Genomic DNA, 243793 nt, shown 5'->3' with positions numbered 1-243793 from the left:
CAAAAATACAGGAATAGGGAACCATTCCCTTATCCAGGGGATCTTACCGACCCAGGGATCGAACCCAGGTCTCCTGCATTGCAAGTGGATTCTTTATCATCTGAACCACCAGGGAAGCCCATGTATCAGTATATTTTACCACAATAAAAAATTACAGAAAGAAATTATCTAGTCTGATAATTTGGATGGTCTGTTCCTGCAATTCTCAGTCACTTCTGGAAAGATGGTGAAACTCTCAGGTTTCCCAGGCTTGGCCTCCCTTTTCCTCACTAAACTGTGTTTGGATATATGGCGAGGGGGACACGGAGGCTTATGTGATTCTGCAGCAGAGGCAGAAGGGTTCTCTAGGGGGATTTCCTTGGCCCACTCGGGTGCCTAAGCAATGCCTGCCTCCTCCCAACCCTTGTCCCATGGCTCCAGGCTGAGGAAACACCACGTATTGTGACACCTCAAAAATTTCATTGGACGCTGGTTGGGAAGCTGCGCTGCAGTTTAGCTGGCACAGAGAGCAGCTGTGAGTCACCCGTGGTTCCCCCTCCCCCTCCCCCTGATTTCCGGGCCCACCAAGCCCACTCCTTCCTTCACCGGCTCTGAGGTCCGCCCTCCTCTCCATCCACCGCACTGCTCCCCTCTCATTTGGGGGTCCTCTTACCACACCCGGGGGCGTGCTTAAACTCTGCGATTAATCACTGACCACTGGCCTCCCAGGAGACTGGAAGCTTCTCAAGGAGGAAGGCTGTGTATCACCAGTGTCTGGGGCCATTCCTGGGTCAGAAAATGTTTTTCAGAGAAAACATCCATCTCAGTGGCTGCCCGCTCCCTGTCTGCAGGCCTACGAGGTGTCAGGGCCCCTACCTTTACATCCCAAAGACAGTACAAAAGGAGTGCATGAAAGGCTGTGAAAAGAAACACACAGTTCTTACCAACGTGCCATTTTCTAAGTCCTGGAACAATCATGACATTAGAAAGTGGCGTTCCTGCTTTGTGGTGAGCAAATGTTGGTCAACAGACTATGTGAGGTCTGACCCTCAGAGGAAGAGGAAGAAAAAGAGAAAGAGAGTGTGTGCGTGTGTAAAGTTCCCAACATATTAGCCAATTTAAAAAAATCACTGCTTTAGCTGATACGTCTTTCCCAGGTTGCTATCTGTTTAAACTATGGCATTTAATAAAGAAGAGGCTGCCCTTAACTCATTTTAAGTGTGACAACAACAATAATATCATGGAGAACCAGTTTTTAAAAAGCACAGTTAATCATAATTCATCCTTGGAAGATAACTGGGAGCCACAACAAATTATATTTTTTAAAAAAAAGGTTCCAAAGCCTATTTACTTACTGAAAATTCCTCCAAAATCTCCTACGAGAAGATGGCGGTAAACATAAAGTCCAGGTGCTTGTTTTTTGTTGGCCCGGGGCCTCCTCCTGTCCTGGGGCCTGAGCACTGCACTTTGGGGCTCCCTGCCCTGTTGGGTTCAGCCACCAAGGAGAATGGCGGCCGGAGAAGACCAAGGTTGGGAGAGTTCTTCTCGACTCTCGGCTGGATTTTCTGGCAGAGACGGAAGGTCCCTCCACTACAGCTCCTCCTCTCCTCAGAGCTCCAACTTCTGCAGGAGCAGTTACAACTCTCCAGTGTTGCTATTATGCTTTAATCCTGCTAATAGCCCACAAGTGGACCCTTCATTAAAATCTCCTGAGCTATAGAGTTGGCTTCTCTTTCCTGAAGGAACTCCAACTAATTAGTCTGTAATAAGAAACTCCTGACTGGCACCAGCTAGGGCCCTGGTGTCCTGATTTGCTGGTCACTGATGGATATTAATTATGTTAATGCAGATATTTCATCAGTTCTACTAGATAATACAGCTGAGTTCATAAACTAAAGGCTAAGAACTTGTACCTTCAAATTTCATTGCCTTCTTCAAGTTGAAACCTTAGGATGCTTTCATATCTACTCGAACAATGTTAAAATAGTCTGAAGTTGCCTTTTAAGATTTCCTTTAGTGATGTTATTTGGAATAATGTTGATCCTTCTTTAATGGCAGGTTTGATACAGATCAACAGGCAAATGCCATATACATATATGAAAGTTAGCAATAATTTCATGATGCTTATATGCAAATTGCACTTACTATCCTCAAAATGTATTTGATAGCTTGTTTTTCTTTTAAGCCAGGATCCAATCAAGGTTCATGAGTGGCTTCGGGTTGTCTCTTTAGTGTTTTGGGGGAGGCAAAGACTTTATGTGTGTAACTCTGCGGCCCAGTGTATGTGTGACACTGTAAACATGTGAACTAAACCAAATGGAACTTCAGGGAAGGCTCAGTGTTCAGGGTATTGCAGAGGACACAACTTGGGTGTAGGAGGAGATGAGTCAGCCATTCACCAGGGCCATTAAATTAGTGTGGGTGGTCAGCATTTCCCTTTTTCATGTTAGGACACACAAAAAATAATGATATTTCCATAACATGCTGGGTTGAACAGAGAGGGCTTCTTGGGGGCTGTGTGGAGCTCCAGCTGCCCCCCTCAGGTTCTTGTCCCAATGGTGGGGGACCTACATTTGCAGTATATCTCGGAAATGTTCAGACCAAAAATATGGCAACTTTTGCCAAAGTTTCCAGGGTTCTTTGGGTCCTGGGGTATTTTTTTTATTTCCAACCCCATCACTTTAGTTAATCTTGTGTGTTTCTCCCTCAAGAATCTCAGCTGGAGTCTTGCTCTGTCCCATCAACAGCCACATATGCCCATTAACCTGGAAACACAACGACAGGGGCAGCCTTTTTCCATGTTATTTATTCAGTCAACTAGCTACACGTGGGGAAAAAGCAAATTAGTTGGAGCTTTTGGGGGAGGCCTCGGCGGATGGGTGGAAGGCTGGAATTTTAAACAGAAAATAATCTTATAAACAGTTAGATGAAAGATTTACAAAATCCATTAAAAAAAATAGTATCTTCTGAGGGTAAGAGACAAAGATAAAATCATCACAAATAAATTAACAACCTCTGATCATTGCATTCCTCAAAACCAAAGTTCCTGAAAATGGTTTGCATTTCAGACTGCTGCAATTTGCAGATACTTATATGGTCTATATTTCCAAAAAAGAAAAATAGAGACAAACACCAAGCAACAGATTAATACAATGTAGGGAAAGTTGAGCACATGAAAATAGCTATCATTTGGTAGCAAAAATAGAGTTATGCCAATGTTAATATCAAAATTAAAGACATTTAAATAAATTATGTCAATACAACTGCTTATTGCTCCTATTCATAACTAAAAGGTCTGAGAAAATTCTATGATAGCGGAAGGCATAATATAATTTACAGAATAAGTATTAGACCTACAACAAGTTTCAACAACCAAACAGAACCTTTATCATTTTTCTTTTAGTGTTGACATTATTATTGGTAGGACAAGGTCACTCGTCATAAATGTGGAAAACACAGAAGGACAGTGCTTGAAGCCCAAGTCAATGATTTACTGGAAGTAATTAAAAATAGGATGTGAGAAAAGCAGCAGCCCAAATGAAGTAAATATTTTTTTAATGAATGGTTTGTCTATTTTACTCTCCCAGAGAGTCTATAGGAAGCACATGAGGCTGTGGGGGCTGTCTGGGCATTCTGTGGGGATAATGACGGTTGTCTTAAAGTGAACTCCGTCTGTTTAGTTAGTACCAGAACCAGCCTGGCTTCTAGGAGGTGAATGGCATGGAGAAAGAAGCTGCACTGAGACTTTGATTATTACATTTCACTCCAGGAAATACCATCTTAGGCTTTGGGACCTGGGGAGGGAGTGATCTGCCTGGCTACACAGGAGACTGTGGCCCCTTCCAGAAAAGCATCTCTTGCAGCTTGGGACGACCAGCAGGGGCAGCAGCACCACGTTACCTGGGGTGTAATGTGGGAAACTGGACTGCACGCGGTCCCATTTCCAAGAACAGCGGTGTGGTTCACCATACATTTGGGATGGGATGACCAGGAATAAAATAGAGGTTACAACGTGTACCTTCAGCGATGAAGTGATTGGCATTATGTAATTGGGAGATCCAAAATCTGGAAAAGTCAGTTCTGCCTCAGTCCTCAAACAATGCCATGTTTCTGCTTCCTTCATCTTAAGACTATAAAATGTCCTTGAGATACAAATTAGGTTGAGAAGGTGCTTTCGAGAGTAGAGACTGAAGGAAAAAAGAAGCTGTTTCCCCCTCAAGGGAATTTGAGGATTATAATAGGATGTATCACCAAGCCATTTAAATGTCAGAAAAACCCTTTATAGAGGTGGGTACTAATAGGTTTTAAAATTGGCATGCATATTCAAATTTATCCACACTCCCATCTCAAATGACTACAAAGGTGATGTTTGGTCCCTTGATCCTTGTGATTACAAAATGAAATATAAGATCAATTGAAATAGCAACTGGGACAATTAAAGACTTGCCAAAGACCTCATGACAAAGCTACATCCATTCAGGCTGCATGTTTTGTTCTTGTTTTGAGCCAACCTCTGCCACAGTCAGTATTACTCAAGTTCTACATTTACCTTCACACTGTGAAAATGAGATTTGTTTTCCCCTGGAGTACCCTTAAAATCCACAGGCCTCTTCTTCCTGTCTGTGAGCAGAATTCTGATACAAGCTTGAAAAGAAAAGAACAAAGCCCATACCAAAGAATTTGATCGTTTTCATTAGAAATGGAAATGATATTCTCACTGTGTTCATCTCGACGTCTTGATAAAATGAAATGGATGAAAGCAATATTTAATGAATCGCATATTATTTTAAAATGCCAGTCACTTGCAAATTCCAAAAGGCTAGTGATCCACTTTCACTCTATTTTGAAAATGGAACACTCTCTAACTAGTTGTTTGTGTGACACTGAAAAACAGTGCATGCTTTTTCCCATTACTTATTTGATTTTTCACTCATAGCATTCTTTGATGTTATTTAAATATCTAAAAATGTTTTCTGGAGAAATTTTTTTTTACCACATCATTTTACTTGATATCCCATAGGGTTGTTATGGACTTTAGAGGAAAATGCTTAAAACTCAAGCTTTGGTTTTAAAGTAATACGGGCAGAAATTGGAACTGCTTTGATCACAGAATTCAACTACTGCACATATTCTATTATTGTAATTGGCAATAACACATCTAAAAAGGCAAAGTTTCTCCTTTTGGTAGTTATAATCTGTATCATTCAAGACTGCTGCAAAACTCACAAATGAGTGATATGAGTTAAGAAGAAAGTGTAGGAAGGGGATAAGAAGACATTTAAAGCTTTATCAGAACACAGCACAAAGGAAGAACTCAATTCTCTACATTTTTCTATAAGGCAGATGGTCAAACTTTTTAATACAAGATCTAAAATACATTGCTTATTAAGAGGTAGAGAATACCAAAACAGTATTTAAGGAAAATGTGTTGAGTTACTTAAAACAATCAGCTACTTTATTAAACTTCTGGAAAGTCAAACTGCCATGGGGAATCCCCTGTGTATTTTAACACTAAATTGGGTCATTCCACGTTCAACAGAGATGTGGGCAAATAGTGGGGGAGGTTGGGGTGGAGTAGGAAAACAGTTTTTTTTAACTTGTAATGATTTAACTCTAAGGAGAAATTTCCTACTGTTTGGGAATTCATTATGATATTTAAAAAATAGGGATTTCTCAAATTATCAACACTTTCTCTGTATGATTTTGCACATAGGCAATGAAACTATAGGGAGGGATGACTTCAAATGTTTCCCTCTTTGAGAAGGTACCACACCCATCTTATATAAAAACATATCTCACTCATCTTATACCATTCTCTCCAGTCACTGAAATGCAAATACGAGTATTCTTCAGACTCCAGCACCAGCAGAATTGTTCTGTGTGAGCAATTCAAAAGCTGTCTGAGGCAAAAAGATACCTGAGCTACCAAAATAAACCTGGGTAGCTTATGCATGGGTGAGTAACCCTAGGTATTCTTTTTTCTTAATGCACCTGGGAGAGATGGATTTTCTTTACAACCTAATTTTATAAGGCATAAATTTAATTAGAATTTTCCTAACCTTTGGAAAATTAGTGTTAAAGTTTCTTTTTTAACCCACACATTAACATTCAATCTTTTATTTTTATTAAATAGTTTATATATAAAAAGAAATATCAAGGTGTTCTACATTCATATAAACAATCATGATAACATTTGAAATTGTAAAGAAACCTACTGAAGAAAATATATACTTAAATACTTACAACGCTAAGCTAAGAAGCACAAGTGATCATTCTAGATAATATTGTTTAAATATACAGACACAAGACGGTGGCTTCAGAAAGCAAATGCAGGAGAAGCACAAAGATGTCTTGTTCTTTCCTCTTTCACCACAAGACAGGATGGTCCAGTTTGGAAAAACCAAAATCTTTCCTAAGTTCCAAGTAGGTGCCGTTGCTCACCCAAGAGTCATCAATGGATTTCCTGTGGAAGTGAAAGAATTTGTTGAAGGCTCTTGACAAGATCGTCATAGTCTCTATTTCCCTTTTCAGTTCCTCTCTGCCCTGCCCGGGCCTCCACCCGTCCCCCGCTGCTGCCCGTCCAGATTATCATTTGCATCTGCACACTCTGTCCCTGTGGTCCAGAACTGGACTGTTTAGCTACTTTTGACTTCGGCTTCTCAAACTTAGAGGCTGTGAGAAATGGTACTCCTGAGACAAACAGGTGAGGGAAGAGTCTGTGGTACAGAAAATATGGCTTGAGTATGACTATGTAAATGCTGCAAATCAATCAGGTTGTTCAAATCAAATAATAAATTAAGAGTAAAAAGGAAAGGAATTGGAAGTCATCACAGTCTAGAGTTAACAGCCTTGGTTAACTATTTGACTAGATGTCACTCAAAGTTGGGCTTCCCCAGTGGCTCAGAGGTTAAAGCGTCTGCCTGGAATGTGGGAGACCCGGGTTAGATCCCTGGGTTGGGAAGATCCCCTGGAGAAGGAAATGGCAACCCACTCCAGTACTCTTGCCTGGAGAATCCCATGGAGGGAGGAACATGGTAGGCTACAGTCCATGGGGCCGCAAAGAGTTGGATACGACTGAGCGACTTCACTTTCTTTCACTTTCAGTTCAGTTCGATCGCTCAGTCATGTCCAACCCTTTGCAACCCCATAGACTGCAGCACGCCAGGCCTCCCTGTCCATCACCAACTCCCAGAGCTTGCTCAAACTCATGTCCATTGAGCGGTGATGCCATCCAACCATCTCATCCTCTGTTGTTCCCTTCTCTTCCTGCCTTCAATCCTTCCCCAACATCAGCGTCTCTTCTAATCAGGCAGTTCTTCACATCAGGTGGCCAAAGTATTGGAGTTTCAGCCTCAACATCAGTCCTTCCAAAGAATGTTCAGGACTGATCTCCTTTATGATGGACTGGTTGGATCTCCTTGCAGTCCAAGGGACTCTCAAGAGTCTTCTCCAACACCACAGTTCAAAAGCATCAATTTTTCTGCACTCAGCTTTCTTTATAGTCCAACTCTCATATCCATACATGACCACTGGAAAAACCATAGCCTTGACCAGACGGACCTTTGTTGACAAAGTAATGTCTCTGCTTTTTAATATTCTGTCTAAGTTGGTCATAACTTTCCTTCCAAGGAGTAAGCGTCTTTTAATTTCATGGCTGCAGTCACCATCTGCAGTGATTTTGGAGCCCAGAAAAATAAAGTCAACCACTGTTTCCCCATCTATTTGCCATAAAGTGATGGGACTGGATGACATGATCTTCATTTTCTGAATTTTGAGCTTTAAGCCAACTTTTTCACTCTCCTCTTTCACTTTCATCAAGAAGCGCTTTAGTTCCTCTTCACTTTCTGCCATAAGGGTGGTATCATCTGCATGTCTGAGGTTATTGATATTTCTCCCAGCAATCTTGATTCCAGCTTGTGCTTCATCCAGCCCAGTGTTTCTCATGATGTACTCTGCATATAAGTGCTAAGCAGGGTGACAATAAACAGCCTTGATGTACTCCTTTCCCTATTTGGAACCAGTCTGTTGTTCCCTGTCCAGTTCTAACTGTATACAGATTTCCTAAAAGGCACGTCAGGTGGTCTGGTATTCCCATCTCTTTAAGAAGTTTCCACAGTTTATTGTGATCCACACAGTTAAACGCCTTGGGATAGTCAACAAAGCAGAAGTAGATGTTTTTCTGGAATTCTCTTGCTTTTTCGATGATCCAACGGATGTTGGCAATTTGATCTCTGGTTCCTCTGCCTTTTCTAAATCCAGCTTGAGCATCTGGAAGTTCTTGGTTTACGTACTGCTAAAGACTGGCTTGGAGAATTTTGAGAATTACTTTGCTAGCGTGTGAGATGAATACAATTGTGCAAATGCAATAGTTTGAGCATTCTTTGGCATTGCCTTTCTTTGGGACTGGAGTGAAAACTGACCCTTTCCAGTCCTGTGGCCACTGCTGAGTTTCCCATATTGGCTGGCATATTGAGCGCAGCACTTTCAAAGCATCATCTTTTAGGATTTGAAATAGCTCAACTGGAATTCCATCACCTCCACTAGCTTTGTTCATAGTGATGCTTTCTAAGGCCCATTTGACTTCTCACTCCAGGATGTCTGGCTCTAAGTGAGTGATCACACCATCATGGTTATCTGAGTCATGAAGATCTTTTTTTGTATAAGTCTTCTGAGTATTGTTGCCACCTCTTCTTAATATATTCCGCTTCTGTTAGGTCCATACTGTTTTTGTCTTTTATTGGGCCCATCTTTGCATGAAATGTTCCCTTGGTAGCTCTAATTTTCTTGAAGAGACCTCTAGTCTTTCCCATTCTACTGTTTTCTTTGCACTGATTTCTTCTATTTCTTTGCACTGATCACTGGGGAAGTCTCTCTTATCTGTTCTTGCTATTCTTTGGAACTCTGCATTCAGATGGATATATATTTCCTTTTCTCCTTTGCCTTTTGCTTCTCTTTTTTTCTCAGCTATTTGTAAGGCCTCCTCAGACAATCATTTTGCCTTTTTTGTATTTCTTTTTCTTGGGGATGGTCCTGATCACTGCCTCCTATACAATGTCACAAACCTCTGCCCATAGTTCTTTAGACACTCTCAAATCTAATTCCTTTGACTCTATTTGTCACTTCCACTGTATAATCGTATAATACTAGATATTACATAGACCCAAATTCAAAAGGTTCTTAAGAGTGGAGAGCTGAATTTTTCCATCCTACTCCCAGCATCCTGGTTTTCCTCAGAGACAATAATCTTAGCAGCTTCACTCTTTCAGAGAAATTCCATGTGTGTGAGCTTGCATGCACGCACATGCATGCTCCACTCCTCTCCTTTTTTTCATACCATGGTAGCCCTGGATGGTGTCCTACCCCTTAAGTTTTTACATAACATATATACTTGTAATCCTTTTCCATTGTCAAAATAAGATCAGCAAACTATAGCTTAATGGCCAAATCCAGCAGCTGGCTTATCTTTGCAATTCCATTTAATCGGAACATACCATGCCTGTTCATTCAAGTATTCACTATTGCTGCTTTCGCATTGCACAGCAGGGTTGAGTCATCACTATTGAGGCCTCACACCTTGCAAAGTTAATATTCACCATTTGTCTTCTGCAGGGAAAGTTTGGTTTCTCTGGCAAAAAGGAATTCCTCGTTTCCTTTTTAAACAGTTGCATGATATTCCATTGTGGGGATGGACCACGATTTAACAGGTACTTGACTGGTGGACACTGTGTTGTCAACCTCTAGCTATTATAAACAAAACATATGTTATTTTGTATGTGTGTGAGATTTATTATATTAAAAATTCCTGTAAGTTAAAACATCTGGGTCAAAGAGTATGTGCACTTGTAATGTTGACTGATACTGTCACATGTTTTAGAAAAAGTGAGGAGTACATATTTATCCACATTCTTAGGAACATAGTTTTTTTTTTTTTTTAATTTTGTATTGGGGTATAGCCAATTAACAATGTTGTGATAGTTTCAGGTGGACAGCAAACGGACTCAGCTGACTGAGTCCATTATACACATATAATCCATTTTAAGTGTATGCTGCTGCTGCTGCTAAGTCGCTTCAGTCATGTCTGACTCTGTGCAACCCCATAGACGGCAGCCCACCAGGCTCCCCCGTCCCTGGGATTCTCCAGGCAAGAACACTGGAGTAGGTTGCCATTTCCTTCTCCAATGCATGAAAGTGAAAAGGGAAAGTGAAGTCGCTCAGTCGTGTCTGACTCTTAGCAACCCCATGGACTGCAGCCCACCAGGCTCCTCCATCCATGGGATTTTCCAGGCAAGAGTACTGGAGTGGGGTGCTATTGCCTTCTCCAGGATACATGTATATGGCTCCATTAATGGCACCCCACTCCAGTACTCTTGCCTGGAAAATCCCATGGATGGAGGAGCCTGGTGGGCTGCAGTCCATGGGGTCGCTAAGAGTCAGACACGACTGAGTGACTTCACTTTCACTTTTCACTTTCATGCATTGGATAAGGAAATGGCAACCCACTCCAGTGTTCTTGCCTGGAGAATCCCAGGGACGGGGGAGCCTGGTGGGCTGCCGTCTATGGGGTTGCACAGAGTCGGACACGACTGAAGTGACTTAGCATACATGTATCCATTTTCTCTCAAACTCCTCTCCCATCCAGGCTGCCACAAAACATTGAGCAGAGTGCCCTGTGTTATACAATAGGTCCTTACTGGTTATCCATTTTAAATATAGCAGTGTATATCTGTCGATCCCAAACTCCCTAACTATCTCTTTCTCCCAGTCTTATCCCAGCAACCATAAGAGGAACATGGATTTTTATCACAATTGTTTCCCTATTCCAATAAAGGGATGTGTTTAAAATAAGTCAATCTGCATATCAGATATTTTTCTTTGAAACAAAGATGACTAAAGCTGCCAGAGCTGTAGTTTCCACTTGGAATTTCCATTAATACTTTGGTGACTCCTTAGTGTCAACGGAAACATCTAAGTCCCCATACTCCTCCTCTCTGTCATCTCTGCCAGCTTCTAATTGGAACAGTTCCAGGACTGCTACTACTGAACAATTCCCACCTTTTCTCACATTTTTACCTGCCACATCCAATACTCTGATAATTTTATAGATAATCAAAAAGAAGAAGAGCTGCCACTGTGTTTGGTCCTTCTCTATTCCAGACAAAATTCTTACATGGTTGAAGCGACAGCCTAGGTAACATTTTATATTTTGCATTTAAATGGTAGTTCAATTCCCATAGAGCTCCATAGACTTTATGAAGATTTTTCAGGTTCTCATATCAGGTCAAGTTGATCAATCTCCTTATCTAGTTCTTGAGACAGTTTGGTTACCCACAATATTTAATGATCCTAAAAATACTGTAACGAACCTCTTTAACAAATATTAGTAAAATCAACTGATCAGTCTGTTAGTCTATCCATTTACCTATCCATTGCCTTTCTGAAAAAAATAATTTAAGGAAACGTATTCATTAAATGTTTAAATGAAGCTGTGAATATTCCAGGATAAAACTCTACTATACTGATCTTCAATCACTCAAATCCTTAGTGTGTGATCAAAATCCACACCAACTTGAGGGGAAAGAATATTATACTGGGGGGATAAAATATAACTTATTGCTAAAACCCCAGAAAAACTTGTTGGAAAAAACCCCAGAACCATATTGCGCCCTGGCCTGTAGTCAAGAGAGCCAGGCCCCTGTCTGGGACAGTCCACTGGGTCCTTCCACAGATCACCTATGTCCCCTGGTCCTTCACCTCTTCTCAGTTAATAAGAGAGGAGGTGAAGGGCAGACGATCTTGGATGTCCCTTCTAAACTTTCAGCCTATTTTTAATAAGAGCCTTCTAGCCAGTTATTTTTAAAATGATAGTAAATGTTCCAAATCTAAGCCCCAGTATATTGGAACTTCTGCAACTCAAGAATTAGTACTTGGAATTTCTAGTTTGATGATGGTTAATTATCTCCATCACTGTACAGAATATACTTATGAGAAAATGAAAGTCGCTCAGTCGTGTCTGAGTCTTTGCGATTCCAAGGATTACACAATCCATTGAATTCTCTAGGTCAGAATACTCGAGTGGATAGCTGTTCCTTCTCCAGGGGATCTTTCCAACCCAGGGATCAAACCCAGGTCTCCCGCATTGCAGATGGATTCTTTACCAACTGAGCCACAAGGGAAGCCCAAGAATACTGGAGTGGGTAGCCTATCCCTTCTCCAGGGGATCTTCCTGACCCAGGAAATTGAACTGGGGTCTCCTGCATTGCAGGTGGATTCTTTACCAACTGAGCTATCAGGGAAGCCCTATACTCATGAGAGGGGATGCAGAGAAACCAATCTTAGATCCCGTCTGAACAGACTGGCCTGGTATTGGGAGCTGGGTTTGGTTGGTCTCTTTGCTTCTCCCATAAACTCTTACTGAGCACCTCTCTGCAAAGTCCTGTGGGAGGTGCTGAGAGGCATAGGGAAAGAGCAAGGGATGCAAAAAAAGCAGGACGACTGAGGGTGGAGGCAGTGTCCACACAAAGACCGGCCCTGGCAAAGGACAGACGTCACCACTGTGAAGCAGGGAAAGTGCTGAGAACACTCTCACGGGGAGGGGACACCCCATCCACTCTCCTCAGTCCAGAAGCAACGGGTGTCACCAGTACCTGCCAACAATGACCCGTAGGACCCCACCATTTACACACCTGAAAAACCTCGGCTGGTGCTCCACCTTATTTTCTTCCAAGACCCGCCGCCTTTCTCTCTGCAGCTGTTCAATCCTCTGCTTTTGTATTTCAGCTTCTTCTAAGTTCCCTTCTTCTAGAAACCTGAGACATTAAGGGAAAAGATGAAGGAATATAAATGCCAAAAAATGGAACCATCATTACTACCAGAACTGCACATGTACAGACTGGATATTCAGAATATCCTCCTGTAAAATAAGATACGTCCCAACCCTTAAACATCACTTGGAAGTAGTGAGGGATGACACTGTGCTATGAACTGGTGATGCAGACATGGTTCAAAAAATTATATCTATAAAAAGGAATTTGGGGCAAAATCTCCCTCTCGTTCCTGTCTTCAATTCTACCTGTTTCCTTCCTACCCCACCCACCGTGGGTAGCCCACCGTGACTAGTTTCTTGTGCATCCGTCTAGAGATTTCTTATTCATATATAAACAAACATTAACATACATTCTCACCTCCCTTTTAGAACAGAAATGGAAGCAGGCTACACATACTGTGCATACTTTCTTGGTTTGGTTTCTTTTTTCTTGCTTTGTTTTACTTAACAATATATCTTGGAGATCGTTCTTGGTAGTACATAGATCTCTTTTAGAGATCTCTAGATTTTTTAACAGATATATAATATTCAGTTATGTGGGTATACCTGAATTTATTTAAACAATTCTTCACTGATAGATATTTGAGATGGTCTCAATCTTTTTTACGTTATAATTAATGCTGCAGTGAAGTACTGTGTACAATTGCCATTTTTCACATGTGTTAGTTTATGTATAAGGAGATGATTCTAGAATTGGAACTGCTGGGTAAAAAGGTGAGTTTGCAATATGTCTATTACTAACTGCCCTTTACAGGGATTCTAGCAATTTACATTCCCACCAGCAGTGGTACTGGAATGCCTCTTCCCTGTACCCTCAGAGTACATCAAACCTTCGAGTCTTTGCCATCTGATGGGTAAAGAAATGGTATAACAGCATGGTTTTTACATTTTTACATTTCTCTGAGCAAGACTGAGTATCATTTCATATAGTTAGGAGATATCTGCACTTCATAGTTTGTAAACTGTTCATTTTCCTATGTCTATTTTTTGTCTTTTTCCCCAAATGGATTGATCTTGATTTCTAGAACCAAATCATGAAGTAAGCTGCTCAGTCATAAATCTGTTGATTCTAGGTATACATTTTATTTATTTTACCATGAAGAAGGATGCTGGGTTTTTTAAAATAAAGTGAAATTTTCTTTTTTCCCCTTGGTTTTGAGTCTTAAAGAGATAGGCCTTAGGGCAGACATTATGCTTTCCATTTTACAGAGTTGGAAACTGAGACTGAGAAAGGTTAAAAGACTTAGCATATGTCATACAGCTTGTCAGCCTCAAACCTAGGATCAGAAGTTCGATTTCAATGCACCAAAATAGTTTAAATTCAAGGGCCAAGGAACTGAATGCTTTTATTCTTTCAAATACATAGTAAGTGTATTTTTTATTACTATATGTAAGAACACTCTTTTAAAAAAACTTTTGAAAAATTTATTTCAATAGAAACGGGAATCTACTGGTGAATAAAGGTCATGCCACACACTGCTTTAAGCTGGGCTCTGCTCCTTCCACAAGGTTGCTTACAGTCCCCCTAGACTTCTACTCTTGATGACAGAATCTCTCTCTTTTAGGCTCCATTGGTGGCCTAGAAGATGTTACTAAGCCTTTTTATAGTTTCACATCTCTGGAGGATAAAGACCTGAAAAATATCCTTACCTTTGATCTGGCCTGAATCGAGTATCGGTAGGTGGTAATAAAGACTTTAACAATGGATCCATTTCATTTAATTCTAGTGCAAACTGTGTGAAGCCATAATATTGCTCATAGCCTTTTGGCATGGGATCTAAAAGAAAGAGAGATCGTTCATCTCTAACTTGAATTGCATTCACATCACATTTTAATTCTTTCACCTTTTTCATCTCAGACCTGCTACAGTTTTTTTCTCTCAGCTCCAACCTCTTCCATTTCTATTAAAACATTCTGGCTTACAAAGAGGTTCTGAATTTTTCTCTATAAATTTTCCTTTCTATAAGTTTCCTTCTGCCTACAAAGCTAAGGCCTTCTTTGTGCAATCCAAATTTGTTAAATATCAAAATGTTTCTATAGAATTGTAAGTTATAAAAATAATTTGTTACAAAAATAAGCATGCTGAAAAGAACTCCAGGTCCATTTTTACTAACAAGACTCTCACTCTAGAGAATCCATTTTCATTTAAGAGATGTCAAATTCTTCTGAAACTGTCTAGTACCTAGAATAGTGTTGGACCCATAGCAAGAGGTCAATAAATGTTATACTTTACTTTCATTTCTGCTCCTCCTTTCCTCAATGCAGGGCCTCTCCGAATCTTACATATTTTAATTTTAAACCATCTCAGGAGAAGCCAGGAATAGAGATGGGATTATATCAGCAGAAACACTGTCAGCTGGAACCAAAGGGGACAGAGAAAACGGGACTAAATGAAGCAAGGCGAGAAAACGGGACTAAATGAAGCAAGGCTGTTGGACTCTTGTTATTTTACAGATGGAACCAGAGAGCTGCCCAGCTGCAAACATGCACCACCTTCAGGCAAAGGGAGGAATGACTCTGAAGGTGATTCAGAGACATTAGGCTGCCCTCCCTCCACAGGCCCAGACCACACAGGCCCAGGGCGCAAGGCTGCTTCCACTTCTCAAAGGGCTGGGCCACTGTGCAGCTTCAACATGCCCAGCCGCCACTACCCAGAACCCTGGGGGTCTTGGGAGCTGGGCAGTGTCCCAGTGCGCCCAGAGGGTAGGGCATCAAGCCAAAGAGGAGGTTCCCCAGTCTTAAGACCTAATGGCATTTGCCCTGCTAGGTCTTGGGCTAACTTAAAACCCATCATCCCTTTCTTCTTTCTTCTTTCCCACTTTGGAATGGGAATGTCTATCCTACGCTCATCCTGCCACTGTATTTTGGAAGCACATTTTGGTTTCACAGGTTCATAGCTGGAGAGGATGAATCACACCTCCAATCTCACCCATGCCTGATTTAGATGATATTTAAATGAGACTCTAGAGTTGATGCAGGAATGAGTTAAGACTCTTGGGGCTGTTGAGGTGGAAAACATACATTTTGCACGTAAGAAGGATATGACTTTGGGGGCCAGAATGTTAGACTTGATGTTTGCTGCTGCTGCTGCTGCTAAGTCACTTCAGTCTGACTTGATGTTTACGTTCTCTCCAAGTTCATATGTTAAAGCGCCACCTCCAACATGGCTGTATTTGGAAATCAGGTCTCTAAGGAACTGATGACGATGGAGAAGGAAATGGCAACCCACTCCAGTAATCTTGCCTGGAAAACACCATGGACAGAGGAGCCTGGCAGGCTACAGTCCGTGGGATCACAAGAGTCAGACACGACTTAGCAACTAAACCATCCACCACTACAAAGTGAATATATGCCTAAAGATAATATGTGAAAAGGATATTTGCCATATACTCGCTAGTTTTTTGGTGGGAGGGTGGGAGTCAAGGAAGACTTGGGGTTATTTTTTCATCAACTTCCATTTTATACTTATTTATAATGGTCATTATTTTTACTAATACTGTAAAACTATGAAAATGAATAAAATACTAAAAGTTTCATATAAAAAAAAAAAAGGAACTGATGACGGTAAATGAGGTCAGAAGGGTGGGCCCTCACCTGCAGCCAAGCCACAGGGAAGACTCTGACCAGAGCCCAAATTTGCCTGTGCCCACCCAGCCTTCGGAACCATGAGAAAATGAATTTCTACTGTTTAAACCACCCAGTCTGTGGTGTTTTGTTATACCAGCCAAAGCGGATTAATGCAGTCATGCTGTCCTAATTTTAATTCCAGCTAAGAATCAAGCTAAACATACCTAAATTTATGTCTTGGATAAATCAAATATAGACTAATCAAATATAGTCTACTCCGAGCCTTTGCTCTAGTTGTCCACACATACAAATACAAATGCTTTCTGTGAACTTTTCTGCAGACCCATTTTTTGAGGCTTCAGAAGTCCATTTTGTCTAATTCTAGTTCTCTGGATCCTAAGCATAAAAATAATAGCAAAGCTTCCTATTGTGCCCTCAAAAACTCATCCTAGTCTCCAGAGTGGAGACAGTGGGTTTTTTTCTTGCAGACAGGCCAGGGATGCTCACAACCATAAACAGAGACATAAAGTCAATAAATAACAAGAATAACAGCTCACACAGTGTTCTTTTGTCAAGGTACTGCTTTAACACCTGGACCAGATGGTGACTCTCATCTGCAATACATTCTTTAAGCAAAGGAGAATGAGTGTTTCACTCATGAAATGTCACGTGTGCCTCTGAACCTTTGAAGCCAGGGAGGTGGCGAGTGGTGCCAATTCATTCTAGCTTCGTGGCAACCTCTCTGACGGTGGAAATGGGTGGATACTACCCATTGAAAGAAACATTGTTGGCTGCCCACTCTACAGTCATCTCTCTTTCTTGCTAATGGCTGACTCATCTGTTCAGGTGTCCTTATGCCCTTTCTAGGGAATTAATCTAAAGTCATCAGAATCTCTCCTGCTGACCCAGTTGCACAGGATCAATTAAGGGATGAATCTGGTTCCACTTCAGGTTGACAAGTTACAAACATACATTTGGGGACTTCCCTGGTGGCACAGTGGATAAGAATCCGCCTGCCAATGCAGAGGACACAGTTTTGATTCCTGATCCGGGAAGATCCCACATGCCTCGGAGCAACTAAGCCCGTGCTCCATAACTACTGAGACTGTGCTCTAGAGCTGCAACTACTGAAGCCTGCGTGCCCTAGAACCCACGCTCCGCGACAAGAGAAGCCACCATGATGAGAAGCCGGCACACCACAACGAATAGTCCCCACTCGCCACAACTAGAGAAAGCCCACGCAAAGCAGCAAAGGCCCAGCGCAGCCAAAAATAAAGAAAATAATAAATAAATAAATAATTTTTAAAGAAGAGCAGAGCCTTGTGGGAGACTCTCAATCCAGAAGAGTAAGATGGAGTAACAAGGACCACATTTGGCCTCCCAACATAAACCACCACCAACAAAAAGAAGACAGACAAAACAGAAAGATACATTTGCTGGGGGATACTAGGAAATTCTTCATTCCTAAGAAGAAAAGAGTCACAGCAGAAGAAAGCTCTTCCATCCTGACATCTCCTCTGCTTACATGAGAATATGATATTGAACTGAAACAATCATATTGCGTCCAGGAGAAGAATTATAACTGCCATATCGGGAGTGGCAGGTGGTGTTATTGGTAAAGAACTCACCTGCCAATGCAGGAGACATAAGAGATGCAGGTTCAATCCCTGGGTTGGGAAGATACCCTGGAGAAGGGCATGGCAACCCACTCCAGTATTATTGCCTGGAGAATCCCATGGACAGAGGAGCCTGGTGGGCTATGATCCATAGGGTGGTAAAGAGTCAGACACAACTGAATTGACTTAGCAGGCACAATGTGTTCTCAATGATCTATGTTCTTGAGACAGGTAAGTTGCCTGTGTAATAACCGTAGGGCCACACCCTCCACACTTGTTTTTAAGTAATAGTACATATCCTAATGGTTTAAGCCACTATTAGAATGGCTTTCCTTTTTAGATCTTCTTTTTATTTTGATCAGCCTAAAGCATCTTAAGGGTACTCTCTAAGGGCAATGGTTTTAGAATATAACCAAGACTCAGGAAGATATTTATCAGATGAAAAGATGGGCTAAACTCTTAAAATGTTTTAGGGGACGTGTTATGAAGTTTTGGCTTCCATACCCTTTCTCCCCCCATCTGCTTAATGAATTTAGCATCTTTCTAGAATTATAGGAGAGATTAGAGTGGTTTATGGTATTGGGAAAATCTAGGGGACCCCCTAACTCTTGTAGGTCATTCTGCTTTTCCAGTAAGGTTTCCCTATCTCTAGAATGACTTCTTGAACTTCACTAATAGCATTTCCTGTGTGCCTGGTATAGGCAAAGGAATGATGTGCAACCACAGATAAGCAATGGCTTTGTTCTGGGATTAAGAACCCAGGACTTTACCAGTCCAACAGAGGTATTGTTGATAAGCATGAGGATGAGTCTGAGATATAACTAGGTGAATGACAGTAGAGCCAGTTGCTCTGCTGCTGCTGCTGCTAAGTCACTTCAGTCGTGTCCGACTCTGTGTGACCCCAGAGACGGCAGCCCACCAGGCTCTGCCGTCCCTGGGATTCTCCAGGCAAGAACACTGGAGTGGGTTGCCATTTCCTTCTCCAATGCATGAAAGTGAAAAGGGAAGGTGAAGTCACTCAGTCGTGTCTGACTCTTAGCGACCCCATGGACTGCAGCCCACCAGGCTCCTCCGTCCATGGGATTTTCCAGGCAAGAGTACTGGAGTGGGGTGCCATTGCCTTCTCCAGCCCATAGCTCTAGCATAGTTCAAAGAGAGGCTATGCTATGCTATGCTATGCTAAGTCACTTCAGTCGTGTCCGACTCTGCGCGACCCCATAGACGGCAGCCCAACAGGCTCCCCCGTCCCTGGGATTCTCCAGGCAAGAATACTGGAGTGGGTTGCCATTTCCTTTTGAAAGTGAAAAGTGAAAGTGAAGTCGCTCAGTCGTGTCCGACTCTTAGCGACCCCATGGACTGCAGCCTACCAGGCTCCTCCGTCTACGGGATTTTCCAGGCAAGAGTATTGGAGTGGGGTGCCATTGCCTTCTCCGCAAAGAGAGGCTGGATATACTAAATGGACGCTGACGTTCACCCGCAGGGGGTTCTTCTGGCCACGCCCTCGCCTTGCTCCACCTGGCGAACCCAGATACTAACTTGCTCTCCAGATGCAAGCGGATGAGGAGGAGCCGCCGCAGTAGATGCTCTCGTGCCATTTCCCGAAGAGCCGATGTACTGCTTTTCCACTCTGGTCAAACACTGTACCTTCAATCTCATGGGCATTAGTGCTCCAGTATTTCGCCTAGGAGTAAAAAGAGAGTCATCTGTTAGTGTTTTGGGGTCAATTTATTACGAATGTTAAGAGAAAAAAGGAAGAGGAAAGAAACCCGCAAGAATGATTCTATGCTGCATATGGTTTGTTGGTTCTGGCTTTTTAAAAATTCATACTTTTAATTATTTAATAAAAATTAAAAGCTAGCTCTTTATTTATAGGTTGTAGCTCAATCATCAACATTGTGTAAGACATAATTTTCTATCTACTTTCACATCATGCACTGCAGGAAGGAAGGGATCATCCACCAGGTGGGGGTTGACCCTTAAGCCCCTTCCAGAACAGCTGTCCCCTGACTGTCACTGTGGTTCTACTACAATTTAAAAGAAATGTAACTCATATAACTTACTCTCTCAAGGAACTAGACAATCCTTTGTAAACAACCTTTTTTTTTTTTTTTTTACCAAGTTTGTAAACCAATCAACTTTCAGTTTCTACTATTTATTTTTTTCCCCAAACCAGATCTGCTCATCTAACTTATAGGAACCTTATGCAATCCACATTCCCACTGAGTTGGTCCTGGACTGAGAACAGCTCAGCTAGGCCCAGCCTTGTGGATTTTACATATACAGTACCACACTGCGGTCAGCAGAGGGAGCGCTAAGTCCCTAGAGTTGAGTTTTTCAATTTTCCTTGCCTGCCCTAAAAATCTGCAAAAGACCAGAAGGCATGACTCCATAAATCAAAAAATTCTACTACTATTTTCAGCCAAAATAGAATCCGTATCTGGAAACCAATAAAATAGAGTGAAATTTCCAGGCCATATCTGGTAGACTAGCTTCCCCATTCCAAGTCCAAAATAAAAATGGGAGGAAGGGCAGAGTATAGCAGTACCTCAGAGATTAATCAGAAATGTAACAGCGAGTTCTCTAGTCAGGTTAAAAAGGAAAGCAAACACTGTCCAAGCTTTTAAGTTTATTCTAAAGCAGGAGTCATATTTTTCTCTGTAGAGATATTTGTCAGTAAGTCCAATTACTTATTGGGAAGCCACAGAAAGAAGCAGTCATGCTCCACACATAACTGCTGCTTTCAAATTATTTTTCAATACCAGAGGCACATCCAGTGTTCTAATTCTTTTCATCTCTCATAGCTATGAAAATATGTTCCCTGATCCTCAGTAGATGAATACCACATGGATGGTATAAATGGGAGTGAAGCACATTCTTTGGGGAAATTTCTGAGAGCAGGATAGCTTGCACCTGGATCAATCAATCAATGTATCTATTATCTGTCAATCTCCCAGGTATATATACCCCTTATTCAGGCTCCTTTGCTTCTTTTTTGAAAGACCTTAGATGAAGCTTTTAAGGCAGGGTCATCTTTGCATGCTGCATTGCTTCAGTCATGTCCGACTCTTTTCAACTCCATGGTCTATAGCCTGCCAGCCTCGCCTGTCCATGGGATTCTCCAGGCAAGAATACTGGAATGGGTTGCCACGTCCTCCTCCAGGGGATCTTCCCAATCCAGGGATCAAACCTGCATCTGTTATATCTCCTTCATTGGCAGGCTGATGCTTTACCACCAGCACCAGCTTATTTTATGCCAAATCACTACTAATTCTATCTACAACCCAGTTTGACCTATAGGCCATCTCTCCATAATGCCCCCCCGCCAGTTGCTATAGGTGGTACAGAGAGGTACTGTGCGAAATTCCACAGTTAGAACCTAATCTCTTGGCTTATGATTTTGACCTTAATTAGATGCAGATACTCCTTGAGGAGGGTAACCCTTTATGGCCACTTGGTATATGTGAGATTTTTACAGGCAAGAGGGAATTTCAGGAGGGAGAGAAGGTGGGGAAACGGGCTCAAATCAAGGCAGATGGAAAGTTGGATAGGTAAGCAGATGATTCCAGGCTCTTTGCCTGAGGAAAAACTGTTCATTTATCCTTGAACGTGCACGAGACTCTGCTGTGTGCTAGGCAAAACTGCCAGGCATCGGCCACAGCAGTGGGCAAGACAGATCCGGCTTCTGCTTTGCTGGAATCAGGAATAGCAAGGAGGGTGTGGGGAGCAGAAGATAAGCAAGTAAAGCAACAGCGAACAAGCTACCGGCAGGTGGTAATAAACACTCTGAAGAAAACATATGAAAGAAAGATATGAAAGAGGGTGACTAACAAGGCTGATGGAAGGATCTGGAGGACCCCAAGCAGAAGGAAATGGAGAGAGAGAAAGAAGGACAGTGCAGCTAGATGACGATGAGGAAGGAAGGGGATGAGGGGTGGCAGGAGTCAAGGTTGGAGAGGACAGAGGGGGTGTGTGGGGGTGTGTGGGTGTGTGTGGGTGTGGGTGTGTGTGTGTGTGTGTGTGTGTGTGTGTGATGGGGGTGGGGAATGCAGACTCTACTGGGTCTCATGGGCCATTGTAAGGATGTAAGCGTTTGTTCTGACAAAGATGGGAGTTGTCAGAGGTTTTGGTCAAATATGATGTGACTTTCATTTTTTAAACTGTGCTAAAACATACATAATATTTACTGTTTCAACCATTTTTTAATGTAAAATTGAGTTGCACTATGTACACTCACAAAGTTGCATAATGATTGCCTTATATACCTCCAGAACTTTTCATCTTCCCAAACTGAAACTCTGTGCCCATTAAATAATGACTCCCTATTCCTTCCTCTTCCCAGTCCCTGGAAATCACCATCCTACTTTCTGTCTTTATGAATCTGGCTGCTCCAGGTATCTCATATAAATGGAATCATTTTTGTCCTTTTGTGTCTGGCTTATTTCACTCAGCATAATGTCTTCCAGGCTCATCCATACTGTATCATGATGACTTATGTTTCAACAGGGTCCCTCTGGCTGACTCACTGGGGAGAGACCACAGAGGAGTAAAGGAAGGAAGGAGGCTGGGAGGGACTGTGACCCTGGTCCAAGTGAGAGGGGTAAGGCTGGGACCAGGGGGCCCTGGCACAAAAGTGAAGGTGAAAAGTTCCCCAAGACCTGTGACCTGAGGCCCAGTTCTGCCAAGGCCTGTCTGGGGCCACAGCTCACAGGCACCAAGGTTACCTTTATAAAGTTCACTTTGCAGTGGCAGGAATCATCATTCAGGTTCTTGATGACAATCTCTCCATAGTGCTCGATCCACCTCTGCCCACTTAAGATGTTGTGGATGCAAGAGGTCACTTTGTTCCACTCAAAATGATCTCCAAAACTAAAGGAAGAGAAAGGGAAAGTTACAGCTCCCAGAGGAGTCAGCAGCAAATGCAAACAAGCATTTCAAAAACAAGTCCTGTGATGAATTTCTTATTCCTTCACTACAGACCTAACACCAAGAAAGCCATGCTGGGTGGTCTAAGAGCCTTCACCCTCCTCCCCACGGGTGCTTTGGGGGCAGCAGCAATCAGATCCTGGAGCTGCAGAGGCTCCACTGGAAGTGGGGGGGGGGGTCTCCTGAAACAACCCACTGTGTCCTTTGACAGAGGAGGAAACTGAACCGGAGGAGGTGTGTCTAAAGTCACCAAACTATGAAAGGAGAGTGACAAGGGGAGGGTGGAGAGGCTGTCCACAGTGTGCTCCGTCTCCACGCGCACACACACACACACATATGCATATGTACACACAGGCAGACACATGCACTATATATTTATGTATATACATGTGTGGGTACATGTATGTAGGCACGTATGTATACAGGAAGACTTTGATCTATTGCAGTTTTTACAGGTTGAAGGTTTGGGGCAATCCTGTGTAGAGCAAGTCTATTAGCATTTTTCCAACAGCATTTCCTCACTTCATATCTCTGAAGTATATAAAAAGTAATTTTCATAAGCAATGGGAAGCCAAAAAATTCATATTGTAATATTTACTTTATTGCAGTGGTCTAAAACCAAATCTGCAATGTCTCTGAGGTGTGCCTGTACACACACACACATATATATTTTATATATAAATCTTAAGATACAAATATCTTAAATCTTTTACAGTAAGAAAGTATTCCAGGTATGACTTACAGAATGAAATAATAATTATGAGGATAATGATATTAAGACCAAAACCAAACACTTCATGGCACATACTATGTGCCAAGTATAATTATTTTTAATTAATTTATTTTAATTGGAGGCTAATTACTTTAGAATATTGTGGTGGTTTTTGCCATACACTGACATGAATCATGTGACTATTTTAAGTGTTATTTCAAGTGCTTTCCATATCTGTTTAATCATCCCAACAGTCTTATGAAGTAGATGGTTTATTATCCCTATTTCACTGATGAGGGAACTGGTAATCAGAAAGGTTAAGTACCTGCCCAACAATTTGCAATTAGTAAGTAGCAGTGTGAGCATATGAGTTCCAGCTCCAGAGACCATAACCATTACCACTTTGCTTTATGAAAAAGTATCAATAATCCCTGAAAGATCAAAGTCATGGCTTTCTTTAAAAAAATTTTTGACAGTGAGGCAGGACAACGATGTTAAAGAAAACTTATCATTCCTAATTGTGTTAGAAAGTAGAAATGAAAATTCTAAAAACTCTATTCAGGGAACTTTGGTGTCCAGGAAGCATTTCCATTAGAGAGAATGAAAATGTGAGATTGTCAAAATGAGGAACATTTGAAGCTACTGTCAAATGTGTTAAAAGAAAAACACACACACTGAGCACCACGGGGGACAACAGGCATCCTGTTTCCAAACCCTGGCCCTAAATTCTATAAAGTTCCTAACCAGAGAAGGAGAACTTACGCTGGCAGAGTCACATGGGTTGTGCCAATGGGAACGATTTCCATGGATTTGCCCCAGAATTTGTTTTTCCATCTCACATCTGAAATGAAATAATACTAAATATTACATATTTAGTGGGAGAGCTAGGTAGATCCAAGGTTTCTTAGGCTGGATAAATGATAATCACAATATAGGATAATCTCTTCATAATAAACTTTATCATTATTCAATATAAATAGCAAATGAGTACCTGGAACAGAATTAGAGAAACTAAAACTACAAAGTATCAGTGCCCCCACCCCCTGGAAGAACTCCCAGGATGAAAGGCATATAGAAGTGAAAAGAAGTGAGGCCCCCATGAGAGGCTATTATTGAGTATGTTGAAATAAGGTGAAATGGAACCAGAGAAGAAGGAATGACCACCATGCTTGGGGAAGGCATCAGAAGAGGCTTGTCTGAAAGGGCCACTTAAACTGGGCTTGGAAGAATAAGTAGGAGTTCACCTGGCAGAGAAAAGGCAGTTTAAGGCAGAAGACATGAGAGATGTGAGAGAACAGGATGTGGCTCTGTTCTGTGGGTCTCAGGTTGTTTACAGAGAACAGTGAAATACAGCTTGAGTACAAAAAAACAGCAGGCTTGATAATTGGCTAAGAAGCTGATTTGGGTGCACTGGGGGAAACAAGGTGTTTGTTTAGACAGAGAATTGATGTGATTAGATACAGACTTTGCCAGGATAATTGGCAGCAATGTGGAAAATGGAACAAAAGCAGGTGAGATGAGAAGCAGGTGATCTGTATTTGCTCAAAGCATCAATGAGGATGAAGTGAACCAGGACAGTGGTGGTGGATGCAGGGGAAGGGAGTGGTCCCAGAACCATCAAGGAAACAAGAATAGAACTTGGTGACATTATCAGACGCAGGCTGTGACAGACAGGGAGAATTTGTGGATGATTTCAGATTTCTACAGCATGCACGAGCGGTGGTGCCATCAGGGAAACAAGGAATAGAAAAAGAACAGCAGAGACAGAGGATCCCTCTGGGGCCAGGTGACAATACACAGACCACGGGGGAGCAAAGGTGAATGCATGGAGGCCAGCAGTGGGGCAAGGCCTGGTCTAAGAGAGAGACGGGCTGGGGCCAGGAAGGCCCTGAGCACATCCTGCAGGATTCAGCTTATATGACATGTCCAGAACAGGCATACCTATAGGGACAGAAAGAAGATCAGTGGTTGCATAAGGATGCAAGAGGCTGACAGAAATTGGAAGGTAGGGGGACGCGGGCAGGAGGGTGGTGGTGGGGAGCCATTCAAAGGTGGGTACTGGCTGAAGAAGTTTCTTTTTGGAGTGCTAAAAATGTTCTAAAGTTACTGTAGTGATGACTGTACAACTATGTGAACATATTAAAAACCACTGACTTGTACCTTTAATTTGGTGAGTTGTACAGTATTTATCTCAGCAAGTTGTTATCCCCCAAAAGATAAATGGTTGTTTAAAGCAAAGTAGTAATAATGTATGACAGGGTTTATAACATATATATGTAAAATGTCTGTCCACAATAGGAAAGGTTCAGGAAGGGAGAACAGAAGTACACTTTTTAAAGTTTCTTTTGCTATAGGTTAAGTAGCAAAATATCACTTGAAAAGAGACTGTGATATGTTAAAGATATATGAATCCTAAAGCAACAACTAAATAATGGAACAAAGACATATAGCTAATAAAGCAACAAAAAAAATACAATGGAATCACATGTAACAACACAAAAGAAAGTTAAAAAAGAGAGAGAGAGAGAAAAAGGGAACAAAAAACTGATGCGACAGGCAGAAAACAAACAAGAGACCAGATCTAAACCCAACTATGTCGATAATCACAAGATCCCCTGGAGGAGGGCATAGCAAACCACTCCAGTACTCTTGCCTGGAGAATCCCATGGACAGAAGAGCCTAGCGGGTTACAGTCCATGGGGTCACAAAGAGTTGGACACGACTGAAGTGACCTAGCATGCACGCACGCACATGTCAATAATCATAATAAATGTAAATGATCTAAACAATCTAAGAGGTAGAAAAATGTCAAAATGGATTTAAAAAAAAAAGCAAGATTTGTCCATCATGGACTTATGGAGAGGTGGAACTGCCCAGGAAAAAGCTGATGAGGAAGAAGCGAACAGAGCTGAAGAGAAAACTGTGATTGATATAAGGAGCACACAGAAAGTACCTGAAGAAGACCCCTCCCATTAAATAACATATAACCAAAGTAATAATGTGAGAGTTGGACTATAAAGAAAGTTGAGCGCCGAAGAATTGATGCTTTTGAACTGTGGTGTTGGAGAAGACTCTTGAGAGTCCCTTGGACAGCAAGATGATCCAACCAGTCCATCCTAAAGGAGATCAGTCCTGGGTGTTCTTTGGTAGTTCTGATGTTGAAGCTGAAACTCCAATACTTTGGCCACCTGATGCAAAGAGCTGACTCATTTGAAAAGACCCTGATGCTGGGAAAGATTGAGGGCAGGAGGAGAAGGGGACGACAGAGGATGAAATGGTTGGAAGGCATCACCGACTCAATGGACATGGGTTTGGGTGGACTCCAGGAGTTGGTGATGGACAAGGAGGCCTGGCGTGCTGTGGCTCTTGGGGCCGAAAAGAGTAGGATACGACTGAGTGACTGAACTGAACTGAAAGTAATAACAACAATACAGTCCTTACAAGGTCAATGACACTTCAACTAGGAGGTTAGAGACATTATGGGAAATTTTTCCAAAGTATTTTAATGAAAAAGAAGTCTCCAGTCAAGCTTCAATTCTAAATTTTAGTAGCAAAGATTCATAAAGAAACCATAGTACTTGTAATCTAAACTAGCAATACTGCCTCCAGAGAGATAAATTGGATGATTGGGAACTGGGATGGGGGAAGGAAATTTTTCATAAAATACTCTTATCTTTAAAATTTTATAGATACATTAAAAAAAAAAAGGCCATGTGGCAAATCAGGTGTTAACCAGTTAGAATAATCTTTTAAAAAACTGACAGGTGCTCATGGTTCAAAACGCTGGGATGCTCAAATTTTCTTTTTATTGCACGCTCTGACTATGGAATAAATAAGTTAACAAAATTAATTAATCCATTTAGGAAATATTAGCAGCAATATTTTGTCTTCAGAGCAACCATCCCTCCCCAAATTAAAAACATAAAAAACTGAACATAGGAATAACCACCCCAAACTGAAAAACAAATTGGCAATGTAAAATTTCAGAAATAAAATTTAAAGTTTTCAAAAGCAAAAGAACACTCTGCAGTCTAGAGTCTAATAACTGTAAATATTTAATGTCTCTTGAAATACACGAGGCATTTCAAATGGATGCAGAATAAGATACAGGGAAAAGTTACAGGAATAAACAATGGTGATGGGTCAGACAAAGACTGAGAATTTTTAAAGAAGGAGACAATCAAATTATCCTCCAGAAACTTTAATTATGAAGTCAACAAATGGCAGTTATTGTTCAATGATGAGACGCAAGAACATCAAATGGTACAGATTGTTCCAGTGAGATCCAAGTCCAGGGCCCACTTAACGAGCATTTACAGTAAATGATAATGTTACACAAAATGATAGAGGCACATTACCTTGCCAGAAAACAAAATTTGCAGACTCAGCGTGACATGCAGAGATAGGTGGATGGTGGCTGACCTGATGGAAACAAAGGCAAAAAAAAACACAAAAAATTAACTTTTGTGTCTCACGAAATCCTTTCTTTCTCCCTTGCACTGAGATGTAACACAACCGCAGTGTCTAACAGAATGGAAACTTGTTAAGTTTCCCTTCAACAAGTCTGTCCTCAAGAGGGAGCTCCTGACACAGTCAGCTCTGTCTTGTCAGGAAAAAGCCTGTGAATGGAAGCCTCTGGAAGACTGGGGAAAAAGCAGCCAAGTGGTGAGTGATGAGAGTGGAGATGTTTTGAAAGATGTGAAAATAAAAGCAGAGACACAGGGCTGCCCACTTACAAATCAGCTAACCTGACATTAGCTTCCAAGGTCAAAATCAATGCAATTCTGAAAGTACCTGCAAGTGTTTTAATTAAGATGTCAAATAGTACATATTTTAAATGTTAAGTATTTCTAAGCAACACAAAAAAACTCTTTGGTTCAGCAGATTTTAATCTGCTGAGCCCACTCAGTGGGTCAACAATGCAAGGCATCTTTTTGAAAACTCTGCATCACAAATGTCCAGCTACTTTTTAGATCACTGACAAGACGACCAATCAATTGCTGAGAAAAAGTTTTTGTTCAATTTTTGTTCATAAAAATATCTTGAGTAAATATGCAATTACATTACAGAAAACAGAGTCCTCTGTAACAGAGACTGTAGATCATTTCCCTGGCTTTTGTCACTGGGGTCATTAACTTCTGTTTTGCTCACTAATGAAGAAGCTAAAGAGAAAATGGCTCCTCAGATTTCATTATCTCAGTAACACTCAAGGCACAGGAGCAGTACGTGCGCTGTTATCATGACAGTACTATCACGCAGTACTAGTAAATGAGTTACAAGCCTGGCATACTTGCTTGGGATTGCAGAGTCGGACACAACTTAGCAACTAAATAGCTACAATGAAAGAGTAATGCTGCTAGTGATGTTTCCAGAAATTTCTATGACATAGCTGGTTCTGAGCAAACATTATCTTACATTTAGGACATTTACAGATGAGAAACTGAAACCAGAAAGATTATCTAACAATAACATTTCCCAAACACACCGAGAGGAGTGGAAGTAAAACCCAGCATTTTTGGTTTACAGGTGGCTTTCAAAGTTTCCAAAAAAAAGTCCTTTAAGTAGACACACCCTGTTTTCAAACGTATCAAGAACTCAGAATACTCAGAGGCCTGCTTGAGGTGAACAGGTGTGGCAGGAAGTTGGGGTGACCAATCCATAACCACTGGCCTTGCTCTGAACCCTGGACTGCAGAGGAACATGTTTGAGAACCTCTTCTGTGGCCCTCTTCCAGGTGGAGAACAGCCGGGACAGGACGGGAGTGCAATGGTATCCACTTGGCTTGAAGAAAAGTAGGGACAAAGATGTCAACAGCGTAGCTATCTTTCAAGTCTCAATGAACATATGAATCCCAGATCCACTATGAGGTGGGAAGTGCACATTTGCTGTCCCTTGGAGGGTTTTAATTCTCACTGTGGCCTCTTGAGAATGTGAGCTCCTCTCCATGCTTATGTGCATTTCATCTCAAACACTAAGAAACCTAACTCCTAAAATGCTTTGCTTCACTGTCTTTTCTTTCAATCCAACCCCCTGAAGATACATTATATCACACAAACTGCTAAATTCTTGTCTCCCCTTCTTTCCCCATTAGGAGAACAGTGGAGTTACTTTTTAAACCTTGGGATCATACAGAAGAGGGCTTCCCTGGTGGCTCAGTGGTAAAGAATTTGCTCGCCAATGCAGGAGATGCAGGTTCTGTCCCTGGACTGGGAAGATTCCCCTGGAAGAGGGCATGGCAACCCACTCCTGGGGATGGACAGAGAGAAGGCTGGCAGGCTACAGTCCATAGGGGTGCAGAGTCAGACATGATGTAGCAACTAAACAACAGCACCATATAAAACTAAACTAGGGCAAGACAATACTGACCCCTCACTTCTTCACTCCACTCGCCTCATCCACCCCCCAGTGGAGCAGACAGGAGCTATGGAATAGCCCCCTGCCCCATAACGTAGGCAGATTTTAAGTAGATTATTACAAAGCAGATCATAGTCATTCCCATAGAAATAATGCAGTAAAAAATGTGAAGATCACAGTCTTGGTCAAGAATTTGGCATTTTACAAGTCTGGCAAGTATAAGCATCAAAGCAAAATACAATACATAAAAACTATAAACTCTTCTGTAATAATTTAAAATCCTATGAAACAAGGATATAAATATACTGTCCATATGAATTATAAAAGCAACTCTATCATATCATAAAGTATACATATGTCCCATAAAATGCAAATTTGACCTTTTTAAAATAGTTGTGTCAGATTAATGAATCACTGCTTAGCAAAGTGCCTTTAGATGGAGTTGAAGGGCTGTTTTCTGAATGCATAAATCCCAACACTGACATATCAATGATTTGGTTTATTTCTTTCTGGCTTAAAAACACCTCTGGGAGTGATTTATTTGATGTACATGACTTTTAAGAAGTTTACAAAGCTTTCCAGGGAAACTAAATTGATGCCTTATTTTTGTTTCCTATGTTTCCTTCCCACAGGTATTTATTCATGAAACATATCTGAAGCCTCTGCCATGTGCTGCATGAGGGTCAGGGAATGAGAGATTGCTCCTGGAGTCCCCCAGATCTAGAAGCTAACTGTGCAATATCATCAATATCATCTACTGGCTGAGTGACCCTGAGGGTGTTTTTAAACCCTCTGGGCCCCCCTTACCTTATCTGTAAAACAGGACTAGTACCACTGACTCTGCAAACTAAAAAAAGATAGCCCATGGAAAGTGCCAGGATTATCTGCTAGTACAGAGTCAGCAGAGATTAAATTTTAATTTTTTGTCATGAGTGGTATTTCCACTTAGCTCTCATGGTAACCTTGTGTCTTCATTACCCTTATCTTATGAATTAGGAAACGGGTTTTTTTCCCAGTCAAGAGCCTGCCCAGTGCTACACAGTTAGTCACTGACGAGGGCAGCCGTCTAAATTCACGAGGGCAGCACTCTAAATTCAGGTCTTCTGACTTCAAATCCAACACTGTTTCCTGCGATGCCCTAGCTGCTCCTTGATGGCTGCTCTCAAAGCTGGGCCCTGGCTCCTGCCCAAAGCTTAGGCACACTGTTAAGTTCCCATCATGGATATTTAGAAAATGAACCTTCTGAGTTTGACCTTTCCAACCCCTCTGAGTCTTGTTTACTTCTTTGAAAATGAGGTCTGAGAATTCCTCTGGCTTCAAGATACTATCGTTCTAACATCTGTTTTCTTTGAATCTCAGTATCAGAGGCAGCAGTGGATCCCAGGCAATTGGAAAAGATTCTATTAAGGCTTCGATTAATTTAAAAACCCATGGTGAGGTGAAGTCTCTCAGTCGTGTCCGACTCTTTGCGACCCCATGGACTATAGCCTACCAGGCTCTTCCATCCATGGGATTTTCCAGGCAAGTGTACTGGAGTGGGTTGCCATTTCCTTCTCCAGAGGATCTTCCAGACCCAGGGACTGAACCCAGGTCTCCCACATTGTAGGCCGACGCTTTACCATCTGAGCCACCAGGGAAGTCTAAAACCCGTGAAAAGGGGGTAATTCCCAGTTAATCGTTTAATTTTTGTTGATGGTAATCTCTCTAATATCTACTGGAGTAACGAATAATGGGCACCATCTAACCTTTCTTTGGTAGTACAGGATTTAGTTGAGTTTATCTTTTTATTACATCTTAACCCAGGCACAGAAAGGTATTAGATTTTGAGTTTGAGTCTGAACTGATTTAGACTCAAAGCAAACACTGTTAACCTGCTGGCTGAACCCACTCTGGACTGTTTTTTAGTATCTTTCTCCATCATTTTCTCTCCCCCTTGATCAAATAGGAGCGACTTTTTACTGGTAAGGACCAAACATTCAGGAAATTAGTATATATGGTTTTTTTTATTGTGCAAGTATTTATATGTATCTTTCTTTCTACAATCTCAAAGTCAATGAGTTTCTCTGGCAGTTAAGAATTTTTGTGATTTATTTGTATAGCTGAGGTCTTTCTTCACCCTGTCCTGATGATTTTTGATTTATGCTTTCAGAATGCACTTTATATAAGAGGTGGGTGGTAAGAAGACAAGAATATGAGTGTTTCAATATTTGTGTATTATGTAGGTTTTTCTTCTTCAGATTGAGGGAAAAAAACCTTAAATTTTCAGTCCTGCAGCTGTTCAGAGCCATAAATATAGAGTCCTCCTAGTCTGGATGCGTCTCTCACCATGAAGGGATGCTTGTGGAAAAGAGAACAAGTGACCAGTCAAAAATCACCCAGGGAGGGGACCAAGGCATTCATCAAACATTTCCCGATTGTCTGTGATGTGTCAGGCACTGTCTTAGTCACTGTGGATACAAGGAGAAAAAAGAAACAAGAATCTTTACCCTCCTGGAATTCACATTTTAGTGCAGAAATGCAATGGGTGGGACAGATATAAGCATATGATTTGCCAGTGGTAACATGGGAAGGAGAATAAAGCAAGAATGAAAATGGGAGATGGTGAGTGGGAATGCCATCCTGGATACGGTGGTTGGGGCAGGACTCTGTGATGGAAATCCCTGAGGCTAAGGGAAGTAAGACACCAATCACACAGATAGCCCGGGGAAGTATGTCCAGGTCAGAGGACGCAACCACTGCGCAGGGCTGACAGATGCTCAGAATGCTTTAGGAGGAGCAAAAAGGTCAGTGTGGCTGAAGCTGAATGAGTCAAAGTGGGAAGAGGCATGATATCTGGGGGTGTCATCTTAGAGGGCTCTGTGGGCCACAGCCAGAACTTGTGGTTTGATTCCAAGTGACTGCAGAAGTCGTTAGACATCACTCTGGTTGCTGAGTGCAGAATTGGCTGTGGGAACAAGGGACCAGACAATGAGTCTATTGCAACAAGTCCAGTCATTGATGCCGATGGCTTGGGCTTGGTGACCAGCACCAGTGGGGTGGCAGTGAAAATGGCTTTGGAAGGAAGACCCTGGGATTTGCTGATGAACAGGATGTGGATTATAAAAGAAAGCTACTAAGGAGGTGGCCAAGAATACTAGTCTGATTTGGGGGACGGGGAACAGTTGCCAATTAGTTTCTCTTCTCCTGAGTTCAGAGTTAAGTACTTATTTGATAAACACACGTTTTCTTTAAAAAAAAAAAAAATACAGTGAGTAATAACCTAGAAATGCAGAAGCACTGGTTTGGTCACCTTACAGTTGATTTATTGCTTGTTTTACTTGAATAGCTTTGAATTTACTCTGATAATTACTTTAAATAAGATGCCATTTTAATCAGAAGTAAATAACCCTGCCTATGAGTAGATAAAAGAACCACTCAGATGGGTGATGTGAGTGTGCACAGTGGGAAGTGATAGGTATGGTATTTTTAAAGTCCAGCCAAGAATGTTTTTTTCAGAATCTGACGAGTAATAGAAAAGGAAGAAGAGCTGTGTCTGTGAAGCAAAGGAAAAAATACTCCATATGAATCTCTTACAGTTTAGTAACTTTCAATAACTCTGCTCAGCTTTTCAATCAAAAATTCAACAGTCATGGCTGGATGGGTAAATGCTGAAAATGACTTGAACAGTGATCTGACAGCTGAAGTTCCTGGTAATCAGGAAAAGCCACATTCAGACAATAGCTTAACTGCATATCCTTTATGGACACCAAACTGTTCCCAAAGGTACAGAAAAAAGAAGCAAAGTGAACTGAAATGACTTTTTTGACCAGTCTAGTCTAGTCCCGGATGAAACTCCACCCAGGCTGCCCGAGAACCAATGAGGAAGAACCTGCTGGCTGGACCCCTAGTCCCTGAGAAGGTAAAGGAAGTCCTTTCCTTCTGGATTCTCCCTTTTCTGGGCTTATTTAGAAAACCAAGGCTGAATCAGATTTCTTGGCAGAAAGGAAACCGCTCCCCTGAGAAGGTGGAACAGTCAGAGGTTAGCACATGTGACGGGAATGTTTATGACTGATTCCTGAATGTTCCTTGTTCACAAAAGCCACTGCCCAGCCCGCAATGGGAGTCGAGAACACATTCCTATGTGAGTTTGCAGGATGAAAGGTTTACTTGACAATGACAGGCAAAATCCAATAGTCTGTACAGAGTACAAAAGGCTGTTTTCACTTGGGCAGCTGATGACTCTGGCAGCTCTGAGCACAGTCACTAAACTTACACAAGACATACCTAAAAAAGGTCAGGGAGAGAAGACGCTGGAATAGAAGCAGAAGGTGCCAGCTGAGGACCACTGAAAGGCACTGATGGGCTAGGCCTTGGTTTTCTCATCTGTAATTGATCCTTGCCTCACTGGCCACACAGGGTTATTGTGAAGATCAAACAAGATCCTGATCAAGTTTGAAAAGCATAAAGCACTTTGCAAGCACCATACTAGTTAATTGTTAGGAGGAAAATTTGAACAGCAAGTGCTTTCTCTCGTTTCTGACTGCATGAGTCATTTTGATACTTCATTTTGGGGCCTTTTACGTGAGAGACGATATAAAGAGGGCAAGATTCCATGTAGCTGAACTCTGTGAAGTAGCACTTACTTCAACTTCCTTAGCCACCGACAAATCCAAACATTTCCCCATCCCCACCAAAACCACAAGCAAATGAAATCCCAGGGCTTGGAGGAAATGGATAAAAATCACTTTCCTAATCACCCAACCCTGTTGTCTAGAAAACTCAGTAGAAAAGGTGATTGATCTGTTTTTTTCTAGGTCCTTTCACCTGGAGATATCTTCAACAGTGTCCTCCTTAGACTAGAGTTCCACCCCAAAATATTAATTCAGGGGTTCTGTTCAGTTTATTACACCAGTCATTCAGCACCTCTACTCACTGTAGAGAAGAACAAGAAAGCAAAGAGGCTCCCAACTCTGAAAGCTGCAGTCCATCACTACACATACGGACACGGGTGGAGACATGCTGCCTCCATAACAGAACGTCTGCTGGCCTAGAAGCAGAAGGAGCCAGACTGGCAGGTACCAGCATAAAACAGAATAAATGCTCAGGCACTCTCTTTAGATGTGTTAAATTAGAAAGCCTTCACATACAACAGGTAGGCTGGTCAATGTAACCAACAAGGGCAAGAGAGGGAGTAAGGAGGCTGAATTGATATATTGCCTGGTGGCTGGGAAAGGAGGACCCTGGTCAAAACCCTTTCCACTCCTAGGGCAGCAGACAGCCTGGCACATTGAATTAATCAGTTACCTCTCCATCTCACTGTATACTTATGTGATGACCACAATTTTGTCTTCCTTAAGAAATCTGTCTATGGGAAAACATCCCTGGTCAGGCTGACCAAAGCCATCTGGTCCCCATGGCAAGTCTATTTTATATTCTAAAGGCATAGGGTAGTATTCTGATTTATAGATCAGTCTCTTATAAACTTAACTAGTGTGATTCTGTCCCTGCGAGACTCATTCATACTCAGATATATTAAGACTCCACTACCTATGCCATAAGGCTAAATTCCAGACAGATGAAGTGGCTCCCTCGTGATCAGGACGGTGGTATTCCCACAATGAAGCCAGCTGTGAGGACTCCTGGCAGCCTCCTGGATGGCTTTCTGTCAGAGACTCAGCAGTGACATTATGCCACTTTCGAACCATTTGAATCAGTAAAGTAGATAAAGGATATCTTACTTCAACACTCTTCTAACTGTTCATAACACTGGGTAGTAAAAAGCATTTTAAAAGCTGCCTTGCCTCTTAGTATAAGAGCAATAATCAAGTACTGAATGTGCTTCACATCAGTTCAGTTCAGTCGCTCAGTCGTGTCCTACTCTTCGTGACCCCATGAATCGCAGCACGCCAGGCCTCCCGGTCCATCACCAACTCCTGGAGTTCACCCAAACCCACATCCATGGAGTAGGTGATGCCATCCAACCATCTCATCCTCTGCCATCACCTTCTCCTCCTGCCCTCAATCTTTCCCAGCATCAGGGTCTTTTCCAATGAGTCAGCTCTTTGCATCAGGTGGCCAAATATTGGACTTTCAGTTTCAGTGTGTTATTTTACTTATCCTTCCTGTAGCCTATGAACTAAGCATGATCATCCCTATTTTACAGACAAATAACGAGGTTTAGAAAGTTTAAGTAGCTCATACAAGGCCACACAGTGGTGGGGTTAGAATGAAAACAGTCCATAATACACCTAGCACGCCCTATGCTACTAAACATGACCAGATCTCTTTCTTATTTATTTCCTTGGGATCCATTTCATGGAACTAAAGACTAAGTTATGTAACTCTTTCCATCTCTGTGCACACATGTCCAGGGGCTCCCTTTTCTTTCTCTCTGCCACCACAGGGGAGCCACAGATCCCAAATCAGCCCTGCCCTGTCAGGGGCTCGTGGAATTGAAGCTCAGTTTTACACAAGCACATGTTACTACTCTTTTCTTCTACCTATTCATCCCATCTTGATTGTCTGCTGTAGTCTGGAGCTATTTTTGGCCTTTGTTTTTTCACATGAGTGCATAGAATACCATGGTAACCAAATTATATTTTCATGTATTCGCATTCCATTTTAGGTTTAGTGTTTAAATAATCCAGTTGAATTTGAATCACATTATCTTACCCTTTAACTGCTGATTTAAACCCCTACTCTTCAAATATCAACGTTTAATTTCTTGTTTTAACTGCTAACCAGAAAACAATTGACAACGTGCTTTGGGATTGTTGGCTAATCATTTTCATTTGAGTTTCAGAGAACGCTGCTCATAGTTCACAGTTAAGACAAGCACCATCTTCATAAGACTCTCAGTCATACCACCCTCCCCTTCTTACTCCCATAATATCAGTCCACTTATAAAGAAGCCCACTTATAAAGAAGGCACCAAGATAATAGGAGGAAAATCATGTTTTAGCAACTCATCCTTTTATCCTCAGTTTTCTAAGAATTGGGAGGGAATCAATGATGTTTCATGTTCCCAGGCTAACATTTAGGGATAGACACGTTGAGGTGCTGCCTTAACGTGATGGGAGAGAAGTGGTCTTTATTTTCAGTCAAGTTGCACTCTATTTCAGCTAAACAATTCCTTATTGACAGATATTGTGGATGTCCCCAACATTCCACTACTGCAAGTTATGCTGTCATACGTAGGTCAATAAGGATAGCAAACCCTCATGTAACACTTCCTACTTCGAGGATAAGTGCTCTAAGAGCTTTGTAGAGAATAACTCATTTGATCATTGCAAAACCATCCGAGTCTGCACCATTATCCTCATTGCCACTTTAAAGAAGAAACTGAAGTACAGAGAGGTTAAGGAACTTGCCCTGGGTTGCAAACCTAGTGAGAGAGAAAGCTGAGATTGGAATCTAGGCTGGCTGAGTCCAGAGATACAATTCTTGAATATTACCCACTGCTAACACAGATAGAAGGGTCTTGTGGAACCTCAGGGAACTCGGGCTGTGTGAGCATAAGCCTTGTCCATCTATTAGCTGAGGGACGGACATTCTTGTCTGCCTCTGGCCCATCACCCAATGCTAGGCATGTGGTAAACTCTCGAGAAGTATTTATGGATAGAATGAATAAATATACAGAATGAATGATTTCTCTTAAATCAAAACCAAGAATAATGCATTTATTTGGTGCTCCTGCTTCTGATGGCAGTGCTCCTGTTTTAGAATGGTGATGTCAGCGAGCTAGGCTGCACACTTTAAATCTCTTAACTTGCAGTTTGGGCAAATGCTTCGTGCTTTAAAAATTCCTCTCTGCTACACGTTTAAACAGAAAGAACTGTGGTGATGCACACAGCCAAGCGAGCCCCAGCCTGGCTAGCACCTTTAAGCCCATGGGTGGTGGCAAGGTTTCAGTGGAAGGAAATTGATCTCTCTCTTTGTGTGTAGAAGAACTGTAATTATCTCTGTTACTGGGAAGCCAGTGACAGGTGGGAAATAAATATTTCAAAAGCACGCTTAATGGGAGACATGTGCAACTTCTCCCAACAAACAAAAAAAGGGTGTATACCTACCTGTTCTGAAAAAAACCGGAAGCCCTTGTCCTCACGAATACATTCATATGTTTCTCCAAGGACCGGATTAAAAGGCTTACTCCCGGCACGAAAGTAGCTAGATGCATATGCAGACACCGCAAAGGCTGCCACATACACCTAGGGAAAGGGCGAGAACCTGGTTACTCCTCCATCACAAAGAAATTTATTTTCACAAAGACATGAGCAAAATATAGCTTCTCTTTCTCTCTTTCCTGTTTATTTTAAAAAAGGCAAAGATTTGTCCCTGGCTTTTAATGACACCCAAATGGAATTTGATTTCAAGTTGTGGGTTTAAATAGTGTTCATTTTGGCCCCAGAGACAAATGAATCAGATTGTCCATTTGGTTTGATGCCTGCAGGTGGATAAAGGCTTTCAAGATGGTGAGTCAGTCCCTCTAAATCTGCCACTATCTGACAATCCTGACTTGTGCTAAGGCTCTGGAGAAGGAGAGGGACAAAGAGCATTAAAGAAGCCAAACTTCCCTCAAGATTCAGGAGTAAGTCACAGGGAAATCTGCTCAATACTCTGTAATAACCTAAATAGGAGAAGAACTTGAAAAAGAATCAATACATATATTACATGTATAACTGATTCACTTTGGGATACACCTGAGACTAACACAGCACTGTTAATCAACTATACTGCTACTGCTACTGCTAAGTCACTTCAGTCATGTCCAACTCTGTACGATCCCATAGACGGCAGCCCACCAGGCTCCCCCGTCCCTGGGATTCTCCAGGCAAGAACACTGGAGTGGGTTGCCATTTCCTTCTCCAATGCAGGAAAGTGAAAAGTGAAAGTGAAGTCGCTCAGTCGTGTCTGACTCTTAGCGACCCCATGGACTGCAGCCCACCAGGCTCCTCTGTCCATGGATTTTCCAGACAAGAGTACTGGAGTGGGGTGCCATTAATTAACTATGCTGCTGCTGCTGCTAAGTCGCTTCAGACATGTCCGACTCTGTGTGACCCCATAGACGGCAGCCTACCAGGCTCCCCCATCCCTGGGATTCTCCAGACAAGAACACTGGAGTGGGTTGCCATTTCCTTCTCCAATGCATGAAAGTGAAAGTGAAGTCACTCAGTCATGTCTGACTCTTAGCAACCCCACGGACTGCAGCCTACCAGGCTCCTCTGTCCGTGGGATTTTCCAGGCAAGAGTACTGGAGTGGGGTGCCATTGCCTTCTTCTAATCAACTATACTCCAAGATAAAAAAAAATGTTTAAGAATAAGCATCCTAAGTTTAACCATTTGCAATTTGGTATTGTAGAAACCAAAAAAACTCATCTGACCAAAGAAAATCTGTGGGAGTCATTTCCTGAGCCTGGGTAATGAGTCATAGGACAGAACACAGTAGCTTTCAAGTAGTTTTGTTTTTCTTAGAAGAAAAACGAGAACTCAAAAAGCAAAAGAAAGGACTTCCCTGGTGGTCCACTGGATAAGACTCCATACTTCCAATGCATGGGTCATGGGTTCAATCCCTGGTTGGGGGAACTAGATCCGAAATGCCACGTGGCATGGTAAAAAAAAAAAAATTTTTTTTAAAAAGGAAAATTGTAGGTGAATATGAAATGAGAAGAATCTTACTGGCCCTGGCTGTGAGGGTCTCAGCGTTTCGCACAGCTCCCCTTGCAGGACACTGAAGAGCCACAGTACAGGCCCACCTCATTTTACTGTGCTTTACTGTGCTTTGCAGAAACTGCGATGCTTATAAACTGAAGGTTTATGGCAACTTTGCAGCAAGTTTTTCCAACAGCATTTGCTCACTTCATGCCTTTGGTGTCATATTTTGGCAATTCTCACGATATTTCAAATTTTTCCTTTAGCGGTGAACATTTTTAAAATTAAGGTATGTGAGTGAAAGTCGCTCAGTTGTGTCTGACTCTTTGCAACCTCATGGACTATACAGTCCATGGAATTCTCCAGGCTAGAATACTGGAGTGGGTAGCCTTTTCCTTCTCCAAGGGATCTTCCCAACCCAGGGATTGAACCAGGGTCTCCCACATTGCAGTCAGATTCTTCACCAGCTGAGCCACCAGGGAAGTCCAAGAACATTGGAATGGGTAGCCTATCCCTTCTCCAGAGGATCTTCCCGACCTAGGTATCGAACCGGGGTCTCCTGCATGGGCTAAGAATTTGCCTGCAATGCAGAAGACCCTGGTTTGATTCCTGGTTTGGAAAGATCCCCTGGAGAGGGGATAGGCTACCCACTCCAGTATTCTGGCCTGGAGAATTCCGTGGACTGTACAGTCCATAGGGTTGCAAAAAGTTGGACACGACTAAGCAACTTTGACTTCACTTGATGTTAAAAATTAAGGTATAGATATTGTTTTCTAGATACAAAGTTATTACATACTTAACAGACTAAGTATAGTGTAAACATAAGTTTTATATGCACTGGGAAACCAAAAAACTCATGCAACTCACTTTATTGTGATACTTGCCTTATTGAAGCTGTCTGGAACCAAATACACAATATCTCTGAGGTATGTCTGTATTCTTTTGGTCTTTTGAGAGGAAGGCAGGCAAAAAAATTAAACCTAAGTAGCAATAGCAAATTTTCCTTTCTAATACTGAGTAATAACTTCAATGTTTCCTCTTCTCTGCTTATTTCATAAAGTTTCTTATATTGGGGAAAAAAGCTGGGTACCTTTCATAAATGTTCACTAGTCATATAATTTTCAATGCCTTTTACAAGCTGAACCCACCTTACCACCTCATACTAGAGTGTATAAACACTCTAGAGCAGCTGGAGAGCTTATTAAATCAACTTGTGCTCAATTCAGTCTGTTCTTGAAACCTGGGTATCTGTTCCTCTCTCTGCTTCCTCAGATGTCTGTTTTCTGATTAGCAGCAAGGTCACATGTCTATATGGAATGTTGAGTCAACCCTGAATCACCTTCACAATTTAACAGAACACATGTTGAAAAGAACCTGGAATCATTCATGATGCAGGAGGAGAAAGAAGGGAGGGAGCAGGCAAAACAAAGCATCTTCCTTGTGGGCTGGCAACATGAGACAGAATCTCTGCAGGGGTAGAGCTGACCCTCATACTTGGAGCAGCAAACCTATTACATGGGCTAGGCTCCTCCCTAATGCTTTTCTGAACTTTCCTTTCTTAATGTATTGGTGCCTTTCCTCAAACTACTTCTCAAGGTCAAATGACTCCAATCAATCAGCTGACATCCTAAGGGTCTCTAAATTGCTACAAAAATGAAACACCTTTAAAAATGCTTTCATCTTCAAAGTCAATCTGCTCTTTAATGAAAAGCACTGTCCACAATGATAACTTTTAACACTTTCCTTGGAATCTATTTACCTCCCTTTGTTCATAGAGATTCTCTGGGGGAAGAGTAACAAAGAAGACAGAAAATAAACAGCTTGTTTTTCTCTCCTACTCCTATTATCATTAGTATCAGGAAAGAAAATCTCTTTGAAGGGCGAAGTCCCTGGAGACAGTATGGGATGAGATGGGATGTCTCTTTCAACCAGAAATTAAGATTTTCCCTTAATCCTCAAATTACTGAAGAAACTGAAGTTTTAATGAGTTTAAACTGCAGAATGTGCACAATTTAGAAAACAAAGGCATCCTCCACCAGTGAGAGGGTGATGTCTGGCTGGATCCCTGGAGCTGGAGGTGAGCCCTCTGATTCAGCCAATCAGCAAATGCCCAGGACAGAGATGCTGAATGTGGGGAAGGACCCTGATGTGCCAGCATCCCACACAATGAGCTTTCTGTTGAGCAGGTAACATACCAGAAGGCCAAAAGAGGAAGAGGCACTCACTTTTGAAGAGCAAATAGCCACAGTCACAGAAAGGGTTGAGTTGGCCATAGTCTTATCACCAAGGCACCCCTGTCCTCTGTCCCCACAAGGCAGGGGAAGGATGAGAAATTCTTGGAGGCCCCTTTATTGGAAGCCCCATTACTTGATTAGAACTGATACTAAGTAGAGAACAAAAGATTAATTTTTCTAGGATGATTTTTATCCTTTAACTTATTCTATACAAGAAGAGGTGGGGAAGGGGAATCAACTATATTCTGATAAAAACTGATATAAAAATAAAATAAAATAAAAATAGTGGCAGGGGAAGAAGAATCTTTCTGATGTGAAAACCTCTTCTGTGACTGAATGATATTTTCTAAAAATTCAGGGGCTAACAGGACAATTTCAAAAATAAACCAAAACTTTCTCATGGGAAATTTACCCTGGACAACAAAACAAAAAAGAGCTCAAAAAATTAAATTCTCCCCACTCAGGGTAGTAAAAACAAACACTCAGACAGCCCTCAAGACATGTTTTCCAGCCAGGCAATATCAGAACAATCACATGGAAGGTTCTAGAGAAAGAGGAAGCCCAAAATCACAGAGCAGAACTACCCTCAGGCAGCAGCTGTTACAGCGAAGCTGCTCTCAATGGCCATTCCTGACCAGGTGACTGAAAACAGCCAGGCAGAGCTAGGAAGCGGAGGTGGCTGGGAAATGAGCCTCTCTGATGAGTAATCCAGGTGGAAAGCAGAGGGACAGGAGCCCTGCTACGCCCGCAGCTCAGCTGCGAAGGCAGGCCAGTGAGTGGCAGGGTGCGTGCTCACCATCCTTTCCAGGGCGTTGGGCAGCTGGGCGGCCTTGTCCAGGAGTTCGCTGTACTCCAGCTCCTCGCAGAGCCTCTGCAGCGTGTTGAGGGGCTCATTGAGCTCCACCGGCATGGCCACCTTAGACAGGTCCTTCCCGATGTTGTTTCTCAGGATGTTCCACAAGCTGATGTTACTGGACTTGGGGCACGGCGCCGGCAAACACGTCCTTCTTTTGGACCTGGCTTCCCCCCCACTGTCGATCACTGGCCCTGAAAGGGAAATCAGCCTGGTTGCCTTATAAAGATTTTCATTTTATTTTACTACTGAAAAGGAAAAAGAAATCCTCCTTACTGAGCAAGTACACAACGATACTGTTAATCTCAATTATCCAGATTATAACTTAAAGTCAGACAATAAAAAGAATCTTAAGCAGCTAAAATGGAGCATCTGAAATTATAAACACTAAAACTCATGGACTTTCTTCGCAGGGAACTCTTCATGCTACTGCTCAAAAGCTAGTTCTTCAGAGTTTATACGCACTGAGGGTAATATTGGAAACTGGACTGCTATGCCCAGAGTAGGTTACTTCTGATCTCCTTAACTCTGTTTAAAAGCACTTCAAGTTTTGATAAAAATTTTTAAAAGTCTTTTAAAAGATCATTTCAAATTCTGATAAAACAATTGTGCATATTACAGGAAAATTATAAAGGAAATAAAAGTCATCTATTATCCCACCACCTGGAAATAGTAGCCATTTATATTGGAGTATTTTCATTTATTATTTTCTCCATACAGTTCACAATGTTTGTAGAGTTTAATGCTTTGCTTAATCAGTTAAAATAAATACTTTTCTATGCTGCCCAGAATTCTTCTAAAACAGTTTTAATGTAAAACAATTTAATGCTATGAATAAGTCCTAATTTTTTTAATCATTCATCTATTGTTGGACTTCTAGATTTGCTTCAGTGTCTTGTTATGATGAAAAAAAAAGTAGTTAATGTACATATTCTTATATATTTGATTGCATCTGATTATTTTCTGAGGACATATAGAAGTGGGATTATTATGTCTAAGAACTCAAACATTTTCAGACATTTGATTCATGTGAGCACATGTGCATGTGCTTACTCGCTCAGTCGTGTCCCACTTTTGCGACTCATAGCCTGCCAGGCTCCACTGTCCATGAGAGTCTCCAGGCAAGAATACTGGAGTGGGTTGCCATTTCCTTCTCCAGGGGATCTTCTCGACCCAGGAATCAAACCCAGGTTTCCTGCATTGCGGTCAGACTCTTTAAAAACTGAGCTACGAGGGAAGCCCTCATATGAGCATACTGCTCTTCAAAATTTCCCATTTATCAACAAGCACGTACCAGTGTCCATGTTCTGAGGTCATTCTAGGCTTGTCAGCATTCATTTGAATTCTTAGCAAATCATTAGGTGAACAGTGCTATCTCCTTGTTTTAACTTACATTTAAAAAATTCCTATTGTGACTTGGAATGTTTTCATGAATATTCTTTTCTGAATCATCTGCTTTCCTATTCATATATTAAGACATAATCTTTTGTTTCTATATTTGCTTTACAATTTAATTGCCACTTGACATTTATCTTTAACATTTGGCCTACACAGCTTTTTAAATGAGTGAAACATTTACGTCTTAGATATTTACACCCATCAATTTTTTTCATTTGTGACAACTTCCATTACTTTATGCTCTGAAATTCTTTTTCCACCCCAACACAACCTATTTTCAAAAGAAACCTTTTGCAGTATACCAACATATGAGAAAATGGTATTTTATTTTAAAGTCAATCACTTTGAATAATGAGGCTGCTTTGATGAACAAGAGAATATGAAAGTGAGGTCATACTTTGAAGTCTCATGTTAATCTAAACATGCAATTAAATTCTGAATTTATTTCAGTTGCTCAACATAGGCAAAAATCAAGTAAACTGCTGCAAATGATAAGAGTCTTTAAAAACTGTGTTCCCTGTAATCTCAAAATACTTTATTGTAAAGAAATATTACACTACTACTGGAGAAGACTCTTTGAGAGTCCCCTGGACAGCAAGATCAAACCATTCAATCCTAAAGGAAATCAACCCCGAATATTCTTTGGAAGGACTGATGCTGAAGCTCCAATAGTTTGACCACCTGATGCAAAGCACCTACTTACTGGAAAAGATCCTGAGGCTGGGAAAGATTAAGAGCAGGAGGAGAAGGGGGTGCCAAGAGGACAAGATGGTTAGATGGCATCACAATCAACAGACATGAGTTTGAGAAAACCCTGGGAGATAGTGAAGGAAAGAGAAGCCTGGCATGCTGCAGTCCAGGGATTGCAAAGAGTCAAACACGACTTAGCAACTGAACAACACTACTACTACTACTAATAAAGGCTAATACATGCCTAGCTTTTTACTCTGTGACAGTCTTTCAAGCACTTTACATATATTGTTTCACTTATCCTTTGCAACAACCTCTTGAGATAAACAGTATTATTGGCCCCATTTTACAGATGAAGAAAACTGAGGCACAGAGAACTTGAGAAACTTGCCCTAGAACATATAACCAGTGAGTGGAAGAGCTGGGATTAACTGAGGAAATCCAGTTCCTAAATCTATATTCCTAACCATTGAACCCCCACATAGCACCCAATGCAGTGACAGAATTGAATATGTGCATACTGATCTGGGCAGGTTGGTGAGGGGTATAAATTAATAGGAAACATTCTGAATACCTAGCTTTTACTAAGGATTCAAAGAAATTCTAGTGTGGTAATTTTTCAAGACCTGGACCCAATCCTATTTCCTTCTGTAGGAAATATTGTGTCCTAAGATGCAAAGGTTATTTCTACATATAATCTTTTCAGTAGAGTACTGATATGTAGAGATCTAATCTTCCAATTATTGCCAAAGAAGAAAGCTGGGTTTGGCCCAGTGTTTGTTCAAGCTAAGAAAACATTGGTCAGTACTCTAGCAACATGGCTGTGGAAAAGAAAGAGAACTGGTCTTCACCTCTTAGACATGCTTTTCCTGCTGCTAAGTCGCTTCAGTCGTGTCCGAATCTGTGCGACCCCATAGATGCAGCCCACCAGGCTCCCCCGTCCCTGGGATTCTCCAGGCAAGAACACTGGAGTGGGTTGCCATTTCTTTCCAATGCATGAAAATGAAAAAATAAAGTGAAGTCGCTCAGTCGTGGTGTCAACTCAGCACAGCTGTGGTCTTAGGTCCTTGGGCAAGTCCTCTGTTCCTAACTTTGACCTTTGAACCCTCTAATCCCTTGGTTCCCCTTGAGATCCTTCCTAAGGCCTCAAATAGAAGGAGACTTTGGTGTTTGTCTGTCTTCTTCATCCACAACAAGGGTTCCCATTTAGTGTGGGTATTGTTTGCTAAGGAAATAACTGATGCTTTCTCATTTCTCTTTCAGTTCACCTTTTTGGTTTTTTTTCTCTTTTTTTACAAAAAACAGCATATGAACTTGCTCCTATATGACTGGTCTTTACCTCTGAATCACTGGTTCTCAGACTTTTCCACCAAAGGGTTAATCTCTCCAGAAACAATTCAGGAATGACACAGAGCATAATGAGCTTCTGACTTCTAGCAGGTATGATGCTGGAAGGATGTTCTTCCAGAAGACAGTAAAATTACCTGTCTTTTTTGTAATCCTTCAAAGAGCAGGCTCTTTGGCATTCAGGTAACAACTCATCATCATCGTATTTAACATGTACATACTCAGCTGGGAAACACTGAAACATCAAAAAGGACCTGACATGGTCCTTGTCCTCCGTGTAGATATGAAAAGAGGTGATGTTCTGGCATAGATGAGCCTACAGACCCCATGCACACTGACTACCAAAACTGGGAGTATTCGATGCTATAGGACTCGTATAAAAACCTGTTCAGTGGGCAGATTCTTCTTAAGGTAGGTCAGCTTCCTAAACAAGCTTTAGTCTGCTTACTCCTAAATCAGAGCTGTTTGGAGACAGCAGACACTCCAGGTACCCCATGGTTCCATCTCACACTTTTTGGGCATCATTTTCACTCTTAAGATTAACCAGAAATAAAAGGACATCTTAGGGTACCTGAAGCTCTACCCCTAAGGGCATAGCAGTTTGTTACTCTCAAATGAGTTATCTTGAAGAATCTGAAACTAAATTAGCACTCAGACCAGACCTTTTACAATACAAGTCCGACAGCATGCCTAGACTATGAAAGCCACTAGATACCTAAAGGCAAAGTTATATTCTAATATGTTTGCAGAAAGTTTAACCACACAAGGAGCATCTGTTATATTAATTTTTGATATTCATATGATGATTCATATGTTCTTACTTTATAAAACAGAAATCCGCATGAGCAGACAAATTTATGTGAATGAATACATTTTTCACACGAGTGCCATGTTTCCACCTAGACTATAAAACCATTGAGGGTGGCAACCACGTCTTAAGTTTCTGATGTAGAACTTGCTCCATTCTCTGTCTGCAGCAGGTACTCCAATATATACTTATTAGTATTCTGCAAAGATCCAAACACTCAAATAATAGTTTGAGATCAAATAATTTAAATCTTACCCAAAGTCTGTCTCTCATTATCCAGATCATTACTGAGATTGTCTAAGGAAAAGTTGTCACTTATGTCACTGACATAAGAATCATCTTCAGAAATCTATGGGAAAAAAGGAAATAATATACATTAGAGTAAACAAGCCAGATTTCATAAAACCTTTGCTTCAAATAATCAAATATCTTTAACCATACATTATAAATCTACAGAAATAATTTTGGGTGCTGTTTTCATTAAGCCCCATACACCAGCCTGCCTAGGAGGTGTGGACAGAAAATATGTTATTAAAATTCTTACACATTCTTGATTCATTCTGACAAGGACAACATAAGTAAATTCCAGATTTTAGTCATCATAAAATTCCTATTAATTCAGACTGCTTTTACAGAATTTGTTAGCATTTGAGTAGCATGAGTTACAATTTGTCTTTAACTATTTGTGAATAGAAGAATCTTCTATGGATACGAATAGATAAACAATATTAGTACTTATAGTGGTTTTCCCCACTTTTTTTAGTTTAAACCACTAGGCCATTCAGGTATGACCTAAATCAAATCCCTTATGATTATATGGAAATGACAAACAGATTCAAGGGAAGAGGTTCGTAACATTGTACAGGAGGCAGTGACCGAAACCATCACAAAGAAAAAGAAAGGTAAGAAGGGAAAATGTCAGAGTGCTTTACGAATAGCTGAGGAAAGAAGAGAAGCGAAAAGCAAGGGAGAAAGGCAAAGATATACCCAACTGAATGCAGAGTTCCAGAGAACAGCAAAGAGAGACAAGAAGGACTTCTTCAATAAACAATGCAAAGAAATAGAGGATAACAACAGAATTGGAAAAACTAGAGATCTCTTCAAGAAAACTGGAGGTATCAAAGGAACATTTGTGCAAGGATGGACATGATAAAGAACAGAAATGTTAAGGACCTAACAGAGATTAGGAAGAGGTAGCAAGAATACACAGAACTATACAAAATAGGTCTTAATGACTCAGATAACCATCATGGTGTGATCACTGACCTAGTGCCAGACATCTTAGACTGTGAAGTCAAGTGGGCCTTAAGAAGCATCACTATGAACACAGCTAGTGGAGGTGATGGAATTTCGGCTGAACTATTCAAAATCCTAAAAGATGATGCTATTAAAGTGTCACACTCAATAGGTCAGCAAGTTTAGAAAACCCAGCAGTTTCCACAGGACTGGAAAAGGTCTGTCTTCATGCCAATTCCAAAGAAAGGAAGTGCTAAAGATGTTCAAACTACCAGACACTTCCCATGCTGGTAAAGTTATGCTCAAAACCCTTTAAGCTAGCCTTCAGCAGTACTTGAACTGAGAAATTTCAGACATACAAGCTGGGTTTAGAAAAGGCAGAGGAACCAGAAATCAAATTGCCAATATTTGTTAGATCATAGAGAAAGCAAGGGAATTCCAGAAAAACATCTACTTCTGTTTCATTGACTATGCAAAAGCCTTAGATTGTGTGGATCACAACAAACTGTGGAAAATTCTTAAAGAGATGGGAATACCAGACCATCTTACCTGTCTCCTGAGAAACCTGTATGTGGGTCAAGAACCAACAATTGGAACAACTGACTGGTTCAAAATTGGGAAAGGAGTACATCAAGGCTGTATATTGTCACCTTGCTTATTTAACTTATATGCAGAGTACATCAATGCAAGATGCTGGGGTTAATGAGTAACAAGCTAAAATCAAGAGTGTTGGGAGAGATTATCAGTAACTTCAAATATGCAGATGATAAAGTGAAGAGGAACACTTCACTAAAGAGCCTCTTGATGGGGGTGAAAGAAGACAGTGAAAAAACTGGCTTAAAACTCAGCATTCAAAAATCTAAGATAATGGCATCTGGTTATATCAGTTCATGGCAAATAGAAGGGGAAAAAGTGGAAACAGTGACAGATTTTCTCTTCTTGGACTCCAAAATCACTGTGGATGGTGACTGAAGCCACGAAATTAGAAGACACTTGCTTCTTGGAAGGAAAGCTACAACAAACCTAGACACTGTATTAAAAAGCAAACACACCACTTTGCCAACAAAGCTCTGTATAGTCAAAGCTATGGTCTTTCCAAGAGTCATGTATGGATGTGAAAGGTGGACAATAAAAAAGGCTGAGCACCAAAGAACTGATGCTTTGGAACTGTGGTGCTTGAGAGTCCCTTGGACTGCAAAGGGATCAAACCAGTCAATCGTTAAGGAAATAAACCCTGAATATTCATTGGAAGGACTGATGCTGAAGCTGAACTTCAATACTTTGGCCACCTGATGTGAACAGGTGACTCATTGGAAAAGACCCTGATGCTGGGGAAGATTGAAGGCAAAACGAGAAGAGGGCAGGAGAGGATGAGATGGTTGGATAGCATCACTGATTCAATGGACATGAGCTTAGGCAAACTCCAACAGATACTGAGGGATAGGGAGGCCTTGCTGCAGACCGTGGAATCGCAAATAGTTGGACACAACTTAGCAACAGAACAACAACAACAAATCAGTCCTATAATGAAGAGCTAAAATGACCAGTACACTCACTCAAAATATAATTATAAATTATAACAATAATTATATATTATAAATTACTACAGATCAAATTCAATGCTGAAAAAATATATAAGGGGCTAACTTCTGGCCCTGTATTGCAAATAATACATTATCAAACAGCTTATAATCAAAATCATTAAACTACAATTGAAAAGAGGTATAACAAACCAAGTATCAGTAACAGAAACCAGGGTAAGCCTAATACTTACTTTCACAACCTTTCTCCCCTAAGATTTTTTATCTTTTTATGACTTTTGTGGTATAACTTATAAGAAGATCCTTAGAAAGTAATGATAAAAAGGGGCCATTGAGCTCAGTGTTTCTAAATTATGGCTATTTACCGAATGAGTAAAGCAGCAAAAGATTTTGGGGGCAACTAACTGAAAACAGTGTTCGTACCTCATTTTCTGAAGAGCTTGGAGACAACAGAACTTCCTGGGCATCAAAAAACTCTGAGAGAGAGTCAGTGATGGACAGTCTGCTTTCATTGGAAAGCTGATGGACCAGAGCCCGACTATCATCTCTGGAGTTTTCCTGTTGGAAACACAAAACCAAAAATGCACATATTTAGAAAGTTTCAAGAAAAGCAAAATAAACAACTGATTTCTTACATGATACACAAGGTCACAGGCCCAGGCTAACTAGAAGCAGCTATAAGCAGAGAGTAGCTTCAGAGTTGAGGACAGGCAAACCTCACCAAAACACAGTAAGAAGTGAAGGTCTCCCCCAAAAGGCCCCTTGTTTACAGGCACCATTACAGCTCAGACACACACAACAAACCTCAAAGCCAAAAAAAAAAGACTGCAGGTCAGTTTTCATTCCGCTTAACTCATTATAGACCAGGGGATCTTTGCAGAAACTAAGGCCTGTGGCTGGCAACTCGTTATGTAAGTGATATTGATATGTCTCCCGTTAATAGCATTTAGGTAACAAAAGATGTATGAACACATCTCTGGTCAATCATGTGTTCAGAGGGGGAAAATTCCAACACTCTCTGAATCCTCTTATTCTCTACCACTGCAGGACGTTTCCTTTCATCCTAAAATTTCCTCTGAATTGTACTAAATGCACGTCCTCTCATGGCTGGTTCAGACCAACACAGCTTTCCCCTGCCTCCATTCTCTCCCAGAGACCAGAGTGCTGCCTCTGAGGCATTCTTTGACAAATGAGCAGTGTGTTTCAGTCCAGAAGTGCCCCTGGTGGCAGATCATCCATTATACATGGATGAATGAGATAAATTCTCTTTGCGTCTTTCCAACCACACTGACTCTGTGAGGGAAGGAAGTCCCCAATCCCATTTATAAGCCTCTCCCTGAACAACAGGATAGAATATCAGCATTTTCTCCTCCTGTCACTGAGCCTGGACATTTGCTATGGGAAGTACCTAAATACTTTGGGAATGTGTTTTCTATGCTATTTGCAAGTGAAAATTTAACTCAAGAAATTGAGCAACTGCACTGTGCTGCTCATGGTGGGATATGATGATGAATAAAACAAGGTTTCTGGCCTGAGTGAGCCAGGCACTCAACACAAAAGCACTAAGGACATGGGCAGGAAGGAGAGGTGATTCCATTAAGGGGCTTTGATTGGTGAGGGCTTCATAGAAGAGGTGAGCCCTGATACCTTAAGGAAGGAGAATGGATTGAGGATGAGATGCTCTGATTCCTTTGACTCAGAGAAGATTGTTGTCTGAACATCCCAACAGCTCACTTTTCTCATAGGGCTGATAAAGGAGCTGCTTCTATATCCTTATGTATCTGATAAATGAGTCCCAGAATAACCTGGGAAAGAAATGTTAACACATAATATCTTTCCAGAAGTTTTATGAGAGCAGGACACACTCCTCAGTCTCCTAAGATGAGGGTGCTATGACCAGAGGGCCCCAGCATTTGTTCATAATTGGTAATATCAAGTGGGCAAGTGACTGCTTAATGGAATGTTTACCTCAGGAACACATTTCAACGTATATCCCTTTCTCTTCTAGCTGAGGCATTTATTGAAAAATCCCACCCATTTTAACATCCCTACAACCTTCCATCCCAACAAAGACTTAAACCACGTTAAGATCTATAAATAAGCATCATGGCTGCCCCCTTTAAAGTACAGGTCTCTCCTAAAAAAGGAGACACAGTAATGAATAACTGAGCTCCCTTAACATTCACTGAAACAACAGAACTGTCCTCTGTCTTTGCTGTGTCACCGCCACCTAAGACTCTAATGATTTATTTACTTGTTCTCCTCATTAATTTATTAACAGTCACTCTGGCTCCTTTCTGTATCTCCTTCCTCCCAGGCTGATGGGTCAGAAGGATTTCTTGGCTGGATCAACATTGAAGATAGCACAGCTGGCCCTTGGCCTTCCTGCTGTTCCATCACCCCAGCACCTTCCTGCTGATGCCCACCCAAAACTCCACAGGACTGCGGGGGCCCTGCCCAGTGTCCTGCACAACCCTGGACGGTGGATTAAAATACTGACCTAGCCCGTTTAACTCAAGCATACCCCCTTAAGCTGGGAAGGCATGAATGGTTATCCGTTTTTACATCACAAAAAGAGAAATAAACAGAGAAGAGAGAGGGAAGGGAACACATAATCCCATCACACTAAATCAACCACTATAGGCATTTTGATAAATTTCTCTCCAATCCTTTTAATACATACATCTTTGTTTTGAAACAATTGTCATCTACCTATCTAATGTTATAAACGTCTCCAAACACTGCACTATAATTTTTAAAAATTAACATTTTTTTATGTTAAAGGTAGTATGTTTTTAAAACAGAAAATACAGAAAGATGTAAATAAATATCACTTAAAATTCATCACCCAGGGACTTCCTTGGTGGTCCTGTGGTTAAGTTCCTACACTTTCAATGCAAGGACCGTGGGTTCAATCCCTGGCTGTAGAAGTAAGGTCACATGGTGTATGTAGCCAAAAATTAAAAAAAGAATTTAAAATTGATCACCAGATGTGGCCCCTATTTAGCCACTCAGTCTACTTTCTGTATTAAAATATTTGTGTATAGACTGTTTTTAAGTTTGAAAACCTGGGGTCACACTGTACACAGTCTTTATTTAGTTTGTTACATTCAATTAACATTATACTGTGAACTTCTCCCCAGGCTATTAAAAGTTCTTTGAGACAATGAACTTTAGCAGATTTACCCAAGGTATGTATCACAGAGTAACCATTTATTGGAAATAAAGTGTTTCCAAATTTGTAAAGATGGGGAAGTGGAAGTGTCAGTCACTCAGTCGTGTCCAACTCTTTGCAACCCAATGGACTGTAGTCCTTCAGGTTCCTCTGTCTCTGGAATTCTCCAGGCAAGAATATTGAAATGGGTAGCCCTTCCTGCCCTGCAGAAAGATTCTTTACCATCTGAGCCACCCAGATGATGAACAGGTTTGCAGATGTGTCTTTGCTTGTATGTCATTAGTTCTTAGAATCAGTTCTCAGAGTAGAATTATTAAAAATGTTTAAGGCAAAATATTTATTACCTAATTATATCAAGAAAGAGACACTCTATTTTCTTTATATCTATATAGCCACCGAATTGGAGAAGGCAATGGCACCCCACTCCAGTACTCTTGCCTGGAGAATCCCATGGACGGAGGAGCCTGGTGGGCTGCAGACCATGGTGTCGCGAAGAGTCGGACACGACTGAGCGACTTCACTTTCCCTTTTCACTTTCATGCATTGGAGAAGGAAATGGCAACCCACTCCAGTGTTCTTGCCTGGAGAATCCCAGGGACGGGGGAGCCTGGTGGGCTGCCATCTATGGGGTCGCACAGAGTCGGACACGACTGAAGTGACTTAGCAGCAGCAGCCACTGAATACTATAAGTTAGAAAAATGTTGTTGTATTCTAACTGGTTTAATTTGTATTTTTTTGTTAAGAATAGGTTGAATAGTTTTTTTCTTTAAAAAAATAAACTAGCTTTATACGTATAAATGAATCACTGGGCTGTATACCTAGAACTGACAAGATACTGTAAATCAACTATATGTATGTGTGTGTATGTATTCTCAGTCCTAGTCCAACTCTTTGCAATCCTATGAACTGTAGCCGCCAGGCTCCTCTGTTCATGAGATTTTCCAGTCAAGTGTATTGGAGTGGGTTGCCATTTCCTCCTCCAAGGGATTTTCCCAACCCAGGGCTCAAACCCCGGCCTCTTGCATCTCCTGCACTGGCAGGCGGATTCTTTTCTCTACTGCCGCCTGGGAAGCCTGTAAATCAATTATGTGCATGTCTTTGTTGCTCAGTCACCCAGTCATGTCGGCTCTTTGTGACCCCATGGACGGCTGCACGCCAGGCCTCCCTGTCCCTCACCATCTGCCAGAGTTTGCACAAGTTGATGTCCATTGTGTGTGGTAAATCACTAAATCAACTGTGCACTTAGTCATGTCCGACTCTTTGCCACCCCATGGACTGTAACCCACCGGTCTCCTCTGTTCATGGGGATTCTCTAGGCAAGAATACTGGAGTGGGTTGCCATGCCCTCCTACAGGGCATCTTCCCAACCCAGGGATCGAACCCAGGTCTCCCACATTGCAAGCAGACTCTTTACTGACTAAGCCACCAGGGAAGCGCAAATCAACTATAATCCAATTAAACAACAGCAACGACAACTAGCAGTAGAGTTAACACTGGAGGAGGCTAGGGCAGGGTACACGGGGCCTCCCTCTGCACCTCTGCACCTTCCAGTGAACTGACAAATATCACACAATAAAAAATTAATTTAAAAAATTGCGTTTGGTATTTTTTGTGAATAGGGTCTTTTTTTCTCATGTATTTGTTGAGGACTTAAATTACCTGCTCTTACCTGTTAATTATTTACGTATGAAAGTCATTACCACCTATTTAGTATTATTTAAGTCTGTCATTTTTCACTGAAAACAGTTGTTCCTAGTCTATTATTTGACTAATTTTTTCACACACACCACTTCTTGTTCTTAAAAAAAAAAAAAAAATCCAAATCTCATCAACATGATTTGGTAATTTTTTCTGTTGCTCCCACATTTAGGACATCCTCCCTACTCCAGCCATTTGATAAACATTTAAATCAATATTTTTCAGTTTGAATTTAACTCTGATTCACTAGTGATTTATTTTAGGCTGCAATGGAAAGATTAAACTGCTTTCAAGCTGTGTCAGCCTAACTTATTGAAAAATTCATCTCTTTCCTATTGATTTTTGAGCCTTCTATCATAAATTTATTTCATTCTTTTTTTATATAAAATGGTGCTATGCCTGAAATAGTTATTCTGTCCCACTCTTACCCCAGTACTGCCATATTTTCACTACTGGAGCTTTACCATGTGTTTTACTTGGGGGCTGGGCCTGTCTTTCCTCGCCACACAGCAGTATGGTGCTGCTGAGGAGACAAGTGCTTGGGACTCATAGAACTGGACTTACATCCCAGCTCTACCCTTTACTCGCTGTGTACCCTGGAAGAACTGTGGTGTTGGAGAAGACTCTTGAGAGTCCCTTGGATTGCAAGGAGATCCAACCAGTCCATCCTAAAGGAGATCAGCCCTGGGTGTTCCTTGGAAGGAATGACGCTAAAGCTGAAACTCCAGTACTTTGGCCACCTCATGCAAAGAGCTGAATCACTGAAAAAGACCCTGATGCTGGGAGGGATTGGGGGCAGAAGGAGAAGGGGACGACAGAGGATGAGATGGCTGGATGCCATCACTGACTTGATGGACGTGAGTCTGGGTGAACTCTGGGAGTTGGTGATGGACAGGGAGGCCTGGCATGCTGCGATTCATAGGGTCACAAAGAGTCGGACACGACTGAGCAACTGAATTGAACTGACCCTGGAAGAAGTTATTTAACCTCTCTGGGCTTTAGTTCCCCTGTCTCTAAAATGAAACTAGCATCACCTATCCCATAGAGTCATGATTAAGATTTTATGAGAGAATGAGTTCAAGTGCATGTGGAATATAGCAAACAGGCGGTTAAAAGAATCGCATTTCCTCTTGTTTTACACTTTTCTTTCAAGTTCTTGCTTATTTGGTCTCTTAAATAGACTTTAGATGTAGTAGGATACTATCCCCAAAGTCACTTGGCCTTTCATTTGGAATTTAAAATAATATAAAATAACCCAAGAATTCATAACCTGGTAATAGTAAATGTTCACATTCAGAAATTTTAAATAGAAGTACTTGATAGGATATGAGAATAATTTTTGATAGGAGGGGAGATTTTAGAATCCAAGTCGATTTTAAAACACCAAAGATGAATAATTTGTGCAGCGAAAAGGTAACAGAAGGGAAGCAAAGAAAGAAAGAGGGCCTAAAAACAGAGTACTCTGGGCTGACCCCAGTGTGGGGACTGTCATTCCCATAGTGTTTGAGAAGCTACCCAAGGAAAGGACACTGGAGTCTGGCTTTCAGGCTTTGGGCAGCTACTTCTACTCACTCTCTTATTTCCTGAAGGCAACAATGGCTTTTCCTTTACTGGGAAAGTCAGCCTGAGTCACTCTGTGAAAAGCAGGATAAAACATGGACCACAGAAAGTCCCTGAGAGAGAAACTAGATCAATGAGACAACTGCACCATCAATTCAAGACTCCAGAAGGTCATTGTGGAAGGTATGACCTTGAGGATGTTATGGCTCCTCCTCAAAGGCAACAAAGAGTATTTAACCTTTGGATACATTATTTGTGAGATCAACTTAAGAACATGCATTTAAAAAGACCTTTGATTCTGGTTTCCTTTCCCAAATGCAAATAGCCCCAGGTGTATACATTGAATATAAATTAATAAAGCCATAAGTCAAGGGCCAACTTGCCATTTATCTCTTTAACAGCTTGTTAAATAAATTAATGTGATTAGGTGATAATACGCTACTAAGATCATGGCATCCGGTCCCATCGCTTCATGGCAAATAGATGGGGAAACAAACAGTGAAAACAGTGGCTGACTTTATTTTTTGGGGCTCCAAGATCACTGCAGATGGTGATTGCAGCCATGAAATTAAAAGACACTTACTCCTTGGAAGGAAACTTATGACCAACCCAGATAGCATATGCAAAAGCAGAGACAGTACTTTGTCCACAAAGGTCCATCTAGTCAAGGCTATGGTTTTTCCAGTAGTCATGTATGGATGTGAGAGTTGGACTATAAAGAAAGCTGAATGCCGAACAATTGATGCTTTTGAACTGTGGTGTTGGAGAAGACTCTTGAGAGTCCCTTGGACTGCAAGGAGATCCAACCAGTCTATCTTAAAGGAGATCAGTCCTGGTTGCTCATTGGAAGGACTGATATTGAAGCTGAAACTCCAATACTTTGGCCACCTGATGCAAAGAGCTGACTCGTTTGATGCTGGGAGGGATTGGGGGCAGGAGGAGAAGGGGATGACAGAGGATGAGATGGTTGGATGGCATCACTGACTCGATGGACATGGGTTTGGGTAGACTCCGGCAGTTGGTAATGAACAGGGAGGCCTGGCATGCTGCGGTTCATGGGGTCACAAAGAGTTGGACATGACTGAGTGACTGAACTGAACTGAACTGATGCTGCCTGGAAACAGGTACCAAACACCAGAGTGCCATGGTGTTCGGCACCAAGCCACCTTCAGTAACAGTAGGCCACCATGACTGAGCCCTGCTTCAGCCAATCCACAGATTTATTCAGAAGAGAACCTAGCTGGTGAGCATGTTTCTTTGCCCAGGCCTGAAATGAAGGCCCCTGCAGATAACATTTCAGTGCTCTGTCCTGGCGGAGACTCAATTTAGGTCTGGGCTAAAAAGTGATTGAAAAGATCTCTTGGGGGCAGTGAAGATGTAGAGGAATCTCACGGTCAATCACTGGTGTGTATCTCAGATGTGTAACTCGGAAGAAGCCTGCCAGCCCTGAGGAGAGAGGGTACCACCCTCATGAGAAGGGGTTCCCATTAGGTCAGGGCATAGCCTGTGCTTCACATGGAGGTAGATGTCTGAACTTCTTGGTCTGATTGATTCCAGCATCTTATCTGCCCATCACCCAACACAACAACATTGCAAGAAGTAAAGGTATTGTGTCAGGGTTTGTTTTCTTTGTGAACAGAAAAAGAAGGAAGATGTATTAAACATAGAAACTCCTTTAAAAAATTTACAACCCTTGTTTCTGAACTTCCTTATTTTTTATGGGCTCAGTCTAATCCACTTGTTAATGAAATATTTAGCACAATTGAGGCAGGCATATAAGAGATGGCTAAAAACTATTTTGACTTTCACTACCCTTTTGTACTGATTTTTTTTTTCAAGTCATCCACTTGGATTTTTCTGAACTTTCTCGTTTTAAGCATATTCAAAGAATATTTTGGATAAAATCCCAAGTCTTGAGAAAACATATTTTTAACATACTATAAACTGACGAAGACACTTCAATTGTAATATTTCCCCCCACCAAAGGGTACAGCTGTATTTAAAAAAAAAAAAAAACAAACACAGGAAATGGAGAAGGAAACAGTCATAAAGAAAGCGGAGAGAGGTTCTCAGAGGGGGAGCTAGGATTCTATCGGTAGGAGAAAGTGAGGTTTATTCAGAAGTAACAGGAGAAAATATTTGTCTCTTAGTCCCCACTCCAGTGGGACTCCCACTCCTATCAAGAGAAAAGCGTGATCCTTAGGAGGATAATGGGGTAAAGAAATAGAAAGGGAAGAAACATTCTAGGGGGAAAAAAGCAGTTTAGAAATGCAGTTTGGCAGCGTACTTTCAAGGAGGCCTTGGGAACTGCAGCCATCATGGTGAGGGGAGCACCCCTCCCAGGGCAGCAGGGAGGCTTCAGGGAGGGAGAGACGGCATCGTGTGGGAGCAGGGCGGGGCGACATTACCGGAGGAGAACCTTACCCACCTCTGCCAGACCGTCACCCGACTTGGCAGCAGCAGGGAGGTCGAGGAGCAGAGACTCGGCATGGATTCTGCATAAGCGTTCTTTAAGATCTGTGTTTTGTGCTAGGGCCTGGAACACGTTAAAAATAGTGGGGCTCTGTTAATCAATGGATGTTTCCAAAAGCACAGCAGTAAGCCCAGTGTGGAGGAGCCCTCACGGGGGCACCTCCTGGACTTGTTTCTTGAATGTTATCCAACAGGATACTGGTGCCTGGCAGATACAAGCTATTAAACACTGGGAATGCAGACCCTTCTCGACTCTCATTTCCAGGGATGAAAGTAAGGGTTAGTAAGGCTTTTCTTTCAGTGGAGAAGGAAATCACACACACCTATAAGCCCTTATTGCTCTTGGTTTCTTGGCCCCTCCTCCTCCTCAGCTGCCTTCAGTCTCTTTGAACAGCTCCCCCTAAAGATTTCAAGCTCCTTTCTCATCTGTAATAAAAACGCCACTCTCACCTCCATGTGACTGGCCATATTTTAATGTTCCGTCACACTGGTTGAGTGGGGTCTTAGAAAGTGTGCTGAGAAGTAAGATTTTGCAGAGGATTAATTTTACTGTTTTACAACATACGTATTGATTGTTTTACGTTCATTCTTCATGACTAAGATAGTCTATTAAAAAAAAAATAAAAGAGAGAGAGCTCACTTACCTGGATGGGGGCTAAGCACCAGGGCCCTGGGAAGGGATTGTGAGCTCTTGTCAGCCCACCTGGACCTCTTTTACTTCTTCTCCCTGGGCAGGTCTGAGTCCCCTGCCCATCCTCCCAACTAGGAAGGTAAAGGAAGGTGTTTTCCTTCATGCTGGTCTCCCCTGTGCTTCATGACCAGCATCCTTCAAATGATCTGTCTTTGTAAGGGACAACTTCACCTGACTGTCTCCTACCCACTCCCACAATCAGTTTCCCAGGCGCCTGTACATCTGTCCATCCTGTCCATCTGCCTTCCTGACTTTCTTCTGAGAAGCTCAGAGCCTTTTCCCATCCATCAGGGCCCACAGGGTATACCTGCTGAGAGCACAGAAGAGTGTTCATATCCCCCCCACTGCCTGGATCTCAAACAAGAATTTTGGCTTTATTTTTTAGTATCCACAGTTGGAATGGATTATTTGGAAATTCTGAAGGGTCATTTAGGAAACACTGAGTAAATGTGTCTTAAAGCACACAACTACATTTAAAAACCTCTATGGGGCACTCACTTTGGCCAATATGTTGCTGGCATCTTACACAGTGGCTAGAATAGATAGATACCAGTGGCTAGAATCTCCAGATAGCCTGAAAAATATGCTATTTTAGTAGCTTCTCTTTCCTTTGTGAGCCACAGGCAGGAAAAAAAAAAAAAAATCACACACAAAGGTTGTACATTCAACACAGATTCATTCTGATAGCCCTGAGATAACTCTCAAATTTTTATTTTTAAAAAACAAGCCTTGAATCTAATCAGGAATCCAAGACAAAAAAAGAAGTTAATGATCATTCTGTTTTATCTCAACTTTCTAATGACTGTGGCCAGGGACGCCAGGGCCAAGTGGGTCTCATGGCCTCTACCAGACCAGCAGATTAACAAGATGAAGCTGGACCTCACACAGGAGGAGGGCAGGGAAGAGGAAGACCACAGTGAAAGGGCCGTTGGGAAGCCCATCAGAGGTACCTTCTAAATGCACTAAAAGGCAACCTACTTGGAACCATAAGAAATGCTTTCCCCTCTACCCTGGCAACCAGTAATCTGTTTATTATCTCTGTATGTTTGCTTTTCCAGAATATCATATGAATGGATCAGTACATAGTCTTTTCAGGCTGGCTTATTCCAATGAGCAATATCCATTTATGATTCACTCATATCTTGCATGGCTTGAGAGCTCATTTCTTTTTATTGATGAATAATATTCCATTGGGTGGCTGGGCCACAAAGAAATGACACAAATGACTAAAGAAGTGCTTTTTACCACTAAAAAATAAACTTAAAAAAAAAGTAAAGAACCACCCTGCTTCTCTCAAACCAAAGTAGCAGACTGTGTGTGACTGACTGTCCAGTACAATCCAAAAGGGGGTGTTTCTACCTCTCAGCTGACAACATTAAGACTCTAAACATGGAGTAAATCCATGTTATTTTCTATTTCTTTCCAAGATAACATACTGGGAATGTTCAACTGAGTGAATACACCTTTAAGTACCTTACAATGACAATACGTACCAACGTTAATGTATTAACAATTAACATTATACCAAAAGCATCACTTTACTTCTCTCGGTAACATGATGAATAGAAAGCATAAGTGGGTATTTTCTACTTCTCTCATTGCTTGAGTTAGCTTCTGAAAACAAGAATTCATCTAAATTCACCTAAAATTCATATCCCCTACCTGACCCTACATAGAAAGTTCAGTATCACTTCAGAAGGTAATTGTGTATGCACACACTCTCTCTTTTCATAGTAAAGATTCTACATAGAAGTAAAGCATAGGAGCAAGTAAGTATGTTCTTTGAAAAGTTCTCCAGCTTTTGAAAGATTTAGAGTGAACAATCAGATACTGTCAGCTATTCAAAATAGAACACCAGGACACTGCACTTCAATGCAGCCCAGTTCTGAGAAATAAAACTGCAATCAATGGGGGAAAAAGGAGAGAGCGTGAATGACAGGCTGGCTCACTGGAAAACATTTGAGGCTTGGCAGTGATTTTTCTGTTTATTAAGCAGGCACAGTGACTGCCTGACATTCCTTATGACTCATCTCTTTGTGCCCACAGCGGGGAGCAGGTGGGACCTAAATGTTTGTACTATCAAATCAAATCACTTGCCTGTCTTTGAAAGAGATAGGCTGTAAACAGGTAAACCGGATTAACCCTGGGCTGTAGAGAAGAGTGTGAATTCAAAATTTCACTCTGCTGCCTGTATCTATCAATTTGGAAAATCAGTCAAAGCTTGTGAAATCGTAGGTATGGAAATCTGCAAACCATCAGACTTCGTAAGCATTAACAAACAAATGTCTGTAAGACAAACACGTAACAAAAGCTTTACAAAAACAGAAAACTCAAGATAAATAGGAGGAAACCAAACAGAGTATCTAATGCTCAATGAAATATTTACTACTAAGATTTGGAGTAGGCTCAGCTTTGGTGTTTAGAATAAGCAGAATAAGCTGATGAAAGGTTAGAATATAATTTGGATAATATGTTTGGTTTTCTCATGAATTTTCAACACAACCATGGCGATGGAAAACATAAAAAGTTCATGAGCCCAGACACACTGCCAGGCTTTGCTGTGACACAGAAGTGTAACTTACGGATGACAGAGCATGCTTCAGACCAAGGACCTGGGCAGAGGGGGAGGCAGAAACATCCTGCTCCATCAGTTGCTTCAGTTTCTCTCTCTCCGTTGATATGGTATTAAAAGCTGACCTTAAAGTGAAGTAGACTATAAAGATATAATCATTATAAAAAAGAATAAAGGAAGAGGCATAATTATAAACAAGAAACAGAGAATTCTTATAAAAGAATTTAGAAAAGTAACAGTCATGAATATTTCCCGTTCAGCAAATGTACCCTATTGTGGCTTTAAAAAATACATCTGAAATGTACAACACCAAAAGTGAACCCTAATGTAAACCATGGGCTTATGGTGATAATGATGTTTCAGCGTAGGTTTACTGATGCTCAAGAAATGGACCGCTCTGGTGGGATGTTGACAGTGAACAAGGTTGTGTATGCGTGTGTGGGGCAGTGGGTATGGGAACACCAAACTTCTTGCTCAGTTTGCTGTGAACCTGAAACTACTCTAGAAAATAAGATCTATTAAAATTTTGAAAACTACACACATTTGTCAATTCCAAAGTCCCTATCCACAGAAATTCCGTTATGACCTGTTACCAATATATTTTGACAGTTGAAAGGACTATACATTTCAATTATCAACATTTAGTTTTGTTTGTATTCCTAATGACTGGAAATGTCTGCAAACACAACTTATTGGGATGTCAGAAGGAAAATGGTAACAAGGCAGAGGAGAAACGAGACAGCACTTTAATTTGTTGTCCAAAAGTAATCACTAGTGGGAATCAGATAGACTTTGTGTACCTTGGGACTTTGTGTGATACCCTGAAAAAGACACAGTGTTAATTTTGTTGAACACCAGCCCAAGGATGGGCCATCTGAATCTGATCATGATGAAACATCAGACAACCCTAGAATGAGGACCATTCTATTTTTTAAAATTGGCCTGTATTCTTCAAAAGTGTCATTTCATCAAAGAAAAGAAAAACTCAAAAACTGTTCCCAATTAAAGAAGACTAAAGAGGTATGATAGTTAAATGCAATCTATGACTACAGACTAGATTCTGTACTGAAGGGGAAAGGGATATTGCTATAATTGACATTTGAATATGAAAGGCAGAATAGGTAAAAGTACTATTTTGATGCTAAATTTCCTGAGTTTCATAACTAAACTGTGGTTAAGGAACAGAATATCCTTATTCTTAGGAAATATACATGATAGTAATAAATGCATTAAAAAAAAAGACGACCAAAAAAAAATTAATTAATTAATTAAAAAAAGACGATGTATGGATCCTATTTTCACATGGATCAAAAAAATAAACAAATGCACACATATCTGCATGTGTATGTACGTGTGTGTATGTTTGTGTTTGTGTGTGTGTGCGTGTGCGTGTGTGTAGAAACAGATAAATGTGGCACAATATTAAAAATGGAGAACTTAGGTAAAGATACCCGAGTTTTTTAATTATTCTTGCACCTTGCCTGTAAGTTTGAAATTATTTCCCAAAAGGTGTTAACTACCCTTTTCCTTATTAGTCTTTTCACCTGCCTGACCCAGGAATTCCCTGCCTCTCAACCTGGCATTCAGCACTTGGTTCACTTGAGTGAGCATTTAGGTCCAGTGAAAGCTCAGTGTTATTTGGCACTCAGATGCCTGAACTAAAGTTTTTAAAACTGTTTTCAGGTACAGTAAAAAATACACCAAGTTTTGATCAAATAATGTACAAGTTCAGTTCAGTTCAGTTGCTAAGTTGTGTCCGACTCTTCGCGACGCCATGAATCACAGGACGCCAGGCCTCCCTGTCCATCACCAACTCTCGGAGTTAACTCAAACTCATGTCCATTGAGTCGGTAATGCCATCCAGCCATCTCATCCTCTGTCGTCCCCTTCTCCTCCTGCCCCCAATCCCTTCCAGCATCAGGGTCTTTTCCAGTGAGTCAACTCTTTGCATGAGGTGGCCAAAGTATTGTAGTTTCAGCTTCAGCATCAGTCCTTCCAATGAACACCCAGGACTGATCTCCAAGTTACCTCCAAGGAATAATGCAACTGTCATCTGAATTATTGATCATGGAAATCACATTTGAATATTATCTTTCCAATCTCCTTTATTCTATATTGTTTTAGAAAGGCAGGAAGAGGGAAGAGGCTGATACATACTTCTTCTCTAATGGCCTGGCATACTACTAAATTCCCTGGCGGCTGCATTTTTAGAGGCACTGCTACTTAGGAGTGGCCAATTCAGTATCACAGAAATTAAACATGCATGACTGACTTGCTCCCTTCACTCCACAGCCATGCAGACAACTGAACCTCTTTCAGTAGGCCATCCCTGAACTTATCTGAAGTTGTGGTGTTTACCCAGACTCAGAGCTTCTTCACAAAATCACAGGACAAATAAGCAATTTATTTAAGTGCAAACACATTATTAATATATGATGCTTCTGGTGACCAAAGATGGGGTCAATAGGTATCGATTTTTCTAATAGTGTCTATGGAACAAGTTTAGCTCTTTGATTTAAACAACACCATTGAGCAAAATAATGGCCAGCACAATAGAGCCAGCAATAGTGTGGGCTCCAGCGGCAGCACTGGGTTCTTCCCAGATCCAACACTTATTCACTGTAAGACTTCTTACAAGGATACGCTGCACCTGGACCCCAGTTTCCTCCCTTGTAAATAGGGACAATAATTGCATTTACTTCATAAGATCATTATGGGGATTAAGTAAGCTAAAGCACTTAACCTAAAGCATCATATATAATACATAATAAATGACACTGAAATAATAATAGTGATGGTAATAAAAGAAACATACAAGGATGAAAGTGATGATAACTGCAGTCTTTTGAAATACGGGCAGCAGTTTTTAGATATCTGAGTCTCTTGCTGGGACATCATTTATAAATAAATGCACACAGGGTATATAGGTTCTATGAATGAGAGACTAACTAGAATCTGTTGAGCATTAGGAGTAGGGGAAGCTCTTAGCTGGTGAGCAACCAGCCCAGCAGCTAACTCACAAACTGCACTTTAGGTTCTATTAGATGCGCATCCCATCCCTGGCAACCCCACAGGATCCCCATGACCATCTGAGTGGGTCCTTGGGGAAACATCTCTTCACTGTTATTTCTTGGTAAGTTTCCTTAGTTTATTATTATAATTCTTTTCATAAAACATTATACTGGTTTCGGTATACAACATAATGATTCAATATTTGTATACATTTCTAAATGATCAACAGAATAAGTCTAGTTAATATCTGTCAATTCACATAAGTACAAAAATTTTTTTTCACCGTCATGTTTATTGCATAGATGTGGCACCCAGCTGGTTGCCACTTTAACAAATCAATTCCTCTGGCTTTCAGGTGGCCAGCATAAAACAAGGTATTCAACCAAGCTAGAAGATTAGGGCTTCCCTGATGGCTCAGATGGTAAAGAATCTGCTTGTAATGCAGGAGACCCAGGTTGAATCCCTGGGTTGGTAAGATCCCCAGGAGAAGGGAATGGCTACCCACTCCAGTATTCTTGCCTGCAGAATCCCATGGACAGATGAGCCTGGTGGGCTACACTCCGTGGGGTTGCAGAATCGGACATAATCAAGCAACTTTCACTTATAGAAGATTACTATTAAAATTTTTTAATCAGAATATACACTTCGGCTCAAAATGTACAGCTGACAAGACTGTTGAGGGCATAAGACAAGCAGAAAATAACTCACACAGTCACTATACTTAAAGTCTTAAGTGCTTTCTAAACCACCTGAAAAGGGGGCTCAGGGGAGCAAATCAGGCACTAAATTTCTTAAATGACTATTTAGACCCACTCAGAGAACAATAAAATAGTCCTTTACAGCACTCTAATGATCCAGCACACACAGAGCAATGGTTAGAGGCTGATCATGGGAGACCATATTTACATTAACTACTAAAGACACAGGATCCCAGAGGTCAGAAATATTTTCTGTGGCAGAAGTGTTAATTTCTAACAGGATACTATAGACAAATCAAAAGTTAAAAAAAATAGAAAGATCTAATGAGTGGATCACATCCATGGGTATCTAATCATAAACAAAGCCATATAGAAAGTTTTAGATGCTCAGAGCTACGAAGAATCACTAAGGCCCCCTGCTGCATAGAACGACCAGCTCCTCTCACCTCTAAACCTTCTTGCCAAATAGCATTTGGGCTCATGCTTGGAGCATCTGCTGTCCCCTAAAGCCATCCACTTTTGTTCTTAGACTCTTTTTGTGTTAAGAAAGTCCATCCTTTTTCTAAGTTAATGTTCACCTCAGTGTCTCATTGGCAAAAAGAACTACTTCCTCTTTCACGGAGCGTCTGAATATCGAAAGGAATTATACCTCTTTCCCAGACTGTCTTTAGCCATTTTCTCAAACACTCTCTCTGTACTAAGAGAGTGGGACATAGGCTGAGCTTTGGACAGATCGAAGCACCATAAGCATCGTATGATCAGTTGCATGCTTAGTCGTTCAAGTCGCATCCGACTCTTTACAACCCTATGGACTGCAGCCCACCAGGCTCCTCTGTCTGTGGAATTCTCCAGGCAAGAATACTGGAATGGGTGGCCATGCCTTCCTCCAGGGGTTCTTCCCAACCCAGGGAGTGAACCCAGGTCTCCTCCAAGCCACCAGGGAAGCCCCATATGATCACTATCTTTCCCATTTCCATGGGCTTCCACGTCGTTCTTTTATTGACTTAGACAGTGAGAGCAGAGTTGGCATGTTTGGATGGTGAAAGGTGGTGCTAAAGGACACCTATACTCCTAACTGCCTGTGCTCTATTTAATATGCTCCAGTTTCTCTACACTAGAAAAGAAAATCCTCTTGAAGAAGACAGTTAAGAATACCATGGACACAGCTCTACAGAAGCAGTGTGGTACAAGGGAAAGATATTGTGCAATGAAAGAAAGGTGAACTGAAATCCTACCACTTATCACATAGTTGCTATTTAGATTTTGGACAAATCCTTGGTTTCCACATCTGTGTGTGTGGATAATGCCCATATCTCAAAAGGGCTTTGAGGAAAATGAGAAAGCACATTATTATATAGCACCCAACCTACAGTAGGACTCCTTCTTTTTCTTTCTTTCTAATGAAAACTACATTTTGGTGAATTCTTATTTGTTTTTCTTTTGGCTGCATCATCTAGCATGTGGGAGATGTTAACATCTAAAATATCTAAGATGATCTCATCTGTAATCTTGTTTCTCTTAATTCTCAAACTACACAGGACATCCATAGTTTTAAAACACTTCCGAGTCCATCTTCTACACAAACAGTTCTTTCATTTAGTTATATTAGGTAATTTGATTACTTATTTACTGATAAATTACATGACTGCAGTTGCTTGGCAGATTTTTATGCTAAATTCTAAATTATGCTTGATAAATGAACTGGCTTCATGTATATTTTTTAGCTTTTAATCTTTGAAAATGATACCATTATGACATATTTGGCTTTTATTCAATGCTTCCATAAGCTCAAAACAGTTAACAAATGACCTCTCAATGAAAACTCAACCCAGGAAAAGAATCCAGGAACAAAATAACAGCAAATAATCTAACAGAGTTTAATTTTGTTCTACTTTTAGCCTTTATATTTGTAAATGAAGATTTCTCTCATTGCAAATACCTTTCACAGGTTGCAAGAGATGTATTTTAAATACTTCATTTTTTTTTCCTTTCCAAGGCAGAATGTGATTACCTACTTGTGTTTGGAGCACCCTGACCCCAGTCCTATACTAATTCATGCTTTCCCATCTTAAATCTGCTCACCATTTCTGCTTCTGCTACTAGTAGAACAATTTTTCCATAAAATCTCATTGTAACAATAAGCAATAGTAAGAATAATTTCCATTCAGTGAAAAACAATTATTCACAGAAGACAATTGTAGAATTTTTGAGAGCCCAAAGAGTCAGAACGACTATTTCAGGACATTTAACAGATGAGGCAACTGAGATCCAGAGAGATTAATCAGTGAGGTGTAAGTCCCACAGCTAGTCAGGAACAGAGGTGGCTTAGTCTAATGCAAGTTTTCTGACTTAGCTGGTATAGAGGGTTAGCTCCAAAGACGCTTACTATTTGCATTGTTTGCTGATGTGTTTCTCAGGAAGTTTAGCTCCAGACTGGCAATAGCTGATAGCAGTTTGGGGAGGAGGAAGAATTTCCATAATAACATTGAAAATCCTTAAATCCTTAAGTTAAACAAAGCTAACAGATTTCCCTGCTGCAGGACTTCTCAGGGTCTTTAATATTTACTGTTTCTGGTGTAAATGCACAGCAGATTATAGTCAGCAATGTTTTGCAAACATTCTAACCCATGGAATTTTGTTTTTTAAAGTGTTTTTATGGGCAATGTGTTCCATGAACTACATTTTGGTATATGTAAAATTCCAAGGACAGAAAAGCCTGGTGGGCTACAGTCCATGGAATCACAAAGAGTCAGACACAACTGAGTGTGCGTGCACACACACATACACACACACAAGCTAATATTTGTAAGGCAAATTATTTACACTTTTAGATTTTAGTACACGTTGTTCTCTGGTTTGTTTGTGTGTGTGTGTGAACACAGACACAAAGCCAGACACATGAACCAATGACACACCATAAAATCAAACTTATAGTCTACAATATACTACAAACACTTTTTAGGATGGGTGTATATTGATTTTCTACCACCTGATCCCACTTCTATGAAACAGGGAGAATTCAGATGCATTTAACACGTTGAAGAAAAAGTAGGTAATACAGATTATTTATAACACCAGTGGAATTCTTGCCTTGAGTTCAGCTGTTTTGAAATCACAGTCAATAGATTAGTGATACAGCTAAAAAAGTACAATAAAAATTGTCAGTAACAAAACCAGGCTTACAAAGGAAGAAAGGTCAAGATGCTTCAAAAGTATGAATGGAAGTGAGAAAGCAAGCACGGTCACAGGACACAGAGGGAACCTGAGAACTGTCTTCATTTTGTGAGGTCTCTGAGTTACAGCCTGTATAAATGCAACTCCCTGAGATCTTCCAGTCTGGGCAAGAACACTAAAACCACAGGAATGAAACCACACTTGCTGGGCTGCTTGTAGAATTTGCTATGTGCAAGCCCGTGGGGCTCAGGCTAAAGTTGAATAGGTGCTCCTGGGCCTTTTCTCAGAGCACAAATCCTGCAGCCAGCTGGTTTTCACAAAGCCCGAAAGACAGAGCAGCTGGCTGATGCCCATGACCTTGCATGAGGTCGGGCCCACGGGCTGGAGGATGGGACCAGTGTACCCAGTCAGTATAGCAACTGCTGTCCTGCTGAGGAAGCAGCTTCTTCAAGGTAGGTAAAATTAAGCTAGTTCTCTCCTGCAGGGAGACATTATCTTCTCATTTTTAAAAGGACAGCTCATATTAGTAAAAAGTAATAGCATTGTGTAGACAAATTCCCTCCCACACAACCTAAAATGAAACAATCTGATTACAAGGGGTCCAGAGAACACACAGTAGGGTGTATGAAGATCTTTAAAGGGGGTGGGGCAGGTAATTCTTCCCATTTTATAGATAAATCATACAACTGCACCACGAAACATGGACAAAGTTCTAATGGTCGCTTGGACAAGAGTCTGAAGTGGGAATTTGTAAAGAGCATGAAATGGTTTCCTCATAACCAACACATTTTAGACTTAGAAGGTAAGGAAAGAGGGAAAGGAATCAGTGATATAAAGGAAGGAAAATCGGGGCGGTAAGAGGAAAAAGGAAATGTCTTCTCTTATTTCAAGCGCTGTCCTCCCATTTAACAATTTTTAACTCATTTTCTCCTTTAAAAAATAATAATATATGAAAAATGTTTTAAAAAGCAGAAAGAAGATAATACAAAGAATGTTCAAACTACTGCACAATTGCACTCATCAGAAGGCAATGGCACCCCACTCCAGTACTCTTGCCTGGAAAATCCCATGGATGGAGGGCCCTGGTGGGCTGCAGTCCATGGGGTCGCTAGGAGTCGGACACGATTGAGCGATTTCACTTTATTTTTTCACTTTCATGCATTGGAGAAGGAAATGGCAACCCACTCCAGTGTTCTTGCCTGGAGAATCCCAGGGACGGGGGAGCCTGGTGGGCTGCCATCTATGGGGTCGAACAGAGTCGGACACGACTGAAGCGACTTAGCAGCAGCAGCAGCACACACTAGTAAAGTAATGCTCAAAATTCTCCAAGCCAGGCTTCAGCAATACGTGAACTGTGAAATTCTAGATGTTCAAGCTGGTTTTAGAAAAGGCAGAGGAACGAGGGATCAAATTGCCAACATCTGCTGGATCTTCAAAAAAGCAAGAGAGTTCCAGAAAAACATCTATTTCTGCTTTACAGACTAAGCCAAAGCCTTTGACTGTGTGGATCACAATAAACTGTGGAAAATTCTGAAAGAGATGGGAATACCAGACCACCTGACCTGCCTCTTGAGAAACCTATATGCAGGTCAGGAAGCAACAGTTAGAACTGGACATTGAACAACAGACTGGTTCCAAATAGGAAAAGGAGTACATCAAGGCTGTATATTGTCACCCTGCTTATTTAACTTCTATGCAGAGTAATCATGAGAAAGGCTGAGCTGGAAGAAGCACAAGCTGGAATCAAGATTGCCGGGAGAAATAACAATAACCTCAGATATGCAGATGACACCACCCTTATGGCAGAAAGTGAAGAGGAACTAAAACGCCTCTTGATGAAAGTGAAAGAGGAGAGTGAAAAAGTTGGCTTCAAACTCAACATTCAGAAAACTAAGGTCATGGCATCTGGTCCTATGACTTCATGGCAAATAGATGGGTAAACAGTGGAAACAGTGTCAGACTTTATTTTTTGGGGCTCCAAGATCATTGCAGATGGTGATTGCAGCTATGAAATTAAAAGAAGCTTACTCCTTGGAAGGAAAATCATGACCAACCTAGATAGCATATTGAAAAGCAAAGATATTACTTTGCCAACAAAGGTCCATCTAGTCAAGGCTATGGTTTTTCCAGTGGTCATGTATGGATGTGAGAGTTGGACTGTGAAGAAAGCTGAGCACCGAGGAATTGATGCTTTTGAACTGTGGTGTTGGAGAAGACTCTTGAGAGTTCCTTGGACTGCAAGGAGATCCAACCAGTCCATTCTAAAGGAGATCAGTCCTGGGTGTCCTTTGGAAGGACTGATGCTAAAGCTGAAACTCCAATACTTTGGCCACCTGATGTGAAGAGTTGATTCATTGGAAAAGACTCTGATGCTGGGAGGGATTGGGGGCAGGAGGAGAAGGGCATGACAGAGGATGAGATGGCCACCTGACCTGCCTCTTGAGAAACCTATATGCAGGTCAGGAAGCAACAGTTAGAACAGAACTGGACATGGAACATCACCAACTCAATGGACGTGAGTTTGAGTAAACTCCGGGAGTTGGTGATGGACAGGGAGGCTTGGCATGCTGCAATTCATGGGGTCACAAAGAGTTGGACACGACTGAGCAACTGAACTCAAATGAGTCTCCATCACTAAAACACTGGTATATATATCCTTCCAGGTTTTTTAATATGCCTACATATATCAGATTAATATATTTTCCCCAAAAAACAGGATCATGCCTTGTATTTTTTGCTACTGCAGTCCATGGGGTCACAAAGAGTCAGATACAACTGAGTGACTGAACTGAACTGTGTGTATCTTCCAATACCTATAAAAATAACCCTGGCTAACTCTATCTTTGAGGGCAGTGAGACAGCAGGTGAGAAGCACAGATTCGGGGTCAGGCAAGTTAGGGTTCAAGTCTGTTTGGCTACTTTCTCCCCTGGAACCCTCACAAAGTTCTTTGCCTTCTCTAAGTCTCAGATTTCTTATCTGTACACTGATAAGAGGTTACAGTCATACCTACTCCGTGGTATGAATTCAAGAAACATTGCATGTTAATTTATTAGCAAACACCTGGCAAGACATGTGTTCGATATAAGGTAGATGATATTATTATTATTGTAGCTGTTAAGTATTCTATTATATGATTACACTGCAGTTTAAAAATCTAATCTCTTTACTGTCAGGCATTTGGGTTATTTCTAATTTTTTTTTTTAAAAAACTTTCTATTCTGAAATTTCACAGGAAGTTGCAACAACAGTACAGAGAAGCCCTGGGTGCCCTACCTCCAGTTTCCCACAGTGGTAACATCTTACATAACGTTGGCGCTACATCTAAGCCACGAAATGGATGTTGGTATAACCTGCAGCTCTGATTCTGATTTCGCAAGTTTGACAAGGCTCTCACTTGTGGATATGGGTATAAGTACCAGTCAGTGCAATTTTATCGTATGTGTAGATTCATGGACTCGCCACCAAAATCAGGATAGATCTTACTACCAGCCTTCATAATCATACTTTCCCTCTTTTTCTCTTCCTTGTTCCTGACTCGTGTAACCACCAGTCACTTTTCCATTTCTAAACATGGATCACTTCAAGAGTGTTAATAAGTGTAAGCACACACTAGGACACCTTTTGAGATTGGCTATTTTGGGTCAGCATGTTGTGCTTGAGAACACGTCCACAGTGGCCTGTATCCAGGTAACTCCTTTTTGTTGCTGAGTAGTGAGGAACAGTGTTCTGTTGTATGGATATATCACCTTTTGTTTAACCACTCGTCTGCTGAAGGATATTTGGGTTGTTTCAGTCTTTGGCTAATACATCTGCTGTGAACATTTGTGTATAGGATTTTGTGTGGACTTAAGTTTACATTTATTTCTTTGGGATAAATGCCTAGGAATGTGAACATTGGGTTGTATTTGAAGTGCATGTTGGTTTTATAGAAAACTGCCAAACTATTCTCCAGAATGGCTGTACCATCTTGCATTGTCACTAGCAATATATGAGAGATCCGGTTTCTCTGTATCCTCATCAGCTGTCTGTACTTTTTTTAAATTTTAGCTATTCTAATGGTGCATAATAATGTCTCATCATGGTTTGGATTTGCATTTTCCTAATGATATGGAAGGGCTTCCCTGATGGCTCAGTGGTAAAGAATCTGTCACATGCAAGAGACATGGGTTCAATCCCTGGGTAGGGAAGATTCCCTGAAAAAAGGAAATGGCAACCTGCTCTAGTATGCTTATCCGAGAAATCCCATGGACAGAGAAACCTGGTGGGCTACCATCCATGGGATCACAAAAAAGTTGGACACAACTTAGCGACTAAACAACAAATGATATTGAAAAATCTAATTTTTGATATGAACAATGCTACAATGGACTTCTTTGGGTAATTTTTTTTTTTAATTTAATTTAATTTCTTTATTTTTGGCTGTGCTGGGACTTCATTGCTATGTGAGCTTTTCTGTATTTGCGATGAGCAAGGGCTGCTCTTCATTGCAGTGCACAGGCTTCTCACTGGAGTGGCTTCTCTTGTGGCAGAGCACAGGCTCAAGGGCGCTCTGGCTTCAGTTGTTGCAGCACGTGGGCTCAACAGTTGCAGTTCCAGGGCTCTAGAGCACAGGCTCAATAGTTGTGGTGCATGGGCTTAGGTGCTCTGCAGCATATGAGATCTTCCCAGACTAGGGATCAAATCTGTGTCTCCTGCATTGGCAGGTGGATTCTTTACCACTGAGCCACCATGGAAGCACATGTCGTTGGATAACTTTTAAGTTAACTCCTATGAATGAATTCTTGAAAGTAGAACTGCTGAACAGATAGTTTTTTTTTAAAAGTTGAAACATGATGTAACATTGCCTTCCAGAAAAGTACCAATTTACATTCTCATCACTCTCATATAAATTGCTCAGCCTTTAAAGTATTCCTAAGGCTCTCACCTTCTTCCCTATAAGTTAAAGAGAGACTTTTGCCAATACACTCCCTATTACCAACAGAATAAACAAAAAATAAAAATTAGATTGCCTGAAATCCTCCTTGGAAGGAAAGTTATGACCAACCTAGATAGCATATTCAAAAGCAGAAACATTACTTTGCCAACAAAGGTCCATCTAGTCAAGGCTATGGTTTTTCCAGTGGTCATGTATGGATGCGAGAGTTGGACTGTCAAGAAAGCTGAGCGCCGAAGAATTGACGCTTTTGAACTGTGGGGTTGGAGAAGACTCTTGAGAGTCCCTTGGACTGCAAGGAGATCCAACCAGTCCACCCTAAAGGAGATCAGTTCTGGGTGTTCTTTGGAAGGACTGATGCTAAAGCTGAAACTCCAATACTTTGGCCACCTCATGTGAAGAGTTGATGGGAGTTGATGATCTGATGCTGGGAAGGATTGGGGGCAGGAGGAGAAGGGGACGACAGAGGATGAGATTGCTGGATGGCATCACCGACTTGATGGACATGAGTTTGGGTGAACTCCGGGAGTTGGTGATGGACAGGGAGGCCTGGCGTGCTGCAATTCATGGGGTCGCAAAGAGTCGGATATGACTGAGCAACTGAACTGAACTGAACTGAACTGAAATCCTAATAGAGCAGAAAATGAACCAACTAAGAGTCCCTTCTCCAAGGACTTTCCCACATTCAGACAAGCACATAGTATTTTCATCAAACACACTGGAAGAAAGAAACACAAAAAAGAAAGAAAACTCATTTACCTTTATGGGCAATATGACACAGATCCTCTTGCATTTTAGAAAACTCTGATGAGGTTTCAGAGCCATCAGAATAATTTTTCTCTTCTCCAAAATCTAGTGTAGACAAATTAGGATTGGAGGAATGCAGTCTTATTGGGCCAGAAAAAGGCTTAGGTACCTGAAGTGACACCAAAGGGAGATATTACTTTTTAGATGTGAATTGCTTAGACTATTCACTTGTTTCTAAGATTAGAAAGTAGAAAAGAAGAACATTCTACAGAACATTTTTTTTTAATTGAGTGATAAATTTCAATATGAAAACTCAGGGAAACACTTGTCATGGCAACTTCCACTGGCTTCTTATGAAATATAAGTGAGTGAGAAATCACATTTTTAATTGGAGATGATCATAACTTTAAAGCGATAGGTTTAAAATGACAGCTAAAGTGGCCAGACTCTTTCTCATTTATATTCAATTCCTTCCTCCTTGCGATAATCACCCAGGATCTAGGTTGCTAATATTAATAGTTCATGGAGTAGGTTTAAAAATGTTTTCTTTATTAGCACCTGGTGCTTCTACAAAACAAATCACCTTCTCAGATGTTTTGAACACAAATCTCTCTTTGCTTTGAAAGTATTTCAATTCAATCCATAAAGTGCTTTAAACCAGAGTTACATAAGAGTATAACAGTTTCTGTAAGTTCCTGATTTATTTTGACCCTAATAATGCTGCAATTTAATATATAATGACTGAGCTGCAAATCTTGGCTTAGCTGTGCATTGGGAAAGTCAGCAGTTAGTGTTATGCAGTGAACTTCTGATGGGAGATGGGAAGGTTGGAGAGAAGAGACAGTCTATACAATGTCCTGCTCCCGAAGACTCTGGCCAGTGGGCTCGGCGGGATGGTGAGTGCACTGAGCCACAGAAAAGGTGGGACAGGGCACACAACCACAGCAGCCACAAATCAAGGTGCACACCCCAGTAGGAAGAGAGCAGGCAGGCTAAGCAGTAAAGAAGGGGAAACCAAAGCCCTAGAAGTGACTGCAGTCGCTCCAACTGCATCCCATTTTTCCTTTACTCAATATGCATGACATGCTTATTTTAGCATTCAGAAAACCCAAGTGATTGAATTCCTGTCTCTGCACAGGGAATCTGAGAGTAACTACAGCATAGTCATTTTTCCATGGGCCCCCAGCATGTGTCCCTGAGGAAACCAGCCTGGAGGGGGAAGCAAGGGTTACCTGCAGCGTTCCTTTAGCGTCTTTGCCAAGAGCTCTGGACCGCCACCTCCTGTGTGATCTTTTTTCCTTTTTGGGACTTTCAAAAGCTCCACCCTTTGTTTTAAAACAGGAAAGAGAGCACAGACAGTAAGATGCACCAAACCAACAGGGAAAGACACACACCAGAGTGACCAACTCCATCCCCTTGAATTTGGCTGAAGCAACCAGCCAGAAAACTTCCCTGTTAGTGAAAGGCTGGGAGGAGAGAAGAAAGCCTAAGAGTGCCAGCAGGCAAACAGAAATGGGCTCTGGCTGACCTGGATGGCATTGATAGCTGGTGCCGAATATGTCCGATGCAGGATGTCCATATTTTGCAGAAGCTGGCTCATCTCCACCAGGTAGGCATGACAGTGTGCCAGGTCTGCAGGGGGAAAACAAGAGGAGAAGTAAGAGCCACTTGTCTTGCGTTCAACCTTCACTGTACTAGTGCCGGCTATTTTTCTCATTTATCTATATTTGTTTTTACATATGTAAAGCTAGGAGATTTTACTTCCGTTTTTATAGGAGGGGCAGTAGACTTGTGGTTAAGGGCATAGATCTAGAGAACCAGGCTGCCTCAGTTTGAATGTACTTAACAAACTGAATCGTGGCCAAATTACATAACTTCTCTGTGCCTCAGTTTCCTTACAGGCTTCCCGGGTGGCACTAGTGCTGAAGAATCCACCTGCCAATGCAGGAGATGCACGAGATGCGGGTTCAACACTTGGGTGGGGAAGATCCCCTGCAGTAGGAAATGGCAACTCACTCTACTATTCTTGCCTGAAAAATCCCATAGACAGGAGCCTGCCAGGCTACAGTCCACGAGGGGATAATGATATTGTGAGCTCACAGGACAGTTGAGTTAAATAAGTTGATAAATGCAGAGTTCTTTTATTGCTCATATTTATCGAGGGCAACATTTCATGGCCCCAGATGTGATCCTATCTGCATTCAACAGAGAAAAATGCAATTTTCAGGCATCTTTCTCTGACAGTGGTTCTTAATCATGGCTATGTTTTAAAAATCAACTGGTGAGGTTCTTAAAATTACCTATGTCAAAGTCTCATCCCTGGTTAATTAAGTCAGAATACTCCCAACCTCACTGATGACTTCTTTTTTAGTTCCATAGGTGATTCTTCACTAAGGTTGAGAGCACTGAGCTTCCTTATGGCAAGAGTGGCGCCTTACCAGAATCAGTTTGGGAACTGTGAAAAACTAGTGATGCCAGGGCCCCACCCCGCACTAACTTAAAGGGATTCTCTGGGAGAGGGGCCTGAGCATGGGTATCCTGGCATTTTAAAAGCTCTCTTGCAATTCTAATGTGCAGCCAGAGTAGAGAACACCTGTTTGGTGAGGAATCTCCATTTGATTCACCCACTCACCTCTGAACAGTGATTTATAAGTTCTTGGATGCATATCAGAATCATTTTTGGCACTTAAGCCAAAATTCTGTGATTCTGTGATTTAGCAGTCTGTGTGGAAACTGGGCATCGCTGCTTAAAGCACAGAAAAGGAAACCTACTCGCACACACACCCAAGGGAAGACATGAAACTCTGAGTGTCTTTTGTTTATAATGAGCACAGATCTTCATAAGCAAAATCTGACAGGGAACATAGACCAGTCTAGAGGGAGAATATAAATTCACCTGGAGTATAAACGGAATAAGGAAAATCTATGAGCAGAGGTTTTCGACAGAAAGAAGCAGAGGTTTTGAGTCACTCTACCTTTGGAGCATTTTTCCATGTCCTCTGAAGACTGTAACCATAATGGAACTCGAGTCTCACCACCACAAGAAAATGATAAATTGCTTCCGGTTTGAAACGAATTCTGCTTTGATATACTGCTACGCTGTTCCACAGATGACACAAGCACATTATAAATGAAAACAGAGCCTGGTGGGAACACTTTAGGGTAAAGGATAATAAAGGGGGCTAGTTGCTAATGGAAGCCATCTGTCCATAATGAGAAAGAAGCGTCTAGCAAAGCACTCCATCAGAGACCCTGAGAGCTCCAGCTGTCACCCATGTGGCCACACCGTGCTACAGGCCCCTGAATTCTCCTCCTGCCAAATGATAACCATATGAAAAGATGACACAAATGTTGGGAAAGATTGTGTGGTTCTGTATGACTATAAATGTATCTCCTGCATTTTACAGCCAGAAAGCAAACTAAAGTCAAAGTGATCAAGGGAGAGTCGGGATGTTAAATTCCTCTGTACATGCTCTTCTTCAGTTATCTCAGCATTAATAGATGCTCCTCTGGCCCTGGCTCTGACTGAGGGGACATACAGACAAATAAAATCCTAGATCAAACTCATTCTGCTCCTCCCTGTTAACCTCTCCTTCCTCAGACACTGCCCCCAGGAGCAGACTCCCCCCAACAAAGCCACCTACTTCCTTTAGATTCATGATTGGCAAATCATTACCTTCCTACTTGAAATGGTGTCCATGACCCCAGGACCGGAGTCTGGGACTGTAGATCCTGGGAAAAAATGATTAACTTCGTGTGGAAACATGGCGATTTCATTCTGACGGTACATTCTGTGGTGGCGGAGTTTGGATACCCACTCATCAAAGACGTCCTCTGACTTCACCTAGATTGTGTTGGGTCGAAAGGACACAAGAGTGTCACTCATCTAAGAAACAGTTAGTCATCCCGTTGAGGTCATTCCTGGCCCCTCTTCATCCTGACACACGTAGAACTGTGGAAGTACCAGTCTGTTTACTTCATGTACACTCATGTAGTATATGGAACAAGTCTATGGAGTAGGGGATGGAAAGTGAGAGTGGTCTTCATAAACTCTACATGTAAGCATTCTATGAAAGAGCCAACTGTTATGCTATTATTAAGACATAGTAAACAACAAGCAAGTTGAAATTTATATTTATCCATCTCTTACAAGAAGAAAAAAGAATTAGAAAAAAGGATATTTATCCGTCTCTTAAAGCAGTTCCAAGTTCTCCTGTCCCCATTTCTCATATCCCCACTGAAAACATTACACCATTTTTTATTAATAAAAAACCTCTTTTCTAATTCAGACTTCTCAGATCAATCTTCTCTGAACTGGAGAGAATGAATAAATTCTTCTTGAAATATTTAACCTTGTTCATCTTCTCTGACAACAAAATGTTACTGAGGAATACATGTTAATGAATGTGAAGGTTATTTACAAGAACATTTCTCCCACTCTTAGAAAACAAAAGTCTGATAAAGTATTATCAGTGATTTCCAGGATTTTTCAAACACACAAACACAAACTTTTAGCCATTCTCTCTGTGATTGACTATCAATGTGTAATTTCTATGAAGAATAATGTTTGTATGTAGTAACTTTTATTATAAAATACATCAAATGTGCATAGAATACTAAAAAGAATATATGAAGCACCTATGCACCATAAATATCTCTGAATAGTTAATATTTCTATGTGTGTATGATGGTACATTAATACTTTCAAAATAAAAAGTGATAGACATCTATATATGAGAAAACAGAGACTCATGAAAAGGCAATATAAATGACTCCAAAAGAATACTCAGTAGGTTAACTTCCAAGAAGAAAAATCCAGGTCAATTCAGTTAAAATCTTTACTAAAGCTGTGACTGAGAGCAAGGATGTGGAAATAAATGTCAGCAACATTCTTCATTTAGGAAGTGCTTGGTTGACATCTATGTTTGTTGTGTTGGTTAGAAATACACACAAGACTTGAAACCCCACCAGGTTCTACTGGATGTTCCATTTACAAGTAGAAGCAACACAGACTCACATCTATTTGCCTCCTTTAAATTATGTTCTTGAAATGTACTTCATTTCCCAGACCTTGCTGCTGGGCATTTTATAGGAATCTTGTGTCATTCTTTGTTCTAGTCTACTATCAGAGGCCATTAAAAATCAGTGCCCAGAGCATTCCTCTTGACCCATTTTTTAACTGGGTTAAACGAGGCAGAAGAACAAAAGCACTTTCTTAAATAACTGACCAGGGTTCTGCATTAGCCCCTTAGGTAGTCACAGGACGGTGGGTGTACAGCTACTTAACTCTCTGCTGCCCAGACCCCCTTCTATGATACAGGAAGAGACTGGGACTGGACGGCTCACATTAGAAATTGTCCGACTCTGAGACCATCAACCAGGACCTCAGAGAAGTCCACACACCTGCTCTCACAGTCATATCTAATGGTCAGAATGGACAGGAAACACACACAGAACTGAAAGTGAATCAACACAGAGAAATATTAACCAGCGTTTATCACGGTATTAGTATTTGATGTATTTCAAGGCATTCTAGTTCTTTAAAAATTAGGGATTAATCATTGCTTTTACTCTGTTAACTAGAATAGTGGATGAACAAAACTGTATTATTTCCTGACCATGTCAACAGAGAGACATAAGAGTTACTGGAAGAACACAGAGAAATTACTTGAGAGGAGGTGAAGTGGTAAACCTTCAAAGATTTTTTAAACATCTTTTTTTAAGAAAGATTATAGGTCTCTCCCTCCTTTGATTCACATTGGTTACTCTTAGTCAGGGGTATTGTGACCACCCCAGGGGATGTCTGATGACATCTGCAGACATTTGGGGGCTGTGATAACTAGACGAGGGTTGTTACTGACATCTAGTGGGTGTAGGCCAGGGCATCTTACAATGCACAAGACAGGCCCCCATGGCAAAGGAGTTTCCAGCCCACCCTCCAGATGTGCTGAAGGTGAGAAACCCTGCTCTAAACAGTTATTACACCCATAAGTACAGGGGCTTAGGCTTAAAAAACAGTACAGATTTGACTGTCCTGGGCAGTCCATCAACTACATGTATGTGCTAAACATGTATCTGCCCAAGTACCACAGACATGTCATGGGGAGGACAGTAATACACTAAGATGTGAAGATCATAATCTCATGCTTTTATTTTCCCAATTCTCAGCCCCCATTCCCAATATTCCAAGTAATTCGTCCAAGTAAGAAAGGACTCTTACGTTTTCTCAATTAATTTCTAACCCTCAGGTAACACCTAAGGTAACACCTAATATATAATTATATATAATAAATGAACCTATTGAGCTTACAGTGGGTCAGGCATTACACCAAGTTTTCCACATTCAGCTCCACAAGATGAGCAAAGTAGTTCCCATTGTGGGGGCAGGAAGTGGTGAGAAAACTAAGACTTTCAGAGATTCAATAATTTGTCAAACGCTGAAAGCAAGTAAGTAGTCAGGTGTTCAAGATCTGAACCAGATCTGGATCTCCAAAGCTCTTGCTTCATGCTTTTAATTATCTACACAACCTGCAGCAGAAGGGGCAGAAGAATGGAGTGAAGCACTCCATTTCAGAGACACTATTTAGAGACCCGTCCTTTAGGAGAAAAATTTTTAACATCACTGTGGTATGAGAATTTTAATCCCTATAAAGTTAGTTGACGTTGTAAGCCAGAGCTTCACAGACTAAAGATCATATTATATTTCAGGAAACACATTTTATTCTACGGCAAATGGTTCTTCACTAAAGATGGTACTGCCTGGGAGTAGAGAGTGTTTGTATTTGAAAACATGAAGTTTTTTTTAGGTTACTAATGTCATAGTCACAATGGAGGAGGGATATGAGGGAGAAGAGACAAGGATGTTGAATTTATTTTATTGAGTCCCAGTGTGAGAGACTCCCTACACAATGAAGAACTGTCCCATCCAGATAGCAACAGGATCCTTAGAAATACTTTCCTAATGAAGATCTTCTACACGTTGGCTGGATGTTCTGAAATTCAAAACGCATCACCAGTGGTACTGTAACTGACAATTCCTTTGCAACATGAAGGATCTGTGCACAGGGGGACAGCACCTGGGCAGCAGTCTCACCTTCAGATGGTAAATGTGCTCCTCGGTATCCAGGTCTATGCACTTGGATGATTTCTTCACAGACATCACCGAGAGCCCGACGTCGATGCAGCCATGCAGCTTCTCTCTCTCTATCTGCAGAGGCACAAAGGGCCCCCCATGAGAACCACAGTGTTAAAACCACCGGAACATCCTTGACACTCCTTTCCCTCTCCCTCCCCTTCCACACACACTAATAGTTAACACAACAGCCACATTTCTCCAGCACTTAGTGTGAACCAGTGCTGAGTGCTGTGCATGCGTCATCCTATTTAACCTAAAGGGGAGACTGAATCGCAGAGGGTCAAGTAACAAGCAGAAGGTAAGGAAAGTCGGAAGTTAGCCCTGTGGATTGACTCCCACAGCAGTGAATTCACCTGTTAATGGCACCACTTCCTGCAGGATTTCTGGGGTCTAAATTCATTTGGAAGTGATTTTAAAAGAGGAGTAACTTTGTTTTCTACCTTTGTGACTCTATTTCTATTTTGTATTAGTTTCATTTGTACTCATTTTTTAGATTCCACATATAAGCAATATCATACGATCATGATATTTGTCTTTGAGTATCTGACTTACTTCACTCAGTATGACAATCTCTAGGTCCACTCATTGGCTGCAAATGACATTATTCCTTTCTTTTTCATGGCTGAGTAATATGGTTGCAAGGGGGAAGTGTGGGGGGATGGGAAATTGGGAGGTTGGGACTATACACTATATATAAATAACTAGAAAGAACCTAGTGTACATCACAGGGAACTCAATACTCTGTAATGACCTATGTGGAAATAGAATCTAAAACAGTATGGGTGCATGTATAACTGATTCACTGCACTGTACAGCAGAAACACAGCATTATAAATCAACTATACTCCAATAAAAATTAATTAAACAAAAAATTTTAAAAGCTGAATAAAACATACAAACAAAAAGAGGAGTAAGGAAGCTAAGACAGGCCACTGTGGGTCAGGCACTTTGGCACGTTTCTGCAGGTACCCCTACAGGGTGAGCCCCATGAGCGAGGCAGGGAGAGGAAGGCAGGAGGAGAGAAGTGCTGAGTAAGAGAGGGACTCTCGTGCAGGTAGGACCAGCAGTTATCCTGAGCCCTGGTGGGCCGTTTGCCTGGTGTCCACACACAGGGGCATCTCCTGTCACCTTCACCAAGGACTTTCCCCACTAAACCCCTCAGTGCCCAGAATAGTAGGAGGACACGTCCTATGTTTTGTTCTTGTTACCTCACTGGGAAGAGGTCTCTCCCCACTCAGAGAACCCCATAATACAACCCTAAGACCAGAACCCACAGCTGGGTACCCACTGGAGTATTGAGAGGGGCCCTCACACCTCCACTTGGTGGGTGAACTGAGCCCACGCAGAACCTAGAGAGGAGACAGAAGGGAACAGGCACCTCTGTTCCCTGAGAGAGAAACACCACCACCCTCATGGTTTCCAGTGGGAAATGCAATCCCAAATGTACAGTCTCATCCACCAGCCTACAACCACTGTGTGCGTGCTCAGGTGCTCAGTCGGGTCTGACTCTCTGCAGCCCCATAGACTGTAGCCCGCCAGGCTTCTCTGTCCATGAGGATTCTCCAGGCAAGAATGCTGGAATGAGCTGCCACTTCCTCCTCCAGGGATCTTCCTGACCCAGGGATCGAACCTGGGTCTACGGCACCGAGGGCAGATTCTTTACCGATTGAGCCGCTATATTATTGTTGTTCAGTTGCCCAGTCGTATCCGACTCTTTGCGACACCAGTGGTTAGATGCCAGGAAGTAGGTGGCAATGCCTCAACCATATGCATGTTGTCAGGCTCAAGAGCCTCTTCCATCCTCATCAAGGGGAGTGCTAACCTTCTCTCCTTTCATACAACATGACTAGCCTGGAGAATTCTTCAATAGCATGCTGGATTAACCAGACCACTTACGTCAGTTTGGTTCTTGGCATATTTCAAGATTCCTCTGTCCAGATAGAAGAATCTCTGTGGGGAACAAAGTAGAATTCATTAAAACATTCTATTTAAATGTCCTTCTCTTGGTCTCCTTGCTCAGCCTCAAATTAAATATAAGTGCCTAAGAAGAGGGACTGAGTAGGGAATGTGGGTACAAAGGTGAGTCCCAAGCCAGTTCTTACCTTATGCCAGCCTTTCAAGGGCCATTTTCTCTTTTTCAGCAAAAATCCTTTCTGTATTGGTGGCTCTTGGGTGTAATTCATCTCTCCCCTCAATCCTTCCACCACTTCCCAGCTGTCCTGTTCCAATGAAAGAGTTCAGGCTCAATGATTATCTTTAAATGATTATCAGGCTCAATATATACATATATATCCAACAGTAACATTAAGAAGCACTTGATCCCATTTGTAAATCCATCCAAGATAATGAGATTGGCTGGGTGTGCTGGGGAAAAGAAATCCAGGCTTAATTTATGTACAGTTCTTAGACTTTATAGATTTAATGCTACAATTTACTGGCATCAAATTTGTCTGTTTTTCAGGAGCTCTCTCTCAGAAGGGAATGTCTCTTCCTCTTCTGGTGCTTGAACTTTGACCACCACAGCTAGAGGTAAGGATTTTGCCGTAAATTCTATTTTTGTTCCCTTTGCATCATCAGTTACTTTCACTACTTTCACTACTAGACTTCAGTCTAACTTTGAATCCAAAGCTACAGACATCAAGATGAAAACTGGGCAGGAGGGATAGGGTGGCTGAGAAAATTGGCCCAAAAGCGTGAGACTGCGTTGAGTTGGCAAACATGACAAGTTGTTTGAAATAATGATTTAGGCACACTATCCCCAAATTCTAGGTATTAAAATTGTTGGAAATCTTGAAGCATCAAAAAGGTGGTTCTGCAACACATATTTTCACTCTCTTTTCCCAGAAATTTTGTTTTCTCCTCCTTTCTTTTGTTTCAAAAACTTGGGGTGAGGGCAGTGTGGAGGAGGGTACAATTATTGCTCTTCTAAGCTGTTTGCAATTTGGGGGGACAAATAGTTATATAATAAATCTTCCACTGTCAGCTATTTAGGTTATTTCAACTAATTGGCTAAAAAATAATTTTAAAAGGAATACTAAAGAAAAACACTCCATGGCAGATTCACATTGATGTATGGCAAAACCAATACAATATTGTAAAGTAATTAGCCTCCAATTAAAATAAATAAATTTTTATTAAAAAATAAATTAATTAAAAAAAGAAAAACACTAAAAGTTCTAAAAAGTTATTTTTAAATACTTGAAAATGCACATATTCATTGCAAAATTATCCCAAGGTAGACCAAAATTGGCAACACTTCAGTGGTTTTTAAATTTTTTATTGTTATTATATTTTGTTGAGATATAACATACATGATATGCACAAATCTTAAGATTGCAAGTTGAAGAATTTATAAATCTATACCTACCATCCAGATCAGAGACAAAACATTTCCAACCCAGGATATTTTAATTTTGACAAACATGCCTTTCCCCTCCTCAGGTTTACTGAGCTATTACTGACCTGTAACATATGAAGCTTTAAGACGTACAATGAGATGATTTGATACACTTCTATTCCCTCACATAATTACTGTTTGTGTGTGTGTGTGTGGTGATAACATTTAAGATCTACTCTCTTAATGACTTTCAAGTATATAGTACTGTTAATTACAGTCACCAAGCTATACATTGGCTCCTCAGAGCATATTCATCTTATGGCTGGGAATTTGTACCATTAACCAATCTCCCCACTCCCTCCACCCTCCACCCCACCCTGGCAGCCACCATTCTGCTCTCTCCTTCTATGAGCTCCGCATCTTTAGATTCTGAATATAAGTGAAAATATGCAGTATTTGTCTTTCTCTGATTTATTTCCCTTAGCATAATGCCCTCAAGATCCATTCATGTTGTCATAAAAGGCAGGTTTTTTTAATGGCTGAATAACATCCCATTGTATGTGTGAAGTGAAGTGAAGTCGCTCAGTCGTGTCCGACTCTTTGCAACCCCATGGACTGTAGACCACCAGGCTTCTCCATCCATGGAATTTTCCAGACATGAGTACTGGAATGGGTTGCCATTTCCTTCTCCAGGGGATCTTCCCGACCCAGGGACTGAACTTGGGTCTCCTGCATTGCAGGCAGAGGCTTTACCATCTGAGCCACCAGGGAATTGTATGTGTATGTATGTACATATATGGAATATATGGAAGCTTACATTTCAATGGGATACATATACATCTCACATTTTCTTTATCCATTCACTCATCCAGTGAGCACTTAGATTGTTTCCATGCCATGGTTATTGTAAATAATGCTGCAATAAAAACTGGGGCACAGATATCTCTTCAAGAGACAAACGTGTCATCTGGCCAAATTTCATGTTGAATAACTTGCTCTTAGTCAAATCTCCAGCCCACAGGAAAGTGGTACAGACAGAGGCCAGAGGGGATGAGAGATGGACCTTAATAACCTGGAAGCAGAAGCAAGTAGACCCAAGTCCTAGGAGAAAGACGGGGAGGGTGTGGAACCACAGGCAGTCCTGGATGCTCGGGCTCAGTTTCTGTGTTGTCCTCAAGTTCAATACATGAAAAACACCCAGTGGCCAGAACACTTTCCTATTTTAGTGGCTGAACTCCCTTTGTATAACCGTCCCCAAAGATCTGTCTTATGTCTGATTGCATTTTACTATGAATAAGGCTAGAGCTACACTCCAGAATTTTGAAACATAGCATTAGTATTCCAGCATCTGGAGTTGTAAAATTTGAATTCTTCAAACAGAAAAAGCAAAACTTAGACTCAACTCTTAAATTAGAGGACTTTTCCAGAAAGGCAGCAATTTCAAATGAGATTCTTTATAGCAATTATTACTAATTATTTAAAGTCACTTAAGTTTTTAAAAAGTCACTTACTTACATTCAGACAATCAATGGAGAATGCATAATATTAAGTAATGAGAAGCCACACACACAAAAATATTCCGCTCACATTTATTTCAGCTCAAAAAACCAGGCCTCAAAAAGTGTCTTGCCTGTCAAGATTTTAATGAATCTTTAAAATCATCAAGTTAAAAATTTCACCTCTTCTAGGAAGCCTTCTTCAGAAGAAAGTACTATTTCATCCCTAGAAACTCCACCAGTATTTCACTTACCTTTCACTGACTTAGTATATGCGAGGTTTTATCATCCCTAGATGGATAACAGATTCTTTGAGGGTGTGAAGTGTCTGCTAAGCTGCTAAGTCGCTTCAGTCATGTCTGACTCTGTGTGACCCCATAGACGGCAGCCCATGAGGCTCTCCCGTCCCTGGGATTCTCCAGGCAAGAACACTGGAGTGGGCTGCCATTTCCTTCTCCAATGCATGAATGTGAAAAGTGGAAGTGAAGTCGCTCAGTCGTGTCCGACTCTTAGCAACTCCATGGACTGCGGCCCACCAGGCTCCTCCGTCCATGGGATTTTCCAGGCAAGAGTACTGGAGTGGGGTGCCATTGCCTTCTCCAGTGAAGTGTCTAGTTCACTTTTGATTTCTCGTATGCCTAATCTGCTGTCCAGTGAATACTATGCATCTGATTGACAAATGGATAAACCTGGTCCTGGAATAAGGCTGCAAACAGATTAATGTTGTTGGAATATCATTCACTGGCTTGCATCTGAAGTACCAACAAAGGTCTGTATAGTCAAATCTATGATTTTTCCAGTAGTCATGTATGGATGTGAGAGTTGGACCATAAAGAAGGCTGAGCACTGAAGAAAATTGATGCTTTTGATCTGTGGTGTTGGAGAAGACTCTTGAGAGTCCCTTGGACTGCAAGGAGATCAAACCAGTCAATCCTAAAGGAAATCAATCCTGAATATTCATCGGAAGGACTGATGCTGAAGGAGCTGAAGTTCCAATACTTTGGCCACCTGATGCGAAGAGCTGACTCATTAGAAAAGGCCATGATGCTGGGAAAGATTGAAGGCAGGATGAGAAAGAGATGACAGAGGACGCGATGGTTGAATGGCATCACTGACTCAATGGAGATGAGTTTGACCAAGCTCCGGGAGACAGTGAAGGACAGGGAAGCCTGGCATGCTGCACTCCATGGGGTTGCAAAGAGTCAGACACGACTGAGCAACAAAACAGCAACAACAATACCTCTGGGCCAAATGACTCTTTACAAGTCAAATACAGCACAATCACACTTAAGAAAGAAACTTGAGAAAGAAGGTGTCATTATTAAAGGAAAATCTAAGGCTCAAAATTCTCTGAAAAGTACTCCAAAGAAATCAAGCTCCTTTGATTTGCTTAAGACTTCTAGGCAGCATGCAGGGTGCTAATACCGAGATGTGCTAGACCATCATGCACATTTGCTCAAGACATTCACTTGTGCAAAATGTGAATGCCAAGAGGGATTAGATGTTACTTCATACTTAACAAAACTGGAAAAGAAAAAAAATGGAATGAGATCACGCTTGTTTAAAAGATAACAAGGATTAAATTTCAAAAAATGTTTCACGGATTCATGTTAGAACTAGATTTCTCCTGAACTGAGACACAGTATAGATCTAACAGTGAGCATGTGTGGAGGGCAGGGGATCAGCTTTGGTTTGTTGACTCTTAAGACAAATAAGATAAATAAGCCAGACAGGGTTCACATTTATTACTACAAAATATCATATTTTCCCCCTCACTTCATCTTCTACCTGGGCTCAGGACATGAAACTCTTACCAGGTTGGAAGAGGCAGATCTAAAGAAATTAGGAAAGTGAAGGCTGTCCTTGACAGAGGGAGACAGCACTGCAGCCAACACCTTTTCTGGCTCAACCTCCCAATCCTCCCCCTTCAGCTTCCTTATCTTTCACCATCCTGAAGTCATGAGGCTGAAATCTGAGAGCCAGCATCCAGCCAGCGGTTCTCAGTAGAGGCAGTACTGTTCCCTTAGGCTGTGAAACCTTGGGGGCATTTTTAATTGTCAGAGTGATGGGGTGGGGGTGGGGTCTCTAGCATCTGAAGGCTGGGGACCTGGGATGTTAGATGTCCTGAAATGCCCCAGTCTTGCACAACAAAACAAGTTGTCCCAACATCTGCAAGAGTTTCCAAAGTGCACAGTGACATTTTCATAGGTGAAATCTGTTTATACTTGCCAAAGTATTTTTGCATGCTTTTTAGTACACTCTGAATTCTTGGGAATGCAACTACTAAATTACAGATAAGATTGTACTTTCTCCTGTTTGGGACTTTACCAACAGTCACCACCTTTTTGCAGAATCACTGACATCAGTGACAGTCGTGTCATTTGTGTTATATGAGTTATTAATGCATCTCTATGGGTCTTTATTAGTAGCTATCACCCCATGTACAGGGGTATCTGACTACTCCATTACGTCTTCTAGTGTAATCATGTCTGGGCTTTTACATATTGTAATGTACACCTTAACATTAACCACTTTCCCTGAAGTTGCCTTTATTTATAATAAAGCACTTTGTTAACATTTTCAAAATTATGTGTGCAAATATATTAGGTGAAAAATCAATTTCACTTGAGAGTAAAAGGTTCATTGAAATATTGGTCACAAAAGGGGACATTAGTATGATGGGGTTAAGAATCACTGCTGATCTTTTTTTTTTTTTTTAATTCAACATCTGTTTTTTTTTTTGTTTTTTTTTTAATTTTATTTTTAAACTTTACATAATTGTATTAGTGCACATGTATACCTGTGATGGATTCATTTTGATATTTCACTGCTGATCTTGACACCAATTCTGTGAGAAGGAATGCCAGGCCAAGGAACAATGTAGCAAAATCACTTTGAAACTATAAGGGCTTGGTCATTTTTACAAGTGAGTCCTTTTGGTTTCATCTTCAAAGTGTATATCTTCCATGTCCCTTTCCCTGTTTCTACATTACCACCCACCACTCCATCAAACCTCACTTTCTAAGACTCCCCACTTCTATGATACCCCATCAGGTCCTATCCTCCATGCAATGAAAAAATGAATACAACATAATATCTGTCATTTTCACTTCTGTGGCTTACTCGTATTATTCCAGCCTCCCAGAATCTTCTCATGCTCTTTTCCACCCATACAAAAGCTTCAAGATTTTAGCTCAGTGTCTATCTCTTTCCATGAAATTCCTAAATTACCCAAACTGCATCAATCATGTATTACTGTAAATTATAGCAGTGTTGCTGTCCATGGGTTCCCCTGAGAGCTCAGCTGGTAAAGAATCCACCTACAGTACAGGAGACCCCGGTTCAATTCCTGGGTCGGGAAGGTCCCCTGGAGAAGGGATAAACTACCCACTCCAGTATTCTTGGGCTTCCCTGGTGGCTCAGCTGGTAAAGAATCTGCCAGCAATGCGGGAGCCCTGGTTCTATCCCTGAGTTGGGAAGATCCGCTAGAGATGGGAAAGGCTACCCACTCCAGTATTCTGGCCTGGAGAATTCCATGGACTGTATAGTCTATGGGGTCGCAAAGAGTAGTAGTGAAAGACTGAGCAACTTTCACTCACTTTCCCAAACACAGTTTTCTCCGTTATTAACATCTTGTATTGGTGTGGCACATTTTTTATAAGTAGATGAACCACACCATTATTAATAAAGCCCATAGTTTATACTAGGGAGTCACTCTTTGTGGTATACAGTTCTAAGAGTTCTATCAAACACATAATGTTCATAGGATTATATCCACCATTATAATAACAAAATAGTTTCACTTCCCTAAAAATCCACTTCCCTTAACTTTCATCTATCTCCTCTCTTAACCTTCCTTATTTATTGAATTTGGAATTTATTGAATATGGAAACCAAGGAAGAGAGAATTAGGTAACTTCCCCAATGCTGTAGTCCCTGGACTACAAAAACTATATTTTCAATCATTCTGCTACATCCTTCTACTGTAATTTAAATATGCACATTCTAATGATTAATCAGGAGTAAATGCCATGGGGCGGCAGTTGGGGAGGGAGTGGGGTTGGAGTGGGGGAAGTGGTGGCTAAATTCAAGATCCAAAGGCATCTGAGTTAAGAAGCCCTGCCCTATGGGTAGAGACAAGCAGGGCTGGGATCCTCAGCAGAGCTGCCATGTCACCCATCCTGCGTCCTCCTGAATGGGGTGGGAAATCATTCTGTGGGATTTAACGCTGTCAAGGCTTTGCTCAATCCCTTTCTTATATCTGGAATGCCTGCCCCACCTGCTTCTCAGCCCAATGCATTCTCACTTAGCCCCATACCACCTCCTCCTCGGGGCAGAAATTGTCTCCCTTCTCAGCACTTACACTTGCACTTGTCTGTCTCCCTGGCTAGAATGTGAATACCATGAGGACAGAAACTGGGGCTTATTTCTTACAGTCTCACTACCTGTGACATAGAGGCCCTAAATAAATATCTGCTGAACCAATGAGTGTGAGGAGCAAGGGGCTATAAAAAGGGCCCCCATACAGAGCCCTGGGGGTCAGGGACTTTAATAACATGTACTGGATGGGAGTGAATTGGAACCCAGGACGAAAAAAGCAGAGATGCCAGTTTCTCTTGGCTAAAGGCTCCAGGAGGTAGGGTGTGGCTTCCCCATGCCTCACACCCTCTGTGACCCAGAAAGAGGCTGCACACCTTGAACTGAGTGCCCTGAAATGAACAGCGCAGGTGGACCTATGCCCCCAGGGATCATGGCCCTGCTGACTTAGCCAGCATAGCTGGGCTGATGTCCTGCCCTCGGGGTGTCAGGCTTAGCGCTCCCTGCGACTATCAGGTGGAGAGAGAAACAGGACAGGCTGGGGGAAGAAGCTTCTTAAAGGTCTTTGCTTGAGTTTAACTGAAGTCAGTCTGGCACTGTCATCTGGCATTAAATTCAGTCTGTTTTACTGAACATCTGAAAGTACCAAATATAGAAAGCTGCTTTGTGGTGGGAAAGGCAGCTAAGCGTTTATTCGTGCTCATTAGCTGGCAAAGTTCATTTCCATACTGCTGAGTGCACGGACTGAAAGCGTTTCCCTCTAGCACAGCTGTTTCCACAGCGCACATCTCCTCTGCACCTTTCAAATGCTGGTTTCTCAGTCACTGCCCTTGCAGTGATGTCAGAAATATAAAACCATTGAAAACTTTCATTCTTCCTGCAGCTGAAGAGTGTTGTGGAAGGAAGTTTTGTGGTTGCCTCTATCTGGCGTGACTGGAAAGTGGGTGGTTTTGATTATTTAGTCTGTTAATCAGGTTTTTAAAATCACAAGGCAACCCCCAGTCTTAAACCATGTGGTGCATACTTTAACATGACTTGAAAGGCATGAGTAATCTTCTAAAGCCTCAGGATCATATATTTTATGACTGTACTATGAACACCTGGAAATCCTTGGCAATACATTTCCAGTTAATATAGTAAGAGCTTCAACTGACATCAGAACAATTCTGGACTTGTATTTCTATCACTGAGACTTGGAGTTGTTGCTTCTTGTCAATTGTTTCTTCCTCAACTAAAATTTTTCAAACACCAACAGGCCTGATGGAGTAATTAAAAGAACAGAGTTGGGAGGTCAGGTGGGGGTATGTGATCTAATGCAGTGCTTCTCAACTATAGCAAGTATACCAATCACCGAAAACCTTGTCGAAACATAAGAGTTCAGGTTTGCAGAGCTGGATCCAGGCCTGACCTTCTGCACTTGCACAGGCGAGGCTGTTGCTGCTGTTGCATGACAGGTCCACTCTCATACTCTAGACCAGCACACTTACACAGTGCTGTATGTCAATTATGTCTCAATAAAATTGAAGGGAAAAGTGCTCCATGGTAGATATTAATATGTTAACCAAACCAATGAAGCAAGTACAGTAGTTAACATTAATAATGTTACTATTTATTATCTGTCAGGAAGTGTGCTAAACTACCGTATGTGCATTACTGTGCTTAATCTTTGCACAATCTTGCGAGGTTGGATTGATTTATACCCAACTTGAAGAACTGAGATTTGACTTGATAGGTTCTGAGTGTAAAACCAGGACCTTTGGTAAGAATTATAAGGCCCTGGATTCCAGCTCTGCATAAAGGATGACTGTCTGATTATCTCATAGTGCTATGAAAAATAATGGAAACAAGGGCTATGAAAGAATAAATTCCTCAGTCACTGAGGAGTTTCATCAAAGGCTGGCAGAGGTGCTACCGAGGGATTCGACCACACACAGAGCTTCTCTGCTCAGATCCACTCTGGACAAGATGACCTACAAGTGTATTAGAGATCATCCGAGGCCACTGCTTCCCCTAACCTCAGCACTACTTTCTTCCCAAGCAGAGTATGTCTCTGACAGCGCATTCCAGCACTTAGCCCCCATGTGTGTTGACCAAGATGACAGGACAACTCTGTCCACCCACGGGACTCAAGAGTCTCTGCTGAGTTTTTTTCCAGGGAGTACAGTAATGATTTGTTATTCCCTATAGAGTCATGAAATATTTTTAAACCCCCGAGTTTAAAGGAGAAATGTGGAAGTTATCTAGCCGGGTCTCATTTTAGAGATGAGGAATCTAAGAGAAATGATCTTCTCAGGACCACAAAAATGAGGACCAGAACTCAGCCCACTGACTGACTCGTTACCTTTTCTCTACCCCTTCTGAGGAATGAGCTTGTTTGCATAGTGGCAGTCAGTCTAGTGTAGGAGATGCTGCGGGAGCTCACCATGAGGACATGTGATACCAGGGAAAATCTCTAATAGGGACCCTTCTGTGAGTGGGGCTGGACCAGAGGCACAAAGGTGGGAAGACTTCTGCGTGGTTTTTATTTGAAACACCTCCTAGCACTGTTCAATATTTTACCTTTAATCTTTAATTTTTTTAAAAATCATACTTTTTTGGACTTAGCAAAGAGATCTCCACTTTGATGTCTGAGCCCTGGAGAGAAACACAGACGCTTTGTACTCAGATAGAACACTTCTGTATTCTAAAGACAGGGCAACCACGCTCCTTCAGAAAACTCACTCCATTGCTGGATGGCACTAGCTGATAACTGTGTTTTCTCTTCCAGCTCAACCAAAGCGATTTTTTTCAGAGCTAATTGAAATTAATCAAAGTAGAAGTACATTCTGACTAATTAATGCATACATGATTTAAAAATCATAGGAGAAGGTGGCATATGTTTAGCACAAGAAACATCCTTATCCTTGATCCAAATCATTAGGAACTTCCTTTCACTGTTGTATATAAATAACCAACTCTCATCATGAGAACCTGGCATCAGGTTAAGATCCCGGAGAGCCTTATGAATCAAAGAAGGAACGGCCTTTTTGTTAAGTAGGTTATATTCTACTTACAACTGAGCTTCTTTTTAACAGGGGAGTCTCAAAGGTCTAAGGTTAGCACCAGGTACTAAGATGCAAAAATGTGAAACCAAGCGCTGGCCTCCAAAAAGTTAACAGACATTAAAAATGAAGAAACACCACAAGGTCGAAGCCTTGTAAATAAAAGCCAAATGGGAGACATACATAAACCCGCTACAGACTCCTGTTCCCAGGCAGGCACGATCTCACGTGGGGCTGGATCCACCTGAGTGGAATGACTTGAGCTGGAACACGAAGAAAACACTGACAAAGAGTGAGAAGCAGGGTTTCTGAGACTACCCTGACAATGTACCACAACCTGTGTGTCTTAAAACAACAGAAATTTATCCTCTCACAGTTCTGGAGGCTGGAAGTCCAAAATGAAGGTGTTAGCAGGGCTGTGCTCCCTCCAGAGGCTCTGTGGAGAATGTGTGTCTTAACATGAGCAACTGTAACAAAATACCACAGACTGCGAGGGGCGCCCAGGTCAAGGGGCCAGCAGAGTCGGTTCCTGTGAGAGCCCGCTCCCTGTCCTGGAGACAGCTGCCTTCTTCTGTCTGCTCCCATGGCAAGAAGCTCTGCTTTCTTTTCTTTCTCTTTCCTTTCTCATAATGGTATTAATCCCAGCATGAAGGCACCACCCTCATCTAAGCCTAATTACCACCATCACCTCATCTAAGCCTAATTACCCCCCCAAAAATTACCCCCCACTTCAAAGTGCCATCCTGTTGAGAGTTAGGGTTTCAACATACGAATTGAGGGCAGGGGAGTGGGGAGACACAGATACAAACATTGTAAGAGTGTTTCCTGACTCTTCCAGTCTCCAGAAGAATCAGAATTCCTTGACTGGTAGCCCCATCACTCCAATCTCTGCCTCCATCTTCATAACACCTGCCCCTACACGCCTGTCTTCTCTGTGTGTTTCCTATGAGGACACTGGTCATTGAATTTGGGTCATTAAGCCAGGATGCTCATCTCAAGATTCTTAAGTTATGTCTTTTACCAAATAAGATAACACTGACAGGTTCCAAGGACTGGGATGTAGATATATAAATTTGGGGAAGGGGGAGAGACAATTTAGCCTATTACACAGGGCACGAGGGACCACTCTGCTAGAGATTGCCAGGAAAGTGACTCATCTGGGGTAGGAATAGAGAGGTGATTTCGGTTGTGGTGGGAGCTTAGGTAGAGGTACAGAGGGAGACAAGCTGGACTTGATGGTAGGGCCAGGGTATGTGGGACCATAGAGAGATCCAAGATTATTCCAAGGAAATCTCCTATCTTGCCTCTGTCCTATTTATTACATGCTTATTTCTGGACCTTTAGTATTTTAATAGCATCATAGACTCAGACTTTCCCTTCTCTGGGGGAAAAAAAAAACGGTTGAGTCAGTTTGTGTCACATTTGCCTCTATAGCTCTCAGAGATAAGCTCAGTAACTGCAAAACTAGTAAGCTGTGCTCTCAGCAAAAGCATCTGAGGCAGGTTCTGCCTTCCTGTAACTTGCACTATGACCAGGGCCAATTGTGAATAAACACATCGATTCTCTTAAGGTTCCCCTTGTGGTTTTTACCAAACTCATGTTTCTAAAACCCACCAAAATACATTTGCTCTGCTACTCTAGAATCGCAGATCAGTTTGCATGGTTCAGCAACCTCCAGAAGTGTTTGAATAGTTCGGTTTCTTGTGCTCTTCAGAGCATGGAAGGCAGCTAACTGGCATATGTAGACATGCAAAGTGACAAGGAAATCCTGATTATTTAAATACATCATTTTAGCCAAAGTTTTCATTTCTTCCTATATCAAGTTTGCTTTTTCTTTACAGGACTTAGGGTAGAAATATAGAGAACTGAGTCTTATATCTTTGCCTTTCCTATTTTCAGTGCATAATGTCACAACCATGGTATGACCAAAGCCTAGGCTATAAGGAAAAGTAAAATGCTCAGAAGGTGGGAAGGCGGGATTCCAAAAAACTAAGACGGAACTGTACAGATAATTATTTTTCTCTGTTGGAACCACCAGAAAAATAACAGCTCTAGACAAACAGACCTGGAGGATCCTTTTGATTGCTTCCCGCATCCGTGTTATTCTTGCCACTACATGTACAGAGGTTTTGGCTTCTGGAGGTTTGTTTAAACAACAATCATTTGTACACAGGACACAAGGAACTGGAATTAACTTCTAAAGAAGCCTTGTAGCATCAAAACAAACCCAGTGTTCTTTAAATACATAGTTGCCTGACCCTCTACCACTTATTAGCTGTACAATTCTAAATCAGCAATTAATTGGGCCATATTTTCTCTCTGAAGTGTAGAAAAATACAGACCTCACTGGATTGTTTTGAGACTCCAAAGGAGAGTAGGAAAGGATGTTGTGAGCTCAAATGATGCCATCAGTTGCTTATTAACTTCTAGAGTCCCTGGCTGATTCTTCTTCTCAGAGCAGCCTAGACAGAAGCCAGATTGTTTGCCTCAGAGCTCAAAGGATGAGACAGGGAAGCAGTTGCTGTGGCAGTACTGCTTGAGGGCTCCTGGAACTCCTGCTTCTGGAAGGTGAATCTGTATCTAACACTTACATAGCACTTACTATGTGCAGACTCTCTTCTAACTTAAACAACTGGCACAGCCTTATAAGAAACCTAGATACAGAGGGGTCAAGGACCTTGCCCAAGGTCAAACAGCTTACAAACAGTCCATGATTTAAACTCAGGCTATTTGCTCTCAAGCAACTTCATGCTCATTGCCTCTTATTTTCTGTGACCATCACAGAACAATGTGATGCAATCATGCCACTCCCAAGCCACTCTTCCTTGAGGAGTCTTTCTTGTGGTATTTATTCAGTCTATACTTACAAAAGACAGCAGGTAAATTTCAGCATCTAAAGACAATATGAATTAAAAGAAATAAATGGGACTACATATTTTCAGTACCCAGATAGCTGAAATTACAAACACCTGAACATTATAGCTTTAATTCATTCTTCTTGGCAAATTCTCTCCCATTCAACTCCCATTCAATGTTTTAAGGGTTCTGGCACCAAGCCCAGCCAGTATGGGCTCCCTTGAGTGCAGCATAATCTAAGAGCCTGCATAAATAAATCCTCATCAGGTGACCCTGGGAGAGCTCAAAGTTCCACTTCAGTTTACCCCAGGGACAAGAGGGCAACAAGAATAAATTGCATAATTGTATGGAGATTTATGTAGCAATACACCCCTCCATTTCAAATCTCCTGCAATAATGAGTGAAGTATTTGTTAATTATTTTGGAAGGAGTCATTTCCTGATTTCTTACACAGCAAATGCTACAACGCGTTAAAAAGAAAAATAACGGAAGCTATGTTGTCTTTAATTCACAGTCTGCGATTTCTCGTTTGTAGTGGTCTGTTCAGCTGTCCTGTCTTTAATAGCTTCACATCCCCTGCTCATGGTCTTTTAATAATAGGTTCTCAATGGATAAGGAAGAAATAAAACTTAGGGCATATAGAACTCTTTCAAAAAAGACCCAAAAAATAAATAAATAAAGGAGAAAGAAAGAGGAAAAAAACCTATTCATTCAACTCTAGTACAATCTGGCTTCTGAAATGTGCTACTTTCAAAGTTCTAGGAAGGAAATGTAAGGCGGCAGTGGGAAAAAGACAAGAGGAAATTACTCATCTTTTACAAGTTTCAAAATAGCAATTCTCTCTCCCACTTAGACATCCCTTAATATATGTACAGAGCTTTGTGAATTGCAGTCTTTCTACCTAGTAACCACAAGCTTATCCACTCATTTAATCCACCATTATCAAATGTGTAGCATGTGCTAGCTTAGGTACTTCGTATTTATTATTTCACTTAGATCTCAAAAGGAAGCAAAATTACCTATATATCACAGCTGAAAAAAATCAAGGCTCAGAGGTTTTCTATTACACGGCAAGGTCATCCAGCTAGCAAAAAGCAGAGCCAATGTGAACGCAAGTCAGTTTCAACAAAGACAGTCTTCTGTTCCATACTTTCCAATAGAGCAAGTTGTTCGGAGAAAACATTTAGAGATTTCATCACTTGGCATAAAAAAAGGAAAACTCACTCAACACAGAGGTCTTTGTTCATTTTTTTGAAATCCTTGTTAGATATCTGTCACTGGAAGGAGGGAGCTTGGGAATGTGTAATTTTTTGCTTCTGTTCCCCACGTGTCCTGGCCATACATTCCAACCTGCCCTTGAGACAGGGATATTTGCTGCTGGTGTTCAGTAAATTCAGCCCAATAATTTGCAGTTGCTATGTACAAAGTCCTGTGCTTGTGCCATAAGAACTCAAAAGATGTGTAAATAAGACCCAGGACTCAAAGAACCATATACTCATTCAACCAGTGAATTAACCAAAGGAGAGGAGAGAACAGGACTGTGTTAAGCATGCTGCTGCTGCTGCTAAGTCACTTCAGTCGTGTCCGACTCTGTGCGACCCCATAGATGGCAGCCCACAAGGCTCCCGTCCCTGGGATTCTCCAGGCAAGAACACTGGAGTGGGTTGCCATTAAGCATGGCATTAGCCAAACTGAAGGTTCCCAAACAGAACATTTGTAAAGGCTTTTCTCAACTCCTATCTGTAGGCCTGACAGAACTGGGGTACCCTCTTTCTCTGTTCCTATTTTCTCATGAACGGACTTGAACCAGCCTTTCACACCCCCCACTCCAAGGAAACCTCTTGGCAATGTCACCAATGACCTCCATCATCAACGGTCATTCCCAGCTTCACTTTGACCTATCAAACAGCCACTTTAAAGTACTGCAATTCACATACATTGCATGTATGTTGGAAATTACATACAGTGAGCATAAAGTATTAATTTTATAAAAATTATTTTTAAAGAGATAAAGCAATAAATGATTCAAGAAAAATCACAAAATTCTAAAAGGTAGAACAGTTTCACATGAATCAGTCTAGCTAAAGGGGAGAGCTGAGCCAAAGTCTGGGATGAGAAGAAAACAGTGAAGCAAAGACTGACTTTGAACACTACAAGGAATGGGGTATGAAGACAACAGTCAGAAGGGATCAATAATCTATTCTTTGTATAAGCTGAGTTCCTTTAGTTGGGGATTTCCTGCAAGGAGAATAGATTCCTATTGAGTTAAGATGCTATATCTGAAAGATGGTCTACTTCAAAAAGATCCACTTCTTGTGCAGAGTATCAGGGTCCTTAAAACGAGAGTATTTCAGTTCTGGGTCTGTAATTGGCCAAAGTAAAGGGAGCTCATTAATAATTGTTTCTAAAATTTACAGAGGACCTTTCTCCAGTGAGTTTCACTGGCTTTTAGCCAGTGAAAATACTAAATATTCTCTCTCATCCCTAAAGAGGAAATGGGAGGTGAGTTTTGTCTCCATTTAATAGATGGAGAACTGAGGTGAACCTCACTTGCCAGAAGTTCCTCCAATGGCAGAATATAAAGACTGTAGCAGTCATCTCTTGATTTCAACCTGCTAATATCACTAAGGGGTGAAAATGTGGCACCCACGCTACCGTTCACCCTGCCTGTGCCCACAGCCATAGCTGAACACAGGGCATTCTCTCCCACTGAACCCAGACTCAACTGCAGAATACTTCCAAACACAAAGCTCTGAGTAGCAACTACCAATAGCTAGGTGTTGGCATGGGGAAAAGTGAAAAACACACACCCGTGCAAGGACAAGGCCGAGCAAAAGAGAATGGAGTCAGAATTTAATTCCTGGTTTCTCTTGTTTTAGGTACAGGTTTTCTCTTGTTTTTAGGTACAGGTTTTAGGTACAGATGTTCAATATATCAAATGTAGCTCATATATTTTAAATTCTATTACATTCTTCTCTAAAAGTACTTTGTTAATGTGTATAAAATAAGATACATTTAAAAAGTACACATTCATATACACATTGTATACTTCTGTGGACTTCTGCACAATACTACAGAGGTTTGGGTAGGCACATGTATGATAGCTGCAAAAGTTTCTGGGACACAAAGTAGAACTCTTCACTATGAAATTTTAGGTTTTCTACAAATAGGAATGAAATTCAAAGTAATGTCAACTATAATAAAAATAAATGTTAATATGAATTCATCACCTACTATGAATCTAACCCTAGATTAAATGCTTTAGTTCTAATCCTCACAATAATCCTATGAGAAAAGAACGATTATTCCCATTTCATTGATGAGAAAGCTGAAGTTTTAGAGAATCTAAGGTTGCAGAAACAAATATCAAGTGGAACCAAGATTGGAGTGTTCAAGTTCTAATCACTAGGCATAACTTCCTAAAATTATCTCGATAAAATTATATTTATGGACTGTTCCCACTGACAAAACGAGGCATTCTGCATATGAAATTTCAAAAGTCCTATTATTCAAGTTAAAAGATCACAGTACCCTTTTGCTTGGGTTTTCAAGGCTGTAATTTGTATACTACATCTTAGATTCAGTTTGTAGAAGTGAAAAACACAGATCACATTTAACACCCAGATCTCATCATTTTATCCTTTAAGGAAGCAAACTCCTCTAACAGATATTTAGAAAGGAGAGTATCCACACATAAATGAGGGCTCCTTGAGATTTTATGTGAGGAGGTTCTTGGAGAGGAAAAACAAGTTCAAGTTCAGTTCAAGAAACACGGACAAGGGCAAATTCAGTAGGAGAAACTGAAAGAGCGCCGGGTGGCTGGCATATAGAGACCTAATGTCACCTGGTGATGGTGGATGAGAATTTATATGAAAATGACTCTAGAAGACCAAGTCTTTCAGCCAAGGCTGTACTGAAAGTTTATACATTTAATGCCGCTTCCCTGTCACCATATGAGCTCCAAACATGAAAAATATACAAAGATATAAAAATGTAGGGTTTTTTCCCTTTGGTATGTCTGTGTGATTTAAAAAAAAAAAAAAAAGAAAGGTTAATTATCTCATGGGTAAGACACAAAATAGAAATGCAAAGAATACTGCAGACAGAGATGTCCAGGAGTTCTATCTACTCCTGTGTGCTCATAAAGCTAAAAATATCCCCAGAAAAAGCCTGAGACCTGAGCTAGCTTACTGCTGGAAATCAGAGAATGTGGAGGGGGAAGCCGTACACCATGATGAAAGACTTTATAATCTGCCTATCCAGGGAGATGGCAGGAGGCAGACAGCCTCAGCACCAGGACCTGACCGTACTGCGTGCTGGCCTGGTGGTGGTTCTTAGATAGTTGTAGCTGATGTGAACAGAGGTCCCAGCTACAAACAGATTTTACTCTGGTCTGGGATCATCAGAGATAGGAAGTAGGTAATAGGAAATTCTGAGCTAGGGCAGGATGAGTACAGAGAGAAGGATAAGGGGAAAGCAAGTGCAAAATCACACCCTAAACTGTAATTCCAAAGTACATAAGAAACACTAGCACTAACGAAGATGGCCAGTAAATTTAACATCTGACTTATCTCCTCCAGATGGAATGAACAGAACCTAAAAATGACTTTAATCTGGAGCTTTAAAAACAAGTAGGTTGTTACACAGGTTATCTTCATTGGCTGTATTTTAAAATTCCTCAAATATAATTTCTTATTATATATAAATCTTAAAGTTTTAAATGTTGAACTTAAACTATCCAGAGATTGGAAACACAGTGTGATCATTATGTTTAGAATCTGAAAGAGCCCTGGATAAGGCTGTGTTCCCTAAGAGTCCTGAAGTAAGAACTTCCATGGTCCCTGCATTTCTGCAGCATGCTCAGAGACTAAAAGACAATAGTGGGATAGTGTGTGATGGAGAAATGGACGTGAATTGCCAAGGTGAACAACACAGAGGGAAAAGCTGAGCCAATCCTATAACAGAACACTCATTTTGACAGAAGGATGGAAAAATGGACATAATAAGAAAAGATTCCTAAAAAATAAACATGGCTTTATAACTAGATTTTGGAGAAGGAAATGGCGACCCACTCCAGTACTCTTCCTGGAGAATCCCATGGACAGAGGAACCTGGCGGGCTATAGTCCATGGGGTCGCAAGAGTCGAACACAACTTAGCAACTACACCACCACCACCACCATAACTAGATTCAGGTTAAAGTTGGAATGCTTTGCCGTGCTACCACGCTCAGTTGCTTCAGTCATGTCTGACTCTTTGCAACCTCATAGACTGCAGCCTGCAAGCCTCCTCAGTCTGTGGGATTTTTTTCGGGCAAGAATACTGGAGTGGGTTGCCACTCCCTCCTCCAGGGGATCTTCCTGACCCAGGAATTGAACCTGTATCTCCTGCGGTGCAGGTGGATTCTTTACCGCTAAGCCACCAGGGAAGATCCAGAGTTGGAATAAACTTATTAAATTCTCCATCTTCTCTGCCACAGAGCAAAAGTATAAGTATTGATATTTATAAAGCAAAATAACATGCACATTAAATTGAGAGATCCTAAATATACACGATGACCATTTGATGAATGAATGGCTGAATGATCAACTCATTCTAAGTCAGAAAAAACGGTGAGGCATTACGCATATTCTTCTTACTCTTTATGTTGGAACTCAAAAATAAAAGCTCTGTGAAAAACCAAATCAATCCGTTTCCAGTAACACATCAAAAACATGTTTCTGTGGTATTCAGTCCTAGAATTTCATTTTCCTGCTCCAACTGCTATGCTGTTATATATAAGCACTGGCTGCTTGAATGAATCACATGCTATCCCTTCATCCGAGGAGGACACAGGAATAGATGCTACTGCTGCTGAGTCGCTTCAGTCGTGTCCGACTCTGTGCGACCCCATAGATGGCAGCCCACCAGGATGTCCCGTCCCTGGGATTCTCCAGGCAAGAACACTGGAGTGGGTTGCCATTTCCTTCTCCAATGCATGAAAGTGAAAAGTGAAAGTCGCTCAGTCGTGTCTGACCCTCAGTGACACCATGGACTGCAGCCTTCTGGGCTCCTCCATCCATGGGATTTTCCAGGCAAGAGTACTGGAGTGGGGTGCCATTGCCTTCTCTGGAATAGATGCTACTAAGTGCAAATCATTGGGGGAAAATAATACACTTTGCTTTAATCCCAACCAGAGTTGCGGCTGACGGAAAGAAACACTCTCATGAAAAGTTGACAAAGAGGGTGAGATTAGCCACCCTCACGAAACTAGAATTCCTAGGGAGCCATGATGTATTCTGGAGGAGGGCATGGCAAGCCACTCCAGTATTCTTGCCTGGAGAATCCCATGGACAGAGGAGCCTGGAGGGCTACAGTCCACAGGGTCACAAAGAGTTGAACACAACTGAGCGACTAAGCATAGCACAGCACAGCACATGATGCATTAGACAAGGAGTAATTTTCGTCATTTGTTTTTAACCCCAGAAGCAGGTGATGACAGTAATGGGTGAAAAAATTATTCTTCCTAACCTCTCAGGGGAGACCTTGGAGAACTCCTCAAATGCCCCTATGGCAAAATCTCATTTGTCTGGAATTATAGGTTCTATTACTACAAAGCAGTATTGAGAGGTGACAAGCTCCCTGTCCGAGGCAGTGTTGGAATGGAAAGACCCGTGATGAGGTGTCATAAATGTGTGGATGTGCGGAGGTGGGTGGTTGCTTGACTGTTGCTTCCAAATCTGGAATCAAGGACTCAGGGTCAATTTAGGTCAGTGTGTCCCATGGAGGAAAAGCAAGGCCAGAACAGCCTGCAGACATTGAAAAGGCTCTGAGACCACTTTGCTTTAAACCCACAGCTTTTGGACAGCCCACTCTCTACTTAACTGAAGGTGAAAGAATTATAATGATTAATGTGCATTTACTGCCACGGATCTAAAACCAGCAAATTCTGCCAACAGGGATTTTTTAAGAAAGGAAACCAAGGAACAACATATAATTAGCTGACAGTTATTTAGGAGTTAATTATTCAGTCCTTTGTTTCACTTCTTCCTACTTAATTCCTTTTGACCACTTCTCTGTTGACTTGCTTCCCTTGCCCATTAGAGAAGTGAAGCAGGTGAGACTCCAAGTTATAAGGGGGCATTCTGTGGCTGGAAGCAGTCATAAAAGGTTTGGTAAAAGGAAGGAAAGGAGGGCAGGAGGATGTTATAATTACTGGAAAAGTGATTGTTTGCTTTTTTGTTTTGGTTAGCGGGGTATAAAGAAAGTGTGGGCTCTGAAGTCAAACAGAATGAGCTCTGGTTTCTTGTTTCTGCCACTTAATAGACAATCCTGTGTGTCCTCAGGCAGAATAACTTGGTTGGTCTGACTCAGCTTCCTTACAGAGAAAACAGGAATATCAATATCTGTGTTGGAAGACAGTGGCAACAATTGAATAAAATAATGCAAAGAGCCAAATACAAATTTTCAGACTCTCAAGCTGCATTATGAAAATTTTCTAAAATTTACTCCTCTCAGATAACTAAGATATGACTAAAAGCAAATGTTCTTAAAATGAGAAGTAGGAGTTCCCAAGTAAATGTACACATTTTAATCTGCAAACTTCTTGATTTAAATTTGCTCTTGAAATTTCCATTAAACTTTACCTGTCGACTTCCTTGCTTGGAAGAGCAGCTGCTTGTGCTCCTTGAAGGTGAGACCAATTTTTGGGATACCGCAAGGCTCTTCTCATCACTCATCCTGAATAGCGTGTCACTTGGCCTCAGTGTAGTTAGAATGCCATCAGAAGACAGTGGAGCAGGGAGTATGGAAGTCCCAGACAGGCAGGTGGCTCAGCTTTTATCCAATATGTTTTAAAAGCATTTTGGATGCCCTAGAAGAAATCCCTAAAACCAAAATAAAAGAATTAACAAAAAGGTCCAGGCATCAGACATCATCTATAATTAGCCACTGAATGTCTGAAAGTGGTTTATCTACACTACAGATTACAGATCCATTACGATCCATGATGGTTAGTCACATCAGGGGCTGGGAAGAAAAAGATGCTTTATACCTATCTCTTATTGAAAATTATGGTGGTGGTTTTTCATGTATGTGGGTTTTCATGTAGCTTTGCAATATGACAGGCTTAAGAACACTAGCAGAAAATCTGAGTCCAGACACATAGAAAATCTGTACCATAAAAAAATCCCAAATCACAGTGAGATACCACTTCATACCCATGATGATAAATAAAAAACCTGAAAAATAACAAGTGTTGGAAGAAACTGGAACCTCCAGGTATTCCTGCTAGAAATTCAAAATGGTGCAGCTGCAGTTGACAACAGTCTGGCAGATTTTTAGAAGTTAAACATAGAATTATCCTACGATTCAGCACATACTCCTATTTATATACCAAAAGAATTAAAAAAAAGTATTCTAACAAAAACTTGTGCAAGAAGGTTCACAGCAATGCTGTTTACTCACAATAGCCAAAGGCAAAAATAACCCAAATGTCCATCAACTGATAAACGAATAAATTACATACTGTAAATGATAGGGGTCTAGATGTTTGTGCCGCCCCCCAACCCCACCATCCAAATTCATATGTTGAAATCCTAATGCCCAATGAGATTGTATTAGAAGGTAGGGGTTTGGGGAAGTGTTAGGTCCTGAGGGAAGAGCCCTCATGAATGGAATTACTGCCCTTATGAAAGAGACCCCAGAAGTCCCCAGCCCCTTCCACCATGTGAGGCTACCATGATAAGCCTGCCACCCAAAGAGGGTACTCTGACCATACTGACATCCTCATCTTGGACTTCCAGCCTCTAGTCCTGTGAGGAATAAATTTCTATTGCTTATATGCCATCCAGTCTGTGACATTTTGTTAGAACAGCCCAAACAGACTAAAACAGTATAATCACACAATGGAATTATTTATTCAGTAATTAAAAGGAATGAAGTACTGACACAAGCTATAACATAAATGAACCCTAAAACATTATGCTAAATGAAACAGCCAGACATAAAAAATACCCCACATATTATGTTTCTATTTATATGAAACATCCAAAGCAGGCAAATCCATAGAGACAGAAAGCCAATTAGTGGTTGTCAGGGGCTGGGGGATTTGAGGAATAGAGTTCAGCTACAGGGTTTCCTTTAATGGTGATTAAAATGTTCTGGAACCAGTATATTGTGAAAGTACTAAATGTCACTGAATTATATACTTGAAAATGGTTAAAAAGTTAATTTCATGTTATGTATATTTTACTACAATTTTTAAAAATCCCTTTCTATTTTTTTCAGGGGATGTGGTTGGGGAATTTGTTCTACCAAAGGTTTCTGGAGACATCTAAAAAAACTACAACATGGTGTAACAAAAACCATGGGGAAAGCAGAATTTTCCATATCATCTATTAGTATATTAGTAAGGGCTTCCCTGGTAGCTCAGCTGGTAAAGAATTCACCTGCAATGCAGGAGACCCCAGTTTGATTCCTGGACAGAGGAGCCTGGTGGGCGCAACTGAGCAGCTAAGCACAAAACTAAAGCAGTGGTCATCTGGTGAGTCCGTACTACTTACGGCCAAGCACTTTAATATGGGTTCCCCACACAGTGTCTCATTTCATCCAAGTCTGATGGGATGGGTATGATCTGTGTTTTACAGGGGAAAAAGCCAAGTTCCTAAGAAGTTAGGTCACTTGACCAACCACACAGCTGGCAAGTGACTGAATCCAGGCTAGATGCCGGGCCTATAACCTTGGTGCTGGAAATGAGCATGCCTGGGTAGCCAGGGCTGGTGAGAACAGCTATTGCCCCATCTCTGGGACCTAAGAGAACTGAGGAGCTAAGCTAGGAAGACTCAGGAGGGAGCGCATCAGAAGCCAGCTCTGAAGAGGCAACGCTCCATCTTTTCCACAGCACCGATCTCCAAGGTGGCGGGTATCTCTGGTGGGGAAGGGGATGGACAGGACAGACGCACAGACCCCTTTATGAAACCGAGTCCCCTGAAACTGAGTTCCATGCTGAACTGGTGATTAATCTCCCTATCCAAAACTTTATTCCCTTTCTTGTTTCACACTGTTCCTCCTCAGGATTGAAGAGTATCAAAGAAACAAGGCAGGAGCCTGTGGAGCCTTCGCAGGACAGACCAAGTTTCTGAGACTGTTACGTCACCAATCCCCATCCCCACGTCCTCCGCCTGCCTCTTGTTTATAGGAAAGCTTTAGTTTCCTAGGTCTCCCCTGAGTCTCAAAAGGCTGGCTCAAGAGTTAATGATTAGGAAATGTGATGATGTAGAAACAAAGAATGGCTTTGGGGCCAGGAAACTGGTAACAATTTAGACCATAAACCAGCAGAGTCACTGAACTCCCAGTTCCATAAAAGATATAAAGGACTCAAACCTGTTTTTGCTGAAATCAGGACCCCACCAGATGAAAACTGCTGACCACAAGCATGGAGACCCCCGACTGGGTTGAAACTAGAAGACTGGTGATGTTTGAAACTTCACCTTGATGCCAATCAGTATGAGGACTGTGCAAAAGCTGATCACACACCCCGCAGCCCCCTCACTCTCACTGTCTTTAAAACCTTTGTCTCCCAACTGGCAACTTGGAGATGGTCTTAGGACATTAGTCCACCATCTTCCCAGGTTGCTGGCCTCCTGAATAAAGCAATTTTTCCTTTTCCACCAACTCTTGTCTCTTGAGTTCTGGCCTTTTGAGCAGGGAGCAGTTGAACCTGGGTTTGGTGCCAGCCTCCTTTGGTTACATTTACAAGTGGTTGGCTGTACTGCCCCTGGCCAACCCTTCAGCTCTTTAGAGGGGAACCACTGCCTTCATCCACAGCCCTGAGTTAAGGATGACTAACATGTTTAGGTTTTGCCTTCAGACTTTTATTTAACACACTAAGTTCAAAAAACTTCTACAACTTTCCCAAGCATGTTAACAATAATTGAAAATTTTTTTAATCTAATTTATTTGGTTCTTAGTAAATAATAAAGAATTATATAGCTGTCCAGGAACAAGCTAGTTAAATATTATATCAAACTTCTGGTTAATTGTTAAATACTCAAGTCTACTATTCCTTTCACTAACACTTCTAAAATAATGAGTATGCCAAGGTCATAAAATAAAACCAAGACAACAAAGAAAAACATCAAAATCTCAGAAAATAAAATAAAGGTAGCTATAAGTCATAGAACTCAATTCCCATGTTGCTTTTATAGAGTTTCCCTACAAATCTATGTATTCATCATATATCGAATCCCAACAATAAATAAGACTAAAAGCAAACCAACACCAGCCTCCTGGGAAGTTAGCTTTACTTATGGGGCATGACTAATTGTACCTAAAGTTAGAAGCAAATGCAGCCCAGTTAAAAATGAGAAGAGAGGCTGTTAAGATATATCAACAGTGTGTTTAAAAGCAGTGTTCGCTGTTGCTATTTAAGAACGAAAGAAAAAGAAAAACCTGATGGGAACCCCAAATGATGAAATGTCTGTGGGGGCAGCCATTGCCATGACAACCGGTCTCACAGTGGATGAGAAATGCCAACAAAGGGATTCCACTTTTGTGTGTGTGTTTGTTTTGTTTTGTTCTGTTTCAAGGCTGAGATGCCAACAGTGAGAGCACGGGACAAGGTGAAGTGTGACATGTGCAGAGGGATAGAAAAGAGCACTTAGGCCATAAAGCAAGAGTCAAAATTCTGAAACTGTGCCAAATCAGAAACACCATAATCCTGTCCTAGAGTAGAGGCATCTGATTAAAAGAGTCATCTTTATCTTTTAACCCTGTCAAACTTCACCTTGCAGGCAACAGCAACTAAGGCCAGAGCTGTGAGTAAGCTAAATCCCATACTCATTGAAGTTGGAACTTTGAGTAAAGACCTCTGAAGGTACCATCTGCTGTGGGCCCACCCCTGCCTCCTCCTCCTCCTCTTCTGGGTAAAAGAAAAAGTGGGCATCCACAACCCTGCCCACATCCACCCCTGGGTGAGTTTGAGATGATGCCTAAGGAAATAGATGTTTCATCCCCCAGCACCTTCCTGTCTAACCTCATCAGAAATTCAGTCAAAATTACCAGGGGCAACTTAAAGGTCAAAAGAAGTCAAATTCTGGGGAAAGGATATGTTTAAATCAGGGCAGAATAAAGAATGAAGGCAGTAGTAGCCCCAGACTAAGGTACCAGAGGAGTAAGCTGGTTGCATGGAATGAGGCAGCTATTGCCTCCAACTAATGGGACCCTGCAGGCTGGCCTGGGGTTGGCTGGGGCAGGGGGGAGGGCGCGGAGGTGGGTCACCAGAGGAAAGACCTCAATGAGAGTCCTTACACAGAGGACCTCGACAAAGGGGAGTCACATGAAAGTCTGGTGTCATCTACTCCAACTAGCTAAGTAAAAGGGCAAAGAGAAAGCCCTGTAGGGAGACAGACACTGGCCAGCGGCCAGGCCACAGATCCAGTGGTGTAAGTCTTGAAGAGGCAGGTACACATGAAAAACACTGGTGCTTTTGATCCCCCATGGACAACCTCTAACTCAAGATCATTGGTTTGAAAAAAAATACAAGAGTTTCCTTGCTCATAGACTGAGAACAACCTTAGGACAATATTTCCCCCTTAATATTCACTGAGTCAACTTATATATAGTAAAGTGAACAAATCTTAAGTGCACAGACAACCCTGAGAGCTCACATTTTATATTTGCAAATACTGACATAACCACCACCTGGATCAAGAAATGGAGCATATGCAGCCTCCCCACAAGGTTTCTGCACCCTCTGGCCCTTGATCTGCCTGGTGGGGAGCTGGTTCTTCTGCTCCTGCAGGTACTTGTCAACATACCTCAGGGACAGAGAGCTGGGACCTCCTGAGCTTGCCAGAACAGGAAATATGACGGCTCTTGTGCCTTCTGGCTAATACAAGTGTTTGTTGTGCAACAGAACTCACTCTGAGACTCACTCTCATTTCAACAAATCACCTAGTAGCCAAATCCAATAGGGATAAGAAGCTCAATGCATTTACGTCAATTCAAAAATGCTCCTTTGGGCCTCTGAGATGAGCTTGGATCCTCTCTCACCACTGCCACCCGTCTGGATAAGCAGCAGGGGCAGGTCCAAGAGAAAATGGAGCTCTGATTACAAGTCCACTGGGCATAAGAGGTGCAGACATATGCCGTCTCAAGGCTCAATTAGGGAAGAGAGAACTCCTATTTCTACCAAGAAAGGGGAAGAATAAAAGACCAAAGCACTGTCGAGCAATTTGGCAACAAAGGCTATTTTAAGACCTATTTTAGAAATGTTCACTAAGAAAAGAATGTACAGTTTGGGAAAAGACACAAAGAAGAGATTCACATCAAGACCTATGTGCCTTCATGAAAAGATGATCAATATCACTAATTATTAGAGAAATGCAAATCAAAACTAAAATGAGGCATCACCTCACAACTGTCAGAATGGCTATCATCAAAAAGAACACAAATAACAAAAGTCAGTAAGGATGTGGAGAAAAGGGAACCTTCATGCACTGCTTGTGGCAATGTAAGTTGGTACAGTCTAAGTTGCGTCAGTCATGTCCAACTCTTTGCAACGCTATGGTCTGTAGCCTGTCAGTATGGTGCAGCTATTATGGAAAACAGTATGGAGGTCCCTAAGAAAACTAAAAGATAAAATTACCATATAATCTGGAAACCCCACTCCTGGGCATATATCTACACAAAAACATAATTTAAAAAGATACATGTACCCCTATGTTCATAGCAGCATTATTCACAATAGCAAGACATGGAAATAACCTAAATGTCCACCAAGAGATGGATGAATAAAGACAACGACACACACAAAAGAATACTACTCATCCATAAAAGAATGAAACAATGCCATTTGCAGCAACGAGGATGCAACTAGAGATTATCATACTAAGTGAAGTCAGAAAGAAAAAGACAAATACCATGTATCACTTATATGTAGAATCTAAAATATGGCACAAATGATTTCCTTGTTCAGTCACTCAGTCGTGTCCAACTCTTTGCAACCCCATGGACTGCAGCACGCCAGGCTTCCCTGTCCTTCACCATCTCCCAGAGCTTGCTCAAACTCATGTTCACTGAACCTACCTGTGAAACAGAAAGAGACTCACAGACATAGAGAACAGAGTTGTGGTTGCCAAGGGGATGGAGGAGAGATTGACTGGGAGTTTGGGGTTTATAGATGCAAACTATTACGTACAGAATGGATGGGAACTATATTCAATATCCTGGGATAAACCATAGTGAAAAGAATATAAAAAAGAATGCATATATGTATATAACTGAGTCAATTTGCTGTACAGCGGAAATTAACACAACCTTATAAATCAACTATGTGTGTGTGCTCAGTCATGTCTGACTCTTTGCAACCCCATGGACTGTAGCCCCCCAGGCTTCTCTATCTATGGAATTTTCCAGGCAAGAAAACTGGAGTAGGTTGCTATTTTGTACCCCAGGAGATCTTCCTGACCCAGGGCACAAACCGGCATCTCTTGTGTCTCTTGGATTGGCAGGCAGTTTCTTTATCACTGTACCACCTGGGAAGCACTTCAATTAAAATAAAATTTTTTGTAAAGAGTTACGTGCCTTGAAAGGAGCTAGACTTGGGTTTAAATTGGTGCTCCCTTATTACAAACTCTGTTCACCTTGATCAATGTATTAACCTCTCTGATCTTCAGGGTTTCTTTATGTAGGAGACAGAGAACTGTGAGGATTAAATGAGAAAATGAGACCTGCCCTGAATCCAATAGACACTTAACAGAAGCTAGTTTCATATCCTCCTTACTTGACTTCCTGGAAGTGTCATATGCACCAAAGATACAATCCTATACTCCTCTTGCAACCAAAAACAAATAAGTACTCTACAGAATGTTGAAACATTTTTGTCTCTCAATATATTAACATTTCCCCAAATCTGTAACACAAGTGTGAACAGATTTTTTAACCGTCAAAGCAGCATGCTTACTTTGGGACAAGCCATACATGCAGAAAGATTAAAGCCACATAGTTCATCACCACTGGCTGCCCCCAAAAGCAACTAAACTTGTAGATCTGGAATGGCAGCATATAACAGAGCCATTTATTGGACCTATTAGACCTGAGGGTCTGCACTCACACATTTGGTCATGTTTTGCTTGAAAAACACAGGGTTTGCTTCCAGCCTTGGAAACAACTCCTATGAAGACCAGATGGCATACAGTTTCAGTTAATTTAAAATTTCCCAGTAAGATATGCCAACTAAAGAAGGTCCTTTACCACCCAGTTCAAGGATTAGCCACTGCAGTCACTGACCTTCAACATACCATGAAAGGATTTCGGGGTGGAATCAGGAATGAGGCACTTTGTGCTCTGCGAAAACTGGCAGAACAGGCCTTTAGATAGCTAGATATTTTCAGAAGAAATTTTATGCAAGCAGTTTCTTGCATCTTTCCATACTTAGAAAAGTACTAAAACCATTAACTAAGATATTTGTTCCTCATGACTGGCAGCAACCCCCTGCCAAGATGTGTGCTTGACTGCATGTACCCCTTCTCCCAAATCATATACCTACTGAGCTATTCTCCCAACTTCTTCGAAGCAGTCTTCAGGGCAATCTGAGAGGCTGTCTCTCAAGCTACAGCCCTCAGTAAGCCCTCAAATAAAACTAGAACTCACAGCTTTCATGTTGTATGTTTGTATTTCAGCTGACAAATATATGCATAAATTATGCACTGAAGTAACACCAAAATATGTATAATGGAAGGTCCATTTCTGGTCTTCATTGGTAAAAGAAAATTATTCAAATCCTGGATATGCATCTTTTTGGAAATGATACCTTCTGAAACATCTTGATTCCCCAAAATGTTATATGATCAAAAGTAGGGCTTTCATTATTTGACTGTAAGCTCCAAAATGATCAGAGCTTTCCAGAAGCTAGTTCTAACCACAATGCCCTTGGACAGCTGGCCCTGGCTTTCTGTGTGCGATGCTGGCCAATCTGTGTTAACTATCTGGACTCTGGATGGCTGGATTGATGCAGGGAGGCTGACATCTGACTGTCCCTGGAGGATGAGTCCTGCGGCTCAGAGGCAAAGGAGCTGCCACCCGCTCTACCCTAATGGCAGACAGCCCCTCCACAAACCTTCTGTCCTTGTATTTTCTCTATCCTAGACCTGCTGGGAGGACAGGGGTCTAGAGGTCTAAAGATTCAAATGCTTACTTTGTCACATTAAAACAGAATATCCATTTCCTCCCCCTCCCAATCCATGAAAAGCACATTTTCCGCCCTTTGTGTTCCACTTCTTCAGAGAGGAACATGTTATTGCGCAGGTCTCAATCCAGCAATAGAAATGCATGGGAACACAGATTTGGAGTGTGGCAGCTTCCATGAGACAAAAACCTTGACAGTGACACCAGGTTTAAGTTTTGTTCAAACCATTTATCTTCCACCATTGAATAAAAAGAATGAAAAGCCTCAAAATACTAGTCAGTCACTATACAGAATCCTGGAACCTAAGAGTGAATTCTGCCCAACTTTTCACGCAAAGCGAGAATTCTCTCAGTAACGTTGCTAGATCATTTCTTCTTGACCATTTCCCATAACAGAAACAGGGCACCTCAGGTTACTTTTTGTTAAAAATGCCTTTTCACTTAGAGTTGAACTTTGTCTCACTAGGACACATGGGTCCTCCATCTGCACTCCATCACTAAAGAGAGCACGATGAACCAGTTCTATCACCATAACATGCACTGGAACTACCATCACTTCCACTCCCCACCCAGCAAATCTTTTCTTCCCCAAAACGGTCACATTCACATCAGCCACTTCTTATCTGATCTTCATAATCACAGATATCCAACTCTGATTACACTTCAATTTGTCTGTGCTTCCCTGAAAATGGTTCCCAGATGTAAAGACAACTTCCAGGCATGGTCTGCTGAGAGCAGGAGAGAAGGAAACAATCACCTCCCTTGCCTTATACACACTGCAACTGTTAATACTGCCTCATTCATCCTGGCTGGGGACTCCCACCCTCTTCCCAGCACGCACTGTCCTTTCCGTTCTCTAGGACTGTGATGTGATAGGAACTGTGGAGAAGCTGGCCTGCCTTCTTTCTGAGCAGGATTCCTTATTTCCTTTAGCTGAAACTCAGGACTTGATGGTTCTTTATTATGATTAATTACCCCATATTAGTTTTGTCTCATCATCCCAGCCTATCAAGATATTTCTGGGCAGGGACTGTCATTCTGTGTGTTTGGCCAACTTTTCCTTTGTTGTGCCATTCAGAGATTGCACAGGCATGTGAATTCTGTCCTCATCCAAGTAAATCACACGGTAGATTTAATAAGAAGAGTGTCAAGGGCACTGAGGTTTTCTCCATTGCTTGATGTTAATTTGTTCATTAATTAACGTTTCGGGGACCAACTGTGCCAAGCCACTGCAAATCCCCATAACTGTAGAGTCATGTCTCATTTCTCAAAGTGCCCAGATCTACCTTCTTCAAAATCTCAAGGATCGTTGTTTAAAAGCCAGATTTTGGAAGCTCCGAAACCTTCTTTTATTATCCAAAGCTTGTGGGTTTTCAAAAATTGAGCTCAGACCAGGAGCATCAACATTACCTGGGAGCTTGTGAGAAATGCAAATTTCCAGGCCCCACCACAGACCTGCAGATTTGGGAACTGAGAGTGGGGCTGAGTCATCTGTTTTCAGCAAGTTCTCCAGGAGATTCTGACACATGGGTGTAAGGATCACTGCTGTAGTTGAATACTGCATCTCTGGCAGAGAACCCTGGGGCGTCCAGTGTACTTTCATCAGGAGATTGGAGGAGACCCTGAGCTCTTTTCCGAGGAAGATTCTGTCCTGTTTCTTAGCTTCTCCTTTAAGCCAAGGACAGCAAAAGCCAGGTATATGTGTTTCCTGTCTCCACTCCCATACTTAAAACACTCCCATCATGGTGAGTTTTCTCCAACAGATCTCCAAAAACCTGGAAGACAGTTGGCTGGAAAAATCCTATCCTGCCAAGGTCCACATGGGTACAGTGGGGCAGGCAGAGGTCTGTGAATCCCTTCATCCTGATCAGGAGCCTGAATTTCACAAGACAATCACTGTGGTCTGATCGCAAGAGTCACCACCCACAGACTTATCCTTCCTCAACACAAAGCATCTATCCCTCCAGGCTCTTGCCAAACATTATGACCTTGAACACTATACTGTCCAGACTTTATAGGCAATGAATCTCAACTCTGACTGCACATTAGAATTACATAGGAAACTTTCTAAAATGCTTATGGCCAGGCCCAAATCTATCATATTGCAACCTGGGGTGGGGGGTCAGGCTTTTATATTCTAAAACCTTCACAAGTGATTCTGATGTGGAAAAAGGGTTGAGGGCCACCAGCAAATAATCCAGAAATATAATTTGTACACCCAGCTCAAGCCAGATCATCAAATGGATGAGCTGATGGAACTGTACTATTCCGATCTGTGAAGAATTGCTTTCCCTGCACTGTCCTCTAGACTTAAGCCTCTGACCTACAATGAAAGAGATCATATCTGTAAAAACAAAGAGCTAAGCGAACAACCCACCCGAGGATACTGGGAAATTCTGTAGAGTGGTGGAATAATTGAGACTACAAGCTCTGGAGCTTCCCTGGTGGCTCAGTGGTAAAGAATCCATCTGCCAATGCAAGAGACCCAGGTTCGATCCCTGGTCCAGAAAGATCCCACACACCGGGGAGCAACTAGGCCCTGGTGCCACAGCTATTGAGCCTGTGCCCTGGAGCCTAGGAATCACAACTACTGAAGCCCACGTGCCCTAGAGCCCAGTCTCTGCAATAAAAGAAGCCACTGCAATGAGAAGCCTGCGCACCACAACCACAGAGTAGCCCCTACTTTCCTCAATTAGAGAGAAGCCAGAGCAGCAAGGAAGGCCCAGCATAGCCCAAAACAAACAAACAAATAAATAAAATTAGGGCAAAAAAGACTACAAGTTCTGCATTCAAACTGCCTGGGTTCAAATCCAGCCTTAGTAGGTGGCTTTAGGCAAGTTTTCAGCCTCTCAAATCCTGTATTTCATTTGACAGTTGGAAATAAAGCATTGCCCCAAAAGGGTTGTTGGGGTGATTCGATGAGTTAATCCATATAAAAGCACAGGAAAGGTAAGGGGGCAGTCATCTCTGGATGAGTTATTACAGGATGTTGTGGTCACTGTTGTGACAACACCACGGTGGCTGCTTTTCTCTTTTAATGAGAAAAATAAAAAGGATATATACAAATATCTATATTCCTAGCACCCCAAATTAATAGGTCTCCATCCTTATTTGCATAAACATATTTATCATTTTTCTTTTAAAAATTGTGTATAATAAATAATATCATACCATACATTTCTTTCTGCAGCTGGTTTATTTTCACTCAAAATTATCACATACATATGCATACACTGGGCTTCCCTGGTGGCTCAGATGGTAAAGAATCTGCCTGCGATGCAGGAGACGTGGGTTCAGTCCCTGGGTTGGGAAGGTCCCCTGTAAAAGGGAATGGCTAACCACTCCAGTATTCTTGCCTGGGGAATTCGATGGACAGAGACATCTGGTGGGGCTATTCTGATGGGCAGAGATGTCCATGAGACTGCAAGAGTCAGACACAACTGAGCAACTAACACACACACACACACACACCCAAGTTCATTCCTACCACATTTCACCTTGTTTGACTTATTCTCCTTTAGGTTGTTTCTGGTTCTTTGCCCTTAAGAACAGTGCTACAGGATCTGCTGCTTGGGAGGCTCTGGCCTGACTGTCTAAAATAAGCAGAACTGCTGTGTCATAAGGTAGAAGTAGTTTTAGTTTTACCAGCTATTTCATATTGCTCCTCCAAATGGCCATACCAGTTCACACAAGACAAAGATTTCTTTGAAGGACTTTTATAAGAATAGGCTGTACATTCAGATCTCAGTATCAGAGTGCCTCTCCTAAGTGACCGGTTTGTTATAGCTTTTAGTCATTGAGAATTTATACATAAAAATGTATGCCTTTTATTTGGGCCATGAGGGTGCATCAGTCAGATTGATGCCAGCACTGCTGGTGAACCTCAGTGGCAGAAGAGCCCCTCCGTGTGCTTGGCTTACCTTCATTGTCCCTGTGCTCCAATTCTCTTGACTTCCCACTATTTCCTGTGTAGCGTGTGTATTCTTGGAAACCACTTCAAAGAGTTGGTGAAATTAGATGATGTTTAAATAAGTTATCTTTTTTTTTTTTTTTTTTTTTTTAAGCTAGAAAGTTGTACAAGCTGCTGCTGGGCTCTTGGCAAGATGTTCTGACAATGAATAGTTTTCTTCCTGCTCTAGGCTGCCTTCCATGGTATTTCTTTAGGTGAGCCCTGGCCTCAGCTTGACAGTTGCAACTGCCTCCAGCGTCTCCAAGTGGGAAGGGAGGACGAGACAGACAGATGATGATTCTAGTGCACAGAACTGGAAGACAGCCCGTCAGTGAAGAAAGGAACAGGAGACTGGGAGAGGCCTGAATGGCCATGGTCCTTACTACTAGCCTTCCAGAAGTTTACAGATGGACAATTCAGAGCTGGCAGGGTTTCTAGGAGAGCATGCTTACAGGCAGATGTGGAGGAGGTGGCACAGGTTATTTCCAAATCTTATGAAAATTCCATGTCACACACCTAAACAAATCCTAGGCTTCACCAGAAGAGAAGCTATTGACTCAAACATTAATTTTCTACCTTGCTCACAAGGCTATCACAAGATAGATACCTTATCAAACACTTCAAATAGACTCTTCATAGGTCTGACATCCTTAAAAAATAGGAAGAGCTTGCTATGCATAAACCCTCTCTGGCAATACTGATTGGCTGCCTTAATGGCCAGGGCTTGGTTCCAACGCTGAGCCCCTACTGCTGGTCACATGTCCCCTAGTTAGGCAGCTGTCTATGTGCTCTGCTGCCCTCACCCTTCTAGCCCACAGCCTGGTGGACACGCCTGGATTTATCACTGGAACAGGAAGCCTACTGCTTACTTCACGAGCAAACTCATCATTCCCTTATGCCGATACCTGTGCTGACTCCCCTGATTCTGATTAAGACAACCACCCCTCTCCTGGTTCAACCCCAACTTTCTCTCCCAGATCCCCCAATTCTGCAGATTCTAGCTCTGCCATGACCCTCACCTCCTCACCCCCAAACTTGTTTTCCATTCTTTCATCCCTATAACCGCCAATCCATTTTAGACCCCCATTAGGGTGGGGTCTCCACTTTTTCTTTTCCAACACTTTGATCTACCTCATGTTTTCCTGGCCCAGTTCATCTTTCCAAAAGATTCCAGTGTCTCTTCTCTACACCAAATTCCCACTGGTCACTGAACTTGGTTAAAAATCCTAAGCCCTTCACAAGGCAGTGAAATTTATGTGACTTCAGACTCTGGTTCTATCTACCACCTACTGTGTGTTACTAAACTACTGAGTTGTCTTCTCATCAGAAAAAAGGGCCAAATAATCATACTAAGTCTTTCTGAAGACTGTTTGAAATAATACGTGTCACGCACTAAGCACAGTACTTGGCAGACATCACTCAGTTATATTTTAGTTGTATTAACCAAAACTCAACTGTAAAATCTTACCTGGATACCTAACATTGTATACTCTCCTGCAGTTACACCACTCTGCCTCGGTTCTTAGGCTAGTTCTTCTTTGCAAAGCATACTTCTAAACTGATGTCTCTCTTCCATCTATAGAAATTCTTCCCACCCTCCAAAGGGCATGGCCAGCATCATCTGCTCCATGAAACCTTTTCCAAAAGCACCCCCACCCCTGGTTTTGTTTCTCTTTTGAACTCCTACCTTACTTTTGTGCCTTCAAGTATGTCATAAATTGCCCACATTTTGAGATTACTCTTTGCAACCTGACCACTAGATGTTAGATCTACATCATGATCAATGACTGAATTTTACTCATCTTTACATTCTGGGGGAAAGCAACTTAAAGATGAGTGGCCATGACAATCGAGCCAGACTGAATATCCTTCCTTAATCTTAGTTAAGAGGGAAAAAGTCCTCTCTGTAAGCATATTGATCTATTTCCAAGGAGCCACTCTCCTTCCCTCTTCACTAGACTTATTTGGGATTACATGTATATTTCAGAACGTTTTAGCTATCCCTTTCCTTTTGAAGTCTCTTTACCATTTTCTTTGACCACAGGAGAGATTATTTCTTTCTTTGAACTGTTTGAAATGTTTGTAGCATACAGAGCTCTGCCCAAAGCATGCTTCTTTGGGGATTTCATCTCCCGGTTCCTGTCACTTTATATCACTGGCCAATTGTGTTTATGGGTCAGAAAGAAATCCACATATCCTCCCTTGCATTATTTTCTCAGTCTTCTTAAAAATTAAATGATCAGCAGAACAAGTCAAGAGTTTATAAGAAGTTAGCAGAATAAAATTTCCAGTGGGTTTTACCAACATGTTTGGCATCCCTTCTAGAGTTGGGCTTCCCTAGTGGCTCAAATGATAAAGAATCTGCCTGCAATGCAGGAGACCCAGGTTCGATACCTGGGTTGGAAGATACCCTGGAGAAGGGAATTACAACTCAATCCAGTATTCTTGCCTGGAGAATTCCATGGACAGAGCAGTCTGGTGGGCTACAGTCCATGAAGCCACAAAGAGTCAGACATGACTGAGTGACTAACACAAATAGTAATAATCTCTGAGGAAAAAGTACCATCCATAACCTGTCTGGCAATCCATAATACTGACCCTACTACAACAAACTTTCTGTGGTTTCTCTGTCCCCATTGCCCTCACCTAGAAATCTACCTTTAGGGCCTGGGTTTCCATAGGCCTGCTTCTTAAAGCAAAATAGTCCCTTCTAGAACCCTATCTTCATCATTAGAAACATCCTAACCTTCCTGGTGAGACAAATTAGATGATCAAATCAAGGCCCAACTTTTAATGTTCACTTTGCTTAGTCCTCAGTGGCTGCATCCTGGCAAACAGCTGCAGGTATGACAACCACCCTGCTTCCTGGTGTTCTTTTAGCGAATTACTGAAGTTCTCTTCCTTGGCCACTGGTCTTCCCTTTGCTATGCCTATTGTTATCTACTCAGTCAGATTTCAATCCTTTTTTTCTTCCCATCAAATTTCAGTTGAACTCTCTTGATCAGGTTAGCCAATCTCTTACCAAACACACACACTGATCCTCACAGATGCCAAAACCTTTCCCTGCACACCAGACCTTGTTTATCAACACTATCAGTGTGACAGCTATTTGCACACTTTCTGCATCCTTTTCCAGCTCATGGTCTATCCTCCTCAAAAAGCAGGAATACCACACATCCCCTAGCAGACCTTCTGTTTCCTACCATGACTTCAAAACACCAAGGATACATTTGTGGTTTCTTTGGACAATGTAGTGTATTTTCTTAAAAACCCTTTTCTTTTGTATTGGAATATAGCCAGTTAACACTGCTGAGATGGTTTCAGGTGCACAGCACAGGGACTCGCTTATACACATACATGTATCCATTCTCCCCCAAGCTCCCCTCCATCCAGGATGCCATATAACATTGAGCAGAGTTCCCTGTGCTATACAGTAGGTTCTTGTTGATTATCCATTTTAAAATATAGCAGTTTGTACCTGTACAGTTTACATTTCTTTTGGCCAAAGAAATGCACAGGGTGATGGTTTGTAGATCTGAAATTTTGGCAGGTTATCATGCATGCAAGGAGAGATAAGAAAGCCTTCCTCAGTGATCAGTGCAAAGAAATAGAGGGAAAAAATAGAATGGGAAAGATTAGAGATCTCTTCAAGAAAATTAGAGATACCAAAGGAACATTTCATGCAAAGATGGACACAATAAAGGACAAAAAATGGTAGGGACCTAACAGAAGCAGAAGATATTAAGAAGAGGTGGCAAGAATACAAAGAACTATACAAAAAAGATCTTCACGACCCAGATAATCACAATGGTGTGATCACCCACCTAGAGCCAGACATCCTGGAATTTGAAGTCAAGTGCGCCTTAGGAAGCATCACTATGAACAAAACTAGTGGAGGTGATGGAATTCCAGTGGAGCTATTTCAAATCCTAAAATATGGTGCTCTGAAAGTGCTGCATTCAATATGGCAGCAAATTTGGAAAATTCAGCAGTGGCCACAGGATTGGAAAAGGTCAGTTTTCATTCCAATCCCAAAGAAAGGCAATGTCAAAGAATGCTCAAATTACCCCACAATTGCACTCATCTCACGGACACGACTGAGAGACCTCACTTTCACATTTCACTTTCCTGCATTGGAGAAGGAAATGGCAACCCACTCCAGTGTTCTTGCCTGGAGAATCCCAGGGACGGGGGAGCCTGGTGGGCTGCCGTTTATGGGGTTGCACAGGGTCGGACACGACTGAAGCAACTTAGCAGCAGCAGCAGCACACACTAGAAAGTAATGCTCGAAATTCTCCAAGCCAGGCTTCAACAGTACATGAACCGTGAACTTCCAGATGTTCAAGCTGGATTTAGAAAAGGCAGAGGAACCAGAGATCAAATTGACAACATCTGTTGGATCATCGAAAAAGCAAGAGAGTTTCAGAAAAAAACATCTATTTCTGCTTTATTGACTACACCAAAGCCTTTGACTGTGTGGATCACAATAAACCGTGGAAAATTCTTAAAGAGATGGGAATACCAGACCACCTGACCTGCCTCTTGAGAAATCTGTATGCAGGTCAGGAAGCAACAGAACTGGACAAGGAAAAACAGACTGGTTCCAAATAGGGAAAGGAGTACGTCAAGGCTGTATATTGTCACCCTGCTTATTTAACTTATATCCAGAATATATCATGAGAAATGCTGGGCTGGATGAAGCACAAGCTGGAATCAAGATTTCTGGGAGAAATATCAATAACCTCAGATATGCAGATGACACTACCCCTATGGCACAAAGCAAAGAACTAAAGAGCCTCTTGATGAAAGTGAAAGAGGAGAGTGAAAAAGTTGGCTTAAAGCTCAACATTCAGAAAACGAAGATCATGGCATCTGATCCCATCACTTCATGGCAAATAGATGGGGAAACAGTGGAAACAGTGACAGACTTTATTTTGGGGGGCTCCAAAATCACTGCAGATTGTGGCTGCAGCCATGAAATTAAAAGACGCCTGCTCCTTGGAAGAAAAGTTATGACCAACCTAGACAGCATATTAGAAGCAGAAACATTGTTTGCCAACAAAGGTCTGTCTAATCAAGGCTATGGTTTTCCAGTAGTCATGTACAGATGTGAGAGTTGGACTAGAAAGAAAGCTGAGTGCCAAAGAATTGATGCTTTTGAACTGTGGTGTTGGAGAAGACTCTTGAGAATCCCTTGGACTGCAAGGAGATCCAACCTGTCCATCCTAAAGAAAATCAGTCCTTAATACTCATTGGAAGGCCTGATACTGAAGCTGAAGCTCCAATAGTTTGGCCACCTGATGTGAAGAACTGACTAATTTGAAAAGACCCTGATGCTGGGAAAGATTGAGGGCAGGATAAGAAGTGGACAACAGAGGATGAGATGGTTGGATGGCATCACTGACTCAATGGACATATGTTTGGGTAAACTCAAGAAGTTGGTGATGGACAGGGAGGCCTGGCGTGCTGCGGTACATAGGGTCGCAAAGAGTTGGACACGACTGAGTGACTGAACTGAACTGATAATGCATGCCTTAGCTTATTGTTCACCAATAAGTCCATTTTACTTCTTTCAATCACAGAACTCTCAAGCTTAGCTGGGCACAAGCTCATCTAATCAGAAGCTACATTTCTAACTTTCCTTGCAGCTTCGTGGCCACCAGAGAGATGTGAGTAGAAGCTATGTTAAAAAGAGCATACCCCTCAACCTTTCCCTATTCCTGAGGGCTGAGAGATGGTGACAACTAGACCCAGAATTGAAAGCCATTATTTGAGGATGGCAATGTCACTGGACCAGCCTAGGAATAACCATAACCTGGACAGTCACAGGAAAGAGAAATAAATTTCAATCTTATTATTTGGGGGTCTCTCCGTTACAGAGGTTTAGTGCAAACAATATAGGCGCTAAGAAGCTAGCATGCCTTACAATCAGGAATCTTGGGTCACCTTTGTACCCCCTCAACAGAAAGTTGCCAACCGTATCTATGATGGTCAGCTTCCTGGGCCCAGAAACAGGAAACCCTGAAACACTGGCAATAAGAATCCTTACTGTTTGATAAAGCAGGAAAGCCACTGTTTCCAAGTTCCCAAAGTATATTGTCTTCTCCTAAAGCAACCCCATATTCTTCAGTAGGCCTTGGGATAGAGATGAATCCTCAAATCACTTCACCTTCTCCAGCAGAACAGCCCCCTGCATGTTGCATTTACCCCCAAACAGTCCTCAGAGCCACTCCAGAACTGAAGACTTAATGTTCTGGGTGGAGAGGGGTGAGTCCACGGGGTAGATGACCATCCCTCCACTCTTGAATGAGAAAATCAGAAACAGGCTGAGTTTCCTTCTCTTTCTGCTATTTAGCCACCCTGACTTGTCCTTCTCTGTCTCTAGAGGAAGAAACACTGATGGATAAAGGTGGGCTAGTAAAGCAAACTATCCTGAAAGACAAGAGGCTGACTGAAAACAGCCAAACTGATGAAAATTCAACTTAATATCTATAAAGTGCCTACCTAGACAGTATATTAAAAAGCAGAGACCTTTACCGACAAAGGTCCATAGAGTCAAAGCCATGGGTTTTCCAATAGTCATGTATGGATGTGAAAGTTAGACCATAAAGAAGGCTAAATGTCAAAGAATTGATGGTTTCCAATTGTGTTGTTGGAGAAGACTCTTGAGTGGCCCTCAGACAGCAAGAACATCAAACCAAACAATCCTAAAGGAAATCAATCCTGAATATTCATTGGAAGGACTGATGCTGAAGCTGAAACTCCAATATTTTGGCCACCTGACAAAGAGCCGACTCATTGGAAAAGACCCTGATGCTGAGCAAGATTGAGGGCAGGAGGAGAAGGGGATGACAGAAGATGAGATGGTTGAATGGCATCACTGACACAACGGATATGAGTTGAGCAAGCTTTGGGAGATAGTAAAGGACAGGGAAATGCTGTGCTGCAGTTCATGGGGTCGCAAAGAGTCGGACTGAGCAACTAAATACCACCACAAAGTGTCCATAGCTCTGCTAACCTCAAACGATGGAAACAAGTGACCTGAAGCTTAATCCAAGGAGGACCCACCCTGGTCAAGGAGATAAGGTATCTGTAGATGAAACGAGTGAGAACACAGTTCAGGGTGGGCTATCTAGGAGGTTTTGTGCACATTCACAGGGAAGAGTTCAGGGAAGCTGATGTTGTGAGCTATTTAAGAGGTGTCCTGAGGGGAGCCTTAGAGATGTGGACAGGACATGACTAGGTAGAAAGGAATGTGGAAGGTGGGAAGGACACCTCCCAGAGGATTTCCCAAGCCTGGCTGCCTGGCAGGATCACCCTAAGGAGCATCTACAGACTACCAAAGCCTGGCCCCACTCCACACCAACTCATCCAGAGGCTCTGGGATGAGGCCCAGGCAAGTTCCCCAGGTGACTCTGATGCAATGTGTGGGCTGGGAACCACTCCCTGATCCTGCATCCAGAAATGACAGAAAGATTTACTCCACAGAACTGCCTTCTTTTATCTTAGCATTTCATTTCATTTCAGTATCTAATGCCAGACCAACATCTACTGCATCTCATTTGTACCAAATTAAAATGCAGAGCAGGATGTGACTTAGCAGTTTAAAGGGTAAGAAGAGAGAGCGCCTCCGAAGGACTTAAATTAACATCTTGTGGTTTGAATTTTATCAGTGGGTGTTGCGAACCTCTCTTAACTGACAACTGCTGGCGGAAGTAGGGTAGATTTTAACAATTGGCAACCACAGACAGCATTTCATTACTGATCTAAAAAGACTACCAGTTGAGTCACTATAAAATGTGAATGTGAATTTTTTAAACTTCTCTCTATCACTCATAAAAGTCTAGTAAAGTCTGTTCAGCAATGTAAACATCAAGTAACAATGACTAATACTCCATCAATGTTACCTGAAAGCTCTCAAAGAACAAGAAACGAAATGCCTAGCAGTTGTGGTCAAGGCGTCAGTTGCACACACTTCAGGGTGTCTGTCCCCCTAACTAAAAATAACCCAAGGGCTGAGATGCTAAGCTTCAAACAAAGTCTATAAAAGGTATTTCCCAAGATATTATGTATACATTTGGGGAGAATTGCTTGGGCAATAGCAAACAATCTCTTGTAAGAGGCCTGAAAGAAAATTTAGCAAATGTAGCTGGGGAGGAAAAGAGATATAGGGAGTTTTGCTCTCCTAGGGGATGGACTACTGCAAGAAAATGAGCATGAGACACTTCTAAACCAGTACAAACTGAAAAACAGTTGTAAGGAGAAACAGAATGAAAATGCAGAGAAAACAGGTTCGTAAAAAATCGAGGTGGTTATTGGCAGACTAAAGCGAAAAAGGTGAGAAAAAGGTAAAGCACCTCTGCTACTAATGTTAACCGTGAAGGTTGTTTCTTCCTCCAGGAGAGTGTGTATATCAGAAGCAATTTGAAGACTGTGTCTAACTTTAGTTTTTTGTAACTAGTACTAAACTCAACATGTGGCAGGCTATTTGTTTATCAGATTGATGCTCAACACTGATAAAAACAAAACAACCCAATTAAAAAATGGGCAGGAGATCTGAACAGACATTGTTCTAAAGTAGCCATGCAGATGGCTAACGGGCCCATGAAAAAATGCTCAACATCATTAATCAGAGAAATGCAAATCAGAACTATAGTGGCATCACCTCACACCTGTCAGAATAGCTGTCATCAAAAAGAACACAAATAAGAAACATTGGTGAGGATGTGGAGAAAAGGGAACCTTCATGCACTGTTGCTCGGAATGTAAATTGGTGCAGCCACTGTGGAAAACAGCATGGAGGTTTCTCAAAAAACTAACTACAGAACTACCGCATCACCCAGCTATTCCACCCCTGGGTATATATCCAAACAAAACAAAACAAGAACACTAATTCAAAAAGATACATGCACCCCAATGTTCATAGCAGCATAATTTACAGTTACCAAGATATGGAAGCAACCTAAGTATCAATCAACAGATGAACTGATGAAGAGGTGATACATACACATACATACACAACAGAATACTACTCAGCTATAAAAAAAGAATGAAATTTTGCCATTTGCAACAACATGGACGGACTTGGAGGGTATTATGCTAAGTGAAACAAGTCAGACAGAGAAAGATAAATACTGAGTGGCATCATTTATATGTAGAATCTAAAAAATAAAACCAGTGAATATAAGACAAAATAAACAGACTCGCAAATATAGAGAACTAGTGCTTACCAGTGAGGAGAGGGAAGAAGGGAGAGGAATGATGGGGGTAGGATATTAAGAGGTATAAACTACTATGTGCAAAATAAATAAGATACAAGGATAAAATGCACAATGGAGAATATGGCCAATATTTTATAACAACTGTAAAAGAAACATAACCTTTAAAACTGTGAGTCTCTATATTGTACACCTGAAACTTAAATAATATTGCACAGCAACTACACCTCAATAAATAAATATAAAAACAAATAAAAGCAAAACCTGTGTCCCCTTCCCCTTGCTTCTAGAAGATTTTATCTCAGAGATAGGCAAAGAAACATTCTAAAGCATCCATTTATCACACTGAAAAAATTCTGTAGAAAGGTGTATCCTAATTGTTTAGGAGTTTACATCTAGTGAGAATGTAAAGAAAGAGTAATAATAGAAAGTACAAATAAGAAAATCTAAGTCAGAAGTGAGATGTAAAGTATCAAAACTCCAGCTGGATTCCATCTAGTTAATTTTTGAAATAATTTTCAGCAACCAGGACCCTGCTCTTCACTTGATTCCTCTACATTGTGCATTCATTGTAGATATCAGTTGAACCAGGGGTTTAGCACACTGAAGCTGTTTCAATGCATCGTTTTGCATTAAGACAGCATCTATCATCAAAGAAGTCACTGCTGCTGCTGCCAAGTCGCTTCAGTCGCATCTGACTCTGTGCGACCCCATAGTCGGCAGCCCACCAGGCTCCCCGTCCCTGGGATTCTCCAGGCAAGAACACTGGAGTGGGTTGCCATTTCCTTCTCCAATGCATGAAAGTAAAAAGTGAAAGTGAAGTTGCTCAGTCGTATCCGACTCCTAGCGACCCCAAGGACTGCAGCCTACCAGGCCTCTCCATCCATGGGATTTTCCAGGCAAGAGTACTGGAGTGGGTTGCCACTGCCTTCTCCGAAAGAAGTCACAGTACTATGCAAATGGAAACTCCCCCACCTCACACCCAAAGGCAGAACAGCCCCAGCGCTCAACAATGACAATCATACCTCCTGAAAATGAGGCAAGCCCCAGATCTCAGCTTATCAATGGCTTAAAAGAAGCTGATGCCAATTCTGAATCATTATTACTGAGTGAGGAAGATGTGTTCTTTAAAGACAACAGCACCAAGATGAATCTCATCCCAAAGCTTGTCTTACAAAATAACACTGACATTTCTCTATCCATTGGTAGGGTCTGTTTCCTTCTCTTGAACCTGAGTAGACTTGTGACCATAGCTGAAGCAATGCTTTCTGACTTCCAAGGCTCTGTTAGAAATGATAATATAGCTTTCAGTTGATGCTGTCAGGATTCTCACCCTTCAACTTAGCCATCATGATATGAGGACAGCAATGTGGAGAGAACACATGGAGGGGCTCATCTGTAAAAGCTGAGACCATTCCATCAGCGGAGAGCATCAATGCCCAGACATGCGAATGAGCAAGCCTTCCAATATCAACCTCTGTGCAGTCCCAGAGGACACTGAGGAGAGCAGAGTCCAGCAGTCCCCACAGAGTCCTGTTTTAATTGCAGATTTGAGGGCTAAGTAAACCTCATTATCTGAGCCTACCAAGTTTTAGGGCCGTTTGTTATACAGCATTAGGTAACTGAAACACTAGGCAGAAACTCTTGGCCCATCTTCAGGCTAGTCAGGTGGGAAGCATGAGAACACAGGGTCAGAAAGACCAAGTTCAATCAGCAGAAACGACCTACAGCCTCCGCCTACCAGAGCATCCCACTCCCGTCACGTAGGTCAGATTTGGAAGAGGGCTCCTTGGTCAGCAAACCCAGACTTCACTCAGAAAGTCACTTATACAAAGCACACGATAGAGTTTATGGGCCAATTAGCTGATCCAGGGAGGTATGTGTCTGATACTGAGGAAGAGCCCAGAAATGGAACACTGAAAATCCCATTTGTAAATGGCCACAAACCCCTTCAGAACTCTTTAAATACATCTTTTAACACAGACCTCAAAACCCCCACTTACCACTTGGCATTTCTCTTCAATAGCTTAAGCAGTGGTTGGGAACGAGTTTTCAACTGGCAACTGAGCCACAAAGAAATTATCTTACTAAGGTCACGGGGTCAGTCGTTGTGGGTACAAGTAGGATAGAACCCAGGACTGTACATCAAGAACATCCATTCAGGAGGGGAAGAGGGAATTAAAGTAAAAGTCCTAAGTATTTAAATATTTCTAAAGAGCAGTTTTATTGTTAAAGAGTCAAAATCTCCAGCACCATAGATCCTTTAGAAAGAACACTGACAAAGTCTTGGACCAGAGTCCAGGAGTCTTGACCAGTCTTGGCCAGAGTCTGGTTGATTCCGCAGTGCAAAGATCTAGTCTCAATCATACACAGGATTCCTCGGACGCTATCTGGTGCCCAGAAACCAGAGGATGCCAGCAAGGCAGTAAGAAGAACCGAGTTTCATCACCTGAGTTGGAGCAGAAGAATGACTGAAAGCAGAGGGAGGGAGGGAGAAAAGACAGGAGAGCAGTCATTAAGGCTGTAATGAACACTGAATGATTGTGAAATAGAAGCTCAGCATCTGAACCAGCCAGCCAACAGAACTTGGGGTGCTGTCTGACATCACAGCCTCTAGTCCAATGTGGGCACTGAATTAAGTGCAACTAAGAAACTCAATTTTAAATCTTAATAAACTAAACAATTTAAATTTCCATAGCCACGTTGGCTGGTAGCTGCCATGTTAGACCAATGCAGCTTTAGACCACACCATTCTAACCCTCTTATTTTCTCCCTCCTTTCCATTAGCACAAAGTGAGAATACCCTGGGATATTCCGGCCTCCCGAAACCTTCCAGGTGCGTTCTCCCTCCAACCAGCTCTGAAAAAAATCAGTGGCTGGTAGACAGCTGAGTCATCACAGGCCAGGTGTCCAACACTTAAATGTATTAAGTCATCTGGGAAATTTTCTTCCCCACTCCTTCCACTGTTGGAGACAATGAATTATAGAATGAAAGAGGCTATTCGTTTTCTACATGAGGTCAGCAGGGATTTTTAAGTAATAAGCCCAGCTGCAACTTCCAGGTACTTCAAACTGTCTCAGTGCAGAGATTAGTTCCTTCAACTCACACAGCTTCCATGGAAAACCATTAGGAGCGTTACAAAAAGATGTGTGAAGTTCATGTGTCTCTTAGGAAGGGCTTATAATGGCAGTTCAGTTTAAAGACAAGAGTCTGTGACATGAGGCAAAAGATCATGTTTCAAAACAGAAGAAAAAAGAATTATCAGTTCAAACAATTATCAGATGTCAGTTTGTTTGGCATCTGATATTTACCATTGTCTACTGTCTTCAGATGGAAAAAAAAACCTCCATCGCAGGCCAGCAAAGTACCTTTTCACAGAGTGAGGAGGGAGGGGAGAAGCCTTTTACTTTTAAGAGGATTCCATACAATTTTGCAAAGTCCTAGAAACAGCTCCACAGAGCTGCCCAGTAGTAACGTTTTGGCCTGGGGGAAAACTGTTTCTTTAGCGAGGAAATGAGAAATTCACTAAGAAAACAGCTAATTTCCCAACATTGAAAAGTTCCCATAATTCAATATTCAATTACCAACTCAAACTTATTGCCCAATATAATTCTACCATTTCAGGCAAACAGTCTTAAAAGTCCCCCATTAAAACAGGCATTCTCATAAATCACTCCTGTGTGCTAAGTCGCTTCAGTCGTGTCTGACTCTTTGCAAGCCTATGGACTGTAGTCCCGCCAAGACTCTCTGTCCATGGGATTCTCCAGACAATGAGTGTAGCCTCTGTAGGAGACAATTTAACAATAGAAAAGTTGTCTTTCAAAAATAAAGGCAACATGGAACAATTCCCAAAGATAAAACAACTTAGGAAATAGGGCTTCAAAAAGCCTTTTCCAAAATAAACTTAACGATGATGAACCGCACCAAACAAATTATCAAGAATGATAAAACCATGGGAAAAAAAGAGCAATGGTTACTCGTATATTGATCGGATTAAATAAGTGGGGGAATACACAGGGGAGGTAGAGCTACTAAGGGTTAAAAGTATTTGTTGTTGTTTAGTCGCTAAGTCATATCCCACTCTTTTATGACATCATGGACATAGCCCACCAGACTTCTCTTGTCCATGGGGTTCTCCAGGCAAGAATACTGGAATGAGTTGCCATTTCCTTCTCCAGGGGATCTTCCTGGAGCAGGGATCAAACCCACAGCTCCTGCATTTGCAGGCAGATTTTTTTTTTACCACTGAGCCACGAGGGAAGCATACGTTACAAAAAATAAATTCTAACAAAATGAAAATAAAACAAATGACCAACATTTGACATCAGGGGAGAACTGCTGGGCCAAAGAATTGGGCTGTTTTCTATATACATTGTCTTAGCTCACCCAACCCATTCTCACTCCCAGACAGATATCTCTCTTCTGACTAAGGGAATTAATCCTCTTGGGATAAAAAATTACTCTTCAGCAGCCTGGTTATTTGTTTGCCTTTTGTTAAATTGAAGTAAAATAAAATATTCTATTTACTTTTAAAACCATGTTTAACCTGAGCTCAGTCTTATACAATTATTTCTCCCCATCGTTTATCCCTCCCTCCATCATCTCTCTCACTTTACACACCAGCCAAGCCTGAAATTAATGCTAACACTGGTTAGTTTCTGGTTGAGATTTTGGGGAAATATTTTAACTTTTCCTTTGAACTTTTTTTGTTTTGTTTTGTTTTGCTTGCTTTTTAAAAATAAGAAACACATGTAACTGAAGTAAATATAAAACAGCAATTACTTTACTGATTTGATACCAGACCACCTGACCTGCATCCTGAGAAATATGTATGCAGGTCAAGAACCAACAGTTAGAACTGGACATGGAACAGACTGGTTCCAAATAGGGAAAGGAGTACGTCAAGGCTGTATATTGTCACCCTGCTTATTTAACTTATATGCAGCGTACATCATGTGAAATGCCAGGCTGGATGAAGCACAAGCTGGAATCAAGGTTGCTGGGAAAAATATCAATAACCTCAGATATGCAGATGACACTACCCCTATGGCAGAAAGTGAAGAACTAAAGAACCTCTTGAAAGTGAAAGAGGAGAGTGAAAAAGTTGGCTTAAAGCTCAACATTCAGAAAACGAAGATCATGGCATCTGATCCCATCATTTAATGGCAAATAGAAGGGGGAATAATGGATATAGTGACAGATTTTATTTTGGGGGGCTCCAAAATCACTGCAGATGGTGACTGTAGCCATGAAATTAAAAGACACTTGCTCCTTGGAAGAAAAGTTATGACCAACCTAGACAGCATATTAAAAAGCAGAGACATTGTTTGCCAACAAAAGTCCTTCTAGTCAAAGCTATGGCTTTTCCAGTAGTCATGTATGGATGTGAGAGTTGGACTGTGAAGAAGGCTGAGTGCCAAAGAATTGATGCTTTTGAACTGTGGTGTTGGAGAAGACTCTTAAGAGTCCCTCGGACTGCAAGGAGATCCAACCAGTCCATCCTAAGGAAATCAGTCCTGAATATTCATTAGAAGGACTGATGCTGAAGCTGAAACTCCAATACTTTGGCCACCTGATGTGAAGAACTGATTCATTTGAAAAGACCCTGATGCTGGGAAAGATTGAAGGCGGGAGAAGGGGATGACAGAGAATGAGATGTCTGGATGGCATCACCGACTTGATGGACATGAGTTTGAGTAACCTCCGGGAGCTGGTGATGGACAGGAAGCCTGGCGTGCTGCAGTCCATAGGGTCACAAAAAGTTGGACACAACTGAGAGACTGAACTAAACTGAATGGTTCATTTTCCTAAAATGGTCACCTGACCTGTGCTTCTCTTATATCCCCAACAACCCCCAACCTCAGATTCTGACTCAATATGCTCACTAGCCCTCTTCATTCTCTGGTTGTGCCTCAGTTTTTGGAGAAACATGCTTCAACATGAGAGAACTGTCCTATGTCATACCTCCCATAGTCATCAGGAAAAGTGCAGGCCTCCCAAGAATGTGGGAAAATGTAGATAAGTAAAAATCGCAGGGCTTGGGTCTTTTAACTAGAGGTGTGAATGGAAACTATTGACACTGGGAATTCCATCTATGCTGTTGTTACACAACAGGGATGGCACACCAACACACACAATTTGGATTTACTGGAAGTGAACTTATCTATACCACAAAGACTTCTTCCAATACTAGGTATCTATTTATGTGTCCCTCCCACTTCTCTCTTCCTGTCTTTCTATTACTCTCATTCTCACACTCTCCGCCCCTTTCTCCTATCACCCTTCCTCTGGTTAAGAGAAACCCTCCTTCTCTTTAAAGGAAAGTCAAATAAACAAACCCTATTAGATGACCTGGCTTCCCAGGTGGTGCTAGTGGTGAAGAATCCACCTGCCAATGCAGGAGACACAAAGCAGGTTTGATCCCTGGGTTGGGAAGATCCCCTGCAGTAAGAAATGGCAACCTGCTCCAGTATTCTTGCCTGGAGAATTCCAAGGACAGAGGAGCCCAGTGGGCTACAGTCCATGGGTCGCAAAGAGTCAGACATGACTGAGCACACATACGCACACACATTTAGATGACCTGGAAGAAGAAAGAAGGTGGGTGTTTGGGTTGAGGGAAGGAAGATGGAAGAACCATTAGAATACGGCATAGCTACATCTGTATACGTAATTGCATACAGTCCGTTCCACCACACAACTCTAAAAATGCATTCCAGGTATGACAAGCTTATCTGACAACTCAGAACTGGGTAGCTGTTCATGTTTTTGTTTATTCCATGGCAGAAGTCAGCGGTCTTGCTTGGTGTGGGTCCCTGTTCCCCTGCCTCTTCCTGTCCTCTATCTTTTAAAAACTGGATCAGAGCAAAAGCTGCAGAAATCAAATTTTACCCATTCAACAGATCATGGATTATTAGGTACCACATAGACCAACCTAAACAAGTAAGTAAGTAAGTGAAGTCGCTCAGTCATGTCCAACTCTTTGCGACCCCGTGGACTGTAGCATACTAGGCTCCTCTGTCCATGGGATTTTCCAGGCAATAGTACTGGAGTGGATTGCCATTTCCTTCTCCAGTGGATCTTCTTGACCCAGGGATCAAACCCGGGTATCCCGCATTGTAGACAGACGCTTTACCGTCTGAGCCACCAGGGAAGTCCAAGGAAATGGCAACCCACTCCAGTATTCTTTCCTGGAAAATCCCATTGACAGAGGAGCCTGGCGGGCTATAATCCACGGGGTCACAAAGAGTCAACATGGCTGAGTGACTGGGCACACAAACAAGTAACATGTTAAAAAAAAAATCAGATCCTGGAAGGTAGGGTATTTTATAAGTTAACTGTACATACATGCAATTTTCAGGAGTTTGATTTTAACTTCTAATTTAAGCTCTCACTTTTTTGATAAGTGAGACGACATAGTTTCTATGTAATATACCAGTAGACATGACCCATCCTAGAAACAGCTCAAAAAGACTAAGAAATCAAATTTCACGACTGAAAAATAAAGGTGATATCCTGGATCATAATTATTCAAAATGTGCTCTGCCAAATAACACTTTCATAGGGCTGTCTGTCGGGGGATAAAATGAGTTCCCACAGACCAGTCACCTTGGTAAACACTGCTCCTATATTCCCTCTTGAAGACATATTGGCACATTAAGGGTTTCTGAGAGATTCTGCACTTAAGCAAACAACAACAAAAGCAAATCTGTTAACTATGTCCCACAACCCATTCCAAATCTTTCTGACCTCAGAATCTCCTTTTTGAGGTAATCCTTCAACATTCCTTCAGCTAACGACCAACTTTAAAGCTCAATCATCCTGTGAAATGGTGAATGAACTCTTACCTTTAAAGGCTGGTATATCTGTCAAGGAGATAACAGCCTAATGGGCACAGGAACCATTTCTGGCTTATGAATCAGGCTTGTAGCAGCCAACACTAACACTTGGATACCTTTTGCTTAGTTTCATGTCTAGATTGGACAGGCCTAGAGAAACATGAGCAACCATGACCATCACATAAAACCACAAGCAACGTTCAGAGACTGGGCTCATGCTTCCCTATTTGACCCCATCTTCCCTAAAAGCCCTCCCTGGGTCTCTCATTATCACATCTCTCTCCCCAAACCCAGCTTCCCCACACCCCTTCCTCCTTGCTTTCCACAGTCTACTACTTAGGCTCCATCCTTCCCATTTCAGTCTGAAATTACCCTCAAGAGAAAACATCTGAATAGGATGTCCAACATCATTTGGAAGAGAGAAGTACCACTCCAGGGAGTGACATTCTCAGTTAACTGGACAAAGTGCTCAAAAAAATCTTGGGGAAACTATCTCAGAAATTAAATACTCATGCAACTGTTGTGCAGGACTGCCTTAACATGTATCTCCAAGCAATGTGCACTAAATCTACCCAAGTACACAAGAAACGGGATCCATACTTAGCATTTCTATAACAAGTGTTAAGTAAACATATAGATAAATGGAATAGAATTGAGAATGCAGAACTTAAACTCTCACATTTATGGTCAATTCATTTTGACAAAGGTACCAAGACAATTCAATAGGGAAAAAATAGTCTTTTCAACAAATGGTACTGGGGAAAGGAGATATTCACATGCAAAAGGAGGAAGTTGGACCCTTGCTTCATACCACATACAAAAATTCACTCAAAATGAACCAAAGTCTTAAATGTAAGAGTTAAGACTATAAAACTTTTGAAAGGAAACACAGGGGTAAATTTTCCTGACCTTGGGTTAGATCATGGTCTCTTACATATGACGTCTAAAGCAAAAGCAAAAAAGAAAAAAAAAGTAAGTTGGACTTTAAAAGGTAAACTTTTATACTTCAAAGGATAAAATAAATAAAATAAAAAGACAGCCCAAGAATAGGAGAAAACACTTGCAATCATATAGTTGATATGAGCCTATTATTTAGAATATAGAAATAATTCTTACTACTCAATGAAAAAATAACTGAATATTTTAAGTGGGCAAAGAATTTGAAAAGATATTTCTCCAAGGAAGAAATACAAATGGTCAATAAGCAAAAGATGCTTAACATCATTAACCCTGAAAGAAATGCAAATTAAAACTACCAAAAAAAAAAAAATCTCTTCATACTCCCTCGTGCTCATTCTAGGTCACTTCAGTCGTGTCCAGCTGTTTGCAATCCCATGGATTGTAGCCTACCAGGCTCCTCTGTCCATGGGATTCTCTAGGCAAGAATACTGGAGTGAGTTGCTGTGCCCTCCTCCAGGGGATCTTCCTGGCCCAGGGATTGAACCCAAGTCTCTTATATCTTCTGCATTGGCAGCCAAATTCTTTACCACTAGGGCCACCTAGGAAGCCCCTCATACTCCCTAGGATGGTCATAATAATAATAATAAAGAAGAAGCAAACAAAAAGGCAGACAATTACAAGAGTTAGAAAGGATATCGAGAAACTGGAACTCAGACTCTTTGGTGGCAATGTATACTTTGAAAAACAGTCTGCCAGTTCCTCAAAACTTAGATACCATATAAGGCAGCAGTATCAGTCTTAGGTATATACTCAAGAAACCTGAAGATGTATATCCACACAGAAAACTTGCACAAGAATATTCATAGCAGCATAATTCATAATAATTAAAAATTAGAAAAACACAAATGTTTATCAACTGATAAATGGATAAATAAAAAGTAAAATATCTATATGCTATGTATGAATTGATAGACTGTATAGTCCCAAACTCATATATTGACGCCTAATCCCCAGTGTGATGGGATCTGCAGATGAGGCCATGGGGACGTAATTAAGTCATGAGGGTGGAGCCCCACCAGTGGGATTGGTGGCCTGAGGCTTGTTTCCTGTCTCCACGCTCAGCCATAAGAGGACACAACAAGAAGATAGCCATCTAAAACAAAGACGTGATCTCTCACCAGACAGCAGGTCTGCAGGTACCAGGTCCTCGGACTTTCCAGCCTCTAGAACTGTAAGAAATTAATGTTTGTTGTTTAAGCCATCCAGTCAATGGTTATCAGTCATAGCAGCTTAGACTAAGATACCAGAGCATGAAATATTATTCAGCTACAAAAAGGAAAGAAACACTGAGTCATGCTACAATGTGGGTGAACCTTGACAACGTTATGCTAAGTGAAGGAAGTCAGATAAAAAAAGGCTACATATTATACGACTCCATTTACATGAAATGCCCAGAATAAGCAAATTTATGAAGACAGTTAAGTAGACTAGTTGCCAGGGCTTGGGATTTCTTTTGGGGGTAATGGAAATACTCTAGAATAAGATGGGTTGTGATGGTTGCACAATTTTGTGAGTATACTAAAAATACATCTCTGTCATATATAGATTCCACATTTAAGTGGCATCATATGATATTTGTCTTTGTCTGGCTTACTTCACTTAGTATGATAAACTTATATAGTCTAAAAGGGTGAATTTTGTGGCACTGAATAATATATCAATAAAAACAATCTTACCCTCCTAAAAATAATCTTTGAATCAAACAGAATCAGATATGCAGTTATCCATCTTCTCCCTCAAAAACCACTGGCACTGAGGTCAATCTACTTTTGCTGAATCTTATATGTAACACTGGAATCTAGTCCTAAGATTCAAAAAAGAAAGAACTATGCTGTGCGCTAAAAGATGAATAAACTCCAATAAGAAAGTTTTGAGAACTTCACTATGAGTAATTTCAAATACCATACTCGGAAAACAAATGAACAAAATATCAAGATGTAAGTCCATAACTTCAGATCAGTCTCTATAAAGCCTTCTGAATCCATATGTTCTAGTTGTTGTTTAGCCCTCAATCATGTCTGACTCTTTAGCGACCCCAGGGACTGTACCCCTTCAAGGTCCTCTGTCCATGGGATTTCCCAGGCAAGAATACAGGAGTGGGTTGTCATTTCATTCTCCAGGGAATCTTCCTCACCCAGGGGTCAAACCCGCATCTCCTGCATTGCAGGTGGATTCTTTACTACTGAGCCACCAGGGAAGCCCCATATACTCTAGTGATCTCATGGAAAGAATGAATAGCAAAAGTCACAGGTTAAAATCAACTTCAACATGTGGAAATATGTTGAAGTTTATTTTAAATCAACTTGACCAATATAAATTAGGTCAAGACTTGTCAATCCTGGCAACCACATTAGTCATCCACGAACTCACAAATAGATCATTTGAGAGGTTTTTGACAATCATATCCAGAAATGAAACATAGGTCTTCCAAGATCTCAAAGGCTTTCTTCTATCATGGTAGGCAGTACTGGCTTAGGTCACTGAAGGCCTGTTTACAAGCAATCAGGGGTCTAATTAAAACCCTTACAGAATAACTAAAAAGCCAAATCTGGATATGATGTTAAAACGATCTTCAAGCTCCAAAGCAGGAGGTTGACCTTTGATCTGTATGCCTGCCTTACATTTAGCAATGACTCAGGCCCACATTTTTTTTTAAAGTTATGACGTCTCTAATTCTCAGAAATACCACCATGTAGGTTAAAACAGACACGCACATGTACTCACATATTCACACAGACCAACCCATCACAAGCCAAAAGAACCACCCAAGGAAATGAAAAGCCTAAAATTCATTGTCTACAGTCAAAAGAGCAAGATAAACAGAACAAGCATAGATAATTCCAACTTTTGAGAGGTGATATCCCCCAAAGGTAGTTATAAATCAGCTGTTTGAAACTCTAAATACATTTTCTCATAGAAATCTATTAGTGTGTGGTCACATACCCAGGTGAGACCAGGGAGACCAATGCAATGCATGTGAAGCAGAGAGTTGATAGGGTTATATAGAGTTATATAGAGTTGATAGTTTTTAGAGGGGGAAAACATCTTCCAAGTTCAATTCCAAAATGTAGCTCAATAGTGGTAGCACCCCAGCTGCAGCATGGAGAAATAGGTGTATACTCTCTGGTCCTGTCCTTCCCCAGATATCCTAAACTGGTGAACAAACAGGCCCTGGGCCACAGTGAGAGGCCCACCCCAATCCCATACAAACATATGAATACTTCACAGGGGATCTCTATGGCTTGTGAGGGCCTGTGGATTTTTGCTGCTCTCCAGAAATGTCAGTTTCAGTAAATGTCTGCTTATCCAGAAGTGAAGGCAAATAAGAGTTCTCATTACAGAATTTAAAAGGCTTTTTTGTTGAAATACAGCATTCACATGTGTGTGTGAGTTGCTCGGTCATGTCCGACTCTTTGCAACCCCATGGACTGTAGCCCACCAGGCTCCTCTGTCTGTGGAATTCTTCAGGAAAGAATACTGGAGTGGATAGTCATTCCCTTGTTCAGGGGATCTTCCCAACCCAGGGATCAAACCTGGGTCTCCTGCACTGCAGGCAGATTCTTTAGTGTCTGAGCGACCAAGAAGGTCAAATAGATGGATTTTTTTTTTAAATATATTTTATAGGGTAGACACATGAAAAGTCATGATTTTCAGCAACTTCTCAATGTCTCTTGTGATCAATATAAATTATGTTTTTCATCACCCTTGTCTCCAACCCCCATGACAGAGGCTGTACATAGTGAGCACCTCAAAGACATATGTGGGATCTCTGTTCCTTTAATACCATTAGTACTGGGAATGTAATTTATTTTAAAAAATACCTCAGAATAACTCACATACACTATGATAGTGATCTTGAGCAATCTTCCTGTTTGTGCCTCAGTTTCCTCACCCAAGGAATTTTGTGGCTGAGTAACTGGGGTGGGAGGGAAATTAACTTTTCAGTGGATATCTTGGTGCCTTTGGGATGTGGTTTCACAAACACATATCACTCATTAAACAACCAAAGAAACAGAACGCATTGTATGATTCATCATTACAGTAAACCCCAAATGAGATTGGGAGTATGCAGTAACTCAGGACACCCTCCCAGTCCCTCCAGCCATCCCCTTGTCTCTCTCCAGGCCCCCTCAGATGTACACTGAGCTGCTGGCTCAGCCCCCCTCCTCCTCTGACCTCATTCCAGCCTGACCACCTGGTTCTGATTCACAGCCTTGCTGTCAGCCCTGCTGTGTGTGCCTCATTCCCCAGTCCTGCTTCAGAATTTCAGGTCAAGCATTTCTGTTTCTCCATCCAACTCCCCACACTCTCAGTGACCCAGAGCTTCTTGGGTGAAAGTGATGGATCATCCTCCTTACAGAAAACCACAGGATTAATTCTGAATTCAAAGTTTGCTTACCTTAGGGTCAGTACAGAAATGGGAGATGGGTAGGGCTGAATGACAGTTTTAGGACCAGAAAAAAGAATGGGAGGATGGATGGATCCGGGCCGTGTCTGAGGCCCTGCCAAGCTCCACCCGTGCTTCCAGCTTCCAGCCCAGGGGTTGTGAGCAACCCCCGCATCAGTCCAATAAAATCCCCCCTACCTGATCAGTTTCAGATACTATATTCCAGAAAGTAGAAAAGTAATTTTAATATCAATACCCAGTGAGAGGAAGGATTGGCAAATTATGACACATATTGCTGATAGCAGTATAAATAAATAAAAGTATATGAGAAACCTATTTAATAGTTGTTATAAAAATGCTATAAAATAGTTTTACCCTTTGACTCAACATTTGTAATAGGTAAAAAGTGGATACAACCTTAACGCCAAACAGTAGAGGAAAAGTTAAGCAAATTAGATTGGAATATATTATTTTATACAATGAAGAGTATTGCTTCTAAAGATATTTGTGAAGAATTATTCATGTTTAAAGAAATATACTAGGAATTCCCTGGTGGTACAGTGGATAAGAATCTGCCTGCCAATGCAGGTGATATGGGTTCGATCCCTGGTTGAGGAAGATCCCACACGTCATAGAGCAACTAAGCCCATGTGCCCCAACTACTGAAGCTCGTGTGCCTGGAGCCTGTGCTCCACAACGAGAGAAGCCGCCACCATGAGAAGCCCACGCACCGTAATGAATAGTAGCCCCCGCTTGCCACAACTACAGAAAAGCAGGCACAACAACAAGATCCAGCGTAACCAAGAAAAATATAAATAATTTTTTAAAAAGAAAAATACGAAATGTAAAAGTACACAAAACTAAGTAAAATGCATATTAAAAATGAAAATCACAGGAAATGCTCAAAGAATTAATAGGGGCTACCTTTGGATGGCCAATCAAACGGGGTTTTTCACCTCTCTTTCTTACTAATTTTTTGTAATTTCAACATTTTTATAATGAGAACATATTTAAGATGATATATTTAATCACTTAAAATAGAGGGAGTAGCAAGAGTCTACCTCTTACACTTTGTACTTGTTTTTCTTGAGTTGTAACTTGCCTGTTAACTGTGCTATCCAGTGTGGATTTCTACACAGAATTTCCAATTCGGAGAACCAAGGTTACCCAGGTAAGCTTCTTGCTGATACTGTCATGCCGGCATTTACCTCCTAACATCTCCTCAGTGCCTGCCTACCTTGTGTCAGGCTGGGTTTCACTGGTGTGAATATTCTGCTGGGTAATGTTTGACTTTCTGAGGCAGTCAATTCCACTTCGAAATATTTTGACAATCGATGACAGTGATCTCCAGCTTGATCAGTTGCCCTGAAGACTGAGTGCTCACCAACCTGATGATATTAGAAGGCTGTTCCATGTCCAACAATATTACTTTTCTCTTGTAATATTTAGATCCATGGCTGTGCTGCTCATGGATCTGCCTGGGAATCAGATGTGTCCTGCCTCAGGTTGGTTGGCTGTTTTCTTTCTTTAGGAATGATACAAATCAGCCATCTAAAACTGCTATCGTTGTCCTCTTTCTCTATTCTCTTTTCTGTGCATAGTGACTCAAACAGTAGAGAATCTAGGAGATCCAAGTTTGATTCCTGGGTCAGGAAGATCCCCTGGAGAACAGAATGGCAACCCACTCTGATATCCTTAGCTGGAGAATTCCAAGGACAGAGGAGCCTGGTGGGCTACAGTCCATGGGGTCACAGAGTCGGACACAACTGAGCAACTAACACTTTCACTTTCATGTGTATATGCCAAGGGGACAAGGAAAGAGGCATAAAATTTTATCATTTTTATATGTCTTTTCCCCCCAGCCCCAGGCATAAGGGCAATCTCCAGCTTCTCATTCAGGGTCCCCATTCTGATGAGAAGGTTTCACTGACTTTCTCTATCACTGTTTGCAGCCAACAGCATCCTGGGTTATATCTAGGAGGAGAGAAGTGGGGAGAGAGGTGGGTTTCTATAAATGCTGTTTAAGGCAGGCTTCCTCCTTTACACTTTACCATGGTAAGAGTTCAGAGAGCTTGCAGGGTAGACAAGTCCAACTTCACAGCCAATATTGGGCCCATTTCTGTGAAATGGAAAGATTGAACAGAATAACTGTTTCAGTTTCCATGGATCACTTCTAAGATAGGATGGCACCCCTGGAGTTAGATAAAAAGCTTATTCTGTTTCATTAAAACGATCCTTAAATAGCTCTGGAGTGAAACCTTACCAGCCATCCGTTTTGCACTGGTGTGATGAAGAGGCAGACACAATGACTAGGGGCCCTCCTGTAACAGGACTTGGTATGCAGTGCCAACTAGAACCGGTTATTTCTTTATATCCAGAACAATTACTCCTAGCTGTTCTGAATTGAGGGAAATGATAGTGACCTATTTGCAGCTAGAGAAGCAGTGTTTACAAGATGGACACCAGTTCATAAGAAGCTCTCCAGTCTGTGGTTTGAACAAGACAGGTTCAAATGCCCCTATTCAAATTTTTTCAGTGGTCACTCATTACCTACAAATAATAGATGATCTGGCTGCAAATCAGAATCACCCACGGGCATTTTATTTCATTTTTGCCATGCGGCTTGTGGGATCTCAATTCCCTGACCAGGGACTGAACCTGGACCACACCAATAAAAGCCTGGAATCCTAACCACTAGGCCACCAGGGTACTCCCGTCCATGGACATTTTAAAGCAAAAAACACGCTCACATCCTCTTCCTAAAGATGGTAATTCAACAGTTCTGGGATCTAGGTACTAACACTTTTTAAAAAACCTTTCAGATGACAAAAAGTCACAGGATTGAAAACTACTGACTTAACAAGAGGAAGCCTCAAGTCTTCCATGCTACACACGAGCCTTGGTTCCCACAACAATCCACCTCACGTTTCACCTTCCAGCAACACCAATCCACTTGCAGTTCCCCACAAACTCCCTGAGCATCCCTCACCTCCGCCCCCAAGGTACACATGGCAGAGTAGTCATCCTGGTTGTAGCTCCAATGACGCTTTCCATCCACTCCTCCCTAACGTTCCCAGATATACAAAAGACAAAGGCAGCTCAGCATACTACTACAGAAAATCGTCAAATCACAAAGGAAGAGGGGGGGAAAAAAGGAATTACAGAACAGCCAAGAAACAACTAACAAAATGGTAATAAGCACATACCTACCAATAAACATTTTGAATGCAAATAGAATAAATTATCCAATTTTAAAAAAACAAGACCTATCATTACTCTGCCTACTCTTGTAGGCATGTACATCATGTACATCTCAGTTCAGAGGCATGGACACACACAGACTGAAAGTGAAGGAATGGAAAAAGATACGCCCTGCAAACACAAACCAAAAGAAAGCTGGGGTAGCGATACTTAGACAACACAGACTTTAAGACAAAGGCTGTAATAAGAGACAAAGAAAATCATTATGGACTGATACAGGGGTCAATCCAACAAGAGGATATCGTATGATACTTGTAAATCTTTATGCACCCAGCATGCTACTGCTGCTGCTAAGTCACTTCAGTTGTGTCCCGACTCTGTGCGACCCCACAGACGGCAGCCCACCAGGCTCCCCCGTACCTGGGATTATGCACCCAGCATGGGAGGACCTAAATATATAAAGCAAATATTAATAGACCTAAAGGGGAAAAGAGACAGTAATACAGGACAGTAGGAGACTTTAACACTCCACTAAATTAATAGATAAATCATTTAGATAGAAAATCAATAAGGAAACACTGGCTTTAAATGACACATTAGGCTAAACGGACTTAACACATTCCAAGGCTAACGCATACCAGGCTGCCCTTGCACATACTTTATTCTAGGAATTTAATTTTGCAAATGAAAAATTTTGTTTGCATGTCTGTCTCCCTACTGAATTACAAGCTCCTAGAGGGAAGATACTATTCTTTTTCATCTTTATACCCTGCAGCCTTGCAAAATACCTATCATACAATAGGTACAGTCACAGAAAATCCTGGTGACATTCGTGTTTTAGTTGAGCGACAGAATGAATAGAATCACTAATTTTTACTCACTTGGATTCTCCATTGTGTGCCTTGGGTTACTGAATAATCCTCAAGTACACTAAAGAGAAAGCTCTTGGGAATCTTTGATTCAGTTAGAAGCAAGGTTGCTCTCATCTTATACCTAGAACTCATTTCAAGAGGACCCATATGACTACAATTCTAGTCTTAGACATTGCTGAAAGAAATCACTGAAAGAAGCTGGCGGAGGAGTTGGCAAGACGAAGATATACTGGATATGCAGTTTAGAGTTTTCTGAATAGCATTTTGCAAAGCCACAGGCTTACAGAGTTTAAAATATGACTCAGAACACCAACTTTGATGCCAACGTCCTTATTTTTAGATTTTTTAAGCAGAGAATATAGCTATAAATTCAACCTACTCAGTCTACAAATCCTCTAAACTTCCTCCTAGAGAACAGAAAAACACTTGGCATGTCTCCGGATGTTATTTTATTTGCATATATAGTTGTGCTTGTAAATTTTTGGTAAGTAAAACAGAATTAATAATGGAAGCTCTAAATGATTCCCATGATTGCTGCTTAAATTGGCAAAATATTCTCGGGCACAGAAGAAACTTGCTTGTGGAAATGTGCATGGGCGGGCTGTTCAGTTTTTTCCACAATGGGATGTTGGCTTGTTCTCAGACAAATGGCAAGGGGACAGTAACAGAAGGACTACAGTTTTGAGAGAGATAATGGACCAGAGAAAAATCAATGGCATGGTAAAAATATTTTACTCTTTACACCATCTGTGCTTTGTTGTTCAGTATCTTAATATTGCATGATCCTGTCTCTTTTAAAAAAATCACTTTACTGAGGTATAATTTACATACAATAAAATGCCCCGTTTCAAGAATACACTATGATGAGCTTGGACATGTGTATGCCAATAGAGCCACCGCTTTCAGCAACATATAGAACATTTCCCTCACCCCGAAAGTACCCTCATGCCCTTTTGCAGTCAACTCCCACACCCCCACCTCTGATTTCTATCACTAGGATTACTCTTGATTGTTTCAGGACTCCATATAAATGGAATCATGCAGAATATCTTTTTGTTTCTGCTTCTTTCTCTCAACAATGTTTCTGAGTTCCAGTCACCATGTTGCTTATATCAATGGTTCCTTCCTTTTTATTGCTGAGTAGTATTCCATGGCAGAGAAGGAAATGGCAACCCACTCTAGTGTTCTTGCCTGGGGAATCCCAGGGACGGCAGAGCCTGGTGGGCCGCCGTCTGTGGGGTCACACAGAGTCGGACACGACTGAAGTGACTTAGCAGCAGCAGTATTCCATGGAATAAGGAAATAAATATACCACAATTTGCCTCTATACAAGTTGATGAACATATGAGCTGTTTCCAGCTTTTAGTAGTTATAACAAAGCTACTGTGAACAGTTATATATAGACCTTTCTTGGGTAAATGCATGGGAACAGAACTGTTAGGCCAAAGGGAAGCATGTTTAATGTTACAAACTGCCAAACTGCTCTCCGTGTGGCTGTGCCTTTTCACACTCCCACCAGCCATCCCACCAGCCATGCCCGACAGCTCCAGCTGCTCCACATCCAAGCCAACATGGTGAGTTTCAGCTGTGCTGATGGGTGTGCAGGTACACCTCATTGTGGTTTTATTTATAAGGCATGAAATCTATGTCCTTCAACTTTCAACCTTTTCCTCCTTCTAGAGAACACAGGCAGTATAATAAGAGATCACTGAGTCCATTTCTGGACTCCTGAGTTTTATTACCAACTTTGTCACTAAATAGTTACATAATGCTATAAAGACCATCTATCCCAGTATAAATTTTTTTCTATAAAATGGTTAAATGAGGCCAAATGAGACTTACATTCTTGTTTTAAACAAAAATGAACATAAGTGAGTTTTGTCGAAAGCAATGTATTCCTTTCATAGTGGTTAGGCATTATTTTGCATAATGTCCCAAAGTTCTCAAAGAGATTTTTGTATATATCCTATTTATTGTCAAAGAGGTAATTTTCCCAAACACCACACATTTACAAACAACAAAAAAGGAAGATAAACTCATCAAGAAAGGAGATTTTATTGAATGGAACATTAATCTCCCTCTTCTGCCTGGTGCTTCAAAACTGCTCTGCCAAGTCAGTGAACCTTAATGAATGTCTTTTTGCAGTCATCTAAGCTTAATTCCAGATTGTACCTGTTTTTAAAAGCCTTTATAATTCAGAAAGCATAAATAATCACCTTTGGTCATTTGTTTTGCTCACTAAGCTTTAAATAATATGAAGTTAATCAAACAGGAAATAATTGGGTTCATTTGCTTTTTGCCTTACACATACACAACATTCCTTTACTATCGTTAAGCCTCACCTATCTAGCAGTGTATGAAAACTCAGCAAATTCCAAGTCAGTCCTCATCCTTTGGGTTCCCATAAGGCAAAGTTCGGATAAAGGTGAAGGTAAAGTTAATGATAAAGACAGGAAAATATTATACATTCTTTATGAGGAAACTTAAGGAGTCAGTACTCTTGCCTGGAAAATCCCATGGACGGAGGAGCCTGGTAGGCTGCAGTCCATGGGGTCGTGAAGAGTCGCACACAACTGAGCGACTTCACTTTCCCTTTTCCCTTTCATGCATTGGAGAAGGAAATGGCAACCCACTCCAGTGTTCTTGCCTGGAGGATCCCAGGGATGGGGGAGCTTGGTGGGCTGCCATCTATGGGGTCGCACAGAGTCGGACACGACTGAAGCGACTTAGCAGCAGCAGCAAGGAGTCAGAAGAAAGGGTAAATCGTGATCAAAGAGGAGAAGGAAATGCATGACAAGACATTAAAGGAAATTAGTTTTCAGCTCCAAAGAAATATGTGCTGGAAAAAAATGCAAGTAAAACATCTGGTGTTCAGAGGGGGGTGGGGGTGGGGAGGACAACATTTTTTATCTTCACTTCCTGTCTAAACAAACAAATTATATATTGCCTATCCAAGATACAGATTACACTTAACAAAGGTTTCCCATGTCCTGTTCCAAAGATGTCTCAGAATATGCCAGCAGAAACAGAATAAACCTTCATGGGAGGTCTATTTCCATAGGAATGGAGAAAGTTGAGTCCCAGCTAAAAAAAGAAATATTACATATGAAAAAGTACATGCAGTGTACTTTCAAGGGCCTTTTATCTATTAGGAAAATGGAAAAGAAACCACCCACCATCAATTCAATTCGTCATTAACCTTTCCTGGGTCACTAACTTCTTTAAAAATCTAATAAGAGGTATGGTCCAGTCTTTCCAGGAAAACAGTCATACGACCTTGCACAGTCCCAGAGGTCTGGCTCCATGAAGGCCTTCCATGGAGCCTTTAGGGTTTAGGGACCCTAGATTTAGAAGGACCACCCCTGATTTTAAATAAACTCACCAACAAGACTTCCACCAACAATAATAATTCAAATATGACCTATATCCAAACAGAGGACACAAATCTCTCCTAATCCAAATCCCAAATACATACACGGTAGAATATGAAAATGACTTCTGTAAATTCCAAAAGTTATCTAACATTCTCACAGGAAGCACATGTTCAGAGGTACAGAGTGAGTTCTGGAAATGCTCCCAGAAATCCATTCCCCACCACTGCCGAGAAGGATGAGCAGTCATCTGAGTGGGTGGTGTCAATGCTTCCCATTTCTAGAACAGGTCTAGTCTAAAAGGAGAAATTCCTTATGGAGCACAGAGGGAGGAGAGAAAATGGCTAGCAAAAAGGTATGTGAGCAAACTGATAAATGGGATTTAATTTGGAAACATTCAGAACTAGAGGTGAAAAAGAAGGACAGTTTGGAAATTCTGGGTTATAAGCAGGTGACTGTCTATAGTAGATAGATCAATGGCTCCCAAACAGGCATACCCTAATCCCTGTAACCAGCGAATGTTACCTTATGGCAAAAAAGGGCTTTGCAGAGATATCATTAAGTTAAAGGGCTTCCTTGGTGGCTCAGATTGTAAAGAATCCACATGCAAGGCAGGAGACCCCAGTTCGACCCCTGGATCCGGGAGACCCCCAGAAGAAGGGAATGGTTATCCACTCCAGTATTCTTGCCTGGAAAATTCCACGGACCAAGGAGTCTGGTGGGCTACAGTACACGGAGTTGCAAAGAGTTGGACACGACTAAATGACTAACACTTTCACTTTCGTTAAATTAAGCCCTGGGGATGGATCATCCAGGATTATCCATGCGGGGCCAATGTACTCATAGGGTTCTTATAAGAGGGAAGCAGCAGATCAGAGTTCAGATCAGATCAGTTGCTCAGTCGTGTCCGACTCTTTGCGACCCCGTGAATCGCAGCACGCCAGGCCTCCCTGTCCATCACCAACTCCCGGAGTTCACTCAGACTCACGTCCATCGAGTCAGTGATGCCATCCAGCCATCTCATTCTCTGTCTTCCCCTTCTCCTCCTGCCCCCAATCCCTCCCAGCATCAGGGTCTTTTCCAGTGAGTCAACTCTTTGCATGAGGTGGCCAAAGTACTGGAGTTTCAGCTTTAGCATCATTCCTTCCAAAGAAATCCCAGGACTGATCTCCTTCAGAATGGACTGGTTGGATCTCCTTGCAGTCCAAGGGACTAGATCAGAGTTAGTGGAATACTATTTAATGAGATATGATCTGGGACCTCGAGGCAAGGAATGCAGGTAGCCTCTAGAAGGTAGAGAAAGCAAAGAAGCAAAGGCTCTTGTTCTACACGATCATCCAGGAAAAGTGTAATCCTGCTGATACCTTGGTTTTACACTTCTGACATTCAGAACCGTAAGGGAATATGTTTGTATTTTTTTAAGCCACTAAACTTATTTGTTACAGCAGCAGTAGGAAACCAATACATTGTCTGCCTATCTTGTTGTCGTTGTTAAGGAGTTAGGAAATGAGAAGTATGAAACAGCCTCATATGGAAGAAGTATTTTCTGATGAGTGGTAAATACCTCCATCAACAAGGCTGAGAATTGTTCAAATATGGCCCTCAACCAATAACAAACGGGGAAGGTATGTGGTATAATGGAAACACAGTGGCCTAGGAGTTAGAAAAGCTGAGTTCTCACCCTTGCTCGTCAATATACAGTGACATGCCATCAGGTAAGCACAACCTCCTTGAGTCTAAGTGACTGATCTTTAAAATGAAACATTCAGGTTACATAATTATAATGTCTCCTTAACACAGGCCAGAGGATTTCCTCTACTGACTAGTACTAGTTAGTGGTCAGTTTTGTTGTGGTCCTTACATGTCTTATCTTCATCCTTATACCAGCCTGTGACACTGGCCACACTTTTCCTATTTCAACCTGAAAGAAGTTATGTCATTTGTCCTAGTGAAATGAAAGAAAAAAGGGGTGAGGGTGGGGAGGTCAAATGCCTTACAAGCATTTTAATTGCTAGCGATTCAAGAATACACTTTCTGGGTCTACTTTTTAAAACAAAAGAAAAATTTCAAGACACCAAGTGGCCTCAATGAGCAGACACTACTGTTCTGTAAGGTAGAACCCTGTATTACAAATCAGTGACCCTTCCTGCCTTCACATTCCGATTCCACACTGGGACTCTGCTGCTGCAGCAGCTCCAATCTTCACAGTTCATGGGAGGAGAATGGAAAGGCTGATGCCCAAAATAGTTTAATAAGGCCAGCAATGATTCATGGAGTAATAACAGGCCAGGCAGGCAGCCGCGTGCAGAACCGGGCCCAGCTGAGAGGGGGTTTCACAGCTCAAGGTTAAAATGGAGAATAAGGAGGTCATTCATTCCACATGTTCAAGGAGGGAAAGTTCACTAGTACTACCTGCAAACTCCTAAAAAGGGAGTCAGATGTGAGGCAATTCAGCTCGACAATTTATCAACACTGGCCCAGAGTTCAACAGCAACAAATGCGTGAACATAAAAAGCAACCATGTGAACACAACCCTTTAGAACATTCTCTTGATGGACTCTAATTTACTCCTGAAATTTACTGAAAGTTTTCATCAGCAAAACAGTTATCTGAAGTTTATGAACAGTTTCAAAGAAGCAGAACACATAAAGGAGAAGAAAAACACCCAGAAAACTATAAAGACATTGATAGGCATAGGCCAGTCTAAAAACTAGGATTATCCCACAATACAGAACACTTATGTCATTAATATTTCTGATTATACTTTTGTTCCCAAGCAACAACTAATAATTGATCAAAAATTTAAGGATATTATGCAAAAGAAAGAAAATTTTCTTTTCCATAATTCATTTATTTTAAATTCCAGTTTAGGCAAGTATTTGCAAATGCTCCCAGTTTTTATCTGCAGTCAATGTTTATATAATTATGAGAAGAGAAAAGAGACAGATGGGTAATTCATAAAGTTAATAACTATCTGCTTTTGCTATTAAAATTTGGAATTTCAACCAAAGATATCTATAAAGATATATATGAGTTACAAATGGCATAAATAGAAAGGGTAAAACAATAAATACTAATGCATTACATTGGTTTAGTATGTAAATAACTCCCTGGATATAATGAGAAAAGCAGTTTAAAAGAAGGAAGGGCTAGAATGTGATGGGGCTGATGAGAAAATGTAGAACATATGTGTGATTGCTCCAAAAGGAGAATCTGAGAGAAAGTTAATTTTTTTTCAGCTGGAGTAAAAAGTAAACACGTGAAAATAACAGAAAATAAGGTCATTTGAAAGAAGTTTTCATGTATAAAAAGTTAAATCTAAACATTTCAACGCAGGTCTCATTGGAAAAGTACCAATATCAATTACCTCAACAAATTTTTATTCAGATATTACACAAATAAACACAATATGCTCATCACCAATCTTATTGACAAGTATAAGTCTTCTTTGTTGGATATGAGAAGGAATAATGTTCATTATATTCTTCTCACTTGTCTGAGTTAGAAGCTCTAATGACAAAATAACTGAGTTCCCTGGATCAAAGACAATGTCCGACTCTTCACAATCCCATGGACCACAGCCCGCCAGGCTCCTCTGTCCATGGAATTCTCCAAGCAAGAATAATGGAGTGGGTAGCCATTCCATTCTCCAGGGGATCTTCCTGATCCAGGGATTGAATCCAGGTCTCCTGCATTGCAGGCAGATTCTTTACCATCTGAGCCACCAGGGAAGCCCCAATAAAATATAAGTGAAATGAAAACTGCTGTCAGAAAACAGCAACAAGAAAAAAATACTTTCATCAACTATAAGAGTATATAGTACCTGTCAGGCCAAAAAGGAAAACAATCCTCCTTTAATACGAGCTTTGCCAAAAACATACCTATCTCTGCCCTCAACCACTGAGGAGTAACATGAAGTACATTATGATTTTAAGAAGTCTGTGTTCATGCTCATCTTCTCAAAGTCAGAATAGACAATACAGGAAAATTTAGCATAACTACTTATATGGCTTTATCCTTGAAATAAACATGTAAAACTGAGTCTGCCATTCAGCTTACCTTTGAATGAATCTTTTCTAAAAATATTTCACCCTTGAGAAACAATGTACTGACCTGTGTATGAATGAGGCATCACTTTCATTCATATCTTCTGTTCCTTGGAACAGAGGTTCAGTATCCCTGGTCCTTGGCAATATGCAGATGGAAAAGCCAGAAATCACAGTTCTGCTAGGATACCTACCTAGGAAACTTAATTATCCCCCCTGGACAGTTTTGCCTCATTTTATATAATGTATGATCATGAAAACTGTATATACTCATTGGAAAATGACTTACAAGAACCCTATAGTGACTCTTTAAGATAAGACAATATGCAAAATAGTTTTGAAAAATATGTACAATGTTGCTCATCACAAAATTGTTACTCTGGACAGAGAATTGGTAAAATAAGTTACTGTATATTTATACAATAATCTATAAGACATCCATTAAAATAACAAAATAGACATAAAGGAAACTTTTTTCTAATTAAAAAAAAAATTATGAAATCACAAGAAGTTGCCAAAATAGTGGTCAGTATAAACTTTACCTAGCTCCTACCAATGGTAACATGTTATATATATATAAGTATAGTGTTCTTGCCTGGAGAATCCCAGGGACAGGGAAGCCTGGTGGACTGCCATCTATGGGGTTGCAGAGTCGGACACGACTGAAGCGACTTAGCAGCAGCAGCAGCAGTCAAAAACAAAAAATTAACATTGGCACAATACAGTTAACTAGACTACAGAGTTTATTTGAATTTCATCAGTTTTTACACGCACTCATTTTGCGTACATTGTGCATGTATGTGTATTATGTATTGTTCTATAAAATTTTATCACATGTATATAATTCATGTAACCACTACCAAGATGCAGAATTGTTACAACATCACAAAGGAACTAAAAGAAAATCTTCCACAGAACCAAAACTGCTCTATACCTTGCTCTGGGTGGTGCTTATGCTGTGCACATAAGATTTATACAATTTAGAAATAAGTTATGCCTGAATTTAAAAAGAATGATAATGAAGCTCAATTGGTTGACATGGATACACGTTCAAGATAGTCAGGTTTTTAAAAAAAGTTACAAAACAGTATTTATAGTATGATCCTGTTTTTGTATAATTTTATGTCTCTGTGCCTAGGAAAAAAAATACAAAATCACCAAAATTTAATATCCCTCTAAAACTTCTATTTCATTTTTCTGATGTTTATTTTGTAGTGAGTAAGAATCACTTTAACAATTCAGGGGAAAAGAACCCCTCCCCCCAAAAATAGTATGTATGTATATTCTCAAGGAAGAATTTTTTTTTAATCACCACCTAATTCATTCCTAGGTTTTTCCTGGATTAAAAGTAAGCCTTAAAATCCTCCCATATAATCCTTTCTATCATTCCCCTAAAATATAACATCATTCATCTTTATGGTTCTTATAAAGATGAACTTGAAAAGCCCTTCCCCCTAAAGCTCACTGTGTTAGAATATTTGTAAATTTTTCAAAAGAAGCTGAGACATGAGTACAAACTGTATTCAAGGCAAACTTTTCCTCTCAACAAATTACAAAAAAAAAATCTTTCAATACAACCTTTAATGACCACAGACTTTGTGCTGAAATTATACAAAAGGATTTTAGAGTCAAGATGCACAAGACAATGATCCTGCCCTAAACAAGGTGAAAACTGCAATATACCAAGCCATGTGCTTATACCACTGGTGCAGAGAGTCCTGGGAGCAGACAGAGGAGTCAATAACCAATCCTGTGTAGGAGAGGGAAGGTAGAAGGATTCTGGACAAAGAATGACCCTGGATCTGGGCCTTGAAAACCTGTATTTGAGCTTCTGCCCAGTGAAAAAGGATAAGAGTTGAGAGTCACTCAGAGAGACTACCTGCAATCACAGGAAACTGGAGAACCTGCTGGAGAACAAGTAAATACAGGACAGCAAAGAAGTGAAGGCAGATGATTCTAGAAACTATCCTGAACACCATGCTAGAAGATTGGACTGCATTATCCAATACATGGTAGGAAATCTAAGGTATTTTCAGCGGAGGATTAGATTAGTGGCAGTGTTGAAGATGAGCTGGAATGGGAGAGAATGGAAAAGGAAGATAAATTATTGAGCTCTTAACAGTATATACCAGGTAAAAGACACTGAGACCCTGAATAGGGAAAGCAACAGCTATACTGCTGCTAATTTTTACTTGTATTTTTTTCAAACTATATAAATGGCATCATGCTTTATATAACTCACAACTTGATGTTTTTGTTCAACACTATTCTTGAGATGTACCCATAATGACACATGTATTTCTAGTTCTTTCATTTTAACTACTGTATAGAATTTAGTTGATTGAACACACTTAGTCATCCACATCTTGTTCACAGACATTGAGGTCGCTTTCATTATTTTTCCTTTCTGTTTTTTGGCTTTGCCACGAAGCTTGCTAGATCTTGGTTCCCTGCTGCTGCTGCTGCTGCTGCTGCTGCATCGCTTCAGTCGTGTCTGACTCTGTACAACCCCATAGACTGCAGCCCACCAGGCTCCCCCATCCCTGGGATTCTCCAGGCAAGAACACTGGAGTGGGTTGCCATTTCCTTCTCCAATGCATGAAAGTGAAAAGTGAAAGTGAAGTGGCTCAGTCGTGTCTGACTCTTAGCAACCCCTGGACTGCAGCCTACCAGGCTCCTCCGTCCATGGGAGTTTCCAGGCAAGAGTACTGGAGTAGGGTGCCATTGCCTTCTCCAAACCCTAACTACTTCTTGCCAAACTATTCAAACAACTAGTGATTGTTCCAAATGATATACCCATCAACAAAATATGTTGCATTTCCATCCAACCTGTCCCTGCTTACAGCTGGTATAGCCAAACTGTTTACTTGGGACAAATCTATGAGTGTAGAATGGGTCATCTTGTCCTGGTTTTATATTGTTTCCAGGACCTAGCTTCCTACTTTATAGCTATAATCCATGAATTAGGTTGAGGGAGAAATGGGGTGTGCTGCTTAGGTAACAAGAATAGAAATACCTCTTACGAATTGTCAGAAACTGCTGCTGCTGCTGCATCGCTTCAGTTGTGTCCAACTCTGTGCGACCCCATAGATGGCAGCCCACCAGGCTCCCCGTCCCTGGGATTCTCCAGGCAAGAACACTGGAGTGGGTTGCCATTTCCTTCTCCAATGCATGAAAGTGAAAAGTGAAAGTGAAGTTGCTCAGTCGTATTTGACTCTTAGTGACCCCATGGACTGCAGCCTACCAGGCTCCTCCGTCCATGGGATTTTCCAGGCAAGAGTACTGAAGTGGTTCGCCAATGCCTTCTCCATGTCAAAAAACTACTTAAGCAACAAAAACAAAGAAACACTACTACCCACCCCCAACACACACAAATGGTGGCCTAAATAAACAAGAACTAACTTGCCATGTAAAAATACAGAAAGCATTCCAAAGTTGATATGGCAGCTCTATGGTTATAAAGAACTGGCATCTTTCTGTTCTGGATTCCATCTTCATCTCTGCAGGGTCTAAGGTGATTTCTGAAACTCTAGTCATCATTCTGATTTGACGAGTGGAAAAGAAAAGAGATATGGGCAAAAAGGGCCCTAAGGGAGGTATGCCTTCCCTAGAATGCTCACACAACACTCCTAAATAACACTCACTGGCCAGATTTCAGTCATTTGGCCATACTTAACTGCAAGGAAGACTGGATAATGGGATTTTCTTGCTGTTGTTTTTGTTTATTTGTTGAGATAATGTGCAGAGAATAGAAAAAAGGAGTCTGCTACTAAGGGAAAAACAAACAACAGGAGACAACATTCTTAGTAAATGATATGATTAATCAAGATACAGAACACAAGAAGAAAGGAAAAGAAAGAAAATGGAGCTCAAGAGATGGAAGTCAGCATAGATGTAGACTGAAGAATTATCAGCATACAGGTATCAGATGGAATCACAGAAATGACTAAGTCCCATGAAATACCACTGATCAAGAAGAGATGGTGACAGCAATAAAAAAAAAAAAAGGAAATTACACCATTTGCAGCAACACGGATAGACTTTGCAGCAACAAGTAAAGTAAGTCAGAAAGACAAAGACAAATACCATACACTACCAGATGCGGGATCTAAAATGACACAAACGAACCTCTACACAAAACAGAAACAGACTCACAGGCATGGAGAACAGACTGCGGTTACCAAGGGGCGGGTGGGGAGGAGGGATGGATTGGAGTTTGGGATGAACCGATGCAAACTAGTATATACAGGATGCATAAACAAGGTCCTACTGTAGAGCACAGGGAACCGTATTAAATATCCGGTGATAAACCATAATGGAAAAGAATTTTTAAAAGAATATATACATCAATATAGACACATAAAACTGAATCGGTTTGCTATACAGCAGAAATTAGCACACTGTATATCAACTATATTTCGATTTTAAAAAATGATGAGGTGACCATACCAGGAAAGCCAAGATTTAAAAGGAAGAAAGAGGAAAAATCTATTAAGTAAACCAAGATGTAGAGACTATTCAGAGAAGCAAGAAAATGAGTGCTCATAAATCAAGGAAGCAAAGCCTTTCAGCACTGAGGAGGTGTTGTAGAAGCCACTAGAAATAGTCTCCCCAGCAGCTCTTCTCCTTGTGCTTCAACAACAGAATTCCAGTTTTGTTCAGCTACTGAAAAGTTACATACTTGAGAAGAGCCTGGCCTCGTTCCCAACCCCAGCCTGCAAACCTGGACAATTATAAACCTATCAGATAACCCCTTTTCCCCTGCCACTGACTGACTTTGGCAAGGGCATGTGATGTGATCCTGGCCAATGGGACAAGCTTAGAGAGAAAATAAAGTTAGTATACTGTGAATGGAAAGAAGGAAAGCTAAAGAAACTGGGTCTTTGATGACAATGTCAAGTCATGAATTAAGCAACTCTGGAACTGTCTCTATTTCCAAGATGTCTTTCATGTAGCCTTTTATTTAAGCCTTGTCAATTTGGGTTTTCTGTTATTTGCAGTCAAATTAACCCAACTGATAAAATAGTCAATAGTATCAGAATTTATAGACAGGTGAGGAGGTCATCGGGAAGCCCTGCAACACAGGATTTAGAATGGAATGACACTGCTCCATCACTGATGAGGGGTAAAACATCAAAAACTCTGGGGGGTGTATGTAAAGTCGGGAGGATTTCTCCTAGTGACCTGCGTTAGATATAAGCAGGACAAGCTCAAATGCTGAGAAAGAAATTGAGAAAGAAACTGGATGCTTGAAGAGAATAATAAAGGTTTGGAATAGCTTGTTAAAGAAAAACATGAAAGGGTATAAACAAAAAGATCTCCAAGTATCATCAGGGGTTCTGTTAACCTTTAAATCTTTCATTTAAGGGAGACAGTAATCGGTTGGGCTTCCCCAGTGGCTCACTGGTAAAGAATCTGCAATGCAAGAGATGCGAGTAGACGTGGGTTCAAGCCCTGGTCAAGAAAATCCCCAGGAGAAGGAAATGGTGACTCACTCCAATATTCTTGCCTGGGAAATCCCATGGACAGAGGAGCCTGGTGGGTTACAGTCCACGGGGTCGCAAAAGAGTGGGATACAACTTAGCAACTCAACAACAACAATCGGTTACAGAGTTATGGAGTCAGTACAGAGATCCAAGTAGACTGCTGTGTTGACTCAGAGTTGGAGAAAGAGAGGAGTACTTATCTGAGAAGATCAAAGGGATGAGAAGGTGGCTGGTACCAGTAACACATAACCAGGTAATCAAGGAAGAAATGAAGTGAGTGGAGGAAGGAAAGGCCAGACAGAAAACAGGGTGGGAATCAAGGGAATAAATTCAGAGTCAGAAGAACAGGTTTAGTGACAGAAGACAGGAAAGAGGGGACTCTGACAGAGGGAGGGGTGTGACAGAGATCACCATCTCAGAAGGGAGAAGAGGAGGGTGTGGGCACTGAGTGGATTGCTGAAGTGTTATGGAAGAGAAGGTCACTGGAACCAAGAAGATGAGGGGCATAAATTGAGGATGTCAGATCGGTTCCCAAAATGGGCACTGCAGAGGCCAGGAGCTCAAAGGAAAACAGGAGTCAGCTACAAACTGAGAACTGATGCGTACCAACTAAACTGCTCTTCTCAGTGTTTCTCATGGAAATGAACCCTATAGAATCCAAGGATGTCTTAAGAAAGAGAAACCTACTAGCATAGGCAATGGTTCCAGGCAGATAATCTTTCACATCTACATACAAAATGTAGCCCTAAACCCTAAGGAAATCCTGGAAAACCCACTCTATCATCAGACAAGTCCTGGAGGCTCAGAAGGTGAAGTGTCTGCCTACAATGCCTACAATGTGGGAGACCTGGGTTCAATCCCTGGGTCGGGAAGATGTCCTGGAGAAGGAAATGGCAACCCACTCCAGTATTCTTGCTGGAAAATCCCATGGATGGTGGAACCTGGTAGGCTGCAGTCCATGGGGTCACAAAGAGTCAGACACGACTGAATGACTTCATTTTCACTTATCAATTTAGAAGTGCCTTTGAGGAATAAAATAAGAAAAGTGGAGACAAATCAATTGTATATAAGTTATTTTTTAAAGTTTCTGCTTCCAGCATTTCCCTTTTCTCTCTTCCCACTACCACTTGTAGGTTCAGGTAGCAAATATTGCTTCTCACCTGCTGCTGCTGCCAAGTCGCTTCAGTCATGTTCGACCCTGTGGGACCCCATAGACGGCAGCCCACCAGGCTCCCCCGTCCCTGGGATTCTCCAGGCAAGAACACTGGAGTGGGTTGCCATTGCCTTCTCCGGCTTCTCACCTAGATGACTACAATAGCTCCTACCCAGCTGTCAGCCACCATGCTCTCCCCACTTAAGCCATCCATACACAATTTCCAAAATAAACTTCCTGGAGCATCTCTCCTATCACGTCACTCCTCTCTGCAAAAATCTGCAGTGACTCATAATCGTCCAAGACACTGGCTTTCAAATCCAGCTCTCACAGCCCCTCTATCCCATGAGATGGGTCAGATGACACAGTTGGTTCTTGAATTGCAGGGGGGGAAAAAAAGATACAACAGATACTTTTTCTCCATTTTAAGTTTCTCGCCCTTTATATTTTCATAGCATTTGGCACCAATTTCCACTTGTCCATATTAGTATCTAATAGAAGAGACAGGTAACATAAAATATATTTAGTTATTTGAAGTTTAACACACATCATCACAGAGAATTCTTCTACATGCAAAATTCACACACAAATGATACACAAAATAAAGTCCAACTCTGCAGTAGGGGCATTCAACGCCCTCCCCAGTTCTGACCCTACCTTCCTTTCCAACACTCTCTCTGAAACTTTACTCCATGTATCATAATTACAAAGCAAGCAAGACTGTCTTCAGAGTTACTTGCATCCACATCCATCTCTTTAAGGATACAGGTTGCATCTTGCTCCCATTTCTCTACGTGATACATAACACAACAAGGAGGAGTAAGATTCATTCCATGGGCCCATCGCTTATCTGCATGTACTTTGGGCACCACCAGAAATGTATGTTGAGTCCACCTGATCCAAGTAACCTTTCCTTAAAAATCCCAAGGGGTGTTTTCATGGAACTTTATGAAAAAAATAATAAATTATTTGAAAAGAAATCACACAACATGGAAAAATCATGCCAAATTTGCTAAATAATCAACCTAAATATAGGTATTCTTGTATTCTTATATACAACTACTATGTCTGAGCCACCAGGGAAGCCCAATATAATGAATACATAGTTGTAAATAGAGCTAAGAGACAGCCATCCTGACCATAGCATGAAGTCCACTTGAAGCTGAGGACAGCTAGATGCATGACAGTCAAGCTCTATGCAGACACGTTGCTCCTTTCATGTCCTGGATGTGCAATTTACAACGGGACAAAGGAGGGGCTATTGTAATTCTCATGTTCCACAGTCATCAGAATAGGAAATCCCGATATCAGGTCTCATCTACATAACAAGAGAGAATTCAGAGTCCCTAACGTGAAATCAGGACAGTGAAAGTACAGACATGTCTGTGTCTCTGTTGATGGCCATTTTTCTTTCTGGTAGGTGCAGGTTTTAGGTTCCTTTTCTGAAACCTTAAAGGTCAGAAATATTTAGAATTTTTTTGTTGTTTTTTTTCATTTTAGAAAAGTAATATGGTACATATATCATATAAATAACTGCTCTAGCAGGAACCTGGAGTAGCATCTCATAGTTAAACATATTAATATTTTTGTAACCAGATATATGAACATTCCTATTAACTCAAATAAAGACCATGAATAGCTTCACGTCTGTTCAGGTCAGATTTACCCATTAACTGAGCTACCAAAACAAAACCAAAAAATGGATTGCTATTCAGATTTCACAATTGTGGTTGAGACTGAATTACAAATAACCATGCAATGCTGGAGCTTACGGAGGTGACCACTGTTCTCGCTCCTTCTGCAAAGATAAGCTGCTATGACAATCAATGTCTGCCTACAAAGGCCGTCCTCTCAGTGGCTCACAAGCTACAATAAACTTCCGCATGAAATGTAACCTCAAACTTTTCCCCTGTAACTTAGCCAGTTTCTTCACTGTATTATTTGAAATGCTGTGTTGTGTTGTATGTGGTAAGTTGCTTTAGTCATGTCTGATTATTTTCGACCCCTTGAACTGTAACCTGCCAGGCTCCTCTGTCCATGGGATTCTCCAGGTAAGAATACTGCATATCATTATTCCTTTATCACAGTCTATCCCAGGTATATGGTACGAGACTATACCATACAGCAGCCCAGGGTTATGCAATTTAACCAATTTATGCCACTTTCACGGTTGCACTCACATAGCCTATCCCCAGGGTTCTATAGCAATATTCATGCTGAGGAGTCTAACCCCCTGGTTCCAAAGCTCTGGGTCCAACCACAGCAAATCATGACACCATGAGAGAACAAGAACGGCCATACACAGAGGCATCTTTACCTATCTGTTGATTAACCTTACAGAGGTTTAAAGGGGAGGACAGGATATATCTCAGTCTGTTCATTCAGTTATTTCATTCCAAAACAAAGGTAACACAAAAGGCTTCTAAACTGGGCCCCCTCTGCTTAAAGATTCTGAAGCAGGAGAACGAGGGCCCCTCAGGAATTTCCTGGGACTGAGTTTGTTGGCCATCTCTCGGGAGCTGGTGTTCAATCAACAGCAAGTCCATCACCATCAAGTTTAAAAGGAAAAAAAGTGAGCAAAAATAAGCCAGAAAAAAAAACAAATGGGGCATATGCATACTCAGGATGTAAATTAAGCAGCCTGAGTACACATTTTGTCAAATGCACAAACTAAAGAAAACAGCCTGATTAAAAAATAATAATAAAAAAAAATAAAGAAAACAGCCTGAAGCCTGCACAAATATCAAGTGTTTTACGCCAGTCAGATTGGTCCCATTGTGACGTCAGTTTATATTTCCATTCATTAAGTTCAGCATAACAAAGCACACACATGTATTTGGTTTAGTTTGGAGGAGAAACAGCCCAATATTAAAAAACAAAATCACAAACCAAGCTCAATGTTTCTGTGAGCAGGATGTCACAAAGCTTTTCCCAGGCTCCCTCTAGAATTCTCTAAAGTCTTCAGTTCTGGAACTGAGAAAACAGAATCCTTTTTCTGGGATGCAGACTGGGAACTGCCGGGTACACTGATCCACACGGTCTGTTTCTTTTGGAAGACCTGTCATGCATGTTTGCACGCTAAGTTGCTTTAGTTGTGTCCAACTCTATGCGACCCTGTGGACTGTAGCCCACCAGGCGCCTCTATCCTTGGAATGTAGTGATACCTAAAAATGTCACTATTTCCCTCTAATCCTCATCTCCACCTTCAAAATGATCCCTGATGGAAAGCATAATTTCACAACCAGAAATTTATCACCTCAAATCTTAATGCCATCGCTTCTATATTTGCTTCTGTAGAATCTTTTAATTACCTAAATAAGAACACACTTTTCTAAAAATTCCATTAAGCTGGATAAGATCAGGGCTAACACTATAACTCTATATCCACACATATCTCCAAGGAAACCCATCTAATATTAGAGCCATGCTAAGTAACAGATTCAATTGTGAAAGAAAGCAGGCAAGCAGAATTTAATAAAATGGAAATTTGACTCTAAGAAGTGCTTTTACATTCCCTGATGCTGAGGATGCTTCAGTTATGACAAAACTATAAATTGGGATAGACTACAGAAAATGTCACTACCCAGAATACATATTACAAACGTAGATGACTTTGGTTGGTCCATTCTGAATCTTCCTTGACAGTCATCACTGTACTCCAGGGAAGTCAATATATAAAGTTTTACCTTGTGTTTCAAGTTCAACACCAAGTAGAAGAGATAATGATAAGTTAAGAAATCTTTACTCAGTCTTCCCAGCATGGACGGATACTATAAATAGTCAATAATTTCCTTTAATACACAAAGAAAATGAAGAAAGAAACTTAAGCTTCACCAATCTAAAGTCTTGAATAACATAAGAATTTTACTGGGCAGAAACCAAAGATTAAAAAGTGATCTTGGCTTTGAGAGATTGATTGGATTCTTTCCATTCTAAAATACGACACTGTGGTTACAAAAGTAGCTGTAACACCTCCTAAACTTGTAAAACTCGGAGGGAGAGCTTCTGTTTTCTTATTTGCGATAAACTTAACCTGACTCAATTACTGACAGCACGCGGGTGATGTTTAGAAGAAACTCCAGGTGTTAAAACTGCCAGGACAACATTAAAGAATTAAAAACCTCAATAACCCAAACCCGCTCCCTTCCCAAAAAGAAGGAAGGTCAAGGTCTCTTCTGTATGCTCTACTTTATACAAAGATTTGAACCACAAAATGGTATTTGTGTTCATACTTCCGTGTTTACCTGGCAAGGGTACCCCCCTCCGTGTGACCCTTCTTATTCATTTCAAATTAATGGGCAACGTGCATCTACATCATTGTCAAAAATATTTTAGAAACCATAAGACACGAAGCAATAATTCTGGCACAGTGAGTCAATATCTGTTTTTTTTCTGATGAATTCCATGATTAGCTTTCTTGTATTTGAACAAGTAGCTTCCTTAAATCAAAACAGCCACTGCCAAGTTATCTGATAAGCCCCACTTAGGCACTATTTGATAACATTCAAAAGAAAATCCGCTTTATTTCAAATCTAGCACCATTTCACTTGCACATGACAATCCTTCCCTCCTTCGTGCAACTGCTCTTTTTTCCAGGCTGAACATCTCCATTTAATTTCACGCACTCTCCCACAATATGGTTTCCTGTCCATTCTCCACCCTAGTCACTCCCCTAAAGACAGACTCCATGCTTTGACCATCCAACACAGTGTCCTGTATCAGTTCATTCAACAAAGGCTTAGCGAGAATCGGGTGTGATTCTAAGAACTGGGGATACATCATTGACCAACTTTGTCTCTTGCAGCTTAGTGCCTCATCTTGTACCTAGAACAATGCCCAACACAAAGTAAGCACTCACTAAACATTTGTTAAAAACATCCTAATGAAATATAGTACCTGAATGTGAACACAATGATTCCAAATGTGACTTAAAATTGAAAGTGGCACATTCAGATATAGTGAAATGATTCCTGGCAGCAAGGAAAAAGGAAAAACTAGAAGTATGCATAAGACTTAGAAAAGCCGAGTTGTCTATAGAATAGTTTATTTGCAACTCACTGTGTAGCTTAAGGACATAATAACATTAATCACAATGTAAGATATAAGATGTTCACCATCTACCAGAGGTTCAAATTATATCTACACTCTGTTCAAAAATGTAAATTATACATTTTACAGAGATGCAAGACACAGCTGATTTATTTTTATGTCTTAGTACTTGTTTCAGTTGAGTACGAGAGTGTTGTGTGCTCAGTCATGACTGACTCTTCACGACCCCATGGACTGTAGCCTGACAAGCTCCTCTGTCCATGGTATTATCCAGGCAAGAATACTGGAGTGGGTTGCCATTTTCTTCTCCAAGGGATCTTCCCAACCCAGGGATCAGATCTATGTCTCCTGCATCTCCTGCATTAGTAAGAGGGTTCTTTATCACTGAGCCACCTGGGAAGTCCAGTTACTACTGCTATATAACAAATCACAGTAGCAACTTTAAACAATTATTCTATTTGGCTTATAATTTGGGGGATCAAGAATTTAGGAAAGGCTTAGCTGGGAGGCTCTGTTCAAGGTCTCTCAATTGCATGCAATCTGATGCCAGGTGGGGCTGGATCATCTGATGGCCCAATAGGGTAGATGTCAAGGTGGCTCCCTCATGATACTGGGTTTCAGCTGGAGCTTGGCTGTGGTTGCTGACTGGAGCACCTATGCATGGCTTCTCCAGCGTAAAAATCTCAGAGTAGTCATAGTTCTATAGAGCAGCTGGCTTTCCCATAATTAACATCCCAAGAGAAGTGGCAGAAGTTTCATGCCTTTTATGACCTAGTATTGGAAATCATATATTGTCATTTCTGCCATATTCTATTGGTTAAAGCACTCACAAGCTGACTCATATTCAAGAGCAGGGTGCATAGACCCCCACCTATCAATATTAGAAGATTTCTGGCCATTTTTTAACTGCCTCAGTTATGAAAGAGGTAGGTTTCAATATTTTTATTTTTTCTTTTTTTTTTCAATTATTTTTAAAATGTGGTTAGGTAGACCACTGCATTCTAAGAGTCATTCTTAAGAATAATCTTATAATTACCTGGGGGGAAGAATGGGAAGAAGAGGTAGTTGCGATGTCCAGGATCAACATGTACACACTGCTATATTTAAAATGGATAACCAACAAGGACCTACTGTATAGCACATGGAACTCTGCTCAATGTTACATGGCAGCCTGGGAAGGGAGTTTGGGGGAGAATGGATACATGTATATGCATGGCTGAATTCCTTTGCTGGACACCTGAAACTATCATAACATTGTTACATTGGCTATACTACAATACAAAATAAACAAACTAATGAAGTCATTATGAGAGAAATATCATCTTTTATTTTGTTCATCCAAATATTGTTTATCAAGTTAGCTAAGCTTAACTGATTAGCTTAGCAAGAGAGTCACAGAATAGCTTTTGGACTTCTGGACTCATAAGCAACAAAAGATCACACAGGTGCAGGAGTCCTGCCCATTTCTTAAGGGCAGGCTCTGGGGCCACCTTACCAATTCCAGGTGACAGTGACTTCTCCCTCTGCTGCTCTGCTCACTTCACTGGTCATCATATACTTTGGTTTAGTGAGTTGTAGTAGCAGGCGTGGGGAGGGAGTGATGAGAGAAAAAGAAATTAACTCCCTCTATGTCATTAGCTTCGGGAGGATAAGAGCTATCTTAATTCTTTCTCTTTCCCACAGAACCCAGCTGCTGCTAAGTTGCTTTAGTCATGTCCAACTCTGTGCTACCCCATAGACGGCAGCCCACCAGGCTCCTCTGTCCCTGGGATACTCCAGGCAAGAATACTGGAGTGGGTTGCCATTTCCTTCTCCAATGCATGCATGCATGCTAAGTCGCTTCAGTCGTGTCCGACTCTGTGTGACCCTATGGACAGCAGCCCTCCAGGCTCCTCTGTCCACAGGATTCTCTAAGCAAGAATACTGGAGTGAGTTGCCATTTCCTTCTCTTACAGAACCCAGCAGGGACCCAATAAAACTGGCTCCGCTCAAAATAAAAAGGATGAGCCTTATTGTTCATTATTCTTGCCCCATTCATATCTTTAAATCACTAAAACAAAGAAGACAAGCTGTATCACAAGAAGCTGGACTGCTGAGTTCTAGAGAGACTTGGAGCCATCCCAAAACAAAGACATTGGGCAACAGGAGATCCCCATCCCTGGTGATGGTCAAGCCAAGGTGTATAGAGAAAATTCAACCATCAGACAGGGGCTGGGACGTGAAGGGACTTTCAAGGTCCCTTCCAAGTAAGACTTCCATCATTCAGTAATACAACACTTAGAGAAGGAGAAATACCATATGACATCCTGTATGTGTAGAATCTAAAAAGAAATGATACAAATGAACTCACAAAACACAGAAAACAAACTTATGGTTGCCAGTGGGAAGGGATAGTTAGGGTCTTTGGGAAAGTCATGGACACATTGGTTAAATGGATAACCAACAAAGACCTATTGTATAGCACATGGACTTCTGCTCAATGTTATGTGCCAGCCTGGATCGGAGAAGGGTTTGGGGGGAGAATGGATACATATGGCTGAGTCCCTTTGCTGTTCGCCTGAAACTACCACAACATTGTTAATTGGCTGTAACCCAATACAAAAAAGTTTAAAGTAAAAAAATAATAATACAGAACTTATAAAATGAAAGCAAAACTGAATTCTCTACATGTGTGAAACGTTACCATTCACTACCCTCCTTTCCAATAAAATAGAGAAAAAGACATACAGGAAACTCTGCATAAAGCTCTTCAGGTTTAATGCAACGGTCTACAATCCACCCACAGGATATACACAATCTGGCTTTACCAGAAACCTCTGGAATTGCATTTCCATGCGCTGCTGTCACACCTCCAGTGGCTACCCCAGAAAGTTAACACACTCTGATTTCACAAAAAATATCTTTCCACCGTCACCAAAAAGCAATGACTCTCAGAGTCACATGTTCAGCATAATATTTTATCACTAATCGTACCAACAACTTCTGTATGTGGGGAGGGAAGAGGTCAATATTGCCTAATACATCTAGGAGTCACTATTTCTAAGTAGATAATAATCTACTTATGTGAAGCAAAGGATATTTTAAAACACAACTTGAACATTAAAAATAAGTTATAAACTAAACTGTGACCTGAACACAAGTAATGTACCAGGTTCTGTGATGGGTAGTGGTGATCTGACAGTGGGCAGGCAGACACTGTAACAGCCCCAAGGAACTCCATCCACTTATGGTGTGTCAAAGATGCAAGAGACTGTATCACAGATTAAACGTAAATAACAAGGAATTTTTTAAAAATCCAGTGTTCACTCACTTTAAAATCTTCTACTGGATATAACAGCACCTATCAAATGCCATACAGCAAACTTTATACCATACAGAGGGCATAAATGGGGACTCTCTAGGAGACCTATAGAGAAATCTCTTGAGCCAGAACTAGCAACAAGGACAGATCACAGAGAATCAGTTTCCAATAGCGACCAGACACACAAACAGAAAACTCTCAAGTGGTTTCACGTTTGGAAATGTCACCTGCAAAAGAAAGTCTTCAAAGAACACGAGTTCACTCTTCAAATACTTGAAGTATTGTTGCATTGAAGATATCAGACTCATTTTAATACTTCAGAAGGTAACCTGTTGCTTTTGGGCAGAAGTTAAAACAAGCAGATTTACCTTATCATAAAAAAAAAAAAAAAGCCCCTTCTAACAATGTGATAGCTCATAGCTGGAATGGATTTCATAAAATGGGACTGAATTCCTTCTCACTAAAGAACCTTCCAGAACCTATTATGATGTCTGTCCACAAAGCTATGTACGTTAAGAATCAGATAATGTATTGGATTGTATCATATTCAAGATCTAACTTCTTCCAACTCTATTATGCATTTTGTGGAAGAGGAAGTCTCCATCTTTCTTTGAGTAGATAATTCCCAAACAATCTATTAAAAGTCTTAAGATCCTCAGTTCTACATCTTTATCTCAGCATTTGTCTGTTTAGGCCAGTATTGAAGCTAGCTAGCCCCACTGAGTCCCTGTCATCAAGGGAGTGGAAGGGGTATGAAGCATCTTAAGTGAAAGAGCATGTAGGGAGCTCTCTGGGAAAAAGATTTCTGAGTTATGTATAAAAAAGCATATGGTTGCATGTGATTCAGCAAAAGAGACCAGTTGTTCCTAGTGGCAATGCTACTCCCAGTCAGCAGAAATAGTAATTAACTGAGCAACATTCAGAAGGAGACTTTAGACCTGACTTTCATGATTTGTCAATGACTTACCAAGTCATGATTTCTTTAAGCCGTTACTTCTTTATTTCTTCTTTCGGTCAGTTTCATGGTACCACATACATTCTCATTGTGAAAATACCATTAGTAATCTCACCACTCTGGGGAGATTAATGTTATCAGTTTGGTGTGAGTCCACTTGGAATGTATTGATCTGTTTATTTACATATTAATGAACTATTCTACATACTGTTTATGTAATATGTATTCTGCAGTTTTCACTTAAAGCACATTTTGGATATCTTTCCATGGTAAGTCATAGACCTATAGCATGGCTTCATAGTGTTCATTATATACCATTTCATCATTTCCAGGAAATGCTTTTTCCCATGTTTTAACATCTCTGATATCAGGCATGTCTCACATTTAATGGACATCATGGTTTACCTGGCATTATATTTTTCTTCCTTAGCGGTACGTTTTCTTTCTTAGTACTACATAAGTTAATGGTGGATCTTAAAATGCTTGATTCAATGATACAATTGGCAGTGATCAATCCATTTTTGGTGTTGCTACTGGCAGAAGATATCCCTGACATCCCCTGTCATATTCCCTCAGCCCAGCTCTGATTTCGGGCTTAGCCATGGTGGGAAGTTCTAAGAAGGGTGGACTCAGGCTGACATCTTCCATCAAGGCAACACAGGTATCCCCTTTGTTCTCCAGTACCTTCTCTGAAGCTAAGTACCAACTCAGCCCAAAGGCAAAGATAGCCCAGAAATGTGGAATATTACTGGCCAAGGTTACAACCTCAACCAGGGGGCTTCATGGGCAGCTGTATCCATGCTCTAGCCTCCTATCTTTCCAGAGCAGGAGTCTGGGGGCAGAACCAAGCTCCAAATGCCAACAGCAGCAACCTTCATAACACACTCTTATATTGGCTCTTCCTCCCTCCCTGTCTTTCTCCCTGTTCCCTCACTTCTGCTTCCTGGAATCCCCAAATAAACAACCTGTGCTCAAGTCCTTGCTTCAGGCTCTGCTCTGAGAGGAACTCAACTAATGCAGTGGTCGTTTAGGTTATTTCTAGGCCTCTCTTTCCCCATGTGCAAACTGAGAAAATGGAATTAAATCCCTTCCAGCTTCCACATTCTAAGATGCCTCCTCTTATACATCACAACAAGGGTGACCTCTTCAATCGAGAGAAGCAAACTTGACCCTTTTTCTGAAGCTCAGTGATAGATCACACCAACAGGTTCTGGTATTATAAGACTAGGTCATTAAACTTTATGGCAAATATAGGACCAGACATTTCAAGCAGGACAAAGACGAAGAGAGAAGCACTGAGAGATGTCATAACTGGTGCATGTTCTACTTCAAAATGATGACAATCACTTTAATGAACTCACTTGACAAGACCTTATCACAGAGAAACAGCCCCAACTGGAGGACCCAGTCTCCTTGAACCACTTAAAAGCCCCCAATTCTCCAGTACTTTGGCTCCCAAAGTATGTTTGTAAATCAGCTGCTTGGTATTTACGATTAGCTTTTTCCCACAGAGATGTTGTTAGAAATGCTTATGTTCCTAAGCCAGGCCATTAAGAGTATTTAGTCTATAAAAGAGCTGAGCACCAGCACAAAAGGTCCTAAGAAAATATGTAACTTGACCACACTGCATTTCGTTACCAGAGAGAATATTTAATAATGCGATCAAGATTCCAGGAACAAATATTCACCCATGCCAATAGTTACACAGAAAGATACATATAAACATACATACTGGTAAAAGGGGATTTCTCAAGAATCAAAATGTCTACACAGATGTTCATTTACTTCCTTGTAACTAGTCTTAATATCAAGAGAGACCAACAACCAAAAAAAGCTCTAAAGCTCACCAAAACAGTCAAGGGTTAAAGTAGAACAACTGAGTTCAACTCGCAAAGCATGCAGAACTTCTTGGTCAAGATAAGAGTAAAAGGAGGGAAAGAGGGCCATTCAGAATAAGTTTGCTCAGAATTAAAGTGGTTATGTAATATGGAGCTCAGATCAACACAAAGGACAGTTTAAAGCCAATGCCCAACAGCTAAAAGTCAAGCTGCAAAATCACAAGAGCCCAAACCTGAGTTGAAGAAACAATTGTTTCTTATTTACATAAAGCTAAAGTCTTATACCTTAATAAGTCAAAGTTGCATTTATATGAAATTGTATCAAAGCCCCACAGTTAGTATTTGTTCATTTAATATTTACATCAACCACTACCACTGCTGCTGCTGCTGCTAAGCCGCTTCAGTCGTGTCCGACTCTGTGCGACCCCATAGAAGGCAGCCCACCAGGCTCCCCGTCCCTGGGATTCTCCAGGCAAGAACACTGGAGTGGGTTGCCATTTCCTTCTCCAATGCATGGAAGTGAAAAGGGAAAGTGAAGTCGCTCAGTCGTGTCCGACCCTCAGGTACCACTACTCCCCAATGAAAAGAGACTTGCCTAATATTTGCAAATCACATATCTCTTAAGGTGTTAATATAAAAAATATATAAAGTAGTCATACAACTCAATAGCAAAAAAACAAACACTCCAATTACAGATAGGCAGTAGAACTGAATAGATATTTTTCCAGAGAAGACATATAGTTGGCCAATGCATACATGAAAAGATGCTTAGCATTCCTATCCATCAGGGAAACATAAAACCAAAATGAGATATCACCTCACACTTGACAGAATGGCTATTATAAAAAAGATGAGTAATCTTTTTTTGGTGAGGGTGTGGAGAAAAGGAAACCCTTGTGCATTGTTGATGGCAATGTAAATTGGTGTGGTCACTATGGAAAACTATGGAGGTTTCTCAAAAAATTAAAAATAGAACTATTATATGATCTAGCAATTCCACTTCTGGGGATTTTCCCAAAAAACAGGAACAGTAATTCAAAAAGATATATGCACCCCCATTAATTATGGCATTATTTACAATATCCAAGATATGGGAACAACCTACGTGCCCATCAATGGATGAATGGATAAAGAAAATGTGATATATATATATATATACAACGCAATATTATCCAGTCATAAAAATGAGGGAAATCTTGCCATTTGTGACAACATGAGGAGACCTGAGGGCATTATACTTGGTGAAATAAATCAGAGAAACACAAATATTGTATGATCTCACTTTTATGTGGAATCTGCAAAAACACACACACATACACACACACACAAAAACCCTGTAATAGGTTAGTGGTTACCAGAGGTAGAGAAGGGTGGGCAAATGAGTGAAGGGAGTCAAAAGTTTCCTTCCAATTATAAAATAAATAAGTCACAGGGATGTAAAATACAGCATAGTGACTATAGTTAATAATATTGTATTGCATATTTCAAACTTGCTAAAACTTAAGAGCTATTTAAAAAAAAAAAAAAACACACCTCTAACACTAATTATTGAAGACTGTGGGATCAAGGACTAGAAAGTAAGGAGGAGAAATGAAGAAATCTGGGAATGTAGAAATAACTGTCAAAGAAACCAAATCAATAAAAATCTCACGTAAAATATCTTAATCACCCAACATAAGTAGATCCATGGGTGATCTTTTTTTAAGTTTCCTAAAAATAAAAATACCTTTAAATAAAAGCAACTCTTTGCTCACATGAAAAGTAAATCATAATTACTTTTACAATTGTGCATAGAGGGTTCATACTTAATTCCATGTCCATTCTGGTCAAAAAAGGGGAAAATGAAAAGTAAGTGTAAATCAAAAAGGTCATGTAGTAATATTAAATATATAGAGAGAGTCCATGAACGTGGATACAGAAAACACCAAATACTTTTAAAGCTGGCTAAGAAATTTGGTTTACAAAAGCCAAAACACTATTAATGTTTATGATCTAAACTTTATTACTGTATACACACACGCAGAGGATTCTGTCATTTTCTTTATCCTCAAGCTCCATAGTTTATTGGTAAAGATGTATGAACTGAGCTTAAAGAAAAAAATATTCTTTCACATTTTTCCCCATGGAAGCACTGACAAAAAGCACCACAGGGGAGAAACCTGTATTAATTATCCTCATGGTTTGCAAGAAAAGCTCTTTATTAACTTCAATCTAAACAAACATAAATAAACAGATAAAACACTCTAGACATAAACCTGCTGCAAAAGCTCTCTAAAATCAAACATAACACCCATGGTACATCTTTCAGCTTGAATGAATAAACCCTTCCAGCGAGACCTCCAATGGTTTCATTAAAAAACATAAAAGAGAATCATTTCATTTAAGCATGAATAAGACTAGAGAGAGCCTTTGTAATATTGATAACAACACTTCTTGGAGACATGATTAACTGGATTATCTCACCTAATAACTAAAAGGAAGAAGAGGAGTGAATGTAGAGGGGCCTTTCATGCTTTGAAAAGGAACTCAGACATGGTAAAGTCTTAGACTGCAACAGTCAAGAGGTGCTTGAACTACTCAGGCACAAGTATAACACAAAAAGTTCTATTCGATAAGACTAATATTTCATTTGGGTTAGGATCAAGAATCTAAACAGACTTAAAGAATTTAAAGTAGCTAAGCAAAACAGACTTTTCCTTTTATTTTAGGGACAAGGAAACTAAGGCCCAAGGGCTCAAGATTCGCCCAGTGTCCTGTTACCACTAACTGTATACCTAGTTACCTAGGTCTACCTTGAGAATGTGAGGAACAGGGAGGCCTGGCCTGCTGCAGTCCGTGGCGTCCAACAGCACAGCTTGGAGACTGAACAACTACACCCTGAAAATGCCCTGAGGCTCAATGAGGATGCCTTGAGGCTCAATACAATGCACTGAATACAATTCAATAGCAGGCTGAACCTCAGAAACCTCATAAGATGTAGTCTCATCTTCCATATCTGAAAAATCATTTTTAACATCCTTAAACAAAACATGAAACAGAATGAAATTTCAGGTGTTGCTCCAGCAATAAGGAAAGTCTCATTTGAGCCACCTCAAGAGGTTAGGAACTAAAATTTTTCATGTACAATTTTACATTGTTCAATGTAATTCATGACAGGCATTTGTATATTCAGAGACAAAATCCACAACATTCTTAGACTCTTGTCTGTTATTACATCGGCCCCAGGGAGATTATGGTTAGGTAACTTTCAAGATTTCCTAGCCCTTACAATCTGTAAACCCATAGTCGAACCTATTAACAAAAGTACCATCAGAGGCATATAAGTTGCTAATGACTCTCAGTCTCAGTAACCCACTTAACATTTAAGCTTTTTTCAAGTCAAAAATATGCACATATATGCAATGAATCCTTATTCCCCTCCTCTCTAAATACCTATTCATATCTTTTTAAATTAGGTCTTTGGATTTACATTTAATTTTTCTTTTATATTGACGTGTAGTTGATTTACCATGCTGTAAATCACAGCAAAGTGATTCAGTTATACGTATATCTTTTTCAGATTCTTTTCCCATGTAAGTTGTTATGGAATATTGAGCAGCATTCCCTGCACTATACAATAGGTTCTTGTTAGTTATCTACTTTATATATAGTAGTGGTTATATTGTTAATCCCAAACTCCTAATCTGCCCCTCCTCTCTACCCCGCTCCTTGTAAGTCTTTTTGTTTTAATGTTCTTATTGATACAGAACATTCTTACTCCTAATGCTTTTTCTGTTATGTATACTGTAAATAGCTTCTATCAGTTGGTGTCTTGTCTTAATTTTGTTTAAGGTCCCATTTCTTGGATATAAATGTTTAATTATGTTTCTATATTTATTAAAACTCTGTCTTAAAATGTAAACAGGGCCTGTTATTGATAGTACTGTGGTATAGTTCAGTTATATAAATCTGAATTTGGTATAGTTCAGATAGTATAGTTCAGTTTCCCACCAGTCCCAAGGCTTTTCTCAGTCTTGTCTTAACTATATCAACAATTCCCACCCTTTAAGTCAATGGAAATTTGATAATGTTTTTGAGCCTTTCTTTCATTTGTGTAGAGAAAAATAGCCCAAGAAAGTAAAAAGACTGATAAATATATGATTTTGGCTTGATAGTTGTAAAAATCAGAAGCTGAAATGATTTTTAACCCATATCTCCTCTCACATAATCTTCTAAAATACAGTTCCAAGAAGAAAGAATTTGGGGGAAAAAAAAGAGAGAGGGAGAAACTGAAGTGAGGTTAGTAGAGAAAGTCATTCAGAAAAATTGAGATACTCCTAAAACACTGCTGAATTTCAAAGATGATTTATGTTTGAAACATATGAGATCAAAACAATTAAGAAGATATTTGAAAATTAATCATTATCCTGAGAAAGTCCTTTAGGGAAATTTAAAGTTATATTGTTCTCTGTGAGCAGAGTGATCAAATTTTTCAAAATGGAGTTTTAAAAAAAACATAAATGTATACAAGGTCTGTCCAGTCAAAGCTATGGTTTTTCCAAGTAGTCATGTATGGATGTGAGAGTTGGACTATAAAGAAAGGTAAGCGCCGAAGAACTGATGTTTTTGAACTGTGGCGTTGGAGAAGACTCTTGAGAGTCCCTCGGACTGCAAGGAGATCCAACCAGTCTATCCTAAAGGAAATCAGTCCTGAATGCTCATTGGAAGGACTGATGCTAAAGCTGAAACTACAATACTTTGGCCACCTGATGTGAAGAACTGACTCATTGGAAAAGACCCTGATGCTGGGAAAGATTGAAGGCAGGAGGAGAAGGGGACGACAGAGGACGAGATGGTTGGATGGCATCACCAACTCAATGGACATGAGTTTGTGCAAGCTCCAGGAGTTAGCGATGGACAGGGAGGCCTGGTGTGCTGCAGTCCATGGGGTCACAAAGAGTTGGACATGACTGAGCAACTGAACTGAACTGAAATGTATACACCTTTAGAAGAATATTGAAAGGGGAAAATGTTTGAATTTCATCTCACATAAAAAGAGTACCTTCAGGGTTCCCAGATTTAAAACATTTCCCCACCCAATTCCCTTCCCCTCATTCACCTCACCTAAAATAACTATCTTAAAAGATGAAAGCCTTCCCTTGAGTAGCTTTGCTTCATCACTCTAATTGTTCTAGAGACCCAGCCACAGCTGGACTCCTGATACCCAACCATTTATCATCTCTGCCTGGGAGTTAGCCAGTATTTTTCCAAACCAAGCAACTCTTCCCCGGGGTTCCTTTCAAGGAAGATTTATACCAGCAGTTTCTAATTTCCTATCCCTGCAGGAAAGGTTGTTCAGAGTTTGATTTTAAATACCTCTTATTAAAATTTTGCATGGCTGCTGAATTATGACCAGATTTCAAATCTTCATCTTAAAATGTGAGTTTATTAATTGGGCACATGTTATTATTCTCACTATGAAAACCAAATAGATTAACAGAAAAAAAGAGTAAGCACATTAAAAAGCAGTGAGATTGTATCACTGATTAAGTAGTTCACAGCCAAGGAGGAAGCGCACTTTAAACAGAAGCTGCAGATTTATATCCACTCCCTATTTCAGGACCTAGCACTGTAGATGCTCAATAAATATTGAATGAAAACCTTTTTTCCATCCAAGACTCTTCTCTCATACTATTCCACTCTTCTGTCTTCCCCAAGAACTACAGTTTTCATGGAAGCAAACAAAGGAGTTATGAAATTCAAATGCACAATCTCTCAAGCCAAAACATTGTCCTGAACCCCAGGAGTCATCTAGCTGCTTTGTTAAGTTGTGAAAAGTCTTTCTAATCAAACAATTTGGATTAATTTATTTTGCAAATTTAGATATCTTTAGACATGAAGTTAGGGGAATTTGTCTACTGCCTGGTGACTCAATGATAAAGAATCCACCTGCCAAGCAGGAGACCCAGGTTCGATCCTTGGATCAGGAAGATCCCCTGCAGAAGGAAATGGCAACCCACTCCAGTTTTCCTGCCTGAGAAATCCCATGAACAGAGGAGCCTGGTGGGCTACAATCCATGGGGTCGCAAGAGTCAGACATGACTTAGTAACTAAAGAGCAACAACAGCAGCTGCAGACACTGAGTTATTATTCTCTGCACCAAAAGAGATTTATTTTTTAATCCTTTCTCCACAAGGATGTCAAAATTTTTCAGTCACAAGGTAAGACATCAGACCAAAATAGCTTCAAAAGTTCTGTATAATCATGAATCTCATTACAGTTACTCTTATGCCAAGAATCATTTACACAACTTGAATTCTTATAAACACATTGACTAGAGACCCATTTAACCTGGGCATTTCTGCTCCAAAGAAAGTATTTAGACAAACAATACTCTTATCATTCCAAACATATTATTTTTCAGTACTGCCTGAAAAATTCTCTTACACTGATCAGAAAAAAAGAAGAATGTCAGGAGTAAGGGGTTGGTGCAAAGAGGCAAGTCATGCAAATAAACTTAGGTTCTGTTCAAACAGTTGAATTAGAAACTTGGACCCTAAGCAAGCAAACAAACAAACAAAAAATATTTCTGCATTGACAGCTCCTTTTAATTTCAAACCTGGAAAATATTTCAGCAGGAATATGGTGACCAAACTATATTACCTAGAAATTATAAGAATGGAAGACGCATTGAAAGGACTTTTTTTTAAGAGTGTAAGAAATATCATACTGGGTCTGATAAGTGGTTCCTCTGGCCAAAGGTTCTTGCCAGTGGTGCTAAAGGGATGGGATATTTATCCCATTCAATGGGATAGATTGAAATAGAGTAAAAAATAAAGCAATTGGGCTATTAAGAAAAATGTAATCATGTCCTCCATAATCATGACTTTCAAGACCCATGGTGTCTTTTGGTCACTGAAAGTTTCAAGAGAGGAGGAATTTTATTTTTTCACCAATTTATATATATATATATACACACACACACACACACACACACATACACACACCCCCGCAGTACTTGAACAGCATCTGGCACATATAAGGTCCTAAGCAAATTATTTTTTAATTAATACAGTGTTACAACACAATCATTCACAAACTTGCTTAAAGCAGGTAGCACATTAAGTTACCAGTTAGTTCCCCCATTAAGAAGGCAAAAAACACTTAAACCTTTCCCATAATGAGACTGGGTGCTGCCTGTCATTCAAGGACTCATTTATTCTGGCAATAAAAATCTACTGAGCACCTGCAATGTGCTAGGAATTTTGCTGGGACTGGAGGTGCAGTTGTGGACAAGACAGGGAATTCCTGCCCTCAAAAGGCTTCCATCCTAGCGACTTCTGGCTGCTATGTGTTCAGGCTGTTGAGGTGAAGAAAACAAAGAGGCTAGTTAGGCAACTGAAATGAGATGATGGTGGCTTGGATCAGGGAGGAGCTGGTGAAAAGGAACTGGACTCAGGATATGTTCTGTACATTTAGAGGTTGATGGAGATAATCCAGGAGATGGAGAAGTTAATAATGTAGTAGACGGGATAAATCCACAGGCAAAGCAAGAGAGGTTGAGACCCACGAACAGGCGTATGACCTCAGACGGGGCAGGGACAAATGACTCACTGTAACAGGACAGAGGCAGAGTGTGGGTACCATAATTTCCTAGCACCTAAGTCTCCAATAAAGGAAAATTTTTCTTTAAAAAATACCCATTAGACCGCAGGTTAAGCCCATTCGCTTCCCTAATTAAGAAATGTAACACATGCTCATTGTACTCAGAAATTGTTAAAAATAGAGAAAACATTAAAAACATACATTGATATCACCTGAAATTTCACCATCTAGTGGTAACTATTATAAACCTTTGCTGCAGTTCATCCCCAAATGTTTTTAAGATACCTATTTTATTTACTCTTGTTATTGGGTTCAAATTGTATAAAAATGATTTTACATCCTGGTTTTCTCGGAAGCATTTCCCCCATTTCACACTCATATATTTCTCACTTTAACAGGACTGACTCAGAGTCACAAGCATCTAGCCTCTCAGATTAGAATACAGCTAATTTTTTAAAAAACCCTTCATCAGTTTTCCCCACTCTGGCTTTCCCACCTGCCCATTCCATGTATTTGTCATTATGAAGAACAGACGGATAAAGCTCTAGAATATCTACTGTCATTTTCACTTCTCTAAACCATCAGAAGAGCATCTTCCCTTATCTCTGTCTTGTGCACATAATGCATACATTTCCCACAGAAGGTTTTTCAGTTTATAAAATTGGTCTCATTGTTAGAATGAAAACTGTTGGATTTTTTTTTTTGCATTCTTCCTTGTAATTCTGGCTTTTTTCTACATTTGTGATTTCCCAGTCTGTCTTTTAGCTCCTCACGTAATATTATGTTAATAATCAAATTTTAGTTTTCAATGAAGATTTTAATTCCTCTATTGTTTTTTCTTCTGTTAACTTTTCCACCTTTCAGCCATTACTTTCTTCTCATGGAGCTCTTTTGGTGTGGTGAAATTTCTTTTTAAACTAGGCTTTCTTTATTTTTACTGAATTTCTAGCTCCCGACTTCATGATCAGCTCCAGTAACTGAAGCAGTGAAGTCTTGAGCGTATCTGTTTACATCCTTCCACACTTTTTTCTTTCCTTGGTTTGCCTTGCCCCCACCCCCCATCTCCGCCAATATTAAATACTCAGTAGAATGTTCTGAGCGACTTCATTTTCACTTTGGAGAAGTGAAATGGCAACCCACTCCAGTGTTCTTGCCTGAAGAATCCCAGGGATGGCGGAGCCTGGTGGGCTGCCGTCTATGGGGTCGCACAGAGTCGGACACGACTGAAGCGACTTAGCAGCAGTAGCAGCAGACTGTTCTAACTGCTCATCACTATAACTGCCATATCCTACCTGCCTTGCCGGGTGCTGTGAAGATAAAATAAGATCAAGTGCTAATCAAACCTTCTAGAAAATTCCAGTCTGTATACTTGAATAGGCCCTTTGCTTCTGATAAAAGAGGAATTTAATACTCTGAAAGGAAAGGCTATTGAAGCAACTTAACACACTCATGCGGTCTTTGAGATCCCGGCAGAATAGACACAAAAAAAATTCACCCTCCACTAAGGATTATGAGACACAAAGCCTTCCCATCAAAAAAGATTACATTTCTACAGTTTCAAAACAAATCCATGGGCTGCATCATGCAAAAACCTTTCATCCTTCAACCTTCTCTTCCTTACTGAATTTCACCTTTTTCACTCAGTGACAGAGTTTGAAAATGAGCTCTAATCTAGATCGAACAGATGAGACTCCACCATAGTGCTAATACAGTACGCAGGTAAAGACATCTAGGTAAAAACTGCTAATAATAAACACTTCCCAAATCACCAGTCTTCAGCTACTTTTAATCAGTGCATATTCATTCAGCCTAAAAAATACTCTATATTTTGCCTTTTGTCCTTCTAATAAAATTGTAGTAAATGATACTACTTCTTAAACAATCCACTTGATATTCTCAAATCTAACATTAGCCACTGAAGGACTTTGTGCAGATTGCTTAAATACCTGAATCTCAGCTGTCTCATTTGTGTGAAATAAAAACTGTTTTCTCAGTTGTTTATCATGAAGGTTAAATGAGGAAATGCACTTGAAAGAATTTATAAACCCTAACAGACTATGCAAAAATACAACTGTTAGACTGCAATTTGAAGTCCTCTATGAGCTCATTTCCTAGTTTTTTGTTTTTTGTTTTTTTGGAGGGGAGTAATTTTATGTACTTTGATTAGGTAATACATTCACATGGTTCAAAACTCCCAAGTTGCAAAAGGGTGTATACAGTTAAAAGGCTTGCATTCCTTTCCACAGACCACCTGACTCTCTTCTCAGGAATGTAATCAACATCATTATTTACTCTTCAGATGCATGTAGATTTTCCCCCAATTTTTATACAAGTGGCTATCATTATTCACTGTTTTACATCTTTTTTCTGGTTTAACAATGTATCTTGGAGATTGTTTCATACCCATATAACAACAAAGAGGGAGCGCCTCCATTCTTTTCATTGGTTGCATGAAAAGCCATTGAGTGGAGTGACCATGATATATTTAACTGTACTACATTTAGATTATTTCCAATATCTTACTGCTACAGTCTTTGCTCATGTATAGGCATACTTGTAAGTTACATTTCTAAAAGAGAATTGCTGGGTCAAAAAGTATGCACATTTTCAATTCTGAAAAAGATTGCCATGTTGTCCTTAACAGAAGTTTATAGCAATTTATTCTCCTTCCAGCCATAAATGGAAACTATTTCTCCACACAACTGTCGACATAATCTTGTCAAACATTAAACCTCAACCAAAAGGATAACAAAAAAGTGACATAACTATGTGTTTTAATTTGCTTTTCCTGGTGAGCTTCTTGGTCCTTTTTTTGATTGACCAAATTTATTTCACTGCCTTTTACTTTCTTCCTCTATATCCCCCTGTACATCCTATGATCCAATCACCTTGAAATATCTGCTATTCTCCAGTTGGACCACATTTTGGAAAATGCCTATTCCTTCCACCTCTAGTCACAAAAATTTCTGACAGCCAAGTTCAAAGGCACTTCAAAATTTATGAAATGTTCCTATTTCCCTCATAGAGGTTAATCCCTCCTTCCTCAGGGCACACTGTTAGAGCTTCAGAATAGCATCATTTCACTCTGCCATGTACATATGTGAGCCTCTTAAAGTATGAGACCAAGTTCTCCATCTTAGCATCCCCCATGATGTCCAACACATTCACTCAGTTAATGTGAAATGAAAGCCTGAATTATAAATAAAACAACCATGACCTTCTAAATGCATATGTGTTCTTAAAGTTTCAAAATTCTGTAAATCTAGCAATAGGGATAATAAAATACAGTGAAGCCCTGGACATTTGTTCTTTGACCCAGAAGTTCATATTACAACTTAATGCTGATAAATTTCCCTCCTTCACATTTTTCATTCAATGTTGTTTGCTTTGCTTTAACACTGAAATCGTGGTTGTGACTTACATGACTAAAGCCTATAACTAAGATCAAAATATTTTTTAAAGCAATGTACTAATATCCAGTAAACCCATGAAAAGGTGGTTGACTTTTTACTAATCAAGGAAACGCAATTTAAAAAATACAAGACACCATTAAACATCCACCAGAATGACTAAAGTGAAAAAGACAGAAAATATCAGATGTGGCTGGAGATCAGCAAGAAATCATAACCCACTGGAGGAAAATGGTATAACCATTTTGGAAAACTGGGGGGGGTGGGGGGACAACTAAAGCCACACATATGTCAACCCTGTGACCCAGAAATTCTGCTCCTCAATATATGTTCTATTAACATACATTATTCACAACGTATAATGTATTAATATACATTGTTCACAAAAAGCTGTGTACAAAAATGTTGGCAGTGGCATTAATTATAACAGCATAAAATGAGAAAAACCTAAATATTTATCAATAGCTGAATAAATAAATTATGGTATTCATACAATGGAATTCTAACAGAAATGGGAATGAACAAACTATACAACTTCATCTTACAGACCCAAAGGGTCTACATAAACATAAAAAGCAGCAAAGGTAATCGGATGGTGTTAAAAATCAGGAGACCCTTGTGAAGTAGGAATGGGGACTGGGGACCACATGAGGAGGCTTCAAAGGAGACAATAATAATCTCAGTTTGATTACACAGATGTGTTCATTTTATGAAAACTCATTAAATGATACAGTTGTACTTTGTATACTTTTCTGCACGGATGTAACATTTCAATAAAAAGTTTACCTAAAATAAAAGCAACAGGCTAAACTTCCAAAACGGGATATATTCCTTTCAAAGTACCGTTCATGAATAAATGTTTTTTTTAAATGTCATGGTAACTGTTAGCCATTTCTGCAAACCCAACCGACTTGCACTGGTTTGACCCCAGAGCCTACTATCAAAGAGATCCAGAGAAAGGAGTTTTCTATTTCTAAAACATTGCAGGAGCTACAAATGGTATTCAGAATGGTTTGATTAAGGGGGAAAAATGAGGTGACCTGAGATCAGCGATTGGGAATAAGCAATGATTACAGAAAAAGATGAAAAGAAACAAAACCTCCTTAAATGGTACCAAAATAACAATTACTCTTAAATAAGCCTTCTGTTGAGCGACTTAGGGGGAAAAAAACCAACTAATTATTCAACTCAGATATGTGTCTCAGCACCCAGCTTCCCTCCCAATATTATTTTAAAACGCTGCACAAGAGACAAAAGAGAGCACCATGGGAGTAGTAATTAATGGCAAATGCAGGTGTCTGAATAGAGGGAAACCAAGGGAAATGAAACACAAATCCTTCCACCTCATTAGTCTTCTAAAAATACTCCCATAACACAAAGGCATGCCCTGCTTTTGTAGTATATAAATGAATGAGAAACCTAGTCAAAATGGTTTCTGTGAGTCTTGACCATGGCCTGAATACAAATACTTTGAAGATTTAAAAAAGGAAAAGAAAAATTGATGGCACTGACCTAGTCGAGCAGTAATTCAAATAAATACAGACATGGACAAAATAAAATCAATGTATAGTAAATTCAATTATCAGTGTCAACGGAGACAGATTTTTTAAAAGATTTTCCATTTGACTGTGCAATATAGAAAGAGCTGACACTCCAGGGCTGATGAGCGGACCTGAACACTTACTCTTTTCTGAACCTGGCATTAATTCATTTTTAACTTGATCTTGATTGGACTCAAGAAGAAGGCAAAGGGAAAAGATCAGAAGTCAAGGCAAACACCAGAGAAAGAGATGACTTTGCAGCCAACTTTCAACTTGCTGTTAAAGGATGTATCTAAAAGGCAATTAACTGAAATTCAATGATAACTCATCACAGTTCATGTTAGTCAAGGTAAAAACTGGTTTTGCACAAAAACATTGCCAACTAGGCAGCCCCTCTGAAAAGAAATAAGAAAAGAAGGTGGGATGCTGTCAAGGTTTTAAATACAGCTCTTGATTTTATCTTGTCCACCTTCAGGTAAAGGTGCTAATAGTGAAATTTGCAAAAGGCAAGTAGCAAGAAGAAAAACAAGCAAGAGATTTGAATAATCAAACTTTCAAGTAAGTTTGTTTAAATCTGGAACTAATAATTATTGGTTCATGCAATGATTAAAAAAAAATCTCTCCCCTTATAGAGGGTAGGACTAGAATTAACCACTAATGATCTGAGTTAGCAGTGACATCAAGGGAAAAAAAGAAGATTAGAAGTTGGAAGATCCTCTGGAGAAGGGAATGGCAATCCACTCCAGTATTCTTGCTTGGAGAACCCCATGGATGGAGGAGCCTCACTGGCTACAGTTCATGGGGTCACAATGAGTCGGACACAACTGAGCGACTAACACTACACACTGATCTGAGTTAGCAATGACATCAAGGGAAAAAGAGAAGATTAGAAGTTACTTCCTTTTCCTTAGTATTGCAAGGCAGATTTATTAAAGATATCTATGCTGATCATTCATCCAGAACCAAACTTAACACTGACCTGGTTAAATAGATTCAAAGAGAGAATCACCATCAGCTAGCCATCCCCTGAATTAGACTTGAAATTAGCAATAGGAACAGCAAGAAGAGCATTTGCTGAGGGCTTAACTGGCAATTCAGGTGACTAGGAAGGACCAGAAGGTCTCTCTAGAAGGAATTCACAATCCAAGAAATAAACAAGTAGCTTGGGAAGGGGCTAAGTAAACACACCTGTGGATAGCATCAGAGCTGAGCATTTATTTATTTATTCATCACCTTGAGTGTTCATAACACTGCAAAAGACAGACATCCATTATTTTTGTTTGTCCATCCAACTGATACTTCTGATACCAACACCTCATTCTTCAATGAGGAAGAGGAAACATCCCTTCCCCTGATTCCACAGGGAATACCTGACCCACAGCTGGCCATGACAGTCCTGCTAACTCTAGTCCCAGTAACCAATTCAGGTTAGGGGCAACTCTATCTGCAGAATAGAGCTGTTTACCACGTAGGAAATAAGCCCTCAGCTCTTGAATGAAGCCAGATGAAAACAGTCTAGGAAATGGTAACAAATAAGGCCCTGATGACATGATTTGAAGCCCTAGATGCAGCCATGCCTGAAGTTAGCATTACTCTTGGACTTTTTAGCAACATAAGCTAATAAATTTTCTCTTAAATTGTTCTTAAATTGGATAGATTTCTGTTGCTTGAAAACAAAATGTCCTAGTACATCATTACTGACTTATTCCTTTAAATCCCTTTACAGGAATAATTCTTCAGCCAGATCACCTACTGTGAATGATTTTTAAAAATTAAAAATATCTTTTTTGAAGAGGAACATTCTGAGAAATTAATATGAAATAAGTCTGTCAACATTACGCCCTGCATCTTTGCAAACTTTTGATGACAGAACTATTTCCTCCCACAATGAAAAATAAGCTTTTTGATGTAACTGATTATTCAAAGCTAGATTCTAATATCAGGTTGTCTGAGCCTTTAGAACACCAAAAACCTGTCTGTTCAGTTCCATCTTTGTGGATGCAAGGAGCTCACAGAATGAAGTGAAATTTGATGGTTTTGCTGCTTGAATTCACTTCTTTCTGACTCCACCAGGGAAAGAAGGAGAATCCAAAGGAAGAGTGTGGACTTGACACCCCTCCCTTTGCCCCCACTTCCCCACAAAACAGAGGCCAGTCATGGACAGAGCTTAGGTGCAAACTGCTGATGGTAGCAGACACATTCTGTGGGTCTGTTACTTGTTCACCATGACAAAACCCATTCTGATGGGAAAACAGACTGGCTGAGGCCCTCTCCACAAGGAATCTGGCCAGTACCCTTTGCCCCTCTTTGCTGATCTTTGTCCTGAGTAGACAGTAGCACATTCAGGTGGGTTCAATCAGATTGCCTACACCCAGGGATGCAGGGGTCGGGGCGGAGTAGGGGGAAGTATGCTGACTCAGGTTCTGAATACAGACTGTGCCAGCAGAGAATGATAAAAAAGGCCCAAAACTAGAAGTTCAGAGGGCTCAGATCTGGTCCTAGTCCTGGTCCTGCCACCAACTATATGTGACTCCAAATAGCCATTTCACCTTTCAAGGTGCTGGTTGCCTTGTTTTGAAACTGACGGGTGGAAATAGATCTGTGTTCTTTCACTGTGGGTGGTGTCTAGGGTGGATAGTAAAGGCAATTTAGTGGATTCTAGAGCTGATTCTAGAGCTGACAGGAATTACACAAGATGAATTGAGGGCATCCTACAGTCCCAGAAAGAACACACTCAAAAAACCCAACAACGATGGGCTTGACAAAGGGCCATGGAAGCCAACCTAAAGGGCTCCTACTGGTCAAAGTCTGAACAATGTGAGCACTAAAATAAAGTACTGTAAGTATCCATGAATTCATACTGATACAAATACTGATTAACTGACCACATCAGTAAATGGGGGCGGATAGACAAACCTGCCATACATAAGAGTGCCAAATAATTTATGTGGAAAGTAGCACATCCCTCCCCACTCCTTAGGTGTGGGCTGAACAGTGTGGGCTGTGGAAAGAGTAACTTTGCAGGGGAGAAACCAAACAAATACTACCTTAGCCAAGGTGTCAAGGTCAATAGGAAAAGTGATAAAAACATTAATAGTATGTACCCTCAACATGATGTTATGAACGGCATACCTCTGTCTTTCTCCCCAAAAACCCATAACCCTAGTCTAATCATGAGAACCCTAGTCTAAACAAAGAGGCAGAGGAACCAGAGATCAAATTGCCAACATTCGTTGGATCATGGAGAAAGCAAAGGAGTTACAGAGAAATATCAACTTTGCTTCATGGACTATGCTAAAGCCTTGACTGTGTGGATCACAATAAACTGTGGAAATTCTTAAAGAGATGGAAATATCAGACCACCTGACCTATTTCCTGAGAAACCTGTATGCAGGTCAAGAAGCAACAGTCAGAACTGGACATGGAACAATGGACTGGTTCAATGGACTGGGAAAGGACTATGACAAGGCTGTATATTTTCACCCTGCTTATTTAACTTATATGCAGAGTACATCGTGTGAAACGCTGGGTTGGATGAAGCACAAGCTGGAATCAAGACTGCTAGGAGAAATACTGGCAACCTCAGATATGCAGATGATACCATTCTAATGGAGTAAAGTGAAGACGAACTAAAAAGCCTCTTGATGAGGGTGAAAGAAGAGAATAAAAAAGGTGGCTTAAAACTCAATATTCAAAAAATGAAGATCATGGCATCTGGCCCCATCACTTCATGGCAAATAGTTGGGGTAAAAGTGGAAATAGTGGCAGGTTTTATTTTCTTGGGTTCCAAAATCACAGTGGACAGTGACCACAGCCCTGAAATTAAAAGATGCTTCCTCCTTGGAAGGAAAACTATGACCAAGCTAGACAGTATATTAAAAAGCAGAGACATAACTTTGCCGACAAAGTCCATATAGTCAAAGCTATGGTTTTTCCAGTAGTCATGTACAGATATGAGAGTTGGACCATAAAGAAGGCTAAGCTCTGAAGAATTGATGCTTTTGAATTGTGGTGCTGGAGAAGAGTCTTGAGAGTCCTTTGGACTACAAGGAGAGCAAATCAGTCAATCTTAAAGGAAATCAACCTTGTATAATCATTGGAAAGACTGAAGCTGAAGCTCCTATAGTTCGGTCACCTTATGTGAAGAGCCAACTCATCAGCAAAGACCCTGATGCTGGGAAAGATTGAAGGCAGGAGGAGAAGCGGGTGACAGAGGATGAGATGGTTAGACAGCATCACTGACTCAATGGACGTGAATTTGAGCAAACTCTGGGATAGTGAAGGACAGGGAAGCCTGGTGTGCCGCAATCCAAGGGGGCCACAAAAAGCTGGACACAACTTAGTAACTGAACAACAACAAGCAATCATGAGAAAAACATTAGACAAATCCCAATCGAGGGACGTTCTACAAAATACTTGACGGGTATGCCTTGAAACTGTCAAGGTCATCAAAAACAAGGAAAGTCTAAGAAACGGTGACAGCCATGAGGAGCTGAAGGAGACATGAGACAAAACACAACGTGGAACCCTGGATGAGATCCTGGAACAGAAGAGGGATATTAGGTAAAAACTAAGAGAACCTGGACAAAGTTTAGAGTTTAGTTAATAATAATGTGTTAGCATTGGTTCATTAATTGTGGCCAACGTACCTTACTAATGTAACATAGTAATAACAGGGGAACCAGTGTGGGACACACGGGAACAGCTTCCTGTGAATATAAAATTGTTCTGAAATGAAAAGCTGTTTGTCGTGTTGCGGGGTGATTAGAACAAACTTTGCTATCAGAGCAGATGATTGCTAAGCTTTCACTAACAACACAGAAGGAACATTAAAGCTACGCTAAGAAAACCGAGATGCAAGGCTCTGCCACTTGTCCTCTGGGGAAGTCACTCATCTTACCCGATATCCTCAGTCTGATTTACAACAAGGTAATACCTGTCCTGCTCCCTCACAGGGTTGTTTTATTGTGAGAAGCAAAGTACATTAAAGTAATTGGCAAATGTGAAAATGCTATTTAAAATATGGGGCTTATGATTTAAAATATGGGGCTAATGAGAACTAGAATTCTCCAGTTCCTCCCCAAATAAGAGTGGACTCAGGGTGGGTTGAGAGTGAGTCTTCTGCCTGCTACACCAACGCCTGGGTTTTCAAAGGGGTTGAACTGGCGATTCACCTAAGAACTTGTTTGAAATGCAGACTCTCAGATTGCACCACAGATGCACTAAACCAGAAACTCTGCAGTGAGGCCCAGCAATTAACACGCCCTGTAGGTCACTGTGGTGCTGCTGAAGTTTAGATCCCAGAGAAATAGACATATAACTGTGCATCCCCTCCTGCTGGCTTCCTGATCAACTAGCAGTCATGTAGCTCTCATCTCCTCCAGAGCCCCCTTCACATCTATTGACACTTGGCTAATTCTCACACAACTCCTTCAGGGGTGTGGGGAGGGAACAGTACTATCCACAGGAATGCAGAGAAGTCCATGACACGCTAGACCTCAGCATGAGTCAACTAGCTAGAACAAGACCCAAGAACACGGTTATTTTGCTCAACTCATCTGTGAAGTTCTTAGCAATGAAGGATAATCGGGGCACATCTCTGGACCACACACCACACATTTTACAGATTCCTACATCCTGCCCTCTGGTTCCCGGCATTGGTCAGACAAAGGTGTCAATCGGCGCATCAAAAAAGGCAGCTATCTTATGTAAACACCCATCTGCATACATCCATGAAAATTAGACCTTTTGATGCCAGAGAACAAAAGAGGCTTCTCAGCCCTTCATCAGGGAACAAATGATGCAGAATGGAAAGTAACAAGCAAATTGGAATGCTATGTTGGCCATGAGATCAAAGCCTAGAGAAACAGGAATTACAAGTCAGGAGTATGGTGCATTAGCAGGCTGCCATGAAGTCCATGCAGTCCTTTTTCTGAACTGTGTTTAGGCCACAACTATTTTCCTTTTCCTATCTGACACCTCATTATTGGCATTGTCCCTAACCTGACAAACGTATAACAAACAACAGGACACTGAGCTAAAGAAAGACTGAGTTGAAAACCGAATTAGGGTGAAAACTGTATACCATTTGTACACGTACAGGGTAAAAGAACCGCTGAAATAAACACAGTGTTTTCTCTAAATAACAGAGGCAGGATTTGTATGTGTTTTGTGAGACAGGAATATTCATTCTTAGCACATCATAAATAAATCGTATACATAAAAATATATGTGTGTTAGTCGCTCAGTAGTGTCCGACTCTTTGCAACCCCATGGACTATAACCTGCAATACTCCTCTGTCCATAGAATTCTCCAGGAAAGAATACTGGAGTGGGTTGCCATTCCCTTCTCCAGAGGATCTTCCCAACCCAGGAATCGAACACGGGTCTCCTGCATTGCAGGCAAATTCTTTACCATCTGAGCTACAAGGGAAACCCCAAAATACACGTCAACAAATAATCATTCCTTCATTAACCTCCACTTTTCTTATTCCGCAGTCACAGTCATCTAGAAAATATAGCCTCCATCCCATAATTTATTGAAAGATTAAAAAAAAAGATAAGCAATACACCACCATAAAGGCATATGCAGCTTGAGTCAGAAAACTAACTGAATGGCATTGAAATATGTATAATATCATATGTGAAACGAATCGCCAGTCCAGGTTCGATGCATGATACAGCATGCTCAGGGCTGGTGCACTGGGATGACCCAGAGAGATGGTATGGGGAGGGAGGTGGGAGGGGGGTTCAGGATGGGGAACACGTGTACACCTGTGGCGGATTCATGTTGATGAATGGCAAAACCAATACAATATTGTAAAGTAATTAGCCTCCAATTAAAATAAATTTATATTAAAAAAAAAAGAAAACTAACTGAGAGTGAAGTGGCACCAGATGTCACAGTTCCTGCGCCGACACTCTGAAAACCTGTACTCACAGGCCATCTCCCTGATCTGTCTCAAAGTTTGATGGGAATTCTTCCTGGCTCCTATCCTCCCCACCACTGAACGCACAGTGGAATACAACATTTGGGTGTTGTGTGTGACCACCAGTCACACTGATGAAGTACATTTCGTAGCTCACACTTTCGGTGGGTCTGCAACTGCCCACCGCTCCCTCCACCCAAACTTAAAAATCTTTCCACATTAAAAGGTCTTCAAGGTATGCTCTATTAACATCCCTCCCAGGAGCTCTCTCCTGGTTTATTCTTTGGAATTATCCCTCTCTCCTATTCACAAGCAATCTTGGAAATAATATCCACCCCCATAGAGTGGCTAGGAGAATTATATCAAGTTATGTTTTCTCAAAAAGGACTGAGCATTGGGGTTCACTTTTTATAGACAATCCATTAAAGAAATCTGCTATGAATATCATTATAAGGTCCTCTGACCTTTGTGACTACCTACCTCTTGTTTGACATTCCTCAAGGTACCACATCCATCTCCCTTCCTCTCCTGGGACCTGCCCAAAACATTGGACAGGTTGGGCCTCCCTTAGAAACCTCCTCAACTGTCCTAATTTCAACTAAACTGCTGACTCCCAGGAGTGATCCTCAGTTTTGCCCTCTCTTCTGAGTTATCTGGGGGGCATCACTGATATCACCCACAGACTTTAACCTCAGCATGTTTAAAACCAAAAAAAGACCGATTCATTTATGTTCTTCCATAGTAGTCAATGGTTCCTTAAATAATAGTCACATAGGCCTGAAACTCTACTTTTTGGCTTGCTTCACATGTTTACTGCAGAATAAGTAACTCCTTTACCTGGAACAAAATTTCAAAGATACAATTGAAATCTCACACCTGCCCTTTTATCTCCCAGCTCCTTTCCTTGGGGAATCTGATGTTACCCACGTCTTGTTTAGCCTTCAAGAGATATTTTATATTCATGATACACAGGGAGTACTAGTAAATGTTTATCAACCAGCTCCCTGGAAAAACAAAAACAAATGAAAACCCTGATTTGGTTCCTTTGCCAACTTCCATGCTGTAAATACTCCCACCTTGGCCAATTTCAAATGACCACTGACCACTGCAAAGTCATTGTTGGGGAGAGATATACACAATTGGTTCTTACAAGCTGGTGCCAGCTGGCTTCAGCCCACCCTTCCTCCACCCCCCTTTATGAATATGTATACATATGCATAAATACATACATGTTTATGTATATAAACATATAACATATATATGAGGTGTGAATATATTTTTACTCACATGGAATTATCCCATACATACTTTGGTATATATTATATGTAAGCCACAAACCTATGTATTCTACACTTAGCTTTTTTTTTTTTTAACTTAATACCCTTGATATCGTTACAAATCAGTAGATGTTGAGCTGCCTCATTTTTAACTGCTCCATTATTCATTAACCAGTTCCTACTAATGAACAATTAGGTTATTTGCAATCTTTTTATTCAAACAGTGTTGCAATAAATAACTTTGCATGTATATCACTGTGCACATTTACTTATCAGTAGGATTAAATTCACAGAACTGTTATGGCTGATTTAAAGGGTACACGTGTTTGCAGTTTTGATAAGATACTTCCAAGGGCTCCACACAGAGCTTGGAACAATTTACATTTCCAACCATCAAGAATAATTGCTTCCTCAAACCTCTGGGGACAGTGTTACCACTATATGTTACATTTGCCAATCTGATACGTTAAAAAATGGCATCTTGTTTCTCTTGTTATGAGTAAGGTTGACGTTTTCACACACTTAAGAGTCATTTGTAGACAGGTTTATAAACTATTTGTTCAAATTTTTTGCCTCTAGAGCAACTGCCCTTTCTTTTATTGTAATTCTTTATATATTGATGGAATTAGACCTTTGTGACATGAATTACAATTATTTTCCAAATTAATTGCCTTTTGACAGTTAAAAAAAATTGCTCTGCAAAAATCACATGTAGTCAAGAGAATCAATCTTTTGTTTTATAGCTTCTGGATTTTGTGTCCTATCTTGAAAAGCTTTTCTATCTCATTATTAAAATCATATTCTATTTTTTTCCTAGTTGTTTTAATATTAAAGTTTTGATCTCCCTGGAATTTATTTTGATGGAAGGAGTGATATAAGGCTCCAACTTTATTTTTCACCTGATTGTACCAACACCATTTATTATCTCACATAGAATCATCTCTGCCTTCTCCCTCAACCCTGGTCCTTAATCCCGTTTCCAGGAGCTGTCATTCTAACTTGCCAGTACTTCCTTCTGTGTTGTCTGTCCTTTCTTCTCCCACTGTGACCAACCTATTTTGGGTCTCATCGTGCTTGTACTCCCAGCCTCTGATCATCTCTATCACCACTAGGATTTTTCTCTAAAATAGCTCCCACCACATCACCTCCTTGTTCACTGTCCACAGAATGAAGTCCAAACCCTTACCAAAGGATTCGGCGTCCACTCCGTTTGGGCCCCAACCCACCTCTCCATTCTCATATTCATTCACTTTCCCCATTTAAAACAGTCCTTATGATCAAACTGGAGGGTTCATCATTCCCTAAAATGCTACACCTTAAAATTCTAACAAGTGAATGTATATAGCAAAACAGAAACACTCACAGATACAGAAAACAAACTAGTGGATATTAGTGGGGAGATGGAAGCAGGGAGGGGCAAGATATGGGTATGGGATTAAGAGGGACAAGCTACTATATATAAAATAGATAAGCAACAAGCATATAGTGTACAGCACAGGGAATTATAGCCATTATTTTGTAATAATTTTAAAAGGAGTATAATCTATAAAAACACTGGATCATCATGTTGTACACTTGAAACTAACATAATACTATAAATTAACTATACTTGAGGTTTTTTTTTAAAAAAGGCTATGCCTTGGCTCATCCTGCATTTTCTGCCTGGAGTGTCTTTCCCATCTAGCATTCCTTTGTCTCAATCCTACACATCCTCCAAGGCTTGGTTCAGATGCCCCCTTCCATGCAGAAGCATCTCCTATGGCCTCTCTGGGCTCATACCACATATCAACATCTTGTTTACAGCGAGTGTTACACCTCTCCTTGTCTTCCACATTGTATGTTTATAACTCTCCCCCACAAACATTCCTTGAGAGCAGGGGCTGAGGCTAATCAATTATTATACATAGTAATTTTCAATAAAATGAAAAGGTCTTAGCCTAGTGGTCCCAAATTTTAGTGAACATCAGAATCAACGGAAAGGTTTATAAAAAGCAGATTGCTGGGCCCTCCTCTCGGTTTCTGATTCAGAAGGTCTAGGGTGGGGCCAAGAATTTCTGTTTCTAACATGTACCCAGGTGATGCTGATATGGCAACTCGTGGAACCACACTTTGAAAACCGCTGCCTAAGACAGCACCTCAAATCTCAAACTGCAAGCCTTTGAAAAGGTGAACACAGTCACACATCCAAAAACTTAACGAAGGAGGAAATCCTCTGGGGCTGGGTGTCCTTTAGACAGGTGCAGATTCCATCTTGTCCATCCAGTTCCGCACAGAAGGCAGTGATCCGCCCAAGGTCACAGAGGCCCTACCGGGACTGGATTCATCTTCCAATTCTCCATCTCCCACTCCTGTGATCTCCACCACAGTGAGGGGCCCTCTGGTCAATGACCCAAATACACCCCAGTAAATGACTTAAGCCCCTCAAAGCTTGTGACAGTCACAGGTTCTTTGAGTAGAAGAGAAACTATTCTGGCAACTGAAACAAACACATAAAAAATATATTGGGAAAATAGTTTCAGGAAGTAAGGGGGGTGGGGGTGGAGGGACAGGCACTGGCACAGCTTCATGGGACCTGAAGCCAGGCAGATAAGAATGGTCGGGTCGGGAGACGCCCTTGGCAGCAGAATCTCTGTGACCCTTGGCACTGAACCCAGATTCCGGTAAGAGACATCTGACTCCTAGGGCTACCCACAGCTGAGGAGAATGGGGCCCCTCATTCTAGACCATCAGGCAAAAAGTGAGTCCTCAAATGGAAATCAGAAAGGGTAAAGGGATGTTGGACAACCAAAGGGCAAATGATTACTCCCCAGCCTCTGTTTGGCTATTGGTAAACTATTACACTGAGAGCCCCTTCATAAATTATTATAAGATCTAATGAGGTAGTGTAAGTACAGCACTTAACCTGGCACATAGTAAGTATGCCACAGCTACTGGCTACCATTGCTATTATTACTGTTCTTTGCAATTATCAACCCTTCAGAGTCAAGATGGTTCCCCATGCCCTAAAGACTCCCAATAAGCTCCAAAGGACACTTCAGTTAATTCTATAAAGAAATCTGCTTGAAGTAGCTCTGAACCCATAAGAAAAACCCAACTGGGGCTTCCCTACATTCTTTGAGGCCTTCAAGTACCCCTTGTCCGTTTCATCTCAGATGCTAGACCGCAGAACTACATTTGAACTGGAGCCAGCAAGTCATTTGAAGCTACTTCCATGGTAATGCTGGAGAACAGGTTGTTAGCTTTCATACAATTTCAGTTACAAAAGTGGTAAAAACTCAACTTTGGATGCAGTTCCCAATAACAAATAAGCACACTTCTGTGTATCATCACAGACAGCAATTCAAAACCTTGCCAGAGGAGTTAAGCCCCTCCTCCTATTCAGTTCCACCTGGCCTTCTGCAATTGGCAGAAAGACAAAAAAGGCAGGACTTCACTACTGTCATCCCCCCCGCAGGATTCCCTCTTCTCCTCCTGCGACCATTAGCAGCCCAAGTCATGACATACAAAAAAAATGGAACTTCCCTCTCCAGGTTCCCAATTAAAATCCAGACTCATTCCCTTGGAGCCAAAGATCCTCACTGTAATGAACAAATTCTCTGTAACTGTTTAATATCTCCTTGAAGGGAGATACCTCCTTGAAGGTACCTGGATGCCAGGTACCCAGCCTGGTGCCTGGCACACAGTAGGTGCACAACAAATACTCATTCATTGACAAAAATCACACTGCATGCTTTCATTCTAGGGAGCCATTTACTTCAAGTTTAATCATGTTTGTCACATTAAAAAAATGCATTATTTAGCTTTTGCTTCTAAACATTTCAGATCACTGCCCACCACAAATGATTGGATGAGGTCTTTTTGTTTTATAAAACAAAGTATAACTTCAAAACTTTTGTATGATGGCATTTGATATCAAGATAGAAAAGAAGCATGGGAATCTTTCACAGTACTATCTCTTAATACACAAGTGGAGAAATGCTATACTGCAAAGCGTCTGACCCACACAACACTAAGAAAATGGACTGTGACATTTTAACTATAGAGAATAAACAAAAGAATAAACCTGATTTTATATTGGCAGGCACAGGCCCCTCTGATGATCTCTTGTCGGGTTGTTCATTGCAATTTAATTCTGTTCTGCTTTAAATTCAAGCTATTTTTCAGTTCAAATCCACTGTCTCCCAATCTCAGAAATCACAGCTGAGGACAAATATCCTCTGGGGTCATCTGTCTAGCCTATACCCACTCAGAGAGCTGGGTTTATTACCCCAGCTATGCTTCTGCGAGTAAACACAGACACCTAGACAGCGACAGAAGGTTCATCCCAAGAAATTTTATACGAAAGCAATTTATTTTAATCATCTTTAAACCCACATGTTATTATTATTTAAGAATCATTTTCCACTCTTCCAGGGGCTTTAAGAAGTCTAGAAACAATCATATTCTGGCTCCCAAACAAACAAATTTAGGCAGAGTGATTATAAAGAAAGTACAGGGAAAATTCAATTTCAGGATATAAACAGTATGACTAAGAACAATGAAATTGCTACTCTATTTTCTGTATTTTTCTAAGATGAAGGAAATAATTCATCAGGCAAGTAACTAAAGGAGCAATTATTCTATGGCTTCATGTTGCTATCCCATTTATTACAAAAGAACTTTTAGATTTTCACATAGATGGAAGCAAACCCAGGAATGATACAGGAAGGCTACAGCCTGCCTGCTACAACCTTCTACAAAGAATCATCTTTGAACAAATCGATATTTCCCAGTCCCAGTCTTCACATAAGAGGAGACTTATGAAAAATATTTTGCTCCAGACTTTTTAAAAATTTGGGAGTCCTCAATTTAATGTGATATGAAAAATGTCAAATTCTCATTTGACTTAAATAAGAATCACCTAGAGATCTTAAAAAAATTGTCCCTCCCTAGGCCCCACTCCCAAAGTTTCTGAATCAAATGGCTTGAGATAAGGAGAGTTGGTCACTTTTTTTTTTTAAGTTTTCTCATTCTGTGTTATAGCTGGATAGTATTCCATTGTGTGAATATAATATACAATATACTTTATTCAGTTACTTTTTAATGACAGCTTTATTGACCCTTGGGATTCAAGCAAGGAGTTAGATTTACTTCAAGCAACACTGTAAGAGAAAAATGTAATATGAGCCATATATGCAATTTTCATTCAAGTAGCAAATTAAAGAGTAAAAATAAATAGGTAAAATTAGTTTAAATTATATATTATCATAATATATCCAAAATATTACCACTTCAACATGTTAACAGTACAAAATTACTGAGATACTTTTACATTTTTTTCATACTAAGTCTTCAAAACACATATATTTCATACCTATGGTACGTCTCACTAAGGCTACATTTCAAGTGCACCACAGCCAAATGTGGACAATGGCTGCCCCAGAGACAGCAGATCTAGGGAACAGCATCAAGAACTCATCATCTCACTTCAGTAACAGCCTTGTTTCCTCTATGCTCCCTCCCCACCCTTTAGATATTTTAAAGCAAATTCTAAAAATAGGACCATTTCATCCATGTTCAAATTTCCTTGATTAACTAATATTTTCTAATAATGAATTTGTTCAAATCAGGGTCTAAATAATCAACTATGAGGACCTCTTTTTGATGACAATGTTTTTTCATGACACCAGCATAACAGAAGTTATACTTTTAGTAAAATGCTTCATTCATTCAGATGATTTATTACACATCTATCTTGTGCCAGGTGCTGTTCTAGCCTCAAGACACAACAATGGACAAGACTCAAAGGAACTTCCGGTTTAACGCTTGCCTGCACATTTGGTTTGTTTGGGGAAGATTTAAAAAAATTCCAGCTCCAACTGGCAAACGGATAAAGTGTGGTCTATACAAACAATGGGGTGTTATTAGGCAATAAAAGGAAATGAAGCAGTGATTCATGCTACAACAGGGATAAACCTTGACAATAACGTGCTAAGTGAAAGAAGCCAGACACCAAAGGCCACATGTTGAATGATGCCATTTTCGTGAATGTCCAGAAGAGGCAAATCCATACAGGCATCAAATAGATTCGTGGTTGGGAAGTGAGGAGGGGAGACTGCTAATTGGTACAGTTTCTTCTGGGGATGGTGAAACGTTCTAAAATGAATTATGAAGTCATGGTTGCACAACTGTGAATATACTGAAAACCACTGGGGATCTTCCTGGTGGCCCAGTGGTTAAGAATTCGTGCTTCCAATGCAGGGGACGCAGGTTTGATCCCTGGTCAGGGAACCAAGATCCCACATGCCATGTGGCACAGCCAAAAAGTACACATTTTTTAAAAAAATTAAGCCACTGAATTGTATACTTTAAATGGATGAATTATATGAAATACTAATTATATCTCAATAAAGTTGTCATTTAAAAACTTAATTGAATCAAGTAAGTTGTATATTATATTCACACAAGGGAATACTATCCAGCTATAACACAGAATGAGGAAACTTTTTTTAAAAAAGTGACCAACCCTCCTTATCTCAAGCCATTTGATTCAGAAACTTTGGGAGTGGGGCCTAGGGAGGGACAAATGTTTTAAGATCCCTACACTGGAGAAGGGAATGGCAAACCACTTCAGTCTTCCTGCCTTGAGATCCCCATGAACAGTATGGAAAAGCAAAAGGTTATAACACTGAAAGATGAACTCCCCAGGTCAGTAGGTGCCCAGTATGCTACTGGAGAAGAGTAGAGAAATAATTCCAGAAAGAATGAAGAGACGAAGCCAAAGCAAAAACACCGCCCAGCTGTGGATATGACTGGTGATGCAACTCAAGTCTGATGCTGTAAAGAGCAATAATGCAAAGGAACCTGGAATGTTAGCTCCATGAATCAAGGCAAATTGGAAGTGGTCAAACAGGAAATGGCAAGAGTGAACATCAACATTTTAGGAATCAGTGAACTAAAGTGGACCTGAATGGGCAAATTTAACTCAGATGACCATTATATCTACTACTGCAGGCAAGAATCCCTTAGAAGAAATGGAGTAGCCCTCATACTCAACAAAAGATCCCTACGTAATTCTAATTTAAGCCAAATGAGAGTCAGTGGTTTCATAGAAGATTCAGTCAAAGTGACTAACAGTTACAAAATGGTATGATAACTGCTCCCTCATCAACAGGCAGGCACACAGTGCCAAGTGTGTCTTCCAATTTCAACCTGAAGGGAGTAGAGGAAGGCTTCCTACAAGTGACATCCAGGCTGAAATATAATGGATGTGTGGGAATTAGCCAGGTGATCATGGGTGAGGAGGAATGCATCATAATGAGGAGAGATATTTATGTGGAAACTGGGAGGCCAGAGCACATGAGGGAGCTGAACTTACTTCAGTTTGACTGGAACACACAGAGCCAAGCTATGAGCTGGAGGTTATTCATATAAGATCTGATAAATCAGGTTTAAAAGTGTGAAATATTCATTGATCAATATGATATTGACAAAAATTTCGTTTCAATTTTTTAACAGTTTCAATATATTTTTAATACAACTTTACATATATATGAAAAGATGGTACATATAAGATGCAAGTGCATATTTAGTGCATATTTATCCTACAGACAATGTTTTGTTTACGGGTTTGAGATTTCCTTGTAATATCTGCAAGGGAAAACCAGAATAGGTGCTTATCATAGATTTCAATAATTAGGATTTCCATTGCTTCATCATAAATTGATGAAATATTATAGTATCGTGGATCAAAAAGTAGGAAACAAAATGCCACATTCCAATGACTTTTTTCACAGAATATGTGAAAGTATTAGTTGCTCAGTCCTGTCCACCTCTTTGTGACTCCATGAACTGTAGCCTACCAGGCTCCTATGCCCATGGAATTCTCCAGGCAAAAATACTGGAGTGGGTGAAAAGTGAAAGTCTCTCAGTTGTGTCCCACTCTTTGTGACCCCATGGACTATACATTCCATGGAATTCTCCAGGCCAGAATACTGGAGTGGGTAGCCTTTCCCTTCTCTAGGGGATCTTCCTAACTGAGGGATCGAACCCAGGTCTCCCGCATTGCTGGCAAGTCTTTACTAGCTGAGCCACAAGGGAAGCCCACTGAAGTGGGTAGCCATTCCTTTCTCCAGGGGCTCTTCCTGACCCAAGGATCAAACCCAGGTCTCCTGCATTGCAGGCAGATTCTCTACCATCTGATCTACATAATATAACCAAATACAATCTTTTCTTTTCAATTGCACACCTCCTTTGGATAAGATATCAGGCTTAGAGATGTGAGGAACAGGAAAAGAAGGAATGGGGGGGGGGGCGGGGCGGGGTCAGAGAGAGAGAGAGAGAGAGGTGTGTGTGTGTATGTGTGTATGTTTTAATGCTGTGAGAGACTGATTTCAGAGAGATGATTCTGGCAGAACTAGTTTATGAGATAAGCCTTGAAACACTTGGGGTTTCACAGGGAGAGACAATGAAAGAGCTTTCTAGGCAACAGGAGTGTAAGGGCAAAAGCAAAATGCTCTGTTGCTGAATACAGTTCAGGCTGCTTGTACACAGGGCTGGGGATTAGGGTTGGAGGCAGACACTGAGCCCAGGCTGCTGGATCCTGACTTTAGGCTAAGGGGTCTACCTTAGATGGAGGGAGAGATAGGACCTGGGATTACTTCACAACTAATACACTTGCACCTTGTATTAGTTGTAAAGTAGTTGGAAACCTACCTTTTCCTAGTCTCATTTGGAGATCGGGGGTATAACAACAGGGCCTGCTTTGGTGTTGCTCTGAGGATTAATCAGTTTAACTCATGCACAGTACTCAAGCCAATACCTGGCACAAAAAGATCAGCAGCTACCACTGCTGTTATTAATGTTATAATTATTAACTACATAAGTCACTCAATAATTTTTAGCAATGTAATGACTGAATCTAAAGAATTTACCTGATTCCAAGGCAGAACTGAGGGTGGTAACTCTGCCTGAAAGCAACATTAGGACAGAGCAGAGAAGTCCCTCGGAGAAGGCAATGGCACCCCACTCCAGTACTCTTGACTGGAAAATCTCATGGATGGAGGAGCCTGGTGGGCTGCAGTCCACGGGGTCGCTAAGAGTCGGACTCAACTGAGCAACTTCACTTTCACTTTTCCCTTTCATGCACTGGAGAAGGAAATGGCAACCCCCTCCATTGTTCTTGGCTGGAGAATCCCAGGGATGGGGGAGCCTGGTGGGCTTCCGTCTATGGGGTCGCACAGAGTCGGACACGACTGAAGTGACTTAGCGGCAGCAGCAGCAGCAGCAAAGTCCCTAACAACCTGAGCTAAGATGGTACAGGGGCAACAGGAAGGGATGGAGGTGAAAGACAAAAGGAAGGAGAGACACGAACTAGGGTGAGATGAACATAAACATGGTCTAAACAGTATTGATTGGGAAGTCAAGAAAGATGTTTCCAGAGAAGGAGGCTCAAAGCTGATGAATAAAATGTAGACAAGAAAGGAATTTACAGTGAACCATAAAGTGAAGTCACTCAGTCGATTGCAGCCTAAGAGGCTCTTCTGTCCATGTGATTTTCCAGGCAAGAATACTGGAGTGGGTTGCCATTTCCTTCTCCAGGAGATCTTCCGGACCCAGGGATCAAACCTGGGTCTCCAGCATTGTAGGCAGATGCTTTACCATCTGAGCCACCAGGGAAGTGAAACTGTCAATTCTGAAGGCTCCTTCAACTTGACAGCCTCCATGATCCTCAGTGTCCCGCAGGCCTTATCATTTCTGTGGGCATTCTGGGTTGAAGGATTCTCCAGCCCTCCCTGGAGCATCCTTGAAATGGAATTAACAATTAAGAAAATACAGTCCTGCCGAGACACACAGTATAAATAAGACCACAGATTATCCAGGTCTTCAGGAAAGGAAAAGCATTATACTACCCCTAAAACTGGAATAAAACAGAAGGAAAAAAGGGACCTCTAATTCTGCCCCATGCTCCATTTTGCCATTAGCCCTTCAGGTGGTAACGATGACATACTTAGCTAACTTCACCTTGCCCTCAGTTTTACAAGAGAACAAAGAGTCAAAATATAGTTATTTTGCTAAAAGCTTGCTGCAGAAGTTTCTGGAACTAGTAGTGGTTTCAACTCTCCATTCTACACATGGCAAGAGAGGTTCTAGCTGGTCTTCCAGTACTTTCCTTAAGAGGCAGAAACCATTACTGTGTTCAGAGTTCACTTACTACAGTGGGTAAAACCCATCAGATTTCTCTTCAGATTTAGGTGAAAGTAAACTTAAATCTCGGAGAAGGCAATGGCACGCCACTCCAGTACTCTTGCCTGGAAACTCCCATGGACGGAGGAGCCTAGGCTGCAGTCCATGGGGTCTCGAAGAGTCAGATACGACTGAGCAACTTCACTTTCACTTTTCACTTTCATGCATTGGAGAAGGCAATGGCAACCCAATCCAGCATTCTTGCCTGGAGAATCCCAGGGACGGAGGAGCCTGGTAGGCTGCCATCTATGGGGTCGCACAGAGTCGGACACGACTGAAGCGACTTAGCAGCAGCAGCAGCAGCAAACTTAAATCTAGATGAAAGGAGAATTTCCTCTCCTCCTACATGAAAATGCCCCATCTATCTACCAGGCCCATAAATTCAACCACAAAAATCAATGGCAGTAAGAATCTCAACAATTCGGAAAACAGTACAACTAGACACTTGTTGTTGACAGTGGAAAGTTTACAGCTCAGCCTCAGGTGGTTTGAATATGTTGCATCGCTGAACTCTATCATAATGAGTCAACATCTAATTAAATAGTGGGTGCAGGAGACATTTCAGTATAGTGGAAGAAGCTAAAGATTTACAGTCAGAAAGACTATTAGTAAAAATCCAGCTCAGGAATCTTCTATTGACCCTGGGCAGGTTCCCGAATCTAGGCTGCAGTTTCTTCATCTGTAAAATGGAGATAACCTCACAGCACTGCCATCAAGATGGTGAAGATTAAATAACAGCCTATGGCATCCTGGACTTACAGCATAACTATTAGCTGTTACCGAAACTAACTCTCAGTAATGATAATGCAATAAATCTCCTTTTCGCCAAGCAATAGTTTTTGTTATAAATAAAGTTAAATGCCTATTGGCAATAATGGTGGAAATTACATTTCAGTTTCTTGGAAGCAATACAGCATAATAGAGAAGATGAGCTGGAATTCTAGTTCTGCCAGGATAATCTTGAAAAATTGGTTAACCTGCTGGAGCCTCAGTTTCCCATTGGGTTAGAAATACCGAGCTACTAAGGCTATTGTAATGTTTAACAGAGCTTCTCTGGTGGATCAGCGGTAAAGAATCTGCCTGCCAATGCAGGAGAGGCAGGTTTGATCCTTGAATTGGAAAGATCCTCTGGAGAAGGAAATGGTAACCCACTCCAGTATTCTTGCCTGGAAAGTCCCATGGACAGAGAAGCCTGGTGGGCTGCAGTCCATAGGGTCGCAAAAGAGACAGACATGACTTGGCAACTAAACAACAGCAATGTTTAATGAGGTGATCTATACAAAGTTCCTAGTACATTTCCAGCTCTCAGTAGGTGCTGGATTAATAGTAGTTACTGGTATTTGTTCAATTTCCCAACAGAAAAACCAAAAGATAAACATGAAAATCAAAACCAGTATGAGATCACCATTCCTCTTTTACAGAGAAGTTTTCATCATTCATTCCATAAATATTTATTTTGTACCTACTGTGTGTCAGGCATTGTTGCTGACATTGGGATTGGGGTGATGGACATTCTAGAGTGGGGGAAACAGTAAACAGTCTAAGGAGAGAATTTCAGAGAGAGATGAGTGCTATGAGGATACCAAAAAGGGTGGTGTGCCCACATGTTGATGGAGGCCATGGTCATTTCACTTGGGTGCATTTTAGCCCAGGCCTACCTAGTTTGTCTCCTTGGGCCAGAACGGGGACTTCACCTTGTATGATGCTTGGGAGTACAGTATGGATGATCAGAAGTTAGACCTACACCTTTATCTGTGGATAGATCTCTTTAGCAGCGGCAGCTTAAAATATTTCTAAATGCCTTCATCCCAGTACTCAAACTCTATGGGTCAGGACGGGTGTGGCGGTAGGGTGGAGGGTGGTGGCGGGGGTTCAGATGCACCTCAGCGTAACCCTCAGGCACATCTAAAGTGACAACTTCACAGCTCCCTCAACTCAGAGTCCTGACTAAGGAGAAGACTGGTAGTTTGTGAGACGGAGGAAATAAAGTACAAATTGCATTACCGAAAGAGGGCGGCGCGCGCCGGCTTAAGAAGTAGCTGGACGATCTACGACAATGCCCATTAGGGACTCCAGAAGCTGCAAACGCTTCTCAGGAAGCCCGAAGGGACAAGGACCCTCGGTCCCCGGCCACGGTGCCGGGAAGCGGAGCAAGACCCGCGCAGGGAGGCGGGCGAGCCCGGAGCCTACAAGACCTGCGTCTCCCGTATCCCCCCGGCGCGCCCCAGCCCGCGGATGTGGTGCGGCTAGCCTCGCACTCGGCCCAATTAAACTGGTTTCCTGTGCCTCCCGCCCCGGCGCCGCGTCTCCCGGCTGCCCAGGACAGCCCCCCGGCGCCCCGACCCAAGCTAGGCGCCTTGTCGCCGTCAACCCCAACCAAACTGTGCCTCTAAGAACAGCACTCCAGTGTGGGCAGCACCCGGCCCCCTAACTCCCGGGATGCAGGCACGAGGGCGACTCGGGGCTGCCCCACTAACAGTTCTTCCTCGGGAGACAGGAGGCAGTCTCCAGATTCTCGCTGAGACTGGCTGCGTCCCCCCCAAATCTCAGCGCCATCGCCCAGGTCCCCACCGCACCCCAGCACTATTCTGGTTGGCATCCTAGTGCTTACCTGCGCGCTCAGCCGCCGGGGACGCCGCCTAGTTTCCCCGGTGCCGGGCTCCGGGGTTTGTCAGCAGACGCGAAAGGAGGCAAACCTGGCTTCTTCGGTCCTCCAGCCAACGCACAGCTGATAGTTTCCGCCCCGGCTGCAGCAGAAAGCGGCGGGGATGGCTACTCGCCGACGGCCGCTGGGGTCAGAGCCCGCGCTGCGCACTGGCCTCCTGGCTCCCAGCTCGCCTCGTTCCGCCCGGCTCCAGCGTACAGCGAACGCTCAGCCAGTTCCCAGTACTTTGCCCAGAACTTCGCGCGCGCAGCCAGGCAATTAGCAAGAGGGGAGGGAGGCGCGGGAGCGAGGAGGAGGAGCTACGCCGGTCCTGGGGCGGGGCCACGCGGGGAGGGCGGGAGAGACGGCAGAGTGACCCACACTCCCAGCAATCAGGAGTAGCCTACGGTAAAGAGGCGGGGCGGTGCACCTGGAAGGAGCACCGATTCCATGACGCAGTCAAGGGAGTTGGGAACCCGGTTCCAGACAGGTGCGAAGGAGAAAGCGAAGTGGGAGCTGCCTCTGGAAGAGAAAAGTGGTTCCCGGCGGCCCAGGGCGCTCTGTGAGCGCCGTTTAAGCACTCAGATGTTCGTGGAGTGTTTAAGCACTCAGATGTTCTGGCCCAGCGTTTCCGGGCCCGAGACGGAGAAAGAACTGAGGGGGGCATGGGAGGGGCTGGTTAAAGGACAAGATATCAGGGGAGACTCTGGTCGAACAGGCAAAGAGGACTCGACTTCTTCCGGAACTCAGACCGAGGCCAAGGGATGGAGAATCGAGAAAACACGTGGTGAAGGGAGGTTTGCAGGCACCGGATGTCGAAGGACAGAATCCCCGTAGGATCCGGCAGGAGGCTGTGACCCCCCACATCCAGAGGCAGTGATGCAGATTGGTGCTGGATCCCAGGAGGGAACATAGAGGGAGAGTGTGGTTCTTTATTCTACGTAGTTCAAGTGCGAGGGGGAGGGGAGAGAAAGCATCACAGTTACAATGAAAAAGCCGGCGCTTCCCCTCGACTTGATTGTCCACTTGCTCCTCTGCCTCCTTTGATCCTAGCATGATCACCAGGTCTCAGTTTGGAGACTGCAAGCCTATCGAGTGCCGCAGGTGGAGGGATGAGAAGGAAATTAACATTTACTGAGCGCCTACTGTGTGCTTCCGGAGCAGCTGTGGGCATGCAGCTGTGAAAATGGAACACCAGGTTCCTGCTCTCATGGAGCTTACGCCTCTGTTGGGAGACAGACCATGAACAAAGAAGGGCACATGCAAATATAAACACATGAAAAAGTGCCGGAAAAAATATGAGCACTGAGGGGTGACTGCTAAGCAGAGCTTTAAAAAGTGACGGGTGTAATAGTGGGGCTGTGAAATCCTCTGAGGGCCTCACAGCGAAGGCGACTTTTACGCAGATTCCTGAACCGGGGAAAGTTGCCACCGTCGTCGCAGAGCGTTCCAGGCAGAGGAGCGGCAAACGTAAGGTGTTTAACCTCCTTGAAAATCTTTCTAACCTAGCTCACCGAGCTGGACAGTAAGTGTGGCTCGCTAGGAGCGCTTCCTGGCACAGAATAGGGGCTCCAGAATATTAAATTCCAGTGCCACCCACCACCTGCAGCACTCGATACATTTCCAGCCTCCTAAATGACCCCAATTAAAGTTTCTGAGGCTCTTGCAGCAGCCACGCTTTCCACATTTCATTCACTGCGCTCGATTCTCCGCTTTCTGGGTCTCGGGATGTCTGGGACTGTCTGTCTTGGATCTGGCAGGCGACGAGCGAGGGCGGGAGGATCCCAGCAAATTGCAGAACTAACCCACCGTTATGCTACCCACGCTGGCGCTCGGTGAATCCTAATAGAGATTTAAAACAGGATGACTTGGAGGTTCTTAAATCATCCGCCTGCACCAGATCAACGCCGGGTGGATGAAAGCCAGGAGCCCAGACCATTCATTTTGAATTCAAGGAGTTACCCTGCCCACGCCCGTCGTTTTCCTAACCCTTCTTCCATTTTTCAGTAATTCCTCTCGGAAAGAGCAGCTCAATCTTTCCCCCGTCCTCCTGCTTCAAGGTCTTTTTTTTCTCTTTATTTATTTTCCTTTCTCCACCTCCCATTCTCACCGTTTCATTAGAATTGCTTTATACTGCGGGATGCAAGCCTTAAAATCCGAAAAGAAGTTATTTGAATATGGCTTTATTGTTGAAACTGCCATCCCATTTTTTTTGTTTTTTGTTTTTGTTTTTCCTTTAATCTCTTTCAAACAACAAAGTGTGTATATATTTTTTTCTATTTGTACTTGAGGCAATTAATTGGACAGAATGAGACTTATTCATATTATGCCTTGCTTCCAAGAAAAAAGGAACCTTACTGTGTCTTTTCATAGTTTAATTTCCTCTACTACTCCTAAATAAGCTTCCAGACTCACCAGCTCCTAAAAACAAAAGGAAATGAATTAAAGTTGAATACCAGACAGAGCTAATTGTTCTTGAACAAGCTTGTTATATCCTAAAATTAGCTTTCTCTTCAGAGTTTTATTTTAAAGCAAGGATCTGAATGTCTATTCCAGAGAAATCAATGGTTCTATAATATGAGCTTCTAAAGACCCTCTTTGAACTGTTGAACAAATACTTTTTATCTTTGGAGACAAATACCCACCATGGTGGGGATTGTTCATACTTCCCTGAATGTTACTATCTTCAGAAATCTGTATTAGGTAAGCAGGTCTTAAAAGAGTTCACAAGCTTTGATAGTAAAAGAAGATGATGATACAGGAGTTTAATGGAGGGGGAACTCCAGAGGCCTCTAGAATCAACTACCTGGGTTCCTGTCTTAAGGTGGCAACTTCATGACTCTGAGAGCACTGTTCTTTTTCTGCAAAAATGGAGATAGAGGGCTTCCCAGGTGGCTCAGTGATAAAGAATCTGCCTGCCAAGCATGAGATGCAGGTTTGATCCCTGGGTTGGGAAGATCCCCTGGAAAAGGAAATGGCAACCCACTCCAGTATTCTTGCCTGGGAAATCCCATGGACAGAGAAGCCTGATGGGCTACAGTCTATGGAGTTTCAAAGTGTCGGACATTACTTAGTGACTGAACAACAGTGTGCATCCTCCAATGTATTTATTTTTTTAATTGAAGGATAATTGCTTTACAGAATTTTGTTGTTTTCTGTCAAACATCAACAAGAATCAGCCATAGGTATATATATGTCCCCTTCCTCTTGAACCCCTCTACCATCTCCCTCCCCATCCCACTCTAGATTGTTACAGAGCCTCTGTTTGAGTTCCCTGAGTCATACAGCAAATTCCCATTGGCTATCTATTTTACACATGGTATTATAAGTTTCCATGTTACTCTCTCCAAGCACTTACCCTCTCCATCCTCCCCTCCCCCGTGTCCATAAGTCTGTTCTCTATGTTTCTCCATTGCTGCCCTGCAAATCAGTACATCAGTACCATCTTTCTAGATTCCATATATATGCGTTAGTATATGATATTTATCTTTCTGACTTATTTCACTCTGTATAATAGGCTCTAGGTTCATCCACCTCATTTGAACTGACTCAAATGTGTTCCTTTTTATGGCTGAGCTTCCCAGGTGGCTCAGAGGTTAAAGCATCTACCTGCAATGCAGGAGACCTGGGTTCGATCCCTGGGTCAGGAAGATCCCCTGGAGAAGGAAATGGCAACCCACTCTAGTATTCTTACCTGGAGAATCCCATGGACGGAGGAGCCTGGTGGGCTACAGTCCACAGGGTCGCAAAGAGTCGGACACGACTGAGTGACTTCACTTTCCTTCACCACAGCTTCTTTATCCATTCATCCGTTGATGGACATCTAGATTGCTTCCATATTCTAGCTATTGTAAGTAGTGCTGCAATGAACATTGGAGTACATGGGTCTTTTTCAATTTTGGTTTCCTCAGTGAAAGTGAAAGTCGCTCAGTCATGTCCAACTCTTTGCAACCCCATGGACTATACAGTCCATGGAATTCTCTAGGCAAGAATACTGGAGTGGGTAGCCTTTCCTTTCTCTAGTGGTTCTTCCCAACCCAGGGATCGAAACTGGGTCTCCCACATTGCAGGCAGATCCTGGTTTCCTCAAAGTATATGCCTAGTAATGGGATTGCTGGATCATACGGTGTTTTTATTCCTAGTTTTTTAAAGAATCTCCATACCGTCTTCCATAGTGGCTGTATCAATTTACATTCCCACCAACAGTGCAAGAGGGTTCATTTTTCTCCACACCCTCTCCAGCATTTATTGTTTGTAGACTTTTTGATGATGGCCATTCTGACTGGTTTGAGGTGGTATCTCATTGTAGTTTTGATTTGCATTTCTCTAATAATAAGCAAAGTTGAGAATCTTTTCATGTGTTTGTTAGCCATCTGTATGTCTTCTTTGGAGAAATGTCTGTTTAGGTCTTTTTCCCACTTTTTGACTGGGTTGTTTTTTTTCTGGTGTTGAGTTTTATGAGCTGCTTATATATTTTGGAAATTCTTTATCAGTTGTTTACTTTGCTATTATTTTCTCCCATTCTGAGCGTTGTCTTTTCACCTTGTTTGTAGTTTCCTTTGCTGTGCAAAAACTTTTAAGTTTAATTAGGTCCCACTTGTTTATTTTTGTTTTTATTTCCATTATTCTAGGAGGTGGGTCATAAAGGATCTTGCTTAGGTTTATGTCATTGCATATTCTGCCTATGTATTCCTCTAAGAGTTTTGTAGTTTATGGTCTTACACTTAGCCCTAATCCATTTTGAGTTTCTCTTTGTGTATGGAGTTATGAAGTGTTCTAATTTCATCCTTTTACAAGTAGCTGTCCAGTTTTCCCAGCACTTATTGAAGAAGCTATCTTTGCCCCATTGTATATTCTTGCCTCCTTTTTAAAACATATGGTACCCATAGGTTCGTGGGTTTATTTCTGGGCTTTCTATCTTGTTCCATTGGTCTATATTTCTGTTTTGTGCCAGTACCATACTGTCTTGATAACTGTAACTTTGTAGTATAGTCTGAAGTCAGGAAGATTGATTCCTCCAGCTCCATTCTTCTGTCTCAAGACCACTTTGGCTATTTGGGGTCTTTTGTATTTCCATGAATTATGAAATTTTTTGTTCTATTTCTGTGAAAAATGCCATTGGTAATTTGATAGGGATTGCACTGAATCTGTAGATTGCATTTGGTAGTAGAGTCATTTTCACAATATTGATTCTTCCTGCCCGGGAACATGGAATATCTCTCCATCTATTTATGTCTTTGATTTCTTTCATCAGTGTTTTATAATTTTCCATATACAGTTCTTTGCCTCCATAGGTAGGTTTATTCCTAGATATTTTGTTCTTTTTTGTTGCAATGGTGAATAGGTTTGATTCCTTAATTTCTCTTTCTGATTTTTCATTGTTAGTATATAGGAATGTAAGTGATCTCATATTGACCTTGTATCCCATGATGAATTCACTGATCAGCTGTAGTAATTTTCTGATAGTTTCTTTTGGGTTTTCTATGTATAGTATCATGTCATCTGCAAACAGTGAGAGTTTTACTTCTTCTTTTCTGATCTGGATTCCTTTTATTTCTTTTTCTTCTCTAATTGCCTGGGACTTTTGCAGCTGCTGCTGCTGCTAAGTCACTTCAGTCATGTCTGACTCTGTGTGACCCCATAGACAGCATCCCACCAGGCTCCGCCATCCCTGGGATTCTCCAGGCAAGAACACTGGAGTGGGTTGCCATTTCCTTCTCCAATGCATGAAAGTGAAAAGGGAAAGTGAAGTCGCTCAGTCGTGTCCGACCCTCAGCAACCCCATGGACTGCAGCCTTCCAGGCTCCTCTGTCCATGGGATCTTCCAGGCAAGAGTACTGGAGTGGGGTGCCACTGCCTTCTACTTTTGTAGCTAGGACTTCCAAAACTATGTTGAATAATAGTGGTGAGAGTGGATATCCTTGTCTTGTTCCTGATCTTAGTGAAATGCTTTTGGTTTTTCACTCTGAGATCCTCCAGGCTCCTCTGTCCATGGGATTCTCCAGGCAACAATACTGAAAGATCCCTCCTCCAGAGGATCTTCCGGAAACCTGTGTCTCTTGTGTCTCCTGCATTGACAGGCAGGTTCATTACCACTAGCACCACCTGGGAAGCCTAAAGAGCAGCAGCAGAGATTGTACCAACTGGGCTACAGGAAAAGTTTCAAACTCAGTCTGAAAATGACTTTCACATAGCTTGACTCAGCATTCTCAGTCTCAGCATTACTGACATTTGGGACCAAATATTGCCTTGGCCAAAAAGTTCGTTTGGGTTTTTGTAACATCTTATGGAAAAACTCGAAGAACTTTTTGGCCAACCCAGTACTTCTTTGTTTGGATGGGGTGGTTTGTCCTGTGCAACTAGCAGCATCTCAGTCTTCTACCCACTAAATTCAAGGAATACCCTTTCCTCCCCACAACCAAAAGTTTCCAGACATTGCCAGATGTTCCCTGGAAGGCAAAATCACCCTAAGTGTCATTAGCCTAGCACATAGCAAGTGCCCACAGATTAGTAGGCAGTATAAGGGAGTGCTTAAAGATATGGATTTCCAGAGTATTAGTCTTAGACAAATTTTGCTCCCCTAAACTTCATCTTCAAAATAGGAATCATAATAATGATAGCTTCTTAAGACTGGCTAAGGATTAGATAAATATATGCATATACAATCAATTTGGATAATGCATGGAACATGGTAAACTTAAGACATGAACTTCTATTCTCATTTTCTTCCTGTGGAGTGAAGGCATTGGGCTAGATCAGAGATAACATGGCTTATTTGCTGCCACTCCCCTCCCTGCCTTATGCCAGACATCACAGTGAAGTCAAGACTCTCATTTCCACTTAGCCCAATGTGGCTTCAGAATCCTTCTCACCACAACGTTGGCCTTAGGAAGCAACTACTGATAGAACAGGGTCAGCAGGTAAGATGATGCTGAATTACCATGCTGAGGCTACCTGCACTTCAAATCACTTTAAGATTAAAATCTTAAATCATCATAAGGTTAGAGCATCAGTCATCTTGAATGGTGACTACAAGACACATGTGATTTCTCTAGAAGGACTCATCGCCTCTTCAATCCCTTTTATGAAGGAGGGGGAGAGACTTCCAGCATCTTGGCTGTAACATACAGCCGATGAGTAATTAGAGGTTGGGTCTCCTACCCTCTGGAAGTGTACTCTTTTGCTACTCTTCACCATTTGTGGAGAAAACACATGTCTGAAGCAGTGTGAGTGTAACCCTCCCCATTCTATACACCCTTAGTTCATTTTTTGTTCTCTTTCAGTTTTATCTGGAAAATAGATCAAAGCATAGGAACATATAGTAAGCATTCTTTCAAAAGTGTTAGTCCTCATGCTGGCAAAATGCACAAGAATTCACCAATTCCTTCATTAAACAGAGACTCCTCCATTGTATGAAGGATTATTCTTAGCAGCCATTTTAAGAGATCCAAAGATGAATCAGTGGGTGTCCCTGCCCTCAGTGATTTTACAGGTTTATATATTAGGCAGACCAGACATGGATATAAATAACTACAAGCTAAAAAATGGGAAATGTCCTGAGAGAGGTACCAAAAATGTATTCAGAGAAAGAAGAAACTATTTTTTGAATTAGGAGCAGAGAGTCACTTCCTGCATGTCTCTGTTGACATTTTAACTCTTTGTTCAAAGTTATTATTTATTACAATCAAATTAGCCTTGTAGAGGAACCTGCAACATCATTAAGCTTCCTCGTCAGACATAGCTCCTGCACAGTTTAAGTGGATATCATCAGTGCAACTAAAGGTCAGTTTACTAACTCCAATAGTCATTTTTTATTAGATGTTTAAAATTTTCTGGAAAGTTCTAGAGGAAGATTGCTCACCTTTAGTAACAATAGATTGACTTTCTTCCAAGCAGTGACAGAACCAGTTTTTTAGCCTATTATACTGTGGGTGCATAAGATGTATATATACCTTATACATAAGGTATATATTTTTATAAAAAAAGAACATAACAGGGATGAAGGGATACCAACACCTTATACATTAAACTATGAGACAATATTTCCTTCAGGACTGAACTACCTCAGAAGTCAGGCTGAACACTCCATTATCTTTGAGGTATACTCTCCATAGAACGTAGTATTGTTTGGGGTAAATACTAGGCATTAAAAACAACAGTCCACACCTATTTATGTGCCAGGCAGAGCTGAAGTGGGCTGCCAAAATTACCACCACTTCTGCCACCATCAAAAGGCTGCTTGTTAAACCAGGAAGACCTGACAGACCGCCAGAACCACACCCCTCCTGCTACAAAGCACACAAGCAAGGTATATGCCTCAAATCCTTCTTCTCCTTCATCACCACACTTCTGAATTCGTACCTTGCATGGATGTGTCTGATTGGTACATTCCAAATCACACGTGCAAATCTAGTTGCAAGGAAAGCTGGGAAATGTGGTTTTCCATTTTCCAGCCTCTGCAGTAAGGCACATGAGGGAAAGGATGGATTAGAAATGGAGTGAGCCAAGCCACAGCATTCACTTTTATCTTTTCCTTCGAATCTCCAACAAGTCTCTTGGCAGAAAAAGGTTTTATATGTTATGTCCTCTTTGGTGTGTTTCCACTTTCATAGATTAACCCAGAAGGCCTAGTCCTTCATCAGTTCTCTTAAATTTCCGTCTCAATCTCCACCAGCAACACTGCTATAGTCCAAGCTGCCACCATTTCTTTGCCTGGAAAACTGCAGCAGACTTAAGACCAGTTCCCAGGAAATCACTCTTGCTGTCCTGCAGGCCACCGTTCACTCCGTAGCCAGGGCGGTTTTTTAAAACACATATCTGATCATTGCCCTTAAGATAAAGACAAAACTACTTCCATGGTTTTCAAGGTCCAAGATTGGTGGTCTGGTGTCCACCAACTTCATCTGGGCCATGTGGGCCCCTCCCACTCACCTCTCTCCTGCCCACTGACCTGCTTCCAGGCCTTTGTGCTTCCCTGACACAGGATACTCTGCCTGGAAAGTGCTGTTCCCTTCTCTTCATTAAGTTTAAAAATGCCATCTCATTCTGTCATCATTTCCTCAGGGAGGTCCTCTTTGACTTTCACGATTAGTTCAAATCGTTCTATCTTATGGTCTTGTTAGAACTGAATTGGGATTGTGTGTGTATGTGTGTGTGTTCATAGAACTTATCACAGTTGTAATTATATTTACTTTTGTAATTTTCTGATTAATTTCTGTCTCTTAACTGCATTATAGGTTGCAGAAATTGAGGACCATGTATGTTTTTAATCTCCCAGTGCATGTCTCAACACCTAGCAGCCTTGGGCCTTCAAATATTTGTTGAATAAGTAAAGAGAACCCCAAAGAAGTGAACTTTGATGATGGCAGCAGAGTAGGGTTAAGGGATGTGGGCAACCATCACAGGCCCAGGAGTCAGAGACTGCTCAACTGCCCAGATCATTCAGATGATCTTATAGCAACTTGATGTCAGAAAGATGCTGTCCCCTTAAGTTACCATTTTTCCAAGATCATAAGTTAACTAATTTTTGTGTTACCTTTTTCTTCCTTATATTTCCCTATTCCTGAAAATGCCCACATCACATCCACCGAACAGTATCAAAAGAAACTTCAGAGTGGGGCTTAGCATGGCTGCTTATACCCTGGCATCACTCAATTCCCATAGATCTTTCCCTATTTATCGAAATAAAAGCTAGGAATCCTCAATAAGGTATATTTTTACCTTTTCTTACAGTGGGGTTTTCACCTTTGTTTACCCTCTTGATTTCTCCACAGTGTTGTCAGGACTTTCACCAAAGAAAGGGTCCCTATCCATCCATAGCAACTAGGAATATCACACCCCAAGGAAATTAGCACTTCAGGGAAGACTATTTTGTTCTGTCTCTTACAGACTGTTAACTTAATGAACTGAATTCCTGGAAATGAAAACAAACTTGTCTGAAGAATACGTATTTGGAATAAAACATATCAATACCTAGAGTCCATGTTTTTCCTCCAAGTGGGTGTGTTTTTCTGGGACTGTGAAATAGAGGACAAGAGAGGAAGAAAGTCAGATTTGAAAGAATTTACTCTATATCATTATTATCTCTTGTAAAGACAAAACACAGAAAGGGAATTAAATTGCCTGTCATCCTACCTACAAACAATAACAACCCCAGCTAATAATATTGAATGATTTCTTCTAATATTTTTCATGTAGTTGTAATTTTGGGGTAAATACAAACTTAAATTGTATTTCTGAATTGATATTATATGTTTTCCTAATTGTTGCTTCATAATTATTGATAGAATATTATGAATTCATTAAAATGATTATTGTAAAGACTATGAATCTGTGTGATACCAATTAAATTTGGCTTATAACAGAAATATTAGAATTTTGAGTGAATAAAAAGTAGTTTATTAAGTAGTTCTTTCATCTTGGGGAAGTAATTTAATTTTTCTAAATTTTTGCTTCTTCATTTTTAAAGTGAAGTTCATAATACCTGACTCCTAGCTATTATAGAGATTGAAAGTAATAATGTGTCAGCTGAGATAGGTCCCCAAGGAAAGGAAGATACTTTTAAAAATTTACTTTTGAGTAATTTCCCTTTTAATAAGTCTCCCTCCCCCAAAGAAATCTAATTTGATCTCTATTTTATTCATGTTGCAATGAAGCATTTTTTTTCCTCCAAGTTCCCTTTTAGGGAAATTCCTTTAATCCCGTGGAGTTACTGGATTAAAGGATGTGACTTATCTATGGCTCTGAAAATTGCCTTCTCAAGCCTGATGTCAGTTGACGTTGCTGTGGCAATGTTGGCTCGTGTTTCCTTCACCCTATCTCTGCCCACATTAGAGTCACATTTCTAAGGCAAAATGTGTAATAATTATATACTGAACAAATAAGAACCAGAAAACCTGCTTGTTCGTCCTGTAAGTGGAACCACGTATTTACTGATTAGGATGGTACCTGGGTAACCTCTTCCTGACTGAGGATAAATTGAAACCATAGTATGTCCATGATCCGCATGCTGCAGAAGCCTGAGCTCTGGGGGCTAAACAGTCTTCACTGTTGTCCATTTGTGTCTAACAGCTAAGGCTGGAGTGTGTTTGAATCACATATAGCTGTTGTTTTAAGGATCCTGGGACCAGGACATCCTGATCCTACACACCTTTCAGGGTGGAAAGCAGACCCTGAGACCTCAACTTTAATCTGTCCTGATTGCTCCCAGAGGCTCAGCCTATCATGGTGAACATTTGCCTTCACCAGTGACCGCTTTAAGTATGAATGGGTATGTGTCCCAATTCTGGCAAATGGGTCATGAAAGTGACCATGCTGGGGGCTTTGGAATAACTTAAACCCCAAATAACATGAACTCACAGTAACTTTGGTACAAAATGACTCACGTAACGCCTGCACTGTGTTGTGGTATTTCAAGTGATTTACGAAGATTTATATTTAGTTAGGTGCCCATTTTATGTTCCCTTCTGGGTTCAAAACACTTTTTCTTATTCCTCTCGAATGTCTTCCCCTCACATAGCACAGTTCTTTGCATGTAAAAGACATTTAAGTTGTTTATTGAACAAATGCGTAAATATATTTTCTTCAAAATTACGATATCAATTCACTCAGCTGGGTAGTAGAATTATATTCCTTTTGTCTGCTAGGATACTTTGGTTGCAAGTATTAATAAAAGAACCCCAAGTCAATCTCACTTAAACAAGAGGACATATTCTTTCACATAACAAGAAGTCTGCAGATACAGTGAATTCAGTGCTGGTTCATTTAGTGGCTCGAACACATCGGCCACAGACCCAGGGTCTTTCTGTCTCTCTGCTCTGCCAAGTTCACCCTAAGGGTTTTTTCCTCAGGCTGAGTGTGACACAGATGCAACAGAAACAGAAAAGATTATCCCTCCCTGGAATCACAGTCTTTAAGTAAGAGAGCCTTTCCTGTGAGCCCCACAGCCAGGTGACTTTCCTGTTTCTTTGACCAGAGTCGGGACCACATGATCATTCACATTTAAAGCAGTCACTGGTCAAGACACACTTCTGCCATGACTGATCTATACTACAAGTTCATACCTGAAAAACAGGACAAAAACTGGAGTTCAATTAGCAAATGTGGCAGACTACATTTCACCAACACCCACTTTTCCACTCAGGAGGGGATTTATACTCAGCCTCGGCTCTATGACCTACTTTGTCCAAAAACTTGTCACAGAGGCTTTAAGGGCCAGTCCTTGCTTGCTATGCTAACATCCCCTGTATCACAGTTACTCAGCAGTATTCCAGCCAGAGGCTGCTCCATCTGCCTGGGTCCCAGGGTAAGAGAATGAAGAAGATACAGGAGTACAGATCCTGCTGAGCTGAAATGCACATTGAGCACAAATTAGAAAAAAAAAAATTCTTTTCTTGTTACAATGCAGAGATTTGGGAATTGTTTGTTCCTATAGCATATCTTAATCTATTCCTGCTGAAACAGCAAGAAAAGAAGCGAAATGAGTGCTATAAACGCAACCAACAGTGCTCCTCAGTTTCCATTCATTCCTAAATAGAAAGCAAAATCTGTATGAACACAGAGGTGAGTGATATGACACACCTACCCCCATGATGTCCAGGCGATCCCTCCTGTCCCAACTCAGAGCAGCTACTGACTCAGCTCTCCAGTTAGCATTCATGCCATCTCTGCCCTTCCCTTCACCAGAGCTCACAGCATTTGTTCTGAATCTTCCCTTCTCTTGCCAGTCTCTTCCCATTTACCATCAATTTTTCATACATTGTGCCTCCCAGGAACAGTTGCTTCTTCTTTAAAAGCCCAGCCACCTCTTGAGGATAATGCCTCAACCCGTGCACAAATGTCCACTCTGGTCTTCCTCCTTCCACTCAGATCTCCTGAGCTCAGAAATGCTGGCATGCTCTTCTTCATCCTTAGCTTTCATCACACAATTCTAATGCTTAAGCACTAGCACTCCAAGGCCCTTAGTATCTGACTTACCTCTGCAAACTCATAGCTTATTACTTTTAAAAAAGATATTCTGTTGCAGGTCCTTGTAAGGCCATATTATTCACCATATCTAATGCTAAGTTTTGATGGAAATCCATCAACATAATATCATAGTCATCCCTGCCATTTTACCCAAAAAATAATGACTATAATTTTACCGTTAAATTTTCACTCATGATTCAGGGTCATTATTTCTTACATTAATTATTGAAGGGACACAATGTTGACCTCAAGCACTATTGAGATGTATAAATTATCTGCCCTGATGAAAACTGACTGTTGATGGTTTTTGAGAAATTTTGTAGTAAAAAAAAAACAATAATGTCAAGAATTTGTTGGGTTTTGATCATGTTCTCGGCATCACTCTAAAGGCTTTGTCCTCATTTAATCCTAACATCCCTATGGGGTAGGGGCCATTATCATCTCCATTGTAGCAATGAGAAACTCAGGTGGCAAAAGTGAGCGAACACACAAATTTTCAAAGCAGCACTATTCATCAGAGCCCCAAAGTGGAAAAAAAAAAAACCCAAATATCCTTCAACTGATGAATGGATAAAAAAATGGAAATATCTATAAAATGGAATATTACTTAACCATAAAACAGAATGATGTACTGATAATATGCTACAACATGGATGAATCTTGAAGAAATATTATGTTAAGTGAAAAAAGCCATTCATAAAAGACTATATATTATATGATTCAGTTTATATGAAATGTCCAGGCTAGATGAATTCATAGAGACAGAATGCAATTTGTGGTTATCAGGGGCTAGGGGAAGGGAAGAAGAGGGATTTACTAATGAATATGGAGATTTACTTTGGAGTAATGGAAATGTTTTAAAACTGTTTCTGAACCTGGATGTGGGTCCACTCACATGACGCACAGCAAAGCCAATCTATTGACAGTGGGTTTGGTGAAGGGAAAAAAGTGTGTTAGTCACTCAGGTGTGTCTGACTCTTTGCAACCCCATGGACTATAGCCCTCCCAGACGCCTCTGTCCATGGCAACCTGACCCAGGGATCAAACTCAGGTGTCTTGTATTGCAGGAAGATTCTTTACCATCTGAGCCACCAGGAAAATACAGTGCTTATTGCAGCATCAGGCAAGGAGAACAGGCAGCGCATTCTCAAAAGACCTGAGATTCCTGATGCCTTTCAAGGAAGGATTTTTAAAGGCAGCATGAGGGAGAGGACCATGAGATACATGAGTTGGTTGGCATTCAGTTGAAGTTTCAGGCATCATCCATCTTTTGGTTTTAACTGGTCTGGGGTCTATGTGCTTGCAGCCAGCAGTTTTCATATGATAGAGATCTGGTTTCTGAAAAACAACTTAGGAATGTGTGTCAGCTTTTGTTATCTATATCTTTCAGGGAACTGAGAGTTAGGTAACTGCTATGTGGCCAACCTACAGCCTGAAATTGTTACCAGTTTCCTGGCCCAACAGCTCTTTGTTTCAACATGTTCACATTTTCTAATCATTAACTCTTGAGCCAGCTTTTTGAGTCTCAGAGGGGGCCTGGGAAACTAAATACGAAGCCTTTTACTTCAAAAGATGGGGATACAGGGGCTTGTATACAGTTTCAGAACTCGATAGAGGTGGTGGTTGCACAACGCTGGGAATATTCTAAAGGCCAGTAAACTGCTCACTTTCAAATGATTGATTTTATGTTATGTCCATTTCACCTCAATAAATTATGCAACTTTTAAAAAGTCAAGGGAAAGGGAAGTCAACATTTAAAAACTGCTGCCTAGAGAACCCATTCTTAAAAGAAAGAACGTTATTTTCCCAAGGAAGGCATTGATGTCCACTGAGAGCAGTTTTAGTGGAGGCTGAAGACAGAGTCTTTTTTGGTAAAGTAAGACTAAATGTACTCTAGACAAGGATGGAAGCAGCAGTGCTACGAGGAAAGAAAGCATATAGGCTTTGTGACATCCTATTTTTTTTACTGAGCAGAAACCTTTTGTGTTTATTTCTAGCTTCCAGAAAGTTGGGATTATTAGATAACTGATCCTTCAATACACAGTTCACACTTATGGATAAGTTCCTTGTATGCATACTTCAAGTTGTACACAGCTTGAAGGCCAAGAAGGTTCCTCTATCTCCACTGGCCCCTGCTTCCTCAGGCCAGGCTGTGCGCACCACATGCTATCAATAATGCATTTCCATTCATTTGCAACTGGATCCGCCCTCTCAGGTATTGCAACTGCAGTCAGTTGTCTGCCCCTTTTTTAGTGAAAGCTACTGAGTCATATGAAAGCTGGAAACATTCTGGAGTTGTCATTCCCAGAGATGGACAGCAGAGCACTGCTCTCAATGCCTAAAGCTGCCAAGTTCTGTACAGGGTGGGCTCTGCTACATGCAAGGGGACACGGGAGGAGCGTGGATCTCTCATTAGCACAGCTGACCCCAGATCACTTGGCTCCTAGATACGTCCTAGGGGCCCTGAGAATGATCTTAAGAAATGCACTGAGATATTCCAGAGCTTGGCACAGAGTTTCAACTTCTGAAGCACCTAGAGTGGACAAGAAGAGACTCACTACTAAGCAATCTCGGAGAACCACTTATTAGAAATCAAAGATTCAGCAAACCTTTGATTCAGCAGAACTGTCCCTGAGGACAGTCATCCTTAGCTTCCTGCATACTCATTATTCATTTTTGTTTCTCTTTCTTAAAGTGCGTTTTTGTTCTCTAAAATGACATCCAAGAGTTTTCTCCTGGGACTGCCCCCAAGCTTTGGATAACATTTGTATATGGTATTTCTGTAGTGCCTGTTGCTCCAGTTAAGGAAGGGCTTGGTCTGAGTCTTTGAAAGAAATTTGAATTTTTCAAGTGAAGATCTGAGACTGGATGCCTTTTCGCGGTTTAGAAGAAAACAGCTTTTCTAACTAGTACCAAGTAGTTGGTCCCTGCTTCCAGCTCTCTTGTGATTTTTTTAAGAGAGTCTCCTACAAAAAGGAAAGGGTCTCCCATTTGTTTGATGGCTTTTTCCTGCTTCTAATTTAGAACACTAATTTTTATATAATAAATTATATTTGATAGTAATTAAATGAATAATTTAAAAGTTGCAATGATATCTAGCACCAAGTTTTTGTAAACATTTCAGTTAAAGAGTCTTATATTTCTGCTAATAGCTGTTCTTCTGTGTCAGGGTGCCCCTAACATCACCTCTACACTGGAGGACTCGCTAGCATGGGGCTCAGCACACAATCTTACTCAGGGCGATGATTTGCTCCAGCCAAAGGATACAAAGCAACACCAGCAAAGAGAAAAGACATGTGGGGTGACATCTGGAGGAAGGCAGGCCTGAGCTTCTGAGTCCTATCCCCAGAAAGTCACACAGGACAGGACATGCTTAATTTCTCCAGTAAAAAGTGTTATGACAACAGCACGTGTGAAATGCTGCCCACCAAAGGGGCTAGGTGTCCAGGGATTTTATTAGGTTTGGGTTCCCTAGGCACCCTCTGCGTGGCATGTACTAAAACTCTAGAGTCCCAAGAGGAAAGCAGGCGCTTAGCATAGACCACACAGTTTGCACAGATGCTGTAGGCACAGGGAGTTGCTCTTGACAGTTAAGGAGTTGTGGGAGCACAGAACAGCTCCTGCAACAGACAATTATTTGGTCCAAAACAACAACATTGCTGAAGTTGAGAAACCCTGATTTAAACACTAGTTGCATCATCAACTAAATATATGGCCTTGAGCTTAACCCCTCTGAACCTCACTCAATCTTCCACATGAAAAATGGGGAGAATAAAACCCATGGCACAGGATAAATATCTAAAACACTTGAGAAGCTCTTGCTATGTGCTGAAGAGATAGACCCTGAAATTCAGAGAGGCCTCCTTCCTAAGAACTGATCAGAATAATGTACATCCATTGGCAACAATTTGCTCATCTGGATAAAGATGAGGTGTCGAAAAAAAAAAAAAAGTGGTAGCCAGGAGCCAAGAATGTAATAGAAATGATGCCCAAATATCTCCAGGGGGTTGTAATGCATTGCAATCAGTGGATAGTAGTCTTACTGGATGTAGATGGACAAACAATCTAACATCACTTTTCCAGGAACAAAAGCCCTGATTCTGCTTTTCAGAATCACAGAGTGTTTTAGAGTCACAACACCATTCCCTTACTGTTGCCAAAACATGCAACTAAAGTGCTCTAGCTAGAAGCTTCTTCTCAAATGGGTCTCTTTAACACAAAATGACAGCCTCCTTAACATAAACACTGAAGGTCCTGTCTTTTTTTTCGTTCGTGGACATATATGGACATATCCATTGCTTTTCTGTCTTCAAACATACAATGCTAATTTCTTATCTTGAGCAAGATTTCATGAACATAAGTTTTAAAATTCTCATTCAGACATCAAATACAGCTCTAACTCTGTACAAACTACCCAGTTTCCATGGGTCCCTATTTATAGACATCATTTCATGATATTATGTCAAGCACATATACTGTTATTCTCATTTGACAGCTGAGAAAACTAAGGCTCCAGTGTTTAGAACGTATACATCATATTCGCCTTGCCTAAGTGACCTTTTTGTCACGATCTGTATTTTGCTGACTACCCAACCCTGAGAACAAGATGAGACTGCGTGCTTTTACTGCTCACCTACATCTTCATTTTCCTAAAATTGTGTGAAGTCTTGGGTCTAGATCTCGGTGTCTGATATGATCACACTAGACACATAGGGCTATTGAATGCTTAAAATGCAGCTGGTCTGAGTCTAGATGCCTTAAGAATAAAATATATGCTGGATTTCAAAAACCTAGTATGAAGAAAAAGAAATACATTGTTAATAACTTTATAGTCACTATATTTTTGATTACATTACGGATTCTGATCAGCATTGAGAACAACTGGTTTTGAACAGCTGGTTTTTAAATACACAACAGAAGAGGGAGAGGAAATTAGACACTTTAATCAATATCTCATGAAATTGGGAGGGATTGGGGGCAGGAGGAGAAGGGGAAACAAAGGATGAGATGGCTGGATGGCATCACCGACTCGATGGACATGAGTTTGGGTGAACTCCGGGAGTTGGTGATGGACAGGGAGGCCTGGCATGCTGCGATTCATGGGGTCGCAAAGAGTTGGACACGACTGAGTGACTGAACTGAACTGATCAATAGCAAATGTACCTGTATTATCTGAAAATCAGAACAAGAGTGAATACATATTTACCTTTTAAAAATAGATCTTAAAAAAAAAACCTAAAGCCCAATAAATCCATAGACTTGTTGGTTGGCTAGAGCTTGTTCGTGCTCAGAAATAGAAGATATAAGAAGTCTGAAACAGCTTTTTAAAATGATTTAACACCAAATTCGAGTCACTAGCTGCAGCAATGTGAATGGGAGCCCTGGGACTATAAGCTTGGAGTGGAACTTCTCAGAACGTTTTAAGAAAATGGCAGATAAGCTAGACTTGGAGGAAATCGCTACTTCGATAAGGCCGAGCTGAAGAAGACAGAGGTGCAGGAGGACACCCTGCCAACTAAGGAGACCACTAAGCAGGAGAAGCAAAGGGAGATTTCCTAAGAACCTCGAGGGTCCTTGACCCCATCATTTTGGAGACCCTAGTTGTGATGTGGAGGAAGAGCCACCTGCAAGGTAGACATGAGCCACACACTGCTCTGCAAACCCGGGCACTCCATGCTGATGCCACCAGCCCAGGGGTCTTTGAGGGGACCCGCCATGAAGACTGCCAGATTCTCTGGTTTGCCCTGGGATATTATAGAAAGTTATTTGTATGATTTACAAAATTAACACACACCCCCCTTAGCATGGCAAGAACAATAAAAACAAAAGTAAACACACAAACAAAAAAAACAGCAAAGACGAGCTCACTAAAACCTGGCCGCTTCTGACTTTTATAACTGACTTTGGTCACACGATTTCAAACCTTGAAGGTTGCTTTTTAATGAAGATGTCTCCTCCTCTCTGTTTACTTAATGAAAGTGGCTAGAAGAGTGAGGTGAAAGGTTTTATAGCTTGAAGACTAAGTGTTAATAAAGGCTTAACTCAAACCCAATTTTCAGAACATGCTTAGATAAACAAGAAAAACTTAGACTTTAATTTTCAAGTACCTGTAATATTTTTTTTGGAAGAAAGCATCAGTAAAGAGAGGCTCTACAGCAGCTATAATCATCAAAGAGCATTTATTTTTTAAAAAATCACTTGTTTATGTGCTACAAGTTTGCCCAAACCAACATCCTTTAGAGATGACAGAAGACTCTTAGATACTTTGCTAGAAATCAGCACAATTCTACAGTGAGCTAAAACTCAATCACCTACAGGTCTAAAACAAATAATACACCAGTAATAACAAGTGACATACAGATAATGAAATGTGTTGACTGAAAGAAAAATCACACAATGTAAAAGTTGTGAGTTAAGTTTTATTTGGGACCTTACTGAGGACAATAGCCTGAGAGACAGCCTCTCAGAGAGCTTTGAGGAACTCTGAGAGGTAAGAGAAGAGCCAGAATATATATATGAACTTTTCTGTTGGGAAAAAACATGTAGTCAAAGATCAAAAGAGCATTGCTAATCACAAAGAACACATATCTCAGATGAATGACTTTAGTGTTTCTCTATGTATGAGAAGATCCAACAATCTGAAGTCACTTGAAATTTTTCCTTAGATATTCATCTCAACTACCTAAGGGCCAGTGTATCTGAAGCATAGAATGCTTGCTGTTCTTCTCCATCCTGAATTCCCCTCAGAGTACATTGTCAGTGGACAACTCCCGCAGCTGACGGCTTGACTCTCATAGAATTGGAACAGCAAGTAACATTTTTTCTTCACTAACACAACAGCCGATCATTAAACCTTGTAGTATTGCTCACCGTGTCTTTAACATCACATTCACTAATGGTCTTTCTACTTGACCATTTTCCCTAAATTCCAATAGCCACTTTCTCATTTATTGCAAAGATCACCTGCTTATCCCCCAAATGCCCCAACCGCCTCACCTTTGAGGAGGCAGATCTGAGGTTTGTTCTCCTGTCTCACTTGGCTGCCTTGTGAATAGACTCTATCTGGGCTGGAAAACTCCATGTCTCAGTGTTTGGTTCACTGTGCGTTAGGCAAGCTGACATGGCTCAGTAACAGTATCAAAAGCAAAAACTGCAGCTATGTTAAAGCCTAGAGGGAGTGTTGGAGAAGTAAATGCCAACCCACTCCAGTGTTCTTGCCTGGAGAATCCCATGGACAGAGAAGCCTGGTAGGCTGCAGTCCATGGGGTTGCACAAAGTCGGACACGACTGAGGCGACTTGGCAGCAGCAGCAGCAGAGGGAGTGTATGTGAAATAATTTCCTTTCCAATTTTTGGACTCAAAGAAGAGGCTATCAAGCCTTCAGCCACCTAGGGGTCTATGCATCATACCTCCCACACGTATCCTTAAACATCTTTTTTTAAAAAAATACCTATTTGGCAGTGTCAGGTCTTAGTTGTACATGTGGGATCTAGTTCCCCGACCAGGGATCAAACCCAGGCCCCCTGCATTGGGAGCAGAGTCTTAGCCTCTGGACCACCAATGAAGTCTTTCAAACACCTTTTAAAGCGCTTTGATAGGGCAACTCTGTGGGGCAGGCAGGCAGGATTACTGACCCCCATTTATAAGGGATCTGTCAGTCAGGAGGGTCTTGGCTCTAAGTAACAGAAAACCCAATTTACACAATAAAAAAACATTTATTATGTCACTTAACTGCAGAGACAAAGCTTGTTTTTCCACAGAGGGGAGGAAGTCAATTAAAATCACCACCTGACAAGATGAAATTTATATATCAGTTACCTATAATTTAGAAAGAGTTGCAAAACAGCTCAAAGAAAACGAACAGGGCTATAATCTGATAACTCAAAAGGGTATGCAGTAGTCAATGCATATTTTCCATTGAGATGCAAACATTTTTTGTATATCTCCAAAAAAGTCATGTAGTAGGCATTTGTTTAACCATTTAGAGATTTAAAAAAGAAAATATCCATACTGAGAATTACTTTTTTCAAAAGAAAAATTTCTGAAGTATTTGGGTCATAAATTTGGACAAAATATAAATAAAAAATAAAAGATCAAGTATACCTGAAACTAACACAACATTGTAAATCAAGTACTATATACTCCAATAAAAATTTTTTAAATGCTTAAGAATCAAAGACAGTGTCCACACCTCAGGCTCAAAGGGATGCTCTTACAGGGAAGAACAAGTCCCAGGGTCAGAATCTGCACAGTTTGAGGCTGGCATAAGAAAACTCTGAGCTTGAGAGAAGCTGCAGAAAACAGATGTTGAGACCAAATTCAGAGTCAGGATTCTGAGAAGTCCTCTTTCAGGTCTTGGAGATCTGAACAGAGCAGTTAGTGGAAGCCAAAAAGTGAAGTAAGTCAGAAAGCACTCAAGGAAAGGGGACATTTGCTGATAAACTGCAGCGTGACATGCACTAAAATATACACCCACTGAATCCTCTAACAGCTAAGGAGACGGGGCCAGTTACCCCCTCCGCTCGTCTTTTCAGAGCCCCTACCCACTGTTCTCCACCTTCCTCTGTGCCCAGGACTACATAAGTGGTTCTCCACATGTGATCCCAAGACCAGTTAGATCAGCATCACCTGGGAAGGAGTTAGAAATGAAAATCCAACCCCCTTTCCCACCATTGAATCAGAAATCTGCATGTCAACAATACCTGCAGGTGATTCTGATATAAGCCCAAGTCCCAGAACCACTGGACCTCATTAAAAGGGCTCTCTTGCTCTCAGGATTCAGGGTGGGTTCATCAACTGGGAAGACCCTGCAGAAGGTAAGAGGGAGGAGGTGCGTGAGCCCAGGTTACTTGTTCCCCAGCTTCCCACCTACACAGTCACATCAGGGGCCACCCAAGGTGCTATTCCTCTCAGGCTTGTCTTTTGACATGCCTGACTTCTGAGTTGTGGCAACTGACTCTGTCCCTCCTGTCAAGTCTAGGGCTGGAAATGACCTCATTGTTTCTAGTCTTGTGACACTGCACTATCCCCGTGGCTTCCTTAACCCCTTCTCCAAAACAGAGTAGTGTAGTCAAAAGTAAATCTCTAAGTATATAAACTAACTCAACTCATTATAAAGGAAGCATTACAAGTCACTTAGAGAAGAATCATTCAGTTAATAAAAAGAAAGTTGACTTGGTATTAGGGAGAAATAAATCAATTTAGGCTTGCACCTCACAATATTATCCAAATAAACCCTGTGTGAATCAAAGGCCTAAATGTAAATAAAACAAAATAACAGCAAAGCACCATAAAAATTAGAAGATATATTTTCCCTAACAGAATAAAAAAAGACTTTTTGAACTTACATGGGAAAATATTACAAAATAAAATATGATTCTGATATCTTAAAATCTATTAAAAGTAAATCACAAGGCTGACAAAGTTATTAAAAAAATATCTAGAACCAAAAATGCAACATGTAAAATTTAAAGGGGCTATTTGAAATCCCAAAAGATGATGCTGTGAAAGTGCTGCACTCAATATGCCAGCAAATGTGGAAAACTCAGCAGTGGCCACAGGACTGGAAAAGGTCAGTTTTCATTCCAATCCCAAAGAAAGGCAATGCCAAAGAATGCTCAAACTACTGCACAGTTGCACTCATCTCACACGCTAGTAAAGTAATGCTCAAAATTCTCCAAGCCAGGCTTCAGCAATATGTGAACCGTGAACTTCCAGATGTTCAAGCTGGTTTTAGAAAAGGCAGAGGAACCAGGGATCAAATTGCCAACATCCTCTGGATCATCAAGAAAGCAAGAGAGTTCCAGAAAAACACCTATTTCTGCTTTATTGACTATGCCAAAGCCTTTGACTGTGTGGATCACAATAAATTGGAAAATTCTTCAAGAGATGGGAATACCAGACCACCTGACTTGCCTCTTGAGAAACCTGTATGCAGGTCAGGAAGCAACAGTTAGAACTGAACATGGAACAACAGACTGGTTCCAAATAGGAAAAGGAGTACGTCAAGGCTGTATATTGTCACCCTGCTCATTAAACTTATATGCAGAGTACATCATGAGAAATGCTGGGATGGATGAAGCACAAGCCGGAATCAAGATTGCCAGGATAAATATCAATAACCTCAGATATGCAGATGACACCACTCTTATAGTAGAAAGTGAAGAGGACCTAAAGAGCCTCTTGATGAAAATGAAAGAGGAGAGTAAAAAAGTTGGCTTAAAGTTCAACATTCAGAAAATGAAGATCATGGCATTCGGTCCCATCATTTCATGGGAAATAGATGGGCAAACAGTGGAAACAGTGATAGACTTTATTTTGGGGGGCTCCAAAATCACTGCAGATGGTGATTGCAGCCATGAAATTAAAAGAGGCTTACTCCTTGTTTTCATTTTAACAAATTGGCCAAGCTGTGTATTAATGTATCATTATTACCTCTGTTTGCATTTCTTGGTGACTGATGAGGTTGAACAGCTTTTTAAATGTTTACTGACCATTTGGAGATACTGTCTCTTGTAAGTAGACTGAGTATTTTGCTCATTTTCAGATTAAGTTGTCTTTCTCTCATTGAATTGTATAAGAAATTTTTATATTCTAGATTTGAGTCCTTTGTCAGATATCAAATATCTTCTCTTACTCTTTGGGTTGTCTTCTTACTGTTTAGTGGTGTTTTGATGAACAAAATACACATTTTAACAAACTCCAGTTTATCCATTATTTCCCTTTATAGTTAATGCTTATTTTGTCCTTTTAAAGAAAATTTGTCTACACCAAGGTCCTGAATATAATTTCCTCTTGTTAAATTTATATTTTCTGATGCTCAGTGAGATTGATTTTTCTTCTATTTAAGGCAAAGTTCTTTTGGTGCTTGGAATCTAATTGTCAGCCTTTAAATTTTCAGTTCAGTTCAGTTCAGTCGCTCAGTCGTGTCCGACTCTTTGTGACCCCATGCATGGCAGCACGCCAGGCCTCCCTGTCCATCACAGGGGAAAATAAAACTGGACTAGTCTATTGCTCTTAGAAGTCAGAAGGGTGGTTACTTTTGTGGTAACATGACTGGGAGGAGGATGACGGGCATCCTGAGGATGGAGAATTTGTTTTCTTTCTTGTTGTGAATGCTGACTCAGGTGTGTTTGCTTAGAGATAATCAGAAACTTTCCTGTGTGTATCTTTATGCTTCAATAAGAGGTTTAAAAGTAACAATAAGATGGCATTTTTAAAAATGATTTCCAAGTTGATAATTCTCAGTATTGGCAAGAGTACAATAAAACAGATGCTTTCATATACTGTTAACAGAACTGTAACCGATCCAACCTTCCTGGAAAGCAAATTAGTAATATGCATAAAAATATTTAAAAGTCCATGTGGTTCAATCCATTTATTCCACCTACGTGAATCTATCTTAAGGTAATAATTCACTCCAAAAGATGATGAGGAAAAGATGTGTGACAGTATGCAAAGCTATGTATAATAAACCATGTATATATAACACAACCCTGACTATTTAAAATATGTTTAGAAAAAAAGACAAAGGAAATATGCCAAAATATGACTATTATGGGCTGAATGTTTAGGCCCACACTTCTCTCACCCTCCCTCCATCCCAACTCACGTCAAAGTCCTAAACCCCAGTGTGATGATGTTTGGAGATGACCTTTTGGAGGTAATTAAGTTCAGGAGAGCGCACAGTGGGTAGGGGGGCAGGGGGGGCGGGTAGGAACTCTTATGATGAGATTAGTGCCCCTATGAGAAGACGAAGACATATGAGAGCTCTCTCTATCATGCCAGGATACAGTAAGAAGGTGGCCAATGACAAGCCATGAAGAGGTACCTCACCAGAACTGGACCATCCTGGCACCCTGATCTTGGATTTCCTGGCCTCCAGGACTACGTAAAATAAATGTTTATTGTTGAAGCCACCCAGTCTGAAACCATGCCCCATGGAGTTAACAGAAGCTGATAATAGAAATTCTTGAGCTTGTCTTGCTGCTGCTGCTGCTAAGTCACTTCAGTCGTGTCCGACTCTGTGCGACCCCATAGATAGCAGCCCACCAGGCTCCCCCGTCCCTGGGATTCTCCAGGCAAGAACACTGGAGTGGGTTGCCATTTCCTCCTCCGATGCATGAAAGTGAAAAGTGAAAGTGAAGTCGCTCAGTCGTGTCCGACTCTTAGCGACCCCATGGACTGCAGCCCACCAGGCCCCTCCGACCATGGGATTTTCCAGGCAAGAGTACTGGAGTGGGTTGCCATTGCCTTCTCCGTGAGCTTGTCTTACAGAATAACAAATAAGGTAACAGCTTGTTAAAATCCCTTTGCTTATAAACTACCTTCAATGATTAAGGTCATTTTATTTTTCTTTCTTTCTTTCTTTTCCTCTCTTTAATCACATACTTTCCCAGCTTCATGCAGCCCATTGGTTTTACAGGAACTTGGAATCTGCTCCTGCCCAGTGCGGGCCAGCTAAGGACTGATTGGGACCACCCACTCCAAATCTGGGCCAGTGCAGATGTCCAATGAATGGCCTTTTGATGTCAGAGGACCAAAAAGCTCCACTCTCAGATCACAGTAAGCCTCCATTTTGAATATGCAGAAGCACATCCCAGATGCACCTGCACAGAACACCAATCCCCTCATCTTTTCCCTGCCTCCAATCACCTTTCCAGCCTAAGACCACCTGCTTATCCCTAAAATATCTGAATCCCCTCACCTTTGGGGAGACAGATCTGATAGTTGTTCTCCTGTCTCCTCATTTGGCTGCCTTGTGAATAAACTCTTTCTGAGCTGTAAAGCTCAGCGTCTCAGTGTTTGGCTGTGTGTTGGGCAAATGAACTGGGTTTAGCAACAAGTTCTGTGCTAATTTGTTACAGCATCCAAGTAGACTAAGACAGTGATCAATAGTTACATCTGAGTTTATGAGATTACGGGTGAGTCTGTTATCATTTCATTCTTTTCTAAATTTTTTCTAATCTTTAAGAGTTACTTTTTAATTTTTATAAAGCATGAAAAGAAAGTGAAAGTGAAGTCGCTCAATCATGTCCAACTCTTTGTGACCCCATGGACTGTAGCCTACCAGGCTCCTCCATCCATGGGATTTTCCAGGCAAGAATACTAGAGTGGGTTGCCATTTCCTTCTCCAGGAGATCTTCCTAACCCAGGGATTGAAGCTGGGTCTCCTGCATTGTAGGCAGACGCTTTACTGTCTGAGCCACCAGGGAAGCCTTATGCTTAGAAAGCATAATTACTCATTAATACATGACCTTATCCCCATTGTAAAAGTCAAACAATGGAGAAATCAGAGAAAAACATAAAAATTATCCTTTAACATATTCTCTCACCAATTCTTCTTCTCCAAGTTTGATTTCTCAAAGATAAGCAACAATAAAAATTTGTATATGTCACTTTACAGGTATTTTATTCTGTATTTACAAACATGCATACATATGTAAAGAAATACACACACAGAGAGATTTTTTTTAAGTTTGCTTACAAACACAGTTAAGGAAGCTGGATACTCCCAGTTGAGTGTCTTGTTTAACTCACACAATGATTTAAAATGTTGCATAGTTGCACAAGTTGTGTTTTTCTATAACATAAACAGCTTAGTACCTATTGTCATACACCTGCCTGGCCCTTAAGACTTTTGACACCTGCTTGGCCTCTCTAGTCTTTTTATGTGTGTGACTCTGGATCTCTTTTACATATTGCTCTGTAAAATGCTTTCTTTAAAAAAAATAAAAATGCTACATAACAAGTATGTGATCCTGACAATATATCTGCTGCTAAGTCACTTTAGTCGTGTCCAACTCTGTGAGACCCCATAGACAGCAGCCTACCAGGCTGTGCCGTCCCTGGGATTCTCCAGGCAAGAACACTGGAGTGGGTTGCCATTTCCTTCTCCAGTGCATGAAAGTGAAAAGTGAAAGTGAAGTCGCTCAGTCACGTCTGACTCAGCGACCCCATGGACTGAAGCCTACCAGGCTCCTCCATCCACGGGATTTTCCAGGCAAGAGTACTGGAGTGGGTTGCCATTGCCTTCTCCGACCTACCTAATTCTTTTCTACATAGTGTTCCATAGTATACACTACTTTTATATTCAAAATTTTGAAAAGTGCATATTATCTTATTTATAGGCGTTTAGGTGCACATTTTCAATTTGATTCACGTTTCCTGAATGTGCTCCTGTCTGCTGATTAGCTATGATACAGGAAGTCTTTAGTCCCTGTTTAATTTTTCATCAAAGATGGTTCGTGAAAGGGTGCATCGCTGATGTGGAAGGCTTTCTTACACTGAACACTCCATCAATAAAGACTCCTGTTTGCACAGTGGAAAAGCAGAATTATTACTTAGAAACTCCCTTGAGGAAATGTGCTTTTTACACAGAATGGATTATATGCCTAAATGTCAAAGGAGTTTTCTTAATTTTTGTAAATATCCTTCATGCCCAGGAAACAGCAGTAGGCTGGAGATTTTGTGAATCTTAATTGCCTCCATTACCATAGATAAAGCTTAAGTCATATTTGTCCTCGGTTCTATACATTTCTGTATACTGTCTATGTTTGAATCATTTCATGCCTTCTTAGTTTAAGTATTTAAGCCTTGCATCCCTCAAATATGGTAATTTCCTGGAGAAAAGGTTTATTCTATCTATATGTAGGAAAAATAAAACCCAGGCACCCACCTGGCTCTGTCTCATCAGGGAATTGCAGACTGATTCTGGCGCTCGAGAGTAATTAGAATCTGAGTAATCAGAATCTTTCTGGCATTCTCAGATATCATTAAAGAGGATATGACACAGCCTATGTTGACCTGTCTCCAATGCTCTTTCCTCAGTTCTCTGCATTCCCTACCATCTCAAAAATCTGCCAGAAAGCCTTTCTATAGCTTACTCTCATCTCTCCCTTTTCAAAACTAGTTCTCATCCTTGCTTCTTTGTTCTTTCCAACAGCTTGCCTCCAATCCATAGTTCAGGACTCTGGAGTAGGGGCAGAGGTGGAGGGGAACTGTCCCATCAGACAATACCAAAACTGGCCTGCCGGGAGGGAGGAAGGCATGAGGGATGGGACAATATCTAAATATTCCTGCTTAACAAGATGGAAGTATACCTACAGGGACTATATTTTTCAGGTGAACAATTTATATCTAACAATTCAGAACTGGGAAGAATAGTGAAGCTGGGATTATTTTGGAAAATCAAAAATGAGGGGTTTTGCAGTTTGTTGGTTTGTTTCTTAAGAAAAGGAGGAATGTCACCTTTACTGCGCATAAGATACCATGGGATGCCCCTTTCACAGGTAATTTTGTCTAACTAGCCCAACCACCCCAAAAGGAATGTATTATTGATTCCATTTTACACGTGAGGAATATAACTGGCACTTTTGGCATATCTGTCCATCTCCTAAGGAGTGTGGCTTTCTCTAGGAATTGTCCTGTCAAATTCCCCCATCCACAAAAGCAACTTCTTGTCTGGCAGCCACTGACTGGGCCAGAGATGTAACCATACGCCATGAGGCAGGCAGATCAGATATTATCTTACAGAAGTTTGAAATCGGGATTCAGAGAACAGTGGCTGGAACTAGTCAAACAATTAATGCTCTCAGAGAATCTTTGGGATGGCTGGTATGAAAATTCACATTCAGTTGTGGAAACTGGGAGAAAGTCAATACCCCTGCTGAGAAAGGGCTGAGAGATGGGTAGTCTGTTCGGGCTGGAGTTGGGTGATGAAGGGGAGGCTCTGGAGGAAATTGGACGATGGGTTTGTGGTAAGAACACAAGAGAAGAACCCTTGATTAGTGGGCTGTGGAGAAACTTTGGGAGCAGAGAGGGGATTTGAAAAACCTGGTGGGCAACGTGCAGGGTAACTCCCTGCTCTGGCCTTTGTATGACCTCCTCAGTGAAATGAGGTGAGTTTCTCATATTTTCGGAAAGTAGGCTGCTATTTCTGGATGGTGCTGAGCCCTGTGTCAGCGCTGGTGTGGAATAGGAACTGTGCTGGACATGGGACAGCTGGCTGTGGGGTTGAATGAATGAAGGCAGGGGCTGTGGGAAGTCCAGGTGGAGAAGCAGCAGATAGATAAATTGGGCTAAACAGAGAGTGAAGGCCGGCATGAAGAGAGAAATAAAGGTGAATGACAGTGTCTTGTTTTGTAGGTGGTGATGGCGTTTTATTATTTCCAGGTCCCGATTCTCATTCTTTCCAGAAGCCCAGATCGTTTCCTGATCTTGCTTTCTGGGAGACACTCTTGTATACTTATTATAAGTTCTCCTTTTTAGTTAGCCCAGCTCAAATTTGGGTACTATTAATATTACTTGTGACCAAAAACCTTATTAAGTACAAGGAATCTGTTTCCTAGAGATTAAATACATTGAGAAAATTTCTGTGACTACTTGGTTATAGGAGTTGGGGTTCACACCCATCTCCTTGTGCTCTTTTCCTCACATTTTCTGCTTAGTCACACTGGCCACAAGGCTATTCCACAAACACACTAAGCTCACCGCCACCCTAGTGGGCTCTGTGTGCCCTGCTCAGAACAACCTCAAAAGTCACTCTTTCATCTCATCCAGTTCTCAACTCAAATGTCAATCAGAGATACCTACCCTGATAACTTCATCTAAAATAGGCATTCTTTAACCTCTTTCTTTGCTTTTTTTTTTTTTTTCAGTTTAATTGAAATAGAACTGACATGAAAAGTTGTCAGGAAGCATTTAACAGGCGGCTTCCTGTGTACTGTTATGGATCTGTCAGGAATTCTCTGTTCCTTATTAATTCCTGAATACTCAGGAATTAAGAGGAGAGGCAATCCTCTCCTGGGACTGAGGAATCCAGGCATTTCCTTCATTAGTGTTTCTATATGGTGATAAGTACCCTCTTCCTTCTTGTGAACCATACGGTAAAAGTGATTCTTTACAACTCTCTCTTTGATATAGATCACCTTTATTTTGTAAGTCTGGAATTTTAATCTTTATCTTTGCTGAGAATAACTACCTTGTAAGACAGTATATATGTCCACACCATGTTGATTAAAACACCTTTGCTCCATCAGAACTCTGGTCCCCATGTCTTTCTTTTCTCTTTCTTTCTTTCTCTCTCTCACAGGCTATTTCTTTGGAGCACAGAGGCCCTCTGAGTTCACTTTCCTGCCCGGGGTTCTAAGACCCTCTCGATGAGGTGAAGGCAGAGAGCCTTTACCCCATTGAGAGGGCGCCTGAGGCCTCTGTAAACAGAGCAAGCCCCATGCCAGGGGCTTTATTGGCTTTCTGTGTAAAGCAAGGAATATCGGCCTCTTTCTCTCCTTTACTTTCTTATCATCGACTCTGGACCACCAGGTTCCGGTCCATTAAAGGACCTCAACAAAAAGTGAAAGTATTAGTTGCTCTGCTGCTGCTGCTAAGTCGCTTCAGTCATGTCCGACTCTGTGCGACCCCATAGACGGCAGCCCACCAGGCTCCCCCGTCCCTGGGACTCTGCAGGCAAGAACACTGGAGTGGGTTGCCATTTCCTTCTCCAATGCATGAAAGTGAAAAGCGAAAGTGAAGTCGTATCTGACTCTTCGAGACCCAATGATCTACAGCCTACCAGGCTCATCCGTCCATGGGATTTTCCAGGCAAGAGTACTGGAGTGGGGTGCCATTGCCTTCGGTCATGTTCAACTCTTTGTTGACCCCATGGATCACCACAACAGACTTCCAGGCTCCTCTGTCCATGGAATTCTCCAAGCAAAAATACTCGAGTGGGTAACCATTCTCTTCTCCAGGGGATCTTTCCGACTCAGGGATAGAACCTGGGTCTCCTGCATTGCAGGCATATTCTTTACCATCTGAGCCACCAGGGAAGCCCATAACTGACATACAGCACTCTATAAGGTTAAGGTATAGAGCACAATGACTTGACTAACATATGCATGCAAAGTCACTTCAGTTGTGTCCAACTCTTTGTGACCCTACGGACTATAGCTCGCCAGGCACCTATGTCCATGGGATTTTCCAGGCAAGAATACTGGAGTAGGTTGCTGTGCCCTCCTGGATCCTCCCAACCCAGGATCTTGCTGGATCTTCCCAACCCAGGGATCAAACCTGCGTCTCTTATATCTACCTGCATTGGCAGGTAGGTTCTTTACCACTATAGCCACCTGGAAAGCCCTGACTTACATACGTGAAAATATACTGTGAAATGATTGCCACAACAAGTTTAGTTAATAGCCTTCATAACATATAGAAACCAATAGGAAAAACACTTTTTCCTTGTGATGAGAACTTTTAGGATCTACTCTCTTAGCAACTTTGAAGTACACTCTACAGCAGTGTTAACTATAGTCACCATGATGTATATCACATTCCTAGTACTTATTTATCTTATAAGTGGGAGTCTGTATCTTTTGACTATCTTCACCCAATATCTCCACCCTTGCCTCTGGCAACCACCAACATATTCTTGGTCTCTATGAGTGTGGACTTTTAGATTCCACATATAACTGAAATGATACAGTATTCATCTCTCTCTGTCTGACTTGTTTGACTCAACATAATGCCTTCCATGTCTATCCATGTTGTTGTATATATGTGTATATACATATATCGCATTTTCTTTGTCCATTCATCTGTCAATGGACATTTAGGTTGTTTCTGTGGCTTTGCTATTATAAATGATGCTACAGTGAATGTGGGATGCATGTATCTCCTCAAGTTAGTGATTTCATTTCTTGCAGATAAATACCCAGAATTGAAATGCCTGGATCATATGGTAGTTCTGTTTTTAACTTTTTGAGGAATCTTATACTGTTTTCCACAGTGGCTGCACCAATTTACATCCTCACCATCAGTGGACAAGGATTGCCTTTTCTCCACATTCTCACCAGCATTTGTAATCTCTTGTCTTTTTGATAATAGCCATTCGAACAGCCATGAGGTGATACCTGATTGTGGTTTTAATTTGCATTTCCCCGAGGATAAACGATAAATGGTATTGAGCACCTTTACCTGTACCTGTTGACCATTTGTGTATCTTCTTCAGAAAACTGCATATTCAGTTCCTTTGTCCACGTTTAACTGGATTGTCATTATTATTACCGTATATTTTTGCTATCCAGATCTGTGAATTCTTCATATGTTTTGGATGTAAACTTTTTATCAGGTATATGATTTGCAAATATTTTTTCCATTCCATATATTGTCTTTTCATTTTGTTGATCATTTCTTTCACTGAGCAGAAGATTTTTAGTTTGATGTAGGTTTTATGCACTGACAATACATCATTTTATTTAAAATGGATTACACAGATTTACTTTTTCTTTCTTCCTCTCTCCAATGCTCCCTGCTTCATTTATATCTTTTTTCTTAGATTGATGAAACCTGACCCTGTCCTCAGCTTCTATCCTCACATGGCAGGAAAAGCTAGTATTATTATATTATAACTTATCCAGGGCTTCTCAGGTGGCTGTAGTGGTAAAGACCTTGCCTGCCAATGCAGGAGACATAAGAGATGCAGGTTTGATTCCAGAGTCAAAAGGACTCATGCCCTGGAGAAGGGCATGGCAACCCACTCCAGTATTCTTGCCTGGAGAATCCATTGGACAGAGGAGCCTGGTGGACTACAGTTCATAGGGTCACAAAGAGTTGGACACGACTGAAGTGACTTAGCAGGCAGGCAATAACTTATCAATACCTGAATTCATGTTACGTATCTGTTTGTATATGTGTTTCTCTATTTCCCCACCCCCGCCCCTGACCAGAATATAAGATCCTAGAGCATTGGGATCAACTCTCTTGTTCACTGCTGTATTTTCAGCACACTGACTAGAGCTATATTTGACATATAGAAGGGATTCAACAAATACTCACTTAATTAATCAATCCATTAGACCCTGTCCGGTTTCTGATTTCCAAGCTATTTTCATGGTCTCTAAGTGCATGATGCGATTCTAGAAACACTCAGAAAAACTCTACTGGATTAAGGATGAAAATAATGTCTGAAGGATATCTGTGGCACTTGGCTGATTATCATGCAGGGAAGAGGGATGTCTGCTGGCTGTCCCGGGCACTGAAGGGAGGTAGGAAGTGGAAGCAGCATGTTCTAGCCCAGGGTTTCTAAGAACAGAACTGAAAGCTGGAAAATTCATTTCTACTTGTTCTCTCTTAATTAGTTTTTCTGGCCTGGGGAAACAAAGCTTCAGTGACAGTAAAAATGCTTTTGTTCCTGTGGTACCACATATAAAGCACAAGTGACATCCGCGTTGTTCTTGAGTTGAATCTACTCTCTGGACGTGTTCTGTAAGGTTCTTCACTTTTGTCATGTTCCCTGTCCCCAGCTGACCTGAGAGAGGGTCTGGCTGGCTGAGGGTACTTTGACCCCACCACCATACGGAGGGAAGCTGCTGGAGACTGACCTGGGATGTCCAAATACCATCTGGAAGGACCAGCTGAGGAAGGAGGCAGGGGAAATGGGGCATATTCTAATCCAAGCCCCTCTAGACAGTCAGTGTATCGTTTTTGAAATCATATTATCGAACAGAGAGTCACTTTGCTTATGGCTTTCAGATCCTGCCCCCCCACCTCAACACATGTACAAATGTGGATGATGGCTCCTAACCAGTTATCCTAATGTGTGTGTTTAATCTGTTGCTTTGAACAATGGGCTGATGAAAGTAGCCAGAGACTACCAATCCATAAGAGTATTGGAAATATAAGATTGAAAATATTAACGCTAACATTATCATGTACCTGTAGATGACTCTTTCAGCTTAACTTCTTTTTTTATAATTTTATTTCTTGATTTTGACTGTGTTGGGTCTTCGTTACTGGGCAGGCTTTCTCTAGTTGGGGCGAATAGGGGCTGCTCTCTGGTTGCAGTGTGCAGGCTTGCAGTGGCTTCTCCTGTTGTGAAGCATGGGCTCTAGGTGGGAGGGCTCAGTAGTTGCATCTGCCAGGCTCTAGAGCACAGGCTCCATTGTTGTGGTGCATGGACTCAGTTGCTCCACAGCACGTGGGATCTTCCCAGACCAGGGATCAAACTCAGGTCTCTGGCATTGGCAGAAGGATTCTTTACCACTGAACCAACCATCAGGGAAGCGCTCATCTTAACTTCTTTACCTTCTGAGCACTTAATTTTAACAAGAAAGTTACCACGGTTAAATGGCTGATTTGGGTTATTTGGCTAGTTAGTGGCAAAGCCAAGACTCAAACTCAGAACTCTTGACTCTCAAATCATGACTTTTCCCATAGTATCTGCCTCTCTACCTTTATATTCCAAGAATGGGTTGCTATAAGCATTATTTTCATGACTGTGCTATATTGCTAAATAAGCAGTCTTTAAGGGCCACACATTCGGGGAAAGCTAGAAATAAATCAGTAGCCTGTAAAAAACAGCTTTAATTTGGTAAAGGACAACAGGAAGCCAGACCTTTACCCAAGTTTGGATGATCACCTTGTTTCTAATGAGAGGTGAACCTGATGCAATGGAAAGGTGGAGAGACTGATTTACAGCAAGCCATGGCTGCTGCCCAGGGAGGTGGTGCCTGGAGCCTTCCCACTATCTGAGTACAGTCAAGGTCACCGAGTGGTTCAGTCCCACAAATGACAAAGGCCACTTTGCTACCTGATTGACTCCTACCAAAATTAAAAACCTGGCCATTGAAATGGCCAACCCCCAGACACCTAATAGAAAATGAAGTGTTGAATTCAATGACTCTGCCTAATTCTGATAATTTGGAAGATGTTAATAATTAATTCCAATTCTCCCTTCCTTCACCACTCACTCATAATGGACAAAGGGGAGTCAATGTTTGCTTGAACCACCCAGATAATTGCTATTTCTTTCCACTTGCCTGGGCATGTTCTGAAAGCACGCATATCAATTATCACCAGGAAGTAGTGGCTTTCCCTCTTACCTCTTTGTTTTGTTTATCATTTTTTAAGAGTGGAATGTGATCAGAGGGCTAGCCCAGTGCCCAAAGGCTGAGTCATGTAAACAGATGGGGTGGCGGAAGGAGGAGGGCCCTGACTGTTCACAGAGATCTACAAGAGGAAGAAAGGGCTTACCGGAGATAAGAACAGCAGGAAGAAGTATCTTTAAATTTTAGTTTAAATGTCCTACAGACTTTGACCCAGCAATTCTACTTCTGAGAATTTATCCTTATATTAGTTGAGGCCTAACCTGGAAAAGAGAAACCCCTCTAAGTAATTTACAGCAGGGCTCCCTAGAGCTCCAGCTTCCCCAGTGGCTTAGCGGTAAGGAATCCATCTGCAAGGCAGAAAATGCAGGAGACACTGGGCGGATCCCTGTTGAATCACTGCTGTACACCTGAAACTAATATAATATTATAAATCAACTGCTGCTGCTGCTGCTAAGTCGCTTTAGTCATGTTCGACTCTGTGCGACCCCACAGACAGCAGCCCACCAGGCTCCGCTGTCCCTGGGATTCTCCAGGCAAGAACACTGGAGTGGGTTGCCATTGCCTTCTCCAATGCATGAAAGTGAAAAGTGAAAGTGAAGTCGCTCAGTCACTATTCCTCAGTAAAAAATTAAAATAAAATGAACACTACAGACAAACACAGAAGAAATTACCCCATTTATCTTGAAGTCCTAACACATGCCTAGGCACTTGTTAAGTGTCTTGAGATCCTGATAGATGATGAGGAATGAAGGATGAGACAATAACACAAGTGTCATAGTGAATCTGTAGCACAGGCTTCTGCAGATCAGAATAGATTAAGAACCAATAGGCAACTCAAAAGGGAAGACAACAAAGGGCAACCTAATTGTTATTTTGCCAAAAAAACCCTAAACAAACAAACAAACAAGGTATGAACTACGGATACCATCTATCATTAAAGAAATAGGAGGACTAAAGTTTAGGCCAAGATTTTAAATTGAATGCATTTAAAGGAATTACATTGTACTACTTTTCTCCTTTTACTACAAATGCTATTTAGTAACCACTGGACTTTATAACCCCAAATGTCTTCCTATTTCCAAGATTTTCCAACCCTGACCTGTTTTGTTAAAGCAGTTTGTGCTTTGTGGGAGGCACGAGCTGAAGAAATTGTTAGGGTTAAAAACCAATTTAAATTTAATTAATATCTATCCAGGAGATTGACTTGCTATTGATCACCACTAAAGAAACCATGGAGTCGTGGCTGCACAGGTGCAGGAGGGCCGAGAGGAGATACTCCACATTCAAGGTCAGGAGGGGCGGCTGAGAGGAGCTACCCCACGTCCAAGGAGCGGCGGCTGTGCAGGCACAGGAGGGCTGAGAGGAGCTACTCCACATTCAAGGTCAGGAGGGATGGCGGTGAGGTGATATCCCTCATCCAAGGTAAGGAGCAGTGGCTGCGCTTTGCTGGAGAAGCTGTGAAGAGATACCCCATGTCCAAGGTAAGAGAAACCCAAGTAAGATGGTAGGTGTTGTGAGAGGGCATCAGAGGGCAGACACACTGAAATTGTAATCACAGGAAACTACCCAATCTGATCACACGGACCACAGCCTTGTCTAACTCAATGAAACTAAGCCATACCGTGTGGGGCCACCCAAGATGGACAGGTCATGGTGGAGAGGTCTGACAGAATGTGGTCCACTGGAGAAGGGAATGGCAAACCACTTCAGTATTCTTGCCTTGAGAACCCCATGAACAGTATGCAAAATGATAGGATACTGAAAGAGGAACTCCTCAGGCCAGTAGGTGCCAATATGCTACTGGAGATCAGTGGAGAAATAACTCCAGAAAGAATGAAGGGATGGAGCCAAAGCAAAAACAAGACCCAGTTGTGAATGTGACTGGTGATACAGGCAAGGTTCGATGCTGTAAAGAGCAATATTGCATAGGAACCTAGAATGTCAGGTCCATGAATCCAGGCAAATTGGAAGTGGTCAAATAGGAGATGGCAAGAGTGAACATCGACATTCTAGGAATCAGGGAACTAAGATGGACTGGAATGGGTGAATTTAACTCAGATGACCATTATATCTACTACTGTGGGTAGGAATCCCTTAGGAGAAACGGAGTAGCCATCATGGTCAACAAAAGAGTCCGAAATGCGGTACTTGGATGCAATTTCAAAAATGACAGAATGATCTCTGTTCGTTTCCAAGGCAAACCATTCAATATAATGGGAATCCAAGCCTATGCCCCAACCAGTAACTCTGAAGAAGCTGAAGTAAAATGGTTCTATGAAGACCTACAAGACCTTTTAGAACTAACACCCAAAAAAGATGTCCTTTTCATTATAGGGGACTGGAATGCAAAAGTAGGAAGTCAAGAAATACCTGGAGTAACAGGCAAATTTGGCCTTGGAATAAGGAATGAAGCAGGGCAAAGCTTAATAGAGTTTTGCCAAGAGAACGCACTGGTCATTGCAAACACCCTCTTCCAACAACACAAGAGAAGACTCTACACATGGACATCACCAGATGGTCAACACTGAATCAGACTGATTATATTCTTTGCAGTCAAAGATGGAGAAGCTCTATATAGTCAGCAAAAACAAGACCAGGAGCTGACTGTGGCTCAGATCATGAACCCCTTATTGCCAAATTCAGACTGAAATTGAAGAAAGTAGGGAAAACCACTAGACCATTCAGGTATGACCTAAATCAAATCCCTTATGATTATACAGTGGAAGTGAGAAATAGATTAAAGGGCCTAGATCTGATAGACAGAGTGCCTGATGAACTATGGAATGAGGTTTGTAACATTGTACAGGAGACAGGAATCAAGACCATCCCCAAGAAAAGGAAATGCAAAAAAGGAAAATGGCTGTCTGAAGAGGCCTTACAAATAGCTGTGAAAAGAAGAGAAGTGAAAAGCAAAGGAGAAAAGGAAAGATATAAGCATCTGAATGCAGAGTTCCAAAGAATAGCAAGAAGAGATAAGAAAGCCTTCTTCAGCGATCAATGCAAAGAAATAGAGGAAAACAACAGAATGGGAAAGACTAGAGATCTCTTCAAGAAAATTAGAGATACCAAGAGAACATTTCATGCAAAGATGGGCTCGATAAAGAACACAAATGGTATGGATCTAACAGAAGCAGAAGATTTTAAGAAGAGGTGGCAAGAATACACAGAAGAAAAAAAAAAAAAAGAATACGCAGAAGAACTGTACAAGAAAGATCTTCATGACCCAGATAATCACGATGGTGTGATCACTCACCTAGAGCCAGACATACTGGAATGTGAAGTCAAGTGGGCCTTAGAAAGCATCACTATGAACAAAGTTAGTGGAGGTGATGGAATCCCAGTTGAGCTATTTCAAATCCTAAAAGATGATGCTATGAAAGTGCTGCACTCAATATGCCAGCAAATTTGGAAAACTCAGCAGTGGCCACAGGACTGGAAAAGGTCAGTTTTCATTCCAATCCCAAAGAAAGGCAATACCAAAGAATGCTCAAATTACTGCACAATTGCACTCATCTCACATGCTAGTAAAGTAATGCTCAAAATTCTCCAAGCCAGGCTTCAGCAATACATGAACTGTGAGCTTCCAGATGTTCAAGCTGGTTTTAGAAAAGGCAGAGGAACCAGAGATCAAATTGCCAGCATCTGCTGGATCATGGAAAAAGCAAGAGAGTTCCAGAAAATCATCTATTTCTGCTTTACTGACTATGCCAAAGTGTTTGACTGTGTGGATCACAATAAACTGTGGAAAATTCTGAAAGAGATGGGAATACCAGGCCACCTGACCTGCCTCTTGAGAAATCTATATGCAGGTCAGGAAGCAACAGTTAGAACTGAACATGGAACAGACTGGTTCCAAATAGGAAAAGGATGTATATCGTCACCCTGCTTATTTAACTTATATGCAGAGTACATCATGAGAAACACTGGGCTGGAATAAGCACAAGCTGGAATCAAGATTGCCTAGAGAAATATCAATAACCTCAGATATGCAGATGACACCACCCTTATGGCAGAAAGTGAAGAGGAACTCAAAAGCCTCTTGATGAAAGTGAAAGAGGAGAGTGAAAAAGTTGGCTTAAAGCTCAACATTCAGAAAACGAAGATCATGGCGTCCAGTCCCACCACTTCATGGGAAATAGATGGGGAAACAGTGGAAACAGTGTCAGACTTTATTTTTCTGGGCTCCAAAATCACTACAGATGGTGACTGCAGCCATGAAATTAAAAGATGTTTACTCCTTGGAAGGAAAATTATGACCAACCTAGATAGCATATTGAAAGCAGAGATATTTCTTTGCCAACAAAGGTCCGTCTAGTCAAGGCTATGGTTTTTCCAGTGGTCATGTATGGATGTGAGAGTTGGACTGTGAAGAAAGCTGAGCACCGAAGAATTGATGCTTTTGAACTGTGGTGTTGGAGAAGACTCTTGAGAGTCCCTTGGACTGCAAGGAGATCCAACCAGTTCATCCTAAAGGAGATCAGTCCTGGGTGTTCATTGGAAGGACTGATACCCACCTCATGTGAAGAGTTGACTCATTGGAAAAGACCCTGATGCTGGGAGGGATTGGGGGCAGGAGGAGAAAGGGACGACAGAGGATGAGATGGCTGGATGGCATCACCGACTTGATGGACGTGAGTTTGAGTAAACTCCGGAAGTTGGTGATGGACAGGGAGGCCTGGCATGCTCCAATGCATGGGGTCACAAAGAGTCAGACACGACTGAACAACTAAACTGAAGTGAACTGAAAGAATCCTATTAGTAGGGAAAAATTGTTCTCCCCAGCAAAAGGAAAGAGGAAACATTGGCCACACCCTCGTCCATAGCCGCTCCTTCACCATGTTTATGCCAGAACTTAATTAACTTCCTTTGACGCAGCTCTTTAGAGCACTTAGCACCTGACCCCAGTGCAATCAATCTCCAGACTGGTCAGAAGTTTAGGAGGTGTCCTGGTGCAAGAAACATTGTCCAAACAGGGATGGTGATGGTTCAACAGACTTGCTCTTTTTGAGAATTTGATATCTGCATGGAGAGAATTTAGTTCCTGATTGTTTTAATGGTCCTTTTGTTGTGAAGCTGGAGACTTCCTCATACCAAAAGAAGTACTAGCTCTCTCAGTGGCCCAGTTCTGCAGTGTAGCTTTGTGAGTGGTTCCTGAAAGCCTAATCTTTGAGTCTTTTTTTTTCCCCCTCCCAATGACTTCATATGCCATTCGATATCTATAATAAATCCTTTCCTGCTTTAACTGGTTAGAGCGGATTCTGTTCTCTGAAACTGGTCCTTGACTGATACAAATGTAATTCTTGCATTAAAGGCATTACAACCTTTTGCAGATTTAGGCGTATAAACAAGTCAGTGATAAAGCTATGATTCAGGTACATAGAGAGTACAACAGGTCTGCAAGAGGTGAGTGCCTAAACTTGAGGGCGCCTAGAAATGATTCAGAGGATAGGCAGTGCTGTAACCTGGTAACTATGTATGAGAGGCTAGCAGAAGTGTAAGGAGAGGAGGGCATCCCACACCAAGGGAATGGCAGAGGTACGAAGACAGAGAGTAGGGTGGAGAGTGATCAGGGAGGCTGATCAGGCTTCAGGTGCAGGGGTGTTAGAGCTGCGAGAAGCTTTAGGAATGATCTAATGTAGACCATTTATTTTACACATTCAAACACTGAAGCCAGAGAAATGAAATGACCATTTCGAGACCAAACACTAACTTCATAACCATGCTAGAGCACAGGTCTTCTAACTCTCAGGCCAGTGTCTTGCCAGGTAGTGTACCTGGACTCCCAAATTTTATCCTGCGAATCTTATAAGCAATGGAATTTCGAAAGTGAGTGAAAAAATGTCTGGATATCAGGGAAGATAAGAGAGTCGAGAAGGGTGAGTACCTCTGTGAGGGCCCTGAGCACAGCAACAAGAGCCCTGTCTGACTTTGCTGTCTGTGTGCCTCACAGCCCATCTCAGGGGATGCCTGTGTGCATACTGCTGTCACATCAGCCCTTTGCCCACTGCATGCCTCCAGTGGCCCCATGAGGGTCAGTAGTCTGTGGCTCTGTCCCATAGACTAAAGACCACCTGGTACCCTGATCACTGGACATAAATAAGGAAGAAGAGAGAGCGTAGGTAGATTTGCTCCAATATGTGACTGCTCTTGGAAAAATAGTCCAGGGATCACCTGCTCTCTTTCACCCTCCACATCCTGTATCCATTTATCTCTTTACCATCTATCTGTCTGTCCATCCATCCACCCCCTCCACCACTTATCTGTCAATATTTCTACATATCTATTTATTCAAGTATCTATAGCTGTAAGGTCAAATACTCATCTCGTGCTTACCCTGTGTCAGGCAGTACTCCTAGTGTGTTACAGAAATTAATTCAGGTTATATGAGTCTGATAACAGCCCTGTGATGTGGATGTTTTCTCCCCATTTTACAAGTAAGGAAATTAGAGCAGTTAAGTAACTTATCCAAGTTAACATAACTTATATCTGTCTGCCTACCTTCATGTACACATTCCTTTCCTTCCTTGAAAGGTAACTTCCTGTCCTATTGATCACCAAGTTTGTTAGTTCTATTTCCTAAAGAAAGTGACGGAGAAGGCAATGGCACCCCCCTCTAGCACTCTTGCCTGGAAAATCCCATGGATGGAGGAGCCTAGTGGGCCGCAGTCCATGGGGTTGCTAAGAGTCGGACAAGACTCAGCGACTTCACTTTCACTTTTCACTTTCCTGCATTGGAGAAGGAAATGGCAACCCACTCCATGTTCTTGCCTGGAGAATCCCAGGGACGGGGGAGCCTTGTGGGCTGCCGTCTATGGGGGTCACACAGAGTTGGACACAACTGAAGCGACTTAGCAGCAGCAGCAAAGAAAGTGAAGTGAAGTCATGTCCTTTGCGACCCCATGGACTGTGTAGCCTGCCATGTT

General features: G+C 41.2%; 1 protein-coding gene, 1 non-coding gene and 1 pseudogene across 4 annotated transcripts; 1 reads left to right on the top strand and 2 right to left on the bottom strand.

Moving 5' to 3' along the window:
- Positions 1-2767: 2767 nt before the first annotated feature.
- OSBPL3 (oxysterol binding protein like 3) lies at positions 2768-202299 on the bottom strand. Of its 3 annotated transcripts, XM_061414324.1 has the most exons (24): positions 201988-202299; positions 135871-135921; positions 104248-104487; positions 83679-83795; positions 83473-83526; positions 81535-81648; positions 78118-78285; positions 77417-77540; positions 75970-76073; positions 75674-75766; positions 74454-74610; positions 61887-62017; positions 58570-58677; positions 50132-50266; positions 47187-47280; positions 42632-42882; positions 38023-38160; positions 27979-28042; positions 24383-24461; positions 22707-22851; positions 19522-19666; positions 14453-14579; positions 12663-12785; positions 2768-6442 (listed from the first exon to the last, which is right to left on the bottom strand). In XM_061414324.1, the coding sequence occupies exons 3-24, from the start codon at positions 104338-104340 to the stop codon at positions 6346-6348; spliced, it is 2661 nt and encodes an 886-aa protein (XP_061270308.1). In that variant the 5' UTR covers positions 104341-104487; positions 135871-135921; positions 201988-202299; the 3' UTR covers positions 2768-6345. The 3 variants fall into 3 exon arrangements, with proteins under 3 accessions (XP_061270308.1, XP_061270310.1, XP_061270309.1); XM_061414326.1 differs by lacking the exon at positions 58570-58677; XM_061414325.1 differs by lacking the exon at positions 135871-135921.
- LOC133246974 (U6atac minor spliceosomal RNA) lies at positions 83295-83420 on the bottom strand. Its single transcript, XR_009736220.1, has one exon. It is a non-coding gene; the product is annotated as a U6atac minor spliceosomal RNA (small nuclear RNA).
- Positions 202300-220414: 18115 nt separating the features above from the next.
- LOC133246807 (thymosin beta-10-like) lies at positions 220415-220779 on the top strand (annotated as a pseudogene).
- The last annotated feature ends 23014 nt before the right edge of the window (positions 220780-243793 follow it).

This window comes from Bos javanicus, chromosome 4, assembly GCF_032452875.1.
Source record: "Bos javanicus breed banteng chromosome 4, ARS-OSU_banteng_1.0, whole genome shotgun sequence".
In the NCBI taxonomy this organism is placed as follows: domain Eukaryota; kingdom Metazoa; phylum Chordata; class Mammalia; order Artiodactyla; family Bovidae; genus Bos; species Bos javanicus.
This window is presented reverse-complemented; position numbering and strand designations above follow the sequence as displayed.

Bases quoted from the DNA above. Each gene is read 5' to 3' on its own strand.
- OSBPL3 (XM_061414324.1), bottom strand. From the start codon at position 104,340: ATGAGTGATGAGAAGAGCCTTGCGGTATCCCAAAAATTGGTCTCACCT. The intron at 83,527-83,678 runs GTAAGAACTGGC...TGTTCCCCACAG, and splicing joins CCTTGAAAGGCTGGCATAAG to AGATTCTTCTATCTGGACAG. The intron at 76,074-77,416 runs GTAGAGTGACTC...TTCCCCCTGCAG, and splicing joins CATGGAAAAATGCTCCAAAG to ACCTGGCACACTGTCATGCC.